At 40.6% G+C, this 288,358-nt stretch overlaps 1 protein-coding gene across 1 annotated transcript; it reads right to left on the minus strand.

Annotated features, from left to right (window-relative positions):
• Positions 1–57,038: 57,038 nt before the first annotated feature.
• Positions 57,039–206,849, minus strand: MAN1A1 (mannosidase alpha class 1A member 1). The gene is made up of 12 exons (XM_049817809.1): positions 206,221–206,849; positions 167,995–168,091; positions 157,738–157,853; positions 146,517–146,597; positions 121,574–121,668; positions 87,831–87,954; positions 85,401–85,494; positions 81,220–81,335; positions 68,111–68,330; positions 67,128–67,300; positions 61,504–61,619; positions 57,039–60,185 (listed from the first exon to the last, which is right to left on the minus strand). Exons 1-12 carry the CDS (start codon positions 206,821–206,823, stop codon positions 60,059–60,061), a joined length of 1,962 nt encoding a protein of 653 aa, XP_049673766.1. The 5' UTR covers positions 206,824–206,849; the 3' UTR covers positions 57,039–60,058.
• Between the last annotated feature and the right edge of the window lie 81,509 nt (positions 206,850–288,358).

The raw sequence follows: 288,358 nt of genomic DNA on the forward strand, positions 1-288,358 counted from the left end.
GTTTTCATTCAGTAAAGATTTTTATATTATTTTAATTTCAAGCACAAAAGAGTAGTTGAGGATGGAAAAGTTCAGTGTAGAGGAGAAAGACCAATATGAAAAGTGTAAGGCTCCATCTTTCTTACAGCTCTCGTTTGTAATACTTCTGTTGTCTTATAATTTATTTTAACTTTGGGTTTTGAGCTTGATCCACTTTTTTTTTTTTGTAGCAGAGAAATTATATTTTAAAGAAAATAAAAAAAATTACAGAGAAAACACAGATCTGTTTTACAGACAAAGGAAAAAAAGCAGCAGGAGGAATATGAACAAAGAAAAAGTAACACCTTGGCAAAACATCCCACTGCTTACACGACTGTCCTTTAGAGGTGGGAGTCACACAAAGTAAGTGTTGGTTGTATCACTCACTGCTTTTCTGGAAGTTGCTGAGATACAGCTGGGTAGAAGAAGCTTTAAGAGTCTACCTACTACAAAATACTTTTTCTCTTGTTTTAGAAAAGATTATCCAGTACATTTCTGTACTCTTTAGCTGCACAGATGGGGAAAACTGGATGAATCCTCAGTTAAGTATGAATCTCAGTGTTTCTATTAATTCATAACTTTTTCTTTGAATAGGGCTATTTCAGTCTAGTCCCTTGCTAATTTACCAGGACAGGAAAGCATTTACCAACATTGATAAAAGTACCCAGACACATAAAAAAACAACTCTTGTGTTTTTCCTATCAAGATAGAGAACTAAACCTATCAGTGCTCCTCACTGGACAGAAAATTAATAAGACAACTGGTCATTACACATTAGTCACTTCACTTCCGGCTTAGAGCCAGCATTTTGGCTGACAAAATATGTTTTCTGAAGTAAGCCTTCTTACTTTAAATAATGTTACATTTTGCCTTTTCTCTCTCTCTCTTTTTTTTTTTTTTTTTTAATAAATGGTATGCATTTGGTCTAAGTTGCCAATAAAGTCGTGAAACAGGATCTAATAGTCTTTATAGTCTTTCATATCACTTGCAAAGATTTAACATGTTAGCTACCGCTTCAAGCTTCTTCTTAACAACTTTTCTCATTTTGTGTCATTCTCCTTTTTTAAATTGTTTTTTTCAGGTAGAAAAAATTAGACCTAAACCAGGGAAGTTGGCAGCTCTGCTGGGAGCAAGTACTTGAGAGGAATGGTGACTGGACAGGAGGAAGGGAACAGAGAGGTCTCGTTGTGTAAGCTTGGGCCCTCCAGGGCAGGGATGGCCTTTATGGCAAGGAATAGGAGGCCAAGGAACTTGCTTTTCAAACCAGGTCTGCTAAGCAGGACCCTCATGGGGAATTTGGTAAACATTAAAAGAACTGCCATCCCTTCCTGCACAACCTGTGTAAATCAACCTTGTTTTCCACTCCCTGGAATACGGCAGACCAAATCCTGATCTCAGTGTTTCAAATCAATCTTTCTAGATTTATGCTACAAATAAATGTAGGGATGCAAAGAAAGCTTAATTTAATTTCTCTGTTCAAACTTAAGTTGTAGGCACATTTCTGCACATGAAAACACAATTTTATCAATATATGCTAAATTTAGCATAATTCTTATTACACTGACTTCTCTACTGCAGAGGAGGGATCCAGTCTTACTTTCTACACGGGAATATAAATTTAATCAGCTGCCTAGGACATTTTTATCCAAGGATGTTAGAAAGTGGTTTTGGTTTTCTTCATGGACAAAATGGTAGATACAACAAAAATTGATGTATTAAGAGCTGAATCTGAAAGTCTTTATCAGACTGTTGATCTTTTACATTCTTACGCTCCTCTGACAATAACTCATTAAGGAGACTGTTCAGAGTAAAAAAATGAATACATTTCAGTTAATTCAATTAATACATTCATATTTATCTTTATTAGGATGAAAGCATTCCTATTGAAAGGAGCAGTGACCTTTGGTATCTTATCAGAGCTTCTTCCAGGGATGCATTAAGTAACCTTGCTAACTTCTGTAATGTTCCTCTAAGGACAGAATTAAATGGAAGGGAGCGCTGTGAGTGAGGCTGTGTTGTTTTTCATGCAAATGTTACAATGCACTCAAAAAGAAGACAAATATAAGGAAATCTGCCATGGCCTTTTAGTAGCAACCGGTAAAGATTATTTTGGTATATTAGTATGACTTGCTTAGCTCAATCCTGATGTTATTTAAATGTGCTGGACTCGTTACACAGAAATGTAACACTCTTGTTTTGTTTTGGAGGAAAAGCAGCTTTATAGGCTAACATATGAAAATAATTCTGACAAAATTATTATTCAGAATATTAATATATGATAAACAATACTAAACAACTGCGATTGAGAAGACGTACAACACTGACCTTCCTAAGAAAATCTGGCTGGCTGCTGCCGTTTGTTGGTTTTGGCATAGTTATTGCCAGCTGGTATTTATCACATCTGTCATGCATCTACAGGGAAAAAATCATCAATAGGAAAGAGCAGCTATAGCGACAGCCCCCAGTTTAGGTGTCACTGCTCTCAGCAGCTTGAGCTAACATCATGTACCTGTCCATTACAGGAGGACTCGCACAGAGTTAAGCTGGGCAAGGATTTAGTTCAGTGCTTTCTACGCTGGTATTCATATTGTCCCATGTATGTACTCATTCAGATTTCAGGATGCCTAAAATTCATGCAGTCTTGCAACAGGCATAATGGATGAAATGCAGATATTTTTTTCTTCTTGACGTCATCAGTGGAAGGTTGGATGGGGTCAGCTGAAAGCTGCACTGAGTGGCACGACTTATCTACAGTGCAGGTAAAGGCACCAAAAACACTGGGACTGCTCAGGTTTTCCTTCTCCCTCAGTACCAATGGGATCACTTGGAAGCAGCCACAGAAATGCTCCAGTAGGAAAGTTCAAACAGATGGCTGGTGTAGCTCTGATCCTGCCCTCAGGGTCATTCTGCAGAGCAACACAGATGACATTTGTAATCTGTATTTCTCACTATGATGGTATTGGAAATGGAGAGATTGGTTGCTTGAAGGGTTTTACTTTGAATGTGGCTAATTAATCCCCAACACTGGTTCAGGATTTTCTGGTCCACATAGTTATTGCCAGTTTATTCCCTGACACATAGGAATTCAAATCACTGCATCTTGCCAATGTATTTGGGGGGATTTAAACATACAGATTTGGAGACTAGTGAGGATTTTGGTTATGCTTCAAGGAAGAAAGATAGACTGGCATCTTTCCAGAAAATTAATAGCGGTGGATTTATGGTTTTGCTAAAATTGTGTCAAAGCCCCAAAAGCTTTGCACAAGTGTCAATATTCAAATAAAAATGGCTTTTGTAAAGTTTTTATTACCTTCAAATAGTTGAAGGCCTCTTTTGAAATTAAATGTGTTGAAAACTGCAGTATTTTAAGATGAATTTGCATATGCAGGTTGCTGACTGAAAGTTCCATTTTATAGAAGTGTTCCATAAAAATTGTGGTTAAGGGCGGATAAAGAAGAGCACTTTGAGTTTGTCACTGATCTTCAATTAACCTGTCAAAATCAAGAGGCACACCTTGTAATTCGACATAGTGTAGTCTATTGAAACTGATACCGTAACTAAAACCATCAGGGGCAGCGGAAAAAGAGCAAAGTTTGTCTGCCCTGAATAAGATAACCTACTGTAGCGGTAAGTTCTGGTGACCGTGCTTATTATCTGGTGACTGCACTGTTATTATTCACAGAGGTGATGTTTTGAGACCTGCTTGCCAGACATCCAGATTTGACTTGAACAGTTGAGTACAGGATCATCAGCTATCTGGATTAAAGTGCATCGGGCCTGAAAATGTCCCGTTATGCTCAAACTCAAATCAACAGCAACAGAGCTTGCATTCAGCACAATGTTGGGTTCCCAGTTCTTGACAGAAACCCAACTCCCTCAACAATATTTAAAAATTTGGAAGGGATCAGGATTAGTGTTGCATAGGCCTGGTTCTGGGCCAAGGTAAGATATTTGCTTTGAGAATGGGCTACCTTTGAAAGCTAAAATATATTCTTCCCAAAATCAGCATAAACTTGTGTTTCAGTATATCATGCATATAAATTTCATAAAGGGCATAGTATCTTGTTTGGTGCATAATCAAGCTAGTTTATAAGCACAGAAATGTGAGTATTTTTAATTATTATGAAAAAAGGTTATAAATAATTTATTGAAAAATGTTCCTGAGAGTGATAGAAAAGATACAGATGATTTCTATGACCGGAATAGTCCTTAAATTTACAAATAATTGCTGATGAAGTTTAAGAACGGGCATTTTGGACAAAGCAAATAAGAGCTATGTTTTTCGACACATACCATATAAAATGCTCTTGAGCATCTTTTGAAATTTATGAACACTAGGGCAAAATTGCAAAGATTACGTAACACTGATAGTTTTTTTACATCATTGTTCATTTTTACTTCTTAGTTACAAGTGCCCCTAATTACTATAATAAAATCTAGTTTACTTGCTTGTAAGCATACTTTACTATCCTGTTAGATATTAAGAGAATAATTTTAAATCATTATTACCACTCTTTGTATGCTGAGCTAGTTACTCACAACAGAGCTTATCAACTTTCACATAAATCCATGTTTTGAACATTAAAAGTTTCCTGATCTGTAAGATTAGAACTAGATAAAACTAAATAAAATATTTACAACACCTAGCAAGGAAAGTAATAAAAGCCAGCATTTGAATATAAGGAGTTACTCCACAAAGAATTTCTTAAAGTCAAATATTGTGATGAAGTGATGTGGTGTCTCTGAAGTAGGAAACCTGAACAGCAAGAAAAAGAATTCACTCAAAGTCTTCATCCAGTTAGAGTAAGCTTGGTGATTATAGCCTTGGTCCAGCAGTTACATACTTGGCTTTGATCTCTTTGAGATGCGCTTTCACCTGATAAAAGTCTTGCCACACACTCTACCAGCCAAATGCAGAAATGTACTTCTACTAGGTATTTTTGCTATCTAGTTTTTAAAGCCTACTATAACTTTCAGAGAATTTTAAAAGGGGAATCATTCAGAGAAATAAAAAAGGAATTAATTTTTCTTAGTAACAAGGAGCCCTCTTCCCAGCTGATCTAGTTAAACAGAAGAGATCCAATTTATCAACCTTTTACAGAAGAATAAAAGGGGTTTGATTTTTTTTTTTTTTTTAAATTAGGGGTATTATTTCTCCACAGTTAAGTTATCCATGGCCTTCTCTAACATCATTCAGGTATGACATTCATAAAGCTTAATTTTAGTTTAAAGGTGGTGGGGGTTTTTTTGTTGCCAAGCTTATGAGAACCAGTTGAATTATTTGAGACTGAAAATCCAAAAAGCACAATAAAGCTGCTAGGAATAATTACACCTTAATCTTTTGGAATCTAAAAGCTGAGGGCTTTTGAAACCTAATATTCAAAGCCAACTTTGAAGAAAATCCAGTAATTCTAATGTTTCTGACAGTCCAGGTTGTCTTTAAAACTCCCTTACTTCTTTTAAAGTACTTTAGGAAGTATATCTATGTAATTTCAAGGGCCAGGTTTCTGCTTATAAGATTTTAAAACTGTAACTATAGTGCAGATGCGATAGTAACTGAGGATAACCTTTCATTCACTAAAACCAGATCACTGTTTTAAAGATCTCCTATAAGCTCTGTGTCTGTGGAAAGGTCTATCTTCCCGTATGCGGTGCAGGTGGCTTCTGTATTATTTGCCACAGAAGCTTTTTGATGCCAGACTACACTTCCTTACTTAATGACTACCTAGAGAGAATCTTGGGAAATTACCTGGGGAAAAAGGTTGTATGGTGGCTTCACATATTTATATTATAAATCATATGAACCCTTATAAAGACATCTTAAAACTCTAACACTTGGTTTAATTCAGCACAAAATCATTTGCCTTTCAGAAGCTTTTTTCTGAGCCAGAGCTTCTGCTGCAGCACAAATGGGTCCATCATAGAAGCAAGTAGCTCTAAATTTGGCATCCAACCAAAACAGAGAGCAAGGCCAAGTAGATATTGAGAAGTAAGGGACTGATTCTACTCCATGTAGCTGTCATACAGTGTGTACTCTGGAGAGATATCAAATTTGCCAGAGCAGGAATTGTAATAAAAATAGGCTCAGATCATCTCCTGCAGAAATAGTGGAAAAAAACCTTGATGCTGAAAGATAAATCTCTATAATATACTAGAATTAAAGATGACCTTCAGGGCCACACGTAACCCATATCTGTATGGGGGAAGAATACTAACTTGTGCTTGCCTAGGTGGAAGGCCACTTTAATAAAACAGTAATTTATATTGTTGCTTATAACTACACTATGTAAATGCACAGATAAATCCAGATCTCCAGTTTACATTATAAGCTACTTGTCATGGACAGTATACTCATACTCGGAAATAAAATTCTTGTAGTAAAAAGACTGTGGCACAATCCTTATTCTATTTTTGAGAAATGTGGACTATCTAAGTCTGGTAGAAGATGCAAATCATATTTGGGGAAAGAATATAGAGAGTTTGTTGTCATCTGGTAGATATGCGAAGTATGAAAACTACTGGAAGATCTATACACAGCTGTTTTTTAATTAAAAGAGTATTTTAATTCTTCATGCAAGAAATTAATATTTATTTGATAATAATACATAATTCAGCTGCTGAACTCTCATCTAACATCACTCAGGGATAAAGGTGTCTGATTCAGAAATCATGCCCACCACTCAAACTCAATTTTCATCACAAAACGGCTCTTTCAGAATTATCAGTCAGCCTTACAGGATTATCGTGCACTTCTCATCATGTTTGCTCTCTAAATTACCTTCCATTTATTTTCTTTTTCAATGATGAAGAATGAAGCAAACTATACTACTGCCTATTTTTTGATGCTAGTCCTCAATTACTTTAGTTAGTCCATAAATATTTAGTAAAATTGGATATTTCTTGTTGGTTGGTTGTAAATATTTTGGTGTCATTCAAAGAGCTACGTAATAGCTAAGAGAGTCCAAATTAGTGTGCAAGTGTATCCCCTCAGTGGTGGCAAAAGAAAAATCCATTTCAGTGGGAATACATCATGGTATTTACTTTCATGCTAAACTTCCCCTTGGAGAAAGAAAAATCTAATTCCAAATTGCAGCTGAGAGAACTTGCTTAGCCTTGTCGAATCAAGTATTTAGAAAAAAAATCAATTAAATTAAACTAAAAAGAATATTAAGATGCTTGTTTTCAACTACTCCTCTTATGAAAGGATGAGGGTTTTTTTAAAAAAAAAATAATTATGACATCAATGGGCTACCAATAGCTTCAATTATAAGCTGAATTAAATTCATTTCTTTCTTAATAATAAGGTTTACAGCTGATTGTATATTTATACCTGTGTATAAATACAAATTTACTTCTATGCATGTATCTTAGAATTTTCTACAGTGCGCTATGTAGCACACTTCCGTCTTTCTCAGTATCAGGTAGAAGATCCATGCTAAAGAAACAAATGTTACGCAAAACACCAAGTAATTTTAAAATTAATTTATAAAAAAATACTTTAAATATTTTATGTAAAGCACTGTTAAAAACATGTTCTTCTGTCACGCCATTTTTATAAAAATAAAATAGAGAGGAGAAACCCATATGCAAAAAAGATGCATGTTTACTCAGGAGAGATGATTATTTCTGCAGCTCCAATTATTTCCATATTTGAGAAACTAAGTATGAAAAATGGAATGGGTTTGACATGGCTGAAAAGAAGAATATTAACCTCTGTTTGAATTCCTGCAGCTTCTGCATTTTATTCCTTCTCAGTGAGCACACTGATGAAGCTGGCTTCACCAGATACTAGTCCTGCACTAGAGGATCCAAATTTAGCCAAACATCATTTCTTCCTAGAGAAGGAACAAATAGACTAACAGCATTGTTTTTGATACCGAGGTGATACAGAATACCACTGACAAATGCCTTTAACTGACACCTGGCACTTCAGAGAATCAGTAGTTCTAATAGTGTAGAGCTAATTTAGAGTATGGGCGACACAAGTTATTTTTTTTGCCTGGCAGGATACCAGAGTAGCTAGTGAGACTGAACATCCTTCTCTTTTAAAGACAGTTTCAGATCTTCAGTTCAGTCTGTATCACCTAGAGAAAACTATTTTTACAATGCTGTTAGAAGTTCCTTCTGATACCAGTTTCATGTTATGATCCCAAGACAAGTGTATAGAGGAACAAAAGATCTAGGAGACTAATTACATAATACTAATTTAATCGAGATTTGACATTTTAACAAGTGAGAAATCCCTATAATAATTTTACATTACTTGTTCACCAAGTATCACTACCTCACTATTATATAATGAAGCAAAGATGTCTGTCTTGTCTTGGATCCTTTTATTCTCTCTGAGATACTTCCTGTACTTCCCAAACACTTCAGGTATGAACAGTGCCTCTGTACTGCAGAATGTCACTCACACCTTTTCAATCTTGCACACATATATTAAAAAAAAAATAAATCACAGTGGTAGTGAACCAGTCTTCCATCATTTTATTCTAAAATATTTATTTCATTATTATTTTCTTTCTAAGCAATTTTTCTCCTTTGAAACATTTCTACTGTAGTGCCAGTGTCTTCACTTGAAAACTAACATATTTCACACAAATATTACAAATTTAAACCTAAAATTCATGGACCAGCTTTAAAGAAATGCATAGAAAGTTATATTCCAAATCACTTGAGAAATTATACTTGCAATGTTTTCTGGTAAAATGACTGCTAAAAAGCAGGATTACCTGTCACTCATAGAAATAATTGATATATGTCTATGTTAATACATTTTACCATAACTTACTCTTCCGTAGTTCTTTCTTAAGGCAATAAATGTGTCTAAGAATGAAAGCAATTTCAGGCATTATTATATGCAAAACTAATTTCATGGATTTTACTTCCCCATGCGACATGCAAAGAAAAGCCAGGGTTTCACATGGAAGGCCAGATGTTAGAGCAAACCTCTTTTTGGCTGGTGACAATTCCACTCTCTAATAGCTCTTAACAATGTCTTGTGGAATCTTAACAATAGACATGAAGTTAATAGACCACGTCAGCTAAAAATCCCTTTATTAAACCAAAAGGCAATTTACTTCAAGTATGTTTCTGCTAAGTAGTTATGACACAATGTGAGCATACCCAGACAGGTTTATAATTCTAAGCATTCCTAGAGTAATTCAGGTTAGGAGGGACCTCAGGGGGTCTCTGCTCCAACCTCCTGCCCCAAACGGGCTCAGCTGTGAGGCCAGGCTTTGCCTGGTCAGGGCTGGAAAACCTTCAATGACGGAGGCAGCACCACTTCTCCAGGCAGCCTGCTGCTACACTTCCTGACTGTCCTCACAGAGAAAGTTTTTCCTTACACGCGGTTTGAACCTCTCTTGTTTCAATTTATGCTGCTATCATAAATCCTTCTGCCATGCATCAGTATAAGGCTCCATCTTGATAACCCCCTTGTAGGTATTAGCACATTGCTGTTAGATCCCCCCTAAGCCTTCTCTTCTCCAGGCTGAACACGCTCCAACAATGCATTTGCAAATCCATTCTGACTAGCTTCAAAAGAAAGCATTAGCAACAGGCACTAGCTTGCATTATTTATGGTTTTGATTTTGGTTTTATTAAAGGGTTATCTGACGTGTCCGTCCCTCTGGTTCCTTGCTTTTGTTAGGACCAGCTGAACCCCACTTTTGGTGAGTGGCTATTAGGTGAACCAGCAGTATAGATAGTATTTATCCTGCAGCCTTTCATACATCTCGTACTACCTGACTCATCCTCCTAAGCGATAATAATTCCCTTTTCCTAGCAAAGGACAATATCCAAACCAACAGATTATATTCTTAATAATTTAACAGAACACAGCAATTTAAGGATATTGATAATTTCCCATGCCTTTGCTTCTCTTAATTTAAGAATTGAGGTAATTCTGTTGTCAGGGTTTGAGGAACAAGAGAAGAAGGAGAGCAAAGAGGAAAGGGTGTATTTCTTTCAATTAAATCAAGTTTCGTGGAAAGCTTTTTTCTTTTAAGTCTGTCTGTGTGGGAGGTAGAAAGATGATGGGAAGAGTTCTTTCTCAGACAGATTTCCTTCTGTATGTATAACACAAAAGAATTTTATATAACAGAAAGAAGTGCTTCCCTTCTAGATGTGCAGGATGATACCAAAGTCAAGCTGACCAGGACAGCAGAAATGCTTTCATATAAAATCACCATATAAATGAAAAATCGCTCTTTTTGTAGAGATCTTGCTTCACAGCCCTTTCTAATATTTGCTAGACAGCCCAGAATCTGAAAGATTAAACCAGGCCTTTAAATTAAGGCTTTCAACATACAACCTTTCTCATCATGAAAATACTGTCTTAAACAATCCTTCACAACAGAGGTACCAGGAGAGTCACCCTGCTCTGCTCTCTCTTGGCAACAGAAACAGGCAGGACAGAGCCAAAAAGAGGTCTCTCTACACCCTCACCTGTGTACAGCTATGAAGCAGGTCAGCTATGCCCAGGGTTATACCAAGAACGCATCTCAGCTGCTCACAAGGCCACGCGGATAGTAATGTTACCATTACAGACAGAATCCCGAGCAAAAAATATTTGTCAGGATGCCCCAAATGATATCAGAAATGGTAATTTTCTAACATATTAAATACTGTATTGATACACTACAAAAATGGTTACAGCTTGACATAAATTTTCTCCATTCTTTTTGTAAGGTTTTGGCAGAGGAAATTCACAATGGAATTGTGACACAAAGTAGCTGGGATCTCTCTGATAAGGTTGACTGAGGCACCATCGGCCTCGCATTCATGATTCCCATACAAGCGAGAATTCATTTATTTAGGGATGTGAAGGAACTGTTCTTTGCCAATGAACCTTCCACTGCAACACTTGCAGTGATAAAAACTACTCAAGTTTTTTCAAGGTAATATTACAATTTTTTTTAAAAGTAACCGTGTCGTTTGGCTGCCTCTTCCTGCTGTAAAACTTCATATTTACCACTTTCAAATCTCAGTCTTTCTTTGACTTGTCAGGGAATTTTTAATGCTGCTCTGTGGTGAATATATAGGATGAAACTAGGTCACTTCAGTAACCTGGGGCTGTCTTTGCTCTGTCTCAGTGAACATTGTTGGGCCATGGTGAATGAATTATTTCTTTCCTTGACTGACAATAGAAGGAATTATTTTAGGAAATTTTATGCCCATTTTAGACTGGCTATATATTACTATGTAGTCCGCTAAGACTTTGGAGACAGGAGCAGAATATAGTTGGCATTTCATAGCAAAGACTACCTTGGAGAGTCCCAGAAAGATCAATCTTTGCTCTAATTCTGTTTAGTGTCTGCTTTTGTATCATTTTTGTGTAAACAGAAGTAGACAGATCTTGAACCCAGGTACCACAGAGTTGGAAGTAACACTTGGGTCCCTCTAACCCTAACAACGAACTGCCATTAAGAGGAAAAACGGAAGGAAACAGAGTAAGTTTTTAGCTAGAAAGAGCTCTTTGTGCATGACGGCCATGAACAACATTTTCTATTCTCTGTAGAAGAAATGATGGCACCCTGGGTTACAGAACTGATTATTATGTCCCCACAGGACTGCAGTGTTGCATCGTACCTGAAGCCAGCAGTTTAGGAAACCACCTAATTTGAAGTGCATATCCACGGCAGTGACTACTATGAGCAAAAGTAACCTTTCTCTATTCCTGAGAGTGGCTTCCTTTATGAAGCCACACATCACGGTTTCAGTCCCTATATAAGGTGCTTATATTCATAAGATGCTTGTGAATATCGAAGTTCTCAGCCAGACTTAAAACTTTAAGAGAAATTTCCTATCACCACGGCAAAACCTTAGCGCTCTCCCCTGCATGTACCCCTTACAGGCTGACCCCCGGGATGATGGAAAAGCTGCCACACAGGAGTTACGTTCCCAGCAAACATTGCCAGCCCACGCGCTAGCGACAGGCCATTTCCCATTACCCGCAGTAAAGCAAAAAATTGCCTTCCAAAGGGCCTCTCTAGAAGTGCCGCACCGAACTTCGTGAGGCTTGATTACCCAGGGGAAGCACAGTATCGTAAAATCCCACTCAAGGCTCTCATTGCACAGAACGCAATTCCAACGCCATTTTAAACAAGCTCTTTCCCTCTACGCCTTCGAGTTCTCAGCGGCCTTTGCCTCCGCTGCGTCCTTTTCTAACGCAGCCCCCTCTGAGAAAGGGCTCACACGGGAGCGTCCATCTGCCCCAAACCCGGGACGCGTTCCCGAGCCCCCTCCCGCCCGGCCCGCGGCGAGCTCCCGGCTCTCCCGGCACAACAGCCGGGCAGAAACGGAGCCCGGCCGCGGAGCCAGCCCTACCCGGGCCCGCAGCCCGCCGGGGCGAGGCGGGAGGGGAGCCGGCGCCTCAGCGTCCTCCTCATCTCCATCTTCCCGCCTCGGCCCTGCCCGCCGGTCGCCCCCGCCAGACCGCCTCAGGGGCGCGCAGGCGCTTTGCTGCCCACAGCGGACGGGCGGGCTCCTCTGTGTGAGGCGCCTCGCCGAGGGCTGTGAAAGGTTGAGGTGTCTCTTGAGAGCTTCTCGTTAACCCCTTCCGAGGGGCTCTCGGGATGGCGGGTTCTTCAGTCGGCCTGTGTGGAAAAGCGTGGAGCTCTGCCTGCTTCTTGCTTCCCCTACGTTCGCGGCCTGTTGGCGCGGCCTCAGGAGCGCTCAGAGATTCTCAGAATGCTTCGGTAGATCTGTACTTCCCAGTAATTGATTTCAGGGGGATTTCCTCCTGATGTTCGTGACTGGCGTTCAGATGCTTTACCTAAGCACCACAAGGAAGCGTGGGCATCCTGCAGATGCCCCTTGAGGTACGTGAGGGGCACGTACCTTTCAGACGTGAGGGCTGGAAGGGCTGAAACGAAGCCCCTCTCTGGTCACGGCTTGCTTATCGCGGCCGTCATTATCGCCAATCCTTTCCAGCACATGTCATTTTTAAAATGCTTTTATGTCAGGCCTGGTAACCACCAGGTCCAACTGAAATCTGAAAGAAGCAGCCAAATAGAGAAGAGAAAGCAAATTTTTATGGATTCAAGACTATATGTCTCTCCCCAGTCTGAGGCAGCCCACACAGTTTTAGCACAAACAATTGGAGGCTTCCCAAGTTTGCGCTTTGATTGCTCATTGCTGTACTATACTACAAATTAGTTTGTTCAGTCATGGCTAAAGCCATCCACCCACTTACAGCTATTCTTATAGAAAGTAATGTCCTCTCCCACTGATGCACATAATTTGTGTCTTCTGGTAATTGTACATCTGATATGTGGAGAGAAGACAATAACAGATAAGGGCTTCAACTTGATTTCTGACATACTACTGGAAAAAAGAGGCAATGGCTTAAGTTAATGTGCGTAGACATTTTGCCTGAATGATAAATAAACAAATTGAAAGCTTCAGTTGCACTATTCAGTAATGTCAGTAATTTTCTGAGTTTATGAATAGCTGAAATGCCATCAAATGGACATAGATATACAATCATATGTATAATGATTTTGACTGTAACTAACTTGCAACTTTTTAAAAGTAGAAGTTAAAAAGCATGTCAGACAGCATAGCTGCAGTTAAGATGCCCAAACTGCAAAGTAAAATGTGGCATGAAATAGTCTTAATGAATGAATTTTCTTGTTAAAAGGAACATTCATTTCTGTTTGATAATATTAGGAGACTTCAAAAATTATGTGTAACTTATGCAGTTTAACTGTTTATTCAAATTAATAGAGCACACAGTTTAAAAAAAAAGATTTGTTGGTCATGCATTTGGAGTTCAGATGCTTAGAGAAAGAATAGGCAAACATACAGCTATAAATCACAGGAGTTAGGAGGCTTGAAAGAATTTTCTGAGAACTTTGGGAAGTACCTAGTGACTTTTACAAAGTGTTTTGAAAATCTGAGGAGCTGAGGTACAGAAATTCAAGGTGAAGTTCTATAATTAGAGTTATATGTTCATGTCTACCTAGATCAACTTGAAGTTGTTCTGTGTTCTATATTCTGCAGGAAGAGTGGTCTCTGACATGGCTGAAGATAAAGTGCGCTGTGCCTCCCATCTCTGCACACAACTGCCTGACCACCAGCTTGTGGCTTGCTTGGGGGCTGCTCCTGGGCAGACTCATCAGGTGCGCCTGACACTGTGCTCACTTGTCAGCTGTGTTGAGCTAAGTTTAGTTCCTGCAGGCAGCAGGTAGCTCTAGCCATGATGTGTTCATTAGCAGGTTTGAAGTTTATGGAGCTCCTCCTCAGAGCTGCCTTTGGCAACAGGGGAAAAAAGTTCCATTGGAAAATCCTTTGCATCACTATATGGAAGGGTATATGTTTACATGTGAAGATATCAAGAAAAGAACATCCTGTTGTCAATACATATAATCATGCACCCTTTGATTTATGCACATTCTATTAAGTAATATCACACCATCTTTTCTCATAACTGAGACAAAGTACAATGTCTTGTCATACTATGTGGGACTGTTTTCTAAACAGTGCTCATGGAAGTCACATAGGTGGAAAGTACAGAACATGTTAAAATTATCTGTAGAGAAAGAAGAAGCAATGAAAATTTTCTGGCAAATATAGGTCACTTATTTGTGCAAGTTAGTTTTGCAGTTCACTGCCTAACCTCCTGCTTTTTTACCTAAGGAGGGTTCTATAGCTAACACAAAACAAATATGTGGTATATAGATTGTGTTAATGTTATTTAAATACATTCTTGAGGAATGAAATTGAGAGTAATACAGCTAAGTAATAAGAAATGTACTGGACCATTAACACAATGAAATTACTGTAAGTATACAGGATTAAGCAATCAGTATAAAATGTCTCAAGTATGCTTACAGTTATAGCAAATACACAGTTGCATTATTTGATAAATGTCATGTGGTTATATCTTTAAATACTGCATTCTAATGTAGAAGCCCAAATGGATTTTTTGTCGCTGTTAAATTTTAGGAAATGGATGTTAAAAAATCTGCAAAATATATTCCTTGCACGTGACAGTAAGGTACTACTTCTGTATGTAGTTTTGTTATCAGTTCTAGTCAGAGAGTTTTTGCTGTGGAGGCCCTTTAAATATACTCATTTCATAGACATAGTGCAAAATAGAGAGGTACCAAAAATTCCACAGCTCTGCACTGAATTTGCACTTTATTATGAAAAATAGAGCACATCCTCTGATACAACTGAAAACTCATCTTGGGAAAGATGGCTTTTTTAACCTGGGTCAATTCTATGATAAGACTCGCTGGAGGGCAGCACAAAAGGCTGTGCCAGCACCAGGGCAGGGGCTGGGTGGTGGGCAGAGCTGCTGCTTTTGGTAGCAGTGCCAATTTCTGCTGGCTTAAGGTGTTCACATAACCACAGCTTGGGTATGCAACTTCATAGTGACTGAAGTCAGGCTAGGTTGGTGCTGTTATGGTCCCACAGCATTTCCTTCCTTCCCTCAGCTGCACTGTCACCTTTCTTTTCTTTGGCACAGGATTTTTATTTAACCCACTTGTGAGCTAGTTTGGGCAGTGAAAGGGGCAGACAACTGTACATTTTTCTATTAAGTGAGCCTTCCAGACTGACTCATCAGAAGGTGAATACTATGGGCAGCAGTATGAGAGAGCAATGCAAAGCTGTGGGGAGGATTGCAGCATCTGACTTGTGTTGCCTTAAATTATCTTGGAAGTAAAACTGTTTTGTGGCAGTCAAAGCTTACCTAGGCTAAACTGCTGCAGTCCTGTCTTATCTTTCCTGGCTGCGTGTTCCTGCACCTTCTTCCTGTACGCATTCACATCCATGGAAATTGCACTGGTACAGGGACCAGCCAAAAACTAACCACTGTTTTTTGTTAAGTAAGATTAATTTTCAAATGGCCCAGCTCTTGGACTGGCTCCCTTTCTGGTCATCTAAGCACCCAGTTTAGGTTTGTTTAAGCTGCCAAGGAATTGCATTTCAGGGTGATGTGGTTTATTCACCTAAAGATCTTTTCTGTTGGATGAATGAGTATGGAAGTGAAAGCAGCCAGAGACAAGAGCTCTTCAATGTGTGAATTGCTCTATTCCTTCTGCTGGGTGCTTTCTCTTCCCAGAGGCAGTGCTTGTGGGCCTGTGATACGTGTCCACTGAGCTTGAAAGATAACCCAGGAGAAGCATGTTCCTCAGTTGGCTGCTGAAATGCAAAGAAGAGGTCTGTGCACAAGTTAATGTTCATGCCAAAACTCCCAGTGTGTTCCTGCCTTTCTGAGCTCTATCACTGCATTCTGTGAGACATTAATGCTGTCAGCCACTGAGCAATGGGACAGGAAAAGGAGAGGTTTTGTTGTCCTGGGAGGGAAAGTGTTCTGTGACCTGTGTACCTTCTTACAGACTGCAGGCCTGGCTGTATTTCTGACTCACTGTCTATAGGCAAAAACTAGATGCAGCCTTGAACATACAAATGCTGACAGCTTTAAATAAGTCAGATTTTTCTGAAAATCTATCTTGTGAGCAATGTGGCCTCCTGGTACTGTAAGTCCCCCTTTTTAAAAGTGCCACTGGGTATGCATAAACATGCTTATGCTAAACATAAATAATAAATAAATTGCATATACAGTAAGTTAACTGTAAATAAGCACAAAACAGAAAGAAAAGGAAAATACTTCCTCGCTGTGTGTATTTCAACAAAATAATGCTGAAAAGTGAATCTGATACGTGTATGTATCTCTTAAGAGAGTTATGCATTTTGCTGGAAGAGCATATAAGATGTACTGAATTTTAAGAGAAAATATTTTCTTTGTATTTACTGTCTCACACATACTAAAACACAGCTTTCCCTAAGGCTGTTTTATTTATAAATTCATACTTATAAATAATTTCCATAGAGTTACTCTGAAAAAATTGCAAGATCTGGTAAGAATAATAAAAAAAATTACTGACATTTTTAGAGGAAACGCTATAAAATAAAACCTGCAATTGCCTTTTAAACTACCCAGTCTCACAGACTACATTTAGAATATAAATAATACTGAAATTATAAACATGTATCAGAATTGATTTTTTTTCAAAACATGTTGCCTGGGGAAGGCATGTGCTGCCCTGCTGCTGCTCTATGCAGGCAGTAATACCTGTGCTTAAACCCATTAATTTGTACTGTAATGAGGCTCTGATGAAAACCCTAAGGGCTGCAGAAGGAACCAACTGTTTTGTTTTCAAGGAACCTTTCTCAGAAGTCTGTGGCAACTCAGGAAAAAAAAGTCATTGCATTTTGAATCTGCAGAAGTGGGAACCTGTTTTGTATATCCAGAACCTGTTACATATGACAAATGTGACATAGATCTGATATCTGTATGTGTCCTATGTGTGTCATGAAACCTTTCCTTTCATCAGTTCTAAGGTTGGCATTCCTCAACTGTCATGTCAGGGATGTATGCTGTAAATGAGGTGTCTGAGGGTCAAAGACTAAAGGGACAAGGGCTGACTCAGTAAGAGCAAGACTGCAGTTTTTAACAGTGTTTCAGGTATATTATAATTTTTGAGGCATTATTTTTTCCTTTGTTGTTAATTCCAGTTAGTTAGGGTACCCACTGTATGGGTGGGCACCCTATTGGTCAAGACAGCAGAAACATAGACACACATTCCCTTCTCCCATTGCTGCTACTGGAGCAGCATCCCCCAGCACAGGGACAGTGCAGATATCTGAGAACTGAGATCTCCCTACAAGATTTGCCAGAGGACATCTGTCAGAGCCCAAAGAGGTAACAGCTGCACAGGGCAGGGTGGAAAATTTTGAAAGAGAGCGAGTACTGATAAGGAAAGAGGACAGCAATTTTTATCTGCCTAGAGCAGCAAAAAACCTTGCATCGACTCTGCTCAGTTTTAGTACAGATTTTATTCTGGTTTTGCTTAGTTTTCCCACGGAATGTTGTGATGTGCGTTTCATTGCATCTGCTCACTGTATTCAGTCTAGGGAAAGGTATTCTAAGCAGAATACATTTTAGAGTTACTTTTCAAAATGCAAAGCACATCAACCTCATGAATACCCTTTGGAAGAGTCCTGCACCCCAAAAGCCACATTGCTTCATGACCTGGACCCTAGCAGTTTGAAGGCAGTATTTAGAGACATGGAAAAGGTCATTGCTGCTAAAACACATACCCTGGGAGAGAAGGAAAGATACAAAAAAATATGTTGCCAAGATAGACTGAGGGAAAGCTACCTATCTGAAGATTGCCAGCATTCAGTGTGAAGGTTTGACAAACGTTAGGATATGTGCTTTTCCTTCCTCCCAGGAGCCTTGGTATTTACTGAATAAGCTCAAGTCTGTAACTTGCAGAATGATAAAGGCTGTAAAACAAGATAGTGCATGTTCAATGTAGAGACAGTAGTGTTAATGATCTTCAAGAAGCTGTAGCCTCACAGTACCATCCAGTGAGTACAAACAGGTGTCACTTCTCTGTAGTTCAACCAACTTGTTCAACTCTACACATGCAGATGGAAATAAAAGCAGTTTTCCCCAAATGAGCCTTAAAGATGTTATTCAAGATGCAGATTGAGTTGTGCCTGGTATGTGCAGGGATGACAGAAGACTAGATTACCTGCAAAGATGCTAATGAGGCTTCAGAGATGCTTGTTTCTCATTATCCACTCACTACATGTCCTTCCTACAACAGTCTTGCTACTCCAGTGCTAAGAGTAAGCCCTCCTTGCCTTTCCTCAGGGAGCTCATAAGGAAGCAACATTGCTAGCTCTTCATGATCAAATATAAATAATTTTCCTGCTTTTTTTCTTGTCAGGGCTCAATGAGAGCTGCTTGTTCCCTATGGGAGGATGAGCCGGGTCCCAAGGGTGACCCCAGTGCAGGCCATGCCCGCACTGCTGGCTGTGTCTGACCACTGTGGGCAGAGCGAGGGGCTGTAACAGGATTCATTGGCAACCCCTGAGATGGAAAGTGAAGAATCAGGGCCAGGGACCATCCAGGGGCTCCCATCAGGAGCTAAAGCAGAGGGAGCTGGAGGCTCCCAGAAACAAGGCTACAACATGGTTCTGAAGTTCATCCAAGGAACAGGGCCGGAGGCAGGACTGGAAACAAGCTGCAGCATATGACCACAGGGGCCATCCAGGAGACAGGCAGCCCACAGCATAGGTCCATGTGCGTCCAGGAGGCAGGGCCAGGGACAGAGGTGGGAGATTGGCACTGCTCTAGCACAGCCCAGGCAGGGACTGACGGCCCCAGGCTGAGCTGAAATGGGGCTCCTGGGCCCAAGGGCAGAGGTGGGGGGAGCCCCACGTGAGGCTGGTCAGGGCATTGTGGCCTCTGGGTGCCCCCAGGGCCCTGACCTTTCCAAATGAAACCTTTTTGAATTGTTCTTCCCATCACTCCTAGAGAAAAGAATGCTAAACGCCAATAACCATTTCCAAAAGCCATGGCTACTCTGTCTTTTACCCTCCTCCTGTTACAGAAGCAGCGCTCAAATGTTGGGTTTGCTGGGGGAAGAGTCCTGGGTCAGGCATGGTTGGAGAGAGCTCTTACGTCTCAGTTCCTGCTGGGCTCAGTCCTCAGGAGTCACACTGAGGCAAGATACCAACAAAAAGTGGATTAAAAGCAGAAAGCTTATATGGGAAGCAGCAACCCCAAAGTCCTGCTGAGTTTCTACCAGCATGCTTTCCTTTCCTTTGGGGAAGAAAAAAAAAAAAAGTAAGCTGTTACACCAGTCATCAGAAGGTTGCCGGGTTGCAGATTTAGTATGAAATCCTCACTCAACTCACTTCAGTAGCAATTTTAGGATTGACTTCAATTTTTTCCCCACCTGTTACCTTCTTATACATAATAGGATGTATTTGGTGCTGAGGAACCTACAAAGAAACCCTGCGTAAGTGCTAAGAATCAGCCCACAGGCCTGTTTTTTGGCTGAGGGATTTAAAGCCCTCAGTTACATGATGTCAGGAGTCAAACCAGATTTTCAATGCACAACTTGCCTTTTGATAAAGCTTTGCACTATGGGTAAGGTGCGTTAAAATACAGCTCCTGTGATCTCCCAGCCGATGAGAAAGAAAAGGAAGTAAAAACTAAAGGAAGTTTAAATAGAAATGCCCACTGTATTAGGGAAAAGGATAAGGGTATGCATGAGGCAAAGGTAGGAGCTGAGGTAAAAGGGAATGGAGAAGACAATAAAGGAACATGTCATCAAATAATCTACAGCAATTAACTTCACTAATAATTACCTATAACTAGTACCTAACGGTTTAGAAGATAGTGGATATACCTCTTTATAGGTCCTGTCTGAATATAAAAAAAAAGTTAGTCAATGGCATTCAGTGATGCATGGGCCCAGCATAAAAATGAGCCCTAAATTCCCCTTATGTGGGTTAAAATACCAGACCTGATTGGATTATTGTCTACAACTGCATTGTCTCTCTGCTCCTTGTTTCGGTGATGGATTGAATGTCTTATCTCTACTACTGTAAGTTGTCTCAGGCAAGTACAGAAACAAAGAGCCAGATGTTTAACCGATGAGACAGGCTTATCTTCATAGCCGAAGGCCATTAAACAATTTCAGGCTTCCTGGAAATACAGTCTAGAACAGGACCATTTAGGCTGTATCCTGGGGTGAATCTTCTTGTTCTTCAAGATCACTTTTTCACTAATGTGCCCACTAAGCTGCTGGGTTCAGATGCGTTCAGATCATCCTCCCCCTCTGTTTGCAGGGTCCTGCCAGTGCTACTTGGAGCTCACCTTCAACTCAGCGATTTCATTACAATCCCATCTCTTGCTAGGGTGTATGCACTCTGTCACACCATCTCTTTCCTCTGTGAATGCAGGTGTGGATTACCTCCCCTTGGTCTTCTCCCAGTGTGTAGGTGTTGAGGCCAGTCTCCTGACTGGAAATTTTGCTGGTTCCTTTCGACTGTTATCTGCCTCAATAATGGTGTTCTCAGTAGATGTCCCCTGATTATTTTGAATTAAATTATGAGGCAAGGACATGTAAGTGTTCTGTTTTACCAGAGTTCCTTCCTCCTGCTGCTAACTGCAGAGCTGCAGGGACTGCTAGAGGGCCTGACAGAAGGCAGCGAGAATCTACAGCCCATGCTCACTGTCGTTTTTTCTGGGACTCTCTGTGGAAGTGATTGGCACCTTCACTGGAGGAGCTGTCACCTCTCATCATTCACTGGCATTTGGATGTTTCTAAAAATTCCTGCATGTTTCTGTTACGTCACTCCCTAATTTAGCAAATATGTTCTCATTTTTAAATACAGTTTTATTTATTTCTAATACGTTAAAGCATGCTTTTTCTTCTTTGTATATGGATCAAAGAATACCTGGGTGAGAGTGCAGATATAGTTGGGGATTTGCTGCCATCTGCAGTTGAAATCTAATATTAATCTCAGTTTACATGAGCGATTCTTCCTTCCCAGTGTCTTCAAAGACCTTCAAATCTCAGACAAGCCACAAGACATGCGTTAATGACTATTCTTTAGTCCTAACTACCAAGTTCCTGCTCTAGGAGAAGGGAGGAGAAGTGTTTATTAACTACTTCTGGCTGTAAAGTTAATTGACAATCCAGATAGATAGATAGTAAAACCCTTGCAGTCATCTCTTCAGCTCTCTTTTTGGTCAATTTGTTCACTTCCTAGTCTATAAACACTGATGACACCATCCCACTGTTTAAACTTTGAGGAGGAACTTTTCAGAAACTTTCCAGCCTTAACACAGAACTTGAGTGGTTTGGGAGTGAGAGTTGAACATCCGCATTTTCTGAACTGGACTATATCTCCTTGTTTCATCTCTAAAAGAAAGTAGGACGGCTGGTGATATAAGACAGCGCTCCCCTTACTACTGTAGTGGTGTTTCTCATTAAAATATATGGTGGATCCTAGTACAGAACAGAAAGGCATTAAAGCCTGCGTGTATCAGGCTGGTGTAGAAAAGAATAAGAAAAGTAATTTTAATAAGATTTACCTCTACAGTAATGCAATCGTTCTAGGCACCAAAATATCCAGATGCATCAAAGGATGTTGGGGGTAATTTAAAAAAAAAAAATTAGTTAATATTTCTATATATTTATGGTTTTGTAGATAATGCATATAAAATAGTAGGAGAGAAATTCATGTAGTTCTTCACATATCCTGCAAATAAATACGGAAATAAGTAAATAATTACATAAAAGAATGAGAATGGCACAGTGGAAGTGAGTAGAGATGATTAAATTGTTGTGGCATGAACATTTTCTAAGTGTGGCTGGATAGTTTTGTAATTTTTTGTTGTTGTTGTTTTAATGAATCTAGTCAAGCAACTTTACTGAGACATTATGGTAAGAAATTATTTTTGACTGTCTGCATAAGAAAGCCAAGTATTAGTTTCTATAATATTTAAAAGTCCTTCCTGCACTCTTGTAAAGGAACTGCATCCCATTTCACAGGTATTTTTCTAACTCCTCTAATACAGCACATTTACAAGCTAAAAATCTCTGTACTTGTAAGGATCTAATATGACAATCTCTTTTGATTTTCCTATCCCTGCAAACCATAGAAAAATGTACAAGTATTCTAAGTCTGATCCTCAAGGACTGTAAATCACTGTTTCTTCACTGAAGCCAATGGAGCAGCACTGATTTGTAGAAATAGAACATCTAGCCCTGGTTTTTAAGTGTTTCATAAATATTTCACTCAAACTGAGAAACATGCATGATGATTCAAATAATAGTTTGCTTTCTGCGTATTATAGTTTATGCTCTTTTGCCCAATTTGGAGAACTTAAAGTATCAACAAATGTAATAAAAGTACAATATAACAGTGATCAGCATGAAGAGCATCAAATTACTATAGTTTAATCACTGAGTGAACTGCCAGCTTGTTTTTGCAGTCACACAAAAGCAATGTCTTAATTTCTTCTGACAAATGGAGATTGTTACTTATGCAGATGGTGCATAGATGAAACATGAGTGGTTAAATTTTGTCAGCTTGTCTTTTTCCAAAGAGTGCTTAACACAGCAATCCTAAGTTCACATAGGAAAAAAACTGTTTCTGTGCTGAGATCAAGGTCAGAAATTGTAGCCACTGTCAATCCAGTTTCAACAAATTGTCTATATGGTCAAGAACTTGTAGTAAGGCATTTCAGGGAATCTGGGAGTGTTTCTGTTCACTAGGGAAATGGACATCATCTTGTTCGCATTTATTTTCTCCCCTTCCTGTTCATGGGAAGACTTCACAATCCTCAGATATGCAGAAGTGCTCAGGCTTCTTGTTCAGCATCTGGGAATCATGGCACTCAGATTTTGGCTATGCTATTATCTACTGTGGGACCTTGAGCAAGTCACTTAACTTCTTTTTAGTGTTTAAATTTAGGTGTTAATTTTCACAGTAGAAAGTCAGTAATACCTGGGTGACAAGTGTATTACAAGGTTTGGTTGATGAAAATGTTCTGAGACTTTTAATTTAGTGTCCTTTAAAAGCTCTTATTATGTGTTATGTGATTTGGCTAATGATGAGCACATTTGGAATTCATAAAAACTGTAGCTATAAAAATTGTCTTCTATAAAACTGTGCTAGTAAATTAAAGTTTTTATTCTAATGCATTCAGACTGTATCTTGAAAAAAGGATAGTGCAAACCATTTTCCCCAGATTGCATTAGTAAAGAGTAAAATCAAAACAAATACTGAAATAAACTTTAGTTTCCTTGTTTCTTAAATTACTGGTATACTTCAGAGTGCCCTGCAACAACCTATCAATAAAAGAAAAATATGAGGAAATACCTTAAATTCTGTATTATGCTTCCTAGTGACTAAAGCTGATGTGGTTTTGGCTGGTTCTGTACTACAAAATTTAAGTTACAAACTTTCTGAGAGATCATAAAATTTAAATTGTAACTTGGTTCAAGGTATTGCACCTGCCATAAGCCCAGCACATGTGTTTTAGAACTTCAGCTTCACTTAGATCCAAGGTTCAGGTTTTGGCCATGTTCTCTGATTTTTGATTGGGGAAAAATTCCTCCGTTAAGGAGAGCTCTGTGACTGTTCTTTCATATAGGAAAAGTACTCGGAGGAAAAGAGTCTTTCTGTCCAAGACAGTAACATCAGTTAAAAAGTCGCCAGCTAAGATAGCATTAGGGTGTGTTGTAGGCGTTACAGGCAGAAGGTTTCACAGCAGCTTAAAACTAAAGCCTATCAGAATTTGTCTGGTGCTGTTTTCCACTTGGGATAGACAGTCTCTAGAAAATGTCAAGCTTTGCTTCTGCTTGTCCCCACTCGCTTTTCTTCTGGAAAGCTGTTGATAAAGACTGCCACAGAAATCAAGCAAAACTCTCCCTTACTTCCCTTACGATCAGGTGCAGTTAGCAATGTACATGAGAAGAGAGAGAAATAAAGGATAAAAGATTATCAGTTCATTTGACAAAGAGGTGTGTTTGCTCCCACTCCTTCAAAACACTTGACCAACTAAAAGAAGGGAGGGGAGGAGGGAACTAAAAAGTCCTGAAGTGTCATCTAACTTGCAAGATTAGGAGGGAAAAGTAGTGGGAGCTCTTAAAACTGTCCCTGCGGTACTGGGAGAAAACATGTAAGTCTGAGTAAACAGAGAAGTAAGAGCTGGGAAGAGCACTGGAGACTTGGAGCTTAAAGGCAACTGTGAAGTCCTGTAACATAAGTAATGGTGAGAACTTTTGTACTGAGGGTCAAGGCGCTTGGTTTAATGTCCCTGGGAATATTAACAATGCTTTTTTGTCATGAAGCTAGGGAGCAAAGGGAGTTCAAAAAACAAGAGAACCAAAATGTATCAATTTTGTTTGAATAATCCCATGTTTTCAGGGGCCGGGAAGCAGAGAGCTGATAGGAGGCCACCACATATTTGCTTTCTTCGACATTTCTAGAAACTGTGTCCATGTGAAGTCTGAAGACTCCACATGTAGCCTAGGCCTCCTTGAGACCTGGCAGCTCTCTGGAACAGCAGCTCTGACAGTGTGATGGGATAACTGGAAATATTCCCTGGGCATGCAGCTCTGCAGCATGCGCTTGCTCACCCAGTCTGACACCCCTCGGAGCCTGTGTACCTACTGTGCACATCCTGCACACAATGCAGGACTCTGCAGTGCGTGCTCACCAAGTTCAGCACCTTTTGGAAGCACCAATCTTGCTGTGAATCCTAGGACAGTGATGGGTGTACTTCTGCAGAGATACGCCAACAAGAATTACGGTAATGATGTTGTGAAGTGGTGGATACTGTTGATGCCTTTTATGGAGATACTGATAACAATAACAACCTATGCGATATTGGCTTTGCAAGATCGTACTCCCCAAAACGTCCTCATTACTCCCCTCCAGTTCCCCAGTTCTCTGTGAAGTCCACCTGTAGCTCACACGTCTCCCCATGGCCCCCTGCAGTGTCCCACCATCCACGGTGGGCACCGTCCATCACACGTGGCTGTGTCTCACACTGCTGTAGCCACCTCCAGCCCTGTCTCACCAGCAGCTCCCCGCCATCCCCGCAGTCTGCCGAGGCCTTGGCAGTGTCCCAGCTGCCTCCCGGCAGCCGTGCCGGCTTCGTGGCCTTCCGAGTGGTTTGGGCTTGCCCAGCCGGTCATTGTGTCCTTCTGCTTCCCAGGGTGGGTGGGTGCAGTGAACAAGCCGTGGTGAGCCCAGGAGTCTGCCCGAGGCTTGTCCTGGGTGGGGAAGGAGCCATCCTGGTTTCTCTGGGTGAAGAGAATTGGCTCGTTTGTTGTACGATGGTGGGTTTGATTGCAATTTAGTTCCCTTTTGGGAGGTATGCGTTATGAATGAACTAATAACCTTGCAGCTGACATGATGAGACTCCCTACTTTTGATGATAGCTCAGAGGTAGCTGCTGAGGGTAAATGGGGCAGAGCCAGCTGAGGGAAAAGCTTTAGAAAGCCAAACAGCTGGCAGCTACTGAGGTGACTGAGGAATAGAAAGCAGTAAATAAGGATGTTTAGATGAAACTTGTTCTTGCTGAAGAGGTAATTATGTTTTCTAGAGGGTACACTAATTTATCTGTGTGGGTTTTTGCTTGGTTTGGTGGTAATTTGCACACTATTTGAGAGCTGTGCGTTGATGTGAAGATGGAGGCTTTGCAGCTGAGTGTATCTAGAGGTGTTTTATCTTTGACAATAGTTGCAGGACCTGCTGGGTAAAAAGAAGGTGCAGAGCTGAACTAGGTAAAAGGGATTAAAGCATAACTGTAAATAACTAATGCAGCCTGTTAAGTGGACTGACAGTTGGCCAGAAGTCGCTGTAGCTGACTTGCTTTGAAGGAATGAGGGATGATACAGTGGTGCTGTGCAGTAGAAGCAGGCTAGCAATTAGAGGTGGTGTTAGTATGACACCAGAACAAAGGGAACAGTTTGCCTTACTTTTTAGTAAAGTAATGCAGTTAAGTACAGTAATGCAGTTAGAACACAGTTAAATGAGGCTAAAATTGAAATTTTCTATGAGAATGTTTGGAAACGGAAGTTCACCTGATTTTAAAAACTTAGATGCTATCCTAAAATAATAGGAAAATAGTACATATGCTACTAAACAAAGAAATGTGATCCAGATTGCTGCAGACCTGTTTAACTGTCAAAATATAGAAGCCTTTATAACCAACTTTGGAGTAAGAATATGTGGGCACTGGCACATAAATGAAAAACAAGATGAAATACGATGTGTGTATTTACTAACTGTAGATTGTGTCAGGCTGACATGGGGTTTTTTATCAGTCCTCTGAAGTTCAGTAAAGCACTTGATACAATGCTAGGGAGTAAATCATTACATGAGAAGAAAGAAACTGGTAGAAAAATGTGGAACTGGTAGAAGCCAGACCATTCACAGAGGGGCACTGTGGTAGGATGGGAGGCAAAGGACACACGTTGCAACAAGGGAGATTCTGATTAGATGATATGAAGAGGTTTTTCACAGTGAGCAGGGTCAAACACTGGATCAAGTTGTCTGGAGATAACGTGAAAATTCTGCCCTTGAAGAGATTCAGAACTCTGCTGCCAATGAGCCTGAGCCATCCGATCTAATGTCCAGGTTGACCCTGCTTTGAGTGAGAGGTGGGGTCAGATGATGTCTAGAGATCCCTTTCAAACTAAATCATTCTACAGTTCTTTGAAAGATCCTTTTCCAAGGCAAAATTTATGGATGAAAGGAGTCTACCAGTGTATTTTTGCAAGCATGGATTTTGTGGATTCTTAAAATATTTTCACTTATTCCAGTTGGAGAATGCTGAGAAAATTTGGGAAATACTGCCTATGTGTAGGAAGATTAGTGTATAGGCCAGAAACAAGTAAGACTGGAGTTATAACAGTGAAACTATTTTGTGTGTTGCTATGTAAAATCTTGGGGACAGTAAGCATTTTGAAGGGAATAAACTGATCAACTGACGGTATATTAGCTGATTGCCACCTGACTAGACCACCAGAGCTGATACAGCCATGGGAAAGGCAGATACAGTTCTAAGATGACTGACAGACACCTCCAGTAGCCATTATCAGGAAAGATGAGTTCAAACCCGAATAAGTTCATCAGGAATTGGGAGAGCTTTTTTTTGTGAAAGGACTTGACTGACTAGGTTTGGGAAAATTAGACTGAAAATCAAAATGTTTAATGATTTTAAGTACATCAAGGTGGTAAACATCATAATAGAAGAAAGCCTGTTTAAGATACAGAATATGATGGTAGACCCAGAACAGCTGGTTATAAGGTTAGGAAACACTGAAGAAAGTTACAAACCACCACAGTATTCAAGTTCTGAGATAGGTTTCCAGCAGGAGTAATAGGGCTTAAAAATTATCTAGGCCTTGGCTGGTGCTTGATGTGCTGTTAAAATAAATTATTCGATATGGCTGTGGGGACAGCAGAGGACAAGAGTTGATGACTTTGGAACGTAAGACTGGAAAGTACATTGTCTTTCTAGAAATAAAAGCAAAGCAGTTTGATGAAAAGCTACAGTAAATCACTCTGATTCTTAAATGCCATCAATATTAAAGGGATGTTATTTCTCCAAAGGATCTAGGACATCTTGAGCCACTGATAATAGTAGGAGGTATTTATTATTGAGGATGCTTAGACTCAAGAACTGTCTGCACCAGCATCCATACAGCCTTGGCCTAAGGGAAAGGTACCTTCAGCTGAAAAATTGCTCTGGTTTTGACAGAAAGCAGACTGTATACAGGAATCCCTTTATGTGAAGGACAAACTGCATCTGAACCAGACCCGTTTTAATAGTTGACGCAGCCTTGTCCATTTAAAGCCATTACATGGGTCCCATCCTGCTAAGGAGATAGTAAGCCCTGCTGTATGTTTCTGCATCTAAGGAAAGCAAAGGCACTTTTGAACATGACAAAAAAATTGTCTACATTTGGCTTGTTTTCATTTAGTCTAAGCTCTGGGCATCTATCAGAAATTATTCTAAATATTTACTGCATTGAAAGTTTCCCTAAAGTTAACTACTCTGCAGTGCTCATGTTCTTATATACATCTCTTGTTTACAAGGACGACATTCACATTTCCTGAAGGAAAATCTCAGTTCTCTATCTAAACACACAAAGAATTCTTGTTTTAATATAAAATAAACTAAACCTATACCATGGCTGACTGAAATACGTAACTATACTGTTTTTGAAGCAGCAGTCCTATGGATAGCAATCAAAATTCTTGTTTTATGGAAAATACTACAGTAATAGTCCTAAAATAATAGTCTACAATAGCTCTGCTTAAGGGTTTGTAGCCACTGCTGTGAAATACTGTAATTTTTTTTCAGTATATAAATACGTATGTTATTTGTATGTAGCAGCACTGGAGCCATCTTTGAAAGAGGCAAGCATAGAATACAAATATGTACAAAGTGTTAATCTGACACATGTGAAGTGTCATCTGAATAAAAGAGTGTAAGACAAGATTGGTAAGGGATGTGGTGATGTCTTCAACAGGATTAAATTATATTTATTTTCCTTTCAGAATAAATTATAAATGTCACAGTTCCGCACAGCTGAAAAAGACTGAATTAATTAGCCTGTCACCTGAGAGCTTTCGCCCTTTCTGGAAGGGAATGAAGTGCTTTGAAAGAGCATTGGAAAGGGCCCTCATCCTACTTGACCTTTCCAGAGATGCGGCAGACAGATCGATAGGGAAGTGACTGCAATGAGCTGGCACCTCGCAGAGAGGGTATACTTCAGGAGTGCCAAAACAGGTTATAAAAACATGGAGGTTGACTGCTTTGTTTTATGAAGAGGCTCTCCTGTGCTTTTGGTTAAGGCTGAGGTAACTTCCAACCACTTTGTCTGTCCCTTGACTTTATTTTTTTTAAATTGTCTGGATCTTTATCAAAATCAAACCCTTCTTCATAGTAAAACATTGGTGGTGTGAATTTATCTTGGGGGGTGAATGACCTGAGGCAATTGAAAATGGCTCACTGAGGTAGAAGTTTTAAAGATAAACTGGACTTTCTATAGTTGGTTTCCTTGTCTTTTGGGGCTCAAAATCAAAGATAAATAGCATTACATAGAAACCCCAAATGTGCCCTCACTGGTGTTTGTAAGAACTGGTGATGCCTGTGAGCACATACTGTCAAGAGTAGTTCATGCACTGCTGCAAGGCTCGTGCTCTCTACGGGCTGTTGATGCAGCAGTTTGTTCCTGTGATCCTCGGTCAGCTGTTTCCTTGTGGGTAGAGGAGTGTGGAAGAGTACAGAGAGGGGAAATCGTTGTGGTTGAAAGTGTGCGTGCTAGATTCTTGGTTTGAGGGTGAATTCTACCAAATAAATCTTCTCTCTGAGACCTGTTATGCAACATTTGTCCTTTAATGTTGAAGCCCAGTTGTAAGGAGTGATGCAAAATCGCAAATAGTATGTGGGTTTAGAGTGCACCACCCGAGACAGTGCTCCTGAATCCCCTCTGAAAAGCTTTCATGTAGTGAGGATTTTTAAGTATTTAGTTATGGGGGAGAGGGGAATCCTATTTTCAGAGCCTGCTCTGCCTTCTTCCCAGAAGTTACTCAGTTCCCAGCAAGCACATGTATATATAATGTTTTGCTTTAATCTTTTGCTTTTATCAGTAGGCTCTGAACAGCTAACTAATCAAGAAAAAAAAAACATCGAGAGCTGCATGGCAAAGCTAAGTAATTACGTTGATGATAGCAGACAAAACAGATGTATTACTCCTAATCACTCCCAAAAGAGACATGAATACCAAAAATGACTTAATAAGGAACCTTTGTAATGTTTATTGGATTGTTGCTCAACAGCAGAAATACCTAACCTGTAGTCGCCACCTTTCTAAAATTAAGTTTTCCAGCAGCTCAGAAATGTGTGTCTGCTGAAGCGCTCTGTGTTGCTAAGTATCTTAATGGCAGAGAAATGACTGAACAGGATTCATAAATTGTGCTTATACCAGCAAATCAAATGGTGTCTGTATGTTAATATATTAGCGTGGTGTCTGGCTCCTTGCGTGGCTCAAAAAGTGCTCTCCCAGCACAGGCCAAGGGCTGTTCCCAATGTGTAGATTGAATGGGGCACATCTATTCTGGAGGGAAAGAGGTTTAATGCTATGGATGTGGCTGGTCTGTAAACAGCTGCTATCGGAGCCAGAGAATAGGCTCTGGCGCTGTTTAGCTTTCTGTGTAGAAGTAGCCATCATCTCTGATCAGAGCACTCTTCTAGAAAACAGGAGACAAGCAGAAGCTGATTGCAGTAACAAACTCTCAGCTCTTTCCTAATGTGTATAGTGATGAGGTCACTCACTTGCAAGGTGATGCTCTAGGTTCTGGTCCTTGCTTTGAGGACTTTTCTGTATTGAAATTAAACAATTAGTGAAAAGATGAAGAGAATTAATTCTTCCCCCCAACAGACTGTAACTGTAGCTTACAGTCAATGTAGAGTCACAGTCTTTTGTTCTCTTCTTCTGGCTCAATTAATCTTGATTTCCCTTTATTATACATTGAGTGGCTTGACCAGGAATAATGGACTGTCTTTACACCCTTCCCCCTACACTGGTGATGAGGGCACTTGTGTGGAAGGTGAGAAACAAGGATTTATAATTTATTCATATTTGTGCCTCTAACTCTGACAAATTGCCTTAAGGGGTAAGATGAAAGATGAGGCTGAAATTACTGGATGTTTAGGCCAAGATTATATTGATCAGGTTAAAAGTCAGTATTCTATGATTTGATATAGGACAGAAAGCTGGATCCAGGAGGCCTACAGACAGGCCCATGAATTATTTGTATAAGCAAGTACACTGTGAATGCCATTTGTTATGGCAAGTCCCATTTCTGGTGTGACGCTGCCATAAGTTTTCAGTCTTGTCTATTGAGAAATGATGGTTGATGGCTACTGCTTTACTAGGCATCAGATACTCCAAGGCAAACAGTGCTCATATTCAGTATAATACAGGTACCAAGGGAAAAGGTTTCCCTGCTTTGCTCCTTCTGTGTACCCTCCTTGAGCATTTCATGTACAAAGCTGTGCTGGTGCGTTGCTGTGATTTTTCATCTATCCTATCTTCTGCTTTACCTTGTAAGTAATCACCATAACTTTGAAACCAGCTGAAGGAGGTTTTGTGGGTGCTGCTGTCTAGAAATTTGTCCAACTAATTCATTGTTGTGCTTTGTGCTTTGCTCTTGTGCTCTTTGTAGGATTGTTCTGGGGGTGAGGAGGACAGTGCCGAGTGACTTTAATCTTCAATTCCTACCTCTCTTTAAAAAAAAAAGAACAGATTAAAAGAGTTCTTAGAATTTGTGCCTTTCTTACCAGCCCGTCTTTCTATTTAGAGATCTCTTTGGCTAGGAACTGTCTTTTTCTGAGACACCGTTTGTTATCTTCTGTTTTGCATTAAAACTGAATCTTTACAAAGGAGTTAAACTTGCTCCTGCTGTTCTGTCAGTGAAGGAGATAGTCTTCAGTGATCTGTGGAAATTGTTCTGTGGAAACCAGAGAGGCTATTAGAGCCCCTGAAGTCCAAGTTATTGTCTGAAAAGGATCTTGGCAAAGAAGAGCACTTGGTCTTCAGTGTGAAGACCATTAACCTACCGCACGAAAGCTGCTTAAGTACCCGAAAATTCTTGTTATAGGGGTTTTTACCTTGATCACACAAAATGGGAAATAACCTGAACTGCTGTTTCAAGCACAGAACAGCTTGCAGTTGTGTTTAAAATATGGAGTGAATAAGCAATTATATTTCCTGACCTGCTGGAGAGGAGAACATTTTATTTTGATTTTTGTGTTAGAACTTGACACAGTGAATTAAAATGTTAGTAACTCATCCAGGGTAAAATGTAACCAACCTTAAAATCTGAAAGTACTGCATGGGTACTGCACAGGTCAGTCACCTGTGCTTCATATGGATGCATTTTTAGCAGCGTCTTCTGTATGTGGTATTCCAGCTTAATTTTTGAACTAGCCTGGTTTTAGTCTCCAGGAGTGAAAACAAACTCTTAGTAAACTGTCAGGTTGTTGGTGGTATGCTAATAGGACTGGTGGGATTTGGCTCAAATAATCCAATATGTCCAGCAGCTGCTGTTGGCATTAGTTCCCTTTTGACCCCCGCAAAAGGAATATTCAACCTGAAGCTAGGTTCCTGGGCTTTCCACGCAATGCGTGGTGGTTAGATGCTTAAGAAAGGGATTGTTGGGGACCAATGGAGTCAGAGAAGCAAGGCATCAGGAAGTGCCAAAAATAAATGGGTACCTAATTCCACCTGTAACTCAGTTACAAACTCTCTCTCGGAAAGAAGGCAGGCTTATCTCAGAGCATGGCAAGAGAAGACTGGGATTCATTGCAGCAAGTTTGGCAATGGTCAAAGCTTTCCCCAGAGGCATAGGACACCTGCCAGAGGAATTTCGTAGATACCATGATCTCTCACACTAGACGACTGCTCTGTCTTCTGGATTTATGGATTTGTATAAATAAAATAAATTACTTTGCCCCCTGCCCCCCTTTTTTTTGGTTGCACAGGGGTTTTTTTTGTCATGTTAGAAATATCAGAAATGCTGGACAATAGAAGCAAACTATAAACTATTTGGTTCAGACCATATAAAGGGAAAAAAAGAGAGAATTATGCTGGAGAAACAGGGAGACATCCCCTGTGATATGGAAGACTAAGGTTTGTATCCCTGCTGCAGAGACAAGCTCCGACCTCAGGTTTTTAGTATTGTGTGTGAGTAAGCACAGGTTGGGCTGGATTGGAGAGAAAATACTGGAATACTAGAAAATCAGAACTGATTCATTATGTCTCATGCACTGGCCTAAATTGCTGTCCCACATATTCTTGCTGGGTTTTTTTCTGGTTGTGGGTATTTTAGGTACTACTTATTATTCCCAGTTTGAGTCTACCACGCCTATTTTCGCACACAAGACCCTGAAGTGGCACTTCTCATGGAGCAGACGATGACTGTGAGAAAATGGAGGTCTTGGGAGACGCATGGAACAACCTTTGTGGGCCTAGAAATGCTTTTCTTAAATTGCAAAACCTTTTGCTATAAATAACTTGCCACAGACATACCTTTAGGCATGGGACTTAGTTACACAAATGGATGGATACCTGATCCACATGCTTGTTTACAAATGGTTAACAAAGCCAACAAAATGTTTAAATTGGGTGTACAGCTTTTTTTTTCAGGTTTATATACCTGAAGCGAATATCCAGTACTAAGATAGCTCCCGTAATCCAATAGGTGGCTTTAGATCGAATATTCTTTATTTGTCTCTTAGAATAGAGATATGATTTTAAAAGCTGTTCTACAAATCAATGTAGTAATAAAACCAGAAGAGTCTCCAAACTATCTTTCTCGATCTTGTGTGTTCATGAACTGGACTTTAACAGCCTGCAGTGTCAATTCTATTAAGCATTCGATAACAAAGTAGGCACTGCTCTCTATGCAAAAGCTGTTTTCTCAGACAGATAAATTACCAGGCTGAAGTGCAAGTGCGCTTGTTCTGACAATGAATTTAAATTATTGCCTCCAAAAATGGTGCATCTGTCCAAAGCAGTGAAACATCTGGGTTTTTTTTGCAAATGTTCATGGGCAAAATAGGTCGGGTATAACTGTAGTATTACCTGCATCTATTCTGGTTTGCTAATTTTTACACTATTCCACAAGAAACTTGCAGCTAGTTCTTCAGCTTCATTTCAGCAGCATAAAAGAAAAATATTTAAGTGCCCTTTAGATATTTAACTTCCTTTAGGGGCTAAAAGGAAGGATAGGCTTGTGGGTAAAACACTGGTCAGAGAATTGTTCACTTGGCTGTAGCCTTCCTGTGTTACTGTGGTCAAATTAAACAGGTTAAACACTTTTTTCCATTGGGATTTCAGTAGTAATGCTTCCTTTCTCTCTTCCCCAAGTAGGCTATAACTTGTTTGAGATAGAGACCATCTCTTACAGGGTCTATACAAGGCACACTGATGCCAACTTCTAGGCAAGCAACAAACTAGGCTGTTTCGACTGCTGTTCCTTTTCTTGTATTTTTATAACTTCTCAGCATTTAAGATTCCTTTAGGGAAAAGCTTTTGAACATAAGGACATGGTGTAGCCTGTTGGAATTCTGTTCCCTTTTCACTGAGGAATTGCTTTGCCCAAATCTGGAGAACATACCCGTGAAAACACTGAAAAATTATGTCTTTTTTTTTGCTGTAGTGGCGTGGTCTGTGCCTCTGGGAGAAGTTACACTCTCTAGGGGAACTGTTTTCAGTTACCTGTACTCTGAGATTAGTATGGAAATTGGTTATCTATTCCTTTATCTTTTTTTTCATTTCTCTTCTTTAGAAAGACATGTAATTTCCTATCCTACCTGTGTAATTCAGAATAAAGGAAACAGAAGATTGCTATGACATCCTCAACCTTTTTGGTTGTAAACCTTTTGAATGTAAACTTAAAAACGTAAATGATTAATGAATTAAAAATAAGCGTATACAGGAGGACCTCTCCATCTCTAGAAGTGCAGTGTATAGAACCTTCCTTCTAATTTTATGTGAAATTGAAACCTTCTCTTGATCAGCCAAACTTTGGGGCCTCACAAATGATCTCTTGGAAGTTTGACAGTGTTAGAGGAAACCCGATTTCTTGGGAACGAGAGGAAACAGGAAGGACTTGCTTTGCTTATAACTGAAATCCCTTTCTACCTGATAGGACTTCGCACAAAATTTTTTTTGTTGTATTTTAAGGTCATAGTATCAGGTACCTAGCCTTTATTTCTTTTCCTGTTATATTTCTCCTAGTTTTCCTCCTTCCTCAAGCAAACATATATTAAAAATCACAACAAAAATCCAGCCAGAACCTTGTTCCAAACTATTCATATGAGACTTACTGACAGGACAATGACATAGCTGCTATGTTTCATTTAAAGATCTTTTAAGTGAAGACCAACAGTGATGTCTGTGAATTGGACTTATTGCCCAATTTACAACAGTTCTAAATTTTCCTTCAGTCTTCTTTAAGAAGGGTCTGATCTCAACTATGCCTTCCCACAGCACACTGCTTTTACTGAAGCCTGCCTACACCGATTTCCCTGCTAGTTTTATCAGAGCAAAAAGAATCTTTAAGAGTATCAGCAGTTGTAATTTGCTTCTACCCATTTAAATTCAGAAGGCCTTGTGGGGTTTCCATAGGCTTAAGGGAAAATACTATTACTCTGCTCTGATCCAGATTTGCAGCGTGAAACCGTCACTCCACTTATATACTCCACACATTGCATTTTACAGCCATTGTCTTGATTACTGAGCTGCAATTGATTCACTAGACAGCAAATTGAAAAATTATCTCTAGGCTTCTCTGTAAAATTACCTCTGATAGCAGGTGCATTAGACAGTGCTTTAGTACTAACAGAAGGCTGTCAGGCTGTCGCCTTCTCTGCCAGCTAACTCTGACTGCTAGCAGAAAATTAAAGTCCGTGCTTAGAAGTTACAGCCACTGACAGGTTCCCTCCAAACAATGGCAAAGTATGGGATGGCAGATTGGGAGGGAGGGAAACACCTTACTGTACTCAAGCGACTTGGGTGCTTAATTGGCCTTACAAATAATGGTGATTAAAGAGCTCTCATGCCAAAGTTGGTTAGAAAGAGCAATGTCCTTTTTATTTTGGCATTTCTGGGTTGCACGTGTATCTCCTGTACTGAACTGTTACTCATTCGTGTGCCTTCATCATCTTCATCAGGAGTAAGAGGCATGCCATAAAACTCAGGGAGTGACTTTAGAGCAGAGGACATAGTAGTCTTTCACAAAGTGTATGGTGAAGATGGAGGCCTCATTGCTACAGATGTAGAAGCTAAAAGTGCAAATAATTTTGCATGGATGTGTGGGGTTTTTGTTCTTTTTTTTAAGGTACATGGAAGATAGGAAGTTGTGAACAGATTTTTGGACCACAGGGAGCAATGTACTCAACTGTCGTGGTGAGGTGTGAGTGGATTTCTGAATAAGGATGTAATTGAATAAAAAAATTGAGACAAAGCAAAATAAGCTAAGGTGTAAAAATACAAACTTTGCTAAGGAAGATGCTATCTAGAATTTCAGGAGGGATTTTGGTGCTGAAAATGATGAAAGCTGAACTGAAGAAAATTAAATAGTAAGTGTGATAGAAAAATGTTGTTGAGGTAATAGTTGCAGAGATCTGGTAAGCAGGGTAGAATTTCTTTCAGTTCAGTCTCTACTGAGACCTTTTTAAGAACAGTGAAGCCTCAGGCATGCTTGTGTTGAGACCCAGAGGGGAAGGAATATAAAGTCAAGAGGCTGTCTTCATGCTGGTGGTGTACTTTGTGGTTTAATTTGGAAAACCAATATATTTGCAAGGAGAAAAAGTGAAGGAGCAGTTCTGGGTCAGAGGGCTAGGAAAGTTCCTGTCTTCTAAGAGCTATTTTGAAGCTGCTGTGGAGCAACGGGAGGAGAAAAGCAATGTTTGCTTCTTTCTTAGGGTCAAAGAATAGAGGCTATTTTTGTACAAGGGTGTTTTTCTTCCTCTAGGAAAAAGGCTGTCATTGATGTAAGTGAAATTGTTGATTCTCTTCTGCAGTAAATTTTATGTACCAGTGAGGATGCATGTGAATATATGCATTACTCACATCTCATGGAGGTTTCTAAGGACTGTGATTTCAAGGTCTCCAAGTGGACTGACACCTATTACAGTTTCTACAGTGTTCCTGTAGCCTCACAAGTTCACGCATAGCTAGAATGTCTTTATTTAGCTCTTACCAGTCCCTGTGTGTGCACGGGTGCGTGCATGTGCGCACAGCCGTCTACTGCTTGCTGTGGCCCTTGCAGCTTGTGATAAAGCCACAAGCACCAGCAAAAGTGACCTTCCTGAATGTAAGATGACAGTGGTTTTTATCCCTCTGCTTGGCATGTCTGGGAGCTGTAACTGTGAAAGAGAGGAATGTCTACTTTTCTGTCCTTCCCTTCCACTCCCTGCCCAAACAGAGCTTAGCAGCCCGCTAACGGCAGGTTGGCATTAGCAATTGTTTAGTGACCCCTGGTGAATTTATGAACCCTCCCCTGCCCTGGGAAGGAGGGGCTGACACATGCCCTTGTTTTCCTTCCACTTCTTCCACGCTTTCTGCTTTCTTTTCTTGTCAGACACTTTGACACCCTGACTTATTTTACACTTTCTACTGAGAGCTTAATGAGTGCAAAAGGGCACTTATGACTTCCAAACATCATAAGGCATAATAGTGCTGTGGGGGAGACAATCTAAAAATGAACAGAAATAGCAAAACACTGAAGGGCGAGCAGGATGCTGCAAAGCCATCTAGAAATATCTACATACCCTGGAATGACTTTGCCTCACCTTGAATATCTAGCTTGCCCTCCCTCTCCCCCCGTGTAGTTTGTAAAGCTCTGCCTAGGTATTTCAAGTGTGCCTAAAGCTAGGCTTCACAAAGCATTGGTGCATTGCTAGCACTGTGTGAAATCCTTTCTCTGTAACCTTGCTGCTGTACGGTGGAACATTGTTAATACTTGATAACCTCTTGAGAAACAGTCAGCTTTCTCTGGACCCCAGCTCATTTTAGCAGATTATGGTCTGTATTTTCCTTCCCATGGAAAAAGCACACAGAAGAGAAAGTCTTATTGGCATTTATCCTTGTTTTCAGCTTTACATTCTGCTTTATATGTTCCTTTCAGAGCAGACAGAAGCCCTCAAAAGCAACATTGGCAGTTCTTATGGAAAGCTGAGATTAACAGACCGAGGACACTTTGGGGCTGTTTAGGTTCTGTTCAGGTCTCCCATGTCACAGGCCACAGGGCTCTTTTCCTCGCTATTACATGGCTGGGCTAGAAAGGTGTGCATTTCACCTAATTACTGCTCAGAGTTTATCAATCTAGTCTCGTCATAATTCTTGATGGAACCTGCCTAAACGTGGGACTGGAGGAGTTACTTGGCATTGGGTTGAAGGACTGGAGGCAGGCACACTCTAGCCAGGAAGGTGGAAGATACTGCTTGGTGGTTAAGATACTGCTCTTCTGCCTTTAGGGTTGAGGGTCTGTGTTGGTTTTCAGTTCCCCAGCTACACTAAGCGTTCCTCCCTCTCTCACAAAGTGACAAATGTTCAACTGAAATGTTCCAAGAAGTCCAGTCTGGGAGCGGATTGTGTGAACAAAATAATCCTAGTTCTCAACTTCATAGAAAATACCCAGGACTAGTCAGTGCCTCTTAGTGTGATGGGGAAGATCCTGAGACTCTCTTTACACTGACAAGCCTTGCAAAACAGTGGTCCTTTGGGACGTGCAAGGGAAAGCACATTTCTCCAGTTGTTTCAAACGTGAGTAATACTGAATAAACATACCTTCAAATACAGGAAACGTACGTATGTAACAATGCTTAACTTTATTTGTTTCTAAAGGCTACCACAGAGTAAATGTGGACTAGTAAGACAGACCTGGTGAACTTAAGAACCTGAACAAAATCACCAGAGCAGAAATGGTCAGTGCCCTTTTGCACTCATTATGAATATGGGGTCAGCTTCAGGTTTTGTTCCTTTTTTGATATCCTGAGTGCAGCTCCAGGTACACACAAGCCAGCTTCTCCGAGACTCTTCCTCCAAGCTAAGACCTTTTGCCACGGGCTTCCCACATCATTCTGTAACCACAGTGTTACAGATAGCGCAGGATGCTCAGCGAGGCTTGAGGCTTAATATGCTTGGGAAACAAAACAAGCTCTCTCTTATGCTCTGATAACTCACCAGCTGCTTGTATGATGTAGGTTTTAACCTTCACGGATTCCCAGATTGAAGAGAAGTTAATATTGCCCCAATATTAATTGCTGATGCTTAGGAGGACAGAGGACAGAGGGTGGCAGCGCAGCACTGTCGGAGCTCAGCTACACAAACTGTAGAGGCTGGGGCAGGGCTGAGTGGGTGTAAAACATTTCACACACAATTGCTTGTAATTAAACGTACATATTTTTTTGTTTTGCTTCACAACAGGGCAAAAATAACTTCTGTTTGCCTGGTGTGTTTTGGTACGTTTTAAACTCTTATTGTTTGACTTAAGCTCAGGCAATGAAGTTTAAAACCGTGAGCCATGTGTATAGTGTATGTACGCAGAGACAAAACTTGCCTCTAAGAGGTCAGTCACTGATATTTTACTTATTAAATACTATAAAATTGCTGCTTGTTCTGACAACAACAAACAGGCCATTTCTAAGCATAAGGAAGAGTAAACAAGCGACTGTGGTACTGAGGCTATAACAGCTCTAGCTTGGGGGAGAGTGAAGAATCTTTGGTACAAATCACAGTAGGGGGGAATGGACCACAACAGTAGAAGGAGGCGTGCTTCCAGGAGCTCTAAAATGCTTCATTTTGCATTTTCCCCCGTGGAGAAACTGAGATAACAAATTGCTTCATATGCTACTGGGACAGGTTGGAATATCACGGTGCTGAGTGCAGGACTAAAACTTGCAAACCCAACGCAAAACCCAACCACCACCAGCCCCCTAAACCAAAACCAGATCTACATCCCCCACTGAAAAACTGGTACAATCTTTATTTGTCTCTCACATTCCCAATTAAGTGAAATGAAGATGCTATGCTGTTGGTAACATGCTGTTGGTAACATGCCGTAAGGATATGCATATATCCAAGACATTATTCATGAACCCTCTTTGTTCTTTGAGGAAAACAGTAAGTAGAATTACTGAAAGATCATCCAGAGTTCTTAGTACTAATAAAAGGTTTCCTGAATGAGTGTCAAAAATTAGTCTTTTTAAAAGAAGCTAGCTGAGCATTGAAAGGAAGCCTTGCCCATTTCCTCCATTAACAGCAATAGTCTTTGTCTCCTGTGTTTTGAATGAGAGGTCAGCTTTCAGGTGGCAGACCAAAGTCTCTGGAGCACATTGCTCAAAGCTCAAACAGAAGAGTTTTGTATTGTTGAAAATTGGTGATGTGATTATATTATTTATATTGTTTATATTGTGATTATTTATATTGTTGTAAATTGGTGATGTGATTTGGACCTGTGTGATGCATTAATGATGTAACTTGAAAATCCCTGTAAATCTGAGATAGCAAATGTAACTACCAAATGATTTTTACTGGAACTCTATAGAAGTAAAATATCATTATTTATGACTTCTGTTATAATAAGAGCTTCTTTGAAAAAGAAAAAAGGTACACACAAATTGGGCCACTTTTACAAATGCCTTTTTTCCACATTCATTTTGTTTAGCACTTAGACAGTTCACTTAGATGAGATGTTATATCTTGCTTTTACGTCAGTTGGTTTACTTAATCTTGTGTTGCTGTGCTCTTTTGGCTAATCAGGAAATGCATCACAATCTGTTTATTTGTGCAGATGAAATTATTTTATGTCTGATAATCCCAGGAGAGATTATTTCAGTTCTGAATCATCTCCAGAAGTCTTAAGTAGCTTACTGGGAAACAGGACCGATGTTTATACCTATTTCATACTGGTCATGATTTTAGATCAGAACAGTGCAAAAGAACATTCCTGAACTGAAGATGTAATATTCTGGAAACTTTTAAAGGTTTTTAGTTTTAGAAGAGTTATTCCTACACGTAAACAGTAGAAGAGCTTGGTAGACTAACTCCACTGAAGTCCATTATGACTCAGAAGAATGGAGAGAAGATTGTCTCTTCCAGTTGACTCTCACTTCTATTTATGATTTCAGTCACTCTTTAGAATGTTTTTTCTAGCTTCATCACTGCTTCTTTTTTTTTAGTGCCTTTTTTCAGCATACAGAGCATCTGAGTGTAAAAAAACAGAGGAGAGCATCTTCTACCTCAACTCCTTTTGGATTGCAGCTCCCTAGATCTTTTCATCAAGGCATTAAAAATCCTGGAAAGGACAAAGGTCAGCTCTGAACAGGCTAATTTACACTAGAAAAAAAGAAAGTAGTATCAGACAAGTCAAGACGTAACTGATAGAAGTCACAGCACACATTTTCATTGGAACTGTACTTTATATTTGTGGAAAGAATCTGAAATATTACCGAGAGAGTCTTTCTAGTTACTCCTTTAAACAGCAATTTGATAGTCTTTGGCTGTGCTAACATTATTGCCAGAACTTTATGTGGTTTATTTTGCTGACATCACATTTCTTAAGTACACTCTGATCTTCACAAATCAGATGAGATGTTGAAAGAAATACTTGCAATGACCCACTTTCTGCAAATTAAGTATTGTGACCCCTGTGAACCATTGTTTTAGAAAAGCTTTGTCTGCCAGAGGTTGGATGCAAGGTGTGTGAGGTGTTTCTTCAAAACATACATAAGCTGCAAATTGCATAGAATGACGCACATTTCATTATCCTTTCATTTCTGCAGGAAAGGGTTACACAGACTAGGAAAGCACCTGATTTTTGGCAGGTTTGCTTTGTAACAATTGGGTAGCAGTAACATTGCCCTGACTTGAAAGGTGGGATCCCCCCACATGGGGACATGAATCTTTGTGGTGGAAAGGGATGTAAGGGACACAGTCACAGGCTGTGGGGTGACGGCGTTGGCTGGGGTCGGGCAGATGGGTGAATGCAGCAGCAGCCACCTGTGTTTCTTTGCTGCAAATAAGATTAGTTCCTAGGTGGGTTCAGTTTGTGCTGGGAGCCAGAGCAGCTCCTCAGGATTTAGAGACGTGATTTGAGCCAAGCTCAGGAAGACTTAAAAATTGTGCCCTTAGGTTCTGAAGAGCAAGAAATGTTTTGAAATAATTATTCCCGGTGGAGGCTGTAATGAGGTTAGGTTAGACACAATGAGTAATTCTAATTCCTTATTGTCTAATGACACAATTTAAAATAGCATTTCAGACTCAGGTCTCCCAGGTAACTGGGTTAGATCAGTAATCCCCTGCTCTGATAGAAACTCGTCTACTCATTCCTCAGAGCCATGCCTTTTTGCAGCTGACCAAACACAGGCTTTCTGGGTTTCAGTATAGCAACATGACTATAAGACTTTCCTTTGTTGCTGTATGTGCAGACAAGATGTTTATCTGAGGGCAAGGTAGAATACAGTTTTCAATATAAATATTTTGGTTGGGGGAGAAAACCAAAATCTTTGGAAATGATTCAGGGGAGGAAGATCTTCTTGAGCAGCTGTATCAAAAGCTAGACAGAATAATTGCAGCATCCTAGCATATTGTCAGTAATGGCCTGGTGGCTGACTAATTTTTTTTTCTTACCGACGCTTTGAAATCTTCTTCCTTCAATTAGTCTCTGAAGGGAGATCAATAAAATAGTTTTCTCTTCCAAGAGTAATGACGTGTCTGGACTTTACAATGGAGAAAGTAACAGTTTGTCCACAGCAGTGATGAAGTCTTCGCTCTTAACTACCATAATATATATGTAGGGCTCCCAGCATGACTGGGTCTTCCTCAGACAAGGTGCTTTTCTCTACACAAAAAAGCAAGATTTTCTGTTAAGTCACTTGCACACAAACCAAAGAAGATTGGTGAAAGCAGTGATGTTGGGGAGAACTATTTTACTATCTCCAGTACCAAGATGAGGGTAAACTTTTATATTTGGAAAAGGGAAATGTTTAAAACAAGCAAGTGTATTTTTTTGCAGATATGTTCTTTTACTTTCACTCAGTCCTGAAGTTCTGTGGTTAGTCAATAAGGTCATTAAAAACTCGAGCACTCTCAAGAACTGTTCTGCTGATGCTGCTCATGGACAGTGAGCCCGTGCCCATGAGAGACATTATGTTCCAGCTTCCTCCCTCAGCTGTACTTGCTTGGGCATCAGTTAGATCTTGTTCCTCGCTGCTCTGCAGGGAATGGCTGGCATACAGGATTAGGAAGACTAAAGCTGTGAAGAAAAGCTCAGGTGGTGATGGTTCATTCCTCTCCAAAGGAAAACATTTAACAAATAGTGAAGGCACCTGGAACAAAGATGCAGCTGTCTCATTAGTAAATTCACAGGCATGATGGCCTGACGTGTACTTGTTAAGTACTTAGGAGATCGTTGGTGTCCCTTAAAACTGACTCTAACTTTAATGTGTGTAGGGTTCTCAGTAATGTCTGCTGGAAGAAACTGTGGAACCACCTCTGCTAAACTGGAAGGTAGTGCAAAAGATTGTAAAGTAAGAGAAGTCTTCACATGGACAGAGAAAAGAACTTTCATATTGCCTCTTGCCCCAAATATTCAGGTAAGCATCTGTTGATGAACTCCTTCCTGCTCTTAATTAATTTCTATTTGTGAAGTTTGTTTGTACAGGTAAAATTCAGCCAGGTCCTGCAAACTACAATTCTGTAATAATAGGCAGGCCTGGCTTGCAGAAGCTAGCAGAGGAGGTTAGTGATGTAACCTCCATTCTGCTGCCTTGGTGGTAAAACCAGTGTCCTTGAGATCGGTAGTTTGCTGCACATCAGTTATATGGTAGTATGAAGAGTGGCATGCCTTCTGCTTGGAAAGGCAGCGTATTCCTTGGCAGAGTCCCCAGAGGGCTCATCCAGATTGGTATCTGTTTGTCGTCGCTGTACTAATCACCTCGTGGTTAAAGCAGATGACTGACTTAGCCTACTTAGTGGGGTCAGAGATGTGAAATACTTCAGATCTCCTTATTCCTCTCTGTTTGCCTTGGTTTTCTCAGCTTCACAGGGGAGATAGCCAAATATTTGCTCATATGAGCACATATCTTAATTAGCAAAGTTCTTTGAAAAACTGTCTGTGGCAAGTGCTCCAACAGCAAGAGGAATCCTTCATGCTATAAAAAGCCAGCAATTGTTTCCTCCAGCATTTAGTCACCTCTCAGGATGCAGCCACTAATTTCTCCTCCTCCCCCTTTAATACACATATTATGTAAATAATCCTAACAATAAGCTGTCTGGAGTATTTTATTGCTTAATTAATATGGTTTCAATATTATGAATAAATAAGATCACATTCAGATTGTGAGTACGGTAAAGTTAAGGGGATATGATCCAAGAAGGAGTTTCAAATCCCGTCGCATCTGTTCCTCTATTTTGTTGGATTAATTTTATGTTCTAAATTAAATTATTCTTATGAATCTGTTTCCTCTGATGTTCTGCCCTTCTCCCCTGCATCTTTTCATCATCTGTCTGCTCAACACCTTTGCTGGTCTCTCATGGAGGGAAATAAAAGCCACTTGACAGCCCAGCTGGCTGAGTAGGTCTGTGCTGTTCCCCCCCATCCCTTGTGGGGCTGCTGAATGTGATGAGTTTGGAAAGCTCTGGACTGGTTGGTCTCTGTTTTCAGATGAATGCAGGCTTTCCAACTGGCATTCGTTGTTACTTTGATCCACATTTTAATTAAAAACTTGGGAATTCAAAGTCCGTTGAACTGTAGTAGACTTATTTTTTTACTAAGGGGCCCTTCTCTTCCTCTCTTCCCTGCCCTAAAATAAAACTCAAACCCAAACACATCCCAGTGCCTTGCCTATTTCTGTTTAGCGAAGGAGAAGCAGTTGTTAAATGGCCATCTCCTTTACGTGGTTCTTACAAGGATTTTTTTTTTTTTTTTTAAATCTTGGCTATAGAAATGCTGATGTAACGATAGTTTCCAAGTCACCAGAAAAGAAAAAACCTCAGAAAAAGGTCACAAGACAGGAAAACAAAATTCTTGTAGGCATTTAGCAACAGAGATCTCATTTTAATTTTGCTAAATTGTAAACTCTCAGTGGAAGGAATTGCCCCTCCCTAGGGCTAGGAGAAGGACCTGGCATGTTCTGGGCACTCCTACAAGGTGAAAATAACTGGGTTGCAGGTACAGATGCTAATGCGCTCCCTTTGGTGTAAAGGAGAGACTCTTTGCTCAAAGGTGCTTCCTTCCAGACCTGACCTTGCCCAGCACGACAAGGGCCCTGGCCCCTGCGAAGTCCCTCCTTGCTGCCTCCAAAAGGCTGCAGCTCCCGCTGGGGTGCAGCCGCCTCCCCCTCCTCCCTGGTGTCCCTCTCGCTGAGAGCAGCCAGCGGTGCCAGGCCCTGAGTTCCTGATGTCCGGCCGCATGGTCCCTGTTTTTCCAAAAATGAGTAGCTCCATATTCCCAACTGATGTACCACCCCCATCTTTGATAGGATCAAAAGTCTGTAGCTATTGTAAATACCCTCTCCTTTTCTTAACAAGGTGTTTTTAAGAACTTACAGGCATGCAATTTTTAGTGGGAGTTGAGTGCTTCAGCTCTGGAGAAAATCTGGTTGAAATCAACCTGACAGGTTAGAAAGCCCTTAGAGAGGGACAAACTAACGTGGGCAGGCTAAATGACCATTTAGAAATGGATTATAGCTAGAAATTTACTGTTTTTCCAGGAGCATTGTCAGGCCATGATCATTTACGTGCTGCCATGTCTCATAGTGCGTAGTGAAAGATGAAGACAAGTATCTCCTGGTATCCCTCTGGGTATACTTTTGCACCTTGTAATTTATTTAATGTTATTCTTGCACTCTTGCGTTGCAGACTCCTGATTGCATGCAACTGCTTGTGGAGCAATCTATATGGTGTATGGTTTTTCCTCCTTCCCTCATAGGAATGCAAAGAGAGGATGCCAGAGGCATCCTGAGTAAGGTCCCACATGTTGAGAGGTGTGTGCTGTGGTTGTTACTTCAAGGTAATGTCTCTTTGAGTGTGCCTTCTGAAACTGGGAATACTTTTTCCCTTTTAAGGCACATGAGCCATAATCTCTGTACTTCTAATTTTTTTAAGTGTGGGTTTTTTTTTTTTCCTTTTACTACTTATGCTTATCTCTTCCCCTTCAGTAAAAGAAACAGCAACTTAATGTGAAAGAAATCATACCTGATTTATTCATGCTTGTATAAACAGCATGTATTTCTTCACGTGCAGGTAAATGGAATTATAAAGATGAGACTTTGTGAATAAAATTTTGAGAAATGAGAGAGTTCACTAGTAACTCATTTACTGTGACAGGAGATGAATAGAGGTAATTTAGTCTCATAAAAGTAAAATTGGCTCATGTCTTACATGTGGGTGGGAGGAAGAATATTGTTTAGCGGCTGGAAAGCGGAGTGGAGCTGAGAATTGGCAGCTGTGCAGAGGGGGTTTGACTGCCTGGCTCTGTAACCTTGGGTGAGGCATTTTGTGTGCCTGGTATACAAGCTTCCTTCTGTCAATAAAGATCTAACTCTTGACTAGTTTGTAGAGGGTTTTGTTCTCCCCACGTGAAGCACCAGAAAATAAGACTCCAGTGTGATGCTGCTCTATTGCCATGTTTGAATAGGAGTTTTTCCTCCTCTCTTCTCTTCCCCTGTGACTGATATATTTGTTCCATAAGTATATTCCAGCCTTCACATCTTTCCTGGGGACAGAGAGAGTAGAATGTAATCCTGAAAGAAAAGCAAATATCCTTTGGTTTTAAAGATATATAATAGTAAGATAAAAAGATTAGGGCATCTGGGACTAGGCATTATGAGACTCAGATGAAGTATATGATCTTCTAAGGTACCTACCTCCTTGGACAAATAAGCTGGACTGAAGGCACAAATGAAGTGTGCCTGGGAAGTTCTTTCCCAGGACTTCCCTATGAAAAACACAAAGCAAAAGGTGTCTGAGTAAAACTATGCAAGAAAAAAATTCCTATTGTTACGAGTGAACATATGGTGAAAGACCCCAAGCTGAAGAATGGTCAGGGCTGCTCTGTTGTGTGGGTTGAACAGTGGCACCCTCTCAAGGTCTAGAGGTGGCCTGAAATGAGAGATCTGGCAAGGACAAGATGGATGTTAAAAGGAAAAAAAAAAAAAAAGGCATGAAAAGAGCTTAAGATTTTGCATAAACTAGCTTTGGAGCAATTTGTTCCCCCATGGTGAAGGAGAAGGACAACAGGTTTCCTTGTGGTGTATGGTTTTATTTTTGAAGGTGGGGCAGAGAGAGAAGAGGAGGTTTGAGGACAAGCTGGGTTGGCTCTGACATGGCCTCTGGTTTTCAAAGGTTCATCAGTGTGCTTTATAAAAATCTGTAGGACTATCAAAAATGCATTGGTTCCACAGTGTGGATAATGTTTGTTTACTGGTGTGAATGGATTAAAAATCCAACAAAGTCTATTTTCTGCTAACCAGGTTGCTTTCAGCATTTTTGGGGCTCTTAAAGATAAACAATGAGACTGGCTTATTTCTACTGGCGTTTTGGTCCATAAGAAGTCTTTGCTATCAGTCTTTTTGAAGCTGGGATATTATAGTATAAAATGGGGTTGCTAAGCCTTACATTATCAGTAATTAATATAATGATCATGTTTCTGTTTTCATTTTTGTGGGCTTTCTGGTTCCTCTGAGTGGTGATGATGTGCAGACTGCCCCTTCTTAATGAATTATTTACCCATTACTGCTGGTAACTGGAGACAGTAAGATGACTTGTGCCTCTTTAAAATGTTCCCCTAAATTACTCTGAAGACGCTGCTGTGGCCGTACTACCATGCGCACTGCTTCTGTGCTTTTAATCAGCTCATCATGCTGCAAATCTGTGAATAATCTTGTTTACAAGAGTTTGGGGCTCTTCACTAAACACTACAGACAGCTTTGGCCTGGGACTTGCTGAAGTCTACAGTGATTGCTCTAGCCTGAGTACTAATCCTCGTGCTTTGCAGCCTGGGCTGTGATTTAGCACCGGGATTTAAAAAGCCTATTCAAATTTAGGAAGCTGTACAAATGCTCAAGGTCTGGGTAGGCAGGAAAGAGCAGTACGAGCTCAGGGAAATCTTCATCTCTCCTAACCTTTAAAAGGTCTGTGTGCATCTCTCTAGGAGATTTACTCAAAGAAAGTCTATAGATAAGTACCTCTTGGCAAAAGGGCAAATCCAGTGAGGGGTTCAAGCAGGCTGTGAAGTGTACAAGGCTAAGCAGACAGCTGGGGCGATCAGTAAAAACTGCTAGGTGTGACGTTTGTGTTGGTGAGCAACCAACAACCGTGACTGCCATCTCTGTAACAGGGGAAAAAATTATCAACTCCTAGGTTTTGTTTATTTCTTTTGCTGTTTTAAGATGGAGTAAGACAAAAAAGACAAAAAGTGGATGTAATGCATACTGCACTTTTAATAAGCCAGGGAAGGAAAGCTATGAATATTTTCCTGGCAGCTGGGTCCTTTTGTGCTATAAGCATGGGTTTGTGGCATGGAGAAGCACAGAGCCTGTGGACACACCAGGATGAGGGAGGGGAATTTTGGAGTTGTGAGAGGACGGGAGGCCAGTCTGCAATGCAGGGTTGTACCAGGGTAATGAATTTTTTTTTTTCTGGTTGTAGTCAGCAGGTCATGTTTTCAATGATTGACTCTTACGTTAGGCTTCCAAAGTCAGTGCCCCTGCAGATGCAGGGCATGTGTACTCTAGCTGCCCTGCTTAGCGTGTCTACTCTGCACGCCTCAGCCCTGAAAAGGAGGAGGTGACACTCAGACAGCAGTGCCATTTTCACCAAAATTCAATTCTTGGCCTATCTGAAGATGATGGTCTTTTTTAAGTGCCCAGTTTGGGTGTGTGTGGGAGACAGCCTTTTCTCTGACTCTTCTTCCTCTGTTCTGAAGTATCTCACCGTTATCACAGTTCCCCTTGCCTGGTTTAGTGGCTTCTGCTTGTAAAAGTTATGTTGTTGCCTCTTCACCACCTTCCTTTCAACCCAGTGCATTCAGCAACTCGTTTTGTCTTATTCGTTTCATCACTGATCTCCCTATGTCCTTTTCTCGTTTGAATAATTGCCCAGTGACTTACATTTATCTTATCTTCTATTGTAGAAATTTTCAGGAAGAGAATGTGTCTGTATAACTTGTTCTACCTTTATGCCATTATGGAGTATAAATGGTTGTTATTAATAATGCATCTCAAAATGGTCTCTTACTTGACAAGTGTACTTTTATTTTAATATATAATATTTATGGCATGCTTGTAAGTGTTCTGCAGCATATTTTATAAAATTAATGGAGTCCCACAAAATGGGAACTCACTGCTGTGTCTGGCTGTTAAATTTTTTGCTGAGAAATGGAAAGAGGCTGCAGGATTTTGTATGCAAGTTATGAAAGGTGGAGATTTGGCTTTATGTATGTTGGCAGCCAGTGTTGGGAGAGGGAGAGAAAAAGATGTGATATATTAAAATATTTGAGAATGCTAGAGAAAAGAAAGCTTCAGACTTCATTGAAGCTATTCATGTTAAGACATGTGTGCCTTAATTAAAGAAGCCAAACATCAGCTGAATTGAAGACAGTGATTTGTTTTCACTAGGTACAACATAGCTCTGAATGATAAGCAAATGGATAGTTTGCTCAGTGAGAATAAATACAGACATAGTGTTTATTGTCCGAAATAACCATATTTGAAAACTGGATCATCCATAGGATATTAAAAAAGAAGAGAAGGAAAGGAAGAAACATAGCACCTATGCTGCCTTTTCCTTGAGTGTTCCTTAGGCTGTATCTGCTCCATAAATTTCCGCGTAAAATTCTACGAAATTGTTTTCTCAGAGTGAAAAATTGACTTCACTAAAATAAATGGGAGTTTTTCCATCAACTTAAATAGACCTGGTTTTCTTGCTGTATAAGTTCTTTTTAGAAAGAAAAATTCTCACTGATGCAAGAAATTTTCCCCAGTTAGCCCATGTTGATGATAGTGTGGGTATAAAGATAGAAGATTCAGTGCCCCAAACAACTTGTGACGGTGAGCAGCTAATTAATTCTCTATTTGGGAAATGTTCATACACTGCAGTTCGAGGCTGTTTTCTCCTCCTTTTTGCCTTGGAACAGAAAGAAATGAGAATTAGATACTGAGATCTATGTTACAGTCTACCAAATCCTACTGCAGAATATCTGTAAATATATCTTAGTATGAAACACTAATAGAGTTTACATGTACTCTCACTTTTTCTTTTTTATTGAGAAATGTTCAGGTTTTGGAGTAAAGAAAGATGTGGACAATAGCATTTTACTGGACAAATGTATTCAATTTCAGTTCTAAGAAAAAAAATCAAAGAATACTTCATTGGTTATTTGGTCAGAGATAAGCAGGAGACAAAACCAGCAAATTGAAAAACAGAATTATTTTTCTCTATAGCCTCAATTTCCTGTAACTTAATGTAGTTTTTCAGGGCTTTAGATGTGGGTGCAAAACTAACTGGCTTCACTCGTAAACTTATTTTCTCTAGAGCTCTCAGGGTGGAAATGGTTATGGTAGCAGCTGAGGGCCCTTGCAGAAATTGTGAGAGGCACTCATGCATTGCTCTGCACCGGTCGTGCCGGGAGACCCTGGGGAGGCCTGCCAGGTAATTGCTTGTTATGTAGGTCCTGGCTTATCTTCTCCCCCTTGTTTGCATCTGTGGGTGTCAGGAGAGAGGTGATCAATAAGGTGATAAACTCCCTTTTTCTGTCTCTGTCCCATTGGACTGTGAAGGTGTGTTTTAATTAGTTTTCTATCTGTCTGTATTCTTGCAGTGACACTTACAGTAGAAAGGTGCTTCATGAGAAAAGGAGGAAATAACAAGTTTCTTTTTCTTTAGAGACTCTCAGGTTTTTCTAGCATCTTTCTTTTAAGCTCCTGCTCTCTTAGCCTGCTGAGTCGTCTTCTCCTTTGCTTTTCTTTCTTTTGCTGGCATGGGTTGCGTTGGAGCTAAGTCACCAAAATTAGTTTCCTGGGCCGCCTGAGCAGCACCTGTGCTGTGCCGTGAGAAATCACTGCTCCTGCTTTTAGGAATTTCGCTCTTGTGCTTTTCTATGCTCTGAGATGTGAGAAAGGGAGTTTGTCCCTGTGGAGAGGGTAGCGCTCTGTGTCTAGCTTCCATGGGTGGTGGTTGATTAATGCTCAGTCAGCATTTTATCATGAGTCTTTGGTGCAGTGAACTGCTAGTGAGGCAGACTTTGTTTGCTCCTAGGCAAGTTTTGATTTGTTCATGCTCGCTTCTAGTCTGCCTGGTCGCTCCCAAACGCAGGGATCGCGGTGGTGAGAGCTGGCTTTACACCGTGACTAGCAGTGGAAAAAGCATGTTTGAAGCTGCTACTTGGCAATTTGCTGCTTCATGTTAAAATACTGAAACAAAATAAAGCAGCAATCTTTCCTGGGCTGTAGCGTGTCCGGAGAAATGACTGGACTCCAGGAGGAGTCAAGCTGTTACGGTAACTTTGCTTCCCGTACGGTGCTGGCAGTGCTCGTCTCCGTAGCGTTTCTTGGCTGAGATGCTGTGAGCTATACCTGGCTCTGTTGCAGCAGAGTGCTTCCAAAGGCCTTGCTCCCATTGCGGGTCCTGTTCTGATAAATCGGTGGGATTGAGGAGGTGTCTGTGGAGGGGAAGAGAGCTCGGTGACCCCATAGGATGGGGTTTGGGACTCTTTACAGCTTGGACCAGATGCTTGAACTGCATCTTTCACTGCCTGAGTGAGTACCTGAGCCTCTGGCTGTCTGGATGGCAGTTCTGGTCAGCAGGTGACAGTGATGGTTAGAAAAAGTTTCTGTAACCAAAAGGTGCATTGAAACTGATGCATTTGCAAAGAACTGTGGCTTCTCACAACTAGAAAATCTACTCCCCTAATTAGCTCTGCCCTCAGTTTTTCATGTAGCAGCAGGGAATGGAGATTTTTTCCTTATGACTTGTGTTATTTTCTCAGTAGGTTTCAGTTCACTCTAGACAGAGTAGAAGTCACTCATTGACTAAAGGTGCCACAGCCTTACATTCACTGGGGAAGGCTCAGAAGTGGTCAAACCCTCTATCTGTTGTGTGAGTCTGCCTTAAAAATTGGAGTTGTTACAGTCTGTGTTCAGCTGGCCTAGAAGCGAGGGGCTGGGCGCGGAGGCTTTTGGGGCACCACCAGCAGCTCAGTTGCAGCATGCCCAGAGGTGCTGGTCTGCAGCACCCAGCCACTGCTGTGCTGTAGTGGCACGAGGGTGGGCAGCCGGACTGAGGGACACTGGTTACACGTGGACAGGCAGCGAAGGAGACTGTTGGCAAACCCCTGCTTATGCAGGGAAAACATCAGGGACCAGTTTTCTGGTTCCTGAATCACACAGAAGGAGCTCTGTGATGCTTGAGCTGATCATTTGAGTCTCTTCTTGCTCTGCCCTTCCAGCAAACAGCATGGTGAACGTGTCTGAACATTAGACTCTTTTGGTGGTATTTTGGGCCATCGCGTTTTGATTTCCCTAGGTTTCTCCTGCAATCTGGTGTTTGTCAGCTCCTGCCCAGAATGGCTATGGAGTGTCGTGGTATTAATTTGCTGCTGCCCTTGTTGTCCTTGAAGACACCACCCAGAGCTATCTCGGACAAATCCCGAAACTGTTGTGCAGTTGCAGATTAGAAGGTGTCGTATAAACTGTAATGATTTGAACTGCATGTGAAAAGTATATTTTTAGAATAAGTTCTGTTTCTGCTTACTTATGTACCATGGAATTGTAGCTCAATATTTAAAGTAACATAAAGTTTCGCTGTGGGCTTTTGTTGTTGGGTTTTTGTTGGGTTTTTAAACATGGAGCACTTATGGCTAGTTGTTAGCACTGGAAAGCTAAATGCAAATTTGAGGAAAAGCATTTGAAACATGTAGAAGAGGAGCTGGGAATTACATCAAACAAAGCAGCAAATGGAATAGAAAGCAACTGCGGCTGCACATTTAGCTGTAGCCAAAAGATAATCAAACTATAATAAAACCTCTTGTAAGTACAGCTTTTGGTATAGTTTTGCTCATCCCTTACTTTGTCCCCTCTGCTATACAATTCTTTGCATTGTACTTTTGAAATGAAGCATTGCCATATTGTAAATTGCAAATTGAGGAACAGGACAAAGCTTACAGATACAGCTCTTCACAGTACATAGCAACAATTTTTCCCGTGGAGTTGAATATGCAATTCGACATAGCAAATGTGAAAGCAGCAAGGTTATGAGCCTCCTCTTATTCTCAGTTTTTTTGAAGTTGAGGGATTTAGCATGCTAGGAGCAAGCAGTGGTGACTTGTAACCTTCAAGCAGCAGCAGAGGAGTGAGCTCTGAGAATGCACCTCTGTGAGAACAGTTTCCACCTCTGAGAGGGGCTGCGGGGACCTGAGGTACTCTGAGCTGAGGGAAGCAGAGGTACCCCCAGCAGCAAACACAAAGCACTGGGTTGAGAAAAGTAGGACGAAAGCGCAGAAGTGTTTCATACCAACTGAGGTACCTCAAGGAACAAGGCTAAAAATAGAAAGCTGTTTGGGAGGGAATGTGCTGGTTATCAAATAGCAAGTATTTAGCAGGTGGAGGTTAGTAGTCAGCTCCTGCTAGAGATAAAGATGGGTTCTAACATCTGAAATGCTGGCTAAGAGCAGCAGGATCACAACTGTGAGATCTTACAGCAGTGCAAGACGGGTGAAACAACTTTGTGTATTTTAGCAAACAAATTTCAAACCAGCTGAGGTCAACCAGTGATGCAGCTGCACAGGTACTCCCAAAGCCTTGTCCTTATCCTTGCCTGCTGGGCCACGTCGTGTTGGAGCAGCTGAATGTGGCAGCTTGTGAGTGAGCGGTGAGGCTGCCACAGCTCCGTGCCCCAGGGTCAGCCAGTACCAGGGCTTCGCATGTATCCCAGTAGGCACGTGTACACACAGACCGAACTATACAGAATGTATATATGTATATATATGGCCAGCCACACAGATCGGCACAGACACAAGAACAGGTTTGACCTTTGTACACATGCAAAAAAGTCCCTCACCCAGGAAAATAGTTAGAAATGGAATTTAAGAGGACCAGAAGACACACTGCTGGTCAGGAGCCAGGTGAGGCCAGTGAAGAGTACCAACCAGCAAGCTACCTGCACATGGCTGGCCCTTCTTAGCCCTTATTTCTCTATTTTCCCATGCTTGTTTCTCTCCAAACCATCTGTATCCCTTGCTTTCCCCACCTTTGATGCCTCTGCTAAACATCCCATAAGTCTTGTGTAATTCCAAAATGTTCTTCCCCTTCATACTCCTTGGCAATGCTCCCCCCCAGTCCAAAAGGTGCTCTGGAGAGTTGTTGTTCCTTTTGACTCATCCTGATGTGTGGATGCCTGAGCACCAGGGCTGAGGCTCTCCTGGGACAGCTCTGTAAGGGAGTCTGGGCAGGATGGCTTTTCCTCGGGGTTCCTCACGTGGGTTCCTGCCTGCCTGCGTGCCCCTGAGCTCCGCTGGGTGTGTGGAGTTGGACCTTTGATGGGCTGACAGCTCTTGCCATGGGCCTGGGAGTAGCTGGGACAGGGTCTGCCATTGCTAGTGTGCTCCTTGGAGATGCGCTGACCAACTTTTCTAAAATTGGGTAACCTAGCATTGCTGTAGGATTACTATTTGCAGTACTAGAGTATCAACTGTCCCCCATAGCTGAAATAACTTTGGGCTCTTCTGTCATGCGTGTTGCCAACCATGACACCTCTCTGAGCTTCTGTAGTACTAGCAAGTCCCCTTGTCACAGGGTGATGCTCCTTGGCAGATGAATCAAGGGCCAGAATGTGACAGTATAATAAAGTCACACTGACAATTTTTTTTTTTTAACTCGAGGTGCTCAAGACTAATAGTTGCTCTGTGCTACTATGATTGATGGTGTGAAAGCAATGCACAATTGAAGTGAAGGGATAAAGTATCAATATTGAGAGGGGTCTTCAATGTCCTGTAAAGTGTCATTATGGGAATGGTGAAAGGCAACCTTCCACAATTGACCCACAAAATGCACAGAAAGTTTGGAGAGCGTGTGAAAGTTTTAAAGGGGCTTCCAAAGGGAAGGTTGATTATGGTGATTTTTTTTTTTTTTTTTTTTTTTTAATCGGGTGAGTGAAAGCTGGTACAGATAGAGGAGCAGATACCTGAGAAATTAGGGTCAAACCGCAGGCTTTTAAGGTACTATTGAATGCTAACAGCCTATGGGGCTCTAACTGGATTCTGCAGCTGTGTGGCTTGCTCCATCCACCACTTTGTGCATGTATGAATGCATAAAACCAGTAGAGAGGAAAAAAACCCCTGTGTTTTATCTCTTCTTGCAATATTCAGACAGGAGCTCCAAGTCTCAGTGACCATTTCCTGGGTTTGGCAGACTGTTTTTTTTATGCATGATCTTTCCTCCTGCATTTGAGATCAACCAGGACAGACTAATCCCAAGATTAAGGTGGATCAGATGAAGGGCTGTTTCCATAGCAGATGCTGTCCTACGAGTGCCAAGTTCCTCTTGTGATAGAGCAAGGCCATAGGGCAATGCAGATGGTGGGGCAAATCCCGTTCGTCTTGACTAATTGTCAACTCAGTCCTAGTTCCTTTTTCCTCTGCAGAAAACAAACCACACCAAGCATCCAATTAGGAGACCAAATCGGTTGAAATTCTAAGCCAGGCTTGTATTTACATCTCTTGTGAATACTGTGCTGTGCTAAGGTTTGCATTAGTTCATGTTTAACTTGTTGAGTAGCCCTTTGTGTGGTCCTGGAGCCGGCTGCAGGAGGGGACTGCCTGCTGACTACCCCAAGGATTGCACTGTGTAGCTGCACACCTGCAACTATGCTGGAAAAAGGAGACCCCCAGACCTAAGAGCTACCCTCCGACATGACTTAAGCAGGTCTAATGAGAAAGTTCCTTTAACAGAAATTGATGCTACTGAGACTGTTCTGTAAAATCGTGGCAGTTTATTTCGCTCTTGTCTTTGGATGAGGCTTTCTGCTAAACAGAGAAAACAAGGTTATCTATGAGGTGTAGCTATTATTTTGGTATTTAGATTGGAGATCTTACTGACATGTCCTTCTGACACAAAAATGTAGTTACGGTTCCTATGACAACTGTTCCTCTCTCCTCTGGAGCATGGACTAATGATAGTGTTTCATTACATGGTCATGTAATGCTGGGCACTGTGACAGCCTTGTCATCTCTGCTCTGGTGTTTGCTCCTAAATGGCATTTAGCTGAAGCCTGCTTGTATTGTGCAGAACACGAATTGGAGTGACTGACCTTCACTGTGCTTCCTGCCTGCCGCCTCTGACTTCCCAGCTTCCCGCTTTTCATTAGTAAGCTCACTTTCTACCAAAATACATTTGGTAGGATGAACTTTATTGACAAAAATTTCTACGAATTTATTTCTGTGGTAGCAATTCTATACACTGACTAACATTAATTAACAATAATATCTTAACAAGTACACACAGTATTAATCTGCACCAAACCAATCTGCTGACAAAAATTCATGAGTATAGCAACCAAACCAGACTATGCAGCAGATTCCTGTAGTTACTTCTGCAACACACTTGGGAAAAATTGTAACGAGTTGAACAGATATATTAAAAGACTTTATTCACAATAGAGAAATTTTTACAAATATAAGTTCTTAAAAATTAAGCATCTTGATCTATTATGTATTCCATAATTTCAGTTTATATAAAGATGAAAAGACTAAATGGACTATGTACAAATCAAAACCAATTTAAATGCATGATAGAAGTGGATAATATGTATGATGAAGTCACCATAGAAACAGTGAGCCATTGGGCATTGCAAAAAATCTGTGTACAACCAACACATATGCAATACTTAATCTCACAAACAATCAAAACATTTTCTTTTTTCCCATGAAACAATGTGGGTGCCATTTAAAGTGATCTACCTCTTAGGACTTAACATAGGCAGATTTAAATGCATTATTATGCTACAAAGCAATGCGAAAAGTATAGACAGTGTGTTTATGCAAAGATACCAGTCCATTCCTCCCCCCGTGTGTCGTCCCCCCCCCCCCCCCCCCAGCAATTTGTTTTGCTCTTATGAGTGACCGGGAACACAAAGTGACCATCACTAGCCACTTCCACACAGCTAGTTCAGTGAATGGGAAGTAAAATGCATGTTATCTTGGCAATCTAACAAGCAGTGGTAAGTACTGACTGTTTCAAAATGATTGCTCTAACTTTGGTGTTTTGGGGTTAATTAAAAAAAAAAAAAGGAAGAAAAAATCAATATATTCTCAGTTTATGAAAAGGCTTTTTTCTTACAGTTGGCAGATCTACACCTTGTACAATCGTCTCGTCTACTTACATTAGTTTACAAAAAGTACAGTATAGTGCAGTTTGTACATACAACCTGAATACCAATACCAGTCACATCAAATTTGTGCTCTTTCAAATCATCGTTAACTCCCAAACTAAAAAAAAAAAATAATTAAAAAAAATCATCCTAAGTGTCTGTATTACAAGGAAACAGTCATGATGCTTATTATTTAAGTATATAGGACCCAACACATACAAGAATTGTATGTTTGTAGCCTGCTTTTTGAGACACAGAGAAGAGCTATCTGGCTCTCCACTGTTTCTCTTCAGCTTGTTAAGTAAAGGCAAGATCACTAGACACAGCTGGGGGAAGCAGAGTGTGGTTAAGAAAAAAATGTAAAAAGAGGCTTACAAAACACATTTCTCAAAGACTGTTTTTGTCTGAGCTACTGTAGTTATTTAACTGATATGAGGCCTATAGCAGCACATGCGCAACCATGTGGTAGGCAGCAGCAGATGATCTAACAATGATAACAGATAAAAGTAATTACTATTACTTTTTGGTTTAAGAGGGAAGAGAACTTTTGTTTTTATTCCACACCTATAATTTCTCTGTGCTACTTGGGGTGGGGTTGTATGTGTGGAAAAAAGCTCCCTTATAAATACTGTTTCTGAAGAAATACAATGAAATATTATAGTCTTCCAACAATACAAATTCTGGAGTATCAAAATCAGCAGGAGTTCTGCTTTTCAACAGGAGAGCAAGACTTCATTCTTGCTTGTTCAGTTTCAGAAAACTGTTACTGTGACATGAGGGAATCCATACTTTAAAAAAGCAAATAATAATTTAAAAAAGGCAGTAACGTAAAAAGTCTTGACTCAATGCACCAGTTCCACGTGAGCAGGCTTCGTGTGAGGCAGATGCACGTATGTTTGCATCCATTCTCCCAGCTCTGGGTTGCCCAGGCTCAGCAGGGTACCCCTATTAACTTCCATGTACGAACGCACAGCTCTGCCAGTCCTGTGATGGAAGGATCAGCGTCACTGAAGATGCTCTTCCCTTGCCCCCCATGTAAGTGTCTTGGCTGGCTCATGTGGCACATGCCATCTTCTCTGTCTGCAGGGGAAGCAGAGAGGCAGGGCTGTCTTTACAGATGCCAGAGGGTCAAGTTTATGGGTCGGTCTCCAGCCGCTATATATAAAAATGTAATCCGTTATCTTTGCTCTTGGCTTCTACCAAAGAAAAACTACACTGCAGACCTCTGTCAGTACAGAAAAAAAAAGGTAGTCTGTAATGCCTAAAACAAATGTGCTTCCTCAGCTATGATTAGCTATGCTGGACATGTGAGCTAGCATAATAAATACCTTTAGAGAAGATTACTGTTCAGAACCATATTTGTTTTGCTGCAGTCAGATTAGTGAATAACGTGCTTTCTCAGAATAGGAAGCCAGGTGTTACACCCTACTCAAAACACATGAAAGTCATCTTGCCATTAAATAAAAACATAGGTAGACTTAATAATCATGTAAACCACTCTGAACTACTACACTTAAGTAGAAACAGCAAATAATTGTGCCTAATTTTTTTTTTCCCTTTGGTGATGCTACAAAGTAAAGTATTTTTGGCAAAGCTGTTACCTTTCTTAGTAAGCCAGGCCTCTACTCTAGGGAGTAATTTTAACTACACTGTGTTTCTGTCACTTCAAGAAAACGGACTTAGTGCTTTCAGAAAGTTTGAGTTGTACACTGGATAATTTCCTCTCTGATTATCTTTTAAGGAGACAAGTGTTCTTCAAGGCATCTGGACATCTAACTTTATTAACGTAGATTGTCAATCTGAACCTATGTGAATGTCTGGGGAAGTCCCAGAAAACCAAGTTGTCTCTGGTAATTCTCTGAATTCTCAGCTTCCAGGAAAATATCATAAAGTATTTATGTCTTGTTACTATCCAACCAAATGAAAGTTACTGGACTAAATACATAAAGAAGGTAAGACTCCCTTTCTTAATATGAAATGACTATCTTATTTTACTCTGTATTAGCCTGACTAAAGACATGAGCTTAACACCACTTAGAAAAGGGAGCAAACAATTTATTCTATTACAATATTCTAATCAAAACCTGAAAAACTAAGGTCTGCTAACTAATGTGCTAAGTTCATAAAAACTAAGTTTAGACTAACTTCAACATATACTGCAGTTTCAGAGTTGTGTCTGCATGAGATGAAAACATTCCTATGTAGACTTCATTGACAATGAAATACATCAGCTACTTTACCAAGTAATGATAGACCCGCATAAAGAAGAGGCTGTCACAGTCACAAGATCTGTCTTGGATGACACACAAAAATTAACATAGAACAAAAAAAAAAAGAAAGAAAAAAGCTCTTTATACTTAATTCAATATGGCTTTTTGCAACATGGCAAAATATTACAGCTTAAAGCAGACATCTCCTCACAGAGGAGAAAAAGAATTTTGCAGTCAAATTAAAAGCATAACAGGAAACAAGTAACATGCAGACCCTCTTTTGGCCAAGATGACACTGCAGCCTAACAAAATCTGGAGAGATGTCCTATTTCTCTTCTAAGAGGTGGTTCAGCTGGATTAGAGGACTGAGGTTTTATCATAATTAGTTTGGGTCCATTCATAAATATTTACTGTTAAAGAAAACAGACTGCAAAACACTTGATTTAAAAACTTAACTCAGGAATTTAAAACCAAATCATATGCCCAAGTCCTGGAAAGAAACATAAGGAATGAAACAAAGTATAACTTAATCTTCATCTATTTCTGGTTTTCTTCTTTATTCCCATCATCTTTGTGTAGAACAGGCAGAGGATGGGCCTCGGTGTTGAAGACCCAATGTTCGAATGGAAGAAGATCATCTTCAGAAAACAGCAAATACAAGTACCTGGCAAGAAAAAAAGCAGGACATGTGACACCGCAGTATTTTTCAGGAAAACATAAATACCTGATTTCCCTATGAATGTATCAATGGAAAGAGGTAACTGCACACAAAACACCAGTAAGTCCCAGCGTCACAATGATTAGCACAAAACTTTGGGGCTACTCAACTCAGACTGGACTTAAGGGCAATAGCAACTGGAGACCAGCAAAAGAATGCCTCTATCCTGATAGAGGGTACAGAAGTTTAGGCTATCAAGGTTAAATACCAGTTTGCTTCACTTCCATTTCATCCTTGCTAATTTTATTATGTAATATACAGCCATAGTAATTTTTTTCTTCCTGAATGTCTACATATGTCAAGGTGTAGGAATGAAAATGTTGTAGTCCAATCCTGTCTTACTTCTGAGGACAACCTCTGACTTAGGATTGTTAAAGACGACAACTAGCACTAGACCAGTAGCTTGAGCATCCATTTACTAAGACAGGGTCTATTAAAGCCAACAGTAACCAATAAACAAATCCAACGTTTATTATCATGATACAAGGTGGTAGCTAGTGTAGCGTGATTATTGTTAGGGATGAAAGTCTGCTTAGCAAATGCGATTTTATTTTTTTCTCAATTGCCATCCTTCCCTGAAGGCTTTTCTTGGTCTAATGCTGATAGTGCGCTCCCTCTACTATACCTTTAAAATTTGCCTATCTCAAAAAAAATGCCACCATCTATATAAATGTATTTATGGTATTTCATTTAGTTCAGTATTACACTTTCTGTTGAAATGGCATGATTGCTTCTTTCTGGTCTTTGCAAGAACAAGTTGCACAACAACAGTAGTGAAGAGACTAAGACAAAACTTCCTTTATTTCATTAAAAACTTAGGAGACAATGATAGATAATGAAAGCTTTTGTTTTTCTCTCTTAACAGGCCCTGTGAACTTACCATGCAAGTTGACTGTTTTCTTTTTCTGTAGCTTTAAAATGAAAAGTATGCAATACAAGCCTGATAAGTCCTTTGTCTACTCAATTTGTTTCACTAGTGTTGGCATATATAATTAGATCCTATCAAAGCTAGGAGACTTAATTTCTCAACAAAGACTATCAAGTACCTTTATCAGAAGTAAAAATAACTTCCAGAAGTCATAGAACTTAGTTTATTGATATAGAAGGAAGAAAAAGGCAATTCGGCTTCCCATCACCTAAGAGAAGCTCTCGTATTTCAGTCAGATTTTGTTTCATGAATGTCAAGGGTACTAATGAGAAATACTTATCTGTAAGGATGATACATGGAACTACTTCATATTAATGAAAGACAACTTTAACTTACTTGAGTGTCTCTGAAAGGAAGAAACTTTGCTGCACATCATCATGGCTTTCATGATTGTTATAAACATCTCTAATGCCGGAATAGCCACCATCCACTCTGCAGTGTTTTTCCAGTGCCTGAAGAGGGAAGGGAAAAACCAGCTGGATTAACAAAACGAATCATCTGTCAGTTTTTCTTTGTTTGACAATAAAACTCACCAAAAAAAATTGTCACAAATTTTCTGATAAAGAGAGGAAAACTAGATAAAGCTCTAGATAGAAAACTCTTTTTAAGAAAAGACACACATCTAATTTTACATTTAGGAAGAGAAGCAAAATGATAAATTAATAGAAGTGAACACAAACCAGTTTTCAGAAGGAAAGATATACGGATGTAAAAAATATGGATTTTCACTTTTTCCTCTTTTTAATAGGAATAACAATAGGCTCTCTTTCATAGGCTTGTCTATCAGCCTTCAGGGATCATGTCACGTATACCTTTCTTGGTCATATTTCAGTGCTTAAAAATTATTGTGGTAGAGTTGAACACCATGATAAAGACCAGTCTTTTCCTTACCTCCTGCAAGTCACTTTGGAAAAGGAAAGGCAACTCTCCATTTTCTATGCAAGCTGTTTGGTTTTAGTTTGCAATTATTTCATTTTTTCAGTGGGAAGCCTGTGATACTGGGCTACTGTTTTTTTTTTTTTTTTTTTCTGCAGTAGGTACTATTATTGATACCTTTCTGAAAAAGCTTTGTCTGTTACAAAGGAGTAGATGGAAAGCTAGTATGTGGCTGGACTTAACATGTTTTAGATATAAGAATGTGTTTTTCTCTAACTAGTTTCCAAACTGTGTATTCAGTTAAAAGGTATAAAACAGATGATTGATTCCTATTTTACAATAAAAAGGAGCACAGAGACCACCTAAAAATATAGTTTCTTTTCTGCCCCCAAGAATGTTCCATATGATCAGCTAATTTTGAAGGAGAAAAAAGACCAGATGAAGGGTGTATACAGAAGGGTGAAAAGCATGTACCTGGTGCTGGAAGCATAGGAGGTATATATGGTTATACTATTTATTAAACTTTGCTGCTTTTCTTTATTTTAGACAGGTGTTTGCATTAGAAAGGTGCCACCTATATATGAGCCATAACTTTAAATATACCTTTATATAATACCTTCTTTGAGTATCGGTTCTCTTATCACTGTTTTGTTTAAAAATATTAATCTTTTTTCTTTATAATTGACCTATTTAACAAGGTCAAAAGCATTCTTAGCCTCTTCATTTTTCTTACTCTGTTTTATAATAATTCTCTGGTATCAAGGAGTGAAGAGAATCGAAGATGATTATATTTAAAACAACTCATTATTCAAAAACAAATCCAGAAAATGCTCTTTACCCCTAAATAACTTCTCACAATGAAAATGACAGTAAGCATGGTGGATTACTACAATCGCTCAGGACCGTACTACCCTGAAACATGGTGCTTGCTGCAGAGACAGGTATTGAAGCAATAACTTTCAGGCAGAAATTCCTGGAGCTTTATCAAACCCCTGATGGAGAGATGGAAGACCACTAGTGCCTCCATTTCTGAAGTTATTACAAATATCACTGAAGTGATTAAAGGATGTATAGATTTTATTTAGGGAAAGATGCTGCATTTCAAACTGCATATGACAAAGCTATGAAAAGGCAGAAGATATGCCTAAAACAAGCAAACAGGCAGAATAAGCATTTTCTGATGAGAGAGAGATGGGACCAAAAGTCACTAATAATTACTGAGGTATCCATCACCTCCGCCTGCTCTAAAGGCTGTTCAAGATCTGTGTTTTGCTGTGAGTAGATATCCTAAATGTCCTTGTTTTTGCTTCAGTCCCTGTAGCTATCTGCATATATTTAGCTTGCATGTCAGGCTCTCCATAGTTTTCACTGGAGAGTAAGCTGCCTATTGTATATTTAAAAGGAATTTTTCTCCAGGAGAGATCCTTTAAAATATAACAGGCCTATTTGTCTTTTCTTATGTGTCTTTAGGTTCTTCAATTTTCCTGGACACTTTTACTAAGTGACAAATATACTTAAGTTTAAACAAGTAATTTCCCCTGGCTGGTACTCCTTTCCTCTCGTCTACTTCAACCTGCAATGAATTCAAAATGCTGAATCTGTGTCTGGATTTTCAATGTCAAGCAAAAGATTACGTTTAGCAAGGCACAGCAGAAGGAGAACTTGAACTTGAAGGATAAGGCTATTATTCAAGGAAACATCTGCATTCTAAACAGGGTGAGGTAAAATGAAAGCAAATTGCAGTTGCGGTTTATGTGCTCTAACATGTAGTTAGAGCCTTCTTTATGAGTTCATTGTAGGGAGATACCGTACAGGTACCTGAACACCCTGCTATGATGCAAACTAAGAGGTTAACGTGCACCATGTTAGCCATCTGGTAGTATCTACTTGATGCATATGTGAAGCATTCCCTGCAAAGCTACTTTCCACTTAACTAAAGGAACAGGACGTTCACGTGCACCATTAGTATGAGAAGGTGGCTCGTGGTTGTCACCCTCCTTTAACTGGCAGCAATGGCCTTTTGTGCTTATACCTGCAGTTTCAGAGTATGGTGATGTTCACATTGGCAGTGGGGTAGTGGTGGGTGGGAAGAAACAATCAAACACATTTTAAAATAGTGGTTCTCAGAAAATGAGGGTGGCTAAGATCAGTTATGCTAGAGTAATCGAAAACATCAAGCAGAATGAAAACTGGCTGACAAGCTCAAAGTATCATAAAGGGAAGAAACAAAGGCAGTGCTGTGAATTCAAAATGTGTGCCACATTTATAATGCAGAAAGGGAGACTTTCATGAGCTAAGCTGATAAAACCTTTCTGACTCAGTAACAGTGGATATTGCTATTGGTCATAACTGCATTTTCTCCAACTGCTGAAGTACATACAGGATGATCTTGGACTCAAATTAAAGCAGCAAAGCAAGTTTCCAAAGAAAAAATGGAGAGGCTAGAGCATGTTTTTAGTCTATAAAAGTTAGAAGGAATTAATAGACTTGTTCGAGAGTTTGAAAGTCATGACTTGTAGAGCAGTCTCCTTTTCTACTGCAAGGGCACTGGGAAACAAACCTAATGAGTTCTTATAGCCAGTGTCACGAGTTGAAAATGGACATGAAACACCTGAAGAACAACTTTTTTGGGCAACAACATATGGTCTGATTGTTCCCCCTTTTTTGTTTCAGTCTCAGCTTCCTCTTTGGGCGACAGGTGTTGGTAATTAAACCAACCATATTCAGTAGTCAGGGACTTCCCTAGGAACAAAAGGGTGGAGTGACATGCTCTCTGGTGCAAGAATAAGGAGCAAGAGGGAGCAGAACTTATGAAACAGTTGTGGTAAGCTATCATGACATGTGCTGGAACAAAATGATACAGTATCAGGTGGAGCTGTATGGGCTATAAATATCAAGAAAGAAGAGAAAAAACTGATTTGAAACCTACAGCTGACTGTGTAACTTCTGTGAAGCTGTAAGATTTGTTTTTGTGAAACATGCAACTGCACATTAGGACTGTGGAAGATGGGCCTGTACAGAATGGGACCAGCTGCGTCTCCCACACATGGGCTGTAATCCACTACATTAGAGCCAGACGAGAGTAACCACAAGAATGTTAAACAAGGAACACACGGGGAGCCCTAAGAAGGTAAATGAGTATACAAACCTGAAATAAACACTAACAAACTGAACCAAGAGGGTAAAGAATAAGGAAAACATTTAAATTGTTTATAACAATGTTATCGGTGTGGGCAGCAACAATGAGTCAGGAAAAACATCTCCTGGAGAAGGAATGCTTGGCACTGCTGAAGCCTGGTGGGATGACTTCCATAAACAGACATTGTAAATATTCTAATTATAATCTGCCTGGGAAGATTCCAGTAGTAAAATGTGTGCCTATGGCTGGTGTTAGCGAAGAAGAAAGTAAGGGAACAGCACTCTAAATTAGAGGGGTTTTAAAAAAAAATAAATTGCTTTGGAATCATTAACTCAGAAGCATATTGTTTCAGGGCCAACAGAGCCAACACCCAAGGGAGGCAAATAAAAGGTCCTAAATAACTACCATCTACCTAGCTGAATACAGCATCAACTGCAGATATGGAATTGCTGTGACTATTCAAACAAGGGGAAGTTAGAGAGTAGAAGTATAGTTAATGCTAGCAGCTATTCTTTTATGGAAAGCAGGTTTTACCATAAATTTCATTCTTCAAGAATATCTAATTACCAGACTTGAAACGCTCTTTTTTTCACAACACTCGACAACATTTGCTATCTGTTCAGTATCTCACATGGTGAATACTGAATACAATTACAGATCTTGGTTGCTGTTGGGGGAGCCAGGTAACTAGCGGATATCATGTCGCAGCCAGGTATATGGAGCCATAACCCAGTAATAGCTCTCTAGTAGGGTCCCTCAGGAATGAGAAATTGCACGACACAAGCCTACACCTTCTTCCCTTAGTGTAGAGCAACCTTCTACAACTAGTGGTGTAGGCCCATCCAAGAAAGTTATCATCATTCACCCCTGGAAGTGAGAAGTGTTAGGCAAACAGACAAAGAGGATGTTTTTGAAATCCTGGAAAGCAGCAACTCTGCAAAAGAGAGCTCACTGTGAACAAAATATACAGAGTTTTGTTGGGTTTGGGTTTTTTTTTGTTGGTGTTTTTTTTTTTTTCGTTTTTCTTAAGTATACAGAGCTGCAAAAATAATATTCTTCAGCTTCCTGTATCTCCTATAAGATACCAGTCTGCTTAGAAATTCCAAAGTAAGCGTGAAAGGCTGATTAATTTAGCAAGGGCAACGTCAACATGAGGAGAAAATAAGTGAACTCTGAAAGTGTAATAAGGACCCATACCTGGAGAATGAAACATGGTAAATCCAAAGGCTCTTGTCTCTAGCAGGAAGAGTGATTAATCATTGAAATAAGGGAAACGATGTTAGCAAGCCAATTTTTGCAGTAAAGACTAGCTGCCCTCATGGAAGGCTTGTGCTAGACAAACACAAATAGCTAGATTCAGCATGACTGGTTGAAGCTCAAAGGCTAGTGGGACACAGAAATTTAAGTCGAGAAGAGATTGTTATCATTAATGCAGTTCAGTCCAGACGACCTATGCTTTTTGAAAGTGACCCATTTTTTAAATGTTCTGTACTATCTAGTACTTCATCTTGGCCTTCATCACCTTAATTAAAATCACCTTCGTACAATTACTGTTGAAAATACACTTCATAAAACTTATTTCCATGTCCAAGGCTCAAATTTGACACACGTTTACACTTTCCATGCATATGCAGCAATACTCAATACCTGGAGCAGCACATCCAAATATGACCCTGATTCAAGAACCATTTACGAAGGGAGAAATCACAAGGTATTTTTCTAATATATATATATATATATATAAAAAATACCAGCAGTATTTGGTTTTGTCAAAATGATCTTAGTTCATCTATTTAGTAAATGAATCTCTGGAAATTTGAGTTGATGTTACTGATTTAAAATAAATACTTACTCTCCAACTGCTAAACAATATCCAGATACCGTTCAATAGCTCACTTAACAAGATACTAGGATTTAATAAGAAAAAAGTCCAATAGAACATTACCTCTACAGCTTCCCATCCCCACTGCCTGTACTTTGGGTCATGAGTGAGCCGCCACATGTACATGTAGGTCTCTATGACTTCTGGTCGTAGGATGTAGTATTTTTCATTTTGTCTTGTAGCGATGGCCTCAACACCACCATCAAATCTGAAGGCTTCTGGTCCCAGTTTCATGCCTAGCCAATATAAAAACACATGCTAAAATAAGGGCATTAAAAGAGGTTTCAAATTATGTAACCCACCAAATCAACTATCCTTTCATATGGCACAAAGCCAGGTTACCCAAAAGGTATATAATTTTTGAAAGATACTGCAGCATCTCCTGTCTTCATATTTTGTAAATAATTCAGAGTAGGAGAGAGCTGATTTTCATCAACGCCTTAAACAGCAGTTCAGTTTGAACAGTGACGCTAACATTTGCATTCTGGAAGACTTCATATAACTAGCAACATGTGAAATTTTGCTTAAAAGACAAGGATATTTACCTTTCTATATCAAACTGGAAAATACACTCTGGGACCTGAAATGCTGCCAGGGTTATTTCTATAAGAAGATGAAAGAATCCAAAGAAATTTCTTGCACAGAAATCTACTTTCTTTGTGCAACTCTGCTGTTTGCAGCATTGTACCACCAGAACTGAGACTAAAATAATTTTTTGTGCATAAAACATGATTAACAGCTATATTGATGCATAAATGAACAGGGTCCCTCTCTTATTCATATTCGGCTGTACAGAAGTTGGCAAAAGGAAAAAAAAGCTATCATGTTAATGACTAGAGTGAGTAGATATGATCCTGGTGCACAGAAATTACCTATAAAACAGACTAGCCATTCTTAAAGTTACTCTTAGAACAAAGCAGCGTTTGCTGAGAAAGGATGAGGAGCTCTCACCATCACACAACCTTCATTCAGCGTTACGTGAAAATACTGACGGCTGCCTTCACAAAGTCAAACTGCGAAACTAAACTCTGCAAGATGATACTTACTCGTACGATCATAGGATTCATGGCAAGTCCTAGCAATTTCAGCACCAAGCTCAATGTGGTGGCCTGTCTTGTCATTAGGCGCTCCGTCTGCTCCTAGAGCAAACATGCCTCCAGCAAAACAAGTGAGATGTCCCATCTTGTGTTCGAGCAGTCCACCCTTCCACTCAGCAATGTATGTCAGCCCACCGCTTGATTTTCGAATGAGGTGCGTCTCTATGGCCTGCAAAAAGTACATGATTTCAAACCAAAGGTACCATTTGGTAAAGTGTGAGGGACAAAGTTGTCTTGTATGTTATGTCGGCTGGTTTTTCCCCATATTGCCTTAGCTTATAGTAAAATGTAAAATGGATAATATGAGCTACCATAACGTCAAAGTGCAGCCAAACCAACACAGATTAGCATACATCAGCAATGATGATTAACTTTGCTGCAACTTTGAGCAATTTACACAGTACATTTTATAAAAATATTGGAAAGACCTAAAAAATACAATTCCATTTAAAAAAAATTTTTTTTCTTTCCCTTTCTACTTTGAGCAATTTCAGGTAATTTCACTTTTAATGGTGATTAGCCATGACTTTAGCTTCTATAGTTCCCATTTGAATTCTGACTTAAAGGATGTGGTTATTGATACAATTTCATGTCAATTATATGCAGACATAACTCATATTCAAAACACCTAACTCAGTGAGTACACTGAAAGATGTTAGGCCTCTGAGTCTATATGTCATTCCCAAAGTCCAATGAGTTTCCCCTCCCAGACTGAATTCCTCTGTAGTTAACAATCAAGAGTAGGGTCTCACTGAGATTTCTGGAGAAAAACCTAAGCAGAATAAAAATACAGAAATCTCCTAGAAAGAATTAGAAGTTGGTGCCGTTAGCATTGTATGGTCACTGATTACAAAATCCAGGAAAACAAGCTTCCCTTGTGGGAGGAACAGAATTAAAACAACAGAGGAGATGCAGAAGAACACATTAATTAGAAATCCACAAAGTAAGCTATAACTCTTTAAAGGGTAATGGATACGTTCAGTTATACAGCAGTGCTCTGGTTTATTCTGTTGAAATCGTAAGATCTGGAAACATGCATTATACAAGAGAAAAAACATGAATAAAGTATCAGTACCGGGAACTATTAATAAAAAAGCCATGATTTAAAAAAAAAAAAAAAAAAGTATTATAAAGGAAAGATTGTAGTTATTTCTTCCCCTTTAAACATCTGTAAAGGTTGTTTTTATAAGCCTGAAAAGTCTTCTCTGAACTAGAAGCATCAGCAGAATAACTGGACAAGTTTACTTACCAAGTAGTTTTTTTGTGCCAAGAATGTCACATTGAAAACTACACTTTGTTTTCCACTAATATTAGTGCAAAGCACTTAGTAAGGATGTTTTCTGCCCAGCTCCAGACCCACTGTTGGCTCAGAAAACTCCTCCATCCCTTTGTTTCCTCCTTGATTGTATGTTTTTAGCACTAGGTACCTAATGAAAAGCATACCTAAATTTTAAAGCAGCAGTAAATAATGAAGATTCCTGTGCTTTAAACAAATCCTGCATAATTTAACCTATAAAAAGAGGAATTAAATATGAAAGGGAAATGGTGGGAGAACAGTTTCCTTAAGCATCCAAACCACAGACCCCGCTGTGGAAGATGAAAGAATTACAGAGGCTGAGTAGATGTTGAGCTAATTGGTGGTTGTGTATTCCAAATGCATATAAAAAAAGGCTTTTCTGTCAGGTTGGGAAACTAGTAGCGGAATACATAGGTACTTTTTTAAAAAATAATGTTCTTTAAAACATGTATTTTGTGCTCATTTGGGTATAAAACATTTGAATTTGTAATTGAAGAATTGTCAGAACAGAGTTCAAAGAACCTGCTACAAAATGTATTAATGCATAAACAGGCAAAATCAGTGAGAAGACAGAAATAATTGGAAAACTTCCAGAATATTTCAGAGTGCTGTTTGCATTTTTATTAAACGGTTTATATTTTGTAATAGGATGCCTTATTGTTAAAAACACACAACAATTTGGTGGGAAATAGCTTTCAGACTACTTACGCATTCCAAAAAATAAGCTACCTAAACCCAAGTTCAGAAATGAAAACCTTATAATTTAATGAGATTTCATTAAACCTTTCAGCATGGTATCCCCATCTCACCAAATCAACCATTCTGGCAATAGTTGGTAACTCTACCAGTCACTTAGCTGTTGAGTCAGAATTTATTTAAAAAAGAAACACATATAAAAATAGATTGATGACTAAATTTACCTGTATTGCATTTTTTTAGTAAAGAATTAATGAAAGACAGAATGAAGTATTACAGTACCTGACAGAAATAATGGTAATTGTGTACCTTCAGAACTATAGTAACTAGACCAGAGTTGATTCTTGTAGTATGAAAATGGATTTTGCGATACCAATTAAGTCTTTCAGACTTTTTTATTTTCCCCTCTTTTGGCTCAAGATTAAAGTTCAGGCTGAAAAAAAGATGACTTCCACTTGGGAAATTTTAAAATTATTCTAACTGGTGTTAAGAAACTAACAAATTGATGTTAATTGATGCTAAGAATGTCACAAAATAAAAATATATTTCCAAATTAATTATTCATGTTTAGTAAAGCAAATCATCTTGGTTTTATAAATGGGTCCTATTAAGAACTAGTACATATGCCTATTAAAAGTTATTTTTATTATGTAAGCATCTTATTTAAAGCTATTTTTATTAGGTAATTATTTGATATATTACAGACTCTCAAATTGCCTTGTCATACTTTGTACAGTCATGGGTCCCTTAGTGCTAGTTAATACCTCTAGCAATGTATATACCTTTATTAACAGCATGCTAGGCAACTAATCAGTTCTACCTAGACATGAAATCCAAATAACCTTCGGAAGCCATAAGCCCACATGTGCCGAACCTGCAAGTCCATCAGCACTCAACAAACTCATTCTGGGAGGCAGGAAAACAAATGCTGTAACTTGGTAAAGCCTAAACTTCATTTGAAGTTATATGCTTATGAAGTAATAGTTTGTAGAAGTTACATGACTTAAGCAAACTAACCTCAACCGAACCGCTCTCGTAAAGCCCGACGGGCAGAGGAGCGTCTCTTCGCAGAGGGCTGGTAGCTCTTTTTGTGGTACTGGGCAGCGCACCAGCAGAGCGCACAAAACCACTGCCGGGGAGCTTACTGTGGGACTGGCAAAAGCTTCAGCTAAATCAGAGAAGTTTGGCCACTTTGGGGCTGAGCTAGACAAGCTGTTTTCGTCAGAAATAGGTTTCCCTTCTCGCATCACTATTCATCCATCCTCCAACTGAGGACAGAGAGACTAGCCGCTTGCCCTGAAACAACATTCTCCAAAGGCTTGCTAACGAATTTGCCGTATGAAGGTTGCATGAAGTTTGGAATAATTCCAGCATGGCATCGAAGTGTGAGATTATAATGAATTTTTTTAGGTGTGTTCCAGTTGTTTCAGGAACTCAACATAAAAAAAAAAGTTATTATAAAAAACCAGCATATTTTCAAAAACCTCAAAAATGTAAATGCTTTTCATCTTAAAAAAAAGTATGAGTAGAACATATAAAAGAAAATCCCCAACATTAACTATCGATGAATGTATTCATTGAAATTTTGAACTCCTGTATCGATAACAGTATTTGCAGCATTAAGACATGGTAAAACCTTCCTTTTCCCACAAGTCCAACCTAATGATAGTTTAATTTCAGAATTTACTTCCAAATGTTGTTAAAGCACTAATTCTGGAATGTATGTTTGTATAATGCATTTATATAATGCCTTAGTATAATAAAATATTTTCAAAGTAAACAATAAACAAAAATCAGTACTCTTTCACTTATCCATTCTGAATCCATACCCAAACTGTCAAAGTGCCACCTATCATCCATCTATTGGAAATTCACAAAACTGCCACTCACATTTTTAATAATGTGGTTATAATATGATGGTACATACTTCAGTGAGCAGCATATCAAAATATTTTTCAGTGATTTTCACAAAGACTGTAAGCGCCATCAGGCTAGACTGAACTTTCTGAAAGAGATTCATTTTTTTAAATAAGCTTGAGGTCCAGAGCAGGACTAAATTGCTAGCTGGGATACACCCGCTATTGTTTAAAGTATAAAAAAAAAACCTCGAATGCAACGTTGAGAAATTACTAGGATGAGGAAGCAAAACTATCAGTTTAAATGAAGATATAATAAGCCTCTCCAAACTTGAGCAGTAGGATGGAAATTCAGCAGGGTTACAATCCCATAGGGAAATGCTACTTGCCATCTGCAGTGCTGTGGGCGCGGTTCTGGCAGGGAAATCAAGTTACTAAACCAAGTTGTTGTAAAAGGAGAATAAGTAGTATGGTGACAAAGATCCACCCAAGTGAAAAGCTCTGTTTGGTAGAATTAATTCTGAATTTCATACTTAGAATCAATTTACTTTTATTTTGATATAATTATCTACACACTTAAAAATGGGACACGTTTATTTGATTTGCAACTCTATTACAGCTTGGTCCCCACCTACGAATAATTCCTTCCTGCACTGCTTGCAGATCAGGTGGTGTCGTATTTATCACTTAAAGATTATTATTTCATTTTACTGTAACAAATATTCTCAATATAAGCCAATAAACAGTATCTGCAAATAATAAAAAAAAACAAACTAGAAGAACATGGCCTTTGATTAGCTGAAAATACATTATTGATGAATAATTGTTTGGAGCTGGTACAGTTTTTAAGTAAACAGAAAATTAATTTTACTGTTTTCCAGAATGTATTTCTGCAATTCAAAGAGTAATTTCTTTCTTTCCGTCAAGGTAAAGCAGAGACTGCGCAACATAAAAGGTTACAGTGAAGAAGTGGCTGCAAATGTGTGTTCCCAAAGGGAGCAATAGCAGATGCTACCTGGGAGTGACCAAAAGGGAAAACAAAAATTAAAAAAAAAATAATAATTTAAGACAACCTCATTTTAGACTGTCGTGGACAAAAAAATGAGAGGAAGGAAGGGAAACTAAAGGAATATAAACAACATTTGCCAGTTATTTAAAGAAATAAATTTACTGCATGTAAAGCTGATATGGCATACCGTTTGCAGTGTACCTGCAAGTCTTGCAGCCAGACTAACTTTTATGGCTGATACAGTTCCTGGCAGTTGGGGTTTTTTTGTGCTTTTATGTAAGGCGCTGCTTACAGTCCTCACTGCAATAAAGCCTTTAACTAAATTACTTTTTTTTCCCCATCTTGTAGGAAATTATTCCTTCTGTACAACAACTATGAAAATGCTTGAGCACTCAATTAGAAACACTAACGGTCCCTTTTACAGTTTGAATTGTGACCCAAGTGCACCTTGTATTACTCCTGGAATCTTTCTCATGAGTTCACATATTAAAATTATGCCCTTGCCTATCTGTCACACTGGAAGAACTGCAGTGAATGAGACATTATGAATTGTTTAGGTTACAGGATTGCACATTGCATGTGTGCGTAATCGCTGTTATTGACAGTAGAAAAGAGAAACTCTCCAATTTTTTCCAACCTGATTTCCTTCCCCCTCCTGCTCCCTTTCTTAAGGGAGTATGTTTTGCATTCTCTGCTTATCAGCCCGTTCCTTAAGCTTTACATTACACTGGCGGTCCTCGCACTCGCAAAATTAAGTAAAACTGGACCCTCCTAATAAATGCCTATTTTCCTTCATTCAGTTCTTCACTCTAAGCTTTTCACACAGCTTAAGCACTGTCTTCACCACCCCCCTTTCCTCACTCCCCAACTTGATTTTGTGATGGGAAGGCCTTCATTTACCTTTCGACTTGTTTAGGATGTTGAACTGGAGCGCTTACAGAGAAACATAGAGGATACAGAACTGAACTCATCTCACTGTTAAGTAAAAAAAACCAATCCGCAAGCTTATTTTTAACAGAGGGTGTTCTCTTGGTGGATTATGCTGACAGGTAATAAAAATATTAACAGAGATGCCTACAGAACACAGATGGAGGCTTCTCAGGAAAAATGTTCTGTACCTCAAAGCTGCTCAATTCAAAATAAATGTGCACCACAAAATAGTCAACTCTGTTAAAGGAGCAGGAATAACAATTTACAAACCTCAAAATACAATGTAGAACTGCAGTTCTACTTCCTCTAGTACTTCGGCATTTTACCTCTCCTTTTACAGTAACTCTTTAATTATGATTAATGAATTTCAATGACTACTGCTGTTTTAACACCCAAAAGCAGGTGTTTCATTTCCCACCTCAAGATGTCACTATAGCTGGAGATAACACTGCCTTTCAAGTCATAGCCATACCTTAATAAATTTGAAACTTCCAAAATATGATCCTAGTTCTAAATTTCCAGGGTTTATAATGTTTGTTTTGGGGATAATTACAACTCCACAGGCTTCTTTACAACAAAGCACTATAAATTACCTCAGTCCAAACTTCTAATATATTTTTCTTCCCTTAGGAATCTTCTTCATAAACAGTATTTTGACAATTTGAAGCAACAGTGAGTATGAAAGAGAATTCTGCCATGTGATATTTCCAATGATTCAAAGATGTATAATTGTCAATTGCTTACTTATCTATTTTAATATTTACAGCTTGCACCAATATATTTTATTGCTTTGAAACAGCACGCAGCAGGCAGGGCAGGATTATTGTGGTTTTGCATGTTGTGAGTTTTTAAGTCCTTTGCCTGTTTTCTTGACTTTAAGTTACTTCCCTCAGGTTTCCTCTGTTGAGTTATCTAATGCGATTGATGCTTTTCTTCAGCAATCTTCATAATTCATCAACTTTATCTTTTATCCAAAATTCCAGTGAGTTTATTATGAAAAGTTTAAGATTTGCATTGTTGCATTATTACAGCTGTTTTGGAGATGGCAGAAAAACATGGCACTTTTTTTTTTAAACTTCCTATTTATTAGTTGGTTCTGTTTTCTTAAATGTCATTCATACAGGTTTTAAATACATCTTACAAGATGCATGAATCACGTGAAAGCATACAGTCAGAAAAACTAGGATGGAATAGGAAGTTCAAGCCCTTGTTACAATATTTAAATACTTCTGCCAAAGAAAAGTGCCATCTTATACTGAGGTCCTCACTGCTTACTCAACTGCGCTTTAAAAATCAAACCTGAAATCTGAACACAGAAGAACTTTCATTTGTTTAAACACAATACACAAGAAGCATTTTGAAAGCAGTAAGGCACTTACTGCTTTTAGACTTAAGATGTGTTATACAGACAAGCTTACATGTGAAATGAAATATGAGTGCTTATAATGGAGATGCCTAAATTTTTAAAATGGAAACATTGGCAAACATTTAACTACTGTGATACCTATCCATCTGATGATTAAAAAGATGATTAAGTTCTAGGGGAAAACTGATAATTTACTTTTGTTTGGAAATCTAATTATGTTTCTCCCCCACAGATCTATTAGTGTCTCAAAAAGCACCAATGCTCTTGCACTAAATGTACTTAATGCTGTCTGCTACCAGAAGGCTAGATTTATTCATATTCTTAAAACAGTATTAATGGAATAGCATGAATCAAAACAAGTTACTCTCAAAATGTTACATTATGTATTTTCTGAATATTCTAGAACAAGTACCTACCGCTCCTGACAAGCTTTTTTGCTGTAGAGAAGGAAGGCAAAATAGCACAAAGAGTGAGGACACAGCTGCTCTGACAACAACAGCAAAGCCACGAGCAAAAAGGGACAATTTCTCTCACAAGGCTTTTCTAGTTAAAATCCTCCTTAGAGTTCTAACAACATTATAGCTTGCTGCTTCTCCTGACAGTCCATAAACAAGCAAACGTTTTAATAAGTACTTTCTATAGTCCAAAACATAGACACTGTGCAGTTATAAGTAAATTATTAACAATTTAAAAATCTGCAGAAGCCTGTCTTTAGTCTTGATGCTTTCTGTAAGCAGTTGCTGAGAGCCTCAAAACTCCTGTCAAGAGGAGAAATACAGGGAAGAGACTAAAAAGGAGCAGCGAGTCCTCTGTATGTTCTTGTCTGTTAAGCGTAATGAATCTTGTGTTCCTACATAATACAGCTATACTATCGCTACGTGCAGAACACCAGTGCAGCTGGGTGATAAATATTTTAAACATGCCAGCTGACAAAATATGTAAATAAACTGCCTGTTTATTCATTTTTACACGTTTAAGTTATAGACAATACCTCCCTTCCTCCCCCCAGAATATATGCAGTAGGAATGCTGGGCACCCTGCACCAACTGTTTCATTCTGAAGATGGGCTCCTATTGCACCACCCGCCCTATTTATGGATTCCCTTCAATGCCAAGAAGTGCGTAAGTATTGAATGTTCAATTCATTAATCTACTTTTGGCTTTACCCAGTATGACAAACTAGTCTAATTGAGTTGTTGCAGTTCTGTCATTGTCCACATCAGTTATGTAGTCTTTAAGATCACTACCATCACAAAGCAAACCACTTCAAGCAACTTAATGGAAACTGCAGTCAGCACAGACCAGCCACCAGACTGTCACCACAGTTAAATGGACCCTCATGAAACTCTGGAGATGAAAATGGCCTATCTGCCAATACCATGTTTTCAGTTTGCTAAGAACACGTTCTCACCCTCATTTCAATGAGAAAGGAGTCTACATGGATTTGTTTTATTTATCTGAAAGGCTGAAATCTCAACAGCCCCAGAAAACATTCACTACTTAATGATGACAATTAAATATACCACCCCCAACAAAATCAAAACCATATAGCTTCCTCTGGCAGAGTACGAACTGAGTATATCAAGGCTAGTCTCAAAAGTTAGCAAGGTGCCAAAAAAAAAAAAACGTATAAAAAATTAAAAAGCGATCCTATATATTTTCTGTCTGAATACTCAAAATCCCAAGGCCAAAAGTGACTTTTTCACCTTTTGATACCCACAAAAGTTTACTGCATTCCTTAATCGCCAACCCAGTGTAGCAGCAGGCTGACTTTCAGGAGTGCTGTTGAAATCTGGCAGAGAACAGCCATGGCACTGCTTCACAACACCTACTCTTCTTTGTGCTATTTCCATTGTTTCTACTTTCACGTGCTAGGTTCTCTGAAGATCACTAGTTTTCTTGTTACAATCTTCTAAGCAGTTGTTACCCAGTAAGAAAAAATTAAACAATCGAAATGTCTAAAAGTAAACTACCCTGCGTAAAGGTAAAACTGCAGATCGCAGTGGCTTTACCTCTCTGATACCACGGGGCCACCGTGGGCTGCACTGAACTGAGCTTCTTGGGAACTGTTGGCAAGAGATTCTCCTTCTTCCTGTGAAATTGTTCTAGGCTGAGTTACTACTCTCTACAGCCTTTAGATAGGCCACTTCTCTACAAATACACTGAGGAGGGGATGAAGGTGGCATCAGAGAGAGAAAGAAGAAATATTTAAGATGCAGAAAGCTTGCACCAATGGCCATAAATAAATGCAATGGGAAATTTGGAAGACACCTGACCATCGGACATCAAGCGTGAGACAACTTATTAACAGGAGTAGTGGGAAAACCGCCGTTCAACTTTCAGGGCTGACACACTCAAGAGAGGAAGAGGATTTGATGCAGTTGCTTGTGACACTGCTGTTGCTAGACTAGGTATAAGTGAACCCACAAGGTCCATTTTTGCTCTAAATTATCACATTCTCTTACTAAACCTACTCAATTGTGTCTCAGAGATCAACTGTGTTAACTGGAAAGAGTGGGACGGTTCCTGTCCCGGTTACTTGCAAAGACTGATAGATTATCCTATGGGGAGTTACATCCTCAAAATATGACGAAAAGCTGAATGCACGTTTGTTCTCTAACTAAATGTTGCATGCTATCCATTGAAACCAGTTTAAGAAGATCTCTTACTTCCTTTATTATGTGAAACAGAGACATTATATGCATTGCTTTTCAAAAGAGAAAAGTAACTTACATTAAAAATACATTCACTTGCCTTTTTGTGCAAATTCTAAGGCTTATGAATCCCTCTGATGGCCTTAAAAATACATTCATGTTATGCTCTGGTATTCAAAACAAGACTATCTCTGTCCCTTGTCTCATCAGAAATAAACTGTTCTTAAATGGCATCAGCCAAATACACATCTTATTCATGGCAAGCAGAAAAAGTTTTTAAATCTAGTTTGACATCTTAGTTATTGCTTTTAATTTAAGCCATGAAACAATCTATAGGTGCAACAAAAATTCTAATAGAAAGAACTCTCTGTTTTTAATATGAGTTACAGAACAACGTAAGAAATAACCCCAAAGCTTTATCTAAATAAATTTCAGCTTTTCACAGCAAACTGTAACTCACCATTTATTTTCATTTGTGGTTTCTGGATAGCAGAAGATATTGAATTAGGCATCAAACCTTCACATCACTCTTTCAGAATTTGGTGGGTATGTGCTGGACCGAACGGCCAGGAATAATCATGCCGTTCCCTTTGGCGTAGTCTTAAAAAGATTCTGAAAGCGTCGGGGGAAATTTATCTAAGAAAATATGAAACAGACTCAGAATGCCCAAACCGTGTAGGCTTAGTCATAAAGAAAGACTGCAGCTTGTGCAGACACTTAAATTAGCTTTAATTTAGATAAGTAAGGGATCGATAGCAATAAAGCCAGTATCAGGATGGATTTCAAAACAGGCTAGTTACTCCAGTGAAGAACCTGGCATCTCAACAGGGACCAAACAGTCTGAAGTTTCTGTAAGCAACTTCCCTGCTGTTTCCTGAACAAGCTACATTACAACATCAAGCTGTACCTCCACAGGCTGCATATACACTTTGAGCTTTGGCACACATCTACCTCAGTATAGAAAACAGAGGACAGGAATGCCATTGCTCACAAAGTACTGGGAATAGCATTCAACCAGCAGTGTGGCGAAATCTAGCACGTATTTAGTGATCATTTGGCCCTCTCAAACACGGATACTCTGGACAGACACGATGCCTGGACTGCTTAAGAGCTAGTACTACTAAAAAACATTAAGATAATGGGTACTTTAAATCTTAGTCACAGGCAGCAAAGCTCAGACCCCGTCATCGATATTGCCACATTTGGTGATGCTGCTGACCAGACAATTCTGCTCCCGCAGCTCGATCCCGAGCAGGGAGAACTGGCTGCGCAGAGCAGTGGCCATCACCACTTCTGCTCCCCCCGCTGGGACCTCGCGATGCCTGCGACAACTTTTGTACCCGAGGAGGCTGTTACCCTGGTATAGCCAAGGTGTGAGTTTAAACAAAACCACGCTGCTGCGCCCCGCACGGACGTACCTCGGAGCGCTCCCGTCCCTCTTTCCCGACAGCCAGCCAACGGCAGGTAGCTCTCGACCCGTCGGACGGTTCGGGCTGGCTCGGGGGGGACCCAGGCACATCGCGACCATGCAGCCACCACGGGGCTCGTGTGGCGTAAGGCAAGAGAGATGTTCCTCGCTCCAGCAATGCGCTCATGGTCCTGCCAACAAGGGTGATGGTCGCACCGCATTTGGGATATTCTACCTGCGGCGGTTTCCAGAATAGCTGTCCTAGCAAAAGCATGGTCTTTTACCGCGTGCATCTATGCACTAGCACTTACCCTGTGTAAGAATGCATTAAAAAGAAAAACCTGACAACATTAAACCAGTGGAAGTAGAAGACTAGAAGCAGCTTTGAGGTGCTTCAAAACTCCTTCCATGGTAAGATGAATTGATATCGTATTATCAGACACTTTGTTCTCTCTTTTTGGCTGCCAACCTAATGGCTGAGCTATTACAGTATCACTGTTCTTATGTTACAGCCTCAAATGCACTCAAACCTAATTTAAAATCCACCTTTTGCTCTGAAGCTGAAACCACGTTAGCGGTGAAAATGAGGCCGACCGCATCCAAATCTGCACTTACAAAATTAAGGGCAGGATTTTCTTAACAGAGGATACTCGGCCGTCAAATTTACCAGAGATCACACCCTCCCTCAAATCATCACATATGACTTTTCTCTCTAATGAAAAAAAAAGATAGTTGCAATCAGCCAGGGTCGTTATTTTTTAAATGTCACCACTTTCTGCAGTATGGGAAGTAAAAGGAGACTTAGGCCTCTTCCTTAGGGACAGTGCATTTCCAGATGTATGAAAGAATAAGCAGATATTGCTTAGCATCTCGAAGCCTTGTCTACAGAGGCACTGTACATACATACAGTTAGTAAGAGATAAAAGTACTGGCCCTAGAGAGCTTCCAGTCAAAACAGATGAAAGGATGGGAAAAAAAGAAGTCATATTATCCTCTTTTTTTAATATATATATATATATATGAAAGCAAAGAACCAAGAAAATAGGTCATTTGCCCAAGACTTGAAGGAAAGCCTGTAAATATGAATTTAAACTTAATACTTCTGAAGTCTCAATCTGGTGTCACAAAACCATTATTTCTCCCAAAACAGCACATTAAGGAAATACCATCAATAACAAAGCAAACTGCAGACCAGAAAGACCATAAATAAAATACCACATAGAAATGTAAGTATGAACAATTCTGATTTTTGAAAACTTTCTCTTGTGTCCGATTTGAATAATTGACTGTTTCACAGAAGCCAGCAAATATATGTCTCTTGTAACAAAAAGTCATTGTGCAACAAAACCTCCTATTTTCATTTATAATTATCTACCACAATGTATCGATCCCTGTGTTGACCACAGTCAAAATACTCTAATGGCTGAAATATGAGGTCAAAATGCAAGAGAGGAACTCCCTCCTGGACGTAAGGAAAAAGGACAAAAGGAATATATTTAGGTCTGAGGAAAAAAGAATTGAACTTGTTTCTGAGAGCTACTTGTGGATGCATTTTTTGTTGCATATTTTATACTTTTCTCCTCCAGTATCAAGCAAGAACTGACTGTATTGCAGTTGGAAAAAAAATAGCTATACTTCAAGACTCTCCCCTTTCCCACAGTATCTGTATTCCTCTAGCATTTATATTTGATGAAGTCTTTTTAAAAGAGAAACTAATTCTTAAAAAAACCCCACACTGTGGTGGCAAAGACATAAATCTCTCACATTGTCCCCAGAGCCTGTCTCTTTAGGATTATTATAGATTAGATTATTATGGAAAGGAAGACTTAAATATCTTATTTACCTGAACAGCATCATAATACATTTTCTTGCCTTCTTCATCTGTCTTGTCCGACATCAGCCATGCCTTGAGCAAATATTCATAAAAGCTATCCCCAAGCCCTCCAATGGAGACGTGATCTTAAAAGGGAAGAAAGAGATTGAACAACAATTTCATCTTCAGCCTGGGCAATAAAATACAATTACAGTTTGAAACAGTGCGTTTAATGATCTCGTCCTACAACAATCTTTAATAAATGTAAGCCTGGAACCTCAGGAAAAACTTAACTGGTATATACAGGCAATTATTTCTTTAATTGCTAACTTCTTCATCAAGCTAAAGCACCATAGTTATTTAATATCCACAGCATGCCCACAGGAGTTCATGGCAAAGAAACAAGAATTTATATGTTTAACATCTAATTCATGTAGTCTTTCCCATACAAAAAAGTGTTAATCTAAGTTCTTTTTTTTTTTCTAAACCCAGGAAAAGAAGTAGAAAATGCTCCGTTTAAGTCACTTTGTAAAAAAGGCCAAAATGTTTTAGCTCCTTACTTCATAGTTGAATTTCAGGTTATTTAATGGTATATCAAAATACCTACCCATATGTTTAAAAATACTACTACGTTTTTGAACATCTGGCTGCTCTCAGAACTCAGCAGTGGTTCTGGAAGGAAAAAAAACCCAAACCCCAAAACAAAACACTTTGCTACATCTACAGAGGATTATTGCTATCACACTGCTTTATTCTACCCGATGCTTACTAAGTGAAATCATCTAGTACTACAGATACTGTGATTATTCAGCTGCACGTGTTTAGGACATGACTCTGCAAACACTAATACCACACAAGTCAGACCGGTCAGTGTCAGCTGCACCAGTGATGTGAGACTTGGCGATGCTCTCAGCTGCCTGCACAAGGCTGCACTCACTTGCTGTCCCCGAGCCTAAAAGATTCTTGGCAAGATTTTAATGGGCTATCATGATTTCAGCATAGATCCCCTAAACACATGAAGTACTAAAACTATATATATATGTAAAGTGCTTCTCTAAGCTCCATTAAACAAAGAACACTAGCTAGAGGTTTTCTTTTTTAAGTTGGTGCTGCCTGGTAACATTAAAGGATTTGGTATTTATCGAGTCTTCAGCGAAAGGATTTCAAAGTGCTTTACCAGGACTACTCATTTATAACACTCAATTTTACAGCGAGGAAGGGATCTGCTAATTCCACCCGAGACATCCAGGATGGAGATGTGGTTACGTATATCACGCAGCAAGTCCATGAGTCATACCGCAAAATTCTGGGCATGAGAAAAGCAAAACACGCATGGGGTAATCCAGGCTCATGAAGCGAGATGCAGAAGGGTTAGTGGTACAGAGCTCACACTTCCCAACACCTAACTCTGATCTTAGCTTCAAAGTTATGCCTCTGTTGGTGGAATTCAAAAGAACACAGAGAATTTATTTTTAAACTCCTTAGTATCTTCTTTTCATGGAATGTCTCCCTTCACCTTCTGAATAGTTTGCAAAGCCATACAAATGTAGAAGATACACATTTTTCTAGTCAAACTTAATTAACAGTGTCTTTTTCCTCCACTAGCCTGTGACATACAAAAAATAATTTAGCTTTCCAAACGTATCCTGTCCCTTTGGCTAACAAATACATTGTACCATCAAACCTGGGTTATAAACGGCTTTTTTCCTCCTTCCTCTTCTGAATGAGATATATTACATTTCTGGAAAGAATACACCATTTATTTAATTAAATGTTCATGATCCAAAAGGAAAAGAGGCTTCTTAAAAAAAAGACAACATTTTCTATGATCAAGGGCTGATCTTTGAACAGCAGCATTTAAATGACCTTTACGGTTTCCTAAATAAATTACCATAGAAACCTCTGACATTTGCAAACTAAATAGCACAAGCACAGTTTCATCAATAATAAGCCCTGTTATTATATACATTATTGCAGTAGACAAATCCAATTGACGCATGCTGCAGCAAATCACTGTCAGTTTACTGTCAAAATAACAAGGGCTAAATGAATTTACAAGAACAATGGCAGTGATCCAGCAGTGTCCTTCACAGTTACAGCACTGCTAGAGAAGAAACGTTCAGAAACTATAACTCCATCCCCACTTGCTGTTTGAGAGAGAATACTTCTGTCTTGTACCAATTAAGAGTCTAGGGTTTTGGTTTTTTTTCCTTTTGTAATCCGCTGAAAACAGCCTAGAAAAGCAATCTCAAATAAAACATCTCTCAAGTCTTACATTCTGATCTACTATGGGAAAAAAAATTAATACATCACTGTCTGCGAACGGAGGCAACTGAATTGGAAGAGATGCAACAAGATGCTTTTGCTGCTTCAGCATGCTAGGGGCTGACCTGCAGCACCATCCGTGTCCGTCATTTCCATGCGCAGGAAGCTACTGCTTTGTCAATACGACGTGTTACTGGAAAGCAACGCTGGTCTAAACTCTAGGTTTTCTTGTGCACACCAACAAAAACTGGCATTTATGTGAACGAGGACTACATAAGACACAATTATACTAAAAATAGGGAAGTGGCAAAGGCTATAAGGCAGACTAAGTGACTGCTTTAAAGTAAGTAAGGCAGAGCCACTAATGGTGTCAGCTACTAGAAAGATCTGCTCTCATGCAGCTCACCAAAAAGCTGAGTTTCTGTGGCTGACTGAAGCCGAGGAAGGAGGTAACTGGACCTGGCTCGCAGATGCTGAGGTGGCCTTCTAACCAAAGCCAGTGCCTACTGCTGTAGGATCAACGCTTCCAGTGGAGGTTTTAATGTTTTACAATGCTGTGCTAAACCAACATGGGTAACAAGTGGGCACACATCTCTCCTGTAAATGGATGTCAGAGTTTACACCAACATGCCAACCGGAGTCGAGGGTTATGCATGCTGAGCTGCCACAGGCCTTGTGGCACGGTGACCTGAAGGAAGCCCCACAGCGTAGCAGGCTAGAAGGCTTTCTAAAGTGACGGGCATACTCCTAATTCCTAAAGGGAAAAGGCCTTTGCCTTGATGGGCCAATACAACTGAGCAGCACAACCTTTTTGGACATCTTTTTCATTCAGAGAGTGACACAAAGCATTCAAAAATATATTTTATTCAATAGAACAGTCATGCTTTGCCTTTGCAAAAATTATCTTATCTATCCAGACTATGGCCAGTCCCATAAGGACTCCAGAACCTCACTTCCACCTTAGCTGCATCCTAAGCAAACTGTTATATTCAAAAACTTCTCCAGTCCTTTCCCTCTCTTGTATTGTCTAACCAGCTCCAACACTGATAATCTACAGGACCATCTCATCTGACCGTGTCTTTTCAGACCAAGAGAGTGTATCTTGCTTGGTTTCTTTCAGTAAAGGAGGAAAAAGGGAGGAAAAAGTACGAGAACACCGAGTCACGTGAATGGGATGGTGGTAGACTGAAGTAGGAAAAGTGGAAAAAGTAGGATCTCTAGAATCGCGATCCTGCACACTACGTAGGCTTTGAACATGTTAGGAAGATCGGAGAAGGCAATGTACAACAAGAAAAGGCTCAGTCATCAGGAAGGGGCTAAGAAGTTCAAATACTTCAAAAGCATTTTATGATACCCTTTCCCTTCTAATTTGGGTGTCTCCAGTAATGGTTCCAAGGGGATTAATGCCATGATATAGTTCTGTTTAGTTTGCTTCCTCAGTTGTTGGCATTAAACTTCAACAGAAGTCACAGCTGGTATTAACAGGAAAGACTTTTTTTTTATATTTTTATATTCAGTGGAGCCACACCACTCTAAAAATATGGAATTTGATTCAGACGAGCCAACAATGTTTCCTTAAACAGCTACTTTAAAGAGCACTTTAGATTTTTGAATAAAAAGCTTTTGTAGTCTACAAATTCCTTTCCAAAATGATACATATTCAGACATTTCCTGGCTTGCAGAAGCCATACTGAAAGATCAAAGAAAAATACATCAAAAACCAGCAAGTAGGATTAGTATTATTTTTATATTTGTAGTAGTTTTTACATTGTACAGAACCTCAGATACAATGTGAGTTTTTACACTTTATAAAAATTCTTTTTATATATATATATATATATGTACATACACACACAAAAGACATGTAACAACGATTGAAAAAAGTTAATAACTGTGAACAGCACACTGATAGACAGGTCATAGTACCAAAGAAGTGATCTACTTACGCTGGCCCCATTGGCCACTGCTGGGATTCAGATAGTTGGGGTAAAGGCCCTCTGGTTTATCCAGTCGATTTAGAACTTTTCGAATATTCATTACCTATTGGAAGGGTACAAAACACTAAGCACTGATCCATTTCCCCCCAAAAAAATTAAACAGTGTCAGTACAAAAGTCTTAAAGCGCAAATATCCCTAAAAATAAAAAAATAGTCTTGTTCAACACGTATACCTGAATACCTCTGTGCAATCATGTTACTATTAAAAAAGATCCTCTAAGCTGATATCGCCATGTAAACGAGCTCCTCAAAACCTCAAGTTTCTGTGTCAAGTGTCGGTAATGAAACAACACAACAGCAGCAAGCTCCAAAGTTCGGGACTTGCCATACAAAGTGTCTCACCCCTCCACAGCATACCGAAATTCACGGAGGCTAGTTGCCTTAACTAAGCTCAGCTACTTTGTATATTCCTCATATACCCAAATCAGAAGTGGTATTAAATATTAAGGCCATCACCTAGTTCAGATGCAGAAGTGAACTGTAAAGCAGTTTTGCCTGGAAAGGAAAGCTTCATCCAGCCAGCCTGCCCAGCAGGAACCCACGCAGCCCTGAGCGCTCCGCCGGCACTGTTAAGGAGCTCGCTACAAATGAGAGGCCCGGGGAAACAATTACAGTCCAGATGCTCTGCAGCTGGAGTCATTCAGCAGCACAATCCATTGCAGGGCACATGAAATAATTTATACTGAATTTTTAACATTCACAGAAAAAGCAAGCGTAGCAACTTGGGAGAATGAAGATCCTGAGCACCACAGACCAGAAATCATAACAAAAAGGTACTGACAGCTTCATTATAACACCCTGAATGCCTAGAGATCAAGTGAACTAGCTGCCGAGAAAGAAGATATATTAGCTTACACCAAGCTGCAGAAGGATTTCTGTTGTGGTACACAAACTGCATTCTGCATCTTGACACTACAATTGCTAACAGTCATTGCCCAAATGCAGACTGCAAGTCCTAGAGCTCATTTAATGAATTCTTCTATGAATTCTTCCATGCAAAGCTTACTCCAGTGTTTCTTCTTCTTTATCAAGCGTACCAGCCCTGGAATGGCTTGCCTTGGAGGGCTGTGGAATCGCTGCCTCTAAAGGGTTTTAAAAGCAGCTTACACAAACAGATTTCCAGCATCTTGCAGCTATAGCTCAGTGCCACTTTGGAAGAGAACCATAGGCTAGGATTTTTAACATACACACTTTCATCACACGTTAACTGTCTCTTAGTAGAACAGATGTTATACATTAAATTACCATAAATGTCAGAAGATAATTAAGTTATGTAGTAAGTTTGTTTCTGGCTTTTCCTGGGTGCTGCCACCCACCCCATCCCTCCCCCACAGTTCAGATCTGTTTAAGAGAAACTCCGTCTTTAGATTCACCCCCAAGTACATTAACATTGCTAGGAGTTTGCTTCACAAAATTCATTCCAGTGCTGACAATGGTATTGCAGCAAAGTCATTCAGTCCTTCAAGTCTGGTACAACTAGTATTCATTTTAGATTTGACCATTGCTTTTAAATCTACCGCTAAACATTTGGAATGTCATTATTAATTACATTACTAGATAGATAATATCAATTTTAGCTAACGTGGGGCAACTGCAGTAAGAATACAAAACCAAAACAAGTGGAAGTTTTAATTAGGAAAAAAAAAAAAGATAAATGATACAGTGTATTATAAAGAACAGGGCTTGCTGACTATTTACACATTGAAAAACAATGCAAAATTGCTTAGGGGGGAATTGAGGGAAGGAGAAGAGGAGTTGCTTTTTTCCATGGCTCACGTAAATAAAAAGTATCCAGCAGACAAAGTTATAAAATTTTGGAAGAATTAGTAAGCACAGTAACTGTTTTGTCAAAGGATGTTTTTTTTTTCTTCCCCCAAAGAAAGTTCAAAGCACATCTCTCAAAGGTCAGTGCAATGGAAGGGCTTTCTGACCTCACTGACAGCAGCGATATTATACAGCATTTTGAAGACTAAACTTGCTGAATTCACACAAAGTAGCCACGGTGCTTTGCTTTCTATAGGCATCACATATTATCCCCCATATAAAGTCAATTTTTGTTTTCACCACATTCAGGTGAAGTACTGAAGAAAGCTCTACGGTCTGATTGTTTAATGTGATACTAATTTGGAACATAAACAGAAATAAAGTGTTTTATGGGGCTGAGTAAGTGCTATATACAAGAAGATGCATCACAATGATTTTGGAACAGACTTTTGACTTTATAATACGAAAACACACCAAGGTGATTAGGGAGACATCCAGAAAAGATCTACCTCCTGTGACAAATGCTTATAACTGTGGAAAATCCCTCCCCTGAGATACTAGTCTCCCAACACGTGATGTATCTTTTACAACATGATTTTGACTGAATGGTCTAACCTTTTCAGCAAAGACAGGATTTCCAGACAGGTGGCTCAAGTGTACAAACTCCAGATGCAAAGTCCCAAATTCTGCCAAAATGCTGCTGCCGCCAGAGGCCCATGGCCAATTTCGACCAATTCCACTAAGATGGGGGGGAAGAGAAATACAGAAAATAACCATGAGCATCTATAAAGCAATGCTAATAAAATATAACAGGTAGTAGACATACTATTATCAAGAGAAGATAATTAATTTAAGATGTACTTAATATCTACATAAGAAACCATGCTTCAGCAGCCTTCCCCGACTTCACCACAGGACTTTGAGTTACTTCGGTCCAGTTCTGTTTAGGCTTGTAAAACCAGTTCTTGCAACAAGCCAGTCTTTTAGCTCATGAATAGCTCCATTACACCCATCACTGTACCAGTGCTTCACTGTACGATATCACGTTTAAAGACGTTACAAAAAAGAGTATTCTCGTACTTCACCTGTTTTCCCTGTATTTAACACAACACTCTCCAATTCTAATTCTTCCTTCTACAGTGCAATTGTTTATTAACGTAAAATACTGCATATATACAGCACAGGCTTTAAGTACTACATGTAGTATATCGTTCTCAACACCTCAGAATTTAACAGGGTAGGATATGTAAGCGTTGTCTGTCCAGGCAATCTTACCAGGATGGGTAACTTCAGTTTTAATTAAGACCGAAAGATACTTCACAGCAAAATTAATCTCAGGTTTGTGCTGAGAGTAGAGAAAAGCACATTTATTGCTAAATCCCCACTAGAAACTAAGCTGGTTGAGATTCAGGATGAAAAGCCTGCTGAAGTTTCATTACAAAAAGTTGGGTTTTTTTCCCTTGAAATTTCCAGCAGCAATATTCAGAAAACCCCCTGAAATTAAAGAAAAGCTAGCCAACTTTCTGGAGCATCTAGGTGAATAATAACATATTAGACCAGCATATTATTAGCATGAATGTTGGATATAAATACACTTATTAGGTACTGGAATGTCTTCCTTATTTTCAAGTTGTAAACAGCATTAAACACACATATAAAAATAAAAATGTAATTTTACTTTTACACATAAGCAGCCACTACAGTCATCAGTTAGCACTTGCACAACCATAAAAATCGGGTATTCTTCCTGAGCTAAAATGTGAATCATACTATGAAAAAAACAAAGCAAAACCCCCAAGGAACCCCATCTTTAGTTCATCATGATGGAAGTCCTCTGTTGCATTAAAATTTCTTCTTCAAAAGGTCAAGTATTTATAACTGAAGTTTAACCCATATAATGAAATTAAGGCTCCATTAAGTGAATTTCCCCACTAGCTATATTAACACATTATTTTGAGATTTCTGTCACACACACAAAATAAAAACAAGTCATTAAACTTTAAAAGAAGAGTAACGGCTCCAAACAAAAAGCACATTCGTGTTCTACTTAAATATCATGGCTTTAAACCGTGCAACACCTTTGGCTGCCTGGCCTGGAGCTGAAGGCACCGCTGGAACTTACTCAAGTACCACCAAAACCAAACCCAGAATATTACCTACTGATAGGTGGATTTGTATTGTCCCATTTCTGAAGTACCATAGCATCTGTCAAATACTCCCCATAGGTACGCTCTAGATTTTCTTTTTCCCAGACCATAAAGCATTGAGTGACTAAGCTTACGCGAGCGCTGAGTGGAGGGAGAACTCGGTGGAGCAAAAGGAAAGAGGACAGATGTGGCTCCCCTGGCTGACCATGAAGAGGCCGGGACTCATGGAAGTCCCCTGATGCAAATGATTGCCCAAAACTCCAAAGAAGAGAAATGTTTCTAATCTTCATAGCTGCAGGCAAAATCAATGACATAATGAAATCGGCGTACTGCAAAGATGCACGCAATCGAACTTCGATATGATATTTGTACGACAGAAACAGAACACAAGTTTTATGGGATCTGAATATCTCATTTTAAGAGCGATCTTACAAAGATTAGAGTGCTTTTTACATCTGATGAAAACAAAAGCAAAGAGAAAAACCCGCCCGGCTTACAAGCTGTCTGCACTTCAACCTACCGTGGGTCAGAATTTTTCCAAATGGTGACGTAAAAGCATAAGATATTAGAAAATAAGATCAAGGTGAGTACTGCAGACAACATGTCTGGAAACCTCTTATCTACAGAGCGAAGAGCTTACACCTGCAGACTGATTATTCACCCAAGAACGGGCACCATCTCTGGGACACACTGGCCCAAGTCCTGCCTAACTGCTGACTTCTGGGTGAAAATATTTTAGCTCGTTTCCAAATCACCCAGATTAAAAGAGATAACATAACATACTACCGGTAAATAGAGCTCGCTAGGGAAGAAAAAAAAAAAAGTGAAATATTTCAAGGTTTTGAAAAGTTCCCATGTTATGGTGCAACTGGCAAAAGCCCACTTTTTTTCTATTAAATTTCTCAATCAATCTCAAAGTGGAAACATTGAGCTGTTTCTGCAGCCAGGCATCAACCAAACTTAGCAGAAAACATAACAAAGTTCCCGCTTGCACTCCACCACAACGTCTGCTCATATCAACACAACCTGTCAACATTCTGATGTACTGCATTTTGTTAACCAGAAAAATTTTCAAGCCCAGCTATCGAGAAGTTTTCTGCATGCAGCAATACGTTTTACCATGAGTGGAAGATTCTTCCTGCTTAAAATGGTTTGAAAACTAGAAACTTGCATGCAAGAAAAGTAGAAAAACATCTATGTTGCATCTCTGTAGTATTTAATGTAGCTTTTTTTTGTTTCAGTTGGGACAGCTGGTTGGGGGGGGAAGGCATCAACATATTTCTGGCAAATCTGCAAAATAATGAGGATATCTGTTGGTTTAGTCACAGATGGGGGCTCTAAGCCAAAAGTGACAATCTCGGTTCAAGTGATAGAACCCAAGAATTGCAATTCAGTGCCTTAACTTTTTCATGCAACCTTCAGCCATGGATGTCTGATATTCTCTCATATATTTCATGTTTGGGAGCAATGAAAGAGGTAAGTGTTCCATATTCCCTCATACTAACTGCACCAGCCACAGTATTGCTCCTGGTTCCATTTAACTCTATCTTTATTTTAAGGTGATAGTCCAGTGTGCACAGCTAGAGACATTACTAGAGCCCAGGAGATACTCGACAAAGCTCTCAGCCTACAGAATGAGAGATGTTTCATACTCTCTGACCTTTTTTGACCAGGGAATGTAGACTTTGGCTCTTGTTTAACTCTCTTGGCTTAAAAAAAGGAAACTGAAGAGGGTGCTCTCCCCCTCCCCCCCAATTTTCCTCAATATTGTATGCTTTTAAACAGGACAGACCTTAAGCAAGATAGAACCTCAACAGGTGAAGAAACATGGTGAAATGGAAAAAGACTTCTGTGTCAAGGATTATAAACAACGAGCACATTTATAAATGACATGAGATGCCCTAGAAAATAACGTACAATAAATTAAGTGTAATAGCTCAGTAAATCTTAATAACCAGGCATAGTAAAATACTGATTTCTGCCCATGCATCAGACAACACATCCAGAACTCCCAACTCAGACATTTTTCAAGCTCTTCACCAATATTATCGGGGTGACAAAAAATTCTCCAAAGTTAAAAAAATACCTATTTACTCTTCAGCCACAAAGGCAATGCTGGGTATCTATTTACTCTTCAGTTATGAAGTTATAGGCTTTATTCCTGAAGTCTTGAGATGCAAGCCTGGGGCTCTGGCGAAAGGTTTTATTGCTACTCCAAGTTTTAGCAAAACTACGTATAACGTTGCAAGTTCCTACAGTTTTTCTTCCAAGGGCACCCCTTACTCGGGTCAAGAAGCTACAGCAGCAATCTAAACCTGAAGAATGATCAGGGCATTTGGGAGATTTTCAAAAGCTGGCTCATGGCTCTGTTTGTGAGCTGTACAAACTTACATGCGGATCACTCATCTCGACCAGAGCAAAATCTGTAAAACACTGAAATCTTTTTGCAGCTTATTTTCACTCAGTTATTCTTCCAAACTGGTTTCATGTCCCAACTACCTTGTAAGCTGACAAATGCACTCTTCCGAAAGAGATCCAAAGATACGTACCACCACTGGTAGAGGACAGCAAAGGGTGCCCAGGTACGACACTCGCCCTTTCTATTAGCTGCATTCCTTTATCTTGCTTGCTTTTTGTAATTTACTTTGCCACTGTATTTTTCAGTTTTACTATGTTGATAGTCACTACGACCTGTACGAAGTGTCAGTCATGCACTGACATCAGAGTCCGAAATAAAACTTCTATACCCTTCAGGAAGGAAGGAAGAAGCCACAGTACTTAAATTGGTTTCAAGTTCCAGACCGGTACTAAAATCATTTCAGTTTACAGGGCGCTATTTTAACGTATCTCAAATCATTGTGTCTAAAATCGTGTTGTTTATACTACTTAAAACCCATTGAAAAATTCTGTAAAATATTAATAGAACTTTAGAACTTGTTTCTATATTATTATAACCACTGTTATAACTAGTATTATGTAATTAAGTGAAATCTGAAGTAAGGATCTGGATCAGAAAAGCGTATTAAAAGCAGGACCATCACTGTTTTACAATATTTCCCATTTATTTTATAAACTTTGCTAGTGAATACCGACTGCCCCAGAATCTGAAATAAAGTGTTTGTAATTCTGCTGTCATTCATTCTCAGGAAATATGAGCCTGATTGAGCTGGGCTGCTGGTAACTCAACTCAGTATTTTTCCAGTAGACCACTGCTGGTCCTTCTGTACAAAGGAACAGAAAGTATGAGATCAGTATCTCTTCTAAAACGTACAGAACGTACCAGGGGAGAGAACCACAGAGGATATACACATTATAAAGTTCGGGGTTTTTTTTAATTACTGAAATTCAGAGGCACAACAATATTTACGAGGTTATTAAAAAATTATATTATGTCCCCAATATATATAAAGCAGCAGCTAATTTTCAACTGAAAGGAACAGCAAATCCTCAGGGACACTGCACAAATACTTCAAAGGGTCAGAACACTTATCAAATCAAAATTCTTGCCATCAGTGAGCAGAACTGCTTCAGTCTCTGCAGACAGTTTGTTTATTATCCCCCAAGCTTTCCTGGAGGGTACCAGGACAACTCCAGAAGCTGTAGGCAGAGCAGGACTTCAGAATTGCAATATTTAATGCAAAATGCAAAAGCACCACAACCTAATAGTCAGTACCCTCCTGCAGACTTAGCCAGTAGAAAAGGTGAAAGGACAAAATAAAACGGATCCAGCAGCAACGATGTGAAGTGTCCAAGAGCTGCTGTTGCAAAAGGTTTTAGGATTCAATATGAAAATAACTCCCTATAGCCCCTTTGGACTCTACTAATGCTGATCTTTTTTGAAAAAAAGCTACTCCAGCTAGGAAGGTGGGTGAAAATGCAAAACGCTACGGCAGAGGAGTGAGAACACGGCACTGCGAAGGGTCCATTTAAGTTCACCAGAGCCGTGAGACTCCAGCTGGAGCACGCAGGTTGTGCCTGCTACTTCCAGGAGCGCTGAGGGGACAAGGGGATCTGCCCGGAGAATACAACTTACGGCTGGAACTGGTTGGGCTTAATCCTGTTTTAACGGGAACCCGCAGCCCCTGGCTCACTCGCCTCGCTCCGTGCCACCGGCCACCCCTCCGACGCCCACGGGGGAGAGGGACCTTCCCAAATGGGGGCCAAGGAAAAGGGGGAGGGTGATGCAAAGGCCACACAAACTTTCCTGCAGCTTTTTTTCCTCCTCCTTCTCCCTCCCAGCTCCCCAGGACACGCTTCACGCTTCTCCCCGAGTCTCAACCCCCAAGCGTACGTGCCTTATAAATAGAAATAAAGTAAAATTATTAGCTTTTTTGTGAAGGAAAACATCATCCCCTGCTTTTCCCCCCAGAGGAAGCCTGTGGCCCTCAGACAATTTTGAAAGCATGATACGATCGCTTTCCCACGTTTCAGCCTTAAGATTGCGGCCACACGCGATTCGGCTGCACGGCTTACAGCCCAGACTGTAATTCAGCGGACGGACACCGCGAACCAGCTGCGGGTCTGCCCGGCAGCAAAGGTGGGGAAACGGGAGAGCAGTGCAACTCCAGCAGGGGTGTTCACAGAAAGAAATCTCGTCGGGGCTCCCCCGAGCATCAGCGCAGGGAGGTGACAGAATTAAGTCACTTCACAGAGGAGATTAAGCTAAAGACGGAGTCTGTCCCTTTACAGAGTAAACCCAGGGAGACCAGTCTCACCTACAGTTACCCCTTGCCAGGTGCCCAAATCTCCCCAAGATATCAATTAGCTTCACAGGTGTCAGATGAATTTTTTTAACTCTCTACAGGCTAGTATATATAACAAAAAGTAGGACTGGAGATAAACACTTTGTAATATTACATTATAATATTTATCTTTCTCTCTTACATCTTTAATTATAAAATAAGCTTTTTAACAGCTCACAATTTATTTTTAATGGTCCTTTTTTATACTGGCCACATTTGCACGACATTTTTATAAAACATTGCAAGATAACTTTTGGCAGATTAAACTACAAAAATAAACACAGAAAACCTTTCTGCAGTACCGTGACATGAAAAGGATACCTCGAAGTCCACGAATCTTTACCTAGCCAGGCAAAGCCATACAAAGTCTGCCACATATAATGAATTAGTAAAATAGACAGGTTAACACAATGCATTACGCCCAAAATTTCTCTCATACGTGTCAACTTGTTATTATTTTCTCTGCCATATTTCAATCCAGTGAGAAAAATCTCCAAGGGCACACTCCATTTTGGCAGAATTGGTAATTATTTCTATAGATGACTTTTTTTAAACAAATGTCTTCCTTTTATAGAAAGTCAGTATAACTACATAATGGCCAGTCACTGCATTTCTAATAAAGTGTTTGTACATTGCAAAAGCCTTCAATGTATTTCTTCTCTGCCACTACCAGTCTTTCATTAATATATTTTAATTTAATTAAGTCAATCAAGTCTCCTTAGAATCAATGAAGAGGGGTCAGTAAAGGGTCAGGTTTTCATTTACATAATCAGTATCTACTTCTCATTTAAAACAAAATACACTTAAGTGATTAAGTTGATATAGAGCCATAGATGGCACAAAATATGCCAAAATGCTAAATAAAACTTAATTGCTTTCAGCATTTCCTAGGCAAAGGAATGAACTCAAACCCAAACAATTAATATGTTCTAAATATACTTTGTGGCACACACCCCAACATAAAAATAAGTAAATAATAGGAAAAAATACTTCATGGATACTATAGTTGCATTCTGTGATCCCCTAGCTAAAGGAGTCACTAAGGCAGGCAAACAGATGATACTCAGAGGTCATTTTCATACAATATCTAATGTTTCATGCATTATTTAGGATTGCCACATCTGAAAACGCTTTCATAAGAATGATTTTTTATTTTGCCCTGAATGGAACCATTTATTGATGTGTCACAAAAATAAATGACGAGTGGCTTCTTCTCTTCCCAGAAAGCATAGACACACATCCCTTCCTAACAACTTGCTAAGAGAGAAGCTAAATCCAATACCATAGACCACACTGGGAAAGATAAAGGGTGATCTATCTGCTGTTGATACTTTTCAGAAGAGGCTCCCTTCAAACTCCTGTGCTGCAACTTTCTCCTTTTCATATTGCAGCTAACTAACACTGCTAATCCGCTATGGTTTATGATTTAATTTATAAAGAAGCTGTGATGAAGAATGAAATTATTTTATTAGAGGTTCATACTTTTTAAAACAAACAAAAAAAAACCCCAACCATGGAGCACACAGGCAATGCTTGCTAAAGTTTCAACTACTGTATTTGATAAATACATGCTCAAAAGATTTTTTTTTTTTTTTAATTTCCTTCACCCCCATCCCTAAGAGTAAAACATATGGGATCCTGGCGAAGGGCCTGTCTTCACAAGCACCGAAATTGATCATTTATTTGTTAACGCTTCAAAAGATATTTAATGTGGTTTTGTTTTCCCCATACCTAGCAAATCATCTGTACCCCTATTTGACAGAAGAAAGACAGGAACCCAGAAACCCCACGTCTGCGTACACCACTGGTACTCTTCCACCCAAGTTTAGCGGCAGGAGCTGCCAGGACAGCACCTTGTTGGCAAAATCAAATGGGGGGGACCCGTGAAAAGGCTGGCACCGTACCTGTGTATTTCTAGCCCCAGTAGCAAGGGCGAAACCCCTTCCTGCCCAACTTCCAATAAATGGCAATTAACTTTCTGCAGGCCTACGAGGTCCCTATCTCCCCCCAGACAGCATCAACCAAGACAGGCTCCTGCTGGAGCTCTGACTTTTCCACAGTATCCCTTTCCAGAGAAAGAAAAATGATTATAAACTGGTTAACCATCTTCCACACAATGTCTCAGCAGCTGGAGACAGCAGAAAAAGATACTTAAATCAGCTAGCTAGCCTTTGTGGTAGTTTTTGATGTCTGTTTTATTCGTCTGTTAGGACCGTCGTTTAGGCAAATGCTAACAGCTGGTTAGTTTTTTGGGGTGACAACGTGTACCTGCTGCCCTTGGCTAATCATTGCCCCCCTGACAGCTCCCTGCTCAGCTGAGCCGCCCTCTGAAGACTGACTGATACCAGCTATTACCTGGTGAGGTGATTTCTAGGGATGCTGACTTAGCAGGAGAAGGCAGACAGTGAATTAGTCCCATCAGCAACTGCAGGATGAAGACTAACAACAAAAGTGGTTACTCAATTTTACAGTACAACGGGGAATAAAAAAATTTCTATGTTGTAATGTCAGACAGAACACGAATGGTTTTTTTTCACTGTAACAAGTGAGATAATGAAGAGCTATAGCCTCAAGAGCCATTAGTTTGGGAACATTAATTTTGTCTATTTGCCTAGTCATATGCAGTGTCAGCACTAATATATAGGCTGATCTCCTGGCCACTTCAGTTCTGCCAGTACAGGAGATGCATCCATTTGTACTGGAGTACATACACATCATCATCTAGCTGGAAATGAGAGTAGGAAGTCAGATTACTGTGGCTGACCCGTTCATCACGTGAGAAAATACCAGCACAGCTGCAAAAAGATGCTAATATGAAACAGATCTTAAAACAAGACCCCTGCTTTTCTCCAGGAGCTTCATCAGGTCCCTCAAAGGCAATGCAGGCAGCACACCTTCCAATCCAAACATTACAGAAATGTCTGTCTGTAAAAGGGCAGAAGAAAAAACAGTCTCTTTGCTCCCCTTGTCAATTTTAGGAAGACAGGACCAGTCAGAATAGTTTTGTGGTTCTTGAAGATTAACAGTTGTTTTAGAGACCCTACAGTACCTAGGCACATCAGTTGCACTGCCGATGGTTAAATTTTTCAAGAACAAAAGTTACCCTCCTCCCCACATTTTTGCCCTTCACCTTTGTATGGAAACCTACTCAGCGACCTTTAAAGCTGTCCTAGGACGGTCTCTACTGCCCTTGCAAGGCGAAAGGTTAAAATGCTCAGCAATCATGGAACGCTATCGAGTGGGCTGACCTTCCTCGAGGCGGCCGACAGGCAATTTCTCTTGAAACTGGACAGAACAGCAACAGAGACTGAAGAGCACTGTTAATGTAAAAGCAGAAAGCGAGAAGAAGGTGCGTGAAGGACGAAATTTCCAGTATCAACCTGTGCTGTGGCCTCTGTCAGGACAGGTCCCCGCCACCTCCCAGAAGGATCAAGTCAGCGGTGGAGGAGGTGTTGCAGAAGCGTGCGTACAAACACACAGGGAAGGCAAGAGAGTTAGTTATTCCTGCTCCACGTCCAAGTCATAGTCCATGAAGCCCCACTAAGTACTCTTTGCTCAGTAAAAAAAGACACCGATCCATACCACCATCAAACTTACTCTCATGGCTACAGGACCAGCCCCCTGTGGTGAAACTTATTTGCTCGTGATTTGGTCTAATGATGCCTCCTGGGGAAATACTGAAGGGAGTGGACACTGAAGTGAATGGGAACAGCGGCAGAGGGAGCAGGAGGAGCCGAGACGCAGGTGGAGACCAAAATGCCAGAGAGAACCAAGACGAAGAGGAGACAATCTCATCTGCCTCTGGAGAGCAGCAGAGAATAAGCAAAGGCCAGTGAACTTGCCCGTGGGAAGATCATGCTCTACTGTACGCACTGAAGTCTGACAGCTGCTGAGAATAAAAATAAAAACACCTCCTCCATGGGCTCCAAAACCCACCAGACACCATCGGATACTTCTTTTGTGATCTGATACGCTGTTTTTGAACATCGGGATCTAGCAATACTATGTCTATTGATGCTTAAAATAATCAGAGTATCTTATTCTTACCAGTCCATTCAGACTGTTGGGCTGCTTTGTTTACGTCAAATTCCTGTAGCATTTCTCTGTGGAAAAAGACTGAATTTCTTTAGGACTTTACTGGCAGGGTTCATACAATCCTTTCCTTTTGGCTGTCTGCCCTGTGACACTTCTCACGTTACTGGTGCTCGAAAGGAGCATCAAAGCTTGTGGACCAGGCACCCTACGGCAAACCAACAGAGGAGTAAGCTCACATGTACGCACCCACATGGAGGAGTGTGAGAAAGGGCGAGAATTAGTAGTCAAGCAGTACGTAATTTGAAATGTCGCTATGAGACATGTCAAGTGTTTAAAGGCAATTTTTAGTGTCTTCATCTAAAACCGTACTAAAACTATACTTGTGACCGTAATCATTTCTGATAAAAGTTATCTGAGCACAGCACAGACCTACATGTCTCCCACACCACACTAATGAATAAACTAAACAATTCATGTCTCCTATTACTTTATGTACTAAGGGTTTTAATTAATCAATTCCAAGGGCTAAAAAAGCAGGAGGGAATACAACACAGCAGAGCAAGGCTGGAGATAATAAGTACCAGCACAGACTACTTTTAATCAGGTCCCTGAAGAAAAGTGAAAATAACAGGAAATCAAAAGTCATGAATGGAAGTCTACAGTTCTGCCATCCATGCAATAATAAGTTAGAGAGTGTAGAAGAAGGAGGTATTAGAATAAATTCCCTACAGTAGCAACTGGTATAACTCGGTGTTAGTCTAAAAAAACTCCCAGAACCAAAGCCAACCAAAAAATAAGCCTCTCCACCTCCAAAAAAAATACCCTCAAGCCCCAAAAAACCCAAACCAAGAAAACCCCCAGAAACTCCTGGTTTTCAGAAGCCAACGGAAAACACCTTCTTAACAGATTCACTGGGAAGAAAAGTAAGAATTTTGGAAAAGTCCATGGCAAACACCATTTACATATGTTCTCTTCCTCTCTCCCATGCCTTTTAATCCTAAAAGGCAAACTAACTTTAAGTCTAAAACTTACATTAGAACTTTACATTTCACAATAAATAAGAGTGCCTGCTGCCTTGAACCACCATAGCCATGGCAATCCGCAGCCTTGAACTACTTCGGTCAGTACAGGTCTCTGTAAGACTCCCAGTTTTTTATCACTTTTCCAACATTCACCTTTTAGGCTATCTTTTTTTTCTGCTGAGGATTTTCTATAAATCCCCCATCCACCCTGATTAGTTCATTAACTTTTGACTTTAGTGAGTTTCTATCCCACATCAGAATTCCTTTACCAGTAACTGATATTCAAGCTTTGCTAAATTATTCTTGTGTCCTATCAATTGCGTTGTCCAATTGCAAATAAATGTTATTCATTTCCTTTGTAAAATAATTTGTTATGAAGATGAGTGTTGAGCAGCTTGCATTTGCAGGTGACTAGGTAACATAGAAACAGTGTGGAGAACTGATGCTAGAACCCAGGGGTTTTTACTGCCGCTCTTCCTTTGTGGACCCACAACTCTCCTCTTGCTCTCCCAGTTGACTTCCATGTTACCAGATATTCTTCCCTCTGCTGCCAGTCACTTAAGATCTTTAAGTTGTCTCCACACGGCCTCAAGTGGGAAGCAGCAAGATGCATTCCTGTGACAGAGATCCTGCAACAGCAGTCACCTCCAGTTCAGGTTAAGGACACTCACAACCCAGTCAAGAATATTAGTGTACTGAAATATTGTGAAAACAGTGGCAGGAGTCATTTTTTTCAAGGAAAGCCACTACTGATCTTCTGGACAGGACAAAATCCGAGTATTTGGTCTTTTCAGTCTGACAAGGACTTTTCAGAGAAGGTAAAGATTCAAAGCACCAAAGCAACGGATGGCAAGTGACAGGCTGTATGAAAATTCCCAGCCATTAATTCCCACTTTCCCACTTCCCAGCGCTGATTCTATAATACTCTAGATCATCCTAATCTCAATCTCAGTCATTTTAAAAATATGTGTATCACTCTTGTGTCTCCAGATCATATTCATTCCTTACCACCAGATGGTAACTTTTAAAAAAGTGGTTTTAATCTTTTACTTTTCTGAACTCAATTAGCTTTTATTAGTTTCTCATGTCAAGAAAATATTTTAAGTGGATTTACAGTCATTTAAGTTAAAAAGACTTTCAAAGCATTTAGTCACATTTATTGTGCTTGATATTGCATGTGGTACCATTAAGTGTTTGAAGTGAGAATCAAAATCATTACACTAACTGCGTGGCTCCGTTATTAAAAATAATTGGCTGACAAGTTGCAAAGGTCTGTTTTAAGCAGTTTTGTAGCTACCATTCATTGCAAGGAGCCTACGCCAAAGGCTTTCTGACTGACAGTCAATTTTTTCTCCTTTAAATACAGCTGTTGGATCAACAGTGGTTTCAGATATTGGACAGCTTGTCACAAGACTTGCAGCTGTGATACTCATCTGATATAACGTTAACTTACAAATGCCATAAATTACACTTGCATATGCATTCACAGATACGTGTATCAATCGACACACGTACAATACAGGGACACCACTGTTGTCGAGGGAAACCTCTCTCTTCAGTATGTGCTTTCACAGATGCTGTGACAGCTGTACGAAACACTACTGAAATGGCATTCTGGTTCACTGAAAGAGACAGGTTTTCCAGATAAAAAAATCCAAAGGAGTCTTTTTTAGACTAGTGTTGCTAAAGACATAATCTGTTTTGACAAATGCTTTAAGAAAAGTATAAGTGTCCCTTTTTTACAGTCTGCTTTAGTCTTCTCATTCTCCTTTACCCACACATAGCTGTGTCATATAAACCCATTTGTTCTGGGATCAGATAAACATTTGTTTTTCCCAAGTGCCAGTCACTAAGGACTTGATCCTTACGGCCAACAGAATAACTCCTGGTGGCTTCAACAGACACTGGTCAAGCCTAAAAATGCTGTAACTGTCATTAAAATTATTGCAGAGACAATAGGTAGCATGAATACAGGGAATCCCTGCAGCCTAACTGAAACCCAGTATCACCGTATACATCCTTTCCATTAACACCATTCAGATTTGGGATCTGGTTCTCTTTCTGAAAATCAGTAATACAATGTAAAACCAGACTGTTCTGGTTTCTTTTCCCAGCACATAACACATTTGCTTACGCACAGCTTTATCCTTCAGTGCCCATAACTATTTGAAAATCAAGATTAAAGTCAATTAATTTAACGAACAGAAGTACTCACATGCAATTTACAGAATCCTTTTTCCTCGCTTTATACACTTACAGAAGATATGTATTATTCAGTATAAACCGGTCATTTAATGATAAAAAACTATTCCTATTTTTCTCAAATGACACCAGTTTCATGTATATCACTGGGCATGTGGAAGATAACTATATTATTTACCAGTTTCTGATTCTCAGTGTTATACTTATGCTCCAAACATAATGTAATACGGTTTAATAAACATTAAATGTGATTTCATTGGATCACATATTTATCAATTAATCAAGTCCCTCATTGTTTGTGCGATTGAGGAAAATCAACCAATGGCTAAAATATGATCAAATTAATTAACTAAGGTATGATTAAATAGCAATATTTCTTACTGTCTAGCAGGCAGATGGACCCCCCCCCCCCCCCCCCCCCCGTAATCTAATACGCACCCCATTTTCACCTGAGGAAAATATCCCCACTACACTTTTCCTGTGGTAGAGCATTATCAGTTACTCAACTGCGTTCCACCAACTCCAGAACTTCACCTTTCATCTACTTACAATTACTTCAAGCAACAAATACTTTTACACAGCTACTGCTCATCTTATACGTGAGCTATTTACAAGAAACCAATGGTGCTGACTATCTCAGGCAGCCAAGGCACAGTACATTACAGCTTCATTCTCAGATATGCACTAAAAATTATGTCCCAGGACAATCTGATTATACCATAAAAAGAAGGCGGGGGGTGGGGGGAGGACAAACATTACCTTGAAAACTCTGTGAACTCAGATTAGGCAAGACCGGTATTTTTAAAGAAAAAGTAATTTTGTTCCATAATCTTTTTGGAGTAATTCATGTTTTAAATTACGATACAATGATACTTGAAGTAGTGAATATCTTGAAGAAGGAAAGGGGTTTTCCATTCAATTACCAAATAATTTAATAGAGTTGAAAAAGGCTGAAAGACCTATGCTACCTCGGCAGAGCAGAAAAATGAGAAGTACCAAACATCTCTTCTAAAAGTACTCCTTAAAAAAATAATCACAATCCATGCACTAATACTCATGACCACACTTAAGATATTCCTTAGAGGATTTTGTAAACCAGATTATCAGATAATAAAGAGGCTAGCATCAAGTCGTCAAATAAGCTTTTCTTACCAGTAATGGGATTTTAATCAATACAATGAAAATAAGATAATAACGGATGAAGTGAAATCAGCATGAAGGGATTACTATTTAAAATGATAGAATAATCAAAGGCTCAGAAGAAAACCACACTTCTGGAATCCCGCTGGAGATAGTATGTGTACTTTTTTTGTTCCCACACCAGCACAGACTGTTTCATTAACCCCACTGAAAAAGCTTCTGCATAGTAAACAATGTACACAAGGGGACATACACCTTGCTATTTTTCTTTTTTTAAATTACCAATGAAAACAATGATGCTATAGTTTTATAAACATTTAAGAAAATCAGGTTTCTGTCCCAATTCCAGCAAAATATTTGGTCAAAGGTTTTAAATATCGTTTGTAATCTCTCACTGCTTTTAATGGCTTTAGTGCAACAATCTGTATTTTAAGCCCCCCCCCCCCCCTTTTTTTTTTTCTCTCCTTTCTTGTATTTCCAGCTGTAAACTGGAATAGTATAGTATGGAGTATCTTGCAAGGATCATCACGTAAGAAGTGCCATACTTGGTCTTCAACTAAAATGAAGACCGAGTCAGGAATGGAGTATATTGGATAGATACGGCATATTGGTTAGTCTTTTTGACACTTTTGAAAAGTAATGTCAGTCAAAATAAGTTTTTTTGGTAAGGTGCACAATTGTCTTTTGGGCACCAGAAAGACTTTGAACTCAAAAGCCATCAAACTAAACTACTTTTAGGTCTCTTATGAGTCACTTAAAATAAGAGTCTGTCTACTCTATCAAAATGATTTTTTTTCTTGACCCTTATATTACGAATTTGGGAGCATGAGAGCAACACCCTGGCCCAAGTCAAAATGATCAGAGCACACACAAAAGCGGAGCTGACTCCCCGTTCTCGCTCCCGTCTCTTTCAGGTCGGCAGATTTCCAAAGGGTCTGGTCAAGGGCCAGCAACCAGAGTCTGCCTTGTCTGTGATGCGTGGGTGAACGCAGGGATGGAATATAAAAGAACAGGCTCCCTCTCCTCCCTCAAAGGCGAGCTCGAAGAACAACCTCTGCTACAGCTGCTGTCTCTGTGGACGGCAACAGGTCTTTTTCTAATCCTCTGAAGTATCTAAGATGTGTTTAGTCAATACATGACTGATTAACGACAAACCAATCTGGCTCACGCACAAAAAGCTATACAATTACAAAGGAACATAAAAGGAAAAGAGGAAAGAATAAACCGGTTGTTTACTTCAAAGAGGCTCAAGAGATACTAATACATAAAGTCTTACATATCAGAGGATCAAGTACTGATATGGTATAGACTAACACAAAACAATACATAAAAGTGATGGTGATGCCATGGTTTTGTCCGATGTTTGTTTTCTCTTTCTGTTGTGCTTGAGTGAGGGGAAATAAACATAAGCGATGCAGAGCGTATACCAGAGCTGCTCTGAGAAGACAAGTATTTTGCTGACTCAAAAAAAGGAAAAGAGGTCTGGAGAATTCAGGAAGCTGCCACCTAGGATTAGAATTTGCTACAGAAGCATCCCCAAAAGCTTGGAGAAGCAGGCGTGAGGAAGGAGGGTTTAGAAATGAGCAGGCTGCTAAGTGGAAATGCAAACAAGGCATGTCGTGGGGTGTACGACGTGGATTAAATGTGAACCGAGGAATGAGGGTGCTGAAGGGCGTATGTTATTCGCTCATGGAAAGGCCTGCCTTGACCTGCATCCAATACTGGACACCAACTACATTTCAAGAAAGACAGGGACAAAGTTTAGAAAGCTTAGAGAAGACTAACAGGAATTGTCAGGAACACAAAAAGCGTTGCCCCAGGGCTGAGGGGAGAAAGAGTTCTCTTGTTAACAGATAAAAGATTAGACATGGCAATAGTCTTCTTCCAACACATACAAGGGGATAAATCTTCCACTGAAATAGCGAAGTATTTAACTCCCAGGACAGACAGAGAAAGTAACACCCATCCCAAAAACCTCACAATAGTGAAGACACAGAAGCACTGGAATCAGCTTCCTTGGAAAAGCATGGAATCTCCTTGTTGCAGGTCTTAAGAAATGGCTAGACAAACATCTGTCTGGGATAATTAGGCGCAGCTTAGGTGTTCAGTATTGGAACATATGGATTGATGACACGACTTCTGCCTTCTTTCCTGTGATTATTTCATTTCTGAAACCTCCTAAAAACCATCTGATAAAGTGATACAAAGCTAAATCATATATTCTTGATGAATTAAGCTTGTTTAAAAATAGTAATAAAAATTTTACAGCATCCCATCTCTTTGCATTATAGGAGGAGGAGGAGGAGGGAAGCAAGTAAAGCCCATAAATAGTCCTCTTCTAATTTTCTATGCCTTATCAAAGCATCTGTGGTAGATCATTCAGAAGAACCATTATATAATGCAAAAACTGGACAGTTTAGACTTCATTAAGTGGAGAAAAAGAAGCAAGTTTGAATCACTGTCCAAAATTTAGTTACTCAAAAGCAGGCTTGTGAACTTGTACTGCTCATGAAAACCTTGGATGCTAGTAAACCTTAACTATACAACGGGTTGAATACTAAAATGAGATTTAAGCCTTCAAAGACAGGTCCAAAAGCTATTAGCCGTTAAAACAATGCTGACTAAAACATAGTTAAGCAAAACTCAATTAATTTACAAAATGAATTCCGGGTAGAAGATAGAGAAAACAGTTTATTTACGGCCTCAGTAGGATATCATGACATGATGTGAAACAACATTGCTGAAAGACTGCACATTCTAATGCCCGTTAGAAAACATTAATTTGAAAAGAATTAAAATCAAAATGATACATTTTTAAAATCATCTTTGCTCCAATAGATTCCATTATCTAGAAAGAATGCTGTATGACATGAAATGGACAACCTGAAAGGTCAACCAGAAAGACTGTCAGATTTGCTGCACCAACCACGATTTGCTGGCATGTATTTAAAACACACGAGCCTCACCAAGGCTAAGTATTGAATCAAGACATTTACATTAATGGGCCTTTGACAGACTAATACTCAATTTTTTTATACTACACAGAAACCACACAACATGAGCACCGTTACAAGATATATAGCATACGGATACCATTAAAGCTCAATTACAATGAATACTTGCTCATTTATTTCTCTAAGCACTACTGCAAGGAATGTAGCAGCAGTTTCACAGATGTCAGCTGGAAATAGTAGCCTTTCATTTAATTTGCTGAAAGATTGTTCCCTCCTATTAACTTCCTCGTAAAGATGTGTCAGTGTTGTAACAATAAAAACGTAATTTTAACGTGAAGTTTAAACCAATGAAGGCAAATTTCTGGAACAAACGGCTTAGCTGGCTCACTAGCCTCTTTTTATTTCCTTCTCAATAGCTCTCAAACTACCCCACCACCGCACAAGTCACATTTTGTCTTTACCCTCTGCTATCTGGATTCCTACACTGACATCCATGTGTCTATGGCATTTACCACTGGGGTTTTATTACTGCTTGTTGGTGGGCAGCAGGTTGTTTAATATAGAGCAAACCTGGTATGCTGGTAAGTCTTTAAAAATGACATTCATTTACACCATATCCTCTAAGTCAGGTCTACTCGGTTAGGTTATGATGTACTACTGTGAGCAAGGTCTGCTCATCAAAAAGCAGTAAACACAAGGTCATCCGTTTTTTAATGTGAGATTAGAGTGAGGACACCACGTATTTTGGATGTTGGCTAGGTCCATCCACCTAGAAGAGAATCCACATCAACCCACTGGACTAAGAAGTCAGGTTGTGTGTTTTCCGCAACATAAACACATGCTTGCGAGCTCCTACGCTTCTCTGCCCTTACACAAGTCCACCTGTAACGAGGTAAAGGTCAGCCAGAGCAGAACGTGATCATGGGAGTATTGCCCCTTGGTTGACTAGCCAGGCATTAGCTCTCTACTAGAGTAATTCCAAATTATATGGCAAGATTAGGAAAAAACCCAGCAAAATCAGCCAACACAGCATCCAGTAATCACCCTACACACCGGCAGGCTCCAGTAGCTAGAGGCACGCTCACTTGAAACACTCACCCAGCCATGACGTTGATATGATGTCATATAGTTAGTTTGAACACATACAGGATTTTTAGCAATGACTCATTGCGAAATAGCATAGAGAAAATCCAGAATGATCTCAGCAGATACAGGTTCTTTGGTAATGCTTATTTCTCCTGATGGAAGAATTCAGCATCTTCTTTTACAGTTTCTTTCTCAATATGAATAGCCATCATAGCAGGAAACCAAAGATATGACAGAGGATCAGCTTTCAAAGTTATATGTTCATGTAACTCATCAGCAACCAGAAGATTATAAAGAAAAAAGATAAAAGTTTTTCTTTAAAAAAAAAAAAAAAAAAACCACCAAAAAACCAAACCAACAAACCATTAGGAGCCAAACTATCTATCAAAACTGGACAGAAAGATTGAAGTTTTGCAGTTAACATTCCACACCCTTTCATACTATGAGGAAAACCCACAGATAGCTATAAAAAGCCTTAAAGCATTCATATATATGACTGAATTTGCTTTTGGAGGATCTGTTGGACTTCACTACCCAGTCAGCACAGCTGAATGAATTACAGCACTGGGTATCACTTAGGGTTATATTTTGTCCTACATATCTACAAACTAATTCTGTGATGTGTAGTCTTTATCAGTCGTAATATCTGGTAGTACATGAAAGCACACAACAAAAGGATAGCTGATAAAACTGAAAATTACAGCACAATCAAACTGGTTTACAGTACTGGAGTGCCTAATCCACCACACTTCAAAGAATACGCATGACACTTCAAAATATCTCCTTCTCCAAACAGCTGCATTTCATGTAACTATTCTTAATTTTGCCATCTGCAAACTGAGCTTTATTACTGTGAATGCTCATGAAAATTTTGTTACGTTGGTGAGTGCAAAGACGACACTTAGCAATTTTGAAAATAAAACAATACAAAAACTTAAGATAATGAAAAATGGTTTGAAGCAGACAAAAATAATGACAATATAAATTGTTCACAGCCATGTGTCTAAACAGAAAAAAAAGCCAATTTTGCTATATTCTTTATTCATTTGATTTGTTCCAAAGTGAATTGTTTAATACAACTAATGTAATAAACTGCACAGCTGCCTATTTTTTGTTTTGAAATACAAGCTAATTTATTCCATGAAAATTTTTTACTATGCAGAACAATATGGAACATTTCAGAAACCTAAAACCACTGATATGACACTGGCTATGAAACACAAATTAGAAGACGGCATAAGATGGTGACCACCACCATGCAGTATTCACAGTCATTAATGTCAAGCAACAAACCTCAGGCAAGTTCCGTTCCTTGTGTTTGAGGTCCTTTTGAGATGTTTTGATTTTTTTGTTTCAGGATTTTTTTGTGTCTCCAGGAGTTATGCATAAAGCAAACCCAATATGAGATCTGCCTGAATCTTACTCTCTACCCGTAAAACAACGGAATTTCCTAGTAGGTCCTTTATAAAATTCCAAGGCTTTTATTTGATTAGAGCCTCAGTAACTCCCTTTCCCCCCCCAATCCCTTATATATTATATTGTCATTATGGAATAATCAAATGTTTTAATTTCTGCTTAAAATCTTTGATTTGGCTGGCTCTCTGCTCAGCTTGAGCTGGATCAAACAAAAGACATAGAAGGCTTTGCTTTACTTTCGGTATCTAAGACCAGGCTTGTGATCCCGTGTCCCGAGAACAAGTAGGTCAAAGGTGCTGAGCAAATACACGCTTTTAGGCACTTTTGTGTTTAACCATCAACCACAGCGCAGCAAGTGGGGAAGACTGGGAGAAACACTTCAGAAGCTCACTCCTGAGCTGAACTAACCTACTAATGAAGACATCCACATCGATTCCTTGATCTTAATTATTCACAAGCCCTTAAGCCGCAACATACCCACCATCCACCTATCAGTGAGATCAGAGTGATTTAAATCCTATAGTTAATGGTTTCTTTTAAAGGAAGCAATAACCAAGGGAGCTAAAGCACATGTCCAAGAAGTGAAAGACCTCGATTCCATTCTCCTCCAGCTGAGGAGGTTCAAACCTACGCCTGCTAAATTCCTGGAGAACCTCGTAAACGCTAGGCAAGAAGCTGTTATGGCAAAGGCTGTCCATCTTTTCTGCTGTTGAAGTTGTGTCACAAAACAACCAAAAGGACACGCTCACTGGGCTGAAAAATCCTGGCTTTTGGTCTCCCAGAACACCTTCTCTAATACATTCCTAATGAACTCTTCAACAACAACAACAACAAAAGCCCTAAAACAAGACAAGCAACCCCAACCCAAAGTCTTATGTAAATAAAGCAGGTTTTTTTTTAACTATCTGTTCACTGACAGTGTAAGGATACTGAATAGTTTTGGACAGTTTTCAGAGTCTGATCTACATAGATGCTTTATGCTTTTTCCCCTTCAGTTGTTAAGAATAATACTAAAAATAAACCTTATTGACAAGATTACAATAATTTGTACACACCAGTGTATTTTAGGAGATCAAGCATGATAGCAGCAAAACCAGTCAGACTGCTTAAGAGCATTTTCTCTTATCAATTCCACTGCTAGGATCCTAGTTCTAATTTTTGTTCAGTGTCATTTGATTTCCTAATAGACAAGAGGCACTGAGCATGAGGTGATCCACAATAACCTTCACGCCTCATAAAGAAGGGAATAAGGGCACAAACACTCCCCCACTCGAGTCACCTTGTCATGCTAATTCAATACACGTAGGTAATTTCTATTTTCCCCTTTGTGTTTCTGAAAAACATTTATGGACAGGTTATGAAAAATGCAAACTAATATGACCATTACAGTAATTGCATTGGTTAGGTTTATTAATTTGTCACAATTAAGTCAATAAAGAGTTTTACTAACACCGTTATATTACTTGATTAGTTTTGAAAGTGATTATCCCAAGAACTCTATTTAATTGGAAGCATCTCAATTTACAGGGTACATTAAATTCTCAGTAGCATTTTAAGATTATTCAACATATGCAGGTCAATTACCAGTAATCACTGTTTCATACAACTGCTTCGTAAGAAACTTCAGTACAACACTGGGAAAGAATGAAAGAGGGTGCTGAAAAATACAACTGAACTTCAGTCCTGAAAGATACAATTGAACTTCAGTTCACATTATTATAGTAGAACGGCATATCTAACATCTAAATTGTTAAAACCATTCTGAAATGGAAAAGATTATAAACATTTGAGCAAAGATTAAAGAACAGTTGTCTACCTTAAAACAGATGATGATAATTTGTCAGGACTGCCAAATTACTGAATTGCACTAACTGCACTCATGCCCAGCTGCACATTAATTACCAGATTAGAAAATTGTAATTAATTTTCTTAATATCACTACACTGCTTTTCTTCCTTGAGTTAATAAAAACAGATTGCAATCAATCTTTGTTAATTCACGCTGCAGAACAGAACTGCTGTAGCTATTTCCATATGCGAAAAGCACCGCATGCATAGTTCTTGGTGTAATACCCTGCCTAGAAACTGTATCTTCTGACATTTTAATGAAGTGTTGTAATAAGGCAAATAAATTATAAATTGTAATTTGACTTAATACAGTTAGTAGAAAAACTAAGCTAAAAAATGAATTTTTAAAGAATCTTCTTAATGACAAAATCCAAAGTGGATAGTATTTCAACGTATTTTGAACTAGAAAAGAGGTTTTACTTGTAGTTGCCTTGTTGAAAGACTTCACTGCTAAGACTTTTTAAAAGTCTTCATCAGCTGACTTTGTCACTAGAAACCATTAAAAGTGCTCCAGACCTGTCTGGCCTTCACAGAGCACAAATTGCAAGAAATTTTAAGAACTAGTAAAGGAAAACAACTATAGAGACACAGACTAAAGTTCATCAGAGGTCTGATCAAGAGCATCCAGTTATAAATACTGCAAAGATAATTAATGCAGCATTCAAGCAGCATCCATTTTCCTGTGTCCATATCTGTATTAGTATCAAAAGGTGTTTTTATAAGATGGAAATGATTATTCAAGGGTTCTCCTGTGAGGAAAGGAGAACCGAGTAAAATCAATGTGCCTTTTTCATTTTCCATTTATGCCTGAAAGACCTTTTAATTCTCCAGCCTCACTGCTGCTTAAAAATTATTTCTCTTCTCTCCTTACTTCCTCTCCTTTGTAAAAGATAAGAACAAGCGTAGAAATAGGAGAATTATGACATCGTGGCTTCCAAAGAGCAGTAACAGTTTGTATTCTGATCTAATAGCAGTCTTCACATGGTCAGCTTAGGTGTCAGAAAGGGAAGACCAAATATTCAATAGCAAACAAAGGCTGAAAATGTTTTGGGTTGTTTTGGGGTTTTTTAAACTTTTCTAGAGTCTTCCAGGGAATGGTAAAAACCCCAAGTAATTCTGTATTTGAGAGAAACTGGAGATAAGAAAAGGGATTTTTAAAGAATATATAGCCTTCATCAGCAAAGCCAAGCACAACCATCTTTTTATTTATCCTTTCTCCCAAACTTCCCTAAAGCAGCCCAATCTGGCTTACACTGCTAAATGTTATATATATGTATGTACAGATATATGAAACATTTATATGTGTGTATAGATATATACAACCCCCCAAACATATACCAAAATATGCCTAAGAATAGCTTGATTATCACACCTTCCAGAATATTCAAGTACTTAAATATATTCAAGACCCTAAGGAACAGTGTATTACATGATAAAACACTCCGCCCAGAAGTCTCTGAAGACATACATGGGACAATACCCAGTACAGTTCCCAAACATTAATTTTCACAACCTGTGAAACTGAACCATCTGAAAAAAGACTCGGAGGAGTAACCCATAGATCTGGAAAACACGATGCATCCAGGATTCAGATTCCTCTTATGGAAGATGTGGGGACAAGGGAAAAATCACAGTTCGGGAGAAAAAAAAAAAATCTTCCATCAGAGCTGAAAACCATCACTGGCGTGCTTCTCCTCCAAAATAAAAAAGGATTAGAAGAGGGCAGCAAGCATAGAAGAGAAGTAGCAGGGTTAGAAAACATAAATTAGAGCAGGATAAAAGACAGGTTGCAATAGTTCTTGATTTACAGAAAACATAGAACTAAATGGCACTGGATGATCTCAGGAGCTCGCAATAAAAACCTGCAACTTAGATTAAGGATTCAAATAATGTCTGGATGCTGAAGAGACACTACGAGAAACAACATAGCTGTTTTCCGACCCAAACCGGTGCCATTACATTGACTAACACTGAAATAACTGAGATAACAAGTACAGCACTACAGGTATCTGTATTTAGTGCGGAGATTACCGTTTAAAAACAAGGATGTGTTCTCTCTTCAGCTGGGTGTATGGTCGTAAACCTGAGAAAATCCAACCAATGATGAGCAATTATGCAAGCAAGGAAAGCAATAATCCTTCCATCATTTTACGATTCCTGAAAAGAAAAGAAACTCTGCAAATCTCACCAAATTCTAAACCTAATTGAACAATTAACAAATAATAAACTTCAGTTTCTGTTAAAATCTAAAGCTGAAAATGAATCTGCATGCATTTTCTTATTACGGACTGACTTCTAGAGAAAAAGAGAACCGATTTAATGCTGATTTGTTATTTTAAGGTCACTCTAAAAGATTAAATGGAAAACTGCACTGAAAGAGTATCTGATATATCCATGAAAATGGATATGCCATGAATTTCAGAAGAAGAAAAGATGTCATAGGCAGTTATGACTAGTCAGCTTAAAACTAAACTTGCTTATAAAAATGGCATAAAACACACCCGTCAGCATTTGTATAATGAAACCGAAAAACACAAAAATCAAGTTTCGTGGTATTAATAGGATTATGAAGTACTATAAAGAGAAGTTTAAAATTCAGATAAGTGAAACGGTTACTTGTGATACACAAGATGCATCGCAACTGCACCAGTTACAGGTCGGGTTCCAGCTGTCCAGCTGGGAGGTTACAGTTTGGAGGAGGTTGAGGAGAGATCTTCTCATATCAGCAGCAATGAGAAACCATGTAATGATGAATAAAGTTTTACCTATATATATATACACACACAGACACACATATATACATGTGGATATATGTGTGTCTGCGGATCTATAATGAAAGATATATTCAAAGGTTAATGTACTTGGAGAAAAATGTCTTTTTAGTGAGAAAAAAATGTAGTCTTCTGTGAAGAGGACAGTAGAATGTATTCACAGTAATGATTTCTCAAAAAATGAGGTTAGCAACTCTCCTTCACACGTGTTATTTTAGGACAATAAGAATACAGAGTAACTACAAACATTAGTCACCTATTTAAACTAGTGCTTATTTCAGAATCTAGAATAGCCCTCACTTGATGCTAGGTAAAAATCTTGTTCCTCCAGTCTTGTAATGTTGAACAGCTATCATACTCTTATGCATATTATCACCTACAATTTAGACGGTCAAAGTTTAGTGCTTGGTAGACTCAATCCTTATTATCCACCACATCAGAAAGATGCTTGAACTAGAGCAGGAAAAAACCAAAGAATCACCTTTCCATTTTGAAATTACTGTTTTTAAGAATGACAGTCTCCATTTTAGAATTTATCCAGGTAGAAGTATTAAAGCAATCTGAGCTAAAATACACAAGCAAAACATCTGGTAAATGCCCCCTCTCCCCTTCTTGTGGCCATTTAAAGAGTTCTGTAATGAACTATGGAGCGAAGGAAAAATCCTGCAAATGTACATACATTGCATCAAATACACAGAGTGATTAATTTGTGTCTTCACAATTTGTCATTTGGAAAATTTTTAAGAGAACCAATCCTAATGCAACTATTATTTTTAGATGAAGTGCTTCCCTGAGGTGAGATGAATTGTGGTGGAAGTGACTGAGAAGCGCTTCTGCTCATTTTATTTATTTAATGGAACATGAAGCCTGTACAAATTGATTTCTTTCCCCCTGTAGGAAGCCTCTTCCAACAGTCACATTTTGCCTATTATAAGATTATCATTTACTGGACACAGATTTAAATTAGGACATACATAATACAAGCGATCGAAAGGGAAATGATGTTTAACCAGCGCAAAGATTAATGTGCCGACATTCGGGTGTGGGAGTTCCCAGCACAGTCGGGAAGGTTGAGGAAGGGCAGCTCAGCTGGCCAGGCATTAGGCATTTATTTTGGGATTTATTTCGGGACAAGTCAACTGCTCCTCGAGGTACTTCGTAGTGCCTGGCTCCCCGATAACCGTAACGGGAGCTGGTTCCTGCTGCCCTGGTAAAACATAGAAACGCGTCTCATCCTGAACTGAGCCTCGTCCTGCGCACCTTTACGTTCAACTCTCAAATATATTTGGCAACTGAGTACTACCAGAGAGACTCAAGGGCTCCCTTGCTTCTAGGCAGCGCGATAACTCACAATTATCTGCCAGTATCAAGGAGATACCAGCAGTTATCCAGCCAACGCAAGAACACAAGCAACACCAGCTTCTTTATACAAATTCATAAAATCCTATTTTCAATAAATGCAATTTCAAAATCATGCAGGCAGATTTCTTTGGAGAGCAAAAGCAGTTTTTAACTATCAGGAAGCAAACTGAGGATCCGATGCAACTTTCCCACGCTTGTCACCAGCCACCCTACGTCACTGCGGTTCAGCCAGAGCCTGGTTAATTGACAACCAGACTACTACAAAATCCGAAATACCTGGTTGTTACATGTCATTTATTGGTACATGCCATAGGTGACCGGGGTGAACTTCCTACTCCCGATTTATCTAGGGCAAAACACAAACCAGGGCAACCTGCTTATGCCGACTCAAATCCCTCCCCCCTTCCAGTGCAGAAGACTTTCATATCTTCTGTATAAATAACACACAGCAAAAAGCCATTTCCTTTTTTTTTTTTTTTAAGCCATCAAGACAAAAATTTATGATAGGTGGGGAAGGTTGTGATACCCTGAAGAGAATGTCTGCTGTGAGTGGGGGGTAACCCAATGAAGTGAAGACCAAAACCTTCCTGCAACCAGCTGGTGTCCGTGGGACTGTCTGGCACAAGGTTTGTTTTGTTTTATAAAAGAACATTACCTATTGCTAGCACTACAGAGATCTAGAAACTGTTTGCAATCATACATTTTATGCTGAGGAATCACATTACTAATACTCACATAGGGTTTTAAACAGATAAGTAGTGTGATAATTATGAACTTGTAAGTATTTATACTCATTTTGCAGTGCACTAATAAACTGTGGGGAAAGAGTTAGTGTTTACACTTAGAATTTGGGACTAGAATCTCTTTCCTTTGGCTATAAAGAAAGCACCTGAACTCAGAAAGATATTTTACAGTAGCAATAATGGGTCCCAAATCGTTCCTGTGTTATTGCCAGAGGGCAGCCTCCCAAACAAATTCAGCGTTATAATATTGACTTGAAGCTGCTATTTGAATAATACAGCTTAACATTATGGGCTATAATCAAAATAGTATTTTTCTTGGTTCTCCGCCCCCCCCCCCCCCCCCCCTCCAAACAGATATATTCCTTGAGGTACCTCATGAAATTTTTCTGATATTTTTATGATGAGATTTTTTTCATTGCTCAATGGCAAATCATACACCACCACCACAGGTCAAAAGAATCTACTCTGAAAACCACACTGACACGTACTGATAGCTACAATCAGAAAATCTAAATTTTAATAACACTCTCAGACCAATTTTTTTATTTTTATGTGTGACCGTGGAAGAATTATTTATGGAAACTCAAAGGAAGAAAGGAAAGCTGTTTGTTGTGTTTTTTTTTTTAAAAAAACGAAATATAAGATTATAATAGTTCATTTGATTCTTATTGAATATAAAGCACTAGTCATGCAATGCAGAACTGGCTACTCATTTCAGATGAGGCAAAGGCATGGCAAGCAATTTGCCTACTGTGGTGTTCTAACATGTTCTAAAACAATGAACTTGCTAATCAGACAACATATAACATGGTGCTATCAAAATGCCCCAAACAGAAAACTATTTACATGCTTATTTTGCATCCAGTACTGACTCCAGAAATGTAAACTTGTTCATGAATCATGCAACAAAACAGTGGGTTAACCAGCACCTGAAATGGCAGTGCTGAAAAAAATGTGCCCTTTGCTGAAATTGTCCTTGTCACTAGTTACATATAAATTAGGATGGAATTCATTTCCTCAACTCAAAAAGTTAGTTCTTTCAATTACTTGCCTAAGGTCTTCTTCAGTCAATGGAAAGAGATCAGTATCTCTAGAATGCAAATCATTCTATGCCAAAACGTATGTTTAACACCAGACAACTAATTTTTACGTAGGTAAAGTTCAGCTAGGATTTATCTCTTTGCATCCAGTGCTAATACAAATAAATCCACACTGCGATTCAAACGCCTGAAGGAAAAAGTCTGGTTTCAATTGGTCTGTTTTGCTACGGGGGAAATCTCTGTGTTTAACTCAATATTCAAATCCTTTTTGTTATTATTACCGCTTTAATTTATTACATCAGTGGAGCATTTGCCAAAGCCACATGCACAAAGCCTTTATTAGGTGTGCAAACTAGACTACTTTTAGTGCTTTTTTCTTAGGTAGTTTTGATTTCTTCCTCTAAAACTATGCCCACTTTAGACAGAAGGAATAAAATTAAAGATTCCATCTAAACACAACTTCTGCACGACAAACTGTGCAGACAATGCAGGTTTTTCCTCTTTAAAACCCCTTTAAAAAACAGGTTTATTTTTGCCAGAGACAGTCAAATTTAAGAACAAGCTTTATTTAACTCCATAGTATTTTTTTTTTAATTTAGTTTAGACACTAGAGTTAATAGTGCAAACCAGAAAATTTAAATTAGCCTTCCTGATTGACTCTCTGCAACAAAGTGCTTGTTGAGTCACTGGGACAAGTAAAAAAGCATGAACAACTAATTCTGTTAAAGAATATAATATCACACAAACAATTTGATGCTTAGGAAGATTTTGCAAAATAATGTAACAATCACATTTCAGGCATTTCTGATAGTTTAAGTGGGGGAATTAAACTATCCAATTACTTAATTTACGTGTTTGGATCCTTTCTTCCTTATATTTTCAAACTTTCTCAATGCATTAAGATTCCTTTACAAACTGTAAAGGAATACACTCTTAAATGCTTTGATTATGATGTCTTGGAAGCAGTCCCAGAACTCAGAGAGAACCGTTCTGTTATATACTAAAATCTTTTCTTTGGAATACTAGAGTTTTTCTCGTAAGGTAGCACGCTGAAGACATTTTGAAGGCCATCTATTCCTCAAGTGATTTAGGCCCGTGAGACCTGAAACATGTATGGAATTTGGGAACTACTTTTAAACTTTAAAATAATTTCAAGCAAATTTTGTTGGCTAAAGAAGAACATTTCATAGCTTGGCGGTTGGATAATCAGCCACGTTTCCTCCTAGGCAGAAGGTGCTGAGAGATAAGCTCCTTTAAATGCCTGCAAGCTAAAATACTGCCAGTATTCTGAAATACCAGAGCATGTGCCCCAGAAGAGAAGAGCACCTGCGCCTGTGTCACCCTGGCACACACTGTGGCATTTTAGCATTCCCATCCCTCTCCAAAGCAGCCCGGCTCTGCTGGGCAAGCCATCCTGCTTGGCACTACTGTCCTGGAACAGGAATCTTAGCTGGGGGTAAAACTTGAAGCATTCAAAATAAAAACCCTACGGGTGTATTTTTCCTTGTTATTTTCTTTTTTTTTTTCAAGTAATGTGAGAGAAAAGATTGGTTTTGAAGCTGTGCTGTGGGTGTATCTTCTTGTTCTGAATCCATACTGTGGCTCTGAGGGCTCAGTAGCTCCAAGAAACTTTTGTTCAAACATTGAATGCTTTGAGGCCTGGAAAGGCCTTTGGCATAACTTAAAGATGCTGTACAAAATGCAGTGACTTAAAAAATAGTAATAACTTTAATTAAAAAAGTCAAAAGAGGACCTTGCTTTAAAATCATGCTGACAACACCCTACGTACTGCAGTTTTGTCACTTCCATCCTCAGTTACCTACAAATGAGTAACTACTTTATTTAAACAATTTAAAAGCTCTCTGCTATCTCACTTCATAAAATATGTAATATTGAATTCAACTCAGGTCCACTGTTAATGTCCAATCAACGTTAAAGGGTGAAAGGCAAAGAATTCTGAGCTGATATCAGGCACAGTAAACATTTTACATTTATGAGTAAACCAAACCACTCCCTGTAGTTTGATTTTAATACGAATTAGTCAGATTTACTTCAAACTCCTCCTTTTTGACTTCTGTTAAGCTTCCCTGCTCTGACCCACTCCACCCATACCTCACAACTTTTCCTTCTATACAGAACTTCCCACGGTCCCTATAACCGTAAATGCGTACATAATTCACTTTTGTCACTGAGCCAGCAGAACAGGCACAGTATCCCCCTTAGCTACAACAACACTTGCAAACAGGCTGGACATCCCAAAAACACATTTCTGGTTTGTTCTGATTGCAGAAATAAAATTATTATTTACCCCAGTCAAAACCTTTTTCATTAAGGTAAGGCGTAACTATTTTTCAAAGTTTCAGATGCACTTAAAGGTTAGGTGTTACATTAGTTCTTCCTAAAAAGCCAGGCACCTTTATACCTAACAATATTGCTACATCATAGCAAATAAAGGATAATAAATAACCTTAAAACAACTATTCAACTGCTCAATGTATAGAGAGCAAACATTTTATGGAAAATATATTCTTTCATATAAGGATGCTTCTGGGTTGCTTACAGAAAGTAGTAATGTGGTCTTACTGGAACTAATACTGACTTAAAAAAAAAATACAGGTCTGCTTTCCAAGTGGGAAAAAGTGACATAAAGAGACAATTTCCATCAAAAAATGAAATAATATTGTACAGGATCTTATACTCCTGACTGATCCAATAGACTAACAACAATCTGGGTTCTTCTCTGTATTTCACAGCTGGGTGTCATCCCATAAACACAAGCCCTATACAGCTTCCTTTTCAATAGTCACAGGGGTAAAAATAAATAGATACAATAAAAAGGTTACTTGATCTTGTGAACATGATGCAAGCTGGATATTTGTTAAGATTAATTAACTCACTGAGAGTTACAATTTCAGGGTTTTTTTTATTGCTATAATTCTGAGAGGCATATTACAGAAATACACAAGGAATCCAATTGCTCAGTCATAAATTACTTGACATTTTTAGAGAGAAAGGAAAATTAAAATTTTAGCATGAAGCAGCCAGATTGTCACAGCTCAGTGAGAAGAAAAATAAAGGATCATGAACTGGTGGCATTTTAAGAAGCTGTTAGAGTTAGTGTTTTAAAAGTACTGAAGACTAAATATCTAAACAAAGGATTTGGGTGTGGGATGAAAATAAGTAAATAAAATAAATAAATAAATAAATAAATAAAAGCAGCTTTGCCAGCTTGTGCTCCTTATCTCCAAAAGAAGACTCAAGCCTATCTGTCAAGCAACCACCGCTTCATACCCAGTCTCCCTCTGCAGCCTCTCTTTGTACCAGCGTTTTCAGCCAGAATAGTCAACAAGTGTTATACAACACTGGTTACTCAAATAAGCAAGTGAGCCGTAAAAGGAACTTCAAATTTGGCAGTATAAGCAGAAGTGAAAAACAGGCTGAAGATGAACTGAAGATACAGAGGAATATCAAGAACATCAGAAATATGGAAATGCAACCCAAACATTTAGAAGGGAAAAAAGGAGATCCCAGTACAAACTACCAATCTAATTACTCGAAGTGTACTTCAGAGACAAAAGGAAATTTTACAAACACACTCAAGAATTGGCTAATAATTTTAGCTGAAGAATTGTACAGTGAACTTTTAAATGTGTTTGATAATTAAGGTTCCATAAATAAGACAGTAAGTGTCCCACGGTCATTAAGTCGTGAGGAAAGCAGCAGGATGAAGAAAAACAACGGAGAAGAGCAAGAGTACAAGACTTCAGGAAGATGCCTTCAATACGTAAGGACACACTTGGACAAAAGCACATATATATGTTTACACACAGAGGCATGCAAGGAGAGAGCAAGCCTGGCTATGATGATACAGGATGAGCAGAGAAAACAAACTATTCTGTGAAGAACACTTGCATAGTGAAACAAATATCCAGCTCATCTGTTAATCCAAAAATAGACATTTAAAAATAACCACTGACACCCACAATCTATTGGGAGTGTTCTCCAATTTGAAGCATAAATCAAAATAAAATCGAATAAAATACTAATCAGAAATGAGGCGTATTAGATCTGTAATATATGCAGGCTTCAGTGGCTTAGCATTTCCTAAGCCTGGATGACAGTGTATTTGTTTACGCACAGTATTATGGAAGAGTCATCTATTGAAGGTCAAATCTAGACAGATGTGCAAGCATTCAGAATGAATAACCAAGAACGCAGCATTTAATGTGAGTTTTTCTGCCATAGCAAAGGAAGTTATCTCGGCAGAGGAGATCTTCCACTTTGGTGCCAGATAAGAAATGAATCCCTTCTGCATTACCCCCTTTAGTGTTTGCGGCTGACATTTGTAGTGCACCACAGCAGATGTTGTAAGAAGCTAGGAACGAAACCATAAAGACCTACCACAGAATTTGAACTATTTGCAAAAACCATTGATATATTTAGTAGATAAGCAGGGATTTAGATAAGGCCTACATATAAGACAAAATATTAGCCTAAATACCGTAAATATGTTTACATATAGTATGTAGAGTAAGGTACCGTTGTGTTGCAATTACAAACGTACGCTAGAGTTTTGTACTCGGAAGTTTTTGTAACAGCTTAAAAAGCAAATAACTGACAAACCTAAACTTGTTGTGCTACTGAACGCACGCAGAACTCATTAAAGTCTTTTGAGAAGAAACCATTAGCACACACGTTAAGTAACCAGCCAAAGCCCAAGGCTCATCCCCAGGCAGCAGTTAGTCAGCCCCTTCAACGATAAGAAAGTTCAGGAGGCACTACCTCCCGCCTGCTCCCGCACACGGATGCGGTTTTTTGCCTCCCGCCTCACTTCTGTTTGAAAGGAAAGTGGAAGATAAGCCTGTCTGAACTGACAAACCAGATGTTTCTGTAGGACTGGCTCTAAGCAGTGTACTGGGAAGCCTGAAGCAATCACAGCCAACCAAGCAACCATGCCAATGCGTGTCCCGCCATGGGGAAAAGGTGTACCCATAAATACGGATCAAGCAGCGAACAGTGGAAGATGCTGACTGTCGAGGAGGGAATCATGCGAAAAACCACAACACAACACCAATACACGTACGTGTGAAATTCTTCTTGACTCACTTCTTGCGGCGGGTGGTGCTGGGGTTTATTCGCAGCATGAAGAAAGCTGATGTGTCCTTACGAATACACAAATAAACCCCACAGGTGTAACTTTCAATATTCTTCCCCAGGCAGTGCAAAGAAAACCATTTTCTCTACCAGCACAGTATCGCTGCTAGCAGACGAAGGAATTCCTGACATCTGTCTGGAGTCCGATACCGGAGGCCAGCGGGACTCGAGGAGAGCACGCGCCTCCTACAGCAAACGCGCGGCTGCCTTCAAATCACAACCGGCCAAAGCAAAACCACGCCTGGGGAGAGGGTGCAAAACAGCGAGTCTCTTGTAGGAGGTATTGCTCATGTCCTGACATGAAGGACACGCTGATACTACATTTGAGAGCAGGTAAAAATAAGAGCACAATGCGGCTGGAAACCTTATCCTTTCAGAGCAGCATGTGCCCTTTTGCTCCTACCCTACCTATAACAACACTAAAAGCAACGAAGGATTTCAGGAAAAGTGATGAGCAGTATACTAACTGACAAAAAAGCAGCCGGTTCTGAGATGAATGAATGTATTTCTATATGCATTCTTGTGCATACAATGTATATCTACTTAAATTTCCCAATTTAAACTGTAGAACCAAGGATCTTATGTCAACTTTTACCTAGCTGGAAAAACTGTGCAGCAATTGTAATAATTCTGTGGTGAAGATGGTTTCAACGTAAGTTTTTTATATGCTCTAGTCACCAAAAAGCAGTTGTTTTACCTCTTGATATTGAGCAACGCCCAAGGTATCCCAGTGGGAGTGTTGAAAGCAGGTAGCAATTTCTCTCCAAGCTCCACTGCCTTTTTTCGGAAAACCTGGAAGTTAAGAAGAAACGAAGTGTTGGAAAACGCACTGAATTCATTTAGAGAATACCGTTACGGAGCGTATAGTGCAAGTCATCTCAGCACAACGAAGCATCCCTGCTTTTTTAGAGTGACACCGAAGGAACGAAGCAGCACATCCCGTTTTCCATGACGCACAGCGACGGGAGAACTCAAATCACACGGCGACGATGCCCAGAAGACCTGTGTCTGGCACGACCGGCATCAAGCCCGAGACATCAGCGGAGCCAGACCCGCTCCGGTTTGCACAGAGCTGCTCGCTGGGTGCTCCGGGGTCAGGGAGGGAGGGAGAAGGGCTGCTGGATCCAGGCTGGCTCCCCGGCCGCTCCCTGCGCCAAGCGACAGACACCTCCTCCCGGAGCGGCGCGGATGCTGCCGCAGAAACGTCGCCTTTGCTCCGTGGGAGGTTTATTAACGGTGGCTCAGCGGGCTGTGGGAACCCGGGCTGGATTGCGATGTACCTGCTGTGCTGCAAAAATGTCCTGCACGGGAAATCTGCGGCAAAACCACATACGCACACCCCCACCAAAAAAAAAAAATAAAAAAAAAATTTTTGTTTTGCAGCACCACGGTCTTTATGGATTCAGGTGGCTTATACCCAGATGGTATTGATACCATGATTAATCCAAAAATTGGAATATACCCCTACAGATAACTGAGACTTAACTGATCTTCAGCATCTAAAGAGTTTCAGCTTTCACCTTAAAAACAAGAAGCAGAAAGACCCCAGATGCTTAACACGTGCCCACAAGAATGACAAACAATATAACACCAGGAACTTTTATGTCCAAAGTAATAGTTACAAAGCTAGAACAAAAAAGATTTTGCTCTCCTTCAAGTGCCAGCTCGGCTGAGGTTACATTAACCTGACTTTTTGAGCAGCGAGTGCTCTAGTAAGAGAGTTTTTAATTAGAAGCAATACTGTTCCAACTTAAATATAGAAACCTATTTAGTAATTTCAATATGTGGATGTTCAAGGCCTATTTGCTTGGAATTACACTGGGATCCTGCGCAACACTGAAAGGGATTATCCCAGGTGTAGTAGCCAAAATAGCAAAGTCACCTTCATCATTCTCTCTTTCTAATAACGGCTCCCTTCAATGCATTTTTTTCCCCTCAGACATATTTATGATGAATTTTTATTTATTTATGTATTAGAAATCCACTTGTACATCTGAGGCATCTCATGGTGTAGCCAAGTACAGCACAGCAAATTTTTGGAGGAGGGAAAAAAAAAAAGCATATATGTTTATTTGGATACATAAAGACATTTGCTGGTCAAAACAAGGTAATGACAAAATTTCTTTCCACACAAATAAAATACAATTTATAGAATCCCACTTTCTAAAAGCCACCTTGAGGAAAGGTTTTTATTATTGAAAAAATACGTGATCAGGAGAGAATATAAAACTCTGGGATAATCATGTTACCATAAGGAAGCTCCAGTCTTCCCCACAGTCTCTTCATATGACACAGATCTCAAGATTTCTGTGACAGCAGTCCAAGATTTACCATTACAGTACAAGATATTTTGAGGGAGGTTAAGCAATTTGAAGCCAAATTATGGCTGGAGTCAGAAAACTTTTTCGAGTGGATCGCATGGGAGCACTAGGAAAAACTTGAAGCAAGGCAGCAGGGAAAACAATTTGCTTGGAAATCCCTTCATAATCCATGTTATTTCTGACTTCCCGGTTTACCGATTGTGTGGATTCTGCTGAGAATTAGTTACGGATTTGTGATCTTCATCCAGCACATAATTCAGTCTCCCCAAGGGTTAAAACCTTGAGGGACACTCAGAAACAGCTGGTGCAGAACACAATTATCTCTTAGTAGACTTCGTTGAGAGGAGCGAGCGGCAGTAACCCCACCAGGAGCACACAAGGTTTCCTCTCGTTACGCTACGCAGCCACATTTTTCACCTTGGTCTGTTGAACCCAAACCTCTGCTTTGCTCTTACAGGACAAGGGAGGCCTCCCCAGCCTTTCACAACGTACGGTGCGATCAACTCATCAGCTTACTTTAGCATCTCTGCCCCGAAACATTGGAGTATTAACAGGAGAGTAGTTACTATGACCCCCCTCAAGCAATGAGCACACAAGGACCCCTAATTTCTATAGAAGCATCTGCTGTGCAGCATAAACCCTTGCCTTTTGCCATATGCAAAGGGGGTAGATATTTTATTTTATGGAATGTGGTTAAAGGTGCCAAATGTACTCTTTTTAGATGCGTATTTAACGACAAGAGATCTCCCTTTCAAAAAGCACGTACATATTTAACCATAGCAGTGGCAGCAAGGCTCAGTAACTGCTGTACCTTACAGGCTGTATTAATCCTTCATCATTAAACAAATTACATGCAAGCTCAGAAAGAGGTCTGTTACAATGATTGCTTCTGGACAAAAATGTAACATTTCAGTATCTTAATTAAAGATTCAATGTACAGTGATAATGCTTTACTTTCAAATATTTCTACCAACTCTCACATATTTTTTCAATTCTATTGTATTTCTTTTATAAAGTAACAGCCCAATTTCTTTCAAAATAGAATTGCCTACTTCATGGAAATGTAAAAAATAACAGTTATCAAAAAATAAACACATCCAATATGAAGCAGTAAGGAAATATTGTTCCACATATGGATATGCAAGAAAAATGTAATTCACTCCTGATAAGGACAGTGCTCTGAACACCAAAATGGGAACCAATGTTGTCCAAAATGCACCTCTTCCAATGTAGTAAACAATTTTCCTAGTAGGCAACCATTATACAACTTTGGAAAAAGTCTTGAGGTAAAGGTGAACTTCTTGTTTACAAGAGAATTTCAACAGGTTATTTATTACTAATGCATGCTAGCGATTTTCCTTCCCCTTCCAAAGTTACAAAAAAGCCAACTATGGACATTATCCAATTTTACCTCCAGGGTAATTTAACATGGCTGAACAACTGACTGCTAATCACTAGCTATTACGTAGAACAGTATAGGCAAGAATGACAAGAATACAACCACCCCTCTGAATGACTGAACACAATAAATAGCAACTTCCCGCAGCAAAATTATGCTCTTTTGGAAAGGGTAAAAGGGTGAAGGTTAATAAAGGAACCACTTTATTTCTCAATTTGCAGCTTTAGCAGTTAAAAAATAGCAATAGGAAAAGTGAGTGTTGTTAATTACTGTATACCATCCACAATCTTCACCATATTTTTCTTTTGCAGAAACATCTAATATTGGACAAGAAATAATTATCGTACAGAGTAAGGTATTTTTTCAGATAATAAAAGTAAATAAACAATAGAAACTTCTACTTAATATCTCTATTGCTGACATTAATTTCAACTTTTTGCCAAGCCCTAATCTCTCCCAACTATCACTCAGTAAAGTCATTTTTTGGCAACCTGAAAGTATGACAGCCATTACCGAGATGCACAGAGTAGAGGCAGAAATGACAAGAGCACAAAAATGAAAGACATTATATATAATAAAGGAAAAGATCTACAGCAAAATTTGCGATCCCAGTGGTTATCATTAGAGGCTCGAGGACTTCTTCTGGCTTCTTCCTCATGGATGCTCAGCCAGCAGTAATGAAGGCTTACTTACAACAAGTATTCCATCGGGATCAGGCCTGGCAGAAGCCATCAGTCCCATCTCTGCACCCACCCTTCAGCCTACATTTAGTTCTCATGTTTTAAATATTTACCTACAAGTCTAAATGTCTACAAACCACTCCCAAGAACCCCATGACTCGCTCCACGGTTCTATCGTATCCAGACTGTACACGTTTTAAGGAAGAGGGACTGTGGAGTTATTTACCTGACATATCAGCTGTCCCTTCATCAGGTGATGCAACGAGTAAGGCACTATCATCAATCCCTTCTTTTAAGTTGAGGATTCAGAGGAAAGTACTACGGCTACCTTTAAAAAACAACCAAACCACTAAAAAGGGCACTGACATTTAACTCAGCTAGATACTACATGTCGTGGTTTAACCCCAGCCAGCAAGTAAGCATCCCGGTGTGGGATATACTGGGCATGACGTCCCATGGTCTGGAATACCCCTTTGGCCAGTTTGGGTCAGGTGCCCTGACTGTGTCCTGTGCCAACTCCTTGTGCCCCTCCAGCTTTCTCGCTGGCTGGGCATCAGAAGCTGAAAAATCCTTGACTTTAGTCTAAACACTACTTAGCAACAACTGAAAACATCAGTGCCGTCAACATTCTTCTCATACCTAACTCAAAACCATAGCACTGTACCAGCTACTATGAAAACAACCAGCTCTATCCTGGCCAAAACCGGGACACTACACTACAACAAAGAAACTTATTCTAAGTGAAGCACAGCAATTTAGAGAAGAAAATGATAATTGAAACCAGTCAGAAACACATGATCAGCGTGTAATGCTATAAAGTTAGGTAGGATACCGAATACTTTCCCAAGCATTTCTCTCCAACCTAATTTTCCCCAGAAGACAGATTTTGGATGCGAGAAAAACCTTCTTTTTAAGCTCAAAGTATTACTAACATTTTTAAAAAGGTTTATGTAAGATCTCTAACAAACTTGTATGACACTGATTCACACTGTGTGAAGGTCCTGTGTAAGGACGACTCCTCCGTGGAATAAGCACCCAAGACTCCTTCACACTCTGCAGTCCTACTCATAATTAAAATTAGCACTAAAGCAAATTAGGTACTTACTATAGTCATATAATAGATTAGACAGAAGATAGAGTTACTACATTTTCTACTGAGATCTGTGTTTATATTAGCAGGCTGTGAATTGTTAGTTGAAATACGCTCAACGCTCAGTAAAGCAGCACCTTCCTTGTTTCTTTTGAGTTACCAAGCTCAAGTGCCTTACAAACACAAAAGTCACTCCAAACCATCACCATTACTCCAAGCCAGCAATTCATTGAACAACGTTTGAGTAAGCAGCAACACGTAAACAAGAAACCCACCTCGCTGCTGCGCACACTCGGCTTTCCTCTTACTGTTTGTTCATTCCACAGGCAACACACATACCAAGCCAGGGAACAAAACATTACTTTTTCACTCCATTAGATGTTCTTAATTGTTTTTTAAATACATAAAAATATTTTTGGTCATCATAAGAGAGAACAGACTAACTTGGGAACTTCCCCTACCACACAACCACTGCGCAGGCTGCTAGGAGATAATGCTTTTGTACACCGCCGTACCGATGCACGTTGTGATTCCCAGTGCCAAAAGTCATCCTCTCCCTCAGGAAGTACAATCTGCATCTTTCATTCTAGTAGGACTATTACTGAAAAGGGTAAGAAAAGCAACCACATTTACATATACAGTACTTCCATCAGCAGTTTTCCTACAGTAACTGGTTTTCTAATAAAAATTTCCTTATTTCTCTCAAATGTGACCTTAATTCAGTGAGGCACTCTTGCTTAGAAAAGCAGTTTGGGTATGAGGTTTTTTGGTTCTGGCTTACTTTGTGCCACTGATGCAAATGTAGAGGTTTTGGATGTGAATTAGGACACAGACACAAACTTTGGAAGAAAAAGAAGTTGTGAATTTAATGAACCAAGTTTTCCAAATACCCACTTAATTTAAAGCAGTTACTTGCATTCTCTACACAACCTTGTGGCATGCAGATATCCAAAGTGTGTTTTGTGATTATTTTTTTTAATGGCTTTAGAGAAGAAGTCTTTTTTTTTTAAAAGAGGTCATACATCCAGAACTGCATTGCTCATGTTAGAAGACCCAATCCCAAAATCAATCAGATTTTGCAGACTCTTGTGTCCACTATCAAATCTTATTAGGGAAAACAGAAAAATGAGGATCTGCCTGCAAAAATAGAACCACAGGGCTAAAACCAGAGTTGTCATCTGGTGAGCACTGACTTTCATTATAGTGCAAGAATGTTATCTCCTCTGGAAAACCAAAAAAACCCCATTTCCTCTGGCTGGAATGACAAACCCCTTTGAAAACATTAGATTACCTCATCATAGATTTAATTGCTGTTGCTAACCAGGAAGAAAAGAAAACACAGGAAACAAAGAAATATCTTAGAATTGCGTATGAGGCACATCTAATTGAAAAAGAGTATAACATGGTACAATATCATAAATTAAAGAACAGCCAGAATTCTGCCTTAAAAAGTCCTCCATACAAGTGAAACCAGAAGTTAAATTTTAACACCAGAGGAAAAAATCCTATGCTGGGTTTTTTGGGGGTTTGTTTTGGTTTGGGTTTTTTTGTGTGGTTTTTTTTTTTCCAATTGACAAAGACATTTTCTCCACATTTTTAATTCTGTCAAATTAAGCATTTTTCATTTTTGTTTTATATTTACAGATAGAAACTGACAAGCCACTAAGTAAGATTTATTGCTTTCTTTCCTGTACCTGACTGCCTTTCCCAGTAGGGTAAGGAATGAATATTTCAGTGCAAAAGCAGGAAACAAGAGCAGAAAAATGAACAGGGACAGGCCACTTTGCTGCTCTTCAGAACACTGAATAGAAATCCTTTCAGTGTAACAAATGTTGATTTAGGTTTAAAGTGATCTGCTAACAAAAGAGAACTCTCTTAGAAGAACTTGTTCCAATACCTTCTTTGCTGAAAGACAATCCAGGATTTTTGCTATGTTTGCATTTGTTTTATTTTTAGAATGAAAGATTAGAAATGCTACAAAAATTGTGGCACTCCACCTGACATAGCAGAGTACTTGAAATAGCGTAACCTGAATTCTTCCACTATCTTCAATACCAAGCGATACCATGCTTAAGCATCATATTATTTGAAACCATTTCCTATAACATATTTTCAGTGTTCATGACACCTGGATAAGTTACCCAGCTGCTGGCATTAATTCAGCAGCAATTAGTGCTTTTACAATTACTGTCACCTTGACACTAGCAGGTGGCTTTTTGAGTTTAATTTCATTCAGTCCTCACTCCTGGCTGAGCCAAGTCAGTTATGAATTATCTGTGCTACAAGGTGAGAAGACAGTTAATAACATTTCTGGAAACAAGTGTTGGAGGGAGTCACGCCGATATGGTAACCAGCACCAGCAGAAGGAGCCCAGTTAGGTGCCCAAACCAACCCCAACAGGGACATCCCAGGCACGGCCAGCCCGGACAGTGAAGAGCTGACCCTACTCTGGAAATTCAAATTGGCACCAATTCTGTAAAAGCACCATGAAGGAAACAATGCCTCCTTTAGCTCCTTTACAGAATGTGGTTTGTCACACCTTCACATTGAGAATATTGACCGGACGGAGCAGCATTTTATTTTATTGAGAATTTAAAGAAGTCCCCCCCCTCCCTGGAGATGAGCAAAATGCAACTGGTCGGGTTTCTATCCCATCGGGATGCCGGCAGAGGGAGCACAAATTAAGCTGTTACATGGCACAGCGCTGGGGCATCTTGGGGTTAGGAGATGTCAGAAATCCCAGGAAAACGACTAAATTTAAAAAAAAAAAAAACAACCAAAAAAACCCCCAAAAAAACACAAAAAAACCCCACCAACCAAACAACCAAAAAACCAAACAAAAAACCACACCAAAACACAAGACCCCCCCCCCCCAACTTAGTTTGATAAATAATCTCAGATGCTCCCTTCTCATTAACATTCTCAAAGCAGCACTAGTTTTCATACAAATCTCTCCCTCACACCTATGAACAATGTCACGGCTGTATAAAGCAGGAGGAATGTTTCATTTAGAAATAACGACAATCTGCAGCAACTCCCACAATCCTGCTCGGCATCTACTGTCACACAGCGCCAGGCTGGAACCTCTTAAAAGACAAATGGTTTTCAGTGGAGAGAGCCTGGAAAATATAGATCCTGTAGTAAAAGGGGGCTTTCTGTCTCAATCTAAGCCCGAAACAGCCACAGGACAGTCTTTATAATGAGATCTTCAGTATAGGAATCCAAAGCTTGTATTTGACACATCTGTGAGAGCAGCAGGCACTGGAGTGCTCAAACCTTGCAAAAACTCTTGGCAGAAAACTCTCCAGAAAACGTGGAGATTCAGGAAGGTGCACGTAAGTTTCCAGCTGTTGAAAATCACGACTGCAGAACCTCCTTACTGGAGAGATTCAGGTCGCTTGTGGTATCTGTGAGCAACAACTCTATCTCGCCTGCAAGCTGCTAGAGCAGGACGTGTCTTTCTCACAACTTGAGGAAATAACAAACATGGGTAAACTTTTAGATTTGTACTGCCCTTTCCAGAATACTCCAGTATGCTGGTCACCAGCTTGGAGAAGCAAAGCCACTTGAAAAAGATGCTTATTACAAAAATTAGATTACATTTTGGGAAAACAAAAAAATTTAAAAATCCCTTCTTTTATTCAATTAGCCCTTTCTGTTATGGTTTCACTGATGGCAAGAAAATTAATTTTCTTTTCTAGCTGATTATTGTACCAAAGAAGTAACATAGTACCATGAAGAGCCCCCCCTGCAGAAAAGGCTGTAGAGAACTTAATCAAATGGAAGTAACTGGATTAGTGAGAGATTTCCAGATTTAATCCAAATGTACACAGCAACAAGCACAAAACCCCTCAAGTTATCAGCAGTAGGCTAACACATGTAATTACTTCAGTGGTTTTTTAACTAAAGAATTTCTAAAATAGATATATTGTATTTGAAAATCTTATTTTAGGAAGGCCAGTAATAAATGGTACAAACTGGCAGAAAGAAGTCAAGGCATAAAACAAAGAAATATTAATGTACAGTACCTTATACACATCTGACTTGCACTTTAAAATTGGAATGAAGGAAGGAATTGCTAACTGCAGAATTAAAAAAATCATAAAGGAAGAGTTTGTTCCAGTTATATTTAGTTACTTCCTTTTGTGCTATTCACGTGTATTTAAGATTGCTTACACAGACAAACTCCAAGAACTATTTAACAGGAAGAACTTTGAGACCACAAGAGAAAAAGTAACTGCTAATTTATCCACTAATGTCAGAAAGCATTACTTTTTTTTAAAGTTTATATATGCTTGTACAATTAAAAGCTTAGCTACAACCCATTAGTACCTGGAAAGCTAATGAACTGACCATTTAATAATATCTCTGCTGTGATAATTCAAGAAAAGGTGGTAATGAACGTAGTAAACTTTAACGATTGCCTGTAATAAAAGGAATTAGTTAGGTATAAAAGCGTTTGAGAATTCCTCACCCCAAACTCAGGGCAGCCCGAGTTAATTTTTCAAGAGACGCGATACACAGCATGCACAACGAGTAATGAGTTGGATTCGCTGCATAGGTGCAGATCAACTGCACACTGGCAGCTGGCTCCCGAGGCCCAAACCACAGGTAACAAGACTCGTGCCTACAAAAGCTGGGCTCAAATCTTGAAATTCTGAAATCCCACACCACCCCAAATACATAAATTATGAAACAGCTCAGTGTCAGTAAATCAGTGTCAAAGGTTAGGGATGCCAGTCTTGCGTCCTGTCAGCAACAGAAAGCCTGGAATCCCAGGTGTCCAGGCAAATAAAGCACGTGCTTCTAGCAGGGGCAGATGGCAAGCTGGCAGGCATTAAAACCATCAGCAGCCCATGACGGAGGACTGAGCCCACACCTAAGAGCTAGGGGAAGTTTTAAATCTGTGTTTTTACCCGATAGCCACATAACTGGAACAGGACGTGAACCCGCTATATATGCATTAACACCATGGTACGTCCTGCTTTGAACATCAGGCAGCACTGTAAGGGGCACCATACAACTGCGCAAGCCACTATCGCTAAAAAAACTCCTTCCCAAGACCCCTCTGTCCCCAACAAAACAAACCCCCCTCAAACCTGCAGAAGTCCGATATTCAAATGCTTGGATGCTGGCGAGAGTCACTGTCAGCCCTAGAAGCAACCGGTACACTAACAGTAGGCAAGGATGTCAAGAGCACAAAATACGTCATGTATTTAGCACTCGGGTCTTCTACAGTTAAGGAACATGATACATGTATTTGAAAATATGTTGGATGTAAGTAAATACGAATGGATTAAAAATATGGAATATACAATGGAAACTCATTATATTGTGAAGCGGTACAGAAAACATCTGGATGTCATCTTAGAGGTTTGTGGGTTTCCTGATTAAGGAAACAGCTGCCTTAGTAAAATTACTCATATCCACCAGTAATGAAGAGTATCTTTTAGCACAATTCCTCTGTTAAGCCACGAGCATCTGCTTCCTAATTTTCTTTTTATTTAATCTTGTGTACCCAGCCCGAGTGCTGTAACAACAAATTTAAATAGCTGCCTCATTTTACATCTTGCAAGCTATCGTATCTAAACAAAGAATAGCACTTTGCATATGAAACTCTCCTTTCAAGCAGGTGACCGTTGAGAGGTGATTTGCAACACCATCTGTGTGAAAGCAGGGGGTGGGGTGGAGGAGCCTAATAAACTTTGCATGGTGAATCAATAATTACATCCTTAATGTAGCATAAAGTGCTAACAGAAGATTCATTCCCAGCCTTGTAAATTTGACTGTATCTTTTAATTCCGGTACCATTAAGTGATTTAGAGTGATGCCTTCACTCTAAAGTACACTCCCAGACCACGGCGGCACACACAGAAAAGGCTGAAATCACTCTGCGTACATAAAGGATATTCTATTTGCTTTTTACTGTTAACTCAACAGCAAATGGAGAGCTGTTTGTTTCAGCCAGTGTTATGTGATACTTTTAAGTTTGTTCCAGCTGTTAATGGAAAGAGTTTTAAATGACACTTATCAAATATACAAGTAAAACAACATGAACAAGATACTACGTGTGCCTACTTTAATTGTTCTTCTGCTCATTTTTTTTCTAACTTCATTTACTCACTTTAATATTTTGCTCCAACATCAGAGTAACAGCTTAATGAAATGGCTCTCAACAGTTGGAATCAAAAGGGTCCTTGGATAAAAGAGTCCAAGGCTCAAGATCTCCCATGTTCTGCTATCTTCCTTGAACCGACCACTAGCAAATGGGTACCTGCAGAGCAAACCCGGTCAGCTCACCAAGCCAACGGGAAAAAAAAGAACTACTCTTTTTGCTCTGGTCCCCCTCAAAAGGCCAGTCTTCCTGAATCACCGCATATCACTCAATCTGACACCACCACAGGTATTTTAAGTTAGGTATCACTCAGAGGCTAGTCCTCAAATGGTTAAAATTTATACTGGCAATGTCCTCAGACAAGGTAGCACAAAGTAGCTCTTCTCCAACTGGCTCAGGGTTTGTTCTTCCCAGAGAGAGTTATTCCTACTGCTGTAGAGCAACTGTCGTGGCTCTGCAGTGGTAGGCAGCACTGTGGCCCTAAGAAAAGAAAGTTTTCCTTTTCTCTGCTATTTTCGCACAAAGGGCTCCAGATAGCCAAGGGGCTGTGTTTTTACAAAGCCGTGAGTCAAAGTTCACAGAATCACAGAAGAGTTGAGGTTGGCGGGGACCTCTGGAGCTCATCTGGTCCAACCCCCTGCTCAAGCAGGGCCACCAGAGCCAGTTGCCCAGGGCCACATCCAGACAGCTTCTGAGTATCTCCAAGGATGGAGACTCCACAAGCTCTCTGGGCAGCCTGTGCCAGTGCCTGGTCACCCTCACGGTAAATAAGTGTTTCCTGGTGTTCAGAGGGAACCTCCCATGTTTCAGTTTCTGCTGGAAGTTATACATAGATGTTATATATACATTGTGGCATAGCATTACAGCATGAACAGGGCAGTGACGTAGTATAGTCCTAAGTGACTTTTGTCCAAGCTTTAGCTCCAGTAGACACTGGAACAAGCTATTTATCAACAAGAGTCTCCTCTTGTAAGGTAGTAGTGGCTTGCTTTAGAAAGAAGCAGTAAACCAAGAATAACAATAACAAGAAGAACAAATAATAACTAGCAAACTACATGCAATGCAGGTGACGAAAGGATTGGGGCAAGGAACAAAGCAGGATGAGAATCCAAACTGACAAGTTTGAATACCAAAGTTTTAAAAACAAGTCATGAGGTTGGGCACAGAATTACAGAGTTCCAGGCTTTATACAGACTTCATTAAACACAAAAAGCTTAAGGAGTCTCATTTGCATTAAAGTTTACTCTAATGCCCTTTACAAGAGATCCTCTGTTCCTCTTCACACATGGGCAATTCCACTGATCATTAATTTGATGTGTTCATGCATACAAGAATAACAAATTAAAACCTACTCTTTTAGAGTTTTTCTTCTACTCTTTAAACTTGTATCAAATATAGTGAGTATTCACTGAAAATTAATGTTGTATATTAAGGCTGTCCCATGTTTAAACAGTAAAGCGCTTCTTTTAATCATTATACTAGGATTTAAGCCAACACAGGAATTTCCAGATTTTGTGATCTCAGATACTGGAAGCATCATAAATACCTTAAAAAGTAAAATGATCACAAGTACAAAGACAGCGCCAACTGTCACTCTGGTAGATTTACAGCATGGATCACTTAGGAACAAGCCATTTGATCATAAAACTCTCTCACTGATCTTTCTCTACCACCAGCAGCTACAGACTACTTCTGTTTCACTTTTACATATATGGAAAAGCAACCAAGAGTTTTATCTGTTCCAACCCTAATGCTTCAGTGGTTTCTCAGATTGCAAGTAAACATTGATAACCGTCACAAGTGCTAACATTGTAGAAACTACTTCTTTCATTTGTTTTGGTAAATTCCATTAAAAACAATGGGATCCAGAAGGTGCCATTTGGGTAAATTCAGCTTGCATTTGCAACTGTGCAATTAGCTTAGCTTGACTCCATGACAGGTGAGTTTTGTAACACTAGCAGTTGCGTTGATGATGCATTCCTAAGAAGTCATTTTTCAAGGGAGAGGAACATGTTAAAATTTAGCATAGTCTGCAGGTTCCTTCCTCCACAAGACCTCTGACACACCATCTAGCTGGCTTTTTATATGAGTAATGTAACAAGAAAAAACTTTTGTATAGCAGCAAAAGATGATGATGGTTTCTTAACTCAGTGCATTCTTTCTCATTGTTGAGATTTCTCTGAAAGACACAGTCACTGAATTGTCTGATGAATAATGGGCACATCCAAAACAAGCCTAAATAAAGTGCTTGTGTATTTTCCCTAAATTAAGTATAAGAAATGTGAACTCTCTTGTAGTTCTTTTTATGTAAGCCAAACAGGAGGCTTCAAGAGAGAAGAACTATGATTTAAGAAGCTGCTTTTATGTTGCAAGTTAAATCATCAGGCAGGCTAATTCAATTCCTTTCTGTTTACTGTAAGACTATTTCTCTTACCGGACAAGCCATAAAACTAAAGTGACTAAAATACAAGAAGGCAAGCAGACATTTCCAATTCTTAAGAGTCAGAAACAAGTGCTCTGACTGAAGAGCAGTGCTGCCAGCAAGTCATAAATTTATGAACAATTCAACCGCTTCTCTGAATTCCCTGCAGTTAAAACTTTTTTTTTCTTTTTTTTTTACAATTAAACCTCAAAATCATTGCTATAATTAAGCAGCCATTAGATTAACAAGGTTAACATTATTTTCAAATGCAGCCTATATTTGGAGGAAATAATGGTTACAAGTATTCATAAAGATTTCAAGTATGCATATTAGCATATATAGGTAGCATTACATTGCTTTCCGTCCCCCCACTTCAAAGCAAGAGGAAAGAAAAAAAAAAAGACATGACAATCATGTAAACTCTGTTTTTACCAAAACTCATGACACGACGTTAGCATCTTATTTTACTCTTTGAACACTTTGCATAGCCACTCCTAGAGAAAATACTTCACAAGTTTCACTACATTATTTTTATATTTGATGGTATGTACATTAAAACATTACAGTATCTTAACTGTAATTTCAAGCTGGAACTAGATATAAAAAAAGTCTTAAAAGTATGATTTAGAAAAGGGGCATCTTAGCACCAGCTACACTCATTACTTCTATCACCAACTGTCATAGTCCATCAAGAAAAAATTGGTTGAACACAGAGGAGTTCTTACTATCCCAGTAAGCCTTTACTTTTAGCCTTGGGTCAGTTGATAACTGGATTAACTTAACAAATAACCTTCAAGCACATCAGAAAGGCTGATGGCATTTAACATCAGAGTAAGTCTGCCCAGATGTGCTGAGCACCAACCATCCTGAGTCTCCTGCACCAGTGTGGCAACATTTGCCCAGAGCATCTCAGCAGTTATTGATCTTGCCTGGAATCAAGAAGATTATTTGCTCTTCCCTCTAGAATATAAATGGAAATAAAAGCAACTCTGGAGAGAAAAGACTGAGCACAGGCTGAATGACGTTTGTAAGACATACCCTACAAGCAGCAAATGCTGATGAGAAGGTTCGAGTTATTCACTGGTTTTCCATGATAAAAGGAAAAAGATTGAAATTGTCTGTACACTATGAATAGTGTTTTTAAGAACAAGTTGAGGAAAATAGCATCCTTTAAGAAACAGCATTGTGAGCTGCTGACTTTGTTCTGCAGCTGTTGGTTTGAAGAAAACAAAAAAGAGTTTTCAAAGAAAAATGGAAGAGAATGAAGTTCATAGCATATCCTTTTCACAAGATGATGCTGCGGATCTACTGGGCTGTAAAATTATCTAGTCATGCTTGCAAAAATTAAGGACAGCTTGCCCCCCAAGGGACAACACAACTTTAAAGCACTAACTGGACTGAACCAGCTTCCAAAAAAACCTAGTGTGGTTATTTTGCTTAGCCTGCAAAACCAGATGACTGCCTAAAGGCTGAAGAAAAGAAACAAATCAGACACATCTAGCTCTTCAGATTAACTAGTTACAGAGCCTTTTCAGTAGTTCAATGCATCTGAATCATAAGAAACAACGGAACTGGCCCTTGATGCCAGAAGGAAGATTGCTTTCTGTTAACTGAAGGTTGACTCCACTCCAGTAACACTGCTGCTAGAATGATCTTCCTGGTTTGCTTTAGAGTTTTGTCAGTTTACATAAGGTTGGCTTTTTTGGATGTTAAAATAAGCTTTTGAGCCTTCATGTAGCCAAATGACGAGAGTCCCTGCATACTGTGCTGTCTTAATTAGCTACTATTTGAAGGGGTTATCAAGGTCAGGTGGGTTAATGTAAGCAATCAAAGGTGTTGAGTGAAGAATATCAGAGCTGAACACATCAAACAAAATCAAAGTTCTTCAGAATATCTTACCACCCTCTGCCCTCTCTTATATCTTATGCTTTACTAGGAAATTACACAGTAAGATTGCTGAGCAGCCAACACCTGTGGGAATACAAAAGTATAATACTTGTTGACAAAAGACTTGCAATGTAAACGGTGAGCTAAGAAACTGAATCTGCTGTTTAAATACACCCTAAACTATTTTTCCTTGAGGACAGCAAGTAAGATATATACGAAGCACTGGCACTATGTACTACTCCACTTTTTCGCCTTTCAAATCTTCATGGAAGTGATTTTATTCACCCTCTTCTCAGTCTTTGGCTTAAGAAAAGTTTGCAGTTTGTCTGTTTTTGTGCACTTAGGCCTATGCAAAATGAGCCCTTATATTCCTTGACTCGAGGAAAACAAAGATTTGTCTTTCAAATGCTTAATGACAGCTCTGTTTAGGGGCAATCACCTGCCAAAACCCCAAATTCTCCTTGGCATCCATTGTGCTGGAATTGACACAGAATTTTTCATGTGAACATCTTTTCCAAATTCCTTCTCAATCATTTGCACATAGGGTGCAAATACAGTCTGCGTATGGCAGAGGCAAGCTTTTGGCACAGGATAGACAGGAACTGCACTCATTTATCAACCACAACATTTATCAACATTATTCAAATGTTGCATTTTTACAAACAAATGGCATATGAATAGCATGTGGATTCCTGCAATTTCCAAAAGATGTGGGAAAAAGCTCCCTCATCATCTTTCAAATATTTCGGATTTCTGTTGTTTGAAAATCACAAACACCAGATCCTGCCAAAAAAATACACAGGCCAGTTAGCACTCTCCATAAATTGATCCCCAGAGTTCATGCTAACTTAAAGCCAGTGAACCTTGTTTGTATCTGTTTCAGGTTTCACCTGCTGAGCAAGATGTATTGCTAAATCCAAAGGAGACTAAAAGAGTTTGTTTCTTCTGCAGCAGATGCCACTGTCTGTACCCCATTGCTGGAGGCATGAAGGGCATGCAAGAACAGCAATGATGCCTGCTTCTGATTTCAGGCATTCAATTTTCTCAATGATTTTCAGTTAGTTTGAAGCAGCAGGACTTGTATGTGGCACAAAGTGGTGTTTTGTAATGAATCTCTAATCCGATCCTTCAAACAGCAAATTGGATGAGGAACTTTCCCAATTTCATCATAAATTTCCATTCACTTCATTTGTATTTAAAATACATAGAATTAATTAATGCTTACATATTCTTTAATAGAAGCAATTTAAATTGTTGGAAAAACATAAATCTAAAATCAGATTTGGGAATCTGATGGAAGGCCTTAGTAGTCGCCAAGGGAATGAAAAACACAGGAATCTCCTACTGAATGGTTTATGCTTTTATCTTCTCTAAGCTAATAAGGAGAGGACATTTTCATCTACTTAACTCTCAACTTAATGAAAAATAACCTCTGAAGCAGACTCAGTTTGTGGAGGCAAAAGCACAAAATGGAACCTTACATAAACTAGCTATACATTGTGAAAGATTTAGATGAAGATATGAAGAGTTACTCCATGCCCAGAGTAAAATGCAGGTACATACTATTTTCACCTGTACTTTTTGGTGAAAAAAAATTCAGTACAATAATTCAATAACATTTACTACTTATCACCTAATTGAACTTTTATAATACATCCACAGAGAGAATATACTTTCCCAAATATTTTATATAGCCTAGAATTGAAGGAGGATAAATTAATGCTGATCTATTCCCACTGTCAGCATCGGCCGAGATATTTTTTATGTTGCTTTCCTTTGCAGAAATAAGTCAAATTCTCAGCTGTAAAAGTACACATAAGGATTATTCTTTAGATACGGGAAGTGTATTTGCAACAATCTCAACACTGCTTGCAACTCGCTCCACAGGACCCTGTATTTAACCATACGTTGTACATTTTCTATTAAATTTATAGAACAGGACAATCCCACCAACTCTTTGGGCAATATGTTTTTACTCTCCTTTTACTCTTCTTTATTATTGCAATTGCATTTGGTGCTGCAAAATGACAGAACTGAATACTGAGATAAACAAAAAGAGACAAGTGTCTTGGAAACTGAACTCCTTTTCAGATGCATGGTGACTCTGGACAGACTGTTAATAGCGTATCATTTCTTCTGTACAGTATATTAACCACATGCAAAGAATTCTTCTTTTGGGTCTATGTAGAGCTGCTGCTCAAAAGGAAAGCACCCACACTAGTATTTCTGGTAGACATGCCCTCTCCAACTGTTCTGCAGAACCACAATCAAGTGAAACTGCAGGAGCTGGTTGAGAGCCAAATCCTCAGAACAAACCAACCAGCTCCCTCTCAGCTGCTTGAATTCTACTTAATAATATAGCTCACGAGCTCATGTCAAACACACCAGCTGTTACAATCACAATCAAATATTACTTAGCTCTCATTATCATCCATTCTCCTTTCTAACAGTTTACCAGCTTTAGCATCAGACTGTTGTAGCCTGGAGGCGAGCAGGGACTTTTATTAAAATTAATGTAACGAGCGATAAGTAAGTTTGCCATGGGACAAACTAAATTTTTTTGTTGTTTTGAAAAAACTCCCCAAACAAACAAACTCCTCTCAGTTATGCAAAAGGAAAACCACTAAAAGTGAAGAATGTGATTGTGTACAGGTCAGAGTTCTGAACTCGTGTTTCTCAGGCCAAAATCAGGGCTCAGACTCCTGGTTTCACAGCAGGCTTCGTTATGGCAGTGGCAGCAGGCTATCACCATAGCTCCTCTGTCCCCTGCTACAGATATTCACGCTGGTGACAGACATCTGAAAGGGAAACATACCCACTGCTGAACTCCAGCAGACAGCAATTCACTGAATTAATGTATATTGCCACTATTTTCACTTCATATTAGTAAAGCAGCCTGAGAGTCTTTATTATGAGGCACAAAAATTGTTGGTGACGGCAGTCGATTGCGTGCCTGGTATACAGGTATATATATTCCTATACCCAGGAATATATATAGTAGGAGTAGGACTTCCCCGTCAGGGTACATATACATGGTATCAGTAACTCCAAAGTAGAGAAGGAAGAGAAGGAAAACCAAGAAGCAAAATTTGAATTAAGTGCAAGACTGGAAATCAGCATCTCTGTCACCGTTCTTTGAAGTTTCCTCAGAATTATGGGGCCAGCTGGAGAGGCAGAGTTGCACAGAGCAGATGAGCAAGTAGCATTGGGAGAAAGGGGATAAAAGTATTAGGAAAGAGGAAGCTTTTGGAGTATAGGGAACCTATTGAACAGAGATGGGTTTCATCAACAGTGACAGTATAATTGCACTGCAGGAACTTGAGAGACAGAAACAGAAGACTGAAGGGCAGTCTGCTTGCAACAGCAGAAGAACAATCTACATCAAAGAAAATCTTAAGAGTCGAGATTATTTTCAGAACGTGAATCCATAGGGATTCTGTAGTACATTTTGATGCAGCTAGCACAGAAAGAGAACAGCCTTAGATCTATTAAAGGTGGTGAAGAGACTGAAATACTAATGGAGATTACAGACTGTGATTGTGGGAAGCAGAGGAGATTTTAAATCCTTCTCTGTTCCTGAGTAGGCTGTTAAGTGCTACATCAGAGCAGATATAAACCACGCTTTTATACACTGCAACGACAGCTTCTTGCAGAAACTCAGAGTCTGTTACGAGAAAAAGTAGCTCTTGAATTAGTTTAACATATTACTGTCTAACAGGCCACATGTTCCAGTTCAACATGCTGCTACAAACAAAAGGTTCACTTTGGTTATGTTTATGTTTGGAACAAGAATCAAGAAGACCACCTGAAATGACCTTAGAAAGGAACAGCCAAATGGGTAAAATGCTTGGAGATGACTCGGAGGATAAAAGATGAGGTTCGCAGTCACAAGACTCACAAATCAAAAGGCTCAGATGACTTCTATCTTCTTTTGGTGTGACTGTAAAGATGGTAATTAAAAGCAAGAGTATATTAAGTCCAATTAAGGAATGCAGAAATTGATAATGTCTGACAAGCTAAATGAAAAACTATTAAGTCAGCCTAAAAGTAATTCTTGAATAACAAGTTAAAAAATAACAACAAAAAAACAAAAAAAAAAAAAGAGAAATGAGGCCTGCTAGAAAGCCAGAAGGAACAATTAAGAGTTGTCTGTGTAAAAGAGCACAGTGCATGAAACACAGTCATTACAGAAAAGCTAAATTTGCCCCAGTGTTGAGTCTTGAAGAACATAGGCAGATTGCCATGCAAGGAGATTTTTAAAAGGACAAGCCTAATGCCCTGTCCCAATACTGAGGGTGGACTAGATAACCTCTTGAGGTCCATTCCATGCTGAACGACTCCAGGATTCTATGAAATACGGAGTTAAAAAAATCATAAATGAATAAAAATGAAACAAATAAAGATAATTTCAGAGCTCTAAAAGAACTAAAACGTGACACCACTGAAGTATTGCTGTATCATGTAAAGTGGCAGCAGATGGATGGTAGGTGGCAAGCAGGACCCAAATCTGAAAACAGGGCTGCAGAAAACTACAGGCAATTGCAGTCTTCTAGTTCCTACCGAACAGGGAATTCTGCTGCCAGTCTGTGAAGATGCTTCAGGAGGAGTTAAGAGGCATTCACACAGAACTGATCAAGCTGATACAGTATGCCTGGAGTTTCAAACAGCATTAGAAATCAAGCTTCCAAGACATAAAAGGAAAAGTCCTCTTGTTAATTAGTGTCAAGTTAAGTGAAAAGCGGGAGATAAAACATGCGGTCAATCCTCTCACTGGTGAGATAAGATCCCCAAGGCATCTTGTACTAGAACTTACATTCCTGATTTGCAGAAATAGGCCAATACCTTTGTATAGGTGGCAAATTTCATCCTCCTACTATTCAGGATTGCTAAATGATGAATTATATTTTTTTGTATTTATGGAATTGAAATATTCTTTATGAAGGGAGACTTCGACAAGAGAGGGAGAGCCAGATAAAAATAGCTACAGCTAAATTCTGGAGAATGTCTCAGCATTATATGAAGTCAGCGATGTTTTGTGGTCAGCCTGGCAAAGGCAGCTCTAGATCAATACCATCTTCATCATTATTTCATGTCTGCTCCTCATTAGTAAGACAGCACTACCATCACTGATGGATGGTTGTTTTAAGTCGGCAATGATTAGGTCTGAAGTCAGACAGGAGGCCAAGATCATCAAGTGAGGTTGAATAGTGGCACTGTAACTCCTATTCTAAATGCAGATATAAACTAATTAGGTGATATGTCATCACTATTTTTTTTCCTTCTTTTTTTCTTTTTTACTTCTAATTAACAATTGGTAGACAGTAATAGATGAAACTCAGAAAGTCCAACATTTATCATGATGAAGAATGGTTTGTTGTGGTTTTTTATTCCCTCATCCTGATCAGAATAAATTCCTTCAAACAGGAATATATACTGCCAAAGTAAGAAAGAAAAAAAAAAAAACAACCCACAACAAAAAACCCTGTTACATTTCTGCTTCATGCCATGGATAGAAATGGCAATATGAACATCATTATCAACTTTATTTTGTCCTCCTCCAGTGAAGATAACTATCTTTAGTCCTAGAAAAGAGAAGGTTATATTATGCAGGAAGAACAGCTGCTGAATCCAAAATATTTTAACACTGGGGGAAAAAGGAAAAGAAAAAAAAAAGAAAAAAATTACTCATCCCATTCAAAAAATGGAAAGCTTTGAAGGAATCTGGAGCTTACCAGCTGGATCCGAAACTCACGTTCTCCTTATTCACTTCAGAGCATTTTGGATTTACTTTTTTGCTACTCATACAAACAGCAATTGCTAAATGCTCCTTCCACTTCTGCCTATGCAATGTATTCCCTGACTGTGAAACGAACCTTCAAGTAAAACAGTCCCCTTACTAAAATACTTTAGCAGTACCTATAAGAAGCACCTATCAGTAAACCAGAAGAGCTAGTCAGATCAGTATTTAGGTTTGTATATTCTCTACAAGCAGTACCATACACTTACCATGACTTTCAGCACCAGTATCACAGTTATTCCCCACAGTGAAGATTACAGCGCTCAGAAATAATGTTTGTCATCTCCATGAATTCCAAGAAGGGTCTTAGCTGCTGTTAGAGGATACAGTATTGTCCTCCTCCAAAAGCTAACGTATTATCTTCTTATATGACTACATTTGGAAGTGTGCTTTAAGCAAGAGAAAAAAAAAATTATCTGGGTCTGAAGAACAGGGGATCCCTATGGCATACAATACTCCTGACCCTTGGCATACCAGAATTTTACATCAGACTAGTAAGTACAGCAGAGCAGTTGTAAAACAAATCTCTCCCTTTCTAGACGTGATCTTCCAGTACAAAACCAAAAAAGGTTGCATACCAAGTTGCTTAGAAAACGAATCGCACGTCCACTCATGAATTCAGGTTTAATTTAAAGAAAACGATCAAGAAAGTTTGCAAAACAATCTGTGCTGTTCCTACGGGTTAAATTTACCATATTACAAGCTCCTCCAGATGCTTTCATACAAACAACAACAACAAAATCAATACTATCAGTGCTTTAAAGGATCCAGGTTTACTTTTAGTAATCCCTTACAGCCACTGACTCATGGAAAAATACCACGGGAGCATTCACATGCAATATTACTATGAGGGACTTCAAAAAACCAAATAAAAACCCAAAACCAAAAAAACCCAGAGCAGTCCTTAAAAAAGTTACTCATCTTGAAGTTTTCTGGTGTTTGTAGCTGTTTTACAAATGAAGCTTGATATTTGACTGGAATTCTTTCTAGCTTGGGTTTAAATAGCAATCATAAAATAAAAAAAAAGATGTGACAAAGTGTATGACACTCTTCTAACTCTTTTTGGTATTTCATATGAATTCAGGTAAGGCAGAAATTGTAGGAATTTTAACAGAATGCATCTCATAGCTCTATTTGCAAGCGAGCACCACACACAGTTACCAAGAGACAAAGCATTCAATTTGTTCGTTTTTAGAATTATTCACATTGGTGCCTTTATCTAAATGAACTATTAAGTGAGCAGGATGTTTTAGGAAGTACTCAGTATGATAGGATATTCCTTAATCATGATTAGTTAGACTTACAAATGATTATGGAACATACAATGTGTTGCAGCTTTGGATCATTACCCATGGAAATGTAATTCCGCAGTACAAACAATAATTATTTCCGTCACCCTTTTTACTGAAACATAGCTTTCTTCAATTAGGATATTGACAAGTGAGCACAGCATATATAAGATTTTTAAATAGTTAATCTGACAAAGAATTAAATGAGCTTTTTACTGAGAAAGCTTAATCCTCCAAACAGCCTGCACACAGGTTGTTCCACCCCTTTTGGAACGCCCACTAATATTATGGACGAACATTCTATTATTGTATGATTAAAGTTGTATTTTCTATGGTGGCAGCCAGCCTCTGGGGCCCTCAGTTCTTCCCACACCTGTCAGCAGCACCAGTGGAAGACAGACCCACACAAGGTGGGAAACCTCACACTGCTGCACCGCAGCTCCGTCCCCCGAAAGGCTGCATCCTGCTCCTCCCACGGACAGCAGCCGGCCATGGCTTCAGCGTCTTGCATTTAGGCGATGAAGCCGGAGGTTTCCCCAAATCCGATAAAGGCAGAGCACGCCGAGTTGCACTCTCTAAGCCACTAGGACAACTGTTGGTTTAGGAACATCACTGTCTTGGACAGCAAATGTTTATCAAAGAGTATGAACACCAGCCACAAGCGTGGGCAGTGCCCTTCCCAGCCTGCAAGAGCTCAGGACCCTCCTTAATCATACATCTCATCTTTGAGTTTAGGAGCCCGTTTTACTTTCTCTAATGACACCATCCATTTTTAGCACGGACACTAGCATCCAGTATCACCAATATTCCACTGCAAAGAGTTCCACTTAATTATCCATTGCGTGAAACACTTTCTTTTAAAGGTTTCCTCATTACATTTGTACAAGAGTTTTATTTGAACACCAGTGTTGCGGCCAATCTAGTCCAAGAGGTGGTGGTAGAACTGCCTCTCTAAAGATGAAGGAATGGTTGAGAAGCAATGACTAGGTGTTATTTAGGAGAAACTATATGCACTGATTGAAAGTGAGACTGCACGCTAACAGACACAAGATATAAACCATCAACATATATATGAAATCAACGGCACTGATCACAAATGGTTCAGGCATTTCTTGGCAGACAACGGCCACCTGATGTAAAGGCTCACATGCGCTCCTCTACCAGCTCGCTGTCTGCCAAGAAGCATCCCCTGCTTCTGTCAGAACTGGTTAATTAAAATGCAGCAATAGGTTATACTGGAAAAGTTCACTCTTGTTTGCAAGAAGTAGATCTGCAGTGAAAGATTTAATTGCAGAAGGAAAAGCTTTCAATTCTAGACGCCCTTAGATATGTTTATTTCTGGTTGCTGAGTTACTGTAGGAGGACAAGTGATTTCCTTCAAGAGTTGGAGATGAAACATTAAGTAAAACAATATTTAGTAAAGATCAAGAAGCCAGCTACCACGCACCTCTCCATTTTTTTCATTACTGTTAAGTGTGAATTTGAAATGGGTCTAAGGGTGATTTTTCTTTTTCCAGGAAATTATAAGACAGTTAAAATACAAACAATTGTGTATTTTAAAACATTAATGTCTTTTCAGTACCACCTATGCTCAGGACATGACCATGGGAAATAAACAGGCAAGTCTGCTTAAGACAAGAATGTCAGAGGAACATTGTCTCCTTATAACTGCTTTGTCAGGTACATGACCCAATGGTACTTGCTAAGACAGCTTTAACATAATGATAAATTTTAACAAAACCCGACATTTAAGTTACTTTAAAGTGACAGTTTCAAAACAGAGCTTTACCCAGTATTTGGGAAATTTACATGTTAAAGAAAATTACAGATCTTTAGGGTTTTGTGGAGTTCCCACCAGTAATTGCTTTGGATTTAAAGAAATCCTACGATAAATTCAACTTACAGTTAGAGAGTATTAACTTGTGTTAACCCTACAGTAAAATACTATTATAATCCAGAGACAGGAACAAGAATTTAAACTAGTAAGATTAAAGACTTTTCAAGTGCCAAGCTAAAAATCTAAACTATCACAGTACCTGTGACTTAGTATAGCCTTCTCCAAATATATTACAGAAATAATTGCATTAGTCAAAGCTCTTAGATGAAATTGCTTCTTCGTCCTCTCCAGAAACCATGACAGGCAATAGAAATTAATAGGATATTAATGCTTTAAAGACATTCACATGTATAGGTTTACCAGGTATCTTTTCGTTCTTAGCATGTCTTTTCCATGTGAGTTGAAGATTCAGGTTCAGGAAAGCCGACAGAAGTATAGTTTATAGGAGTTAAAGGATATACACGAAATCAATTTGTGAAGCAGGAAGCTGATGCACCAAATCTACCACTACCATGGCATAGGAGCTCCATAATTACACACTCCAGCACAAAGCCTGGTAAGAATGTACTGTTTCAACTCAGGGGGGAAAAAAAAAAAATAAAAATCATTTAACACATGCAGCAACAGTTTTAAGACTTATGCAAAGTAGTAGAAGCAAGAAAAGCCATTGGACAGGTCTCTGTTGTACAAGCCATTTTCAAAGTTCTAAACAAGTTTATTTCGGATAAATGATATTATTAAACTAAAAGTTACCTCTTGTCTAGATTATGATATTGCAGATAAACTGTGTGGAAATATCTTACCTCTTCTCCTGAAAGATAATAAGCTGAAAGCAGTCCACCGACAAAACGAATGTTCACTTCAAATACCGAAATTTCAGCATTCTGTTGAAATAAACAAACATAGTTTTATTCCCTGATACTTTTCTGTTTGGTTGTGTTTGGTTGTTTTTTTCCTTTTTTTTTTTTTTTTTTTTAACACACATTCAAGTATTAAGCTACAACAGCTGTAAATAGCAAAACACAGATGTAGGGAAAGCCAACGTAAGTGAACTTAAGAGCATTTTAAAGTATTTCCTTCCCTTCCTCACGTTAACAAAATATCCTCTCCATTATCCTCATCCTCTTTAACTTCTCGTCTCTTCTGCGTGGACATATGGCATTCTCTAAACCCACACATCGAAGTACGTCCTTGCAGGTGATTCAGCGCTCACACACAAAAAGCGCTCTCGGATCCCGTCCCACACTGCCGCAACCTCACACCATCTCTTCTCGGGCACCGCATGAGACGCTCTTGATCAGAGGATCGTGGCAAGAGTTCTCCTACTTCAGTCTAAATGCAGGTTATTGTAAAATGGGGGGTAACATTAGAATGAGTTAATTACGTGTTCATGGTAAAAATGTAACCATGACATGTATTCACCATGAAGCAGATGATCCTTCACAATTACAGCGACAGCCCTTCCCAAGCTGGCCTGGTCTTTACCAATGATAGCGACTAGGTTTGCTGTACTGAGCAGTATAGATCCAGCCACTGTCTATCTCAAAACTCAAAGCACATTCTTCTCTGCCTTTTTAAATTCAAACCTAAGTGAAGAACCCAAGTCTCATGATTACTACATTCTCTTGGTCTTTACCAAGTCAGTTCCAATTTTACCCCAACACACAACATTCAGTCCACTCAAGAGGCATTCAGTTGAAAAGCTGATCTACCGAAGTTTCTTAGTTTTTGCTTTTTTATGTTAATACTACTTTTTATATCTCTGTATTTCTGTAGAAAAATGGTACCCAGCAGCCAATCTTCTAAGCTTTTGGACACAAAAATAAGGTGTTTGACTTTTGTGTGTTCTTGGTTGTTCTTGCTTCTATCGAGTTGTTTTTCCACCTTCTATTTGCTGAAATAAAATACACTATTACTATATTTAATATAAACCAATGCATGGTGGAGCTGTGGTATTTTCTTCCAAAGGGCTTGCAGGCTTTTCTTATTCAGCTATTTCTTGTACTTTTCCAGTTTAAACGTTCAGATATCAGTTTATGTAAGGAGGGAAGAAGTTGCTCCCTGTTTTCTATGGATTTTATTTTCTAGTAAACTGCCTTTGCAGAAGAAAGCAGCACATGGTTACTTATTAGAAATATTACTTCATGCTTTTCAGTTTGCAAGGCACTCTGATGAAGGAAGGGTATCTAGACACATTGCAGCGAGCTGTTCAGTGTTTCATCGGCTGTGAAGGTACAGACTTCAAAAAACACTCACAGACTTGCTACAATGCTTGTCCACTTACCCTCAAGCATTTAACTTTTCTCCTCTACAATCTATTCTGCACCTCCCCCTCTAAAAATTGAGGATATTATTTCATTCACAGAATTGTTCTGATTAATAAAGAATTCATATAGTATGTGTGTGCCTGTGTAGTTTTTTTATACACACAGGCACAATTCAAAGGGGCAGACAAAGTAAAGCCATCACACACACCTGCCTATTGAAAACTCACACCTGGCATCACACATTAAGACTGCAAACCAAAAAAGTTATCTTGCACTGTTCAGAAAAGAACATTTTTCCAAGTTTATTTTAAGTGTACTAAAACTCTGCAGTTTCTCCTCACCCACTGCTTTCCCAACACTGGTCTACTCTTATTCTTTCTGAAAGAAACTACTGGGGGGGAAGGCTTAATTTCTGTTTCCACAATTAATCTGATATTCCTGCTTTAAAGCGTTCAGTCATTGCGTCATTGAATCCAGCAAAAAGGAGAATGAATTAACTGGAAACAGGTATTCAATTTAACTAGTGCCATTTCTATGCGTTTCTTTTTTATACCATGCTATATGGTAAGCCTGGGGAAATGGATATAAAAATATTTAAATTCTCTAGAAATCTGAACTAACTAGACAATACAGCTGTTCACCTGCTAAGCAGGCTACGTATGTAAGAACTCTACATTAAATAAAGAAGTCTGCCTTAACTAAATCCAATGCATAAAGCAGCTTGTAGAGAACTGATCTGACTTAAGAAAAGCTGATCTGATCTGACTGAAGAAAGGATGATTAAAGCAGTGATAGGGGCAGCTTCTCTTCCCTGGAGCTTGAGCTAGCTGAAACTCCTATATAAATAGTATTGTACTTGAGAACCTTCCTCAGAAGTTCAGATTCTTTCCATTTCAATCCTGAGGATCGGCACACGCCAAGAACTTTTCTTTGATGTGGGAAGGTTGAAGCTGTAAGAGGTAGGTATTAGACAAGGAAATGAGTTAATCAGATATCCCAGAGACTTATGTTTCCTGTAAGGACTGAATTAAATTACTTTTTGATTTTGAATTGCTCAAAGTAAATAAACTGAGTGATATGTAAGCTCAATATTTTGTCTCCAGAACCTTACATTTTGCCTTTCTGGATTTAATACAGCCACTTAACTCCCAAACCATTGCTATCTTTCAAGGAATGCAAAGGCCCTTTAAGAAAAGCTCAGTACGGATGCACTGACACGCTTCTGGAAATCAGTTATAGACAAAAAGAAGACTTTGAAGTAATGTGAATAAAGATTTTACTGTCGAACCACGAAGATTAATTGCACTGTAATCCTGAACATTTGCCAAAGTGGTGATCTTTCAGGATGTTTCTTGAAGCCAACCATTCTTTTAATGTTATCAGATTTCTAGTACTTCACTTGCACACATCTCTGAACCCGTTGCCTCTTACTAAAATCTTTATACAAGCCACTGAAGCAGATGCAATTAATGAAATGGACAGACATTTCATTAATGGCAGATTGAAAGCTGTATGCTTAATACATAGTTATTATTAAACTCATTATGCCATGCTAGTAGTATTCTCAGAAAGCACAGGAATTATAGTAATTTGCAAAACAGCTAAAGAAGTTCTATAATTTCATGTCAAAGAAACATTCATCTCTACATGGAAAGTTCCTGTGAAGGAATCTGTTAAGAAAAGTAAACTTGCCCTAAAAGTAGCAGATTTCTGCTATCCTTCCTTCTGGTTTGATTTTTTTAAAATTTTTTCTATTACACATTTAAGATGGCACACCCTGATCATTACCCTCTTTTCATACTTTAATCATCATCCACATACCATTTGCACAAATAAGTCTGTATATTTCTACTCAGCAGTCAAATCCTAAGAAATGTTATTTTTTACTTTGCTCGCAGATCCAGTTGTACACAAATACCTTATGATCCATTTAACAGTGTCAAAACATACAGGAAAAACCTTCATCTGCAGTTCCCAAAGTTTCTACTTTACCAGCTGAAGAGACCAGAAATATTTTAATTTTTATTTCAAGTTCAACCTTCTCTTTCAAACCATCATTGTATCATTACATAGTAGATCTGAGAAATGGTTGGATTAATTCTGTCGTATCTAATGGAACTTCCATAAGCAGCGACTGGATGTGCTTATTTTAAAATTACTATGATGTTCCTTTTGTAAGATCCCAAGTATATATGACAGCTCTGACCAACTGGATAGATATAATTTCTAATTTTACAGTCTTTTCATTAGTACCCCAATTAGGCTGGATGGCCATGTGCTGTGGATGACAACATATGAAACACCTTTGTTAGTACCTGTCTGTGCTAAGCCCTTAGTGTTCCTATGCAATACCATCTTGCTCTGGCTGCTTATTTTGGAGGCTTCCCTTTTTATAAAAGATTCTGAAAGTATGTAGATGCTTGGGAAAAAGATATATATATTGGGAACAACATATTTTTGTTTTACTTCCAGGGCTTTTATGTTAATTGAAGTATGTGAGTAATTTGGTCTTTCATCTTACATTTGATCAATAATTTATCATTCACTATTTGATCTTCTGATAAGTGAATCATAAATGGGAAAGTCCAAGTACTATATAAAACCCAGAGAAATTGTGACTGCTGCTCACTGCACTTAGAGAAATAGAAAACCAAAAGCAATATATGTATCCATTACATGGTGCAAGAGAAAAACTGTGACAACTTTATGGAATTTCATCTAGTTTCCTCCTTTAGCTTCTAAAGACAAAATTATTTTGATGAAGAGATGTAACATCTTTTACAATGCTGGCAAGACACGTAACACCAAAGTGAACCTATTTACATAGGGTGGAGACTGCTCTTTCTCAAACTCAGGCTACGCAAATACGCAAGTCTCTACAATCAAAGGACAAAACAGCTGAGTGTTACCCCATTTTGTCTTGACAAGAAGAAATGTTAAAATAAGGGGTTTTTTTAAGCAAGAGAAGAACCATAGCTCAGAAACACTCAAGAAGCTGCAGAACATGACAGGTTTAACTAGTAAACCTATTAAACTACCCCCTTTTACAGAAAGGGAGGTTGACTATCCCTTAGGAAGCCCCATCTTCAAAAAGCAACAAATATTACCAAACAGGGGGGAAAAAAACCTGAAGTGCCAAGAGTTACATTAGCTACTTCATCTTACTTTGCATTTGTATTTTATTTGCAAACCTATGACAGGGCCAACCTGATCTCAGCCGCACCTCACCAACTTCCCTTCCATCACCCTTCTGTAAACCGGTAGGTAAGTCTACAACTGGTAAACTACTTACTGGAGCTTCAACCAGCTGTGGTTGCATTTAATGTTGAAAGCACTGTTCAGATAACAAAACTACTGTCAGCTGGGCTCTCCTGAAGCCCTTCTCCTATAGGACTCCTCCAGCTTCCCCAAAATCAGTATTCACATGCTTCTGGATCATTTCCTTAACTCATCTCATTCCCGAAAGTCTTTCTCTCCACAAATTCGTAGACCAAGGCCAAAACAATTTCCATCTACGTTTTCTCATGGGGAGTCACCCTCACTTATAAACACATTTGAAACGCAACCCGATTTTATTTATCTAGTATCAGCTTCCACCTGGCACTCATCAGCACTGGTACTTGCTCTGCCATTCATAATTGAATTGGAGAAAATACTGTGTGCTCTTTATGTGGATGAATATATTCACAATAATCAAGTCACCTTAATCTATATTTGATAAAGATCTTACTCTCTTCATTTTTATAAAGATCCAAATAAGGCCACAAATCCTATCAAATAATTTGTTTCAGCCATCTTTATTGCACAGATTCTTTCCAAAACCTTCCTTCCTTCAGTTCTCCTGTTCTTGTCTCATCAAGAGTGTAATAAAATTTCAGTCACCTCATCTGCATTTCCATCTATTGCTCCTACGTACGAGGAATATAGTAACTCCCCCCATGCCCACATACCATACCATACCATCGCAAACAGCCCGTATCCTGCAGGTTAACAAGCCGTGCAAAAGAACGCCAGGGACCCTACACTGAACAATGCTGAATAACGTATATAATTCTAGACTAAAAAATGGTCACAAAGGGCCCACATTTCAAGTGAAATGAGAGGAACGTGTAATTATTATTAAATTATAATATCCCCCTGTTGAAGCACGGAAGTTGGGAACAACAACAAGTCTTACCAATTTCAAGCAGTCCAGGAAGTATGACAGAGACACAGAGTACTACCATAGCTCACTTTAAGCTACCGTAATTAAACAAGATTTTAATTAATTGCAATTGTGGGGAAAAAGTTTCATTCATATTTCACAAATGAAATTTAGTGGCAGCTTGCAAAAAAAACTCAGTTGCTATAGGCAAGGGAAACAATTGTAAGCAACCTTTTTATTGCAAGTGTCAAAGCCTGGTTATTGCATAACATGCTATTAACCTCACTGAAGTCCTCACGTGGCAAACTGCAAGATCTTAAACAGGAACAAAAATAAAGTGTTACTTGAAGGCATTAATGAACTCTCACAGCAAAAGAACTGCATTCAATAACAAATTTGCAGGATCTCCTTTTAGCCCATCAAAATGATTTCTTATTCATAATCAAAACAAAATCAAGTCACTTTGAAGTCTGACATTTAGAGTGCACTAACAAGTTATGTGGCAAACTAGTAAACAAATAGTCCCACAAACTAAAGAACCATTTTCAACTGCTGTCTTTCTTAAGCTTCCTCATAGACCCATTATACATTTACTTGAAGTCCATTTACTGACACCTCCCACATGCCTTTTTTTTTTTCTAAATAGGAAAGCTATTCTGTTGCAAATTGTTATATTAGGAAACTTTCTGATTTTCTCACTTAAAGAGAAAAAACACCAAGAATAGAGCACCAAAAAACCATCTGCCTCCAAGCCAAAACATTAGGTTATAGACTGTTAATTATAACTATAAGTCAATTGTAATACCTACAGTTTGAGAGTAGTAGGATCTAAATTTGTAAATGTTCTTATGTAAATGAAACTTTAAAAAGTTCAAAATAAACAATCTGGATTCTAAAAGTCTGTCTTGTTACTGACTGCCACACCACAGAGATTTGAGCTAAAAGATAAATTCTGGAAGCATTATTAATTAGATTCAAATAATATTTGCTATTCTGGACGGGGTATGTTAATCTATACACAGCAGTAGAGATAAACATCATTTCAAGTTTCTATACTTTTTTCCACTCTTTTCTAGTTCCCCAAATAGTAGACACACTACACGCAAAACTTCTACATTTAAAGAAGCTTTGTGTGCAGCTTCGTGCAAAGATACTCAAATTTGCAAAGCTAAGTAAAAAGACAGAAGTCAGAACTGTAAGCCTTCAAGCTTCAGGGTGGCTTATAGAATCAGGTACAGTGACTGACCTCTGTAAACAGCTTTTCTTACGAGTGCTAGCAGGACGCAAGACTGAACGTATCCTTGCCATCTTACTCATTCCCTTCTCTTCATGCAGTTCCTCAACTCATTTAGTACCCATCTTCAAGAGCAAATAATGAGACAGCAACTCTTTCCGAGGTTGACCCATCCTGTGCAGTTAACAAGGGAAGGTATCTGCGATGAGACAGGTAACGCGTGATGAGCCAGTGCTCGCACAAAATCTCAACTGAAGTCAACTAAATTAACATCCACGTAGATAGAGCTATTGCATGGACTGCTGCCACATTCACCTCACCGAGCAATCATAACCTCCTGCCATCCTTCATTTTGACCAAAAATAGAGAGAGATGAGGCAAACAAAGCAAAATCCACTCGTAACCAACAGGAACGTTATTTTAGCTCAAATCCAAATTCACCTTTGAGTCATCTTCTGGTAGAAGAAACCATTTTCCTCTTCTCCCAACAAGCACTTTGCTTCCTGTTCTGCACCTTCTTCCCATTCTGGTCCTGCCTGACTACACCCACACCAGACGGCTGACCGGTGGGTCAGGGCATGAATTCAAGTACCATCCCACATACCATTTAATTGTTAGCACCTTCTGGTCTGGTTTGGGCCCCTGTTGTTCCAGCCACAGAATGGCCAGCCACGCTTTAGGACATGACGTAGGCCAAGGGCTGTTCCCAGTATTCAGCATGGGCAAGACCATCCTTTTGTGGCAATGGAGTTGAGCAGGGCTGAAGAAGAGGGGACAGGTCAGTCAGTCTCTCACCCTAAAGAATTTGGGGTGTGCCTGGGTGTAGAAGCGAAGCACCATCAATTCCAGTACTTAACAGCTCCCAACCCTTCGCTGCCGCGCCACGTGGCTCAGCTCCTGCGCCGCTCCTGCCCAACTCCTGACTAAGATCCCTCTTCCAACTCCTGACCCTTTCATCCACCTCATTAAAATCCCCCTTCCAACCTCTCTTCCCAAGGACGGATCCACTGAGGTTCACCCCTCGCACAGCAGAGACCGATAGCTTTTGCCTCCCCAGCGTAAAGCAGAAGTGGGGTGGCGGTACAGAAACTCTTTCAGGAAGCTACGAATGCTCTGTCTGTCTGCAGGTTCTAAAGCAAATGACGAAAAAAATAAAACCAGAGAAGCATGTAGCTGTAGCTAGGGAAGAGCCAATCTCCCCAGTGATCCCATGAGAGACTGGCTCCTTTTTCCTCTGTGGCAACATGTTGTTACAGAACCCGGCCCAGCGCAGCCTTGGGCAGGGCCATGCGCGACCACCACGAAAAGGGTGCGCGGGCCGCAGCCTGTGTGGGGACGTCACGCCAAATCCTCAGCTATATTTACAGAAGAGCAAAGATACACTCCCACGGAGGTGAAGGATTGAATGGAAACCAGAGCACATGTCCATGACGCAAAGACCATGGATTTAGCCACGGCAAACGTCGACTCTTTCCAAAGGTACAAGTATGACTAAATCTCTTAAAATATTGACACAATCAGAAAATGCAACTTAATTCCTGAAAGACCACTCAGTTTGGCTGAAACTTCAGCAAGGGATCAAATAGGAGGTATTTCAGCAGTTGTGAGAGGAAAAAAAACATTGCAGCGTGGATATCTCAGTTCTAAAATCACAGGGCTATCAGCTCCAGCTATAATAAAAATAGCCTAAGCATGTTACACTCCAAAAGGGGAAGCTTCCAAACTTGTCTACTCACAAGCTTACCAAAATTCACAAGTTTGCTGAGAAAAGTGGCATTTACTTACCTAGAAATTTCCTTCAGAATCAAAACAGTTTGCTTTCTTCAGAAGGTAAACAAGAGTAACCCTGACAGCTAATTCATTGACTTGAGGGACTGAAATCTAACACGTGAAGAGATGATGCCATTTGCCATTGAGTCATCTTTATTCCATAAATCCTTTTATGTGGATAAACCAGTGCCTACTTTACAAAGTGACATTTGGAAACTTTTATGATCAGGTGATGAGAATGATCAAGTGCTGGCCAAATAGTTCAACATGTACAATGAGTATCTGACTGACACATTACAAACTTCTAGAGAGGGAAACTTGCTTTATCCAGCTGCATTGATGTAAAACATAAGGAAAAAAGATTCTGCTGTGGAATACATTCACAGCTATTTTTGTAAAGAACAAATTAAAGAAAACTGAAGACTTAAAAAGCATAGTTCTAAGATTAAATGGAGAGAAAAACTAATCCTTTTTATACAAATAAAGGCCAAACATGCTTCCTCAAAAGCTGATTAAGCAATCGCTGCCCAAGAAATGACCAGAAACATCAAACAGAAACACATTTTATACTACTCAAAAGAATAATACTTAAGGATATGTCAGTGTGTCAGTTGTTAAAAACTAAATCACTTTCATGGGAGAAAGGTTTCTAAAACAGGAGCAAGTAAGAGCGTGCAAAATGTTAATGCAGAAAATATCGAGTAATGCCTGATACATGATAAATGCTTAAACACAAAAAAGAGGGCCCTGCTGTTCTTTTTGTTAAGTAATCTCCACCTTTAAACTGTAAGATACAAATACAAAACAGCATTTGAAACTAGAACTTACATTTAAAGTGGAAAACTACACAAGTACAAGCTGGGTAGCTTCAAGCAATTCAGCCATTAAAGAACCTGACATCAGTTATTAAAGTTGGTGTTGCAGTTTTTTATTTTCATTTCCTTGTTCCACTTTGGGAAAATTCATCTACTCATTACTGATGCCAATGTAAAATTCAATTCTATATGATTATGAAGTACTATGAAAATAATTTTGTAAGGTGTCGAACTGAAGGCAGCTATTTACAGGAATATCAGGAACAAGGTATTGTTCCTGATGCGTATTATCTGTAAAGGAGTTTTGGTAAACCTGCTGGATTGTTGCATTGACCAACTAATGCAATACAAAAATTCAGACATTATGAAAGACTTCATAGCTTTTAAGCATTACTGAGAAAAAAATAAGTGCCACATAATTTTTAAAAGTACATAAATTAACAAGAGGAGCTGAAATTGTAGGCAATACTGTCTAGAAGTTTCCAGTACAAAGTATAACAAGATTTATGTAAAACCAAAGACTTTAGTGTTATTAATCTAAATCACTCTACAGAGTTTCATGATGTTCCTCCAAGTGGAGCTCACCTCTTCCTTTAAAGTGGAGTTTGCTATTTTCTATGATGCTTTGTTCTTACACTTTAAAACATCTTAAGAATGCTAAGCTAATAAGACAGGAATTTAGTATTACAAAAATTCCTTCAGAAAAAAAAAATCTTATGCACAAGATAAAGTTAGCATGTCATTCAGACATCTGACACTACTCAGAAGCACAGTTTAATATCCTGTATTTACATTATTAATGTAAACATAAATGCACACTAAATTGCTGCTTATATAAACTATATAATATCCACTTATAACTCCTCCTTCTTAAAATAATTAATTCTCAAGCATGTAAGAGAAGCTAATTAATCATGAATTTTGCATAATATATTAGAAAGAGTACTTTGTTTTCAGAAAGTATATCTACCATTACACATGTCAACTACAAGAGCTTTTTAAGTGCTCAGTGTACCGTGCCTACAATGCTTTCCTACTTTACTACACCGATCAGCAGAGGTACTCCATTAGCTCTCTGTACCCAGCAATTACAATAAATAGTCTAGTCCACAAAAAAAAAAAAAAAAAACAAACCCAAAACCAGGACTACTCAGTTTAACTGAAGTTTTACAGAGGTTCTTGCCTGTTCAGGGCCTTTCTAAAATAAAAACTTTAATAATGAACTTTCCTTTCAGCTGCATACTTACTAGTTAATAGGATGATCTGTATATGCAGCTGTGATGACCTGGTGCCTCACAAAACTAAAGCAGCATAGTTTGTGCCAACAGTTCAGCCTAACTCACGGGATTCAGCTTTACTAGAATACACAAATGAACTTAAACAGTAGGTATGGCACGTAGCTTTCCAAAAACACAAGTCTAATTTGTGGAAGATTTCACAAAGCGAAAATGTAAAGTGTTTACATAAGTAAAACATTAGTGCTTGAAATGTCCCAATTCTTCTATCCAAAAGAGCTAAAAAGTTTGTTGTTGATTTTACAATGGTAAATACGCTATTCCTTTTTCCCTCCTTCAGTCTAGCTTGTTACCTCCTATCTACCTAAATCTCTCAGATTGAAAAACCGCATATAAGCAGAGCAGTAAGTTTATTATGTTTCTGCTTCCTGTCTTGTTTTATCTACCAGTGATCTAAATTCTGTAGCTTTGTATCATGCTAGCAATATCAGAACCCAGTCCTCAATTGGCTCCTGGAGACTAAACAGAACATTAAATATTAATCAGCAATTCTACTTACCACATTGAAATCTAAGTTTTTCTCAACCCACTCCTTGGCTTCCTTGAATTCCTCCTTCATTTCCATGATGTATAGTGTATCAAGGGCATCCACTATTGTTGCTCCTTGAATGTTACCTGCAATACATGAAGAACCAGTGATTTACTTTCCAACAGATGGCTTTTCAGTTAGAACTAATTAAAATTAATTCTAATTTCAAAATTCAATTTCAACGAATCAAATTAAAAATTGGGTGTATAAGCATTCAAGTGGGCAACTAGTAATTCACAACCTTAACTTTGATTCCCATGCCACAACATAACGTTGTAATATTTAAGTTTTTCTTCCACTAACAAAGTTTTAAAGAACAGTTCTGACACTGCATTTTCAGCCATGATTTTGCATTTTTAAACACCAATGGAACAGTTCACTGTAAAATGTAATTTGTGAAAGACAATAAATCTCAATAAATTGAGAAATTACTGTTTCTTCCAGTTTGGAGTGAAAAAAAATCAGTTGCTTTTTTGTTTTTATACTCAATAATGTGCATAAAGCTTTAAGAAGCTGATAAGTACCGATCACATTTCAGTAAGGAAAGCCGTTTAAGAAGTACCCTCTCTGAAAGACAATTTTTCCGATACTGTGCATCACCATGTAACTTGCACAAGAGAGCATTGGGGGAGCAAAGGCAAACTTGCACACATGTGAATTTCTCAGCTCAGGAGAGACTGTCGGACACCATTTTTCAGTGCAAGTTCTGGTTGTTTGCAAAAGTGATATCCTTCTACCTCTGTTATAGAGACAGATAAGAGTTAGCCTTCACCTAACGCTGCAAGATGAAGTATCATCAGCATGTTCACTTTGGCACGGATTAAATGTTCGTGAGCCTGTACAGAAAGGTTAATATGGAAGGGGAGGGAGGGAGGAAAAGCCACTCAGACAACTTTCCTATGCTCCCTTTGAATTTACAATGACCTTTTCAAAACATCATTTTTTGTCTAGGAAGAATTTTAATTCCTATTTACTGAACAGTGTCAATTTTATATTTATGAACTCGGCTCCAATGATCTTCATTATGAACAGAAGCTACTGTTAAGATATACTTTAGAGAAGACCCTAGATACAAAAGTAAACACTTAAAATTGCAAAATAAATTAGGCTGCAAGGAACAGAGGAAGTCATTAGATCCAATCCCTCTCCCCCAGCAGGGCTAATGACTCAGGCGGATAGTTGACTACTTATTCAGCAATTGATTGCACTGGGCAAATAACAAGACAGTAGCTACAACTAACTTTATTTGAGAACTCGATTATCATCTTGCCTCTGAAATACCTGATGAAAAAGTAAGCTTAGTTTTGTAGACTTATTAAGTATCAGAATGGGATTACATATTTAAGTAGGAAATCCACTATTTCAGTCAACTCTTGTGTTTACTACCATCAAGGTTTTCTGCTTTCTCATGAAATGGAGAAGTGATTGGAGACCTCCATGAAGCAGGATTGACATCACTTTCTTATCTTAAACTTCCAGGCAGAAAATAATTTGTATCAACTTACACAAAGTAATGCTTGAGATTATTGTAAAAGTTACTTGGTACATTTAACAGAACCAGATGCTCTCTCCGTTTTAGCAGCTGCTAATTGCTTATACTATCCTTTTTGGAACGTTCCTTTCCTACTCTGAAGGAAGTAATCTATATATTTTACCCTAAATACCCCACTAATAAAACTGCAGCCTACTTTGGTAAGAAGGACATCCTCTCTTCCCAGAGTTTATTTGGAGCTTGGCCACTCTTCTCTCATATTAAAAGAAAAGCATTCCTTTAAACTTGGTTAGTAACTTGTAGCTCATGAGAAAGTGAGAGTGATTGTGGAAAACTGCTGGAGGACACGTGCTCAAGAACACTACTCCAAAGGCCCTGGAGATGTTTAGTAACTCTGTACAACAAAAGCAGCTCCTGGTGAACTTTTACAACTGAGCTCTACTTACGGAAAAATCATCTATAACCTGATTTGCCTGAGTAGACTGCGATAGGCTCACCGTGCAATGACACTCCTTGTGATAACCTTCTCGTAATACAGCTAACACCACCTCTGAACGGTTGAGCTTTCAATTGTAAGGATTAGTACTTGAGCTGCAACTCACTACTGAGTCAGAAGAAAAAGAGGAGAATCCAACCTTACTGAGGAATTGGTGGAGTCACCCACTTCCTATGATTTCCCCCCCCCCAAATCTGGCCAATATGACCTGCTTAGAGCATAGACCTCTCCCTGCAGGCAGACAGGAGAAAATGGGATAATCTCAGGTAAGTCTTACTTTGTTTGAAACCACTGTTGCTATTATTCTGAAGGCTTCAGAAAAAAGAATAAAGCAATTAATGTGACAATTAAATAGTCAAGTTTGTCTTGAAGAGTTATACTTCAAAATTCTTGATAAAAGAACACAGAATGCATTTTTAAAGTGTCAGTTTAGAGGCCAGAGGTATGACTTGTGAACAACTGCATTTTACAGTAAATTAGCCAACAGGATAATCCAAACTTAAGTGTTAAGGAAATGGTGTAGCTGAGCAACTCATTTATAATCAGTCAGCCAAACAAGGGATGGGGGGCGGGGACGAAGCAAAAGGAATGCAAAGAAGTTAAATGAACACTTCTTATTACGGAATAAGACCAAATATTTCACAAGCCTATATATTCTATGCTTCTCAAAGCACATCACATAAATTATTAAATACAGTTATCATTCATGTTAGTTCATACAAAACTTTCCCAAGGAATTACACAGCAGTCATGGTCTACAAGAGGCAAAGATTATTGCTAGGTAATTACAACACACACTCATATACTCAGAATATTTGGACAGGAAGACTGTTTTGTTATACACCTAAGGTAACGCTATATGTTTGATTAACAGTGAGCAGTGGGTTACAAAAAGTGCCAGCAAAGTTGCAGTCACCATGATAGAGTTTCACAGTTGCCCTAGGCAGAGGGAAGGTATCACAAGCAATACTTGGAGCAAATCCATACACCTCAGGTAATTACAAATTTTGCAGACAATACAAAAATAGTATACAGTATACTCAAGGTAGAGAAAATGGACTTGAAATTCATAAAACATAAGCTTGAAGTGAGTAATTTTGATGATAAAAGAGATAATCAGATGTACAAGCCTACCAAAGTGAAACTTTATTAGTTTCTCCCGAAAACCTCCAGACCAAGTACTCATATATGCTCCATTTTACTTCCTCTGTTGAATCTGCTTCTGTTTTTCCCTCTCCTCTTTACTAACACTATCATTTATTCCAATGTAAGTGATTAATAGAGAACAGGTAAAATAGCCTACAACCTATTGTAACTAAAGAGAAAGCAAAAGAAATCAGTCAACGTGAAACCTGGACTACGTGGCAGCATCTACAGAGCATCCTTTCCAGTTAAACACTTGAAATCTTTATGTGATTTGGAAGAAAATAAGAAGAACCGCCTGCTAACAAGATTTGTGGATGATTAACTAAGATGACTGATTACCCAGCATTTCAGAATAGCATGATATAAAGCATAGAGCAGTCTAGATCGCCACAGCGGGTCTGTTTAAACAGCATGTTTTTTAATATCTAACAACGCAAAGGTATGTGCACACAAACTGGAGATTGCATTAGAGAACACAGTAGTGCCTCAGGGGTGGGCAGGAAAAGCAGAATAACAAAAGCGATCAGAGGATGAATAACTTTGTATGAGTTTCCAGGGTGTGACTGTAGGGAGAACTGCTATAGATGAGAAACATTAGCACAGCTCTGTGATGGAGCTTATGTGGCCATATGGTTTAAGAACCACAACTGGCTGATGGCCAGACTGTTTGGAGGGTGGGCCAAGAGAAGCTTTCACTTGTCTATAGTGCAGGCTTTTAGATATGGCTTATATTTTGGTCAGAAGACTCTGAAATAGAATACAGCCAGGATGCCAGAATCAATGCATGTTGGTGCACTTCAATAGTTTGTTTACAATCTTCCTCCCATCCCTTGTATACCAAGTGTGGAGTTTCGTTCTCCAGAACATCCACATTCCTCGCCATCAAATATATTTGGAGATAGATATTTACACACACACACACACACACACGTATATATGCCTACGTATATGTGAAACAGATGAAGATTTGTGATCTGGAAGCACATCATACAGAACATTACATGGAGGAAAGTTTCAGACATGTGTCCTAGTGCACTGCCTGTAACAGGATGGAAGCCAGACTCCCTACTCTTCTCGAATTCAACTGCTTTGCTTTTTCTGACTCCGTGTCATATTCTGAACTGAAGGAAACTGGCAAAGCATGTGACAAAAATGAAAGATAAGGAAAGATGAAAAATGAAGCGGCCTCAGGTCATGTTATGCATCAGCTCCCTCACCTATAATAGTTCACCGTCCAACAAGCATCATAAACTAGGACTTCTTGTTCTTGCATGCCTGTGGAAGATGAGTAGAATATTGTTTTTTCTTCAAAAAAAAGTTACATTTTTGTGTTCCTGATATAAACTATGAAAATTAACATAGGACATTTATATTTGTAAATTTTTTTAATACAATGGAAATTCAGCACATAAGAATAATAATGGATGTCCCGTCAAATAAAGTGAAAAGGTTAAAAAAGTTTCCTCTATTATTGTCAGAAGAACTGCTCTTTAGGGCTACTTTGTACTACTGTGGAAAAGAAAAAGAAAAAGAAAATTTTATACATAGCTTTATTTGAATTGCACTCGGCCCCACCCTGATCTTAGACTGTTCATTGTTTCCAGCCATGAGGCAAACTTGTGTTGTCACCTTCCAGTTACTGTAAGTTGAAGAAGCTCAAGTTGAAGTCAAAGCAGATGTATTCTATGACATCTTCCTCCAGTTTGTCATTTCAGACTGAAAATTCCAGCCAAAAATGCAGAAATAAAAGCTGTCACAATTTTATCTTAATCTGGCCATTAAGAACAGCTCAGAATTTCTTAACATGGGGAGTAAGACCGGAGACTTTGTAACATTAAATATGCAAATTTGAAAACTCAATCAAGCATCCAATTTTTTCAGGTCTATATACACATACATTGTACATAAACAACTGAACTATGTTACTCTCAACATATTCAAGAATACACATAGGTTTGACAAGATTAACGTTTTGATTAGAGCTCCAAGTTTTTTAGAGCATTGTTCCAAAAGCTGACTCAGATTTTAAAACAGTGTTTTCCTCTATTTAAAGTTCACTGAAAAGGTTCCTATCCAATATCATTAGCAATTTAAAGTGTCAAGAGTGATTAATTATTAAAGTGTGCTATGCCAAAACATGAAACTCTTACTCAAGTACTGGCAACCCCCCAACACCACTAACATTTTTAATTTCAGCCACTATTACCGGCTGGTAAGAGTGGGAAAAGAAACAATACTCTCAATTTTTTTTCACGTGTAACATGAAACAATGCTGTGGTATTTCTAGAATACTCTTTTAATCTCTAGCATTTTGTACATCTGTGCGTTTTAGAGACAGCCCTGGTGCCTTTGTATTTACTAGAGCTCGATGAGTTTTTCCTCCATTGCTTCTTTCTTTGCTTTCCATGGAAGCCTTTGGTATCCACCACGCTTCTGGCACTCGTGCAGCTCAGCTATGTGCTTCATTAGGAAACACCTTCTTTTGTTTGTTTGAACATGCCATCTACTGATTTGATATTTCCAACCCTTACAAAGGGTATTGTTCCCCCACAAGGAATAATAAATCCTTGTTCACCCCATGTATGCCACTTTTTATGCATCTCCATATATCGCATTGAAAAGTTTTCAACCTTTACTACTTATTTTGAGTTCAAGTCCACCAGTTCTCTGCATGAACTTAGAATTCTATCTCCTGTGCCACTATGTGCCAGTTTAAATTTCGGTATGTTAGACCTCAGTTGCTATTTCAAAGTGCAATTATCATCTGTCAGGGAATCCTTTGTGGGTTCGTGGAACTGCCTGCAGTTTGCCATTGCTGTAACTACCTCGAGTAACCTGTTAGTGCTGCCGAACTGTCACTCTGGGCACTTGCTTTTCCAGCTCTGTGATAAGCGATTTGAGAGCATGGCCTCAGCAGGAATGGATCCTTGTGAGAGGCCAGTAATAACCCCCCAAAATGCTTTTTGGAAATCTAAAAAGACAACAAACTCGTCTACATACCGACCAACTCCTCTGAATAACAGCAGTTGGGCAGCATGACCTCCTCTCACAAATGCTATGTTGAGTCATTCATCCACATATCTGCTAATGTTGTTCTTTAGATGAGTTTCTATTAATTTGGTTGGGAAGGATGTCAGGCTTACTTCCAAAATTCAGACAACATACTGAAGTCCAGAATTCCAAGGAATCCAGCAGCAACAGTGAAGAAAAACAAGATGTGGGGGGGGGGGGCTGGGGGGGATGTTGAAGCTTTTCAATTTAAATTAACATATTGTTTATATACATGAGCAATTAATTTTCTAGAGCTGTATTAATAAACTTACAGTTTAACAATACACATCGTTGTACACTGCAAGTCAGTTTTGAACACCAATTTTGGCAGGCTTTAAAAATCTTCATACACCTCAATACTCTGTAGAAGAAACTACAAAAATCAGTTCAAAGTGGCAGGAATAGGATCTTGCTAAACTATAGTACTTTGGCTTTGCAGATTGTGAGTATTTATTAAATATCTCATTTTTCCCTTCCAGAAAATGTCCTTTTTCACTTGCAGAGACTAATTATACTATGCCCACAAGTTACAGTATTATTAACCTGGCAATACTGCACATGAAATATAGTTACAGATAATTAAAAAAGCCCTTTAGTAACACTCACTTAAGTGCAGAAAACACTTCTAGAAAGAGCTCTCTGCTAGTGCAGCAACACTCATTAGTTTTAAAATTAGTACAGAAGGCTTGGAGAGGAATAGCTCCTGGGTTGGGGGGCTGTGAAAAAAAAATGGCAAAATTGTGATTTTGCCACTTCCACATTAGGAGGGTAGATGGATAGAGCTCTATTTTAGCTAACATTGTTAACAGTGATCTGAAACTTCAAAGGTTAAAGTATTAAAAATTAACAGCACTTACTCAGGGCCTACTTTCTACCAGGTATGGGCAGAGAACGATTAGTACTCACAGCAGAAGTCACAGCAGCATAGGAGACAAGCCTTATTTTGCTGATGTGCAGGTATAGTGCAAACAGAAGTTTAGCTATTCCAATTTACTTGACAAGTCTAGAAATAGTTGTATACTTCATAGAATTAAACTAATAAGAATGCTACAGAGACAATAACTGACGACTCTTCACTTCTGCCTTTTCAAATCGTTGTTATTGTAACTGAATTCTTTGCAGTTGGAGTAGACTGTGAAAAGCCCACAATAATGTTAGTTACTTGCCAAGACAACATGGTAAAAGCTAAAGTGGCAAACTAAAAGGAAATCAAAACATTACATGGATGTGCTGAAAAGACTTTGCAATGGTCAGAGGCAAGTATGTGGCTTTGGCTTGAAACAGAAATATTTCAGTTTACACATAATTAACTTTTAGAGAAAGGCTGAAACATTTTTAGTGTGCACATGTGAGAGAAAGCAACTTCTGCACCTAACATGAATATGTCTACAGACTACCAGTCTAAAGACTCCTCAGCTTATCAAATTAGAAGCAATACCACTTGAAAACAACTCTCCACTTTTGTGTCAGGAGAGCTATACTGTCTCTAACCCGTACAACATTAAGTGAGCTACCGCATTGGAACCTGCGGTTCCCCACAGCGAGGTACTGAAGCCTCCATCCCATAACAAGACACTCCCAATATATGCAAAGTACCGTAACTGCACCAGTTAATGCATAGGAGGGAAAGGGTTCAAAATTAAAAAGCTGGCTAATGAAATATGCTATATCTTACTGCTATTAAGACAATCAGAAACTTGTATTTTTGGAAAATTGAGACCTAGAAGCAAGAAGGAAAGACAATCGCAGCAAATTGGAGATAGCCATGATGGATGACAGTGAACTGAAGGTCTTATTTGATTTCTGAAGATTGTGAGGAGATTCGTGGGACACTGGAGGTAACCTATTCTCAACTAATTGAATTAAGAATTACCTTAAAAAGTAATCAGCCATTTGCAATCCTTTTTTTAAAAAAAAAAAAAGAAGAAAAAAAAGAACGAGAAACAAAGAAGATAAAGAAACTAAGAAACTTGTTTGTCCTTTCACAAGGAAAAAAAAGGTTCAAATTTTTGACACCAAAAAAAAGAAAAAAGAAAAAACAGATCATCCTTTTATTGCTTTATGAAAAATGCAGCATTTGTTGAATTTAAACATGAAGGTACAGATCAGATCTAATGATCTGAGGACACTATTACAGAAACAAGGATTTGTTTCTTTTAAAAAAGAGAGAGAGAGATTATGGATTCAGGAAAGGGTAGCTTATGAGACAGAACTGCTTGCAGATATGCTGCTCTTTAGTATTCTGTAAAGCAATTCAGCACAAAGATACCTAATGCTTATTTTGATCTGCCACCAAGATCAATAAGAGTGAAGATGTTTCTAAGGAAATCTCCTCAACAATAAGATCTTATACTAGATGACCATGATGAGAAAGTGGTCTGCATTTAGACTGACTCTGGCTCTTTCTTACTCCTTTAACCGTAGTTTTATTTTCAAATTCAACGCTTGTCCTGTTTCACACTGAATAGTGCCTGCAGTGACTTACTCTTAAGCAACATCAACAGAACTCCTGCTTAAGAATTTCACAAGTCAATACATCTATGTCTTTTTCTGCGAATCCATGCAATATCATTAAAAACCTCAAACCTCGTAAATTTTTATACCACTTCTGATTCCAAATGAAACTACATTAAGCATTTCAATTTTCAAGACATCATGTGCCATTTTGTTGTCCTCCAAGAAAACAGAGGAAACAGGATTGCATTAGATAGTTCTACAAATATTACATTAAATTGCACAACTATCAGTCATCTTAATGAAGGTTAAAAAAATTTTACTTTTCAAGAAAATAGAAGAAAACAGAAGCCAGACTTAACCCTGAAGTTCACCCAAACTACCTTGGTTTCAAGCACCCAATTCATGTTTAAAGTTCAGTAACTAACTATGTAATAATCACCTCGTAAAATTGTTTATGTTTCTTTGGGGAGACAAGCAGTGCAGCAAGATCAACGTAGATGATGTTATTTTCAAAATTATTTTTGTAATCACAACTGCTGTCTCTTAGCAACTTCCAAATATAGTTGAGGATTTGATAAGTGCTCTATTTAGGCTGTTTTAGGAAATGTTTCCACTTCAAACTATCTTTTCCAAACATTTAACAAAATAAGTTCCTGTTAAAATCAAAATAATGTATTGATTTTGTCTCAACTATAGAAATTAGTTCATTTTTCAGCTTTCTGTTTGGAAAACAGAAGCTATTTGAATACAAAGATTGCTGTCAAACAGTTTAATCCTTCATTTTTCTGCAAAACTGAAGATGATGACAGTTCATAGGATTGCTTTTTCATGCTTCCTCAGAATGCTGCTGTTCTTCAGCTGCTATTTATCCAGCCCTATGTCCCACTTGGACATTGAAAAAGCCTTGCCTCATTACACTGGATTTGTGCTGTGTGCCTCTCCTACTAGAACTTTTCGGCCCCATAGTTGTTCTACACTCATAACAACTTGGGTGTTATTTAACCATCTCCCATGCAACATTTAGAGGTGCAAATAATGGTTATATTCATGAAAGAGAAAGCCTGATAAGGGAGCCTGACTGACATAGATTAACGTGTTTTTTTAAGCAACAGAAATAAATTCCTGAGAACTGCAGACAGCTTCAGCTACCTTCATGACTGTAGAGTATCTTTTGTTCCTTGTACGGGGTCCCGTCTCCCCCCCTAGTTTTTGTTTCCTGCTTATTGAATGTGGTGTCAATGAGTTCCAATTCATAGGAAAAGTTTAAGGCAGGGGAGTATTTAATGCAAAAAAATACATCTTTATCATGCAGCAATGATTGGAAAAGTTTAAGGCAGGGGAGTATTTAATGCAAAAAACTACATCTTTATCATGCAGCAATGACACACTTCATTTATTCTCATTCAGAAGGGAATCTACAGGAGTCATTACCTTCATTTACTGTTACTTTTTGTACATAACATAAGCAAGAAACACCACACTGCATGACAGAGGGTAGAAAGAACACGTTTATCACCTATAAGCTTTTCAGCTGATTTGCTGTTTTATACTAACGTCGCTAAGCACAAAAATACACTCTACTCACCAAATAAATTGCTTGAATGTCCTTGCTTAGATATGGGTTTCAGTTCATTTAATCCCCATGCGTAACGCTTATAATTATCCCAGGCATGTTTCATCATCTGTAGGGAAACGAAAGCAGGATTGTAATGTTGATTTAGCAAGAAGCCACAGAAAATACTGACTTGAGAATATTCTCAATATTAAACACATTTAATTCAATGCTTAATTAAATTCATGTTGTATACATTAGAACTATAAAATACTCAATGTAGAATAACAGTGGCACTGTTTTTTGGGTCACAGTAGGATGGTTACCATAAGAATTCCGTATCTGTCCCATCCACCTCTATCATTATCTGCATGCTTATGGTCAAGACACAGTCAAAAATAATTAATTGTTAGGAAGGGAATTTATTGTGTTATGTATCAGTTTAAGCAAGATTTTATTTCCCTTAAGTATACACCTCTGAAACTAAGGGAAGCAACATTTTTAAAGAAGTTTTTTCTCCTAGAGCAGGAATTTTTAAGGTCAAAATTAAGCTCACAGTAGTTTTCAGATTCCAGCAGAGACTTTCTTGCGTAAAACTAGCTGGTTCAGACTCAGTTCAGCTAATAACAGAAGGAGGAAGCTAAAGCAGGCAGGCAGAACACCTAGGAAATGCTTTGAGGTTACGATGATATAATCTTCTGTGACTATAAATGCTATGCATGCATCCATAGCTACTTTCACATACCATTTTGCACAAATAACTAAATACTTTTACAACATAGCACTACAAAAACATGTTTTGCATAAAGAGGTGCACCACAAATAAATCCTGCTTTGGGGAACCCGGCACAGCAGCTCTGCGGTAAGAGCAGAGAACATCCGTGTCAGAAGCGGGGGCATCGGGTTGACTCAAGGACACCCACTTTTACCACCACGCTCAGCCAGACCTAGCCCAAACTGTCCTTTTTGGGGGCGGTCCAGGTGCGCAGCCATTCCAGCTGGTTCAACACCTCCCTTTACCAACCACCACCTTCAACACCTGCTTAGGAAAAGTCTTCTTCAAGGGCCACCACAAGCTGCCTCAATTGAGGGAACAGAAAGAAAGATTTTTGCCTCTGCGTCGTCCCTCCTCCCCTCTTCCACAAGGCAGAGCAGCGCTGGGAGCGCCAGAGGTCATCTTCTAGACAAAAAGTGACAATTTCAGACCTTTTCAAAGGTATTGCTTCAGGCTGTCAGCTGACAACACTGCTCTGGCCCCTGCTTTCAGACCTTTTCTTGAGGCCATGTGTGTCAAGGATAATTCTGTTAAATAACAGTTATAATCCTAAATTTAAAAGCAACGGCCTTGGGACACACAGATACTAGTAATCCCACACCTCCTTCCTTCCCCTTTCCTTTGCTCAAATCACATAGAGAAATTAAGTCAATTAAAAATCTGCATTAAGCCAGACTACAACAGATTTTCAAAAGTATGGCTGCACTTGTGAGAATAAACGTTTCTTTGCTATTTATGGAAGCATAAATGCGCATCTATCCTGCAGGAAAATTCAGGAATGTTAATTTACTCTAGAGCACTTTCAGGCCCAGCTTTACAAATGCAAAAATTGGCATCTGCATTTAATATGTGAGCATTTTCAACCAGAAGGTTAGCCTGGTGTCAGATCCCAGCTGAAATGCAGTGACTAAAAAGATCTGTGGAAATGGTCTCAAGCCATGGATGGCACCGATGTGCCAGATGGCAGGAGCGGTGTCCCTTGCTTGACTTCGCTGCAAAATGGTTTAGGAGCTCTCCAAGGACAGGGCATTTTGTCCCAACGCAGAACTGGTAATAGGCAGCCAAGTGGTAGACTTGATGTCTACAGGGCTTTTCCAATCCCTGGCTAGAGGGATCAAGACCATATGAAACCAATCACTTGGCCACAGCATATTTTCCAATTTACCAGTTGAAGTTTTCTGGTAATTTTGCATATTATACAAGAATGATTTATTCTGCCCTATCATCATGTGCCAGACATGCAAGCTCAGCTTTAGATATTAATGTACAAATTCTCAAAAATTTCACCAGGCTAAATCCTGCCCTCCACCGAGCCTGACATTTTCTATGCTTTGTCAAAGCTTATTTTCTCACAAAAATCACATTAGAATCTTTTAATTTGTTTCATCTTAATCTGGGAACACCACACAGAAGGGCTTCTTTTTTTTTTTTTAAACTTGTAATTAAGTGGTCTGAATCAAAGTGCCTAAAGATGCAATACTATAAAAAAATTAAAATTGCTCAAGCCAGTACTGCCATGGTACTTCCCTTTTCCCCTCCTTTTTCTCCTAGCACATCCCTGCTCCTTCTCTTGCATAAGAGATACAGTGCTCATCTATTCCCACACCAAGTCAGTTTAGAAACAGAAACTTTTGCAAATGAAATTTTTGGTTTGAGGATCATTTCTGTCCTGTCTCACTCCCCAGATCAGATTGCCATGAGTATCAGAGTTACCAAGTGGAAAAGGCAGGAACAGCTCCAGACCCAGTTCAGCTCAGTCACAAAGTGCATGACACTACAAGATGTCCCATATGTACTCAGTTGCCTTTTATTTTTCCAACTGATTGACATTTTGATCATATTGCATTGTAAATGCATGCGTGAGTTCTTAACAGAAGCCACTCCGATTACCTATTGTTAGTCAACCCCCAGATAGTAAGACAGGAAGCTAACCCACACACTAGACACTACCTTCTAATAATATTTATTACTTCATGTCAATGTTCATTTCCCCCCCTCCAAAACGTCTGCCCATTTTGCCGAGTCTAACTACTCAGGTACGTTTGCCTAATTGCTTCTTAGGAAATTATAATCCATGAATCCAAAAAGCCATGCAGATAGACAAAACCAGTAAATGGGAAAAAAACCCAAAACAAAACACCAAAAAACCCACCACAAAACTTTTAAGAAATATTTCCATGGGGAAAAAACACCCCACCAGAGTAGACTGAGCAAGAGATCCAATTCATCCCTTGTGGCTAATCAAAGTGTTAATTTAGAACTCTTCCAGAAAGTCTAGATTTATCTAAAACCAGCAAGCTTAGTAAGTAAGTTTCCTCCTAAGAAAATGCACCTTTAGAACATCCTTGCTTTAGACATTTGGAGGTTTATGGACATAACATTGAGAGCAAAATGCAACTCCAAAAGCAGTCAGTGAGCCCTCTAGTGTTTCAAAAGGACAGGAGTTACCCAAACTAGGTACAAACACGAATGGGTATTTAGCAAAAGGTTACTACCGTAAGTATTACTGTACTTACTGGGCAAATAGCTCATAGATATAGTAGCCTAAAGTAACTACCTTACTCAACGCTGCCTGCTGGACAAGTGAGTTTGGGCTTCTAACCAAGTAAGATGTCCCAGTTTCTAGAATTCAATATATCAGAAATACTCTACACGCTTTTCCCCCTGTTCTATTAAGTTTCCCACTAAATGAACTTCCTATTTGTTAACAGCTTTATGTTCTACGTAAGAATTAAAAAGTCCTAAAATATTGAGTATCAATTTGAATAGACCCAGCCCACTGATAACTATTCTTTGCTTAGGCAAAACTCCTAGCACTGGGACTTCAGGAAAGAATTTTAACAGGGTTTTTTGAGAAATCCATCCATCTTTGCAGTCTTCACCTTTCTCTTTGCATGAGACGTCCCCAAATCAGTATCTCCATATTTTTTTTTTAATTCACAAAGGCCCTTTTGATCACATCTCCGACTGCTTGCATAAGTACTGTTGATCACTTGAAATGTCTAAATAAAGATCACAGTTACTGAGAACATCTGTATTTCAACATAACATTAGGGATCCTGTTAAAAAGAGAAATTCCTAATGATGATGAGTCTAACAGCTTTTGACCAGATGATTCCAGATACTCTCAAGCTCCTCTATAGTGTAACTAATAAAATTATTTTACCCGAGTGCTTCCAAATAATTCCTTATTAGTCCTCCAGGATGTTAACAGGCAGAGTTACATTTGCATAGATGTATTCCTCCATCCTTCTAGCTTTGCTAAGGTATGTTCATTCTACCCCAAACTCTAGAAGAGCCTGACAGCTCACTGGGAAGCCCCGTGTCTACATTAGCAAAGTCCATTTCCCATGGAGCTCTACCTCAGGTCACTCAATCAGAAGCGGCAGCCAAAGGCTTGACTAGCTAGCACTGTTCCGCTAGTGAGACGGCTGCTTTTACATCTTCAGAAAAAAATAAGGCACCGATTTTTTACTTATGAAGCCAGAAAACACCAAAATACTACCCCACCTCTGCTGAAGTATAATGAAGTGTGCTATTGTGATTGATATCAGCAAAGCCACTAAGAAGAAAAAGGTGAAGGTCTGACACTACGCACAAAAGGATCTCTGCGTTTCTTTAAAGGAAGCATTTTGAAAGATAATTTTTAAATCCTTCTCGAACCACTGAAAATAAAAAAAATAAAGTAAAATAATAATAATAATAATAATAAAAAAATGTTCTCCAGAAGCAGAAACAAAGACCTTATCTATAGCTATAATGCCGGCCAACCAAAAGATGATGATTATGCACTCCCATTTGTTGGTATTTTAGTTGCTGCCGTCTTCCAAAGCACTCTAACACAACGTCTACAGAGGACACATAAGCCACTTGAAACGTGCAAAATACAGTTCTATTCAAACAGGAGTACCCAAGAGTTCAGTCATGAAATGTTGCCAGAAAACCAGAGCCATACTGAATCAGCATAATAATAGTAGTATTTAGATGCAAACTACCGCAGTACCAGGTGGAGTGAAAATAATAAGGACTTAATAAGGTTTATTTTTAGCAGTTACACACAAGCAGGGGAGATGTCAAAGGAGATGTCAGGAAAATAATTCAAGCACCTTCCAGAAACTGGGATATTAAAGGAAAAAATATTTAATTGCATGAAATAGTACCATCCTGACCTTCAACAGAACCATTTAAACAGTACCAAGACAAGGAAGGCAGGCAGAAGACTAAGGTACTAGAAGCCCAACAAAGAGACAAGTTTAAAAAAACAAACAAACAAAACAAAAACCCCAAAACAAAACTCTGAAGAAAATGTAACAGCTTGCTTGTCTAATCTCTGCTAAATTCTCATTGCTAGATTAAATAATCTTCTCTTTCTCAGTTTACAGTGAACTTTTACACATTTCAGTTATTCTCACCTTTCAAACTTGTCCTTACCAGAACTACATGTTCACTCAGCCTAGTCTCTCTGAATCTTCTCTCCTTCCTGTTGCTGGAACTAAAACTTCACTCTTTCACAGTATCAGCGAAGGAAATGAAGGAAGTTCCTAGAATTAGTAAGAAACCTCTATACACGTTCCACTTAAACTTTCCTCCCGTACAAATCAACTCGCATGATTGACGACTGTACTGGGTCTGGCTGGGATGGAGTTAGCAGCCTTCACGGCAGCCCGTCCGGTGTTTGGAATTTGTGGCTGAAATAAGGTCCCTAACACAGCAGTGTTTCGGCTATTGCTGAACAGAGCTCGTACAACACCAAGGCTTTCTCTTTTCCCAACTCCTGCCCCTTTCTCACTCCCCCTGACAAGTAGGATGGGAGGGGACACGGCTGGGACAGCTCACCCCAACTGACCACAGGGATGGGATATTTCCTACCACGTCATGTCATGTTCAGCAACAAAAACGGGGGCAGAAGAAGAAGGGGGGATTTTCCAAGGTGGCTGTTGCTCGGAGGCTGGGCATCAGTCAAGCTCGTGGGAGGTGGTGAGCGGCTGCCTTTGCATCGCTCCTCCCTGCCCCCTCCTTCCTTCACCTAATGAACAGCTTTTATCTTGAGCCACCAGTTTTCTCACTTTTCTTCTTTGCAGTTCTCTCCCGCAGCCCACCTGGTGGGTCAACAGTTGTGTGGGCGCTTGGCTGCTGGCCCAGGGGAACCCACCACGACGTCTCGGAGCACCTCCAGCGCGGGAAGTTTGTGACCACAACACGACCCCCAGCTGGTTTCTTGGACCCGATGACAATATTACATTAACCATTAGCAAAAACTCAAGCTTTAGAAAGCCTTAACTTTCTTCCTTTCCCTTCCCATTACCATTAACCAACTGAACCTCAACGAGACTGGGTGAATCAGAATCACAGAAGGGTTGAGGTTGGAAGGGACTCTGGAGGTCACCTTGCCCAACAGCCACCGAAAGACCTATTCTCACCTGTTTTCACAGTCCCCAAGTACCTGCCAAATTGCAGCACAGCTGAAAAAACGTCCAATCATTCCAGAAATCTGTTATTAGTAAATGAAACGGCAACTCTGAAGGTACTGTCACCGATCAGGATTTCTCTGTGGAAAAACTGTATGATCTCCTTCATCTGATTCACTATCAGTTTTCATAAAATCATGTTGCATATAAGAGCTCTGTTTAATATGCTCTCACAGAATCTACTGATTATCACAGTGAAACGTTTTTGGCAACACACAGCCTGTCTTTTTTATTTTAGTTATCAAAAGGATTACATTTGTGTTTCATCACCTTCATAACAGTATTTAGTGTAATATTGCACTTCTAAAGAAATATAAAGTTGTTAACCAAGTTTATTGATCTTGTCTTGAGTAATTTGCATCTTGGAAACATGAAGCGATAGGTCAGTTTTGCTCTGGATCTCAATACATAACACTTCTTTTTCTAGCATTAGGAAGCACAGCTACATTGCGAAGTCATTTGACAACTTCCCTTGTTTCAGAGCATGACCTTTGTTACTTTTGTCATTATTCACTATTATTGCTTTGGTAGTACTTCAAACTCTTTATTTCAATCTTTTCTTGCAGTTCTGTACACAATCGTAACACACCCGGATGTCTTTTTCATCCGGAAGTGTTACGATCACTAATAACTGCCTTGAATTGCCTTAATAAATTAAATTGGATTTTTAAAGTATTTTTTATTGGTATTCGCAGCTTTTTACCCTGTTCAGAGTTGCTCTATAGTGGAAATTCTTGGTGAAGATGTAGGGTGTTCTACTGCAGTTACTTTGCTAATTAGTTCATAACCTTATCTAAGCAGACATGCAGACAGGACTAAGAGTGATGCCTGTCTGCTTTTGGAGGTTTTTTCAGTTACACTGTCTACTGTTATGCTAGACTGCTGACAACGTTAGTTTTAAGCAACTTTTCATAAAACAAAAACTCAAAGTTAACTTCTTGACTGAAGACCAAGATTCACTAGAAAACGAGATAAAACTGGTTTATATTCAGATCAGGTCTTCTGTAGGGTAGAATTGTATCTAGAGTTTGATTTCAAATTAACAATTAGCAACTAGAGCGAACAGAACTTTATTCTAAGCTCTTCATTTTTAGTTACTATTTCTTACTGCAGAAACAAAGCTGGGAAAAAAAATCTCAAATATCTGAAGAAGGTTCATCCCATTGGACAGTTTACTTTTTTTGCCTTGAATCTGACAGAAGAAGATACAAATGACAACATACTCCCTTTCCCTACTGGCAGCAGAAATTTGTTTTTCTCCTTCAAGACATGTAAAATAAATCCTATCATTGCGAACCTTCACGTATATAACCACTTCTTATCTGTCAGCAGGAAGATTATTGCAAATCAAGAGCTTGACAGATTTCTGGTGCTTATAACCTCATTTCCTAATGGCATCATCCCGAGTTAAAAGCAAGCTACACACTGTCAATGGTTGTTTAACAGTCACTGCCCAAGTGTCACCGTTTTTAATTTAGCAGGTGGATGACAACCATGCTCTGAAGCCCACACAGGCTGGAGAAGTTCCAGCGAGCGCTTCCTGACGGGACTTCCACTTAGCCAAGTAAACCCCCGAAGGAGACTTTTGTATTCATTAATGGGGCAGCAACAAGGATTCCCAGTTGCTGTTTTCCACTAAGCAGCAGCTAGAGATTTTGGGAACGTTCAGGCACTTGTTATTTAGCTCACGGCTTCGTTTGCATTGTGATAGGAATAGAGAACTCTTCACAACTCAGAAGTTCGTCCGAGACTGCTACCCACAGCGCAGGGCATTGCCACACACCGAGATGGGGAAATACCTGCGATTCTCAAAATGACAATAGAGCTAAGGTAGCCAAACTGATTTACAGGGTTGTCCATTAAAATTAAACACGCACCCTATATCATGAAATATTTTATATGGTTCTGTATTTCATGCTCGGTACTAAGACACGTAAGCAAACTCCTGTTACTCCTCAGCTTTTCAGGTTCTTACAGATAATTCATTTCTTGCCTGCAAAGCCAAATTAAAATAAAAAAATCTAATATCTGCATATAAAAAAGGAACTAAGAGGGAAAATAAAAACATTAAGGACTATTCTGAGGATTAATTCATCATTTGTACTGCAAAGCACTTCAAAATCCTCAAACAGAAAGCCTGACAGAAATGCTAAGTATTATTCCCACATGTGTTACGTTAAGTTACAGATAAGCTTCTATTCTTATATTTTCTATTCCTCACAGTAGCTTGTAAGCCTCTTTAGTAGTATATTAAACTATCCAACTAATATTCATCATATGCTGTTCTGGGCATCATTTGTTAACCAGGGACAGACGCTGCACAGTGCTTCATTCTGTTACAAATTTTAAAAGGAATAAATTATCCTATTAATTCTGCAACAAGAATTCTAATTAAAAGGTAACTAAAGAGAACAGGAAATTTGCAGGTAAGGTATTTTCTACACTTATTCTATTACTGCATATTTTATTTAATGCACAAGCATGCAGTAAAAATGCAACTATTTTGTGTAAGAAATAATTAATAAGAACAGCAGCCCTGATGCTTTGATATGTCTGCACCAAAAAAAGTAAGTTCATCTGAAAATGATTGTATGACGTACCAACCTACTCGATGATAACAAGCTACATTTTACTCATTTGTCAGGCATGCCTCTCTTTGCTGAACAGTAAAATGCTTCTAAAATTATGAATTTACTGGAAAACTGGAGATACCAGAATGCTTTACAGTTAGGTGCTTTAACTATTGCACAGTTCATTTGAGCAACCTGGTCTAGTGGAAGGTGTCCCTGCCCACGGCAGGGCGGTTGGAACTGGATGACCTATAAGGCCCCTTCCAACCAAAACCATTCTACGATTCATTTTAGTGGAAGTCACAGAGTGGTAAGGTAGAAAAACCTTGAAGGAAGGCCAGAGTTCACCTCCATACTCCAAATACTAGTATCATTCAGTCCAAGCTGATACCTACAGCCTGCTTCTTACCTGGCCATCCCAACACCACAGATGTAAGAAAAACAAACTATTTGATGCAGCACAGAAGCATCCTAGCTGAGACTCTTTCCTTGACTAAACAAAAACTAGGAAGGCAAGAACAACATACAACCCTTCCCATAAAGAACACTGTCCTTGCACTTCCTGAAGCCAAAGGTCTGGCTAATTTCAGCCAAATGAAATTATCCATTGCAGGGAAACAAAAACCCAAAACAAAACAAAACAAAAGAGTGTGGTTCAAAAATCTTGCCCATATAGTTACCCAGATCTAATGTAACAGCATTCATCCTACACTGACCCATCCAAAGTAGGTCAGTTTTAGCTCAGTTTTAGATTCATTCGCTCAACTTCAGCTGTCTCTCACCCAACGTATAGAAAGCAAAATAGATATGCAAGAAATCACTATTTCCTTTCAAAACTGAGGGGTTTGGATGATATATTTGTTTGTTTCTCCCCCCAGGTAAGCTAGGATTTGAGTATGTTCTGTAGGCATTTTAAGAGTTTTTCCTGAAAACATCTGCCTTGAAAGCATCAAGTAAGAGGCTGCCGAACTGCTTTGGTCTCCAACTCTCAGTTACTAGTGGGGGAACCAACAACACGTTCTCAGTAACTACACCAGTGGAAAAAGAAATGAAAATATAGTATTGAAGTGGAGCATTATGAAATTGAGCACAGATGACATTAATGTTGAAGATGCTCTATTTTCAACTTGTTTCAGTTGCCATTTACGTCTGTATACATACACAAGATGGAAATCTTAAATGAAACATCCAAAGTCATTCAGTTAGGAACAAAAGAGCAGTCTAAAGAATAAGCCATGCAGCCCCTATCTTACAACTTAGCAACTGTTACCAAGATCTGCATTTCAGAAAAAAATTGAAGCCTACAGCTTGTCACTCAGGACCACTGTATTTCTCCAAAGCTGTCTTCTTCAAACACTTAACAAAAAAAGTCAGATGGACTCTTTAACAGATAGACTAGAAAAATTATTTCTTTAGTACTAGCAAGAGAGATAGATCATGTTCCTGCATCATTATTTCAGCGGTTTGGAATTATTTTTTTTTTATTATTATTATTATTATTTTAGATCTCTGTGATGGACAGATCAGTGATGCTCCAGTGTTCGGTGTTTTTTTTTTTCTAAGGAGAGTCACTGATGGCTAATTTTTAAAGAACCAAATCACACGGATGTTTTGTGTTAGTCAAACATCCATTAAAAGAGAAACACCACATCATAAGGTAATGTGCAAGAACTCAAATCATTGTTCATTACTGACAATAACCAGAAAGCAAGCTGAAGTATTTTCACTTAAAACAGAAAAGCATTGCAGAGTTGTACAAAAACCTAATGTATTTCTTTGATCTTATGCAGAATTAGTATCAGCCTCTGAAGTTCATGCATAATTTGACTAATGTCATAAAAGGGAAAGAAAAAAGAAAGCAATTTGTGGAAATACTACTCTTGTGAAGAATAGTGGTATACATAGACTCATCCCACTCAGTGTCATTTTTTTTTTTCCTGGTCTACTTATGACTTGCTACAGTTTCCAAGAACTCCCAAGCTGAATGGTGTGAACAGCCAGGCTGCCGCAACCGCACGATAAAATCATGCTTTTGTTCTCTATTTTTTCCTACTGTTCTTTAAACAGTTACTTGATAAAGTTTGCTTCTAATTAGATGATAAATTATTCATGGCACGGACTGTATCTCCTACTTGTTCGTTAGGTACCTGGCACCACACAGCCGTGCTGCTACTGAAGTTCCCAATCTCAGCAGGGGTAATGCAAATAAAAAAATAAGCACAGTGCTATGCAGTACAACACATCCAGATGAAGTGATTAACATCAAGGTGATTCAAGTTGCTGTTTCAGAGCACGATTAAAATCCACAAAAAGGAAGTAAGGTGGATCTAAAGAACCTGTTTATTTTTCTTTCCCACATTTTGAACCCACCATCTCCCTTCCCATGCTTGCAAGTTTTACTCTGCTGCTAAAAATCACTAAGTAACAAAACTTTTATCCGCCTCATTATATGGAAAGTGTCGATATATCCAGGCCTATCCAGGATGTCTTTCAAAACAAACACCATACAGGAATAACCACCAAAAAAACCAACAACCCACCAGAAGTTTCTCCCCCCTTGCAGAATCCCACAATCCTGTTTCCCTGCCCTGGCATATGTCAGAAATAGGGAGGGATAAGAGAGTATCCTTGCTGGTAAGCGGTTTTAGTTGTGATAGGAATGCCAGACTAGCACTGAAACCCAAAATTTCAGATGTATTTTTTTAAGTGCAATTTTTCTTTAATTGTGTTTTCTTTTATTTAATTGCATTCTTCTGAGGCAAGTATTTCTAAACGTCTTTTGCACGGTAGGTTTTTTTCTTAAGGGGAAAAAATGTTAAACGCTGAGCCATGCATTATTAGTAGATTTAGGACTATCAGCAACCTACTTAAGTAGCTAATAATAGTAGGTAAAAACATAAATCAGTTATAAAAACTATTAGATATCAGTTAACGAGAAACTTACTAAGCTTGACGTTGTCACTGAATTCACGAAGTAGAGAGCACTTTGAGCTTTCCAAAATACTGGGTACTGGCAATAAATACTTTCCCCATCCTCAGTCCATCAGCTTTTGACAAGAGGCCAGACCAGATCAGACCATATCAAATCCTTATCCAGGTGCCACTAATTGTCAGCTGCAAGTATTTTTCTCCTCTTCCCCTGCCCCAAATGAGTTCTTCCCTTCCACTCCCCTCTCCTCTCTCCAGTTAAAGCAGCTGAAGTACTCCACTGCTAAAGCTCATTATTGTGGCCATGGTGAAACTGCACTTTCAGAGAGAGCCTGTTCCCCGAAAAGTATTTACATAGATTAATCTGATATCACAGTTGCTGCATGGATCAACGGCTCAGTCTGCATCATTACCACTACTCTCAGAGAAGTATCTTCAGCCTAATAACCTGAAATTAGAGCAAAAGGATTGGACTGTTTCCCAACAGCTGAAAAACCAGTTACACAGAGGTCAAAAGCAGATGATACTAATTTATGCCCTATTTTTTTTTTTTTTTTCCTTCTCCATTTAACATCTTTACCAGTGACCTGGAAGATGTGATGCAGGTGTAAACCCTTATTGAGTTTGCAGGTGACATCAAGTTGGGGTGAGGAAGGGAAATCCCACCTGGGAGTCAGGGCTGCCATTCACAGAGGCCGAGACAGGCTGGAGGCCAATGGGAACTTCATGGAATTCAGCAGGGACAAATGCAAAGTCCATAACTCCCGGTGATGGTGCAGGCTGGGCAGCAGGACCACAAGCTCATCCATCCAGGGACAGGATTATCCCCCCGTTCTCAGCGCTCAGGAGACCGCATCCCGATACTGCGTCCAGTTCTGGGCCTCCCGGTCCAGGAAAGATATCGATAAACTGGTGTGAGTCCAGTTGGGGTAGGGCGAGGGGGCCCAAGGGGGTCATCTCTGGAGCAGATGCCCCCCGAGGAGAGGTTGAGGGATGGGGCTGGCTCAGCCTGGGGGGAGAGGGCTCGGGGGGGGGGGGCTGGCAGCAACCCCCTGTACCTCGAGAAGAGGGAGCCGGAGGGACCGTCCGGGGGGTTTCCACCAGACCAGGGACCTCCTCAGACCTCCAAGACCAAGTTATCCTGCCATCCCGTTAAATTCAGTACGGATTGCACACGTTTACCTGAATTTTACAGAGCGAGTAAACCGACCTGCTTCTCCCCATCGACAACAAGGACGCGACTCAAATTCCAGCCCAAGGTTGCAGCCGTTTAAAATATTTCAGATGAGAATTACAAGTTGTGAAAGGTTTTTTTCCCAGCGTTCGAGGTTTTTTCTATATTGAGTAAACTACTTCAGCTATGCAAAACACTGCCAGCTCATTTCTGACAGAAGTTAAGAGCTATCTGCTTATTGCCTTAGTATAAAAAGATTAAAGAACAACAATTAAGATAATCAGACCCTGGCGAAACATGAAGAATTAAGATCCAGTGTCATGTACAAATTCATCATTTCTGCCCATTTCACATTTACATCTCCTTATCTTGGTCAGGACTGATCAAACAGCTTACCCAGGGCCACATTTGATTTCAGAAGAAAATAATTTTAAGAAAGATTTATTTCTGCAGCCCTCAAACTATCTCCAGGAAACACAGGCTGCATTGTAGCAAATTTTCTGAGGTGAAAATTTGTTGTTGTAAATTAGTCATCACATCTCTCTGTACAAACAGTGAAAGAACCACCACAACGGAAAACACGTATCGGTTATTTTTCTTCAGCAGTTTTATCATAGCATTCAAAATTGATACTATAGACCTAAATATGACCATTCTTTGCATGGCACTTGTTTTCCTCTTGAAACGTTTATGTCATTACCTGGCCTGGGGATCCTGACACAACCAGTGCTGGTGAAGTTCCTAAATTACATGACACTCAGGCCTTACACCTTCTGCTTAATTCCACTACTACAGTATATACATGTTACAGAACAGTGACCAGATTTGTAAGTTAGTTTTCCAGTTCACATAAAAACATCTGCAAAAAAAGTAGTAAGATACTTGTCCTCATGCCCAACAGATGAAACATACCTACTGGAATCTCTAATTTCCTTCATTCAAGCTGGAGTTAAGGATGACAGCTTGGAAATGACACCTTTATACTGAAAAGCATATATATGCAGTGAATCCTTTTGTGCAAGGATACAATTTAAAAACAACCTTAAAAATCTATGCAAATCTGCTTTTACACACTAGAAGTAATTTAACCCTTAGGTGGCATCTCTTCCAGTGCTATACATAGCATATTAATGCTTTACACAATATTTTCCTTATATATCCAAATGTTCCTCAGCAAGAAGCCTTTATAAATGAGAGAGCAAATTATAGTACTGGTAATATTTCATCAGCTCTACATGGATTCGAGAAGAGCTGTCACAGGCTTCTGGAGAATGTCTGTGCTCATGCTTTCATGACAGGCAGAAGAAATCAGATGCTCAGTTGTACAAGGAAATAAATGGAAAACCATAAAAACTGATATGCAATTAAAGTAGCCAAGATGAATACTAGTGGTCTGTTCCAACCACCTCCTGGCAGTAGCGGATACAGAAGAAACAGAATTCAATTAAGAGGCATAGAGGTATTTTCCTCAATGGAAAGGCCAAAAAATAGCTCTACTTATTTGTAAATGGACAAAAAGAGAACAAGACAAAAGTAAAGGCATACAGAAAGTAAGGGCTCCTCCTGAACATCTTTGTAAAAGAAAAAAGGAGAAAATGAAACACACAAGTTTCATTACTGAAAAGGCAAACACTCAGGAATCGTTGCCAGAAGATACAGACAGTGACAACTTAATGGGATACTGAAAGATTTGAGAGAGCAGATGGTCATAGTGGCCCAAATTTCATACTGCACTACCTAAGCTGTTAACAAAAAGTGCTTCAAATGCCTTATAGCTTTCACAGCACAAATGGAGCGTAATTCCAGTTTGTGCTATCTGTAACACAGCTAATGGCGTGATGACTTTCATGCAGTGTAGTGTTATTAGGAGGAGACACTTTCCACCCCACCCACCCAGTAGAGACTTATTCTCACAACGGGCAAAAATTTTAGCTTTGCGCTGCCATCTAAATTCACCGGTTTCTCAGCATGTATGGTACCTCACACAAATACATAAGGTATCATAAAAAAATACAGAAGATGCACTGCTCCTCAACAACACAGTCAAACAACTGTCTGAAACGTCTGTCCCTTCCTAAGCAGGAACAGGGAAGCCAACTACAGAATTAGCAGACCTGCAAGCTTGCAGAAAAGACCGACCTTGGATGGGACTTGTTTTCCAGCACACAGTACTCTCTTAATTCTCTTGCTTTTTTCAGGCAGGTGTGTAAAACCGCACAAGTTTCCCAGATCAGTTCTGTTGATTCCACAGTTAATTTCAAGTTCCCAAAAGGAGATCAAAGTATTTACTTCACTTAAAACTACAATACAGAAAAGACGAAGTCTTTGCTCCCCCTCAAACTGTTTTGGATAGTTCAGCCTGAACTATCCAAAATAATCTAGGGAGTTTGCTGCAGCTATTCCTAAGAAATACTTCACAGATAAGCCCAATTATGTGGCAAAAGTGAAAACAAAACATCCAAATCGTCATAATAATTTCAAAAAAAATAATACCTATGTCAAGTCACTGAGCTACAAAGTGTCTGGTAGAGTAGAGCTGGTGGAGAAGTTCCCTGTTGAAAATCCAACTGTCCATGTTTAAAAAGCAGTGCCCCCTTGCCCCAACAAAAACAAACAAACAAAATCAAAACCACATCAACTTCACTTGCCGTGGCTAGAAAGCCAAATTTGACAAGTCCCTTCCAGGCAGGCTGATGGGTGAGGAGCGGAGCAGGCAGGGACTGAGCCTCCCCAGCAGCCTGCTTGACAGGTCCTGTCCGTTTTCATTTCTGGTTTACTGGCTGCCCATGAGCAAATTTCATAAATTCTGAAGAATCTATTTTTGGGTGAAACTTTTTTGGAAAATAAATAAATGGTTCTTTTGTCTCACATTTCTTCCCTGAATCACTTTTTTTTTTTTTTTTCCCCCCTCCACAAGAAATGTTCTCTACCCAGCTCTGGGCTTGATCCCTTTTCCACATCTGCCCTTTTCCAGCTACCAAGTCCCCTAACCTCCACTGTAAACAGCTGTGGTTATCCCAATAGAAAGACTTTAGGAAATCCCCAGCTACATCTGTAGTTATGTAAACACAGAAGTATATGTAAACTGTATTATTCTGCAATCTTTTCCGGGGCACGGCCATAAAGAATTACAGACTACCAGACTTTCCGTACGTCGGGGTAGCAGGGGAATGGCCCGCCCAGGCTTGCGGTGCCTCTAACGAGGTCACACCACCACCACCAAGAGCGAGATGCTACAGATAACGGAGGAGGAGGAGCACAGATGAAGACGGCTCACCCTGTCCTGTGGCACCACTAAGAAGATAGCAACGTGAGAAGGGGCAGGCAGGCACTAGAGATAACAGAAGGGGAGCGCTAGCTTAACAGAATTTACCAGTCGACAGAACTGAGGCCAGTGGGGAAAGGGAAACGGGGCCGAGATGTTCAGCTGGGAAGCGAGAAGGATGGTAAATGGAAAGAATTTGGAAAGGGAGAAGGGAATACAAGGGGAAACAAATCAGGTGTTTGAGGGCACATTAGCAGTGCATCCTGGAACAGGACCATCGATCTGTCGATGCTCTGGTCATACCTGCATCCGACTTCAGCAGTGAGGGGGCACCTGGGTGCTCTCCCTCCTGCCGGCGAGGGAACAGCTAGAGGGGACCTCCTGATGTCCTAACAGACCTTTCCCCATGTTTATAGCCCGTTAACTGAGCATTTGGGTAATACTAATGTAACTCTGTTTAAGACAGGTAGGAATTCTGTTTGCGCCATTCTGAAATAATTCCAGCATCTACCTTCAGGGCCTTTTTTTGGTTGTTGTTCCTCTCTCAAAAATAGATTTCTCTCAGTACAAGCCAGGCAACAACCATTCCAGTTCTCAGAAGATTCCCAACACAAAAAATGACTGCTAAATGAGAGTCTAAAAGGCTTACTACAGCTTCCTACCCCTAACAAAAGTCTAGGAACAGTACAAGCAAACAGAAATACCTCTTATGAATAACAGGACTGTTCAGAGCTTGAGAGTCGGGGACTTTCAGAGCCAGATGTGATGCTTATATGATTAATAAACCCCAGTAGAGCTTTCTTTCACAAAATTACTCAACTGTTTTCTGAACTTGTGTAAATTTTTTATATTCACAGCATCCTGCAGAAAGGGCTCTACAGCTCTACGACATAATGTGTAAAGAACAGGTTTGTTCTGATTTTGTCATCTCGTACTTTCATTTGAGGTACCCAACATTCGACAAACAGGAATATTTCTCAGAACAGGCTTAAATAACACCACTAAGTACACCATAAAAAAAGATGTCTTATTATTACGCCCTTCTCCCAATTACATTACCTTCCTGGAAAACACTGAATCTATTTAATCTTAAAATTTTGAAACAAAGTATGCTTTTATTATGAATTTTGGTAAAGATCATTGTGGTGGAGAACAGACTGACTGTCAGAGATGGGTAATTCCGCTTCCTTCTAATTATCTACTATTTGTGTGTTAGAAGGAGCTAAAGTGCTTTAAATCTCACTTAGTTCCTCCATTCTAAAATGGGGAGGCAGTTCTGATCTTCTCTGGAATGCTTCATAAGATCCATCCATAGAAAGCTTACATAAAATAGCCACGTGTTATCATAGCATCCAGTTTCTACACCATGTTCACGAGCAGCACCCTTTTGCTAATACTGACAGGCAGGGTACCTGCCTATGATCTCACTGTCTCCATGCAGTTATTGATTTCAGAATCAAATTACAGAAATCCAGAGCTTTTAACTTCTAAGGATTCAACTATAACATTTAGCACATTAAACTAACACACCTTAGAGATGACTGTTTAGGACAACAGAGGTTTCAGTCCTTCTAAGAATATTATGCTTCTCCAGAACTACACAAAGGTCCCTTTTTGAGCACAGCTGTTCAACATACAAGCTATTTTAGACAGCTTCTTATAGTCTTCTCAAAACTGCAATGTTTTATTCCTAGAACTTACTCTTTCATAACGTCTCCCTTTTAAAAATGAGAGGTGAAGAAATAGTTGTTATTCTAATACTACATTTTCACAAAAATATGACGTTTCGCTCTGACATCAAAGAAATTTGAGAGACATTTCATCCCTTCCAAATGTTCCCCTGCTGCTGTGCTTGAGACTAACACAGAAAAGCTACATCAGTTTCTCATTCTGAGGTTTCCACCCTGTAATGACCACTTGAAAAGAAAACCATCACAACCTCCTGACACATCCCTAAGTCTGTCTTGTCTGCCCGCTTTCACAAAATGCTGAACTGTATTTTCCACATGCACAGGAGATTATTGACCACACAGAGAGAGCTCATCTGCACATCATGACTTGGATCGGTAATAGTAATTTTTTTGTTTGTTTCTTTCTTTGTTTTAAAAGCAGGACACTTTGGAAGGCATCACTTGTTTACAGTAGAACACAATGTATCCTAGTTGTTTCCCGTTAATCATGAAAAGCAAGCCCCATCACCCTCTGCACCCAGTGATTTATTTAGGTCTGCCAAGCACATGGAATATTTCAGGACTCTCTTTGTTTGACTGTCGAGGGTTACAAAGGCAACCTGGAGATCCCTGCTCTGGCTATCCAAGTTCGTTTTAACAATTCTTTCTTGATTTGGACAATGTTGTTAGGAGCTAGTTCAGAATACCTTAAAATACCTCATTGCTCTTAATTTTCATCAATGCAGTATTGCCAGGACATATCTATAGATACACCACTTTGGAGAAGTAAAAGGAAGTATTTTTCTTTAAAAGGTAAGGTACTGATTTAGAACCCAAGCAACCTGCAGTCCACTATGGACAGGCAGTAGAAGACTTAATTCAAGAGTCCACTGACTTTCACTTCTACCTTTTTCATACACTTATCTGATAAGCGTTTCATGAAATAGCAAACCTGTATGTATTTGAAATATAAGCTGAGGGCTAGGACAAAGAAATGTGTGTGAAAATCAAAATTTGACTCCTCTACACAATTAAGGCACTACTCTCTAACAAGGAAGTAGAACTTGTTCTAACAAGTAAATTACCTTCTAAAATAGCAGTCAAAACACAGGATGCTTTGTGGCCAGGAAATTCAGACTTGACAGAATTAGCTTGTCACTGGAATAAAAAGCCACTGGTCTAAAGTGTCATTTTAAAAAAAGCAATCAGTTCTGTGAGATCTGTTAAGTAAAAGTTAAGCCTATCACTAAAGGTGGAAACTTTTCATTAACTTATGAGCGAGCAGCGTACCTGAGGATGGGAAAATACACTTCGTATCTACCACAACAGAACTCCAGTCCTGGAAACTCAACGCTGTGCCCCGTGCTACTGTGCTACCACCGATTCTGCTGCCATAGTAACAGCTCTTAACACCAACGGATAGTCCCCAGAAAGAGTCACGTGTAGTTACAACCAGGCCAGGTGTATCGGGTCCGCATGGCAAGGTTTGGGTAGCGGGGGGGGGGTGGTGGGGGTGGCTTCTGTGAGAAGCTGCTGGAAGCTTCCCCCGTGTCCGACAGAGCCAATGCCAGCCGGCTCCAAGTCGGACCCACGGCTGGACAAGGACGAGCCCAGCAGTGACGGTGGTAGCACCTCTGGGGAACAGATTTAAGAAAGGGAAAAAAGCTGCACAATCGCAGCCGGGAGAGGAGTGAGAACATGTGAGAGCCCCCCAGGTCAGTGCAGAAGGAGGGGAGGAGATGCTCCAGGTGCCGGAGCAGAGATTCCCCTGCAGCCCGTGGTGATGAAGACCCTGGTGAGGCAGGCTGTCCCCCTGCAGCCCAGGATGCTCCACGGTGGAGCAGATCTCCACCTGCAGCCCGGGGAGGACCCCACGCTGGAGCAGGGGGATGCCCGAAGGAGGCTGTGACCCCGTGGGAAGCCCACGCTGGAGCAGGCTCCTGGCAGGACCTGCGGATCTGTGGAGAGAGGAGCCCACGGAGCAGGTTTTCTGGCAGGACTTGTGACCCCGTGGGGGACCCACGCTGGAGCAGTCTGTGCCTGAAGGACTGCAGCCCGGGGAAGAACTCACATTGGAGAAGTTCATGGAGGGCTGTCTCCCGTGGGAAGGACCCCACACCGGAGCAGGGGAAGAGCGCGGAGTCCTCCTCCCCCTGAGGAGAAAGGAGCAGCAGAGACAAGGGGTGAGGAACCGACCCCAGCCCCCATTCCCCTGCTGGGGGGAGGAGGTGGAGAAAAACAGGAGGGGAGCTAAGCCCAGGGATGAGGGAGGGGTGGAAGAAGGTGTTTTAAGATTTGGTTTTATTTCTTATTATCCTACTCTGATTTGATTGGCAATAAATTAAGTTAATTTTCCCTAAGCTGAGTCTGTTTTGCCCATGACAGTAATTGGCGAGTGATCTCTCCCTGTCCTTATCTCAGCCCAGGAGCCCTTTGTTATATTTTCTCTCCCCTGTCCAGCTGAGGATGGGGGAGTGATAGAGCAGCTTTGGTGGGCACCTGGCCTCCAGCCAGGGTCAACCCACTACACCAGGGGAAGCCTATTTACAAACTTTTAGCTGGCATGGTTAACTGAGAGTTAAAAACTTACCTGCACCAGATACGGAAGGCAATGAAGTGCTGATGTGGATATTGAAGGGGAAATGTTATTGTCCCATCTGTCAGTCATAAAAACAAACAAGCCAACTCTGTCACTGTCTTACCCTGCTGAAACAGAAGAGACTCATTTCCTTGTATTCTACTTGCACCCATTAATAGCCCACATTCTTTTAAGGCTGTCATTTCTTTGAGAAATCAACTTTGAGTCTAGTCCTTTCACATGTACTAGCACAGTAGCTTTGACAAAACCTACTAGGCAGCGTGTTCATCTGCTACTGACTCTGAAACAGGTCACTGACCATTGCTCCAGCTAAATCACAGCGGACCCCTCCAGAAGCGTCACACCAGTCAGAGCCCACAGCTGAAGTGCTGAAGCCTGGAGCTCTTCACGTCCCATCCGAGAGCAGTGGGACGTAGCAGGAAAGCCTTTGGGCTGTGCAGTACAGGAGAGAAGGCTTTGCTCTGGTGTGTGGTGCATCTGGAGCTGGTCTTGTATCAGACCCTCCGGCCAACAGCCGAGAGCCAGAGAGCACGCCGGTTGTCGGTCCCGCAAACACATCGGTGTAATTAAAATACGCAGCTCAGACTTTCAATTTCTGTTGCTGACTGCATGCCTACCTTATATATGATGCTACTGCTATCGTGTTAATAGGTAATAATAACCAGAAGCCACAGCAAGAAGCCATCAAGTTTAAATACTGAGGAAGTATTTTACATTTTTTGAGGAAGTTTTAAAGTCAGCGTCAAATGTACATACCTGCTTCTAAAAGTCAATAATGCCTGCTGGTGCAAGCTAGACTGCAAACTAAACCCAAGGGGGTGTCAAGCATAATGGAAAAAGAAGGCTCTGCAAGAGAGGCAACACATCAGAAATACATCTGCATTTCAAGTTTCCTGACAGTATTAAATAAACTCAGATTCAAAAATTACAGTTCTCCAGAACACTTGCCCTGAAAAACTTGTTTAATATTTGCAGTCTAGTGGGTTTTTTTGCATTGATTTTAAGAGAAATTGCTTACTGCTTGCTTTCTGGAGAACAGCAGTCCCTGTGGAGTAGCATTTGCCTTGTCTGAAAGCGACAGCTAGGGCCAGAAAGAAAGGCAGCGCTGACCCACTGCAATGCCCCAATTCTTACCCGTTTCCACTCTCAATACTGAAGAAGGGATATTAGAATGCTTTAAGAAAGCATTGGGAAAAGCCAGTTTCACGCCATCATGTCACGGGTATCCTTAAAATGTAGGCAGTGGGAGAGATTAATCCCTTGCCCCAGCTGGAGGGATCTGCTGGTGATCCCATGCACATACACTAATATTCTTCTTGGGAGCAAACTACTGTAATCAATTTGTTCATGCAAGGTATGTTTTTTACAGATCAAAGTGAACTATAGTTTTAGTTAGCTTGGCTTTCATCCACATTATAAAGCAAATAAAGGAATGTATGTTCATCTCATGACCAAAGCTGCAAGAAAAAGTACAAATATTTCGCAATCCACATTCATTTCCAGAAACATTTGGCCCCTGCAGTCCAAATGGCTTGGCACCAAGTGCACACACATCTCTTCTATGGTCAACACCAGCACATGCACTCTGCCTTCAGGGAAGAGGATCTTTCAGTGGCAAGGTGTGTACCAAAAAAACACTGGGTTTTTTTGGTGAATTTGCCTCCAGCTCTGACCAGGCCGAGCCATGGCTGGTTAGATTTTTTAAGCATACTGCCAAAGCCCAACGGAGAATGAAAGGAACATGGGTTTCTGCTGATTTGGGGAAAGTGGTTGACTGCACAGATCTTAAAAGGTTGTGAAGACGTAAAAATTATTTGCTTTTCCTCACGATACGTATTTTCACTATTTGTCTGTAGAAACAGAACCGAGTAGGTTTAGGGATAGATGCTAAGAGAAATGAAAATTCTGCTAGAAAAAACCAAAAACATTTCTAAATTCACCTGGAGGTAGTACCGAGCTCATAGCTACTGCAGTAATGCTAACCATACCACAAAAGCTGGAGAGCATGAATGAAACTGAGTATGTCCCAAAGTGAGGGGGATTTACTACATGGATTAACTGTACAAAGTAGTTGCTATCAAATTCCTTGTATAAAAAGCTGATCAAGAACTGCTGATTAGGATTTTCAGTAAGCTATAAAATAGTGAATAAAATTTATTTTTAAAGATGTTGTGACTTGCAAGCAAATGCTGTTTTTATCCAAAGAGGTCTGTGTTTAATTAGTAGTAGCACTTCTGAAGATCAGAAGTGTTATTCCCGCCCAGCAGTCCAAAGGGCAAAAGGTAAGATATACAAATAATAAAACATTTAATCAGACTTCACACAATGAAGTCATTAGTACATCTTCATATATAGCTATACAGTTTGTTTCAAGAACTACCTTTCATCATCCAAGCTACCAAAAACTTCCTCCCTACCCACCAGCCAAAACGAGGGCATTTCCCAGGTTTCAGTCTCCCACACAAGCCCGAACGGCTGTGAAACACTCACGCTAATTACAGTAAGAGCAAACACAGATAGTATTTGTACAGATACAGCATGCTACAACCCTCTTTACCGTGTTTAAAAAGGTGGTAAAAATTATAGTTTGGCTCTACTTTTTTGGCAATAATTCTACATATTAAGGTATGAGCTTTTTCTTTGGTCTCTTTTTCATTAACATACATTATGTATTTATACATACATACACACACACACACTCTCCACTCCAAACACTCTTTTATATGCTAGTTTCTTTGGTAAAATGTAGGACAGCCGTGATGTTCCCAGTTGTTAGTTTTCGAATGAAAGATGAGCAAGTTTTCTTTCACATTACTTTCTTGTTCCTTATCCCATCAGAAAACCCACAAAGTTTCCCTCCTCCTTCTATACAACATCTTTGGGGAATTCAGTCAAGTCCTTAACTATTTTAAAGAAAAGACAGAAGTTGAAATTTGAGTGGGGTTTTTGGGGGGAGGGTAATGTGGTGGTAGAAAAGGTAGCACATAACAAATTCCCAACTGTTTTGAAAACAGCACATACAACGACACCCAGGATGTTTCCTACAAACAGCATATTTGAAACTGGATATTAAAGCACAGCAGGAATATCCAAGAGAAACTATGAATAAGTTATTTTCTTTCTGATTATAGCACATTCACAGCTCATTTTACAGCCTGCAGAAGTTCCCCACATAACACAGGACTAATGGCAACATGAAGTTACAGAGTACAAGAGAATCATTATGGGTGAAGCTGCAGTAAAACCAGCTACAAAGTTCTTAGGGAAATGTTTCTCCGTGTGGACATAAGGTAGGGCTGGTAAAACAGACACAAGCCGTGTTTGACATTGAGGTAGTAGATCACGTCCCCGTTTATTTGCACTGCAGTGCTCACACGAACACGGAGGACTTTCAAAGCTGGTTTTGAGACATCAGCCGCTGGCCTTGTTCCTTCCTCAGAAAATAAAACATACTCATTTTTCAAACAGTGGCATGAATCTGAAGTGTGTAAGACTCCTCACGGCAAATAAAGAATAAAATAGGCATCACAAAAATACTGTGTTCAAACAGAAGGGAAGAAGAAAAACTCCACAAAATCCCCCCCCCCCCCCCCCCCCCCATCACAGAACAGTCACAGGGAATTAGCACACCGGGAAGCTACTGTAGTGTCACTCTGAAATGAACATGTGTTAACATCTTGCAGTCCACTATTATGTGCTTAAAATAACTTTGTAATAGTTGTGTCCTTCTAGGTTCTCATGATCAAGACTACAGCTAACCAAAAAAAATGTTTTTTCAATGCCCAGCACATATAGATCAGAAGACCATTGATCTAAAGTTTCTCTTCACATGCAAGAGGCCGAAGTGGTGTGACCTTCAACAGATTAGACTACAGGACCTGCTTTATATCAGAAAATGAAATGCTGAATTTTCACTTCAAGTCACAGATCAAAAATGTAAAAGTGGAGACGCAGCCACCGGTCATACTTTGGATTGCTAAACAAGATCCAGAATAACTTACTTTCTTGATGAAACCTCCATACACACACTTAGTAGAAGATTTAAGGAAAAAAAAGTCCAATGAAAGTTAAAAGAAGCTTGACTCCTTTCCAAAACTCAGAGACCCTTTCCTCAAACTTATTCCCACCAGAAGTACTCCTGTAGGTTTTACAGCTACCTTTTCACACTTTTGCTTTAAGTGCCAAATAAAAGCTATGGGTGATCACTGTTCCCATAACAAAGGATCATAAAGTTGGGGCAAAAGGAAGGTTATATAGTCCCTGCTATAGCTGGAAAGAGCTTTGCTTCTCACATCACAAAATCAGAATAGGCATGTCAAATTGAAGGGATGCTCATGTATCGCTGTAATACTGGAAACCTACCCTTTTAGAAGCGCCTAGTGAGTTTGGACGCTGAGCATGCGGCAGTATAAAGAAAGACTTCATTTTGAAAACCAAGCTTCCGTAAAGCCAGACCTCTTTGCGATGTCAAAAGTGACAGAAAATCAAATGCTGAAGAGTTGGACTCTCGTGAACTGGTAGCGCAGTGCAGCAGTACAACCCTACTGTAAAAATACTGACAGTGTCTGCTGTAAACCACACAACAAGTCACACAAAACCGATGGAAATTTAATCAAAAAACATGTTTGTAAACTAGCAATAAGTATTTGCTAATTTTAAGTGCTTGCAAATGAAGTTAGACCCTTAAGAAAGAAATCAAACAGAACTGTGATTTAAATCTAGTTCAGTGGTATCCATTTCAGTTACAATCCAAACTTTGAACCTCTCAGTTTTAACTGACACTGTATTAGCTTTCACATCCTTAGTTTTGTATTTGCAAGGCGTAAATATCAGGTCATTGATATTTTGATCAGAGGTATGTAGAAGGAAGAAGCTTCAAAACAGCATGTGATTCTTGGATGGCACATCTCCCAGCCCCTGACAGTATGCTAGTAACCCATTCACACCCACAGAAGTGGCAAAAGCTGCAACTAAAGAGTTCTGGTTTTCATCAATAGCTTGTATTTCAAAAATTCAAAGGGACATTCCCTATATTAACTGTATCAGTTTGACCAGTAACCATTTCCTCATTTTTAAAAAATTTCAAAATACCTGCCAACATGCATTTGCCTGCTGGGCTTCCCTAATGAAACCGAGAGGTAGCACAGATGCAAATTAGCCAGAAAAGGCTACACGCCATTTCCCTCCACCACCCCACCTCCCATAATCAAAGCTCACTTCAAAATAACTAATGCATGAATGCAAAATGTCTAAACCCCAAGCCTATTTAAATGCTAGACAGGAGAGCTGAGGATCCTGAAGGAACTGAGGAAGGCAAATAATGAAGACCCCAGTCTTCAGGGGCACAAGCTCAATTTGTTCAGGGACCTGATCCGCAGGATCCCACAGGGGAGCCGAGTTCCCTGTAGGGCTAAGGTGCCCAGAAGACGTTGTCGATGTCCAACGTCCCAGGGCAGGAGAGCAAGGGGGCTGCACGAGGAGGGGCTTAGGGGGCAAGAGGCTGGGGAAAGGTGTCAGGTAAATGAAGACCAAGCTAGGAACAGAGCACTTAAGCAAAACGGACGCTCACAAATCCATGGGACCAGATAAGCTGCTTCTGACGATGCTGAGGGATTCGGCTGATGTCACTGCAAGGCCTCTCTCGATCACCTTTGACAGGCTGTAGTAACCAAGGGAGGTCCCTGGGAAGCGAGGGAAAAAGCAAGAAGGAAGGTCCAGGGAACGACAGGCCAGCCAGCCTTATTCCAAATCCAGGGAAGAAAATGGAGCAAATCCTCCTTGAATCTATTTCCAGGAACATGAAGGACAGAAACACCTTTGCGAACAGCAAGCATAATTTCCCAAGGGCAAAATGTGCTCAACCAACCCAGTTACTTACTATGATGAAGCCCCTGGCTCCGTGGATGAGGACAGAGCAGCAGACTTCACTTACCTTGACTTTAGCGTGCTTTTTGATGCACTTCCCCTCAGCACTACAGCAGCCAAACCAGCATGGACAAGATGGCTGGTCAACAAGGTTGCTGAAAAAAAGCGGCTGGACTGACAAGCTCAAGACAGCAGTAAACGGGTCAAAATCTAACCGGCAGCTAGCTACGAGTGACATTTCTCTGGGGTTAATCTGAACAACAGAGCAGAGCACACCCTCACCAACCTCGTGGGTAACACCAAACTCCAGCAATCAAGAAGGTGGAGAGTAGGGCTCCCACCTGAAGGACCTCAACAACCTGGAGGAGCGAGCTGACGAGCTTCATGAAGCCCAATAAAAGCAAACGCCAAAATCTTGTACCTATTACGGAATAATCCCGTGCCACAGAACACGATGGGAACTTACAGGCTAGGAAACAGCTTTGCAACAAATGTCCTGGGGGTCCTGGTGAACAACCTGTTGTTTCAACTATAAGCAAGCAAGGCATCCTGGTCGTGATGAAGACTAACTGTATAGTGGGCTCCGTTAGCAAGACTGCTTGTGAGTGATGGGATGTAATTAACACTTTCTATGCGACATTGCTGATGCCTCAATGGGAGCCCTGTTCTTGGTCTTCAGCTCCCTTGTACCAATTAGAGATTTTATTAAAAAAAAAAAAAAAAAAGGAGAACACATGACATATAAGAAGACATAGATGGTGTTGGGTTTGTTCAGACTGGAGAAGAGAAGGCTTCTTAATGACTTAGCGGATGCCCACAGAGAAAAGGTAGCCAAGCTCTTCTCAGTGGTGCACAATGAAAGGAAAAAAAGGCAGTGGTCACTGGTTGCAGCAAGCGAAACTTTAACTAGATACAAGAATAATTTAAAAAGCCTACAATAAGGGTCTTCAGACACTGGAATATGTTTGTCCAGAGGGGACTGCTGGAATCTTCCTCCGCAGAGATCTTCCACACTTCGGTACCCGAGACTCCTGAGCAACTTGATTTAATTTTGAAATCAGCCACACTCTAAGCAAGAGATCAGGCCTCCAGAGGTCCAGCGGCAAGTCTGAATCTCCTTCCTCCTCAACAACAAAATCCTGTGGTAAGGAGAAGGTTGGGAGAAAGAACAAACAGGACTACAGTGTGCATAAATGCAGACCAACTATGTCTCCATAATGCTTTCAGATGATCAGGCTGCATATGAAAACTGTTCCCGTGAAGTCTAAAAAGCTTTCTTACAGAGCATCTATGTTCTGCAAGGTTTAGATTTATATAACAAAAAATAACTTTGAGCAAAACTGATTGAAATACAAGGATTTCTTTGCTCCATCCTAATGTTCTGGATTTTGCTTGCAGTGTATGTTTAATTATCTTTTCAATTTAGATGACTATTTCTGTTTAAAACCAACCAACCAACCAAATCAAACGATGCCTTTTACTTTTTCCAGGTGTTTATTCAGATCAGAGCTTGCCCCAAGCAAACTACATTGTCAGTTACGGACAACAGAATTTACCATTTACCAACTGTACAATATATGTGGCTCTTACGTAAAACATATATATGAAGACAGATACGAATACATCTCTTTCTCAGTATATGAATACAGTGATTTTTTTTTTAAAGAAACTGCATGAAGAGACTTGCGGGTTTTTTCTTCAGAAAGGTCATTTTTTGAAGTGCCCTGCTTGATCTGTGATGTCACTTCAGCCCTTGACAAGATCACACACATTTCTATGAAGAGTCAGTTCAGGTTCAGTGCCATGCTTACTCTAGAGCTTTACAGAGCAAGACATAAAAATATCAATTTGCAGTTTGTCTTTACATAGCAGTTTCTCCCGTGGCGATTCTTCAGACGATCTCACCAGAACAAAGAAAGCAGTATACAGCTTTGAAGTATTATGACTTTTTAAATATGTAATATGTATAACTCTTCTACTCCCTAACTGGTAATTAGGCTTTCTGTTGCATGATGGGGGGGGGGGGGGGGGGGGGAAATCCATCACTGCAAATTATTAACATCTATTTCTCAAGTTTTCGTTGAACGAATCTAGTATTACTGTCTAGGTCCAACACAAAATTTAAAGTGCAATTCTCAAAATCACAGATGGGTGGAGAACTATAACCACAGTAACAAGCAGCAGATTTCCCTACAGACAGCAATATGGGCAAAGCTTTATCATTAGTATCACTATTCAGTACATCAACAGATGTCAGTGCTCAAAGGCAGTGAGAAAACTGACAGTGGAGTTAAAGACTGGGTCTGCATCTGCATGTGTGTATCGGTGAATAGTAAAATTACTATCTCCTTAAGCACTACACTTTGAAAGCAAAATGTTTTTTAGCTTGGTATTCTTTTACACAAGCTACTTCCTATTTCCTTGGAAGAAAGCAGTCTCTGAACAAAAGAAATTTCAAAAGGCACAGAGATGTTTATTATGCAGTGGACTAAGCGAAAGAAAAATATGCAGATACTTTAAAAAAAATAGCCGCGCAGTGGTCTGAATACTAATTAAAGAAACAAGCCACACTGATCTAATGCAATTTTATTGCAATGTTTTAAAAGCACATACTGACTTTGAATAAATAATTGAAAAAGAGGGTTTATGTTGCCAAGCAATAAGATCGCCCCTACTCAAGTCAGATGTTGTAAAATCCTGGAAAAAAGTATCAGACATTCTTTCCTTTCTACTGTATTCATACAAACAATACACAGTACTGCCTCTAACCTAAATGCCAGTGACATGTATCTTTACATGAGAATTGCAAAGCTGCATGCTTTTACATTGAAATTGCAACTTCTGTTTCTGCCCCGCATCAGAGAAAAAAGTTAATTACTCTGAAATAATTTTTGAGATGTGCACAGGAAGTCTTGTAACAACCAGATGTTCCATAGTCATCAGCTCATTCACTGCACAGAATCATTTTGGTCCTTTGTTCAATATTGCCTGCCAACTCTTCCAATCGTCATGTATTTTCTCACCTTATTAGAGATTTGCATTTAAAAAAAAAAAAAAAGGGCCCAAGTTTCTCAGAAGCCAGACTTCCATTCACTTGCTTTATTCCTAAGACAATTTAAAAGCCAAGGTACATATAGTTTCCAAGAGGGAGTGGGAGGACAAATGAAAGTAGATTTTACACTTGTAGTTACCTTTGCATAAGAGACTGCATATCTCAGTGTTCCCACAAGGGCTGTGAATGTTTAACTTTAACAGTTATAAGAATGTAACAGCAGGTTATGTGCTCATCCAATCTGTTTGAAAAGCTTTTAAAATTAGAGGCATCAGAATGAGCAATACCTGTATCTTCATAAACACCAGCCATAAAATCCAATCAGCTTACTGCAGAGAGTTATAGCGAGTTGTCATATTATTTCGTACAAGCATTTCTTGGTTACAGCAGAGTTCAAACCGAAGACTTCAGGACGCAAGAAAGGCAAACGGGGAGTTTTACTACCCTCCTTGCCTTCCTTCAAAACAGCACTGGACCAGAGCATTTGATTTCAACTATTGCTTAAAAAGCTTACAGCCAGCGACCTAAACGTAGAGCCAGGGAGTCTCAGGTTTAGCCTCCCCCGTAATAAACGGCGCGATTAGCGGCAGTTCAGCGGCAAACCACAGCTGCCCACGTGCAGCCACGAACCGGACTCCAAAACCCAGGTTTAAGCTTTAGCCCAGGCTGAAGACCTGCAGCATGGGCAGGAGCAAAGTCAGCCTTCGTCCAGCACACAGCCACAGCCCTGGCTTAGTGGGGGAACAGCCGAACAGGATCCAGGATCCAAGTCCTGCTCTTAAACCTGTCACCGTGCAAGTCACTAGACCCCTCTCGCCCCTGGAAAACCAAACTCCTTTCTCAGAATGGTAAAGTCTGCCGGACTCTGCAGGCGAGGCTGCCGAGCGCTGTGATACAACAGCGGCTTAACCGCAATCCTGTAAAAGGTTTCATTTAATCTGGTTCAGGCAAGCATGCGCTTTATTACTCACCAATTATGTTTTCATGACAGACTGGCAGACCCAATTATTAAAAGTCATGGAAAACAGAAAAAGAGATGCTTCTAAGAAGTGTGCACACATTCTTTATATCACATGCTTAAAGAGAACAAGCAAAAAAAAAAAAACTAAACAAATTTTGTAGATAAAGGAGATTTTAACACAAAAGAAGGAATCCCTAAATTGAGTATCTGGTACATTGCCCATATTGCTTAATTCATAGGCCCACCTCAACAATTATTTTCTTCATTTGTTAAATGGCAGTTCTTGAAATAACTTAGAAACAGATCACAAAAATCCTTTGAAACTGAATGTCTAAAACATACTTAACACAGAGACACGTCTGAGTAGTTGAGTTTGTTACCAAAAAAGCACACAACCAGAGCGTTTCATCATCTCCGTACCATCTCAGGCAGCCGTCTATTGCCAGAGAAGCGCTGCACCGTTAAGACAGCAGCAAACACGGAATCAAAGCCACCTTCCTGAAGTATTACCCCTACTCCGCCAAATAAGTTAGGGAGACCAATTGATTATTTGTAAATAAAGGAACTACTTGTTAAGATATTCTATTTAAGATGAAAACCACAAAAATTTACACCTGTGCTGGCTCCCCAAGCTAGAAAACAAACAAAACCAACCAAACGGAAAGTTAAAACACTCAACAATTCTTACAGCAGTATGTTTCAGAGAGCTTTAAGAAAAGGCCCGTCCATCCAACAGTCACACAAGTGCTTCTGTAATGACATTAATTACCTTCCACAAGAAGTGCCGTCTCCTGTCTGTCCATGATTTCCTTTTCATAGTGCTGTGCTTTCATTAACATTCAAAGAAGCTATCAAAGCCTGGCTGTCTAACCACTCTTATTTTCCCCCTGAATGAGATAAGACATTTTTTGGCCTTAACGGTAGATTTTAATAAACAAGTGGAATTTTTCTGCTTCAGTTTGCCCACAGCACAGAACTACAGCCTTAAGCAACTGTACTCACCAGCATTACGATTTACTCGATTTCTTTATATTAAATGGCTGCCATAGGCAGCTATACTAACATTAAATACGAAATCATCAGCATGAGAATAAAACTTTTGCCAAAACGCAGGAGACATTTAAAGCTTTACCTCACGCCTTTACATTACCTTATTTAGCTTTCACAAAAACAGTCCCGTGTGTCTGGAATTTACGTTTTGCCTTTACATAAAATGTACTCGTGGGTTTTCAGTTAAAATAATCATGTGCTTGATTTTTTTGTGAAAGCCAGATGTCTTCCACTGAACGTTTACAGCCTTTTCATCTTCCGCACAATTCTGAGGATCCTGTTACATAGGACGTTCAGTTGGTTTTGGTAAAGGTACCTCCTGAGAGCACAGACCAAGACTGAATGTAAGAAATGAAATATTCTTCTTAGCTCACAGAAAACAGGTGTAAGGCTGAAAAAACATGAACTAGCAATAGGAACACACCCTATCCCGGTCAGATATGCACACAGACACTCACCGAGATATCCCTCCATCTTATGACCGATGTTCAAATCAGACAGGCATTCGCCTGCATGGCAGAAACTTCAAGTCACTTGACCGAGAAGAGGCTGGCAGGTTCTCAAAAAAACCCAACCAAAAACCATAGCTGAAGCAACTCATCTGAAACAATGTCCTCCCCTAAAAAGACCTTAAGGGCTTCCAGCAGAAAGAACATTAATTTGGCAAAGGCATAGCCTATTCCGTGTCTTGTGGACAAAAAGATGCCTCAGTCCCATTCTCCTCCACCGTGCTCTCCTTTCAAACGCGTTGGCTTAGTGGGGGTCCACTGCTTCCACTGTGCTCAGACCTCCACTGAAGCCATTTTGGCTCCTACCCCACCAGACCACGAACCCAACAAAAGCTGGGGGAGCTTTCTGCCTGGTCGGCGGGTTGAACTGGCTCTGCGTAGGGTCTGCCAAGCGACAGAACCAAAAGGTTGTGAATCACGCAGGACCGAGAGTCACAGTGAACCATACTTAGTAACTCAGATGATGCTTCTCTGTGTCTTGTAGTGACGTTATCCCCAAGCAAGTCACTTTATTTACTGTTTTGTGACATTTTAGGTGCCATAAGATAACCCCTGCCAACCCCAGCTGCCACTTCACAAGAGCACAAATCCCCCCCCAAACCCAGGAGAAGTGCCTATGAGGCCCATGAAGATGCCCTTAAATTAGGGGTATGAGGTACCTGTCTACCCACCATATTTGATTCCCTGTATTTAGGCACTTAATTCACCTCCCTAGTGTCTTTAATAAAACCATTTTAAAAAAAAGAAAAAATATAAGAACTACAATAAACAGTATTTATAAGGAAGGAAGGCACTGCAAAACACTCAGAAAGAACTAGTAGATACAAAAATACTGAAGATTATATGTAGGTAAATAAAGCTGGGGGGGGGGGGGGGGGGGGGAAGCCAAAATTAATTTTAAACTCCTTCGACAAACTAAATGAAAGCTACAAGATGTCAGCATTAAGGTCACAAGGTACTTTTAAGAAAAAACTTCTTTCGAAATGCATTGCATCATCAGCATGTCACCAGGAATCGCCACATTGCTTACTCATTACATGTTAATTCCTTTCCTTTCACGGTATCTTGTTCTTAAAGAAATGTACCATCAGGGAAGGTGGCTTTTTCTGTTTGAAACCCAAACCACACGGCTGCATTTTAACTCCTTCCCTTCCCTTCCTGTGCAGGCCCCCACAACCTTCCTCCCAGTAAAAGCACTCCGAATTTTGGTCTACAGGAGCTGGGGCTTCAGTTAATTCCTGCCACCGTGTTTCTTTTCCCCTTTTCTGTTCTGAGAAAAGGGGCTGGGAGGTAACAGCCTCCTGAAGCGCAGCACTTCAGCCTGCTACAGAAGGTTATTACAGTAGATTGAACCTTTACTCTGCAAATGTCACACTGCGGAGATTCAATTTTAATGGAGAAGCTAGGCCAGAAGATCAGATACCAACTCCTAAAACAAGGTTACTGAAAGAGGTTTCGTAACTCTTTCATCTACCGTTCCCTCGCCACAACCAAAACCAGCACCAAGTCGATCCTTCCGTTAAGGCCTGCCACTCGCCAGCTCAGCAGAAAACCATCCAACTTTTTTTCCTCTGGCAGTTTTCTGCTGGTTTAGCGAGCTGAAGCAGCTTTTGGAGGGCTACACTGGAATTAATGCACAGTAGACAGTGGGAGAAGGCAGTCGAAAGAGACTTCCCCCTCCTCTTTTATTAGCAAACTCACCGTATCTCATCAAAATCACCAAAAGGAAATTAATCTCCCCCCAGCCTGGCACCGGACCCTGCCGAGCAGCCCCAGGACGCCAGCCCGCAGGAAAGCAAGCAGTGGGAGCAGGCAGGGGGGCACCGGGGGCCAACCACCCTTCTTCAGCAGCGAGCCACCTCCTGTAATTTTGCCATCACTCCTCCTTGTTAACGAGAGTTCTGATTACGCCCAAGTACTATGTCAAGTGTGTATTAGATCTCTGATTAGTGCTTTATTTCCACGCTCGCAAGCTTGCTTTCCTCCAGACACTTCTGAACTTCCCCGCAACATTACTGAGACTTCTTGCTTAACCCAGTGACTTCCAACTAAACTGCATAAAAGCCACCACAGAAAACAATTAAACAAACAAAATGAATGCTGAGGACTTAGGAAGCGCCAGAATTCACACTGCCAATGCAACCTCAATTCAATTCCTTATAGAAAGACAGTGTGAAGTAATGAATCCTCAGCTGCGGAGTCTGTTTTGCTGACTTGCGACCACTGCCCTGTTGAGCTCAAAGGTGCTCAGCAATGACCCGAGAACCAGTGAATAAAATTCTCCTCGCCAGGACTTCTACTAGATGACTGTAACAGTTGAGAGCTGTGCAAGTATTTGGAGCATCTCATGATCATGCTCTTCGGACATCGATTCCAGTTTATCAAGGAGGCTTTTATCTTGAAAACTTGTCCAAACAGCTCCAAACAATAATATGTACAGCTTCCAAGAACAGCACAGCTGCATTAGTATGATGCTCCACCAACACCAATAGCTTGCTGTTCAGCAGGATTAATTAGCCTGGGCAGAGCACCGCACTAATGTGATTATATTGCTTCTAGTACCTGCGCTAGCTCACTCATTGTTTTCTATTCCTTTTCTCTGAAATAAAAAGCGTTCAGTTTTTGCCATTTTCTTAACACCTAAATAATTCAATCACTCTTTTTTTTTTTTTTTTTTTTTGTAAGAGAGAGGAATGAGACTTGGAAAAGATTCAAAGTCAGATTCTCCTAATGGAAACAGTGCATCTCCTGCCTCCATAGCCTGTTGTGACTATTACCATCCTCTTCTAATCGCTTCTTTTGTTCATATCAAGCTGCCACCTTTTCCAAACTGCCTACGTACCTGCAAGTCTTCCCTGGACGTCAGAACTAATCACGTCCAGTCACAACCAACAGTGACAAGAGCAGAGACTGGAAGCCTTTCAGCTTATTTGAGTGGAACAGAGTCATCATTGCCTTCCACTCCCCCTTTTTTTTTACGGATGGGGACAGATCACAGGAGGTACTTGCTCAAAAGAGGGGCCACCTCTCAAATCAGTGAGTGGAAGAACAGGAACACAAGCCTCATTCACAGCCTGGGGCTCCTACCAGGACACCGAAACAGAGACCAGTGTGAGGTGTACCAGGTACCCAGACCCTGCCCCAAGTCACGGAGACGCCAGAGCATCAGCGGAACTGCCCGAAGAACTCAAGTTCTGACAACAGACAAGTGCACCGCTCTGCTCAAAAGCGGCTGTGCCTCTTCGCTCAAACCTTCCTGAAGCATCCAGCATGAGGAAGACGCTCAGAGCAGGCAACATCAGGTCAGCCGGTAAAAAATTCAGCAGTTGCAAGCAATCAACAGCGGTTTTACAATAGGAAGTACTGGGCAAACCCCACTGCCGGCAGTACTGCCAGCCCCTCTTTCTTTTGAGTTTGCCGTCAGAAGAGAAACAGAGGAACACGGCAGTCAGTATCTCTGGTCTTTGGCCGACGTCCCTTATCTGCAGAGGCGCACCTGCGGGTGTAACACGGCGGGACGGTTACCACACGCTAGACCTCGAGGGCAACTGTCTCGTCCTGACGGAGTGGAAGGCAGTGACAGCAACACCATCTCCGCTTCGCCCATGTTTCCGCAAGACTGTCACTCGCTCGATAAGCTTCTAGCAACTTATTTTCCTAGTTATTTGTCATACTATGTTGGTTCCTATACTAAAAAAGGTTCAAGAATCTTTATACTCCCACCTTAAGTTCCACTTTTTTTTTTTTTAATACAAAAGAGTATGCCGTAGAAAAAATGGTTACAAATGTCTATAACAAAATTTTGTTAAGAAATGCTATAAAGTCATGGCATTTCATTGTTTTGTGATAGCAAACCATATTGTGCTGCCTAGAATTCTAAAGACTTGTTTCAACTTAAAATTTAAACCAGAAAATGAACAAAACATCTCTAAGCTCTCTCCCCTCTCAGCTTTTTGTCAGCATATTGATGAGACAGAGCTCTTCCAGGACAGAAATGCAGGGAGGAACAACCGTAGTTTTTGGCATTCTTTTCCTTTGAAGTAGCCTGCTTTCTTCTCCACATCAATAGTTTCAAATTTTGAGTTCTAGGTATACAACACACATCATACAACACAGACGCAAATTCCAGGCTCAAAAGAGTATGAAAGCTGATTCTTTACATACGCACCTCCAGCACGCAACCACCAGGCAAAAGGAGAAGAGCTTTAAGGGATAATTCCAGTTTTGGTGCATGTACAGTGTAGTACAAAAGCTCATACTTTAAAGAGTTACAATTTAAAACTGTTCCTAAAAAGACTGCAGATTAGAACTCCAGCCTGACGGTAAAGTATCAACATAAAGAAAGTAGACAAGAGTTTGCAAAGACAGAGAAAAGCAACATAAAGGCCAACACGTGAAACAGTGTGAAGCACGGTAACACATAATAGGAAACACTTTTTTTTTTTTTTTTTCATTGACTGTAAAAGTATTCTTTAAGAAAGAAAAAATGAAACTAGTCAAGGTACTGCAAAAATGCAACAGCAATTAAGTAAACAACATGTTAAAGTCACATACTGCAGCAGGAGGAAAGGAAACTCCCAGAAAGAGCACATAGTATTGAAGAATTATACTGAGATATTAAGAAAAACTAAAGGTCTGGAAACGAAGTGCAGTTCCTCTGTCATCTCTTGTGCTTATACAGCCAAAAATCCGGTTTGGGGGGGTTACCGTGTTGTCGGTGGCTCCTGTGTAGAAGCGAAGGAGAAAGAGCGATGGAATGGAAAGGGAGGAAGGAAAATTGAAGAGATACCGGGGCATGTACGTACACACGCATATACACCCACACATACAAATATATGCACACATACACACGTGTTTCCATTTATAATAAAAGATAACTGGGACTACCCGGCACAGAGCGGGACCAGCAAAAGCAGCTGTATATTTATTTATCCTGCTTATTTACTTGTTGCAGTCTTCTATACTACAGAATCGCGTACATCAGGTCTGGAGCCTCATTACTTCTAAACACTTCTACATGGCAATTCAAGATAACTGGAAAAAGAGTTTGTTGGTATTTCTAATTGTTCCGTATGCCTCAGGGAGGCTCTGTGACTAAACCAGAAGACACCGTAGCCTCTGCGCACTTCGAGCTGCGGTCTGTACACCACGCACTCCCGAGAGTTTCTCCCTTCAAAATACCTTTGCGTTGGTATCTACTGCTTATGACTGCTGCACGATTCGCTAGAACAGTTAAACTGATGCAAGGAGTCCGGAGCACGGAACGCAACTTGAGATTTGTGAGAGCTCATGATCTGGTGCTCCGTGCGATGGCTGGGCTCACTTTTCAGACCGCTCTGCACAAACGCACCATAAAAATAAATCAGTCGAAATAAGGCTAATGATATTTCGCAAAGGCAGAAATACTCAGGAGTTATATAGTCTCACTCCTATCTCATTTCCATCACCACAGAAGAGGAAACATATACTACTAATTAATTCATAAACCCTCATCTCTGCCGGCAGCTGCAATTGTCAGTTCGATAAATAAACCGGGCAGCAATGACGGGAAGTTGAACGATATTATCAAGGAAATTCTTCTGCTGTCAGAGGACCCTGTCAAGCTCTGCTCGCGACAGTCGTGCCTATACCCAGTCGGGCGATTTTCCCTACGGCCGGACTTTATCGCGGTGCCCGAACCGACCCCGCGGCACGAACGAGGGGGTCAGTTCAGGGAACCGGCCGGAGCCCATCCAGCTCGGATCCAGCTGGACCGCTATAACCCAAGCTGCCTCCTTTTCACCAAATCCCCTCAACTCTTCCAGCCAGCCCATATCGCAACCCAACAGCGAACCGCGCCAGGCTGGATCGCGACATCCCTGAAGCGACCCTTCCTCCGCCACCGGGAGGACGCCGTCCCCCCGCACCCGAGGGGGGGGGACGGGGACACACACGGGGGGACACTCGCCGCTCACCCACCGGCGACCGAGCCCGGGACACCCCACGGGCGGCGCAGACGGAACCGCGTCGCGATGGGGCTCCCGGCCGTCGTTCGCCGGGCTTTGCCTCCTCCCCGGGTTTCGGTGCAACAGCTGGGGGAGGCCGGTAACGAGGGGGGAAGGGGAGGTTTGGGAAGGGGAGGGGCGGGCAGCGCTCTCTCCGCGGCCGCGCAGGACGGGCTGCGGGGCTGCAACCGCGGGCGACGAAGCCGACGTGCGCGGCGGCTGCCGAGCGAGGGCCGGCCACACAGACCACCACCACCCCCCACCCCCCTTCGGCAGGGAGGAGGAGGAGGAGGAGGGCTCGGGGCTCCCCACGCCGCCGCCTGCGACCTGTTGCCCCCCTCCCCGCCCCGCGTGGGTACCGAGGCGCGTCCCCGTCCGCCGCCACCCACCTCTTTGATTTTGGCCCTCCGCTGCCGGACGGCGGGGTCGGCGGGCTCCTGCCCCACGGCGCCGACGGGCTGGCGGAAAAGGCGCTGGGGCAGCCCGGGGGCTCCCGCCTCCTTCCTGCCGCGGGCGTCCTGCAGAAGTTTCTCCTTCTCCTGGCGGATGTCCCTGCGGATCTCCTCGGGCAGCTTCTGCAGCGTCTCCTTGGCCTCCCGCAGAGCCCGCTCGTGGTCCGCCCGGATCCGCTCCAGGCTGCCCGCCCCGCCCGCCGCCACCGCCGCCGCCACCGGGCCGCCCCCGGGCTGCGGCGGGGCTCGGGGCTGCCCGCCGGGCGGCGGCGGCGGGGGCTGCAGGGCGGCCGAGTGGAAGAAAACGCCGCTGAGGAGCTTCGAGGAGTCGGGCAGGAAGAAGATGGCCCCGAAGCAGAGGGTGATGAAGGCGCTGAACACCAGCAGCAGCACGAACTTCTCCGTCAGCCGGAACGCGCCGGGGCCCGCCGCCTTCCTGCCCCCGCCGCCCGCGCCGCCGCCGCCGCCGCCCGCCGGGCCGCCCAGCGTCCCCGGCCCCGCCGCGCTACCGAAGAGCGGCAGCAGGCTGGCGGCGGGCATGGCCCCCGCGCCGCCTCAGCGCAGCGCAGCGCGTCCCGCCGCCGCTGCGCAGGGACCGCACCGGAGGGCTCGGCTCCTCCGCCGCCTCCTCCTCCTCCGCCTCCTCCCTCCTCGCCTCGCCGGCAGAAAGTTTTCCCCCGGCGGACAGCGGCAACTTTTTCCCCTTCCCCGCGGCCGCGCTCCACCCGCCGGCGAAGCCGCTCGGCGTCTGAAGCGGGGCGGGCGCTGTCAGCTCCAGCCCATGCTGCCGGACCGCCGCCGCCGAACCGCCGCGGGTGCCGCTCCCCGCTCCGCCCGCGCGGAACTGCCGGGCGGCTCGGGGGCGGGGCAGGGCGGGGCGGGGCGGGGCGGGGCAGCCGCCGGCCCAATGGTGGGAGGGGCGGGGCGCGGGCGGGGCGGGGCGCGGGCGCCGATCGTTCTCCCGCTCTATCGGGACCCCGGGGAGGGGGGAGGGAGGGGAGGGGAGGGGAGGGGAGGGGAGGGGAGGGGGGGTGGGGGTCAGCCCCGGGGGAGGGGCTTCCCGCGAGCTGCCTGCACACGCGCCCCCCCCCCCACCCCTCCCCCTTCCGCGCACGCTTCTGCACGCGCGCCCGGGCACACGCGTGTGCACACACGTGCGCGAGGGGAGGGAAAAAAAAAAAAACAACCCAAAAAAACCCCAAACCCGGGGGTTTAATTTTCTGTTCCCGCCGGTAAAAGGTGGCGTCTGTTGCGAGGAAGCAGCGGGAGTGGGGGGACGGGAGCGTCAAAATTGGAGTTTTCGTCTGCGCTTAGCGCGAGTGAAAGAGCGAAGAAGCGTCGCGAAGAAGCGTCGACTCGCCGCATCCAGCTCCCCAAGCCTTCCGTGAGAGGAAAAGTTTCCAAAAAAAAAAAGAAAAAAACCCGATTTATTATTTTGCTCGTGTTATAGAGCAAGGCAATAGAGAGTGGGGCTGTGAGAAGCAGGGAAACACGGTGAAATGCTGGGTCACTTTAACTGGAAAAAGGGACTCCGGCCAACACCCAGCGGTTTATCTCCAACTTTTCTGGAGCATACTTGGAGCCCACCTAGACTTCCCCAGCGGTTCAGCGCCGTAAACTGAAACGTTTCCTCCAAAATCTGAACCACTTCAACGTTTCCTCCAAAATCTGAACCGCGGACTCAGAAAGAAAACGGCGAGATAGGTTGTTCCCCGAACTTAACGATGCTGAGGGTGGTTTGTTTGTGTATTTGCACGACTTGGTTTTGCAAGGGAAAAAAAAAAACGGTAGAGGGAAGTCTGTGCTTTAAACAAGGGCAGGGAGAAGGCATTGCATAAGCTGTGAAGACGTGATTTTGAAAATGGGCTTGGCACGGGCCTCATTCTGCTCCCAGTGGAATTAAGGGGAGTTTTACCATTGACTTAATAGGAATAAAGTAAGGCTGCTGCCCAGTGCTTTTCTAAATCCCGTTCTTTAGAAGTTAGAATATGTAATAGATTAATTAAAAACAGGTTTAGAGAAGACAGCTACATAGAACTATTGGACTGAGTCCGGCAAAACTCCCATAAGTATACAAGCTAATGCTTCTGTAAAATTTCGGCATTATATGTGAAACTGAAGGACCAGGGGCCCAATTTTGCATCCAGCAAAATCAGTCACTTCCTTTAGTTTTTGCTCTGCTTTTCTTCTAAATCCTATTTTTTCCTGAGTTATATTTCCCCACATTTAGATGTGAAACTATTCCTTAAACTAAACAATAAGCATTCTGATTTTGACACACATTTCCCAGAAATGTGTAATGCAGCCTGATAGCTGTGCCAAGATAAAACTGTTTAGGATGGAAGAATTCAGCCTGCTTGGAAAAGGAGATAAGAATCTATGCTGCCTTTTTTTTTTTTTTGTAAAGCAACATTTAAGGTAGCAAACATGGAGTTTAGCTATTGAAAGACAGTTGACTAATGAAAAAGCTTCCTAAATGGTGAAATACCACTCTCAGCTTCAGTGAGCGTATTCCGTTTCAATCGCTATGTATGTGGGCGTATAATATTTTTCACAGATTGCCCTCAAAACTTATCACTACTTACATGATAATATTTGGGGGCAGAATTTATTGCTGGAAGAAGTGCCTTTCTTCAGTATTCTAAAGAAATTCCTTAGGTTGCCATACTTCTGTAGCACTTCGTGAACGGATGCAAGAGTTGAAAATACCGTCACGCGGCGTTCTGCTCCTGCGGCTCCTCCACTGAAGCCCTCTCAACTCACCAGCCTCTTGCCTTCTTTTGGTGTCGGGGGTTAAATGTGAATCCACGCCCGGGGGTTCACTGCCACCCTCCTCACTATCTTTGGGACAGCCCGCTCATTTCCTGAGCATGAGGGAAGCAGCAACCGGTATTTTGTATGCAAAGACAGAAATTGTTAAATTCTCTAGCCTCTGTGATGAGATGATCATTCCGAGGACAATGTTGTGGTTTAACCCCAGCCAGCAAGTGAGCACCACGCAGCCACTCACTCACTCCCCCCACCCAGTGGGATGGGGAGAGGATCGGAAGGGAAAACTCATGGGCTGAGATAAGGACAGTTTAATAGAACAGAAAGGAAGAAAGCAATAATTATAATAACAATAATAAAATGACAATAACAGTAATAATAAAAGAATTGGAATATACAAAACAAGTGATGCACAATGCAATTGCTCACCACTTCTTGACCGATGCCCAGGTAGTTTCTGAGCAGCAATATGCCCCGCCCCCCCGGCCAACTGGCCCCAGTTTATGTACTGGACATGATGTCACATGGCATGGAATATCGCTTTGGCCAGTTGGGGTCAGCTGCCCTGGCTGTGTCCCCTCGCAGCTCCTTGTGCCCCTCCAGCCTTCTTGCTGGCTGGGCAGGAGAAGCTGAAATAGCCTTGACTCAGTCTGAACACTACTTAGCAACAGCTGAAAACATCAGTGTGTTATCAGCATTATCCTCATACTGAATCCAAAACATAACACTATACCAGCTACTAGAAAGAAAATTAACTCTATCTCAGCCGAAACCAGGACAGACAACAATAATCTAGGCCCTAAAATGGGACTCCTCCTCTGAACAAGACCCTAAATTTTGTATGCAGAGTGTTCTTGTCATTAGCACCTAATGTTACAGTGACTGGCAAAGTCATGTGGGGACTATTCAGTGGGACTATTGATGCATGTAAAGTTACTGGAGTACAGCACTGTTCACAAGATGAGGCCAATGGAGACTGAAAGAAAAAAAACCTGCCACAACCCAACATTACGGTGCAAGTCCCTTGGGTTTTTTTGTCAATAATTTACTTTAGGCACAATACAGAACTGTACAAGATATTCCAAAGAACATGAAAATACAGGGAGCATCTCAGAAAAAAAATACCTCAAACACAAGTAGTAGAACCAAGGGTTTTACATGCTCAGTTTCGACTGGCTGTGCTCAACAGGCAATGCAGCTGCAAACTTAAACACCATTGATAGGTGCTTAAGTAGTGTCAAAAAATCCAAATAAAGCATGAACAAATGAAGCCTGGTGTTTGCAGTAATCTAGTGAGAGCAGTGGCAAGCCCAGGGCTTGCACTGGACGAGCCTCTTCCGATACAGCTTTGTCAGCATATCCACCTCATGGAAACATTGAGCTGGCTGATGCTTTGGGTTGGTTTTTTTTTTCTTTTTCTTCTTTTTTTTTTTGGTTTTTTTTTTCCTAATTGAGCTGCATTACTTCCTGGATGACATCAGCTAAATGGGAAAAAACCCCGAGTCTTCAGGCAGTTGTTTTGCTATGCTGGGTAAGGCTCGGTCCTATCCAGTTTAGTCATACTGACAAAACGCTGGACTGGGTCTCTCCCGTGGAGGGAAATGCTTCCGTTGGGTTCAGCTGCAGGATCAGAAATCATTTTCCAGCAATCATGCACAGGTCAGGCTTTTATAGAAAGGTAGAACTGATACATGAGAGGTGGTGAGAGGGAGATTTGCATCATCAAGGGACAAGGCTCTTTCCTATAATGAATGTTCTGAATGGGCAAATTTGCTGCATATTGACTGAAAGGCCTGGAAAAAAAGAACCCTACTGTTTCTTTTCCCCCTTTTTTAATCAGCTACACCTAATTTGTCATGGTTCTGGCCTTAGATCTTCCCTAGTAATAGGGAATTAGCCTGGGTGGCCTAAGAGATACATGGGTATGAACAGTTTCCCCATTTCCAGGCACATTCAGCCGCAGCAGAGGTGCTGACTGATAGGCCTTTTTGGATAGCAGGTTTGTAAGAGTACCACGGCCTTACAAGGGGTTCCCGTGTTACGTTCTGGTTAAGACTACTATAAAAAATTACTTGACAGCTTCCTTTTGAAATGCAATGCTTTTGCCCAGCTCCGCAGAGGTACTTTTAACAGGCTTGCCTTGGGGAACGTGATTCACAAACCCGAGTTAGACATCCAGCTCTTCGTAGAATAAGTAAGTAGCGTGACATAGACTTAGGTTTCCTAGGGCTCACAAGCTGGATTCGTAACACCCAGCCTGCCGTCTGGAAGGAGGCTTCGGCCATTTGAGGACCAGATGTGTATGAAATACTCTCTGTGTCTCTGATTTTGGCACTCGGCTGCAGTTCTGAGTTCAGTATGTGAGGAAAGTGTGATTCACAGCCACAAAAACTTTGCTTGATCTTCAGTGCTTCGAGAATAAGGGACTGCCTCATGCTTGTCTTTAAGAGCTTAGAAGAGAGAAGTGTTGAGTCCTGCGGTTAGAGCACTTGCTCAGGAAGTTGGAGATCTGTGTTCAACATGGGGTTTTTGTAGTCTCAGGGGATTAAAATTATCCTCTTTTGCCTTGCAGTCATATCCTGGAGAACGTGTACATTCCCCACCACCTTTCCTTTTGATGTAGTGCTATGACTCAGAGAGGAGTGCAGGACGCTGAGGGCAAAGAGGAGAAAAGTTTTCCATGAGGAGCCTTGCTCAACAGCCCTGAAGTGAGAGCAACCCCCTCCCAGAGAAGCCTACAACCTAAGAGCTAGGGCACTAATCTGAGAGGTGGGAGACACCAGTTTATTGCCTTCTCAGTGAGACGGGTGTTGAAGATTGGTCTCCTATCTGAGGATGAAAAACAGAAGAAAGAAAATTAAATTCTATGACAGCCTTTCTCGAACGTTTCCTCTAGTTAAACACATGAGATGAATGTGGCTAATATCCAAACTTTATAAATACTGTAGAAATGTACCAGGAATATGAAGCTGTAGGCTCGCAGAACTTCTTACTCCACTCCTTCAACTCTTTTCTGGCGTGGCCCATCAATGCTTCAAAAGGTCTCTTTTCTACCAGTATCTTTGGAATTATCCTTCATAACTCCTTCCATCCCCACCTGAGGGAGGGGATCATTCGTTTCTCAAAATGAAGGCTCTGTAGCACATGCAGCTTTCAGTGCTTATTGGGAGGGTTGCTGAAAACGTCCAGCTAAGCATCCAGCTAAGGGCAGAAAAGCTCTGCCCTTTCTCTCTTCCCCAAGATTTCAGAAGGCACAGAAGATGAACCGCAAGAAATGCTGCCCGAAGAAAATATTTGACTCTCATTCTATAAAAACAGGAGAGATTAAAAGCATTTTCTTCAACATCGCAAGAAGCCTGAGTCTAGACTTTGAACTCTGACCACTTGCAGGATCGTGTTCAGTACTAGCATGAAGCTATCATACTCAACCCCAGATGGCATCTTTGAGAATATCTCACTTAAGTTGCTCCTTGCTCTTCGTCTTTTTTTATTGCTTCTGTTATAGACCCTTTGCAGTCCCTCAGAGCAAGCGAGCAAGGCCATGGTGTTCTGTGTGCGAGGGAGAGGCAGGAATATAAAGGAAAGGAAAAGAGCTGCAAGCTTTTGTCCCTCTTTCCAGAACGGTTTATCAATGCTCACATCCTTGAAGAGAATTTTAGCTACGGAGCTAAGAAATGGAAGATAGCGTTTATGGTATTTCACCATTTAAGATTCAGATAGGCATCTCCTGTAATTATTCTCATAGCAACTAAGGATGAAGTTGTTTTGAGACATCCCACGAAATTCCATCTGGACCTTTGATCTTTAAGAGATTATTAAAAGTCATGACAAGTACCTCTACTCTTTTCCCTTGTCCCTCAGAATTGTTACAGAGAGGTTGGTATGTTCTTTTACTTCCAGTCTCCCATTTCTGTACCCACAATCCCCAGCAAAAGTAGAAGGCCACCAAATATGGCATATATTTAGGGCACAAAGCTCAGTGGATTGTGAGTGACTGGAAATGATTTACTACTGTGCTTTCCTTTAGTCTTAGTTATCTCCAATAGCATTAAAATATCCTGTGCCGGCATAATGCCTGCGCATTCTTGGCTGTCATCAAGTTTGTACACTGCATTTACAGGTATGAACTTAAGAGTTTATTCTGACAAGATTAAATCAAGACAGGGAGGCAAAATTTTGTGAGAGGATCCCTGGAAAACAGACTTACTTTCCTTTCCAAGGTGGCATCATTTTCCTGAACCAAAGGGGGGAAATGTTGGTAGAAAACAAGACAGGGCCATTGATGTTGGGTTTTGCAGTCATTTAACATCTGTATTTATCAGCCCGATGATGGGAGTAACTGGACATCTTGGACCAGAGCTGGCTCTTTTAGTATATAGCCCCAAGGAAAACTGGTTAGACTGGAGATTAGTAACCCGATAGTCCTGCTAAGGAAGAAAAGTGTATTATAATAGGTGATTGAAAGTATCAAGAGATCTTAAAAACAAAGGACACTGTGAATTATTCATTTATTTCTTTATATTAGGAGTGTTTGATTTGTATAAGATTTTAATTCCATATTTAATGGCTTCTTGGCTATTTCATAAAGAACAAAGCTGAAAATGTTCCCAACCTTTTATCACCCCAGCCATGTGTGATGCCACATGGGTTGTGTAAATTGCCATCACGTAATAGTGGAAGCGGTGTCCTCGTGCCTCTCTCTTCCCAATGGCTGTTTCCCTAACTAGATGAGTTAATTCTGCTGAACAGCACGTTTTAATAGAACAAGTACAGATGTGGCTTACTGACTGTACCCTGATTGACTGAGGCATTACTCCAGCTTTATTTTCAAGTCGATTTTAAAGCTGCTTTCTCTTTCTGTAGGTCTTACACAGCTTTGCGGTTATAAGCAGCAGAGGTTATGTATTTAGTTATTTTCTTACTTAATCTTTCCTGTTGAAAATATTCCACTGTTTACTGGCTCTGTCATCTGGAAAAAAAGTGGTGCACCTTTTTCCAGTGGTTCTGATTAGGACCACTACATGTTTCCTCTTCACAGACTTTTGTTCAAAATTGTTGTGGCCGGTTCCATCAATCCTTGATGGATTCTCCTACCCCAAGCCCCAGAAGCCTTTTGGTGATGGAGACTTAATCTTTTTAATTTTCCTGTCTGCCATGCATGTTCTGACTCACCTTGACAAGCAGTAACTGTGCGTTAGATGTGTCCAGCTGCCACCTGATGGGCTGTGTGAATTTTTTTTTTCGGTAAAATCACTCCCAGAGTAGTGGCTCTCAGCTGCATAATGCCAGCTGGTGTGTGAGCGCGCGGCACACACGCGTCTGCTCAGACCTTACATAGTTGTGAATTGTTTGTCTTCTCTAAATGAAATCCAGGAGTTTCGGCCTCAGTTCAAATCTGATCTTTTATCCTACTGAAACTCCCTTGTTTGATTTACTGCTTGGGCTAAATGATGCAGAAAAAATCGGAGCTAATCTGACCTTTGCTCTTGCTGTTTGGCTAAACCAAGATCTTATTGAAAACCTAGACAAGAAAAATGTCTTTGCCATTTTTTTTCTGTATACTAGTGAGCCTTAGTTTCCTCAGCTGTAAAATAAGAGCTAACCTATTTCACAGTGAGACCTAATGTACAGAGTTGGCTTTGATATCCTTAGATGCAATGTTGGTTTGGGGTGCAAAGTTTTGCTTTGTTTTCCTTAGAAATTAAATTCTTCCTACTTTTCAATGCTCAATTACTAATCCAAGGACTTGCAGTACACCACTGACAATCTATCCTAGCCCAGTTCTGGTTCATTTCACTTTTTTGGCTGTATTCCTGAAACACAGGTCTCCTTTCTCCTCCACGTATGTCCGATTGTCCCTGAGCCTTCTGCTGTATCGATGCTGTATTGCTTCAGTGTCGTCTCATGCTCCAGTCCTTTGCTTCAACCCTGAGCTTGCGGTGTGTAGTGGTTTCCTGAATTCAAGGCATCTCTGAGGGCTTCATGTCCCCCAAAAGCACCAGGCAGTATGGGATCCCAGCCTCAAGAATGACAACAGTGAATTAGCAGCAAGAAGCTTTTGGATGGGCAGGCTTCTGTTTAAGATGAGACTCAGAAAAATTTCTGAGGCTGAAAAGAGAAGAGACTTACTGAGTCAGAAGCAAATGTTTCTTACAGAACGCTTCCTGACTCAAAAGAAGATGCTGAAGACTGAAGAATGTATTTTTCCCTTTTGGTATGAAGGTGTTCATGCATCTAGAGTATTGTTTGGAGAAAAGGGTAAATGCTTATACGTAAATCAAATCTCCAAACTGGGTTACAAGTGGGATAAGGTTCTCTAAGCTTTTCATGGTTTCATGCCTTTTTTATTGTCTGTCCTGGTCTGAAATGGGATAGAGTGAATTTTCGTTCTAGTACCTGGTATAGTTTTATGTTTTGGATTCAGTATGAGGATAATGCTGATAACACACTGATGTTTTCAGCTGTTGCTAAGTAGTGTTTAGACTGAGTCAAGGCTATTTCAGCTTCTCCTGCCCAGCCAGCAAGAAGGCTGGAGGGGCACAAGGAGTTGGGAGGGGACACAGCCAGGACAGCTGACCCCAACTGGCCAAAGGGACATTCCATACCATGTGATGTCATGTCCAGCATATAAACTGGGGGGAGTTGGCCAGGGGGGGCTGATTGTTGCTTGGGAACTAACTGGGTATCAGTCAGCGAGTGGTGAGCAATTGCATTGTGCATCACTTGTTTTGTATCTTCCAATTCTTTTATTATTATTATTGTCATTTTATTATTGTTATTATTATAATTATTATTTTCTTCCTTTCTGTTCTATTAAACTGTTCTTATCTCAACCCACAAGTTTCGCTTCTTTTTCCCAACTTTCTCCGCCATCCTACTCAGTGGGGGGGAAGTAAGTGAGTGGCTGCGTGGTTCTTAGTTGCTGGCTGGGGTTAAACCACGACAGTGTGTTTCTCTAGTTCTCTTTTATAGAGTCTGTTCCTTGAATGTCCCTGCCAGCAGGGTGGGAACCTGCCTTTGTCTTGAATAAACCTACAGGGTAATCGCAGACATGGAAAGTGAATACTTGGCATTTGTAACAGTGAACATCAATATATTTAGATAATATATCTACTATAAGAGGTAATACCTAGTATTTTCTCAAGTTAACCAGTAACTGGCTACATTTGAAAAATATTCATGGTCTCTTCCTTATTTTTGGCTCATCATTGGCATCAGCTATTTTGCTCAAATGCAAACAAGTTGGCATGTCTTTCCCCTTATGTATTTGAATCAACAGATGAGAGATGGCAAAATAAGTTAATTGTTAACACAGGTGCATGAACACAGAGGACAAATTCCAAACAGAGCAGAATGAGGCATCTGGGTAAGGTCGTCATGCTCCTAGAATTACCCATTAAATATAGACTTCACCTTGTTCTTCCACTTTCCCTCCCCCAAAAGGTTAGCGCAGAAGCAGTTTCTTTTCCTGGGCATACAGCTTATTGTTTGATCTATATTAGGGAAACATTGATTTGCTAACTGCTGGGGAACAGATCTTTAAAATTAGGTTTGGAGATTTTTTTCTTTTTCAGTAAGGAGTGTTTCCTGATAGACAACAAAGTTCACCACATAACATTTAAGCAGCCGCAAGTAATTTATTCTTCTCTCTAGTTGGAGTGGAAGAAAGAATAAATTCATCCTACCTAGCAGGCAGGGAAAAGTCATGTTTCTCGAATGGTTTGGGTTGGCATGTCCTATCCCATGCCTTCTGCAAGAGCTGGAATGTACTGCTTTTGAAAAAACAGATGGGGTTGTCTTTAAAGATCTTTATCAGAAGTGGCTTGGTGTCACGCTGTCTTTTACTACAAGCTCACCATCTCTCTTCCAAGAAAGATTTTCTGTCTTGTATTGCCTCATGTTTACTCCTCTGTTTCAGTTCATAGTAACAATTTGATAGTGCAGAACTCAGGTGGCTGGAAAAATTAATAGATGTTTGCCTCAGGATGTTAGTGGAAAACCGTTTATACCACACTACTAAAAGGTAACACCCTATTTGCCAAAGTTGAATCAGAATGTTTGAAAAAATTGCCAAGAACTCTGAGTATATGGCAAAGAAAGCTAAAAAATTACTTTCTCACCAATGCTGTGGTTCTTTGTTCTGTCTCTCAAAAGGATGGTTGCACTGCGGAAAACTTGTGCTGGCTTGTCCTCTCACCAGTCCGGTCCCATTAACAGTCCCACTGGGGCTGTAGAGAGGTCTCCACAAGGCACATCAGGGACCGCACCTTTACCACCAAGGTCTTTTTGCGCCTCTGGCTGTTCACACCATCACTTATGTGTTTGTGCCACACATAGCCATCCTGTGGTCTTGTAGAAAGGCGGTAACCTCATTTAAACCATTGCCCATCAGCACCTCATAGCAGAAGTGGGAGATTAGGAACATGGGCTGGTGCCAGACTTCCAGGCTACAGACTTGCCTACAGTTGCCCCTATATCCAGTTGTGCTGAAGGACCAGCCAGCTGGCACCTTCCCATCATTTTGTAGCCTGCACAGAAGAAGACATTCCCCCCTGCTTGGAGCTGGCCCCGTTGGTATATCCTGCAAGGATCGTTGCTCCAGTAGTTCTCTTCCGTGAGGGGAAACGAGAGGCCTGACCCAGAATAACTCAAGACTGACAACACAAATACAGATGATTTGTCCATGGAATATGGACCATATGGCACACGAACTGCTGGAAGGATGAAGGTAGAGAGCAGTTCTTAGGGCTGCATATGCGTGGAAAGAAAAGTAGGGGACAGAAAGCAGATATTTCAGAACAAAAGTCTGTCCCTGAGGCACTGTGTCGGCAAACCAGACATTGTCACGAGAAATTATTTGTTGCCAGTTAGAGTCACGACCCGTAGTCATTGTCCAGGTCAAGATATCTTTATAGTTGTCTCCTGCACTAGCCAGAGGCAAGAAGGAGACCCTAAAACAGCCACCCCTCACCTCCTCTACGCAACAGCATTTATTAGCCTTACTGATGTGCCATCATCCAGATGTTGACCAGGATGGCGCACAGTGGCCAGGCGAAATGCAGACATGGTATAAGCCTTTCAAAATTATAGGTGAAGTCTTTCTTAGAGCCAGTTTTTTTACCATTACTGCTGTTAGATACTGTCTAATTGCATCCTATTTTAGTCAATTGGATTACTTACTGTGATGTGGAAATAATCTGTGTAATGGAGTGTCAGCCATGCGCTCTGAAGCCTTGACCAACAAATTCTGCATAGGAGCAGTGCTGTTCCCTGCAGCTGGATCTGTTTGCAAGCATGGCTTGGAGGTTAAGCCACCAGGTTGCTACCATGCTGGCCTGTGAAGGGGCTTGTGAATGGTTAGTGCACTGAACTAAATCCTAAGATGAATGCCTAAATACATCAGTAAAGCAGACATAATATTAAGAACTAGGAAATGTGAACGGCTTGCTTTAGGTTAATGCATTAACAGAAAATGAGTTACTCTACTGTCCCTTCCAAAACAGGATGGGTGGATATGGAAAGTGGAGCCATGAATAGAAGTTGCTGAGTTGTGTCCTGTGTCAGGCCTGTCTAGTGCTCCTTATCCTTTGCTTTCCTTCAATTTTTAGCTGTGGAGATTTAATCTGAGCTGCCCGTCATTGAGATGGAGAACTAGACAGGCTACCAAAGAGAGTCTAAGCATTTGGGAATATGGGAAGTAACCAGCTTTAAAATTAAAAAAATACCAGCCAGATATTTTTATAATAGTAGTAAAATAATATATGAATAATCTTTTTAAAAAATTACAAAGATAAATTTCACTTGAAGGACCATTGCTAACCCAGTCATATGATATTTCCAATGTTTACCACTCCATTGTCAGTGTTTTTTCCTTTACTGTAGGTTAGACTGATACTAGTGAAAGACTCGTGACATGGCAACTGGCCAGTACTAAAATTTCTCTCTCATACTATCTGTACAAATCTGACAGAGACGGTATGTCCTTCCTAAATGTTTCCTACAGGAACAAAACAAAAGTAGTAGGAAAGAACATAGTTCCCTGACTGAACTATTTGCTCAGCAAGGTATCACTAAAGAGACTTGAATGAGTTTTGGTTAAGTTTAGGCTTTTTCTTAAAACAGCTTTGTAGAATTAAATAAAGGAGCCTTGCATAACTGTAAGTAAAGTACACCAGATTGACTTGTCTCCAAGTAGGGTACTGGCAGATTGTAAGTTGTCCTTTTTACTCACTTTTTTCCTTTCTCCTCCCACATATCCAACAAAAAAGCAATAAACTGCAAAAATTGTTTTTCATTTGTTTTTAATGAAAAAAATGAATAAATGGTTTTAAGTAAGTTATCTTATACTATACAGAAATCTATTAGTTATAACTTGGCACTAAAAACTGCACTGTGGACATTATTCAAAGGCATAAAACTGCAATGGATGGACAAGCAAATATGCTTGCATTTATTTTTTTATGTGCAGAACTCAGATGTTTACAAACATAAATATAATCCTGCAATCAGTTGTACTCAGCTTGATTGTAGTCATCAAAAGGGATCACAAGGTCAGGCTGCAATGCTCTGTAGACTGATAAAATGTGTCTCTGCCTCACTCAATCTCAAGTACTGAGTCAGAAGGGTCTGGCTCTGTTTGGACTTTGGTGAAGATGAATTTTCAGGATGTGGTGCAGTACAGGACCGAAATAATGTTGATAAGTGAAGAAACACACCAAGAAGAGGAAAATTTATGCTTGACACTTTTTTGTGTGGTTCTTAACCAAGTCCTGATCTGTGATCCCACAAAATCTCCGGCTTCTACCTTGTGCCCAGGCATGGAGAGTCAAGAACACTGCTCCCTCCTCCCTTTTATCTCATCCTAATTATTGTCTTTGTTAGACTAAAATATGTTAAAAGGCTACTGAGAAACTTCAGTCAATGAGAGATGCCATCAAATCTAGGTATCAGAAAGTATTCTTCCATACTCTATGATCTAAAATAGCTTCTAGCTATTTTTAGATGAGGTGTAAACTATTGACATAGGCCCCTTGATTCTGTAAATGGTCTGGGTCTTGGTACCTTAGAAAAATCTCTTCCCAAAGGCCATATTACTAGTTTTTAATACGGACATTAAAATCAGTCGACACTTCTTTGTTTCTGTTGTTGTTTGTTGTTCTTCTTGCCTATAATTTAGGAGGTCAAGATACTGAATAGTCCAGTAAATATATGTTAAGATTATTTTGTCAACATAATTTGTTATTAATAAACATTACATAAAACCCCACCAAAACCAACCTACAAAGCAAGATAAATTGTAGGTAGTCAAGCTTTCCCTTTCCTTTTCTGGCTTGTAAACAAAGACAAAGTAATGGGAAAGGATACACTCTGGAGGAGGAAGGGAATTATCGTGCAAGGCTACCATTAGTTTAGTAAGGGCCATTTCCATGGACTCCTCTGTAGTCAGTGGAGAAAGATAAGCCCTTTCAGATGTGATAAAGTACAACTGCCTTGGGCTTTTGTTCTGAATATCTTTTGGAAGAGATGAGCTCTCTCCATCAGCAACAGAGAAAACTCCCGGAGCTTATAAAATAATGCCTGTGATAATCGCCCAGGAGCAGCAGACAAGCACCAGTGGTTTCTTCCAGAGGTGTAGGACGGCTCTGGAGATTTTGTTTTCTGAATCAGATGGGGAAGCAGGCAAGTGGATGAGCTGGTATATAATATCAAGAGAAAGACCACTCTTGCCTGACAGCAATATGTGCTAGTAGCTCTGTATCCTTGTTCACAAAGCATGAACTATTAGTGAAAACAGGCTTTTCTCTCCTACAGTCCTCTCACAAGCACTGAGTAAAACATTAGGTCTTGTATGCAGTTTCCAGTAACTGCTTTAATGAAAAGTAACTGAATTGCTCTCTGACAGGTTCCTGTCACAGAGCTGGTTCAAAAGCTGTGCTGAGGTGCACCGAGCTGCAGTTCATTATCAGAGTTCTTGACTGTAGTGCTGATAGGTGATCTTTTTCTTCCCCCAGGCATATGCTGCTATCCCTTATTGGTGATGAATCCTATAGTCCTGACCATCCTTGCCTTTCACCTTTGCAAGGATTTTTCACCCTGTGAAGAGGTAATAGAGTATCCACAGTCTGGTCCGGCAGTGCTGACGCGATCTGAAATGTTCACGCTAGGCACTGAAAGCCTGTGCAGTTCAGGCTCTTTAAAACTGATGTAAGAAAGAATAGAGTCAGCCCCCCGCTACCTTGGATGTTTTCCTTTCCCCTCGAGCCACTGCTCATTATATTACCCTCACAATATAATTTCCCCCTTATACAAGCTATCTCCACGTAAAGCCACTCCTGTGCAGTGACTCAGGCAAACAGAGACATTGTGCGTGGGGAAGATCCTTCCTTGTGGCTCGCTGTGAAGAGCTGAGATAATTTAACAGCATCAAAGAGAAAAAATTCCCAGCTTACTCAAGCATAACGTTGTAGTTTTCCCATTAGCGTGGGGAAAAATAGCGATGCGTTGTGGCTGGCGTTAACGTGAGTGTCTTTTCTTGCAAATCGCTGGATTGGGAATCGAAGGACTCCCTCTGTCCTTGGGCTTCCTTTAAGGCTACCTTTAAACACACTCTTTTTGCTTCTTCAGGAAGCTGTCATTAAACAGCAATAACCTTTTATTACTGAATTTAGCTAGATTTGAATGGGTGACCTAGAGATTAAAATTTCAGACTCTGTTACTGATTAATGGAGTCATTTGAATCCCTGATGGATTTATTATTTAGTACCTGGACTTCGGTATTTTCTTCTTTCATTTCACAAAGGTGGTTTTCACGTGTCTTTTGTGATTTGAAAGCTACCGTTTATTGGAGGGTAAATTTAGTATGCTTATTCATCACTTCGCGGTGATAGGCACTACTCTGCTTGCCCCTGATTCCTGGAAACCTTCAGTCATGTTCTTCTTTTTAAACACAGAGTTAAGTATATTCCTAAAGGCTGCGCTGAGGCAGGAATTTATCAGGCTAAGCTCTGCCTTGCAAGTCTTTCCTTGGGCAAGTGCTATATGCTGGTTTTGCATTAGGTGTGAAAAGGTAGTATAGATATCAGTAAAATATGTCTTTGCTTATTTGTAATTATAACAGCTTTATATGAAACACCAAGTGTAGTTTTTCAGTGGAAGAGATTATTTTTCTAACACATGAGATACTCAAACAGCAGGAAACTGCTACTTGTGAGAATATCTGACACTGTTTCACTGGAAACCAGTGAGCAGCTAAAGCAGTTTGGGCTGAAAATTTGACTTAAAAGTAAGTAACCCCACCTATAATATAATAAGGAAGCTCAGGCATCCAAGTGTCAGTGGCCTAAATAATTAGAAAATACTATTTGGAGGTTAAAAGCAGATTGCTAGAACTATGCAATTTTTTCCTCTCTATATCAACAGTGACTGAAAGAACCAGACAGCTAAATCTCTGTGGACGGAATTGTGATCCCGTGTACACATTTCATTGACAAAGCTCAGCACGTCTGCACTCTTTAACAAAATCTTTATTTTATAGTGCAATTATTTTTTTAATATTATAATGCATGCAATGTTTGTGAGGCAATGTATTTTAAAACACAATTTAAAAATAAGACTTTTAAAACTCAGAAACTTTAAAACTCTGTAGGAGTAAACATTGGGCCTTGTGTAAAGTTTCTAGGTACCATATTAATGAAAAGTAACTTAATTTCATCCTGGCAGGTTCTAACCAGAAGCTTTACAGAGCTGCGTCTACAGCTGAGGTGATTGCACCAGCACCAAAACCTAAGGGTAGTTTTAGTGTCAGTTTTTAGATTTGTAACTAATCGGTCAGCCTGGTTTTTGTCTTGTATTGTAGGTTTGCGGGAAGAAACTAGACCTTTTTGGAATGGCTTTCGATGGGCATTTTACTTTAAGGCTCCAAGAAATCAGTCTTCCGTTGATTTTAATCTACTTTTCATTACATTACCATTCTGAATGAATAATAAAGAAGCTTCTTGTTATCAAAGTATTCAAGTAAGACTTAGGTCACAGCTTTCAGCTAAGAAAAGCTATTTAAGTTAGATCTTTACATATCTGCAGTGACAGGGAACAGGTTTTTCATTGTCAGGCTTAATGTAGCCTGAACAATATCAGTTTCACAGAGGTTAAAAAAACCTTTACCTAATAAATTATTGTTTCTTTTTCCTTGCTGTCCTAAATAACTGCAAAACACGTGGAAAGAGCAAGCCCATGTACCACCCAGGAGCTCTTCCCAGCTCACCGATTCAGGTGTGAGCTGCAGGGACACGATACGTGCGCACACGCTTCACCCCTCTTTTCTGTAGTTTAGTTTCCAAGGGAATCACAGCTCTAGCATATCCACATTATTAGGGGAGCAGGACTATGGAGCATATCTTTGATGCAACACCAGCCAAGAGCCGGCACCACTACCAGAGCTATTATCTGTATCTTTAACTACGTATCTATCTGTATGAAGAGATATATGGTTTAAATACAACCTTGCAGTAAACAGAAGTCCTGTCTGAGCCAAGCCATTTTTTTTTTTAGAATTTCAGAGTGGACTCCTGAGAGTTGTTCAGCTGTTCTATGACAATGTAATTAAAAGCAGAGCATTGTTTAGGGCAAAGGAGACTGTCTTCATGAACTTATATTCTACAAGAGCTGACTTTGTGTCCGCGTATATAGAATAGCCAGAAAATAAAGTAATGGATGCCTCCTTTGCACAGTTTAAAACCAGCGGGCATTCACTTTTTTCACATGGGTTCTTTAACCAGAAAAAAGATGTTTGACCAGATGGCTAAAAACGAGATGCTTCAAAGCAGCAGAGCACAAGGGAACCAAGGTGGCACCCGAAGTGAAATGAGGAGGCGCTTGCTGATCTAGGAGCTGTAGAGTGGAATTGTTTTCTGCCTTTCACACAGGTGAAATAGAGGTCTGTGTTGATATATTTCCACAAAAGGAATAAGCAAAAGTGCTTCTCTGAATGTCTCATGAGGGTTCATCTTTTTATTAGTTAATGTCTTTTGTCTGAGACCACAATCCCGGTCCCAGCTACAGATTTCTTTGCCTCTGTTTCATGGATTTTGTTTACTGCGTTGCCACTGTACAAACCCCCCAGTAGTAGCACAACTCCCCTCAAATCAGAAAATACTGATTTATAAAAAAAACCCTGCATACCTTGTTTTCCTAACTTGTTTTGAATGCATTTTTTAGTTTTATGAAAGTAAAATCTGTTGCCAGATTAATTTTTCAACCTTTCCAATCTGCCACAAACTTAAAGGTAGAAGTTCTAGAGAACAATGGGAGATGGCACAATGACTTTATAGTTCTTTTGGAAGGAATATATAGCATTTATTAACAAACTTGAGTGAGATTATAGAATGCCCTCTGGATTTTCAGCCTGCATTTTAACCCAAACTTTGGAGCAACTTAAGAGAGATTTTCATTCAGAGCAGCTTTCCTTCATGATAGGTTGTCTCCAGTGCATGAAGGAAGACAATCTGGAGGGCCTTTTAGGTGCTACGCTCATATCCAGTATGGGCACATTCCATAAAGAGCATAGTCCTGTTCCTTACTCCTGAGTCTCAAGGTTTTGATGTAAGAAGGTGTCAATAATTGAGACTACCGAACAATTATGTTTTGTTTTTTGCAGGTTGCAGGGACGCTATGTCTTTTTGCTGTAAATCCCCCGCACATGCTTTTAGCTATATGACATAACTCTACTTTCCAATAAATGCTTTATTTCCAGCAGCACCCTGGGAAGAACAGAATCCCCTTTCCTAAATGAAAAAATAATTATTTTTTTCTTATAGCCACATATCAGAAAATAAGGCAGAAGGTCACGTCTTCCTTCCTGTCTGCCCACAGGTAAGCAACAGCCCGTTAGTAAACACATTTGTCAGTGCACTACACCATAGCTCCCCCATCCTATTGGCACCTTATCCCCTATATGACTGTGGGATAGACAGTATGGAGCATCCCAGGGCCTGCAGGCAGTGCTGTGGGCAGCGCCGTGGGATAACCTGTGGGCTCGCAGGCTGCAGGAGAAAATGGGAAGGTGCGACAGGAGCAGGTCCCCTTCACCCGAGCGACCAGAGGCAGGCGAAGCGGGATGTCTTTTGCTTCTGCAGCCTCATCCTCGTCGAAAGGCTGGTGCAGAAATTGGCTACGGACGGCTTGATTTCCATCGCCAGGATGGCGTTCCCCTTCTTCTCTCACCCTGGCAAGTGAAGCAGGACCAGGGCTGTGAAAAGAAACCCTTTTCTGGCTGTGTAAAGGGAATTTTTCTGCATCTTTAGCGGCTAGCTGGGTTAGTGGCAGGGTAAAAATGACAAATTGTAAGGATAGAACAGGGAGACTAGTCTTAAGATGAAATTGCAGAGATCACCTATAATTTTTACTGAGCAAAACACATGCTATTTTATCACTTTCCAGTAATGGATCTTTTTGGGAGAGGGAGACTTAGATGAAATGTTATTTGGGTGGAGGTGCATTTAATAACTTTTCATGGCATATTATTTTTTACAACAAGCATAAAGGTTGTTATTTTTGCTTCTCTACCGTAAGAAAAATGACATTCTGTTTGAACACTGTAAGACTACAGTTGTGGCACAGCATTTTTACCTCTGTTCGTCTGCATCTTCAAAGGAAGGGTGAGGTGAATGAGGCAGACAACTAGAAGTGAGCTGACAACGTACCGCTTGAGCGCTCAGGGAAGTCACAGCTGAAATTAGAGGGTCAAACCTCACCCAGATCTTTCATTTCACCCTGCTGTGCTCTGAGTCAGTCCAAGGAGAAGAGGTGGTGATTCAGGGCTATGAGTCCCTTCTGAGACGAGTGGCATCCCTCTCTGGACTGAAAAGGGGACGGAGCACGTCCGCTCACCCCTGGGGTCTGCACGTGTGCTCCTGACCCTGCCAATGAGTTTGTGCATGTGTGCCCAGAGCATTCCTCAAAAACCGGGTCCGTTTATGGCTGTCAGGGCAGCTTTGGGTCCCCATTTTTTGCCGTTGGCCTCCCATACCCTCAATGTGCATGCTTGGTGTTTTCTGGTCCGTCCGGTCTTGTGATCAGGCAGTAGTTAGCGAGGTGCACTGCTGTACTCCGAGGCTGTAATCCGTGCTTTTTCCATACCTGTCCTGGTTTCAGCTGGGATAGAGTTAACTGTCTTCCTAGTAGCTGGTACAGTGCTATGTTTTGAGTTCAGCATGCGAAGAATGTTGATAACACTGACGTTTGCAGATGTTGCTCAGTAGTGTTTAGACTAAAGTCAAGGATTTTTCAGCTTCTCATGGCCAGCCAGGGCACAAGAAGTTGGCACAGGACACAACCAGGGCACCTGACCCAAACTGGCCAACGGTGTATTCCATACCATGGGACGTCCCATCTAGTATAGGAACTGGGAAGTGGGGGGGCAGGGAATCGCCGCCGCTCGGGGACTGGCGGGGTGTCGGTCAGCGGGTGGTGAGCAATTACCCTGCGCATCATTTGTACATTCCAATCCTTTTATTACTACTGATGTCATTTTGTTAGTGTTATCGTTATCATTATTAGTTTCTTCTTTTCTGTTCTATTAAACCGTTCTTATCTCAACTCATGAGTTTTACTTCTTTTTCCCAATTTTCTCCCCCATCCCACTGGATGGGGGGGGAGCGAGTGAGCGGCTGCGTGGTGCTTAGTTGCTGGCTGGGGTTAAACCACGACAACACCTCTTCCCAAAGGTGCAGCTAGAACCGGGTCTGAGCCCTGGGTGAGGTGGCCAGAGGATGGATGGGCGCCTGGGAACACAACATTGGGGTGAAGCCAGGAACCCTCCGAGCAAAGCGGGGTGGAGGAGGCCGGGCAGGGATGCGTGCAGGCGGGTTATCTGCAGCCGGAGGCGAGAGCGGTGGTGGAAGCGTGATGACACGGAGGCAGGAGCGCGGAGATGACGAGGGTGAGGGTCGGGAGCGCTGGGAAGCATTCTCTTGTTGTGGCAGACCTTGCGCCACGGTCGCCTTGGCTGTGCAGTGCCCGGCGTGGGCTAGCTGAGGTCTGCCCTGTACTGCTCCGCGTTGCGGCTGGATCGCCGTTCGATGAGGACGTAGATGTATGAGAGCAGGGTGTGATGTGGGGAAAACCTGCAGCTGAAGGGGGGTGAGCGTGCAGAGAGGAGAAAGCCAAAATATCTCTGTGTTCCCATCGATCTCTGACGTCGTCCTCAGACGCTTTTAGGTTAAAGAACTGACAATTACTTGGCAGATAACCCTTGGAGGCACCAAACTTGACAGAATTAGGAATTGCATGTTCCAAGGATGATGCGTCCTTGAACAGGTTTTGGGAAGCATTACATACACAAGTGCCATCCCTAAGCATCATTCATGCACGTCTGCTTGTTTGACTGTCAGAGCACTAAGACAAATATGTTGTTGTGGTCAATGCAAGAGAACACCGACACTCAATTTCCAGCTGAGTTCTTCCATACCATTTTTAAAGCAGAGCATACTGTTGATTGAGTGTAGTGGCGTGTTGCATAGATGTGTTTTTGGTTTTTTTCCAGATTTCTCCCTTGAGAGCCCGGTAACAGAAGCAACAAGTAGATTACTGAACCCCTCAGCAATCTTTCCAGCTCTTAAACACTCAAAACTTTTTACAGACAGCATTAACTTTGTTTAAATAAAGCTGGTATTCTATGATTTAATTAAACCAGTTTCCATATCTCTGTCACTCTTAGTTTATCCTTGTTAGGAAAAAGTTTATGCTAAACCTAGTGGCTTATTACCCACTTGTCAGAAGAGTAATTTTTAAGTTATTTAGGGAGACAATTATTTAGGGAGGCTGTATAAACATTTTTGCATTTGAGGCTTGCCCACACAAGGAAATACATATAGAACAATTTAGGCTGCACCTTTAAAAATGTAACAGCTATTATGTTTTTAGCTAGATGCCCTGTGTGGACATTCAACACTATATGTAGGAAGCGGCAATAGAAAGTTGGAGCAGACCATCAGGTTTCTGCCACAGGATATCTTAATTCCCTAGATTTATGGAAAAGTCTTAGCAACATGTAGCAATGTTGTAAGAAGACATTTTCATGAGTCTCAGTAGGGTGCGGGTGAGAAAAAAAAAAGACAGTGGCCCCTCGCCTGTGCTGGAAACCTCAGAGGAAATAACTCTACCCGGTCTAGACCTCTGGAATTCCCAGCAAGGAGTTTGTTTGTCTTTTAATATGTGTTTCCTTTCCTTCCTAGGCCATTTCATACTAGTTCATGAATGTGGTGGGACTTGAGGAGATATTAACAGGAACATCACAGGACATGAGGTTTTTTTGTGTGTGTATATATATATATCAGTTGTTGCATTATTCTGGTCAGTCTGGAAAATTCTGGGTGCTCAATTCACAAAGCACCTATGCTGGTGCCCGTCACCAGGAGAGTGCCTGGTAGCAGCTCCTTCACCTTCGGGTGCATCGCAGCACAGCACAAAGTACCGCGCACACCGTGTTGCAGCCACAAGATGGGCCGGCAGAGCCTTACAACTGGGAGGTGTTGAGTCAAGGCTTCCAGACATGATGATTTAAGATATCTATCATCAGCAAGCACAAGTTTCAACCCACCCGCTGTAAAAAGAATCACTGACAAGGGCATTAATGCCAACTTGTTTATGCTTCTTGCTCTCCCTTGCGCGCATCAGCCTTTAGTAGGCATTAAGATTTTTCAGTTTCCATCTCTCATGCCAGTGGGTGTGAATTACAGCACTGTGATTTAAAATAACAAACACATAGTATGAGTCTGATATAATGAGAAATCTAGAACAACTGTACGGGCAGATGGTTTTATAGCCCAGCATTCAAAAGAAGATATAATGCTATTCGGTTTTGAATTAAAAAAAAGGCAGGGATCCTTTGAACTCAGCCAGCTACTGGGCAGTCCTCATTACAAAAAATGAGCTCTGTATCTTTGCCAAAGTGTTAATACCTACCTTCAGAACGGGTGACATTAAATGAACACAGAGATCTTATAAGTTTTGAAGAGAACTATTTCCACAAAATCATACAGCAAAAATTGATGCTAAGAGGGTGACTAGATCTCTTTTTTTTTTTTGTGCCAACTGAAAATACATGTGACTGCATCATTAGACTAATTTTGCTTTAGACGGATCTTTGTTCAATAGAATAATTGTAGAACGGTGTGTAGAATCTGATTAATTCCAAGAGAATTAACTTTTTCATTATCATTTCAAAGGAGTGACCAGCCAGCAGTGTTTATCCTGTCCTTAACACGATACCAGGAACTGGGAAGCAACAAGCAGTTAGAAATCAGAATCATCCCCTGAATTTCCAATGAACCTTAGCCTTTCAGTTACGCAAAGGACAATTATTGCATTTTTTTTACCCTCAATGGAGTGCAGGTAAGTCGCAACACTATAGAACTTGTATCTTTTTCTGCCAGATCTGAGCTCTGGAGTCTCAGTGCCGTAGCCATCAGGCCTTTGGCTGAAGACTGAGGGAAACCGGTGACTAAAACATACCCTCCCCAAGGCAGATTGCCTTGCTTATGTAATTGATTATTTAATTCCTGTTCTGTTTTTGTGATAACACTGAGGTAGTGACAAAAGTGTGGTCTAGGTGTTACGGTGCTGAATCCTGCCTGGGGAGGGATGAGTTTCTTTCTCAGTTCTGCCCCAGATTTCCCATTTCGCCTTGTGTAAGTCAGTTAATCAGTCTGTGTTTTACTTCTTTGTCTAAGAAACCTGGATGGTAAGCAGCCCATGGCTTGTAGTTTTTGTCCAGAAAAATACCTGGCAATTTTGGATCCTCTAAAAGCTGTGGCCAAACAGAAAACAATGGAGCTGAAGGCACCCACTAAGCTTCTTTAATGCTACTAAACTGGAAAACAGGAGAAGGCAAATGATTAAAAAGGAGGTAATCGGACGTATTTTTATAAATGACAGGCAGAAATACTTTTACAATTCTAGTACATTTCATTTCCTTTTCTGTGGCCGCATATAACCCAGCTTTTCTCAGATGACTCTGTATTGCTATTTAATCAGCCTTTACAAATTGTTCAGCTTTTTTAGGCATTGTTCTAATGAAACCTTTGAGAAGAAATCAGCAAGTAGAAGAAAAGGTCTGACCTCTTCCTATTTACAGTGCTATCTGTTCATTCTTGCTATTTCTCATGCTGAATGTGTTTTGTTTTTACCTTGAAAACTGAATTTAAAAGTCTTCATTGAGAGATAATAGGGGTTTATTGCCAATATGCACAATAATCAAGGAATATAGCTTCTCTCCCCAGTAACAATTTGCTCTCTTGCACAAATGTCGCACATCGCTACTAGCCTTGGCAGTGCCTGCGCTCTTGATGAGGTAGGTCATTGCATCATCATGAGGGGCACTGCAGTGCCAAATGGCTGAATTCCTTCCATAGCTCTTAAGCGCGTTAAGAAATGTAGAAACTTTTTTTCCTAAATACATTTTCCTCTCAGGATTTCTGTTCCACTGGATGTATTCCTACTGCCTTATGGCCTGATCTGTAGTCCACCGGGAGCTAGACTCGGTGGGAGTTTTTCCATTGATTTTGTTATTTACTTTGTTTCACTTCGCATTATTGACTCATATTCACTTCAGCTCAGACCCTTAGGCTAAACACTTCTAAAATGTGAAACTCCTTCTGTCAGGAGCACCTCATTTTCAATGAGAGGGAAGATTTCTGAGACCAGGAAAATTAATGTGGACCTGAATCAAGGGAGAGCAACAATCTATACATTGCTGCTTATTCTGCACATTTTATACCTCCTGGAAAAGATATATGAACCCAGATTTACATTTTTATTTAGCCATCTTTTAATTTAATCTCTCCATCCTTCAGCAAGTTAAGCACAGAAGCTTTCCTCACGCTTTTCTCCTACTTGAGCCTTCCCTCCCCTGTTTCTCCTCAATCTCTGTAGCAAGCTAAACATTGGCATCTGCTGCTCCAGGAAATATTTTGTGATTTTCCTAGTATCTGCAGGTGGCTGTGCTTGGCTGCATCTCCCAGCCCTACTGCTTTCATGTTTCTCTGATCGAAAGATATAGAAGTAATAGCATACAGAAGTAGCATGGTTTGGAGAAAGAAATGCCTTTTTGAGAGTTCCCACTTCCCAGATATAGCTCCCTGGATATTTTACCTCCCATGAAAATTTTTGAGATTTCTTCTTTTTTCCTGGTTTATACTGCGAGGAAAATGAGACCTTTTTGTGTTCATTTTGTTTATTTATTTATTTGGAGAGAAGGCACTAGGAGTGAGTAGTAGCTGAGTATTTGGGGCATGCACACTGGATACTGAAAACCCTAATAATCTACTTTTGTCCAGGGACAAGACCCTTTCCTACCTGCATCTGATATGAATACAGAACTGCTCGTCCATTCTGGAGCAGAGCTCTCTTCTCTTTCTGAATTTGACAACTGCCACCCTGCCCCATGGGAGACACTGGGAGGTCTTTCCCAATATGTTTCTACGACAATTATGCAGTTTTGATTAATCAAGATTTTATGCTTTATTTTCCCCCCAATCAGGTCTCTCAATTTGGTTTCTGCCTCTAATACTGGTTCATCCTGTGGCTGTGGACTATTGCTTGATATATTTCTCTCTCTGCTCCCAAACTGGATATAAAAAGCAGGTTCTGGGCTGAGTTTAATTCCATTTTAAATAAGCATGCATTTATTGCTTTTTGTGACTTTAGTTTCTATAGTGGATTAAAGATGGTAAAACTACAGTGTATACAGGTAGGTAGGTAGGTAAATAGGTAGATAGGTAGGTAGATAGATAGGTAGGTAGATAGATGGATGTATGTGTTTGTGTGTATGTTAAACTTTTGATGGCTCCTTGAAGGGTTGTTTGAGCAGTTGCTTTTTTCACCAGAAAAATTGCAATGGGTTATTTTAGACCGGGAAAAATAAACACTCACGATCATTTGTATTTATTTCCTGGATGGCATACAATAAAGCTGTTACCACGTAAGGTCTTAATATTCCTGCAGTTTATAACTGGTGGTGTAGGTATTAAGTTTTTGTTGATTTTCGTCACTGTGTTTGTAAGGCAGCTTACAGATATTCGTGTCATTTACTCATAGTTATAAATCTACACGTGACTTTAAGGTGTGATTTTTAAGGCAGGGTTGTACAAAAAGTAAACCATAAGAAAGTCTGTGTGAATTACAATGCATCTATGTATGAGGTGTTTCTCTGTTCATGGGGTTTTGTTGCATTTGGAGGCTTTGTGTTGTACTTTGCACTAAAACCAGAGAGAAAGTTAAGGCAGTTTCTGACTGCGGTGTGATCAAACATGTTGTGAAGCTTCTACCAGACGAACAGTTAATACTTTGTTTTTCCAATTCCATTTCCTGAGAAATAAAATGGTTTTGTTTCAGGAGTCTGTGCATCGTCCGTGATATCACACGTAACGAGGATGGCCGGATCCCCAGATGATACTGAGGAGCACCTTCCCTCTGATACTGCACCACTGGAGTCAGCAGGAGTTTTGCCTTTGAAGAAGCGTAGATATGGAATTGGCAGTAAGCAGGGACCGGGCTCCGCTGGTCCTCCGACTGTGCCTTCTGGGCAAAGCAAGAGCCTCCTAAACTGACGGGGTGTACCTTTGCAACAGGTGAAGGGGACTGACACGCTGGGATGTTATTGTGTTTTCCCTCACTTTTCTTACTGCGTCGAGGACGTCAGCTGAGCTGCTGCGGAGGTCTCAGGACAACTCACGCGTTGTGCGTCCCACGTGTGCGTGTATGCTCGTGTGGGTGATTTAAGCTGGCGGGCAGCTGAAGGCACCAAAGATCTGGTGCACAGTGACATACCACAGAGCATATTACCTTTATGCTGTCACTTTCCCCAAGGAAGACAGTGACCTCAAAATCAAATGCTAAAGTCACCGTAGCTACTCATCGTGCAGTTTGGTGGCTCGTCTCCTTCCCACAGTGCGTCTGAGCTGCCCGTGAGCTGCGTATTGATGAAAAAAGTTTAACACATGTTCCCACCCAGAAGCATTGTGCAAAGACAGTTCTGGTAGTGCAATGAATTGCTTTCTCCGGTAGACCCGGCTGGGTATCGGCAGACAGGTTTGACCATACAGTTGGCCCGTTTGGACACGCTGTTGTGTGCTGTGTTTTTAACAAGTTGCTGCAGTGTGATTGGTCCCAGAGGTACCACGATTTACAGTGTTCGGTTCTGCTTGGCAAAATAAAAGTGGGCAATGGTTTGGATTACAAATTCCGTAACAACTCTATAATTAAATATGTTAAACTTTTAATCTGCTTTTGATAATCTGACGGTCCTCACACCCTTTTTGTACTGTTTTTGCTGACCCACCCTCCTTTCAGCATCCCCTTTTGGCCCCTCAAATGCTTAGGCCAGGAGAAAGTGAGTAATAAATACGGCAAGGCTTTTTAGTATTGTAAAGATGTGAAACTCTTTCCATGTTCTCATGGGGGCATCATACCCCATAATTCATTAAAAATTCCTGTGGTTAGTTCAGGTACTTAGGAGTTTACCTCGTTCCCATTAAAAGTCAAAGGCACGTCTTTAACACCTCCAGTGATTTTAATGGAGGCAGCTTCAAAACTTAATAAAATACTGTAGCATTTCAAAATTCGAGAGTATCTGGTTCTGATTATGAAAGGTTAATAACATTTTAAATTGGAACTACCAAATACTAATCGTGCTTCCTCCTTAAGTCAAATGCACTTTATGTCTGTTTCTATGGCGAAGATAATTAATACACAGGGAACGGTAACAGGCTCAAACAGACTGGATCCTGCAGCGAGCTGAGCAACTCCTGGAAGGACTGAGAGTCCTCAGCTCCTGGCAGCAACAGAGAGGAACATCTCAAAGGAAAAACGCTGCGTTTTGCAGGGTCAGGTCGTGCAACTTTTGCCAATTAGGAGTAGAGTCTGTTGTACGGTACTGCATAATCCTATTAAAAGCAGCCAGATGTGACTCCACAGCACGTGGCAACACCAAATGTAAAACATCAGTCCTGTGAGGTACAACAGAGTCTCGGTTCCTACTGCAGTTTGCATCGTTAGTGCTTGTCAGCTTAGATGCTTACCTGCGTGACACCCAAATTGCTACTCAAAGCACCGCTGAATGATCCCCACAAAAGCATTCCAATGCTGGTGGCAGAGAAGTGAAAATGAACAGGAGAGGAAATACAGCTAAAGTGCCATTCAGGAAGCCGGGGGGAAAAGTGGGTTTTACTTCTGCTTTCTAACAACTGGTAAATGAAGTGAAGATACTTCATGAATTCGTTCTCTACCCCATACCCTCCCTTCTCTTCCTCCTTCTAGCCATGGCTAGAATTTGTTTTCAATCGAGTATGAACTCATACTTTAATTAAAAAAAAAAAAAAAATCAAATAGGAAATATTATTTCCGCTCAAAGTGAATCCGGGAAGTTCGGGAGGACATACATACAAACTCAGCCCAAATATTTTTATATGCATCTTATATACGTACCTGCTAGGAGCTCATTTCTTCTTCCTCAGAAAACAGAAAAGGGAGGTTGGATAGCAGGTGTTCAGAGGACCTTGCCTTGGGAGTATTTTTACTTTAGTTCTCTGTTAAATGAAACTGTGAGGTTTTTAATACATCAATGATAACTATGTATATGCTATTGAAATTTAATTTATATATGTCAGTTTTTTGACAAATCACTTTGTTATACATGTCTTTCAGACATAAATGGACCAAGGGTCCAATTTAATCAAAACTGAAATTTGATTTATTTAAGGAAATACTGCACAGAAAATCATTCATCTGTGATTTTAATCCTTCAGTGGCTGGAGGGTTCCTCCTGTTCCCTGTGAGAGAAGCCTTGTACCCCAGGCCTACCCTCCAAACTAGCGTGAACATGACTTAGCTTTTTTAGGTCAAAGATGAGACTCTTTACATGGGTCTGTTGGTGGGACGGTGTAGAATATGTAGTCTGAGGTGCGATTTTATAAAAGTGTATTTCTCTCCTGTGCTTTCTGCTACAGAGTGGAAGTAGTAGGAAGCGGCTCTGTTATTCACGAGGGTGGGTTAAACTTCATTCACCAAAAGAACTTAATAGAATCACTGGAAATATTAAGAAAGAATATTACCTATTAAAATGAAAAAGTCTCATCTTTTATTTGCTGTTTTAAATTTTGGTATAAAAATACAGGTGTAAAGAAGTGTGAAGGTTGGGAAGGATGTTTTTTTCTTAACAGATATTTGCCATCTTAGTGAAAAGCAGGATGGGCATTTAAAAGCATTTAAGCAGGGTGTTTATCAGGGGCACTGAAACAAAAGCCGGCTGAATTCTGAATTACAAACCTGGTTAGGAATTGACTGTCGGACTGTGCCTTTTTAACTCTCCTTCAAGAGAGACAATACGCCTTTGTGACTATCAGTGTCTCAGAGAAAAACACAGCACAGGCAGCTCTGTAAGGTTCTTGCACAGGAAAAACTAATATGTGGTTAAAACCATTTAAATGTGATAACATTTTTGTTAGCCAGGAACCTGCAGCATCTGTACTACCTCGTTGTACAGAAGTACTGAGCATTGGTTTTGCAATTGCCTTGAACCTATGGTTTCCTGATGGAAAGATCCAGAACAGAAGCCCCTGCATCCGTGTGTTGTGGGAAGCCAGGGCTCAGGCATCGGTGCTGCTGGCAGTAATTGAGCATTATTGGCATTATTCTGCCCCGTGACAGGTAAAGGAGATGGCAGAATACCAATTTGCTTGGTTTTTACAAGCCTCTAAACTCCATATGTAATTAAAGAGACTTTTCATATTTAATAGTATTTATCTTGTGTGTCAGATAACACTTGTTAAAAGTCATCAGCTTTTCATTACCGAGATCATTAATACTATTGGTGATACGTGACTTGAATAGCTCTTAGCTTGTTTGTCACAGCTGCAAATTGACTTTCTAATGACTGATTCTGTTGTAAATTTGCCTTTTTCAAGAACAAATCCCGTAGTATCAGACTTGTTGCTTACTTCAAATTCTTTTATTGACATTTACTTTTGATGTAAAGCAATGCTAAACTAGTGATTTTAGCAGGAAAGTCTCTTCTGGAAGGTCATATTTTCAAATAGGTAACATGCTACCCAATGGAGCAGCTTTTTTTGTGCATCCAAATTTTGCTGATTTTCCCATCTGTTCCCCCTGCTGTGATAGGACACCTGGCAAAAGGACCAGATCCTGTTTTTTCCTGCATGTGCACACTTTGGCCTGCTAACCTTTGCATTGCTACCGCTGTGTGTGACGGAAAGGACAAAATTGTGCTGGGCTGGCAGGCAGGAAACCCGTCTGCTCTGTGCTTTCGTGTTCACTTGCAGACTGAGCCAACGAGTTACTGGGAGGCATCAGACTGGACTCTGCTGCTCTTTCAGAGCACAAGGGCAGGTTAAGGAGCTTGCCTACTTTTGCATCTTCACGTACAAAAACCCCTCAATATGAATTTGATCTTGTACAAGGCTTTAGATGGACAAGTAATCTTAGATTTTAAGGCCAGAAGTAGACCAGTAGGTCAGTTAGTTTCACCTCTTATGAAAGTCAAGGTGTGAGTTTCTTCCAGTTCTTTAGCCAGGCTTAGATGTTTGATTAATGCATAACTTCCAAAAGACATCAAGGAATGGAGAGCACAATGTTTTCCTTTTATTTTTTTTGCCATTACTTATCACCTTAACGCTATTTATTTTTTCTGGTGTAAACATTGCTCCACAGTTTCTGGACTTGAGAGACCACCTCTGCACTGAGAGACTGATTCCATCACTGTTCGTAGGAGTGCCAAGTAAGTGCAGTGTTCCCATCACCTGCCAGCGTAGACAGATACGGCTCAAAGAAATGCTTTGATTTGCAGGCCTACTCCAGCAGACTTTTTAGATTGCTTATATTTTCTGAGATTGCAAATTACTTGTGATAGGCCTGTGTAAGCTTTATTTAACAACAACAACAACTTAACAGGAAATTCAGAACCCCTGTTCTGACGCAAGCTCTGAAGGGTGTGTTTGCAGGGAGTGCCCAGGTTGGAAGCAGGGGGCAGGGGGATTACCACCTGAGGCATGACATGGAGAATAAAGTGTTATGAGGAGGCTCTGGTTGGTACAGATAAGAAAATGTATTGTAGATGCAAGGAGTGTATCCTCAAATTTGGCTGTAGTAGATGACAGTTTAATGACAGTACTGAGCCAGCTTTAATTGTTGTTGTGTTGTCAGCAGGCCCAAGGTTCTATACTGGCAGAAGACTACTTTTGATGGGGAGGGTCAAATCAGAAAAAAGCAGAACATCAGCAAAGCAGCGTTGTAGTCAGAAGGTGATTGTTAGATGCAAAATAATTCAGCTTGGACGTTCAGCCCATTTCCTTGGCATGAGTGTGAACTGGAGCTGAAACTTCCCGGAGGCATCCTTGCTCAAGATCAAAGCCAAGCCAGAAAGATCAGCCAGGCTTGCATCTGAATCCAGCACAGTGCTAAGCACTGTAGTCCTGACCCAATAAAACTGTCAGGACCAGACTTAAATTTATGGAGCTTGGTAGTCCTCTGCCTGGGCATGGAGGGAGGTGGGAGAGGGCTGTGAGCTTTGACTACCTCAGTGTTCGCTGTCGTTCTGTTGGTGCTCCCATCACCTCCACCTTGGACAGGGTGTCTAGGAAGGGAGGGCCTTGAGGGAACCTTTCCTCTAGCTCATCAAGAGCTACTCAGTTTGGTGGAAAGCCCTGGGGAACAAGGTCTGTTATTTAGTTTGCTCACCAAGAGCGCTGTGTGTTTTTATGCAGTTGTGATCGGTAGTACAGAAGTTTCTTTCTCCCTTTGTTGCCAAGACATAGTCTAACTTATTCACAAAGCCCCTCTCCATTCAAAGGACTTCGCATTCAAAGCCAGACAAACATCATTTGGACATTAATTGCACTGGATGATCAGGTGAGCTGTGATCTCGGTGTGTTGCTGAATTATTTCATTTGGGTTTGTGTTTAAACCAATCTCCGTGGAGAACTGCTGTATACTTCATATATCCTTACTTCATGCATTTGATGATGAAATGAGATATTAAGGGAGTTCCCTGAAGATCTGTGTGCAGGTAAGGGTTTGTTGTATGTAGGAAGAGGGAACTATAGGAATCCCCTGAGGACATAAAAGCGTGAGACTAAGCTGTCAGTGTGATCACATCCAGAGTGATTTGACAGACATCTTCTGTGTGAGGAGTGAGCGTTCGGTGTTGGGAAATAGAGGTGCATTGGTGGATTCTCAGTCAAGGGGCACCTTGGATAGGAAGGTTACCTGCTTTGTTAGGTCACATTAAAAGAATCACAGGATTTACTGATCACTGAGGTAACTGGCCCGCAGAAAATGATAAATCAATATGAAAACCATGGCCTTTGCGGTGGGAGCAGCAAATGTTCCCTTTTACAGGCAGCAATTACTCTGTATGGAGAAAGAGAGTGCTGTGTTTCCACCTAACAACACAAAATAAGATGTGGAAAAGTTACATGACCCTAGTAATTTTCTCTTGCAAAACCCACAAATGATTTCCTTAGTATTAAATAGTGAACATGTAAATAGTTCGTAATCAGAATAGTGCTTTAATAATAACAGTAATTTTAGATAGAATGAAATAAAATACCTCTGACAGTGATAAATCAACCTGTCATACCCTTGCTTCTAGCGGTGCCAGTGACTTTTTGCAAGAGAGATGGCAACAGATGACATCCACAACAAGGACAAAACAGCACAGGTAGAATTTGGCAACTGAAGAGAAAAAGCTGCAATGTCGTAGCAAAGGTTACCTACTACTGTCATTTGCCCTCGTGGGTGGAAATAAGAAAAACACTTGTACAAACTCAAGTAGTATTATCATTACAGGGAAAAGTGCTACCTTCTAGGGTGCATATGTACTTGTGCACAATCAACATGTGGACAGTCATATGCACTGGTGTACAATTGCCTTCTCCTGGAGAAAAATAAGAATTGCTGGAATTGCCATGCATACCGTTGAAATACTAACAGAGTCCCATGTAATCACCCTACTGAGGGTTTAGACTGGGATTCGTCACCCGAGTAAGATACCTAAGTGAAGGTGTCAACATGTGAACTTGGTGGATAAAACACCTACATTTAGGTGTCTAACCATAGAATCATCGAATAACAGAATTGTTTAGGTTGGAAAAGACCTTTAAGATCATGGAGTCAACTGTTAACACTGCCAAGTCCACCACTAAATCCATGTCCCTGAGCACCACATCTACCTGTCTTTTAAATACCTCCAGGGATGGTGACTCAACCACTTCCCTGGGCAGCCTGTTCCAGTGCTTGGCAACCCTTAGGTGAAGAAATTTTTCCTTATATCCAATCTAAACCTCCCCTGGCACAACTTGAGGCCATTTCCCCTTGTCCTATCGCTTGTTACTTAGGCGAAGAGACTGACCCCCACCTCGCTACAACGTCCCTTCAGGCAGTTGTAGGGAGCGATCAGGTCTCCCCTCAGCCTCCTTTTCTCCAGCCTGAACAACCCCAGTTCCCTCAGCCGCTCCCCATCAGACGTGTGCTCCAGGCCCCTCACCAGCTTTGTTGCCCTTCTCTGGACACGCTCCAGCACCTCCATGTCTTTCCTGCAGTGAGGGGCCCAAAACTGAACACAGGACTCGAGGTGCGGCCTCACCAGTGCCCAGTACAGGGGGACGATCACCTCCTTGCTCCTGCTGGCCACACCGTTTCTGATACAGGCCAGGATGCCGTTGGCCACCTGGGCACGCTGCTGGCTCATATTCAGCCGGCTGTCAACAGCACCCCAAGGTCTTTTTCTGCCAGGCAGCTTTCCAGCCGGTCTTCCCCAAGCCTGTAGCGCTGCATGGGGTTGTTGTGACCCAAGTGCAGGACCCGGCACTTGGCCTTGTAGAACCTCATACAATCAGCCTCGGCCCATCGATCCAGCCTGTCCAGATCCCTCTGTAGAGCCTCCCTACCCTCCAGCAGATCCATACTTCTGCCCAACTTGGTGTCGTCTGTGAACTTACTGAGGGTGCACTCGATCCCCTCATCCAGATCATTGATAAAGATATTAAACAGAACTGGCCCCAGTACTGAGCCCTGGGGAACACCACTTGTGACCGGCCACTAACTGGATTTAACTCCATTCACCACAACTCTTTGTCCCAGCCATCCAGCCAGTTTTTTACCCAGCGAAGCATATGCCCATCCAAGCCACGAGCAGCCAGTTTCTCCAGGAGAATGCTGTGGGAAACGGTGTCAAAGGCTATACTAAAGTCCAGGTAGACAACATCCACAGCCTTTCCCTCATCCACTAAGTGGGTCACCTTGTCACAGAAGGAGATCAGGTTAGTCCTGCCCCTTGTGAGGGACTGAAGGAGTTAATGTCTCAAACATTGTGGTGGGGCAACTTCTGCTTAATGAAGAACTCTGCATAACAAGGAACTCTGCCTAGCAAGGAGCCAGAGGCGAAAAGCAGCCGATCAGCGCCCATCAGCAACAGGAGGGGAGGGTGTGCAGGGGGGGGCCCAGCTCCCTGCCCCCGTGTGATGTGCTGAGCAGGGCAGCTCCCCATGGGTGGCCACAGACCATGTCTACGGGGAAGGGGAAGTTACTCCCCAAACCCCAAGCTCACAGACCTATTTCCTAAAGGCTCACAAACCGCTCATGACACCTAATTAGCCTAATGAGACTGAGTGCCCGCCCAAAGGAGGGGGCAAGGATGATAAAAGGACATGAACTGAAGCCCCAGGTGTGCAAGCTCACACAAGGGAATGGGATCCCTCAGCTGACTGGACCAACGCTGGGCCCAGGACTGGTGAATATCCCTTTAGACATAAACCATTGACCAAGTCTGGGACTAAGAGCCGCCCCAGCCGCCCCCAGGCTCCTCTCTGAGAAGGAGCCTAGAAAGCAAGGGGGTCTGCTCCGAGCCTCCTGACCCAATGGGAGAGATCTCCTTGTTGTTTTCCCTGAACTGATTCCCAGATAAACAAGGCCTGTAGTGTATGTTTGGTGATGTACGGTTAGCACGGTTTACTGACGTAGTTTCTTGCCAATTTTTGTCGTGAGCATACCGATTTTTGTGGTAAGCGTGCCAATTCTTGTTGTGAGCAAGTAAAAGTGGAGTTCTGTGAGTTAAAGGATTCCTGGTGTCGTTTGAACCTTAATCCTGACCTGGGAATCAGCAAACCTGAGTCATGGTCCTGAGAAATTGGGACGTGACACCCCTTCAGCTCTGAGACAAAACAATCAAAGCTTGATCCTTGGTGTTACTAAGAAGCTCCAAGTAACAGTTGTGGTATTTTAGAAAGCAGCTGTAGTTGCATGGCTCTTTGTTAATAAACTGATGGAAATTGAGAGGGAGGATGATGGGGCAGCTTAAAAACATGGCAGCTAATAAAAAAAATTAACAATAACGAGATGGAGCTTTTGCTGCTAACTCCTCATTTCTTAAATAGCATGAAAAAAATGTTATGTTGATGATGGAGAGAATTTGCTCTGTATTATAGTCTTAACTAATAAAATGCTACAATAATGCTGGGAAATGGAAGATTTTAGCTCCCATTTTAAGAGTCATCTGAGCTTTCAAAGTAATGAGTGTATATTAACAGCTACATTGCTTAGGGCTGGGTGGAAGTTTAGATAAGTGACCTTCATATCTTATGGTTTAATGCTGATGATTCTCAACTGTACACTTATAGTACCATCTGTAAGAAAATGTAAAGGTCTTTTTGTCCATATCGCTGCCTTTGGTTGGTGTTGAGGAAAATAATTTTCCCCTTTGACTTGTTATTTTTGTGTTCTTCTTGGGTAGGGCATGTCTCTAGTTTCTTTCTGTGCTTCAGAATTTTTGTTTGCGTCATGTTATCCCAGATGCCAAAGTCTTCTCTTATAAATCTGCTATGACTGCCTCATTCCCCTCTGCCTTCCACCCTGCATACTAATTTACTTTTGTGTGACCAGAGTAAGAATAACAGCAGGGGAAAAAAATCCCAAGATGCAAGGGCGTTTCTGTTGGGATAGCTCATACACCTAATGCCGGAGGGAAAGCAAAACACAGTGTCTCTTGCTGAAGTATGAAAAATCAATTGGTTTTTGTAGGATGGCCTTGCTTCCCTATTGGGAAGAAAGGAAACTCCCCTTCTACTGCCTCCAAGAGCTCTCTGGGGGTAGTAAATCCTCTGTGATCTTTGAGGGATGAAGCCTTGGGGCTTCTGGCAGAAAGCCCGGGGGGATCCTGCTGCCTGGCCCAGCCTTGGCCATGCTCACTCAGAGCTCAGGGGCTGCCCCCTCGCCCCTCTCAAAGCAAGGCATCACCCATGCCAGTGGCAGGGTCTTGCTGCTCCTCTTGAGTTTTTGAGGGAGGGTCTTTTATTTTTACCAGCTCTTGCTCAACTGGTCCCTTTCCTTCTTCCTGCTGGGAGCATACTGGTATTAGTGACTGTGCAAGGAGCAACGCACTAGTTCATTTCCTCTACAAATTCCTAGAGGACGTTACAGCCTCCTCTTTTCCATGATTTTCTGTATTGCAGTATACACGGAATGCTACATCCATTTGCATGTATGCATAATCTCTCCTGCATGATCAGATGATTTTGCTCACCATTTTTAATGCCAAATTTACTCTTCTTGCTTCAAACCCTCCCAGTTTTACAGATCCATGTCTCTCTTCCCCTTGTGCTTTTTTCCTCTTTCTACCCATTTTTTTTTCTCCTGTTCATAAGAGACTCACACTCATGTTGGTCAGTTTGTACATGTTGAATGGTAAACCAAGCTATTCTGGAATAAATTCCTGCACGAACAGCCTTCCAGAGCGTACTACAGAATAATTGTACTTTTTCCAAAGCTACACACTACGTCCTCAAATCTTGAAGAAAATTCTTGGGCTGGAGTTTCATCAGTTTGTCTCCAGTTTAATGACAGGGAAACCCAGAAATGTCTCTATTGGATGACATGCATTGCTTATCCTGATGTAAAGCTTGTGCAACAGTGTAGAAAATGAGTTCCCTGTTTCTCTGTCAAAAGGATCATCCCAATTACTTGACATTTTTTTCTACTTCTGGTCTGAATGTACCAATTTCTATCTTTTCTCACTATCATTTAATTTTGCTGTTAAAAAAGTAATAGCCTTCATAAATTTGGAGGTGTTTAATCTCTCATAAAAATAGCTGTATTGTCAATGCTACAACTCAGTGTAAACAATAACATTTTGTTATGCTATCACAACTGCATCCTTAAATGATCATAAATTGACTTGGAATTAGCATAATAATTCTATAAAAGAAATAAGAATTTATAAAACGGATGTGAAAAATGTTTAAGTTTAGCGTAAAGCAGGAAATAGATTGTAGGGCAGAACTGGAAAATGCTTGGTGGCATGTTAAACAGTAGGAGATAAAGTAATGACTAGAAAATCCAGGATGTGTTAATACAGTGAATGACTGTTGGCTGAAATCTTAGCACTATGTGAAGGATTAATGGAAACCATCCTAGCATACCAAGAACATACTAAACGCTCTACTTCTCCGTTAAGATGATTTGGGTCCATTCGATACAAACATTTGATTAAGGAGTATTTTCTTGTAAGCAGCAAAAGACAGGCAGACTGAGGCACACAGCATCCCTTTAGAAGCCATCCCACTTTTCTTTCTCCGTGCTCGTTCCCATGTGATCCATGCTGCCCTGCTGGGCTCCCTCTGTGAAGTCCCTTTGGTACCAACCCTGAGGGGATGAGTGTGGAGACACCACGAAGGAGAACACACATCTCTAGTAGCTGGGAATGTGCACTGGTTTCAGGGTCCATCACTGCATCTCCATCAGCTTTTACCACAGCGACACAAATCAGTGTTTTGCTCTAATATCTGCAAATCTGAGAAGCTGGGGCTCCTCAGGGGCTGCTGCCCATCCTTCCAGTGAAACTGCCTGCGTGCTGGCCGACTGGGAGCACAACCCCCAGGCAGCCCGTTGCATCCCAACAAGCCAGGCATCTACTGCCAGGGCCTGGGGAAGTCTCTGGGGGAGCCCTTCTGCTGGAGCAGGACACTCCTGTGCTGGGAGTCGGTCCCTTGGGAACTGTGCGGGCAGGTCTGGGGGAGCAACGGGGCAGCTCAGGTAGGGAAATAGCATCCATCCTCAGCTTGGAGAGGAAGACGTGCTTTTCCACTGTGAGGAACTGTAGGTTTCCAAAACATGGCAAGTGGGAAGGAAAAAAGGAACCAAGAGGATAGGATAATGAGGATGAAGTGTGAAATACCAGGGCAGAGTGTGAGAGGAAGGAAGGGGGGAGGACTGGTAAGACAAAAATGGGACAAGGTGGGGAGGATAAGCATGAAGCAAAGGAACATGGGAATAGAGGGTCTTCACTGGTCCCCATTTTCCTACCAAAGGGATGGGGAAGGGATCCCTCATCTTCCATCAGCTGCCTGCCATATGGCTTTTCTTCCCTCCCTGCCCATTTCCTAAATGTAGTCTACCTTTTCACTTACAAAATCTATCATTCCCCTCATTACTATTAGCATTATCAGCAATACCTCTTTTGACTAAGGTGACGCTTAGCAGCCACACACAGGTTGAGGTCTCCTGCGGTAAAAGTTGTCCTCTGACATCTGCCTGAGGCAGAAGGGCGGTTGAGGAAAGCAGAAAGACAACTAGTGTGGTGTGAGGAGATGACAACACCAGATGTCTTCTCTTTTTGCCAAACTAACTCAACTTTCCAAGTGTGACCCTTTGGGAGCGTTACCCTGTGAGTGACACGGGTGCTTGGCCAGCCGCTCAGAAACTACTGCCATGTGGAGACCCCGTGAGGCTGGTCCTGCAGATGCCCCTGCCAGCCCTGCTCCGGGCTCCTGGGGTGGGGGACAGGTCTCCTTCCAGGGCTGTTTCCTCACTGGTTTGCCTACGGCGCTTGCTAGCAAAAACATCCACTATAAGGAAAAGATTCGGGTTGTCTTTTCATTAAAAATGATGAAAAATAAATGAAGACCCTCTGTTTTCAGACCAGTTGCTGATGGTCATCTGCATGGCACTGCTCCGAAACAGAGAGCAGATGCACTGCTTACTGGGAGCACATCTGGAAACAGGGGCTGTGTGCTTTGCCCAGGCAACCCCATAAAGGAAACTCAAAGATTAAAGTTGTTTTTTTTTTTTAGTGTGCATTTTCCTTTTGTATTACTTTGCTGCTCTTTTAAGTCAAATGATTTCGTGGCTCAGATTTGGGTGCACACTGTGTTCAAGCTGGTTGCCGCTGACACTAGATTTAATCTAAGCATCAGCTGGAATGTTCTGAAACAGGCAACTTTATGATATAGTTAAATATGCTTTTTTTTTAAGGCGTTGTGAATGTTGCCAAATAAGGGAATATTTGACAAATGAATTTGGGTAGAATAGGAGATGTATTTATTGCAATGTTCTTTTTGTAATAAAATGTAAATAGAAATTGTAGGTAGGTTGCTTTTGTAATGGTTTTAGGACTCTTATCTTGACAAGCAAAGATTTGAATATATCCTTTTTCTTCATGGTGGTGAAACATATATCAATCACAACCCATTGAGAAGACGACAAATGCTTTATTTGGGATCAGAAAACTAAATCTGTTAGTTGGCTGTAGTTTGTTTTATATTGGAGAATCTTATTGGAAAGCTGGAAACTCTTCATTTTTCAGAATTGTGTCTGAGTTTTCGCAAATCCCATCTTAAATTTTGTGGAAAAGCCCCAGATCCAGCAGAGGTGATTTAACGTTCCCGACACTTGACTTCCTGCCTTCAGGAAATTATGCAGATTTACAACAGGGGGAAGCCACAGTCGTTCCTGGCTCAGCCCACTCCTGTTTTAGAGCTTCTCACCCCTCCTGTTGGATGGCTCAGCTGTTTGCTTGGCTCCCGCAGCTTGTAGCCTGTTGTACTGAGGCAACGTGAAATGAGTACCAGCTTACCTCGGTACGTGGTACATCACCTCCACGGGAGTGTCTCGGTCACCCGTAGAGTGGAGGAAGAGAGGGGGGAGCAGAGAGCTGGAGGTGGGAACCACGGTCGCCGTCCCAAGGTGGACAGTCCTCGTTTGTCCATCAGAGCCCTGAATCCCAGGTAGTTCGTACAGCTATGGATCTGCCTCAGGCAGATCTAATCCAGATGAAAAATTGTATCTGGAGGTTTTTGTCCTTGAAACTTAGTGCTAGATGATAGGGATGTATCGATTGCTATCATAATGAGGGCAGAACAGCTACGTGAAATGTAAGAGAGGAAAACGTGACGGTGCCTGGGAAGGAGGAACGTCGGTGGCAGAAGGCAGGGTACGCTCGCCCTGACGAGTGCCTCGTAGTAGCACCCGGCAAGTCGTTTCGGTACAGAGCAGGCTGGAAGGGGATGCTTGCTGCAGCCAAAGGGGGTGCCTGTTCTTCATACCTGCCCCTGGGCTGCTCCTCCGAGAGTTTCCCCACAGCGGGAGCTTTGCTCCCCGCTCCCCGTGTGGGTTTGCACTTACTAGGCATGATTTAGTGTGGGTACAGAACTGAGTCAGATTTAATTTGCGAGTTTACTGCCAAACCCGAACCAATTTTTAAGCCAGCTGTACAGCACTGATTTAACAAGAAATGGAAACCATTCAAAGCTCTGTGAATTTGGCAGAAATTAACAATTTTGGCTGAGTGTTACTGTGGGGTTTGGACTAATCCAAACCTAAAGCTCACAGTGAAATTCAGGAGGCTTGAATCTGTGCCAGGGGAAAGGTTTGCATAGATGTCTGCAAATTGGAAGTGTCAAGGTTTCAACAGCTCTGCTTGGTTAAGTGAGTAAGGAGAGATTTCCCTCTGAAGTCTGCATCTCTCTTGGAATCCAGAATGAATGTGTCATGGCAACATACCACACCTGATAGCGTATCTTTGTTAAGCAGCTTTATTTGAATGGGTTGTTAATGACATAAACAATAGCAATTATAAGTATTGATATTATATTGACAGGCTGTGAAACGGTTTGGTAATTCATTCTCCTAAGTTAGCTATTTTCTGCTATGCACTGTGAATATCGCTATTACTGATAGCGAACCAAAAATAGCATAAAGAAAAGAAAAGAAAAAAAAACTATCTTGGGGGAACTATATTTGGGGCAAATATTTATGTAAGGATTGGAGCTGGGTATCGTACTCCTTGCAAATATTTTATGGCTAAAACTGGTCTTCTTTTCTGTGTATGATTTGTGCATTAATTTCTGTGGAAGTATTTGTTAGTTATAATTAGTTGCAAAATTGGTTTAATACTCGTTGGGTACAAGGGTTGTATGCAATTTCTCGCAATGAATATTTATGATGTGCAAAAATTTCTATCATATGGTACTGAATCTGGCCCTCAATAGGGTGTCTGAAACAAAGCAAGTAGAGGGATAAAAACCCAACAGAAAACAAACAACAAGATTATAAGAAGTGCAAACCAAATATTATTCACACACCAATAGTTGTGCATGCAGACAGCTGTGGGTATTTGCGTGTAAAGCAGCCACTTTTGAAACATTCAGGTCTACCAAGAATTATTTTCAGGATCTTTTTTGTGAAAATGGTACCATAGGTAGGATGAGTGACTTACAAGAACTGTTTAAAATATGAAAAGATGAACAGAAATATAAAATCTGAGTTATCTAGGCAGTGCTTGCATTGAAGAATTAGAGCTTTGGGTTTTCACACCAATACTGGAAGGCCAACATTTTTTAAAAAAAAAAGAGATTTCAGAACCTAACTGTAGACTCAACTTTTTTTTTTTTTTTAAATTAAGATTTCCACTTGATCTGCAAAGAACTATTCTGTAGCTCCTAACGTGTACCACTGGAAAAATACTAGCTTATGGAGGAGAGGATATGGGAAGGAGAAGAATTTATCTTCAGTGAGATTAATGGAGTACAACTCAGTACTGTTTTATTGTCCTGTAACCCCAGATTTTATACCTGATCTGTGCAACAGTCACAAATGGCTGGTTGTCTTACCTTAAATCAGAGTAGTTAGTGATACTGTTTTAATATTTATCACAGTCACGGAATGTTTATTACCACAGTCCCTTCTCCTCCTTTCTTATTATTTTTGGTGTGCTTACCTGCGATGTTTCAGCACAGCTGGTAAGCACCCAGTAAGCCGTGGGGCACCGTGGCAGGACATCAGATAATGCCATGTCCTCTGATTCTGACCTGGGCCTCACACCTGCACATTAGTCTCGATTACACTTCACAGGCATTAATAATCACAATTTAAATAGCTTAAAACTGAGTAATGAGCTCACCTGAGCACCTTTGTAAGAATGTTTATCAATCATTAGAGGAATAGTCAAAAAAGTGAAAAATTAGCATGCCAGAAGCTGTGTAATAAACCCTGTAAGACTAGATATTAGAAAGATTAAGCTGCTCTTCTACTACAGCAATATATATCTATAATGAGATGCAGTTGCTTCATACAAATGCACCACAGATTAATTAGTTTCAGAATACTGCAGCTTGGTCACAGTACCTTAAAGGTTCTTGAAAAACATTATCCATGGTAGGGGAAGCAAAGTGAGTATGCGGGAGGGACACCGAGAAAAGCAAATAAACTTAGCTCTTTGCATTGTTGTTTTCTGGGGAGACAATTTCTCTTTAACAACTTTTCACTCAAAAATCCTCATAGGATGTTACAGATGTGACCTTCACCTGTAAATTTTGAGTTTGAAAAAGTAAGTTAGTTAAGGACAATCAAGTTGGCAGAATATGTATTTCTCAAAAAAAATATGTGCAGTGTTTGAAGACCCTGGAGGAAATACTGTTTTCATTTCTCCCCCTCCTGCTTTATGCATAACTTCTTAGGTAGTTCCAATGTTTTAAACCAGATGTGCTGGGCCAGAATTATTCAACTGTTGCACAACTTAAGTTAAAGAAACATGTGCTGTGTGTGCCTGCATAAGTGCTGTGCTGTGCCAACAATTTCTCTTTTCTGTTCGCTTATTTTCTTCAACCCGTTTCCCTCAGGAAAACAGAAGTGCATGGGACTGTGTATAAAACACATGACAAAGAAACCCAAACCATGCACGATGCATTATGTAAAGGGAAGACGTGGTGGTGTAATATAAAGAATTTATCAGCATGAGTATGAGATGCCTGCGTTACTCAAGAGAAGCAAAAGCCAAAGCTAAATTATGTAGGTCATCCCAACCAGTACCAAACAAATCTTATGCAGGGACTGTCCTTCGTTATGTGATACACAAAAATTGTTTATGTTCATTATTGGGACTTTTTGCTTTTACTTGTACATAAAGGTTGATATTTACAATAGGGTTTATCTCTAGAAGCAATGTGAAATTGTTTTTAGATCCACATGAGCAATGATGTAGATCCAAACAAACCATATGCCATGATGTGGTAGAACTAGAATATTGGAATTAAGAGCCAAAGAAGCCAGAAGAATTCACTGGGAGTGAGGTGGAAAGACAGTGCCTAGCAGAACCACTAGATTTTTGGATCATTAGGTATCTGTATATCTCAGAAATTTGTAACTGATCTAGAATGGAACGATTCTGTCCTGGGAGACATGTATTTTTCAAGGAAGAAGGAAGTATTTAATTGTCAGATAATTTTTTTTATTATTTCTTAATGTAGCTTTTTTGACATACTCAGCGTTTTGGTTCTGGAATGATTAACAAAGAGAGTGCAGGTGGTATCATAGGCACAAAGTGAAATTATCTCCTGGCTGTCGCTTCTATGCATGCTGAAATCATTGTTTGAACTCTAATTTTTGTAGACAATCCTGAGTAACTACAAGCTCATTTTCCTTTTCCTTCAACTGTGATATTTATTGACCTATAAATTACTCCTATAATTTTGTTTCTCTAGTTGTGCTGCTGTGACAGCACCTTTTGGTTACAATAATCTCACTAATAGCTGACACTAATGTGTACTGTGTACATGTGAACCCGAGGCAAAAGTATGACTTGCATCAGAAGCGATGACATATCAAATCCTGGTAAAATCAGTGGAGATAATTACATACACTTTTCCTCATAAAGCTTTCTCAGTACTTCTCTGGGATGGATTGAGATGTGAATTACTTGCTCCACCCTTGCCAAAGGGTTGCAATAAAGAGAGATGCCAATGGCTGTGGGGGTCCAGTGGCTGCTCCAGAATTTAGGGAGGGGGACACCCCCTTAACTGTATTCACACAAATGCACATAGCCAGGGAAACAAGCAGGAGGATCGTGAGCACCGTGTGCTGTCGCAAACCTGCAGTGTTGTGGGAACAGCTGAAATGTGGTGGGACAATTTGCACGACTGGAGGGCGGTGGTTAATGGGTTGTACTTCGCCTGGTGGTGGGTAACAAACCGGGTACTGCAGGGGTCTGTCCTGGGACCCGTCCCATGTCACAGCTTTATCAGGGATCTGGAGATGCTGGACTGCACTCTCATCAAGTCTGCAGGTGGCAGCAAATGGGGGGATCAGTCGATGAGCTCAAGGGCAGGGCTGCTGTTCGCAGGGACCAAGACAGGCTGGAGGAACGGGTCAACAGGAGCTTTAGGAAATTCAGTGGGGGCAAATGCATAGTCAATAACCCCTGGAAATGGGTTGCCCTGTGAGGAGAGGCTGAGGGACCGGGCCTGGCTTGGCGTTGGGAAGAGACGGCTCTGGAGGGGACTAACAAGGGCCCCACAGCACCTACGGGGAGGTGGTTGAGAAGAGAGACAGACAGACAAGGAACATTGGCTGAAACAAGCAAGAGAGGTTCAGATGGGATATGGGCTTTTCCCCACTGGGCCAGCAGAGCAACCTCCCCATTTAGCCCGAGTTATCCCATGATAGTTGACTGAGCACTGGCAGAGGTTGCCCAGAGAGGTGGTGGAGCCTTCATCCTTGGAAATATTTGAAAGCTGTCTGGAGGTGGATCTGGGCAGCCTGCTCTAGGTAACCCTGCTTTAGCAGGGGGTTGGACAAGATGACCTCCAGAAGTCCCTTCCAATCTCAACTACTTTGTGATTCTCTGATCCTATGATTCTATCTAGGGGATGTAATTTTAGGACAAAATGTAATATTAGAGAGGCTTTTATTCTGTGTGCTATAGATTCTCTGAAATAGCCAGAACCTTGAGACTGTAAACATATCCTCTTCCAAAAATTTCAAAATTTGTTCCCAAGTACATGTTCTAATCATTGCAAGATTAGAATTGGTGTTTTCCACCTCTTATGTGCATGATGCAACCACAGTCCTGTCAGCTCTTGCTTTGTAATTACAAATGATATGTTGCTGACTGCACTCTTGTTGGATGACCTAAATAGGATTTCAGCGCAGTTCTGCCAGTTACTGTATGTACTTTCAGGTCTAGACTCAATAAGTTCGCTGAACATTGGAGCCAGGGCCATGGCACCCTCACATCTTGGGTGTCTTGGAACGTGCAACGCAGCAGGGCTGAAGGACCCGCTCCTCAGTTCTCACTAGTTGGGTAGTCAGTTGGTTAACCAAGAAACCTAGTGTAGGACACATGTCACTGCATATGCATACCTATATGCATGCATATGCACTACTTATAATTAATCAGTGGTAATGTTATTTTACACTTTATAAGCACTTTAGCAATCTACTTATGTCTGGTGCTAGAATGCACTAGATCCTAGCAGCAGATATTCCAACTGATTTCAGCTATCAAATCCAAAATCATGGCTAAAACTCTGGGTTTGAAACTTCTCAGCTGTTTGCTCTTTGGTGTTCTTCCCTATTGATATTTCCATGTTTCAGCGAATGCTCTTGTCACAAATTGAGAGCTCGATAAAATATAATGCCCTGTAAGAATACAGATTATATGAAGGCCAAATTTATTCCATGAGCCCAAGGGGATAATTTGCTTTTCATCTCTTCCTTCTCTCTCAAAATATAAAGCTACCAATAAATGGTATGTAAAGGAGACCAGAGCAAACTGAAGAGTTAAAAGTTTGCAATTTATTAACTCGAGCATGAAAGCACAGAAAATAGGCAGGGGCTCAAGTTAGTTGGGAAAGAATTCTCAACCTATTGCATTAAAACATGGTTTGCACTAGTCTAATGAGTTTTCTACCAAATGAGGCATGAAACATACTGCCAGAATATAAAGTCGGTAAAATACCCAAATTACTGTATAATGTCATTATATGTTTTATCTTATTGGGGAGCTTGTACAGAATACATTATCTTTAAATTCACACAATCTGCAAAACCAGAAAAAAAAAAAAGGATTTTTTTTTATGAATGTGCCATTCAGATAAGTTGCTAATAAAACAAGATCAAAACCTACTGATATCCATAAGAAAAAAATGTATTTACAACATTCGCAAGAACACATGAAACGAATTGTTTAGTAAAAATATCAATTCAATTTTCTATTTACAGTTCTTGTTTATTCAGACCTATAGAGAAACGCACACAAAAGTGGGAAGTATAGCACTGCACAGAAAATATCTTTTCTAAAATTGTTCCAAATAATTAAGTACTGCAATATCATGAATTTAATGTTAACACATATCAAATAATATGCAGAGATTTGCTTCAAAAATGAATCTTGATTATTTTAGAATGCTATGTTTTGTAAATATTTAAAGAGGGAGGATTGTTTTCTTCTAGTAAGGAATTGTGCTAAGTTGCAAGTGGTATTTTTGCATGGCTAAAGGAGTTGGTGATTAAAATAAAAAAAAAAAAAAAAAAAAAGGAAAAATGATCTTGAGTTGTTTGTTCAGAGTCCTATTTCTGTTTCTGTCCCTAAGGGACCTCATTGCAACTGTAAGACAATTGGATGCTTTTGAAATTAATGGAATTTCTATTACATCTCACGAGGCTGGAATTTGTCTGCTCCAATCTCCTCAGACACAAGAGTAGATTGTCTGCTCAAGTATTCTCCCTTTGACTACTCCTGAATTCCATTTTTCGGTGGTTTCATTACAAACTGCACCCAGAAGCTTCCTAGAATTGACTACAAGTCAGTGTATTGCATCAATTACTGCAATGTGATGAATTAAATCTTCATTTATCCTAAATGCCAATAGGCAGCTCTGAATCTTTCCTGCATGGCCAAACATTGCTTTAACCACAGGCAGAGCTCTGCCTGCATTGTCGAGGCTGGTTCACTCTTTTGCATCCTTTTGCTGTTATCTGTTGTTAAAACAGTTGTGTTTCTGTCAGCCGGCTGTTTAACAGATGACTGTCCATCAACCTCCCCAACATCCCTTTATCTGCCTAATAATACAGAGACATTGACAGACACTGCGTTCATTTTTAACACGTCCCGGGTGTTTTCCTTCTAGACATCTTTGGAAATAGAGTGCTGTTGAACTCTGTGGCCAGCTATAACATTCATTAAAAATTAATTTCCTACATGCCTGGTATTTTCCTGATTTATGTGCTTCTGAAGGCATTTTGATGTGTTCTTGTGCATGGGTAGATTTCCAGGCTTCACATCAGTATGCTAAATTGGAAGTAGGATTGAGGGCCTGCAGTTTGGCCTTACCAATTAGTAATGTTTTTCCCTTCTGGGGGGGAAAAAAAAAAATAATCTGTCACTTTCAAAGTATGATGCAATCTGGTTTCTCCTATTGCACGGATTTGTCTTAATGGAGTGCTTTATCTTGGGAGAGGATGTCGGAGGGGAAGAGCGGGGGCCGCGAGGAGAGGAGGCTTGTTTGGGTTAAACTACCAGGGGCCTGGTAAAATGTCCACCAAGGGGAAAGAGGAGAGGGGAAAACGTGTTCTCCTGAATCTTTATGGACCTGATAAATCAAATCTTGTCGTAGCTTTAACCCTATCTTTTGTTGGCCACAGCTTGTAAATCAGCTTCTCTGCTACCGGGAAGAGCAATGTCTTTATTTAAAATCCAGTTATTCTAATGTGCAGTCAAGGTAGGCAGTGCCAGTGTTGTATCTGCTTACCCTGTGTACGTGCTGGTTCGTCAGTGCCAAACAGAAACACACCCTCGTTTGACACCATCTTAGAAAATGATCAAGTCTGCATTTTCTTTGACTACACAAACTGCACCTTAACATAAAACCCTGACGACGGTAGTTGTTTTTATTGGCACTCTGTTTTACTTTAAGATGGTCCAGAGTCAATCGCAGCACAGGCTGCCAAATATTTTTTAAAATCTTTGACATTTGTGGCATGTGGCTTTTGCTATTGAGCATTCTCTCTTGTATTTATTTTTAGAGCGAAAATGTGATTGACACATAATCTTTTGGGTCTAAATCCAGCCTGCTTTTCTCTTGGGTTTGCCTCGATTACTCCCTTTGTTCTATTCATGAACTAATTGCAGAAGGCTTGCTTTGTCACTGAAAAGAGAGTAATACCTCACCAGACACAGGCATCTCTTAATGCACGTTTCTTTGGTCGTCTTCTTCTGTCTTCTCTCACATAAATTGCGGTTTCCTCTAATGTCAGAGTTTCTCTTTTCTGTGACCTTCTGGAGATGATACAGATGTCCATCCAACACAAAAAAGATCAATGTGACTCTGGGGGAAACCACACTGGAAAAGGTAAGCAACTTCTCAGATAACTTAGTGCAGGAAGAGCATCTGTAGGGATGATCCAGCGCTCTGAGCACAATGATTTCCATGCCCCATTGGTTTTGATCTCAGACTTTCCATAAAAGACCCCTGCAGCTGAACATATGCTGAAGAATATTGTCACTGCTACAGTTCACCGGATTTTCAGTTCTGATGATGCCATCATAGCTGCCATCATAGTTGATATTTAACACTGCAGTTTCATAATTTTCATTTATTTTGTTTGAGATGTAGCTAAAAGCAACTGATTGTTTCCCAGGGTGAATAACATCTCTCTGCTTTGGAAGTCCTCAAGAAGCATCATGTCACAGCATCTGAGCTTGTTGGCTACGTGCTATTTTTATTTGCGAATTGCTGTTGTTCAGTGAACCTAATGAGTTCTGAAATTTGATCTGTCTGGTTATTCCATCACCTGTACTGCAGCCCTCATTTCCGAGACACAGAAAGCTGGTTTTGTAACTTTATGTTTTTTGCAGAACTTCTTGACTCAGAGCCTCCCCAGAGCCTTCTCCGGCTTTTGCCATTCTTACTGGTACAAAGTTTATTGATTTTTACATGCAATGTGCAAGAGTGGTGACTTTGCCCTGTTCCTTTCACTGAAGTCTTATGATACTCATCTCTCAACCCCTGAACTCCGTCTGTGCAAACACAGAGTCTTTCAGACAGACATCTGTGCTGGGGAAATGGCTCAGAAAGCTGGCCGTGTTGGGTAATTGGGACTAAATCTCTTGTCCCACAACTTCTTCCTTCTGTGCTCCCCCAGGGAGATGATACAAAAGGAGATAGCCTGCTGTTCACCAGAAGTAATTTTCCTCAGGTGCAAGGGTTTGGACCAGTGACAGAAGGTATCCCCTCACCTAGCCAAGGGGTGGGGAACCTGGTTTAATCTGGTTTAAGAACACTACCCTGTGGGAAGCCTCCATACCTCTCTGCGTTGCAGCAGGACTTCCTCTTCCACTAGCCAAAATCCTAAGAGGGCTACTCCACATAGGCCCTTCTAAAGCCGCTTCTTCCCTCAGAAGTAGCTCAACAACAATTTAGGAGGGAGTTTGTCCATGTATCTTTTGATTTCCGACAGGTATTAAAGTGTGGGATGCAGAATGAAAACTCTCTTAAATAGTGTCCCTTGTCCATCCACTAAAAAAATATTTCCAACTGTGGGAAGATTATTTTTTTGGAAATTAGCTCATCCAGCAGAAGTCCTTTTATTTTTGTATTCAGGTGTCTTAGATGGTAAATAAGGCTGACGCACTTATCAAAAGTGTTCAAGATTAGTTAAGCTGGTCCTGGTGCAGGTTAATGGATTTCAAATACAAAGTAGCTAATTTAAAGAGCCTTCAGGCTTTTTCTGCACTGTGGTTTAGAATCAAACTTATTTTTCACAAAAGCTTAATTTTAGAAGATAACTTTTTTTTTCTATTCAGCAAAATGTAAATTGCACTAGGTAATAACAATAATTGTCTATGAAAAAATGCTTCTTCATTTGGCACTGTTTAGCACATTCTAATGAATTGTGGTAATAAAGGCATCTTTCTTGTGCTTTATGGTATATGAAAGTAATGCCTTGAAGGGACAATACAAATGGATACAAAGCTGCCTGTAAGCAGTATCTTCTGTAAACATTTTTAAGTTAATTACATAGTAGACCATAATGAATACCAATCAAAAAGACAGATACTATGTTTTCCCTCGTAGGTAAGATTAAGGCATGTTGAGGTTCTAAATAGCTATAAGCATTTTAAAGGAAATATTTTTTTATTGGTGAAAGGTTGAAGTTGGATGGCTAATGGTGCTAAGCTCTCTTCCTCTAAAGGATTAAAATTAATCATAAGTCAAATTTTGTAGTTAACGGTTAATTGGAACACAGGGGAGACTACAAATACATAGGTTGTAATATTTTTTCGCTCCCCTGCTGTATTTTGTACTGGGAAGTGGTAATTGGTGGGGAGCAGTACACATGACCTAGAAGTCTACATTTGTCTCTGCAGGATGAAAGGGCATTAAAAGCATAATGAGAGAGGAGAGATAAATGGATGGGGGCAGGATCTCGCTCTATTTCTATACCGTTATTTTACCAGTAGAGTGGATTCCGTGGCATACTGAAATACATCTGGAGTAAAAACAGTGAAATATGCAAGTGGCTTGCTTACAAAGTTCTGTGCATTGCACAGTTAAAAAATTACTGCAAGTATTCTGAGTGTCTTGAAGTTATTTCCGGTGATTTTAACAGTGTAAAGACTTTTTAAAGGAACTTACAATCCCAGAGTATGCTCAATGGATATGTATATTCATAATACATCATTGGTAGGATATTGCTCAGTGAACAAAATAGAATAATGTTATTCTTTTCCAAATGAGAAAACAGAAATATGGAAATTGCCTTAGGGGATCAGACCATCAGTCCAGTATTTTGTCTAGGAGCTGTCAGTGCTAGCTGATTAAATGCCTAATCCTCTCTCCGCCAACAACAATGAAACAAATCCTCAAAGAAAAACTTGACTATTCATATATTTTTCTGTAACTACCATTACATAGAAATTGCCTTAAAATACATGTAAAATTGGCATTATATTCACAGCACTGTCAGGAAATCCCACAGAGGACTTAAGAGAGGATCTTTTGGAGGATGATTAGATTCAGCAGCGAAACAGAAGCAAAGAAGTGAGCAGTGGCAGATGCTGAGCTGCTCCCCGGCGGTGGGGTGGGATGTGTGGCCTGTAGGAGAGGTAGGAGCAAGGAAGGTGAGGCAAGCAGCCTGCATTACTCTCAAATTATTCCTGTATTATAATTGATTTGTTTTGAAGAAGTGTATCGGGAAGCTGCTCTGAGGAATAATGCATGCATAGTGACCACTGGTTCGTTATCCCTCATTTAACAGTGGGCTTCAAACCAATGAAGACCTACAAAAATGCAAGCTATTTTGAATTAGGACGTGAAATCTGCACTACAGGGACATTACTCTTCTTTACAGAAGTTCCTGCCAACTCTGAAGTATACTCCTATATATTAATAAACTAGCAAAGAAGTAGAAAAAAATTAACACCGCACCTTCCTGAGTTTGAACATTTAATCTTTTTCTTTTCTCAAGGTCACTTCCATTACTGACTTTTTTAGTTTAATGTGAAGTTGACTGCGTCCCACCAAAAATTCTATATTTTGTAATTAAATCACCAGCAGGCACAGTGGTGGTTGGATATATTTGGCTAAGAATATTGATGCCTGATTTCTTGCTGCAACAACATGCATGTGTATAAAGTTCAGCAACATGAGTTCTTTGTCTCTGAACATTGTACAATCAATATTCTATTACTGCAGCGTGAGCTCTGCTGCATTGTAGCTAAATTAGTGTGTAAGACTCAAGAATGCAACAATGGAAAGAATTCTAATTTCTATATATAAAATGCATGTAAGCTGTTTATTTTAGCTGTAACAGCTCTGTTCCAGTACCTGTTGCTTCAGGTACTATTTATGCAATTTCATTAAATAGGAATTTGGGAAGTTTTAATTTATTTTCCTTGGGATTTTCTTCAGTAATAATTTCAAGAAGCATCGTATTCTTCCCGATGACTTTGTTCAAATTCTTTCTGCTTGTTTTACTTTGTATGATGATGTCTACAGGATCGGGAGGTCCGTTATACAGGCTTTGCTACAGACTGCAACTCTTTTGTGGTACAAAACCAACCCAACCCAGAGGTTTGGGGATAAGAAAGATGAGTTGCTCCCCAAGACCAACGGGAAGGGTGCAAAGCTGTTACAACGCGGATTATTCAGGCAGCAGGCGCTGCTGTATGTCACCCCTACAGACAAGCCAGGACTGGCTTTCTATACATCCAACATAGGCAGCTGCCTGCAGGAGCAGAGTGCTGAAGGTAGCAACCTCAGCTAACTTCGGTGGGAAGTAGGGGAGGCAGAGAGAGAAAGAGAAAAGCCTTCACCTGCACCCCCCTGGGACTTCCCACGACTCTCCTGACCTCTTTTGTCTGGAGCCTCTAAAATCTCTTATCCACCCAACTCATTCTGCCACTACCGTTGAACTGAATTTTGAATTTATTTGGTCATTTTCTTTGGAGGATAGGAGTCAAGTTTGTCCCCACAGCCTACAAGTCCTGCTTTTACTCTCCTTGCTGTAACCACCTCATGTGTGCAGGTATTTCACTGGTGTCTTTGAACAGATGCTGGGCTGCTCTGCTTTGCTCCCTTCTCCATCCCAAATCCTCAGACAAAATATAAGAAAAGTGTTGTTGTGGGTTTTTTTAAGGAAAACAGGATATATATGCCTGTCTCTCAGTTTCAAAGTGTCAAAGCACTACACCATGGGTTCAGTGTTTGAGTGGAGTTCCCTTCTAAAACCAGAACTCGCAGAGAGGAGAAGAAGGATCATTTCACTGGGTGTGCCATTTAGAGGACAGCGCTCGGCACTCACCGCTGCCCTCCTAACACCAGGAAAGTATTGGCGAAGGCAGTGCTGCTGCTGCAACCTTAAGCCATCCTGGAGAGTTTCACTGGTGGCAGAACTGATGAGTGGTAAAGGTTGAGAGGACCTTGACAGGCCACGGAGTCCAGTCACCTGCCCAAAGGCAGGATCAGCCAGAGCTGTACAGTTCCCTACAGGTGCTTGTCTAACTTATGCTTAAAGCCTCCCATGGGAAGATACGACGAGGTCCTCGCCCATGTTGTACTTGTGTTTTACTGTACCACCATGGCTTAACAGAAGCATTCGTCTGTGCTGATAGCTGATATTCATGCTTATAGATCTTATTTGCCTTCAGTTTATACCTGTTATTTGCCTTCTTTTGCGACTTCGTGACATTGTTGACTCAAGTTCAGATGGTAATTCATAACACCAAATCCTTTTCTCCGTGGTGACTGCCGCAGTGGTTATTGTACACTCTGTATTTATGTAGTGGATTATTCCTACTTAAGCAGATACCTTTATTTATTTGTCCTGACTGCAGTGCATCTTTTTTCTTCCTGACCATTTTTCATATTTGGTAAGAGGCTTTAGATTAGAATTCTAATCTTGTCCCCTGGTGTGTTTGTAACCCCTCCTGTGGCACACCTAGTATGTATTCCTTCATCCAAACCGTCGGTGCAAGCATTAAGTTGTGCAAGCATGAGACCCAGGGCAGACCCCTAGGGAATCCATTAGATCCACCTCTTCAATGTGGTCGCACACCTTCTAATCTGTGCTTGCTTGTGGGAGTCATGCGAGGCGATGTCAAAAACCATACTGAAATCGAGGTATTTCAGAGGTAGTGCTTCTCCCCTGTCTGTGAGAACCAGTACTCTGTCACAGGAAGAGAGGAGATTATCTTGACTTGATTTGTTCCTGACTGCTATTTATCTCATTGTTATTTTCTAGGGGCTTATACACCGATTATTTCCTTCAGTTTTTTTCTAAGAAGAATGTCAGCATTACATTTGCCTTATTTTCTGGAATATCTCTCCATCCTCCGTAAGATCTCGGTGGCAACTGCTAATGCTTCTGAGGTTGTTCAAATACTTCTTTTTCACACATGAGAGTGAAATTCATTAGGCCCAACTGATGTGAAAATAGCTAATTTATCAAAGCATTTTCTAGTCTGTTCTTCCCCTGCTGCAGCATCTTGGTTCTTACTCCTTTCTCACCGGTGCTGGTTATACTAACTGCCTGACATGAGAGTGGCATTTTTTTCTTTCTTGGCAACATTGGACCATAAATGCCTACTTACCACAGAGCATGAATCCTTTCCTTGGGCTTCCATTTCAATATGCTTGTTTTCTCTTGCTTGTGATATCTCATTTTGGACCTTGGTCTTTGCACTTTTTTTCCTTTTGTCTGCGTATGCTCTTTCAAACTCCTCTGTATTAGTTCTGCCTAATTTACAGTTTCTATGTGATTTGATTTTAAGATCGCTGAAGGACTGATCATTTACCCACCTACCCTTGTTCAGTTTATTCTCTTTTCTGCATGAGATAGTTTCCCTCTCTTCAAGGAACTTTAGATTTATTGGATCTTAGCCATTAGTTCTCACAATTTCTTAAAATTTGCCTTTTTCAAGTCTGTTGTTCTTAGTTAGCTGGACAGTTCTGCTTATCTATTATTTCGCTTATGCTGTCATCCAACTTGCACGTCAAATGCAAGGTAATATCTACTGCTCTTTCTTCCTGTGCACTTCTCCTATAGAAGCTGTGCTTAGAATCATAGAATGGTTTGGGTTGGAAGGGACCTTTAAAGGTCATCTAGTCCAACCCCCCTCTGCAATGAGCAGGGACATCTTCAACTCGATCAGGTTGCTCAGAGCCCCGTCCAACCTGACCTTGAGTGTTTCCAGGGATGGGGCATCTACCACCTCTCTGGGCAACCTGGGCCAGTGTTTCACCACCCTCATCGTAAAAAATCTACCCTTTTTTAGTTTAAAACCATTACCCTTTGTCCTATCACTACAGGCCCTGCTAAAAACCCTGTCCCCATCTTTCTTATAAGCTCCCCTTAAGTACTGGCAGGCTGCTGTAATGTCTCCCCGGAGCCTTCTCTTCTCCAGGCTGAACACCCCCAACTCTCTCAGCCTGCTCTCAAAGGAGAGGTTCCATCCCTCTGATCATCTTTGTGTCCCTCCTCTGGACTTGCTCCAACAGGTCCGTGTCCTTCTTATGTTGCCCCCCCCCGAGCTGAAGGCAGCACTGCAGGGGGGGTCTCACCCGAGCGGAGCAGAGGGGCAGAATCCCCTCCCTCGACCTGCTGGTCACGCTGCTCTGGACGCAGCCCAGGACACCGTTGGCTTCCTGGGCTGTGAGCGCACGTTGCCGGCTCGTGTCCAGCTTTTCATCCACCAGTACCCCCAAGTCCTTCTCCGCAGGGCTGCTCTCAATCAGATGCTTGTGTTCTAGAGAAGTGAACTAGTTCACTAGGTCTTCTGCAGCAATTAAATCAGAAGTGTAATGACTTTAAGACTTCCTTCTCCTGCTTATTCACCACATTTCTTGTATTACTGCATGGACATCAAAAGTCATTCCTGGTAGCTTCATTATGAATAAACCTAAATCATGAGCCCTTCCCTTGATAACTTTATGAAGTACTTGTTCATAGGTGGTGTTGCAGCTGTGAAGTCCTTTCTTTTTGCCTCCTTCTCTTTGAAAAGGAGCATGGCACAGTGTTTCTATGCTCTTCACAAATGTGAATCCTAGAGCCTTTTTCCTAATGCATGGTGAGATTTCCATGAACTGACATGGCCAAGGCTCTAAGCAACCTGCTGCCCTGGTGAGAACTACGTTGAACTCATAGCAGTGGCTCTCTGAGGCTGTAATGAGAGTACCTAGGTTTACAAATATAGAAGACTAAACCAGATTGCCAAAGGAGCCTAAAAATCGTGAACAAGTTTTTACAATCCTGAGATTCTGCTATCTAGCAGCACGTAATTACTAATAGTTAAAGAGGCAGGAGAGGTATTAAAAGTTTTGTTAGCGCTTGTTTGATGTCATCTATCTAAATAAGTTCATTTCACCCCTCCTGTGCTCATGCTGCAGATAATGCCTTTCTACCGTACCATCATTTATTTATTTTTATTGATTTACTCACTTCACAGAATTACTGGGTGAAAGAAAAACACCTATTTGCAATCTAATCAAGCAAACAAATATAATTATAGTTATCTGGTGTTTTCTTACTTGCAGTTGTCTTATCTGCCTTTGCCTTGATTGTTTTCTTGTTTGCTAATCGTAAATTCAAGAAAGTGAGCTTTAGCTGGAACCCCCTCTCCCCAACAGATGCTAGACTAAATGCTTAAAACAAATAAATTACAACAACAGGAAGATCAAGACCAAAACCCCCATAATTTTTAGCTGAAGGTTGTCTTTATGTTTTATGTCCACACTATCTGCCACAGGGCACAAGCACTGGCTGATCTGCAAGGGCCACTACAGTGACGTTATTTGTTTTATGCAGGTTTCAAACAACTATCACTGAGCAGCCTGGTAGTTTTTCCAAATACTTTCCAGGGACATTATGGCCACTTCTAATGTATTTAATGAAATAGGCCAAGGACTGTTCTCTGTCCCTCACAGTGTGGTTGCTCTCACCATATCTAACCTCACTTCTGCCCCAAGATGAGTTTGTTGTGTTCTAAGTTTCTACGTGGACTAGTCCCAAACATGTACCATCCTTCCGATCATGCCTGTGTATTACCTAGGAGCGTACTGACTGGCATGAGACAAAGCCATGCCAAGGGCACTCAGATAGTTAAACAAAACAGATGTATGGGCTGGGAAACTACTTTTATACCCACTGCTTTTTTGTATATACAAATCCAAGAAAATGTATCTCATCAAGATGATGTTAGTGATTCCATGACATCCTTGTTGAAAGGGGAAGCTGCTTTCATTGTTACAAATGAAAACTTAATTTTAAATAACTTCTAAAACTCTGGTTTTCCAGAAGTTTTACCTAACACATAATTGGAAGACAATGATTTTCCTAGAAGAGTGAAAAATGTAATGACAAGTTGCTATTCTCTTAATAAAATTCAACAATAACAACTGTGTATTTCATCAGAGTGGACAAATAAGTGTTCAAAGAACAATTTATGTTTAGAACAACAGCTGAATATCAAGAGAAAAATGGAGAGAGCTGTCAGCTTCTTCCCAGGCCGTGTTTTAAATGCGAATAGACAAAACACTAAAAATATGCTGTTCTGTTTATGCAGGGCAGTGAAACAAAAATGACATATTAGATTTTGCATTTCTATCTCTTTAACTCGAGTGATTCAACTCTCAGTTTTGGGATAAAAAAAGTTTCTATGTAGAATGAAATGGACAGACATGGGGGTTTTTTTCTGTTTTTATTTTATTTCATTTATTTAGCATTTCATATTTTTAGCTTGAAAAAATTTGTTTTTGCCATGGTACCACTGAGAAGGACATTTTTTTGTTGCAGGATGGCCTGGGAGATATAGACCAGACCTACATATTGCCTGGTGCAGCACTCTGTTCTCAGCAGTTGTTTTGACTATGTGGGACTTTGTCTGAAGTTCAACGATATCAGTGGAGATGAGTGCAAGCCTAAAATGAACCGGCTATGAGAACAACTTCTTCCCCTGCTTTGGCTCTTTCTCTTGTAGTATATCAAGCCAACCCACTTGTGTAGATCAAAAAAATTCTCTGTGTGATCCTGCTCAGCCTTTTTCTCCTGTCAACGTGACATGGGGCCCTGCCTTGTCCTGTTAGCGATGTCAGCCTTGATCATCTGCTCTCCTGCATGTGAATACCGGTGTACATCGTGCTGCACTCTGTCTGCTTAAAGAAGAAAACTCACATTGTGGTTTCATTTTTCCAATGCCATATTCTCCTTCGTCCGTGACTGAGAATCTCATTTTCGTCACCTGTTTATGCCTGGGGGCATTATGAATTACGATTGCTGGTTGCTAAGGGTAAAGCAATGTGACGGGGCTTGAGCCAGTCTGGAGGTTCAGTGATGCCTCCAGGGCAGTTCGACCCTCTCACTCTCTGTCCCATTTTCTTCCCTTTTACCTACAGTTCTTCGCCTTGCCATCCTGACCTCTCTGTTGAGCTGGCTCTGTGCTTCCTCTGATCCTCCTGCAAGCCAATGCAAACTTGCTCAACTAGGAGAAAATCAATCTAGTGAAAAAAAGCGTTTTTCCCTTCTGTGTTAGTGAGTTGGTTACTGCTCGTTCAGATGTGCTCTAGAGGCAGCATGGTGGGGGCAGGAAAGATGATGTAGACTGGAATGTATGTTTGCGTGGGGACTTGGACTTCTTTTCTGATAACAGCAAACATTAAATGGGCTCATCTGCATCACTTAACTCCAAACTCAGAACTGACTCAGACACACGCACAATTTACTTAAGAGTAAGACATTACAGTGTATCAGCTGAATGGCAGTAAGGTACAATAAACTCAGCCATGGATGAGACCCTTGTACTAGCTCCAGTTATTTGAATGATAACTCACTGATAAACGCAGCACTTGAACTTTGGTCAAATTCCCTCATTCAGTAGGTTATTTGGAATTGTAGCCTTCGGTCAGCAGAAAAATCAATGGATGAATTCCAGTCTATATGTAATTTGGCTAACAACCTTGTGCTTTAACTTAGATGCCCCTCATGCTTAGGCAGATAAAATTTGCCTCTGGAGACATCACCTTCTTTCTGTTGATTAGAGAAGGAACTTTGATCTTTACATCTAGAACACTGAAAGAAGTGTAAACTGGGTGCCTAAGACTGGGTGATAGGAGCCTGCTCATTGAGCATTCAAATAAAGATAGTTCACAGAAACAGAGAAAGGCAGAGGTTGGAAGGCACCTCTAGAGATTGCTTGGTCCAAAATTGCTGCTCAGGGCAGGGTCACCTAGAACAGGTCAGCGCTGTGTTCAGTCAGGTTTTGAATATCTCCAAGGATGGTGATTCTACAACCTCTCTGGGTTCCAGTGTTCGATCACTCTCACAATTAAGAAGTTTTTTCTTATTTTTAAATAGGCTTTCTTGTACTTCAGTGTGTGCCCACTGACTCATGTCCTTTCACTGGGCACCACTGATGAGAGTCTGGTTCTGTTTTCTTTACCCCTCCCCATGAGTTATTTATACACCTCATTCATAAGATCCTCCTGAGCCTTCTCTTCTCCAGGCTGAACAGTCCCAGCTCTCTCAGCCTCTCCTTGCATGACAGATGCTCCAGTCATTTAGTCACCTTTGTTGCCCTTCACTGGACTCACTCCAGTATGTCCATGTTTCTCTCGTTCTGGGGAGCCCAGAACTGGATGCAGCACTCCAGATGTGTCTCACCAGCGCCAAGTAGAGGGGAAGTATCACCTCCCTCAACCAGCCGGTGATGCCCTTCCTCATACAGCCTGGGAGGACGTTGGCTGCCTTTGCTGGAAGGGTGCTTTGCTAACTTATGTTCAGCTAGTTGTCCACCAGGACCCCAAGGTCCTTCTCTGCAAAGCTGCTTTCCAGCCGCTTGGTCCCCAGCATATACTGTGTCAGGGATTTGTCATCGATGTGCTGCAGAACCCTCCTGGATTTCTTGTTTTCTGCTGTATTGTCCTTCCAGCAGATGTTGGGGTGGTTCAAGTCCCCCGTGAGGACAAGGGCCGGTGAGTGTGAGACTTCTTCCAGTAGCCTGAAGAAGGTCTCAGCTACTACTTCTTTATGATCAGGTGGTCTGTACCACAACGTCAATAACTTAGTGTAGATAATAATTTAGAATCAGGTAATTTCACTGTGGTATGGAAACATTTTAGATGTTACCAGAAAGAATTATTCTTTCGCTAATCATCAAAAGAATTATAAAAGAAAAACTGAAGAATGAAATGTGAGTGACACAACTGGGTAAGAGTCTCCTAAGAAGCCACCTGATTTAAGTGCAATTTTTTTACTATATGTCATTATAATATATCCTAGGTATATCCTTACTACATTGTTGATTAATAATTTAAAAGAAAACTTTCCAGGGCAAGGAACAAGTCTTCCTTTGTGTTTTGTATGGGAATTGTATTGATGCTGTAAACTATTAACAACTGTTCAGTTAGCTCAGCAAAAATGACTGAATCTGCAGAGTAACTCTGTGTAAACTCCACTCGTCCTTGAGTTTTTTTCTCATTTAAATATTCTGTGTATGCAAGATAGTCTACAGAGGACAATGCAAATACATGCACATTGCATAAACAGTGTGATGTAATAGAAATGAAAGGCAGGGAACTAGGATAAAAACCTTCAAATCTGATAAAAGATGGTAAGCAATATAACACAGGACAATAGAATTAGGATGATGAAATACTGTACTAAGAAGGTAAAATGATTTGATAGGTGGGATGTGGTTAATGAGGCAAGGCTTTATAATTGCAAAACTAAAATATTAGGACAGGGCAACGGATAGAAGGAAGTAGGACAGCAGTGACTGAGAAATCTTAGTGGTAAGGGTTTTAATTCTTCACTGTGGCACTAATAATCCTTGATAGATGTTGCTTTGAGATTCACGCAGATATGGAAACTTTAGCCCTAATTCCTTGGTTTCTGCGGCTTTCTTTTATTTTACTCTGCAGAACAGCGATACCCTGTCGAACAGGGAGCTCCGTGCCGTGACGGATCGGCTGGGGCAGACCTCATTGCAGTGGTTTCAGACACCGCTGCCGCCAAGCCCTTCGCTCCTCTGCGAGCTGTTCCTCGCCCGTCTGCGGCACGGGAGCACCGAATGTAGGTAAAAAAGCAGTCGCTCTGTGTCTGACCAGAGGTCTGGCTGTCTCCAAATCCTGCTCTCAGCCGTGGCCGAGCGCCGGGGTGGATATGTGATGGCACCTGGCTGTCGCTGTTCACCAGGAGGGATAAGTTTGCACTGGCACGTCAGGCTGAGCTGCAGCCAGGAGGGAAGGCGTTGGGCTCCTTCGTGCCCGACCGTGGGCAGGGACGTGCCAAGGAGGGGCAGGAAGGACAGTGGAAGATCTTCTTTTGTTTAAAGCACACGAGCTTTTGTTTAAAACTAATGAGACATTCAAAACAAGCCTCCCTGAGGAGAGCAGATCGTGAAAGGAGATATTACTGCAGATGAAATAGTACGAGTGACATCCTGTCACTGCAGAAATCGGTGATAAATGGCCATCTCCTTACCCCTAAAATCTATAAAGAGCACATGTTAGTGTGTGGCTAACAACGTGGTTGTGAAACCATGCAGGGGAAAGCTTTTAATTACCTCATTTCTTCCATATAATCCTAGGAAACTGGTTTTCTTAGGTGTGTAAAAGTTTGTGGGATTGAAGCCTAACAGTTAATTGTATGGGATGTGTGTTAAATCGGTAGAGCTGGGCATTTAATTTTACACTTGCATTAATACCTGTAATGAAAGTGTAGGAGGACTGTGTGTCTCTAAAGGCAAAAGCGATGTCAATACCACAGTACTGTGTAATGATGAAAAAGCTGCATATGAGTTGATTAGGGTTCCAGTTAAACATGAAGGTACCTATTTTGGTAGAGCTTCCATGTCAAAAGCATTGAAAGTTCAGTCTGGAAAAACACCTAAAGAACATGAATATGTTTTCCAACCGCCTAAGCTGACTGCAAACCCAAATTCTTGGGACTTCCTCTTTCCAAAAGTGCTGAGCATACCATTAGGACCAGCTCATGCTTTATTTTGGCTCTGATCTTGTGCATTCTTCCAACACGAGAAAATACTGGAAATCAAATGGAAATGAAAAGGTGGGAGCTTTTTGAAAAATAGAATTCAAATCCAAAGCTCTTCTTTAGTTTTGGATTAAGACTTAAGCTTGGTACTTTGCATGCTTTCAGTTTCTAGCTCCCTTTCCTATGCTGTCACACTGTATTGCTCTCATTACGAAATTAGGGAAGATTCGTGGGTTTTGCGGCTGGGAGACATTTTCTCACATGCAGAAGAACTGAGGAGGTGGACAGTGGAAGCACTGTTTCTGGCAGCAATTAGAAAGAGATATGGGGAACTTGTCTAGGAAAGAAATGACACCAATGTATGGTAAAGATTTACATAATCATTATATGCTTGTTTGGAAATAACTGGGTAGTGTTTATGCAAGTCCTTTATTTCTGTTTTGATAATACTTCTCAGTGAGAGTATAGGGAATGACATAATTTAGAAAAATAAGTGCCCAGCTGTGATTTAGACATGGTATCAAGTCCCTCCATGCTGCCCGGTTCAGGAAATGTCAGTCATGAGAGGATTTAGAGAACATGAAGCACGAGGACATTCCTGGCTGTAATTTTGTGACATAGACAGTGTTTCACAGCAGTCCCTTGTACCTACAGCATCATGCCCAGAGCAGATGGACACCAACATGGCCAGCTCAGTTGCCTTGGCATCGCCTGACCGGTTAAGAAGTTTTAGCCTTGTTTTTGTCTATTCCAAATTAGGGACACCTATAAAATTACCAGATTCTTCTCCAGTATAAGCCTGTAGCATAGCACATAAAACTCTGAGGTGCCCAACATGGGCCTTGGTGCCTGCCTGATTACAGGACTATCCTTGAACTTAGAGAATATGGCTACAGGAAAAAAAAGCAGAGAGTGTGTGTTAACATATGTAAATAACGATTGCAGATATTACTCATGTACATGGTGTAAGGGCTGAACATTTCTTAAAAGCAGGGATCAACACAAGTGTTTTCTCTGCCCTTTCTTTGGTAAATAAATAAGGATTTCTCTGTCCTCTGATTTCCAAACTAGGTCTTATCCAACACTGGGAAAGGTTTGCTGTTATAACTATACTGACAAAATGTTCTAATGCAGGTGCAGATTTATCAGCGAAGGGAGATTGCTTATACCAATTCCCTGAAGAAAATAACGCTGGCAACCTATCCTGTATCCTTGTTTTTCTTACTATAATTAAGCTTGTGCTTGAATTTTTTGGCATAGGCATGAGCACAAAATAACAGGGCTTTAACTGATAATCTATACTGACATTTAAGTTTTGCCCCGGGGGAAAGCACCTCCTTGCCCTCCCACCTTGACTTCTTAATCTGAATTTCTTACAAATGTAGGGAGAGCTTCCACTGTTTTTTTGACACTTTATTTTTGGTGTTGGGTGTTGACTTTTCTCATTTTAACCTTCAGTAAACGGGAAGAGAACAGAAGTTAGGTCTATAGGAACAGGGACAGGAAGGAGACATAATGTTGCCTTGTTCTTCTGTACTACCAGTCCTAACATTTTCTCTCTTTCCACTGCTTTTATCAACTGTGATCAGGAGCAGAAACAAGATTATTTCAGTGTTTGTGAAGCAGAAGCAAAGGAGGCATATTTAGAGGCAGAAATATTTCAGAATAAAGAAAAGAAGTTTGAAGAAACTCATGTTAACCTGCCAGTAACTTTTATTTGAGTAAATAACTTCTCAGCCCTTTGTTACCAAGGTTGTTTAGCCCAGGATACAGCTATTGCCTTGAAATGAACTATTCATTTATCTTTCAAACAATGTTTATTAAATCACTCCTAGAATTTTGCAATAAGGAGAGTGTTAGAGAAAGTAGAAGGTCTCCATCTAGCAAAATCAGGACAGCATGGTCTCCTGTCCTTTAAGATCAAACATAGATTAGTCTCCTGCATTTGCTTCACCCCTCTATGTAAATATGTAAAAAACCCACAGACTGGATTATTAAGTTTACCTTGTTCAGTCAGGCTGGTGACATTGATCCATATGTCAGCCTCCTAGAGTTCTGTAAAAGATAAGATTAGTAAGGAAAAAAAGTTCAAGGGTCAGAGCTTTGGTAAACAGCCAAAGCCGAAGGAAGTCCATTGAGGTGAAATTGCTTAAAGCAGACGTGTCAAGTAGCCATTTAAATTTCAGACCTTGGATTTATAGTGCAAATAGGCAGAGAGAAAAAGCCGTCATTCTGCCTCTGGGCTTTTTATCACTCTTGGACAATACTTTTACCTTGCATAGGACTGGCTTCGGCAGGGTGCTTGCTCCCATCCTTATTGATAGTCCTCTCTAAAAGATTATGCTAATGCTATGGCATTAAGGAGAACTGGGACTGCATTCTTCCCACCAGAGAACCAGATGGCCTTGCAGCCTTTTGCTCATGCATAACCTTTTGCAGAAGTAGAAGGAATTGCAGGGGCGATGCCCATAACTGCAACAGCTGTGGGAGCAGTATGAGCTGTAGCTGTGTCCCTGGAATTAAGGGGAGCCACAGGGTTTGGGAGAGACAAAAATGATCTGGTACCCTGACTGGGACTATGCTCAGCATCTGCCATGCTCCACCTTTCACCTCACTCCTGGATACTTACCTTGTGTGAGTTGCTTTTCTCTTGAGTAGCTGAGTAAAGCGCTTTGCCCACTGAGTAGGTTTAACTTTAAGAACACAGTGAATATACAGAATTCGGAGGACTGTGTAGATTTTGAACTTTGAGAGTGGCTTCTTTTTGAAGCTCAGGAGCACAGACAGAACCAGCTCTTGTTGCTGGCAAGAGTCTTCTGGAATTCCTACCGGTTTAAAAGGAATTGGGGATCACAGGAGGCAAAGAGAAAAGAAACCTGGTCTTCCTTTCAGAGCTGTACATCTCTAATTCCTTTTGATCTTTTGCTCAGAGTTTGATTAAATGTTTGGATGTAGACTGGACTACCTAATCAGAGGCAGTTTGGAATAACTCTGTGCTGGTGCGATGCGCTTCAGTCTGCCTCTGTAATCTTGCAGACCAGGATACAAGGACTTGGTGGTGTTATCATTCATAAGCAAAAAGCTATTTAAGGTCAGTTTCACGCTTCTTTTAAGATTTTCAGAGGCAGTTCTCCAGGTACAATAAATTCTGTATCGGTTCATTGTACCGAAGCAACACTGTAAAAATAGTCTCTTAGCATTAATATTTACAGTTGTGGTTACAGGGGGAAAGTACCTTATACTCATTACTCAAGACTGATGTCAGCAGAGTGTTTCAGTTAGAGATGTACTTTAACCATAATCTGAGACCCAGATAACCTAGATCTGAACATCTCTCAAACGTCAGGATGTTTAATCCTACTGTGACTTTCACAGTGAGTCTCCTTTTCATTATGAGTCAGACACTCAGTTTAAAGATACTCCCACATATAAAAGTCCCAGATCTAACTCCCTGCCTTGCTGTTACTTGTACAGATTTAAATTTAGCTCTGATAATTGAGACTTAGGCTGCACCTATGCTGCTGAATTAAACGTCACAACGTTCCCAGGCACTTGCTGGAATAGTCTCTGGCACTCTTTTCCCCCAGAATAACTAACATTTTCTCAAAGTTTCCAGGCACAGCGTGGGGGCTTAGCACATGCCAGGGACTGTACTGGCTATGGCAGTTTGGATGACCCTGTTCTGGAGGCTAAGAGAACTTGGTAGAAGAGACATGCCGCATTGTGCCGGCCGATTTCAGAGCCAGAAAACAGGCCCTGGCATGTTTCCTTTACTAGTATAGATACAGATATAGATATAGCCACAGGGTTTTCATCTTTGGCTCTGTGATCTGTTAGGAAATGTTTTCCTTCAGATAAGACAGCAAGAGGAATCACTTTATGTGTTTGTTTATGACTTGCAACTGGGTAAAAGCTAAAGATCTCATGAAACTTTTCAACAGAAAAACAGGAAGAGCCCACGTCTCACATTATGTTTTCTGTCTCGGTTGGTAGTGTTTGAAACATGAACTACTTGTCTTTCATCATAGTGCTGTTACTGTTTGGTTCTCTACATTTCAGGGCAATTTGCCATATTAGAAGGATGGCAGGCCAATGAAAAATCCTATTTGATTCTCTTTTGTTCAATTCTGTGCCCACTCTTTGTTGTTTTTCATAGGATATTTAATTCCAAAATGAATATAACCATTTTTCTGAATGATCTTGTGAAAGATCTGTTCTTAATGCCCAATACCCACTGATGTTAAGCAAGAGATGAAGACAGTTTCTCTCTCATAAAGACATACTGTTGAAACACTGGAGGAGGTATCTCTACCTGTACCTCTGAGGGATCACAGGGCCAAGCAGAAAGTTTTACTATATGGCGATGAAGTGGGGCAGGCAAATTGAAATTCACCTTTGGTATTTCACTGCAAATTTGGGTTGTTTTATGTAATATCATGTGGATATTTGGAGAGCCATGTTGATCCCAGCAACCTGGGGAAGCTCAGGATGATCTGCCTGGAGGCACTGGAGGGGTTTGTCCCTGTTGCTGGAAGCTGATGAGGGACGTGCTCAGTTACAACAGTGTCAATCTGAAATTTCAGGATGTTTGTGCTAGCGAGTGGAGAGAAAAAAATGGCCCACAGCAAACAGAAAAGCTTTGGGTCATGTAGCCCATTGCTCTGTCAATGCAAGATTGTAGCTCTTGAGCATCAGTCTTCATCAGATTAACTGGCTCAAATAAAAGGGCTTCTACCCCTTCCCTTTTGGGGCTTTTCCATTGTTAGAAGTAGCTTTCATTTGATCTTTTAAAAAATATTAGCTTGATTTTCTTATTTGCCCTTGTGTTATCCTGCACAACTTTCCCCACCATGCCCTCCATAAGGGAGCCAATGGATCCCAAACCAGCCACATCTCAAATGTGGACTCAGTACAAGATCCGGATTTCACAGGTTACTTGGAAGTGCTGGGGTGCAGTTGTGTCCTAGCTGTGTCATCACTCAGCTTGGCAACACTTAGTTAACTCTTTTCTCTTAATCTTTTTCAGTTCCTTATCATGTACAATGAGAAGATAGAACACAGAGGATATTAGACCTGCTCAAGCAGGTTTAGCGGTTTTTTAATTCCACTTTGTTTATAGGGGAAGTAAACACATTGGTTGAAATCACAAGATTAATGGGAATATTTACAGAGGTTTTCAAATTTGGATTCCACACATTCTTCCTTTTGTTCTGACAGTCTTCCTCCTTCTTTTAAATGCATATTTCTGAATGGCAAGATAATAATAGACAAACCTCTCTTCAGCCGGCTAGGTAAGCAGGATGTTATCAGAGAAATGATCAGTTTAAACTAACATGCAAATACAGTGGAAGGCAGAGATCTGCACTGTGGGTTAGCAAGTCCTCCACCCTGAACATCAAGGAAGCCTTGCACTGAGCACTGCCAATCCCATTGCAGAGCTCAGAGCTTTAGTTTTCACCAGCAGTGTGATAACAGAAGATGGGGCTTGAACAATCAAAGCACTTAACATTTCATTTTTGAGAAACAATCTCTTTAAGTGTTGTACTTAAGTTGCTCTGTCTATTTTACAGTATTTGCAGACTCCCAGAGCCCGGGGTGCTCCATGTTGAGCCATGAATAGATAAAAGCGTGGTAATGAACTGTGGGTATCTGTTGGTTGTTTTTTGTTTTTTGTTTTTATACCCAACAGGTCTTGAAAAGCAGTCTTGCATTAAATGTTACATACCCATTTAAAAAAACCTGTGCCAGTGGGCACCAAGTCTCTGGGCGTTGGCATCCACGGTGATGCTGTCATCTCCTGTCATTGTATGCTTGGGCACCTAGAGATGATTGATTTACCATCGTGCTCATCACTGTGGAAGGAGCTCTTAGACAGGTTAGTGATTTCAGTGTTGTAACCCTATTGTCTTTCTGTAGGCTGGTCTGCATGGCTGAAAAGGTGTGTTTTGTTTTGTTTTTTAAGTTGCACACAAGTTATGCTAAAGTAAAAGTCCAACCCAAACCAGACCCTTTGCTTTCACCTCCAGGACAAGCATGCAAGCTTACTGCTGTACCTCAGTGAGTTCCTCATATTCTATATTTCCAAGTAGGTTTCAGGCACCTGCAATTCCTTGCTTCTGAAACACTGTGATATTTGACCAGCATCCTTCTTCATACAGAGCCATTGTCATTTAGCAATAGAGACAAGCAACGGAGAAAGGTTTCTGAAAAAGCCACGTGAATATTTTGTCTAACCTAATCTCATGCTTCATTGTGAGCAAAACTAGATAAGCTTCCCTCAAAGCAGCAGCCACGGAGCAAGGGTGCCTGTATGGGTGCGAGTGCCTGCCTGACTCTCCTGGGCCTCTTTGAAGGACTCTGTGTCTTTCCATCCTTTACCCTCCAACTATGTTTCAAAACATTGTCTTGCTGAATTTACCCATGTGTTGGCTCCCCTTGCTGAATTGGCTTTGGTGCTGCTAGGACCATAATGAACCGTGTGAAAGAGGCTTCCCTTTTTTACGCTGGGCTCTGCTAAATAAGACCCATGCCTAGCCCATATGCAGCTCTGAGAGCCGTATATGACTAGTGATAATAGATGTCTTCCCCCAACATTGCTTCTTCATCTCTGATTGAGTTGTCTCCCACTGCTGAAGCTTTCGGGTTGTTACGGAGGGAGGTGAAGTCTTCAGGAAAGTGTCCAAGGTGAGGCACGAAGCACTGGTTTCAGTGTTGCACAAGACACACGTAGAGTTTTCTGGAACACCTCCCAAAGCATTCGATGAGCCATACGTTGCCAGTGCCAGTGGCTGTGGACTCCACTAACCTTATTTTGCCAAGTCAGATGCTGAGGGTCTCCCTTAGGTCATGCCACTGGGTGAAAAGAGAGAGCAATTGGTTCATCTTTTCATCTACCTTCTTTTGTTTGTTTGTTTTTCCTCCTCCTCTTCAGTGACATAAATTGATGGTCTCTGGCAGAAAGGTAATAGCATTGGGTAGTAGTAGTATCATCTGATGCTCCCAAATCCTTTGATTATCTGGCAGTGGTTTGAAGTGCAGCTCTATGCTGAAAAATGATGCTAAAAATGGCACTGCGGGGTTCCGTGCCCATCATCTCTAAATTATTTCCGTATCACATGTCTTCTGTGAGCAATGAAAAAGACATTTAATTTTGTTCCTGCCTGTCAGCCCCTGTGAACATAACCCGGACTTGAAGTTCACCCCCGATTCTTTTCTTTTCCCACGTAATTGCCAGTAATGGAGCACTTGACGGGCCAAATTAAGCCTTCAGTTATACCACAGCATGTCTACTGTCTTTGAACTGGACCTCACTGTCACCTGTAAAGCCTGATGTTTTCTGCAGTTTTGCTCAGGTGATTGGAACCTATTAAATAGCTCTGTTGATGCATGACAACAGGAAATATAAATCAGCTCCCTGTGTCTTTGCCACTTTTGGTATGTGAACAGAGCTGGAAAGTAGAAATTTTTATTTTTTCCTCTCTGAAGTGGAACATATAGGGTGCAAATCTGTGGGGGAAAATGTTATTTTTTGTGTAGTATTTTTCAGATCAAAATTGTACTCTGCAGAAGAAGAAGAATACTTCCCATATGACACAGTCTTAACTAATTTGCTTTGCTTTTTTTTCATATTTTGCATGTTGTTCTTGCTCAGTATGAACTACTTGGTCTTGTTTTTCACGTTATCCTTGTTCTTTTGTACTCTTTTTACACTCTTTTATAGTCCCCTCTAATCTTGTCACAGAATATACACTCCATTTGATGAATACACCCTCCCATCTCTCTGTAGGTTGAAGAACATTTGCTGTTCAAACTGTTCTGCACTTTATTTCCTTACTTGAAGTACTAAAATATGTTTTATACACATATACATACAGCGACACATATATTATGGGTTTAACAAAAGTGTGTATGCTGCAACATCTTTTTCTAATAGTTGTTTTCACAAACCAAATCCCCAATATTCAGAAATAGTAAAACTGGCAGCAGATCCCAGCAGTACTATTTCAGCAGTCAAAGACAGCGATATGACGGGAAGTGCATGCAATTCAAAATAGTCTTTCTTTATTGGTGGACAGTTTGACCAGTTTGTGGAGAAGAAAGAATACAAAACTCTTAAAAATCAGGTAAACCCCATTTTTGAAAAAAGGGCCCGGTAGACCTTGTGTGGTGGCCGACTTTCCCCATTCAGGATGGCCAGCTAGACTGATAAGGGCTGGCTAGTTCTTTGCTAAATTGCCTGTACCAATGGAGTCATGGAAGAAACAACAAAATGCATCCCGAATTCTGGCCCCCAGAGAAGGCCACCGCTATTGCATACAAGAGAGACAAATACAGCATACAAGCATAAAAGAATAAATGAAGTAATCTTGGAAAATCATGCTTGCTTTGGATTCTAGAGGTTTAGTTTTGTTTGCTTCAAATAATCAGCTGCAGACCCTCCGTGGTGGCCTCCAGACTGGCTGACTTCCCAAGCACTTCTTTGAAGGTGGGACCAGGCTCCCTTTTAACATGTGGGATGAATTCCTGGGTATATTTAGAAGCATTTCCTTTCAAGTAGATCTCTGAGGAAGTGGCTGCTGGAAAACATTGCCCAGTGTAAGGTGGGGAAGGGGACAGAGACTAACTGCCTTCTATTAAGGTCACTGTGTAGCTTTGGGGCCCAGATTTGTCCGGGGCAATTTTATCATAGGGCCTGTGCTGTATATTGTCTGGATAACTTGATATACAGAAAACCCACAAAGCACAGAGCTTGTCAGAAGCAATGCAGAGGAATGGTTGAGGCTTCGTTCTGCAATGTGTTCACAGAGAAGCAGAGGCTATGGGAGAAGAAGGATGTTAAGTCTGCCAGGACATTGGCCACTGTTGTCTTCCTTATTCCTCCCGAGCACATGCCCGTCCTATTTGTGGTGATGGATAGCACAAGCATCTGTAAGTCACATTTCAACTGTACAAACTGAATTGACAGAACTTCATTAACAGAACTTCGTTATATAAATGGCTGCTGAAGGGTGTTGGTGATGGAAGTCGCCTCTGCCACTCCTCATATAATATTGTTTCTAATCACTGCTCTTCCAACAGGGACAAAAAAAAAAAGAAAAAAAGGGAAACGGAAACTGAAGGGGTCCGTCCCCAGATTACTACATGAGATGGTGTGGAGTGCTATAAAAATGTTTACATTCTATGCCACTCCTCTGACAAAGACCTGCATAACTCACCGGTGGCTCCATCACTCATGAGCAAAGCACTCATCCCAAATGCATGGCCATAAAACCTTTATAGTGCCTTGAAAAGTGTGGTGTGCTATAAAGTTTTTATAACCATGCATTTGGGATGACCACATTACATCATCACATATTTTCCCCGTAAAGATTTTGGCTTACTGCTGCTCCAAGCCAACTAACCCTTACTGCTGCTCCAAGCCAACTAACCCTTACAGATGATTCCTAGAATAGCTAAAAGATCCCTGCTTTGTTTTTTTGTTGTCAGCACGAATTTAATGTACTCCTTTTGTTTCATTAAGTCCTAGAGTTAGGCTGCAGGGGAAGTGGAATAGTGCAGTCAATACACGACTGGATTTGCTTTCTAGTTATATCAATCACATTGTCCCACTCCATTATTAAACATTTATGCTGTGGTAATGTTTGCATAGTACAGCTGATATACAAGCCCAGGCACAGCAGCAGTATGGACGTGGTGTGTATCATGGGATCTGGTTTGTACACTGGCAGCCCTCCGGGAATCTATATCTCTTAGAGATTTCATTGTGTAAAGCACTAATGTATACTAAAAAAGGTACTTCCTGTCTCAATTTTTGTTTAGTCTCAGTTCTTTTCTTGGCTACTTTTCAGCCAGATGAATTAGCGATTCTGCCCCTCTGTGACCCTCTGAGCCCAGCAATACGCAATCTGGAGTGAAAAAAGAAATGCAGGAGCCCTCCATTCATGGGCAGCATGGATTTGCTTTGGCTTAACCAGTTATGACACCGCACCCTCTGACCATGTTTCACTATCTATAAGATACAAAACCTTGAAATATAACCACTTTTAAAGAACATCTCAGTGTTTAAAATCAAAGTTACTTTAAAAGCAAATTAGGGTTAGTATTTTTTTTAACAAATAACACAGTTCCACAGTCAGAATAACTACAATGGTGAAATGGAGAGGAAGGCACTGCAAATTTAGAACAAAACTGATGAAAAAAGAATTTTCAGATTCAAGGCAGATTATGTCAGGGGACAAAACAATATCTGTATGAAAAATATTTGAACCAATCTTCTGGTCCAAATAATGAGCATTCCTCAGCTTTTACCCATAGTTTAATGAATTATATTAGTTTAAGTATTAGTGCTGACTGAGGAGACAGGGCTATAAATCAGTGCCAAAATGCATTAACTAAACAGGGTAGAATAAAGTTCTAGTCTTTTCTTAGATTTTTAAAAATTATTATTTGTTTAAAAGATTCTTTTCCTGCTTATTTATCCCCAGTTTTGGTCTGCTGTTATTAGGCAACTGGGTCCACAAACAGTTGGTTGCTCCTTGTATCTTCAGCACTCATTTAAAGCAGGTTTCAGCAGACTTTTAGAAGTTCCAGATTAACCAAAACTTGTGATTTTATGTTTGATGATCATCAGCACGCAAGAAAAGGAAAATAACGTTATCCATTGTCACCCATTCATTCATTGTCATCTGTTTCTGCCAGCAGGCAGAATCTGAGTTACTGCCATACGTTTTCAGCTGCTGAACAAATGGCAAAACTTTGACACTCTGCAGCGCTAACTTACATATGCAAATGGTGTCGGTGCAGTCCACTCGGTGGAGTGCAGAGCAATGTATTTGTGCGTGATATATTAAATGATCATCACTTTCTCATGAGGAATTGGTCCAGTCATCAAGTAGGTAAAGTTTGGTTGTAATTGAATGCGTTATAGAAGGGAAAATTTGAGACTTAGCTGATTTTGGGCAGGAGACTTGCAAACTTTCACAGAATTAATAAAATGGAAGAGAAAGTCATCCTTTGCTGGATGTCTAGTGCTGTCTGGTGCTGAGAACTGTCTATAATTGACGCTTGAGTCTTAATGAGTAGCCTCTCTGTATGTTTATTTATGCTTTCAAGCTACTGTTTATATGTGTCTGGTAATGGTGAAAAATGTCTTCCAGGTGCAGCATAATGTAAATGTGGAAGACAAAGCTCTGAGGGATAGAACGGAGTTTTGCAGCTGACAGCTGCACATGTGATGTCCCCTGCTAGAGTAGTTTAATACAGTTCACAATCAATTAATTACGTTTATAGTTTGTGGAGAGCATTGCAAAGACTGTCAGGTGCGGTAAAAAAAGTAGTTTTGGAAAGGCATAGATGGAAACGTGTATATTCCATTCTTCGAATAGCTGCTACCTATATCATTAGTATCTTAAATTATCAGAAAGAAAAAAAGTATATGGCCTCGTGTGCTCTTTTGTGTCTTCCTTCTTTTGACATTTATGTCGGGCCAAACAGTGAAAATAATTTGAGTGCAGTTCTTCTCTGAACAATATCTGGATGAAAAGAGCATTTTAGAGTTCACTGCTTCTGTCAGTGAATTCCAGATCAAATCTGATCCAATTTACACAGAAAATTTAAAGACCACGTAATCTGATGTAGGTTTATATTTATTTTTAGTTGGACATGACATTACACATCACTGTAAATTGAAGGACCTCTATTCTGAGCCTGGAAAATATAATTCATATGTGGGGTAATATTCTTCCTTTCCCCACCATTTTATCTTTTGCTTATCCATCAACATCCTTTAATAAAGAATTTTGCAGACAAAGTGCCCTGATCATTTCGCTTTGACTTATCTAACTGTGCTGGCTGGGTTGAAAGGAAGAGGACACCGATTCTCCCACAGAGAGCTAGTTCTAAGGTGATAAAAGAAGTTTAAATCAGTACAAACAGCACCCAATTTGCAGATTTTGCAGGCATCCAGCTGAGCAACTAAATCTCTGAACACCTGTAGATTTACACCTCCTTTTAAAACAATTTCCAGCTATGCAGCTTGGCCTAACAATAGATATTATCTCTCAAATCATTCCAATGTCAACCTATAGATAAGAATTATGGGTCTGAGATTCACTCTAGGACTTCCCAATACACCGAAAACAACCCCCAGCGTGCCACATTTCCAAAATTGGCTGGTTTGTGTGCCCGGAGCGCGGGGATGCAGCACTAGGAATCACTGCACCACTTAGGGACCTGGAATTTCTCTATTGGAGCCCGAGCAAGGCAGAGAGCAGGGTATGCCAGAGGCTGGCTCAAGCAGCTGATTCGGATATTGGCTGCTTTGTCAACAGTTGTTGTGGCCAAACTGTCTCCAATAGAGATCTGGCCTTGAACAGCTATTGTGGAACCGCTTCTTTCAATTAGCTCTCCAAAGGGATGCTTCATCCCACACCGAGAGCCCATTTGTGTGGTTTTAGAGCAGTCTAAACTGTCACTCCCCCAACACTCTCAGCGTAGGAAAAGCCCAGAAATAGCCTAGAGACGCTGTTGTGCCTATAATTCAAACCCAAACTTATTTCACTCTAACTTCCAGCCTTGACAGTCTTCCAGATTTATCAAAGGAAAGATGGGACAAAGAAAATGCACTGTTCAAGTGCTTGTAGTGCTCTTACAGATTTAGAAGGCTCCATATAAAATACAGTTTGAATCAATAGCAAAACAGTGAATAAATAAATACATCTCCAAACTTGCAGACCCATCTGAATCTCTGTTTTGCACTAACTTGTGGTCAGTCTCCAGGCTTGTTGTGACTACAAGATCGAAGTCCTCTTGGTTTAAGCCAATCAAGCGTTTTCCTCATTCCTATTTTATGGGGTTTTTTCTACATTCATGCTCCTTCCTGTGCCACGGCTTCTACTTTTGCTTTCTAAGGTATTAGCCTTGGGACTCGGTTATAGTCAGGGAAATACCAACACTTTTCATCCACTCAGATCTATGACAAACGGGAATGAAAAAATGCCCACTAGCAACTAGCTGCAATTTCCCATTTACTGAGCACTGCAGTACTGCATTCCTGCCACTGTGTAGCATTCTGAATTAAACTAATTAATGTGATTTAGGATGACGTCTGTTTATCAAGCAGCAGCCACCGTTTGCTTCTCCCATCTGTCTCCAGGAGTCTTCCTTCCAGGTAAGAGCCTCTCTCTTGCACAGAGGACTCTTCTCTGTGCTTTCTGTAGCTGGGCTTTGGTGAGAGGAAGGCAGTTTATTGTTCTCAGTGTGTCTGATGTAAACCTGCCTTAAGAATCTGGGAGGCCCTGGGCATAACAGCAGCATGTAAGCAAAGACCTTCTCTTAGTGGTTGCTGGTTGCTAGGGCTCCATAAAAGCTAGTTTCTTGGGGTTAATAGCCTAATAAATTAGATAGGCCAGTTCAGTTTCTTGAGAGCTACTGAACTGAGAGGCCTCCAGGCACACACTTTATTTGCACCTGTTTAGCTGTGGGTTTTTTCAGGTATTTTTAGAACAACTGGGAGCTAAAAGTTCCCCTTCAGTTCCTCCTCATCTCCCCAGATGAAAGCTGTGTTGCCATTAACAGTTATGTTTCCTTGACCCAGCCCTGTTGATAACAATTCCTCCTTCTGAATCTTCCCTGGAGGTCTCCTTTAACTTTCTTGGCGTGCTTGGATATTCTTTTTGCTTAACCTTTTAACACTCTCCCCATTTTGGTTATCCTTTCCTCCATGGGAGTTCGCTCTATTTATGTCTGCAGTTTGGGAGATACAAAAAAAGCGTCCTGGGAAGTCACAAGGCATTGCCAAACACTAGGTTATTCTGCTTCATGCGGACTGTCTTCCTTGTCTACATTCTGTTTTGAAGATCTGCAGGATGAGGAATTAGGCTGTCTGAAAAGTACTGTGCTCACCAATGCTTCTCCATAAACAGTAGCAGCCTGATTAATCCATCTGGTTTCTTGAGGTTCTTGCATTAAGTAGAAGCTTGTTATATAGGGATTTTTGAGCATCCTGCAAATGAGTATTTCCATTGGAAACCACTCTGACATTACTACACAGGTGATAAACCAAGAAACTGCTTTCTGTAACCCTTTAAAAATGGAAATGGATGCAAGAACTGCCTTAGTTTGAGCAGCAAGGTGCGGGGAAGTGTGTAAGAGAAGAGCAAGCACAATGCGATCGTTCCCTAGGTTATGCTCTAACATATTCCAGCTCACAGTCTTCCTCAACCGCATCATGTCTTTGGTATTTTCGTCTTTGTCCAAACCCTCTCTAACCTTATGTGAACTTACTAGCTTTGTGCATTCTCCTGCAAGGAATTCCCCAGCTTTTGCAGGGAGTGTTTCTGCCATGCTCATTTTTAACCTGCTACCCATTCACCAGTTTGAACTGGTGAACTCTGAGCATTTGTTCCTTGTTTGCTTCTTCACAGTTTCACAGATCTCTGTTGCAGTGCACCCTCAGCTGGACTCTGGATACAAGACTACTCATTTCAGTCCTTCCCTGTAATGGGAACCATTCTGAAACTGGCTTCAGGCGACTTCTGTAATTGGCTTCATTGTTGGTTTGCTTCTCTGCTATCTCTTCTCAGCTCCTTTTTGACATGGAGAGAGGGAAAAGAACTGCACATAGTATTCATGAAGAGATCTATGTGGTGACGTACCAGGGTTAACCCTGGTAGGCAGCCCAGCCCCACACAGCCGCTTGCTTACTTCCCCCCACAGTGGGATGGGGGAGAGAATTGGAAGAATAAAAGTGAGAAAACTCATGGGCTGAGAGAAAGACGGCTTAATACGTAAAGCAAAAGCCGTGCATACAAGCAAAGCAAAACAAGGAATTCATTCACAATTCCCATGAGCAGGGAGGTGTTCAGCCATCTCCAGGACAGCAGGGCTCCATCATCAACGTGACTTGGGAAGACAAACGCCATCGCTCCCAACGTCCCCCTGCCTCCTCCTTCTTCCCCCAGCTCTATATTACGGAGCGTGACGTCCCATGGTCTGGGATGTCCCTTGGGTCAGTCGGGGTCAGCTGTCCCGGCTGTGTCCCCTCCAACCCCTTGTGCCCCCCCAGCCTGCTTGCTGGTGGGGTGGGGTGAGGAGCAGAACAGCCCTTGGCTCTGGGTAAGCGCTGCTCAGCAGGAACAAAAACATCCCTGCGTTATCAACACTTTCCAGCACAAATCCAAAACACAGCCCAATACAAGCTACTATGAAGAAAACTAACTCTACCCCAGCCAAAACCAGTACAGCTCTCTCTTACTTTTCTCGTAATTCTGAACATTTAATTTGTTTATTTGGCTTCTGCTCAGTATCATGATGATTTTTTCTTTAAATGATTTATTATAAGCTGAAGATCTGAATCTGATTGGGAGTCAGCTCTGAGCTCTCTCCTGCAGATGTAAACCTGAGGTTGTTTTTCCCTACTTGCACCCTTCTACATTTATCTATATTGAATTTCATTGTCAGTGTTTATTAGAAGTTGTATTAAACCAACACGAACAGCTGTTAACTATTAAATCTGTATGTGTGTGCACCTTTCCATATCAGAACCTATCTTTCAGGGTGGAACCTGCTTAATATCAGATTGAACAGAGCAACCTGAAAACCAGAGAGTGCTTAGATGAATTGTTCTGAGTTGCGTAATTATAGTAATAGTGGCCTCCAGGAGGGAGTAAGGTGGGACAAACTGGAAAAGAACAATATAGGTACAAGAGCTCTTACAGGAGACTTGTGATGCTGGGAATATGGACTTGCCAGAGGAGTATGGAGTATATGACCATGCAGTTTTCTGGAGATCTGGATGCCTTCTACCTTATTAGAAGAAAACATAGCACTGTTTTTGTGTTTTGGTTTTTTTTTTCTCTTCCTAAATCCTGTCTGTTCATACTCCTTCATTCTGTGACTCAGTGTAGATGTGAGGATGGCTTGCTGCCTTTAGGTGGGGGGAATTGCCACGAGGTGTTGCAGTTCTGTGACTGGCACACCTGAACGCACTAAGGCATGTTTTCAGGCTCCGCTAGTTAAGCCAAGCAAACTCTGCAGAAGCACACACACCTGGGGGACTAGCGGCCTCCCACTTCATTGGACAATACCTCCTATAAACATTAAGGTGTTAAAAACTGTCTATGTGGCTTAGCTTTCCTGTATGCATGAGAATACCTCTGATCACAGCAGAATGGCACTTGGCCTTGGAAACGTGCACAATAAAATGGAGTTTGTATTACTGACATGGTAACAGCTTGACATTGTACAGACTGACTTGATTTGTTGGTAAGTTCTCAGAAGGAGATGTTGCAGATGTTGTGCTCAGTCCTACTTATTAACCTGTGTCTCTCATTGACATGATACATGGTAAGCAGTTACAGCATCACATCTTGGCTCCTCTGATACCGTGCGGTTTTTCCAATTCAGTCCGCAGTCCTGTCATTTGGGAGTACGTGCGGATGAAATGAAATCTGCAGTGCTGCGGTGGATCTTCAAGCACAAGAACATGCAGCAGTGAGTCTGAACACAGGGGGAATATGGTGTTGGAGCGTGTCTGACTTGTATGTAGTGCTGCCTATGTGCCTGCTTTCACATGACTATTCAGATAAAAATGATAAATAATTTGGCTTTAAAATGTTAGATTGCCTTAAACTCACAAAAGGGAAACAATCACAGCTGTCAGGATAGTCTCTAATACTCTCGTGTCTAGTCAGTACTGCACAAGAAAAATCATTAGAGTATGTAATAAAGAGAATAAAAACTGGCCACCTGTGGGTGCCATCTGGTGGTGAATACTCTGATCCTGATCCAGCAAAGCTTTTGAACGTGTGCTTGTTTCTAAAGCATGAACCCCCCTCCTAAGTGTGTGGGTGCATTACGAAGTCCCGCACAATGGGGTAGACATGTTGGAAAAATGAATCCTCCTGTAGGTCCTCCAATGGAGATTCTCTGAATATTTGCCCTTCAAATGAACGAAGGCTTGTAACAGCCCTGAGGAGGACAGAGCACTTCTTGCTCATGGGAAGACACGAACAAGGCAAGGAGCCTTCTTGTGAAGTCCCAGCACACGCAGAAATGCATGGAAGTGCTGGCAATATCAGCACACAGCTATTTTTATGCTGGTACCTTTGCTACAAATATGGATTTATGTTCTTGTGAAAACTCAAAATACAATTTGAAAGCATTTGGGTTGTAATTACACAGATGTGTGCAGAGGGGGCCATGCTCAGAGCTGCATCAGCACAGCACTGCAGCACTGTGCCAGGACTCGTATGTCCTTCTGCAACCCATGAGCTCAGGCATGTACTACAACACCAAGCTGGGTGGGAATGTTGATCCGCTGGAGGGTAGGGAGGCTCTACAGAGGGATCTGGACAGGCTGGATCGATGGGCCGAGGCTGATTGTATGAGGTTCTACAAGGCCGAGTGCCGGGTCCTGCACTTGGGTCACAACAACCCCATGCAGCGCTACAGGCTTGGGGAAGACCGGCTGGAAAGCTGCCTGGCAGAAAAAGACCTTGGGGTGCTGTTGACAGCCGGCTGAATATGAGCCAGCAGTGTGCCCAGGTGGCCAACGGCATCCTGGCCTGTATCAGAAACGGTGTGGCCAGCAGGAGCAGGGAGGTGATCGTCCCCCTGTACTGGGCACTGGTGAGGCCGCACCTCGAGTCCTGCGTTCAGTTTTGGGCCCCTCACTGCAGGAAAGACACGGAGGTGCTGGAGCGTGTCCAGAGAAGGGCAACAAAGCTGGTGAGGGGCCTGGAGCACACGTCTGATGGGGAGCGGCTGAGGGAACTGGGGTTGTTCAGGCTGGAGAAAAGGAGGCTGAGGGGAGACCTGATCGCTCCCTACAACTGCCTGAAAGGACGTTGTAGCGAGGTGGGGGTCAGTCTCTTCTCCTAAGTAACAAGCGATAGGACAAGGGGAAATGGCCTCAAGTTGTGCCAGGGGAGGTTTAGATTGCATATGAGGAAAAATTTCTTCACCTAAGGGTTGCCAAGCATTGGAACAGGCTGCCCAGGGAAGTGGTTGAGTCACCATCCCTGGAGGTATTTAGAGGATGGGTAGATGTGGTGCTCAGGGATGTGATTTAGTGGTGGACTTGGCAGCGTTAGGTTAACAGTTGGACTCAATGACCTTAAGGGTCTTTTCTAACCTAAATGATCTTATGTTTCTGTGACGCAACTAGCAGGGACTCCTGGTTTTGGTCATAGGTAACAGAGCTCAGGGCTCTCCTCACCTGTCTGTGGTGACCTGAAAGTCTAAAGAAATACCTAAATGCCTACAGCTAGCCCTCTCCCATCCGTGCTTTGTTGGTAAGGAATGGAGGTGATGGGAGATGTTGCTGCCTCTTGTTTCTCATCAGCATTCAGTTGAGGAGGGGCCCTGCTTTCGCAAGGCTGCTCACAGAGGAGGTGAGACACTATCTGCAGCTCTTTAAGATAACTTACCGACTTTGCCTGAAGCTACCGTACCATCCCTTCTGCTGGAAAACCTTAGGGACAATAACCTCCAGCCGAGGGGCAGTAGCCCAGAGGCAGGGGAGGAAGGAAGGGCAAGATGAGGGGCTGTGCCCTCCGTTGGCACAGCAATCTGGGAAGGGACTGTCTGTCCGGAGTGGTCCATAAGCTGCCTCCCACCTCGCTCATCCATTGCCCACAAGCTCAAAAGGCTGCTGTAAAGTGCTACCACAGAGGCTTTAAGGCTTTACAGCAGGGCATGAGATTTCTTACTTCATATAAACCAAGCAGAAAGCGGTGAGATAAGATTAAAGCTGAGGAGAAGACTCAGAATTTCCTTTCTTTCTCTACCAAACCCCCTAAGTTTTATCTTAATTTCAGCCCTACATGCATGCCTTTAGTTTTGAGGCAAACAGTTCTCCTGAACTATATTATCTTGGTGCGGTTCAAAATCCCCTAAACCAGAAAGTACTAGATATCATTCCCCTACAGAAAGCACAGTGGGGAATAAGCAAATAAAGTTGAAACAGATAAAGATCCGAGTATTGATCTCTGCTTGTGTTGCCTAATAGAGTGTAACTCCAAAGGAATATTGTAGTCACTGATGGAGGAGAAATCGAAAAAAATTTGGCTATCACTTTACATGTCTCTGTATTAAAAGGGTCACGTAGGCTAAAGAGTGCCAGGGATTTACCCAAAGTAACAACAGATTTTCATGAGGCGTATAGATTTACAGCAGCCTCCAGGAACGTGCTGTAAGAAGCACTTCAGTCCCCTTAGCAGTGACTTCAAATGTGCTAGCACAGCTGTGGTTTTGCTGGGAACCCAGGGCAGCTCTGCCCCGCTTCTCTGCCTCCCTGAAATGTGTCTTATCTCACAGCTGCCAGGTGTGGGGAGTCCCCCCAAATAATTGCACTGAAGTTAACAACAGGGGTTTTCTGCTTATTTTTACTGCGAATTAGTACCAGAGCCCACATGTGAAAGGCAGTATTTTTCTAACATGACCATTTCCTTGTATTTTCAAAATTTTATTTGAAATTGTTCGGGAAGCCCACCTTCACTATGCAATTAATTTATGGTAGTTCCTGGAGCTGCAGCTGCATCTGAGAAATAAGTATAGAAATGACATTTTCTGACTCAGCAGTGATGGTTATCACTCTTGTGGATAAAAGGGTTTTATTACAGCTTTACTTCTGCTCAGATCACAGAACCTGTAGTTATAGGAAGGCAAAATGGATTCCATCTGGCTCATACATTATCAACAATTGTTAACGGAGCTTCAGTTGCAAGGACAAATTGCCAAGGCAGAAATGAAGACCTTGAGGACAAATGCGGTTTCATACCTGTAATTTAGAGTGCGGTTTGGCTCACAAAATCTTTGCAATGTGCAATAAATAGGAGCCTTGCCTGACTTTCAGACCAACTTTCAGTTGAAGTTTTCAGAGCCAGCAGCTAGGAAAAAAAAATCATTTTGTGCTTGTACACTGAAAAAGTTCATATCTGAAAGCCCTCTGGACACTTTGAATACACGGTAGCATGATGCAGTTGCTTTTCACTGTGCACAAACATCACCCTCATGGTTTACATTATTCATGCAAACAAGATGCTGTAAATGCTGTCTCCTCCAGAGCCTCTTAGAGAGGAGGTTTCAGTTGTGCCTTGGAAACCCTGCAGGCTCTCCTCTTGGATGTGATTTGCAAGGAAATACTAAGAGGCTGCCTTGGCCTTTTGTTGAGTGAAGACATATTCCTACAGCCACTCGTAGGAGCCCTGCCAAAGGCACACCAACCCTGTGTGGGCACGGGGTACTACCTACAGGGATTGGAGCAGTGTTTCAGGACCTAAAAATATCTCCAACCTTACAGCCACAGAGGCTGCCTGCGGAACAGCGATGAATTCCTTCTCGGCTCGAGAGGCTTGTGGGAAAAACTCACAGGTTTTATAAACTGAAACATGTGACAAGCGCGGCATGTTGGAGGTGTACATGGTCGGTGCGCTACAAGCTGATCGTACTGAATTCCGATGTATTTATTAATCTCTAATTCACTTAGAGCACTGGAGTGACATCCCTATTATGAAAACCACACTTTCTAAGTTGATTGCATACGGGAGGGCAGGTGGGGAAGGAGATGGAGCAAACAGCAAAGGTTAAGGATGATTAAGTTGGAAGGCAGGAATAAATTCCAATACCAGATCTCAGGCAAAGTCCTTTATCAAGAAAATCCTTCTTTCCTGTCCTCTCACTTTTTTTTTTTTTAATTAGTGTTTTT

Source organism: Accipiter gentilis, chromosome 15, assembly GCF_929443795.1.
Source record: "Accipiter gentilis chromosome 15, bAccGen1.1, whole genome shotgun sequence".
Taxonomy (NCBI): Eukaryota; Metazoa; Chordata; class Aves; order Accipitriformes; family Accipitridae; genus Astur; species Astur gentilis.

What these genes read in the sequence shown, in the direction of transcription:
- MAN1A1 (XM_049817809.1), bottom strand. Translation starts at nt 206,823, where the DNA reads ATGCCCGCCGCCAGCCTGCTGCCGCTCTTCGGTAGCGCGGCGGGGCCG. An exon ending in ATCCTGTCTTTGCTGAAAAG is followed by an intron (nt 85,495 to 87,830) that starts GTTAGACCATTC and finishes CCCTTCCAATAG; the next exon opens with GTAATGAATATTCGAAAAGT. An exon ending in TGTATTATGATGCTGTTCAG is followed by an intron (nt 68,331 to 81,219) that starts GTAAATAAGATA and finishes TACTTTTTGCAG; the next exon opens with GCCATAGAGACGCACCTCAT.